At 44.4% G+C, this 230,622-nt stretch overlaps 3 protein-coding genes across 7 annotated transcripts; all 3 read left to right on the top strand.

The window, feature by feature from the left end:
• The first annotated feature begins 6,097 nt into the window (after positions 1-6,097).
• On the top strand, positions 6,098-71,234 carry LOC143924028 (intelectin-1-like). 4 transcript variants are annotated; one of them, XM_077448051.1, is made up of 8 exons: positions 6,098-6,189; positions 10,655-10,751; positions 21,658-21,819; positions 22,090-22,337; positions 23,176-23,334; positions 45,833-45,953; positions 59,420-59,526; positions 70,716-71,234. In XM_077448051.1, exons 2-8 carry the CDS (start codon positions 10,688-10,690, stop codon positions 70,866-70,868), a joined length of 1,014 nt encoding a protein of 337 aa, XP_077304177.1. In that variant the 5' UTR covers positions 6,098-6,189; positions 10,655-10,687; the 3' UTR covers positions 70,869-71,234. The 4 variants fall into 4 exon arrangements, with proteins under 4 accessions (XP_077304177.1, XP_077304179.1, XP_077304178.1 ...); XM_077448053.1 differs by lacking the exon at positions 6,098-6,189 and adding an exon at positions 9,187-9,322; XM_077448052.1 differs by lacking the exon at positions 6,098-6,189 and adding an exon at positions 9,209-9,393.
• Positions 71,235-86,560: 15,326 nt separating this feature from the next.
• Positions 86,561-139,497, top strand: LOC143924026 (acetylcholine receptor subunit alpha-1-A). Of its 2 annotated transcripts, none has more exons than XM_077448049.1 (9): positions 86,561-86,717; positions 102,830-102,975; positions 104,279-104,323; positions 104,938-105,047; positions 119,307-119,502; positions 129,722-129,959; positions 131,920-132,143; positions 135,337-135,576; positions 138,176-139,497. In XM_077448049.1, exons 1-9 carry the CDS (start codon positions 86,678-86,680, stop codon positions 138,305-138,307), a joined length of 1,371 nt encoding a protein of 456 aa, XP_077304175.1. In that variant the 5' UTR covers positions 86,561-86,677; the 3' UTR covers positions 138,308-139,497. The 2 variants fall into 2 exon arrangements, with proteins under 2 accessions (XP_077304175.1, XP_077304176.1); XM_077448050.1 differs by lacking the exon at positions 86,561-86,717 and adding an exon at positions 99,343-99,522.
• A 20,693-nt stretch (positions 139,498-160,190) lies between these two features.
• On the top strand, positions 160,191-200,501 carry LOC143924025 (acetylcholine receptor subunit alpha-1-B). The gene is made up of 9 exons (XM_077448048.1): positions 160,191-160,348; positions 170,878-171,035; positions 171,121-171,165; positions 174,983-175,092; positions 180,823-181,018; positions 184,344-184,581; positions 188,607-188,830; positions 193,966-194,205; positions 195,275-200,501. Exons 1-9 carry the CDS (start codon positions 160,306-160,308, stop codon positions 195,404-195,406), a joined length of 1,386 nt encoding a protein of 461 aa, XP_077304174.1. The 5' UTR covers positions 160,191-160,305; the 3' UTR covers positions 195,407-200,501.
• The last annotated feature ends 30,121 nt before the right edge of the window (positions 200,502-230,622 follow it).

Below are 230,622 nucleotides of genomic sequence, written 5' to 3'. Positions count from 1 at the left end.
TCCAATGACACGGGCGCTGGGGTGCAGAGCCATGTCCAGAATTCTGTGTCTGCATGCAAATGCTGGACTGGGGCGCACTCCCGCAAGGTAAAGCCTAGGGAGAGCACTTCTCCCAGGGTGTTTACCGATCCGAGGAGGAGCCACGAGCACCACCGGGGGACCCCAGAAGTTAAGGTTGGGGGCCACACTGCAAAACTAACTGCACAGTGGCGGTAAGTATGATGTTTGTTATTTTAAAAAAAATCAAAAGTTTACAATCACTTTAAGAATATCCATCCCCCCTTTTCCAAGGGACCAAAAAGTAATCGGACAATTGAATCAAACGCTGTTTCATGGCCAGGTGTGGGCTACTTCGGCATTATGTCTTCATCAATTAAGCAGGTAAAAGGTCTGGAGTTTTTTTTTTTATTCTTTATTTAAATTTTCCTTTTTCCTTTTTCCACTCATAAAAACAAGAAGGGGTCTGACATATTATACTGAAATTACATCACTTATATATCAACAGTCCCCTCAAAACCCCTCCCCTGTCCCCACCCACACCTCCATGCATGTCACCTCTTTACTATAAATCCGCCTGATTGACCCTTCCTCTTACCCTACATGCTCTTTCCAGCTCTAATTTTCTTGGGTTATCTCCCACACCTACCTCCATGAATTCTTAAAACGATCCCAAACCTTCCATTTATCTTCCCTGTCCACTTACTTTTCCTCCTCTCTCTCTTTATCTTGCTCCCTCTGTATTTTTTGGATATAGTTTACTCCATTTATCCACTAATTTATCTTAGTGCTTTCTGGTTTCTGCCAGTTTTTTGGGATCAACGCCTTAGCTGTATTTAATAAAATTGGCACCAATGAAGCTTTATATGGCCCCATCGGTCTGTCCATCCCATGGAACAGACAGACCCATGAGTCAGGAGGGATAGACTCCCCCGTTATCTCTTTTATCAATGCTATAATCTTTATCCAATAATCTTTTATGGTGGGACAAAATCGAAAGTTTACAATCACTTTAAGAATATCCATCCCCCCTTTTCCAAGGGACCAAAAAGTAATCAGACAATTGAATCTAAAGCTGTTTCATGGCCAGGTGTGGGCTACTTCGTCATTATGTCTTAATCAATTAAGTAGGTAAAAGGTCTGGAGTTGATTCTAACTGTGGTATTTACATTTGGAATCTACTGCTGTGAACCTACATCATGCGTTCAAGGGAGGTGTTCATGCAAGTGAAACAGGCCATTGTAAGGCTTCGAAAATGAAACAAATCCATCAGAGAGATAGCTGCAACATTGGGTGTGGCCAAATTAACAGTTTGGTACATTCTGAGGAGAGAAGAATGCACTGGTGAGCTCTGCAGCATAAAAAGGCCTGGACGTCCATGGAAGACAACAGTGGTGGATGATCGCAGGATCTTGTCTATGCTAAAGAAAAACCCATTCACAACATCCAGACAAGTGAAGGACACTCTCCAGGAGGTGGGCATATCTTTGTCCAAGTCTACAATCAAGAGAAGACGTCAGAAGAGCAAATACAGAGGGTTCACCGCAAGGTGCAAAACATTCATAAGCCTGAAGAATAGAAAAGCCAGATAAGAGTTTGCCAAAAAACATCTAAAAAGCCAGACTTGTCCTGGAAAAGCATTCTTTGGACAGTTGAAACTAAGATAAATCTGTACCAGAATGATGGGAAGAAAAAAGTGTGGAGAAGGCTTGGAACAGCTCATGATCCAAACCACACAATGTCATCTGTAAAACATGGTGGGGGCAGTGTGATGGCATTGGCATGCATGGCTTCCAGTGGCACTGGGTTATTGGTGTTTATTGATGTGACAGAAGGAGCGGTGATGAATTCTGCAGTGTTTAGAGATATACTGTCAGCCCAGATACAGCCAAATGCAGCAAAGTTGATTGGACGGCACTTCACAGTACAGAAGGACAATGAACCAAAACAGTGCAAAAGCAACCCAGGAGCTTTTGAAGGAAAAGAAGTGGACTATTCTGCAATGTCCGAGTCAATCACCTGATCTCAACCCAATTGAGCATGCATTTCACTTGCTGAAGGCAAAACTAAAGGCAGAAAGACCCACAAACAAAGAACAACTGAAGACAGCTGCTGTTAGAGCCCGGCAAAGCATCAGAAAGGAGGAGACCGGTCTTTGGTAATGTCCATGGGTTCCAGACTTCAGCCAGTCCTTGCCAGTAAAGAATTCTCAACAGAATATTAAAAATGTACCTTTTATATGATTTATATTCATTCGTACAATTATATTTGAGCCCCTGAAAATGGTAGGACTGTATATAAAAATGGTTGCAGTTCCTAAAATTTGTACTTGATATTTATGTTCAACCCCTTAAATTAAAGCTGAAAGTCTGCACTTCAAATTTATTTGGATTGTTTTGTTTTAATTTTATTCTGGTGGCATACAGAGCCAAAAGTATGAAAATTATGCCTGTGTCCAAATCTATATGGACCAAACTGTATTTACTGAACTGATAGTGTACTTTTAGTACCAAGTCTAAAACAACACAACATCTGTCATCCCATACCTCAAATAACATAAACGAGCATGTTTTCTATCCATTTGGCAGGACTACAAAAGTGGTACAATATAAAAAACGTTATTAGTGCATGTAGCTCATACTTTGGTGGGTAATCTGAGGGTATGAGCATCTGACAGGGTGCCAACAGATTATATTATAAGTAATGTTTTAGTTTGTCATGCAGGAGTCAACCGTCTGGTCTAGGAATGGCTCCCACTACCTCCAGGTGCAGGGGGTAACAATGGGGATCCAGTTTTCCCTATCATATGCCAACCTGTGGGGGGGGGGGAGCGATGGCTTTTTGCATCTGAAACCATGTTGTGAAACCTCTGCCACATTGACATGTGGCGGAGGTATATCGACAATATTTTCATCTTATGGTCTGGCCCCAGTACTTTGTTGAGGGAGTTTATCCAAGAGTTGAACAACAACACATTTAACTTACAATTTACTTTTTTTTTATGACATTCAACAGATTTCGTTTCTTGATCTTACCATCTATAAGGGATCAAATACCTTACTGGCCACAAATTTAGATCACAAACCTACAGATATTAATGCCGTATTACATGCTTCAAGCAGTCATCCCAAACATGTCATCCAGGGAATTCCAACAGGGCAAAACTACAGAAATTGTACCAAATCTGAAACTTTTGAATGAGAAGTATATAATCTACAACAACACTTCTTAGGCAGGGGATATAGTAAAATAAAAATAAATAAAGTGTCAAAAAAAGCTTATCGTAGGCCTAAAAATAGTCCACATGATCTCTTACTCTTTCAGGGAGAAAATATTACATCCCAAAATAAGACCAGGTTAATTACGAAGTTCAATGCAAAATCTGAACAAATTCGTAAAATCCTTGGCAAGCACTGCCTATTCTGGCAGAAGATGATATATTAAAATAATTTGTCGACCCTAAACCCAGTATTACGTACAAACGATATCAATATATCTGTGGGTTTTAAATAATAAGGGGGCGCTGTTAAAGTGAACCTTGGGTGATACGAAAAAAGTGCTAGTGCTTAATAATACCTCAGACGCTATTTAAAGTAAACCTTAAGTGATACAAATAAAGTGCTAGTGCTACTAAAGTAAGCCTTAAATAATGCGGATAAAGTGCTTAAATAATACCACGAATATTGCATAAATCAATACATACTCCAATGTACATTAAATAAATACAATCAATCAATTTAAATAAATGTCCATATATATAAGCAAAAATCTGAGCGAGTGAATGCTGTGCCCCATCACCACTTGGAAATATTGCACAAACACATCACCCGGTGGTCGTTATGGTAAGTAGTCTACTCACCAACTCACCATGACCCCTTTATAGAAAAAGACAGGTCAGGTGAGACTTTTGCAGATTTGAGGAACTGCCGACCTTGATGGAGAAATACAGCTTAGGTGCACCAGGAATGATGTTTCAATACACGATTGCTCAGGAAAAAATATAGAGAGAACGGGACCATGGCATAATATCGTTTTATTTTTAAAATTAACATAAAAAACAAAATGGCCAAATAGCCTCTTACTTTAAAAGTGCCCTGCCTCGGCACTAGAGGGAATGAGCGTGTCATGCTGGGTTGGTTAGAAGTTAGCCGTGCTGCTCCCGCTGCTTGAAGTGGAGTGCGTTCTACCCCCTGGACCTCGGAAACCGGAAGTTCAGACTAAACGATGTGTCCGGGATGCGCCTCAACTCATGTGAAAAGAAGTTGATGTAGCTCACAGTATGGTTTTTGTTTGATTCCTCTCCAAAGGCTTTCTTTATGGGGGGAGGGTCAATATCAATATATCAAAGATGTGGTGACATCCAGTCACTACAGAAGTGGAGGCTCTAATGACCCCAGTGTCAAACTCCCTTTAGACACTTTTCCACGTGGGAATTGTGGCTATTGTCAATTTATAGCAAATATATCCTCCCAAACTTTACCAAATGGGAGAAAAATTTCTGCTCAACATTTTGTCTCATGCCAGACAGTGAGCATTGTATAAGCCTTTTACATTGTACATAGTAGGTGAGGTTGAAAAAAATACACAAGTCAAACCTATGTGTGTGATTATATGTCAGTATTACGTATTACTTTTACGTGGGTAAAACCAAACACAGGTTCTGGGAATGTATATGTGATCATGTCAATTACACCAAGAGGGGCAACCAGGAGAGCCCCGTAGCTCCCCACTTTGCCCAGTGTCACGGATACATATCAAAGTTGACTAGTGCACTTTTGGCCTCTCAACATACTCTTATTAAATACATCTGGTATTTTATTATTCGAGGTGAGATTTATGACCCCCCCCCCCCCCTTCCATTTCCTCCCTCTCTGATGGTTATCGTGGATATCTGTATTTGGATTTGGTATTCTTGGATGGAGCCTACACTTCTGCTGTTCTTTTTAATATTTATGTATAAATATAACATTATGTGATTTTATATGGTTTTGTTATATTGATTTATTACCCTTTGGGCACTTAAAAATCCCCATTTCCCATAGCCCCCCTTCACCATCTTTCACCCGACTGCCCCTGCTGGCATGACTCCTCAGTACTTGTGAGGTGGCCTGCCCCCTGTCAGCCCATTCTGCTGGGGACTGGCTGGGGCCCTCATGAATAATCCAAGCAGCTCCTCCCTCTACTTCTGGAAGCTTCCTCAAGGTTACAGCAAGAGGGGGAGAGATGCTGCTTGATGAGTCACCCAGCCTCCCTGAGTCACTCAGCCCTGACCCAGATTCAACCATGGCTTGGCTAACACTAACAACTATGTACACTAGCATCTAGCTAGAGTGCTACACATATAGGAGTCTACTCTACACAAAGACCAAGCCACATCTGTAGGCATGTTTAGTCTAGTATTCCCCTGCATATAAACACAAGGCCATTGTTGGTTACTATTGTATAGTTTGGGGCCAACAGGTATCTGAATTATTGATATACAAACATAGTAGTAATTTGTACAAAGCAAAAAATGTACAGGTTTGTGTAAGAGCTCATGCACACTGCAGCTCAAAGAAGCTGCTCCTCAGGTGTTTGAACTTTTTTGAGCTTAAATTTTTCTCTGCCCTGAAACTTCCCTCCATGTTAGCCAATGTGTCCATGCACACTAAAAGCTGCCACAAACTGAGCCCAAAGTTTGCATCCCCCCCACCCTTCCTCTGCAGCATTCTGGGACACTTCACAGGTCCCAGAAGACTGTGGCCCATTCACAAAGCGCAGCGCACTAGGAAACCGGCTGTGAAGCAGAAAGGCTTCATTGCCAGTTTCCCTTTGTCAAGATGACGGTTCCAGCACCTGATAGCCGATTAAAGAATCAGTTTGGGTAAGGGCACCACTGGATGCCTGGACAAGTAAGGGCTCTAATTTTAAAAGTCAACAGCTACAGTATTTGTAGCTGCTGACTTTTTTTTTTTTCTGAAGGAGCCTGGAGCTCCTCTTTAATGGTACAAGGTATTCCAATGTATATACCTAAATATGGAGCATAATTAGGAATGTCCTTACAACAGCAGTTATGCAGTTATTCAACCATTGTTTCTTGATCATCATGTTAATGAACAGAGGGAATTTGGTGTTCATTTACAAGGTGTTGTGTCATTCTGGAAATAGCAGACAGGCATAATAGGGCTTCAAGTAAGCAAGCAATATCAGCAGGTAAGAAATAAATTCATTTTCTCTTTTTTCTTATTTCAAATTATATTTTTTGTTAAAATGTCTTTGCTTCTCTCCCGTGATATTTAGATTAAGCTGTGGAGTTTTGGGTATAACAGATTTCAGTTTATGAAATCTTTTACCCGGTATTCATATTCTTAGTGTTATATCTGCCAATTCAGCATAGTAAGCTTTTTTATTTTCAATGAGTTTGTTTTGGGGGTTAATTTAGGTTATGGTTATTGGATATTCTTCAGGGTAGAGAGAAGCTTACATTTGGGGGTACATTACACCCAAAAGTGGAACTTCTGCTTATTCTGCTTATACGCTTCCTCTACCCTCCGGTACCACACTTGGCACCTTTCGGGGGGAGGGAGGAATGGGTACCTGTTTTTGACAAGTCCTCTTTCCCACTTCCAGAGATAGGGGTTGTGGCCCCCCTCCTCCTTCTCCCGCATGCGCAGTAGGGAACCAGCTGTAAAGCCAAAAGACTTCACTGCCAGGTTCCCTTACCAGGAATGTGGCAGCAGCACCTGTGAGTCGATCTGAAGATCGCCGGGGGGGGGGGCCCACATTGCGGGCTCCATGGACAGGTAAGTGTCCTAATATTAAAAGTCAGCAGCTACAGTATTTGTAGCTGCTGACTTTTAATCTTTTTCACCCAGGCTGAACCTCCTCCACTCATAAGGGGCACAGGGGCGCCACCCCCCTAATCCGTGTGCCTGGCCCCTAATATCCATGCAGGGCACTTGATGCATGCATTTCAATGTTTTTTATTTTTTTTATGAAACACATGATTAAAGACTGAGGCTCTAACTGGCTTCAAATAGGGTGAGCTCAGAGTGCAGAGCAGTGCACCCCTAGCCCACCCACTAGCGTGACATTAGTGAATCAATATTCACTAATGTCTTCCTGCTTTTCCTCCCAGCCAATCAAGAAGCGGGTCTTAAGACCCAATTGTCCAGGAGTCCTAAGACCTGATTGTCCGGGAGTCCTAAGACCCAATTGGCCGGGAGGAGAAGCGACCGCCGGGACTCAGGAGGATATGCAGGGGGGATGCCGCCAAAGCCGTGACCTGGATGGGGTAAGTGTGGGGCTGGCGGGTGGGCGGACGGACGAGCATGCGTTCGATCGAGTGACGGGGGGGTGGGTTTGTTTGCCGCCCCCCACAAAAAAATTGAGCACCAGCTGCCACTAGTTTAAAAGTATCTTAGGATTAAGAGTTATGTTTTGAGGGATTCGGTTAAAACTGTATTGAACCAAAAACAAAAATGTATTATAATGCACAATTGCACCTAAAAAAAAAATCCCAATAAGCATATATTGTTTGCACAAAAGTTATAGCGTCTTCAAACTATGGGATAGATTTGTGGAATTTTTATTTATTTATTTTTTACTAGTAATGGCGGTGATCGGTGACTTATATCGAGACTGCAAAATTGTGGCAGACAAAATGGACACCTAACTAACACTTTTGACACTTTTTGGGGACCAGTGACACTAATACAGTGCTAAAAAAAAAAGTACTGTCACTGTACTAATGACACTGGCATGGAAGGGGTTAACATCAGGGGCTATGAAAGGGTTAAATGTGTTAAAAGGGTTAAATGAGTACTTGCTACCTGTGTGGAGGGTACAGTTCCCACTTGTACAGTGGGAAGGCAGAGATCCGTGTTCCTGCTTAGCAGAAAGACAAGATAACTGCATTCCCTTGGTCACAGAACAACAATCTACCTTGTTTACAGATCGCCATTCTGCCTGTGCCTCGAATGATCAGCGAGTCCTGGCAGACATCGCATCCGTCTGACCCAATGATTGGACACAGTGGGAGCCAGTCACTGGCAGCTGGCGTGCGCACCCCAGACCCAGAAGTGCAGAATCGTGTAACTGTACATGATTCTACACAGAGGGGCCACCGCCCTGCAGTAAATGTAACTCCAAATAGCACATTAGAATCATGAGAAGGATATTTAAGATCATACATGTAAGAAACCACAAAGTTTCATCTAACATGTGGTAGCCCAGCATTGTATCCAATACAGGTGTAAACGAGGGGAGACCCCCTCTGAAAAGAAATTGTAGTAGTGTGGACATAATGGGGCAGTCGTCTCATTGACCGATGAGTGGGAAGAAGCTTGGATAGATATGAAAGGCAAGAGGAAGGAAAGAATAAAAAAATATTTTAAAAAAAGGGTAAGGAAGGAAAAGGAGGAATGCAAACATGGATCCAGGAAGTAGCCAAAGACTCAAGCCCCACCTGATATTAAGGATGTAAATTAAGAGGAATAGTGAAAATAGGACCATACTGACCACGTGAGCCGGTATGCCTCTGTTCTGTCTTTTTCCCAGACTATTGTGTGTTCCAGATGGTCAGTTCTGTCTATTTTACAAGCTCATCCAGCCAGCAATGGTGGCTCGGTCTGTTGCCAATGTCTGGCTATTACAAATCGAACAGCAGTAAGGAAATTATTTGTTTATAGGAACATGGCAGCATTAGACGTACAGTAATTTGGGACCAGTTGGGGAATCAATCACCCACAAGCCTGTCATATAGTTGCAGTATATCGTCTCAAAAGGGGGTGATCCACAGGCAAGTGCCCCAAATTTGGGTCATAATGCCATGGGCCATCAAACATTATTTTTGTTTTTTTTAATGCAGCTTAAAGGTTAAGGGGTATCTTCAAGTTAAAGGGGATGTAAACCCTCACATATACCCAGTGAAGTGAATAGCCTTAAGCAGTAGACAAAGATGAAATAAGCCCTCCTACATAAGTTTACCTGCAGTACTCTCTTGTCTACACCCCTTCAAAGGTGCAGATTTGTGATAAAAGCATTATGTATCTGTGAGGAGTACAGAGGAGTGGGTGTAGAATGGCAAATACAGCTCTTAAACCCTGTGTGAGAGCTGATTGGAAGAAAGGGAAACACCTCTTCACATAGGCAGAGGAAGGAGGGATGTATTCATGCAGAGTTCTATTCTGAATAGACAAGCTGTGTGCATATCTCCCCCCGGGCACAAATTTTATCTCACATGCTGGAAAAACTTCTCAGAAGTGACTCAAGCTGACAGAAGAAAAGATAACAGAAGAACAAAGCAACAGAGAGAAACAACACTCAGGGCTTTGGCGAGAGATAAGTAAACACTGCAGATATATGTGCTTAGTTCAAAGTTCTGTGATTGACTGTGGATTACAACCACTTTAAAGGGTAGGTTTAGTGGTACCAAAAGATTAAGCATTACTTATTGAAAGGTTAGGCTAAAGTAAAAAAAAATTTATGTTAAGTTCCATTGAAACATTTTTTTTATATTTTGGATGTAGTTGGGAAAGTTAGTACTGTTGTTTGTGTATTAGCTATGAATATCACTGATTACGGTGCGAAACGCGTCAGTTTTCCTGTACCCTGTTATTCCTTTTGCTGTGGATTTTTTGATTTTGTTTTGATGTGACCCACATTGTTTCAATTAAAGATGGGATTTGAAGTATTTTTCCAGTGTGCGGCTATCCAGAGTTTTGTCCTGCTTGTTTGCTCATACTGTTGTTTGTGTATCAACTGGAGGCAACTACTCTTATTTTCTTAAACGGGGGTGGGGGGGTTAATTTTTTGTGTTATAAATTATGCTTTGATGTTATACTTTTAATTTTTGGATCTACTCAATTACATTTTTTCGGTGCTTATATTTCATGGCCCCAAAGTGATTATGCCAAAAACAACTTTACCTTTTTCACCATGGTGAAAAATAATGTGTCAACTACAGATTTCTATAATAATGGAGAGGAAGATAACTATGCAATGGGCTCTACATTTAATTGCAAATCATTAGGCTTCATTTTTACAGGTGCCTACACCCATAGATCATGGATGGGCCATGTCATTAAGTGACTGGAGCCACCAGGTGCTGCTTGCAAGGAGCCTATTCATTTCTATGGGAATTGAGCAGCCGAACAGACAGAGCTGCTCATCCCAATTTTATAGCCATGTAGGTGAGCAGCACTGAAACCAGACAGTGTGTAGTTCATTTTCTTTAGAAAGTGGCCACGGCCTGAGTAAAAAAGCCTGTCCCCTGACTGCATCCTGCAGAGAAGGACCCTTGTCCTCTGTAAGACGTGGTTTCTATGCAGAGATCTGGCACATCCCTGAGTCAGATCTATAGCTCTGCAATCGGCAAAGTTCATACTCCCTGCTGATTGGAGAGACCTAGCTCTGACTTGGAATGCTGCAGAGAAACCACTGCTTCCAGAGGACTATGAGCCTTCTCTACAGCATTCAATCAGGGGGCAGGCTTTTCAACTTGGGCTGTAGCAGCTTTCTAAAGAAAATCACTGTAACACTTTGCACACTTTTTTTCTTTGATGCACTTGGAAAAGTGCAGATCCCGAGCATTTCATATAACAAACCTCAAAACTGTCTCCATGCATGTATCCATGTAATATATGTGTATGTATTTAAAGCACTTTATTTGTTATAGATCATTGATAGTTACAACACTGCCAGATGAAAGATGTTGCTGCACATTGTGGTTTTGTTTGGACTGCTATTTACTGAGGGAAAGGCTGCTGCTTGTGGTAAGTAAATATTAAAGTCCTTTAACCACAATACAAATACTATAACTGCAATGCAATTTCCATGCATTGAGACGTGTTGCAGTGCGCAGCATTAGGTGGACCAATCAGCTGTAATGCACTTATCAGCCCTAATGCATGAGAAAAATTGGTAATGCTGCATTTTTTGCTGCACAAAACACCACAACACACATTGTGATAGTGTGAACATGCCCTAAACTGTATTTAATTTAATAATCAAGTCTTTCCTTTAGTTGAAGATGAAGTGTGAAAGTAAAAAAAAAAAAAAAAAGTCAGGTTTTTTATTGCTGTCACTGCTCTAGTTACTGTTACCAAGTGAGAGAAAATGTAAACTTTTACAACTGCACAACAGGAGGTGAGGGTAAATATACAATTTATGACATTTGTCTGGGGACAACTGTCTACAAGGGGATTTTTCTTCACTTTGGTGAGATGACCTCTTACATCCTGTTGTATGTCCAGCATAGAAAGTGAAGGTAAATCTCTCACATGGGACACAGACCGCAAAATAAATAAACCTGACTGGTGTTTTAACAATTTCCATCTTAAGCAGGGGTCCCCAAACGTTCTAAACAAAGGGCCAGTTTACTGTCCTGAAGACTTTAGGGGGGCTGAACTTTGGCCATTGGGGGTAGAAAAGGTTTTGATGTCAGTGGGAAAAAATTTATTGAAAGTCAATTTTCATATTTCAGTGGAAGTAATTGCGCCCCATCATTGGTGTCAGTGGAAGGAATTATGCCCCATCATTGAGGTCATTAGGAGGAATTGGACCCCATCGTTGGTGTCATTGGGAGGAATTACACCCCTTCATTGGTATCAGTGGGGGGAATTATGCCCTTATGTTAGTATCAGTGGATGAAATAGTGCTCCAAGGGCCGGATAAATTCAAGCAAACGGACGTATCTAGCCCCCGGGCCACAGTTTGGAGACCACTGACTTAAAAGAGAAGTATGGGAATCAGTTTTTTCCCATAATCATACTTACCTGGGTGGATGCAGCATCAGTCTGATGCAGCATCTGTGCCTCTGCGTCTCAACACTGAGAACGGAGCCATTGAACACCGCCAATGGCTTGGTTCTCTCAGCTCCCTGAGCAGAGGGCTGCTGCCCGTCAATCAGCAGCTCTCCTCTCTGCTCTTCCACGCTCACTGGAGCACTGAGCTGTGGAGGGGCAGGGAGCGGCAGTCCCAGCAGTTGCCATGAGGATGAGACAGCTATCAGTCCAGGCACCTGGTGGACTTCCATTGTCGTGCCTGGACTGATTCCAGTGACGTCAGCAGAGTGTGGACTTCAGACCGCTCTCTGCTGAAAACGGGTCACAGGAGTGCAAAACTAATTGCACTCCTGTGACCCATAGGAGAGGCGCAGCCAAACGAGCTTAGGCTAGACTCCTTCTTTAAAGTAAATAGAAAACTGTACTGACATTACGTACACCTAAAGCTCAAGTTTAGCTAAAAACATTTTTTATCTACAACTTTAGTTACATTTAGTTACATTTCTGTAGAAAGTTTCACTGCAGGGCTGCCCTGTCCTCTTCCTGATGCTGAACTTCTGGGGCTGTGTGTGTTGATAACTTCAGATCTCTGGGTTGAGCTGCACAAACACCTTCTTCACACAGTTGTTTACATGCAGCCAGCGGATTCTTGCAGCTGGAATGACTGGGGCACTCAAATAGCAATGGCTGCTCAGCCTATTTAACCACTTAAGGTGAGTCCTATAGTAGTTTTACTGCCCCAGTATATACATGATCCGACTGTTTAGGATCTGAATACAGACAGCAGAAGCCGATCACCAGGTGCACAGTACCCAATGTCCTCCGGTACCCAGCAATTGTTAGGCAGGGAGACAGAGCGGCGGTCTGCCTATGTAAACAAGGCAGATCGCCATTCTGACAGGAAGGAAAGGATGGAATTCCATCTCTTCCCTTAGTAAAAACACCTCACACAGTATAGTAAAACATTGGCTAGGCACAAAGGTAACCCTTTGATCACCCCATTCCCAGTCAGCGTTATTAGTACAGTGCATTTTTTAGCACTGATCGCTGTATTAGTGTCACTCTTTCCCAAAATATGTCAGTTGGTGTCAGAATGTCCGCGGCAATATCACAGACACTGGTCGCCGCCATTACTAGTAAAAAAATAAAAAAAAATACAAATATCCCAAAATTTGCAGATGCTATAACGTTTGCACAAACCAATCAATATACGCTTATTGGGATTTTTTTACCAAAAATATGTAGCAGAATAAATTTTTCTTTTTTTCATAATTGTCAGTCTTTTTTGTTAATAGCGCTAAAAATAAAATCCGCAGAGGTGATCAAATACCACCAAAACAAAGCTCTATTTGTGGGAAAAACGGACATACATTTTATTTGTGTACAGCATTGCATAACCGTGCAATTATCAGTTAAAGTAACGCAATGCTGTATTGCAAAATATAGACTGGTCATGAAGGGGGGTAAATCTCCCGGAGGTTAAGTGGTTAAAATATTGACAGCCTGACAGTTGCCACCCTTGTTCGCATAGCTGCACACAGAGTGGATAGCTGTGGTTATGGATGAATGTCCAAGTCTGGACTCGGTCAGCTGTGTCTAAGTTCAGACATCCTTCCCTAACTGCAGCTAACCACTGTCAGCCTAGAATTCTTTTAAAATGGCTCAGCAGCCGCTACTGTTTGCTTTCCTCGGGCATTTGTTGATTCTTGCCACTGGAATCATCTGGCTACATGTAAACGGCCTTGTAAAAGAAACATTAGGATGATCTGACAGGGACACACCCCTCCTGCTCTCTCTTTCATCAAGAAATATTGTTTCACTGATTACACTCAAAGCTGTTAATCCGCACAGTGCCGGAAGTTCAGCAGCATGAAGAGGACAGGGTAGCCCTTCAGCAGGCATGTACTGGCCATCGGGACTACCGGGAGTTTCCCGGTGGGCCGATGGCTCAGTGGGCCGGTTTCAGTGACAGAAATGCCTTATTTTTTTTGGTGCAGCGGTTTCCCGTGGCCCCTCATCTTCCTCTGGCAGCCACATAGCTGACACAGGCACAAATTGGGTCTCTCAAGTAAGATTTCCAAACTGGTTGCTAGCCACCTGCCGCCTAGCGTGTAGCAACCAGTGACGTCAGACACACAGACACAGGAGGAGGCTGAGACGGCCCAGCATTCACAGCTTAGCAAGGTTTAAGTTTCTCCTCCTCCGCGCCAAGTGCTTAGCTCCACCCACCTCCTCCTCTGCTCCGGTGACATGCTCTTGGAGAGGAAGTGCTGTGTGTGATCCTCTTCTTCTGAGGCCCGTGCCCGACTTTTCTGCACTGCCTGAGTGTTGTCTGAGGGACATCAGAGGGAGAGCAGACCTTCCTATGCCTGCTGTGTCCCCACTGCTCGTTTCTCTGCTAGCTGTTATTGTACGGGATCTGCAGACAGCTGTCACTATGTCAGTGAGGTGACATCAGGCATACCCATTCTAGCTTCTGAACTACAGCACCAATGGGGAAACAAGCAGAAAGCAGCAGGAAATATGATAAGTGAGCCTGAGGGGACATCAGCAACACCAGATGAACATCAATGTACAAGGTAATGGATCAGTGAAAAGTGAGGATCAGTTTTAGTGGTAATCTCTGTAACAGTAAACAAAACTAGTTCTGAATAAAAGCTGGGAACCCATAGGGGTTAACTTAGTAACAGTGCAGTCACCCTCCATAGTGACTGAAGAGGTTAGTTTGTACCTCTGACTTAAGATAAGAGTCAGTGGCAGCTTCTCTCTCCCCTTATCTTATTTTGCTGTATTGAGGTATTCACTATGATGTGTTTGAAATGTGGAGAGATAACATTATTTTATCACTAAAGTAGAGCAACAGTATTTTATGTCATTGATAAGAAACACAGGACTCTAGTGAAGTCACAAACGGCATTGCCTGGGTATCTATGGATGTACTATATGTTTAAACCATTTATTTCTCCAATTAGGGCCGGTTCACACTGCTGCAATGCAGGAACTCTGCAAATCCACTGCAGGTTCCCGCATCGCATGTTTCCAGGCGGTAATTCACACTGCCCTATGCCCACTACTGGGAGTGTCAATTAAAGTTAATAACACCCCCAAATCAGTTTGCAAATCACAGTGCGATCTACAAACTCAGACAAGAATTGGATCGCATGCGTGCTTTCTGCTGCGGACAAAAAAGGGTCCTGTGCGAGTTTGATGCAAATTCAGCCATACAATCTTTTAGGCTGAAATCGCATCGCACAGAGATTGCATGTGATTTTCACTGCAGTGAGGTGCAAATCACATCCACTCTCTGACATTGCAGCAGTATGAACCGGCCCTTACTCCATGCTGTCATGTTAGGTTGCAGTAAATTGATATAAGATCAGGAATAAAGTATCTGCTTTCTACTGACAAGCCTATTAGGATGCACTCATTTTCTTTTCCTTCCTTTGTGTACCATGTACATTATATGGATGGATTGCTGCTAAACTGAATCTTAGTGGATGCAGAAGTATATTTCTGTGGAGATTTTCAGGGAGACGTCTATTCCTGATATTTAATATATCATTATTTAAGGTATAGGCATTGAGATTTATAGCAGTTGAATGAGGTCCACACATTATAGGGAATGCAGTTTGACAATGCTGCCAATTTGTAATGGTGAAGGCCTTATTGATTTAGCTTAGATCTTGAATGGCTTGCTATAGTTACAGTTTAGCCCCATTTTGGCCACATTTTTATCCGTGGTTTTTTTCTTTTCCACATTCCTACAGTATATACACTATATTTTCCAGTATGTCACTGGACTTCAAGTAGTTATAACATGAAAAATGATCATTCCCCCCCCCCCCCAGTTTTGACTATGGTATCCTCGGTGCCCCCCATATATATTGTTCCTACAGTCACCACTGTGTACTCCCTATAATAGAAATAAAGCTAATGGACAATGAAGGGAGGGCTTGGGTGGTCATCAGGATTGGCCATGTCTGGCCAGCATGAGAGAGACCTGTCATCTGCACTGCCCATCACCTCCCTTCAGAGCCGGTTCACACAGGGGCGACCCATCAGGCGACTTAGCTGCCTGACAAGTCGCGTCCCGCTCTGTGCAATGGAACCGTTCTAATCAGAGCGACTCAAGTCCAATAAATAGATACCAAACATGTCAAGTCTTATGTAATGCTTACCCCCCAGGAACCGCTTGGTATAATGGGTTCTCTGTTCTGCCAGGACTCATTGTACTCTAGTAGACAGAAAATAGGCCACAAGAAACTTGATGGTAGATAAATGTATTTTGGCAAGGCAAGAATAACGCAATGCGCAAACCAATATTCATGTAAAAAATATATATTAGAGAATGTTTGCCTAAATAACATGAGTACTAGCTTTAAATATGACAATTAACTTAGACCACATTAACGCTAACCCACATTAGTTGATGTACACAGTGCTAATGAAGAATAGCCTAACCATAAAAAGTGTTAAGATCAAAAAGAAAAGTTCCAATGTAACTCTCAGCAATGACCAACCAAAAAAGTATCCCAAAATGCATTCTGAAATGTTACCTCTAACATTGGGTGGGTGTACACAATTTTTTGAGAAGGGTACCCTTGGGGATGGTGGTAAATGTACCTGGCTTCTTTTTTCTACATTTATGCCAGCTAATGTTTGGACCCATCAGTACAGTGGTGCATGTGTTGCTGTCTCTTTAAAATGTAGGCAGTGGATGATTGTTGGCTCTACTACTGGCATTAACTGGAGACAGTAATGGGACAAGCACAGTCGAATCCGCTCCCCAATCTGGACACACAGAGAATCCTGTCCTGAATGCTTGGTGGTCTGCTGTGCTCAGGGACCCAACCCTTGGTGGCTTAGTCCTCAGCAAATCTGATCCTCAGTGACTTCTTTCTGGTCTCTGCGCCACAGCACAGGTCTCTCCAGGTCCAGTCCATAGTGGCTCTGTCTCTGGTCTCTGCACCACAGCACAGGTCTCTCCAGGTCCAGTCCATAGTGGCTCTGTCTCTGGTCTCTTCTCCCCAGCACAGGTCTCTCCAGTTCCAGTCCATAGTGGCTCTGTCTCTGGTCTCTGCTCCCCAGTACAGGTCTCTCCAGTTCTGAAGTAGGCATAGGCAGGTAAAGCTGCAGGTCTATCCTCTTGCAGGTCCCCCCACACAAGATCTTCCAAGAACCCAGGAAAAGTCTGCTCTCTCCTCCTTGTTTTTAACAATTATGTTTTGTTTAATAAATATATATTTTTGTATTACAACTGTGTATGTCTATACTGCACCATGAAAGTTCATATTGCCTCTTCAATTGCCAATGTTCTATCCAATGTTAGGACGAAGGTACTTTATCCATTTTTTATTTAGTAGCATTCCATATTTTCTGCTCTCTCCTCCTACTTTGCATGGCTCTCCTGGCTCCTGGGTTCCCCTCTGCAGAATGGCGCTTCCCTGGACTACAATTCCCATGTTCATTGCAGCGCAATCATCAGTTCCCCCTGCAGCTCACAGGCTGCTTGCCAGAAAGAGAGGGGAGGGTGAACTGGGGAATCCACACACAGCCGCAGTTAGGGTGGGGGGTGAAGGAGGAAAGCAGGGACAGAGAACACAACCTGGTTAACATAAACAGATGGTGTTAACATAGACAGTTCTGGGAGCCCTGGGGTTATCTAGAAGATCTGTCAGTACCAGTAAAAAAAAGTACATATGTTCAAGCATCTTACAGTCACAGCTGTTTAACCACTTGTCTACCAATGGCAGCTGGTAAAGCAAGTAATTAGCCTATAGGTTTTTTTTTTTTTACAGAATTTTTTTATTAAAAAAATCAACATTACAAAACAGTTATCAGTACGAATAACTTAGCCTATCGCTTATTTTGAATGACAGCTGGTAACAAGGCTTTTAAAAAACACACCTGTCATTCTGTTGGGAGTGATTTGGGTGGCTATAAAGCCACCCTATCACTTCTACATGGCCCAGGCTCCTTATACTTCCTGTTTATAGGACACAACTGAAGGAAAATCTGTTGAAGGGGATGCAAAAGAACCATAACAGGGGTTTTATCCCTTCTCTCTAAAAGCAAAATCTTTGGGCTTTAAGTATTCTTAAAACAGAAAATGTAGTTCAATATTGTCACAGGCAGAAGACATTCAGGAATTTGCTCTCTGCACTGGAGCAAGTTGGCACCAAGTAATTGAAGGTGTTACTGAGTAACTCTTACATTGTTAAAACATTACTACTATGTAGTTTGTTCAACAAAATAGCCTTCACTAGAACATGCTATAAATTTAAGTATAACTAGGCAAAAAATATTTCTGAAGATCCGGCCTTCTTTATTTTACACAATTCTAAAATACCAGCTAAGAGATATAAGGAATTTCTATAGTATGCCATCTTTTGAATGCGGCCAAAGTATGTATACCCCATACTTGGAAGCAAAATCAACCCCCATCAGTGGGACTCTGGCTTAAGAGGATAGAGGAATTGAATCAAATGGAAGACCTGATATGGACAGCTCGACAGAAAAGAGAGACCTATCTGAAAACATGGTCTGCATGGACCCTCTTCATTAATTCAAAAGAGGGAGGGACTCTCATGGATGAGGGCTCTAACAGTTGAGAAGGGAGAGGAGGCGGCAAATTTGATCAGATTAGAGGAGTGTTATATTCTGGAAGATGGGAGTCAGAGGGGAGAGAGGGGGGATGTTATGGGGTGAGGAGGGGTTCCTTTTTTTGTGTTTTGTTTGTGTTTTTGTCTTTTTCTTGTCATATGTTTGTTAGTAGGGGTAATTGAAAGGGAAAGAAAGAGCTAGATACCGTTTTATGAATATACTATTAGACTGAGTCCTTAAATGCATGACCAAAGGGAGATGAATACTTGGAGAAATAAGTGGCTTATTGTGTTTATGAATAAAATTAAAATTTTAAATGTAACCATTATCTGGTTGGAGGGGTATGTTTATTATGTTATTTTGTTATTTTGATGATGTATGAAAGATGTCTTGAGATTCTCTTTTTGAAATAAATAAAATATTTAAAATAAAAAAGATATATATTTCTTTTTAGTTTTGGATAGGGTGGAGATGGATTAGAACACCTGTCTGTTTTTATTACCATTTGTGCCTCCGTTTTCACTGGAAGTGAAACTAAAAGAAAATTCCAAATTTCGTCTCCAAAAGAGGAATAGAAGGGAAATATTTCAATTGGATCACTAACTCCTGGAATCCTGGGTGCAACCAGGGTTCCCATCACTTTGGTGGGATTTCCCCTCACTTCTTGTTTGGTTATAAGCTAGGAAATGATCCAATTCAATTTAAAAAAAAGTTTTGCTTTTAGTTTCAGTAATACTGTAGGCAAAACTTTTTTTTTTTTCATTTTGGATGGCGTAAGGGAGGGTTATAACCCCTGTTGGCTTGTGTTTTGCCATCTTTACCACATTGGAGAGATTTGCCTTCACTTTCTTTCCTATAGCCAAAACAGGAAATCCTTGCAAATGAAGGGAATCCATTGGGGACCCTGAGGCCACTAGAACTAGTGTCTCTATTGGAAGGATTACCCTCTACCACTTTTCTGGGGACAACAAAAAATCTGTGATTTTCTTTTACTTTCAATGATAATGGTAAGCAGAACAAACAGAGTGAATGAATTTCCCTAACAGGGGCAAAGACAGCAATAAAAACAGACAGGGGTTCTTATCCCTGTCCACGCTATCCAAAAAAAAACCAAAAAACGTTTTGCCTTCCGTTATACTTTTAGCTTTCCATATGATTGTGATATGATCAAGAAATATTTAAAACTTGAAAACAAAACAGTGAGATGAATAGAGAGAGCTCTGCCTATCTGTTACATTTAGACAATGCTGTAGATCTAACCAGTTCATACTCTTTTGTCAGAAAATTTGGGATTTTAGAACATCTGCTTCTGATGCTAAATGCCCTTCATGCTGCCTATCACGTACAGTAAACTTGATGTTAAAAATCGTTGCCATGGCAGCCAGTCGGTTTAAAAACTGATCAGTGTTTCAGTTGTAATGAGTTTCGCTTTTGCATCCAAGTTGTTTAAAAAAAGTTTGCCCTTTCCATTTCCAGTCTATGACAATCAGTCATTATGGTTTAAAGGGGCACTTTATAGGCAGCTTTCATTTTTGCACAAAAGTGACCTGCTCTGGGTGTCCAATACCCAAGCTATGCCACATTTTTTTTTCTTTTATTTTAAACTTTCCACAACTTACGGATCATGCTAATACTGTAATGCCACGTACACACGATTGGACTTTCCACCAACAAAACCGTGGATTTTTGTTCGAAGGTTGTTGGCTCAATCTTGTCTTGCATACACACGGTCACACAAATGTTGGCCAACAATTACGAACGTGGGAACGCAGTAACTTACAACACGTACGACGAGCCGAGAAAAAGGAAATTCAATAGCCAGTGCGGCTCCTTCTGCTTGATTCCGAGCATGTGTGAATTTTTGTCCGACGGACTTGTGTACACATGATAGGACTTTCTAATAAAAAAGTTTTGTTGGTGGAAAATTTGAGAACCTGCTATCAGACATTCAATGCAGCATACATACGGTCTGACTTTCCCGTCAACAATCTGAAAATCCAACCGTGTGTATGTGTATGCCGCATAAGTCATGAGCTGTAGATAAAATAATATTGTGTAGAGATTCCCTGAGACCCAAACATTATTTCAAGGGCTCCTGTCAGAAACCATGAATCAGACCGAGACAGAAGTACAATTAAATCACACTTGTTTATTAAATAAAAATAAAAAGGTAAATAGAAAAAGCGTAGTCAAAGCTGAGTCCAGTAACCGGATAGAGTAGTCAGCCAGGCCAGAGTTCAATAACCAGATCGGGTAATCAGCCAGGCCAGAAGTCAGGGATCCAAGTAGAGCAACAGCAAGCAGGATAAGGAGCCAGAAGGGATGTCAGCAAGCCAGTCTTTAAACTGAACCGCAGGAGATGGTTTCTTGTGATGTGACCAAGGCAGAGGTGAAGTGAGCTGGACAGCTTTAAGTAGGCAGGTCAGAAGAGCATGATCAGGAACGGCTGGTAACTGTAGAGAGAGATGAGGGCTGACAATTAGCCGACAGCTGAGCAGCCAGACCAGAGAAGGAAGGGCTAAGCCAGCCCTGACAGTTCCTTGACCGTAAAAGGGTTGAAAAGGCCTGCTGTACAAAAAATATATTTTTTTGTACACCAGGCCTTTTTTTGACCAAGGCGAAGGCAGAGGTGAAGTGAGCTGGACAGCTTTAAGTAGGCAGGTCAGACGAGCATGATCAGGAACAGCTGGTAACTGTGGAGAGAGATGAGAGCTGGCAATTAGCTGACAGCTGAGCAGCCAGCCCAGAGAAGGAAGGGCTAAGCCAGCCCTGACAGTTCCTTGACTGTAAAAGGGTTGCAAAGGCCTGCTGTACAAAAAATATATTTCAATTATATTATTACATAACTGATAAAATACAACATTGTGACTCTAAAGGAGAAGGACAGCCAAAGCTTGTTTGGCTGCACCTCTCCTGTGGATAACAGGAATGCAATTAGTTCTGCACTCCTGTGACCTGTTTTCAGCAGTCAGCGGGATGAAGCCCACTGTTGGCTGATGTCCCAGAGGCTAAGGAAAAATCATGACCACATGCCTGGACCGGCACCCAGCTCAGCCGCTGCTGAGAGGCTGTGCCAGCTGCTCTTGCCTCCTCCACAGCCCAACATTCCAGTGAGCTTGGGGGGGGGGGGGGGAGCAGACAGCCGGTGACTGGCTGTGAGAACAGAGTGATCTGCGGTGTTTGAATGTTTGGTTCTCAGTGTTAGAGTCAGTGAGAGACAGATACAGCATGATTTAAAAAGAAAAACAATAATATAATAATATAATTCTCTTTTAATGTTATGTTCCTTTAGATAATATCTCCAGTCTTCAGAAGAAACAAAACATCTTAAATCTCTTGGCATGTTGGAATGAGGAACAATCAAGCAACATTCTAAATACATTCCACCCCAACATCGAGTATGAAAGGCACAGAAGCTGCAAGGAAATCCATCAGTATGACAATAATGGGAGAGGTGAGATTCAAGAAACATAAACACATACAGTATACACTGTGAAAGAGTGAGCTAAAGGTGTTTAGAGTAGGAGATAGCTGGACAGGTTGGGATATGGAGTTCCAGAAGATGAAAGAGGCTCTGGAAAAGTCCTAGAGGTGGGCATGGAAGGAGGAAACAAGGAAACTAGAGAACAGGAGGTCTTGGGAGGAGCAGGTAAGATGGTTTGGGTGATATGAGACAAATAATAAAATATAGTGCAATGAATCATGATTATTTCTGTGATGACAGATGGGATTTATACCTTGACTACTGAGCATGGCATTTCGTACCAGACCTTCTGTGACATGACTACTGATGGTGGAGGCTGGACCTTAGTAGCCAGTATTCACGAGAACAATCTTAATGGAAAGTGCACAGTTGGTGATCGCTGGTCCAGCCAACAAGGCAACAATGAAAACAACCCAGAGGGAGATGGGAACTGGGCAAACTACAATACATTTGGTTTAGCAGATGGAGCAACCAGTGATGACTACAAGGTAACAAATACTAAAATATAATAGCTAGTGAACATTTACTACTTTTTTTGTCTTTTTCTGGGGAACTAATACAATGGATTTATCAGTATCCTTCTGTTCAAATTATATAGAATTTCAGAAATGACAGTCCCTCTTATGCCCCGTACACACGAGCGGACTTTTCGACATCCAAACTCCGACGGACTGAGTCCGTCAGACTATCCGATCGTGTGTGGGCTGCAACGGACTTTAGCTTCGCTAAAGTCTGACGGACTTTAGAAATGAAGCATGCTTCAAATTTTCCCGACGGAACTCCGCCGGACCCGGTCCCCTTCGAAAAATTCGCTCGTGTGTGTGCTACTCCGACGGACTAAAACCGACGCTAGGGCAGCTATTGGCTACTGTCTATGAACTTCCTACGTCGAATCCAGTCGTACGTCATCACGTTCGACTCCGTCGGAGTTTGGTGTGATGGTGTGTGGTCAAGTCCGTTCGGTCGAAAAGTCCGCCGGAACTCCGGCGGAACTCCTTTGGAGGTCTGTCAGACTTAATCCCTCTCGTGTGTACGGGGCATTACTCTTCTGTTTTTATATTTCAACATTTAGTTACCATATCTGTTTTGGCCACAACTACAACAATGTATCCCTGCTCCCAGTGCTATAACTTAGTTTTGATAGCATTTTATGCATCAGAAAAAAAAAAATAGAACATGCATGGGACTTTTCAAGTTATCAAGAATAACTGTAGAATAATATGATGACCAGATCAAGAAAGTGATGCACAGATCAACCAAACATACAGCATAAGTAGGACAAGTAAATGGATATAATATGCCCTTTTATGTTCTTTATGCACGCAGAATCCCGGCTATTACGACATTGATGCCAATAATGTGGGTTTATGGCATGTGCCAAACAAGACTCCACTGTCCCTCTGGAAAGACACTGCTCTTCTTCGATATTACACAAAAAGTGACATCCTTTCAGCCCATGGAGGGAATCTCTTTAATCTCTATAAGGTAAACAAACTGCAGGGAACTACACATTTGATTATAGAGCATAGCGACAACTGCTATACTGATTCCCAGCTTCCCCAGTGACACAAAAGGTATGTGAAAGCAACTGAAATTTAAAAAAAAAAGTTTAAAATAAGTAAATATAATATACTTTGCTATTTACTAATGCTAGCAGCATAAGGACTAAAATATTTAATGTTTATATTAATATATAAATATTTAATAAATATTGAGAGAGTCTAGTTCTGCTTTAAATCCTAACTCTAGACAAAGTTTTTTCTTTCTTCTCATTTTTGGATAGAGTAGAGAATGGTAAAAACTTCTGTGAGGATGTCATTGCTGTCTTTGTCTCCATAAATGGTGTATTTAGGTTTTGTGCTGCCATAGGTCTGACTAAACTCACTCACCCTCTAATTTAAATATGTCAAGGTCATACCCCTTCCTTTTTAATATCCGCCCTGTTTTCTTCATGGGAGGAATTCAGAGGGACACCATGGGAAGAGGACAAAGAGGGGACACCATGGGAGGAGGACAGAGAGGGATGTTGGGGTGGTCAATAAGGCCTAGAGAATTACAGGTTAGGCATGGCTCAGTCCGTAGGAACAGTAATGCCACGTATACACGACCAGACTTTTTAACATCAAAAGTCCGACGGAACAATTCCGGCAGACCATTCGATCGTGTGTGGGCTGCAGCAGACTTTTGATTTGCAAAAATCTGACAGACTTTAGAAATGGAACATGTTTCAAATTTTTCCGCCAGAACTCCGCCGGACCCAGTTCCTACCGAGAAATCTGCTCGTGTGTATGCTAGTTCGACAGACAAAAACCGACACAAGGGCAGCTATTGGCTACTGGCTATGAACTTCCTTATTCTAGTCCAGTCATACGTCATCACGTTCAAATCCGTCGAACTTTGGTGTGATTGTGTGTGGCCAAGTCCGTTCATTCGGAAAGTCCGTCAGAACTCCGTCAGAACTCCGTTGAAAGTCTGTCGGACCTTGTCCCTTGAAAAGTCCGGTTGTGTGTACGTGGCATTATGGATAACGGCCAACAGGCCCTCTTACTAGACCCAGCGAAACCGCAACAGTGATACTGTGGCTCTCTCTCCAGTGGTGCGGTTACAACGTGGCTCCCTCATGTGAAATTTAGGGACACGACACCCAAAATTTACTGGCACAGCCAAGTTTTTACTGACATTTCCAAAAGTTACAAAATTACAGTTTTAAGTGCGATTTTGGTGTTTAGGCTACAAACAAGTACAATATCCAATTAGCAATATGATTTAAGGTAGATATTAGGCAAAAAACATATTTTATTTTCGATATAGTAAGTAGCTCAGGGACAGGACTCAGGAGGGCAAGAAATTAGAATGGGAGGCACACACACATCAAACTGACTCTCACAGTGACACTGATGGCAGCACAGGAGATGATGACACCTCACCGACATGACACGTCCCCTACTGACTCACAGTTACAGTCTCGCTACATGCCAAGTGGTCCCATCAGTCCACTCCAATCCAAACAGCACTGACAGTCCCAATCCCAGCTTGCCTTGCTTCCATCCCGCAGACCCGTACATGTGGCTATGGCCACTCCGCTCATTTCCCTTGAACCAAGACATCACACGACACATTCAGGTATTGCCTTCGCCAGACCCGCCCCCTGCTGGCAACGCCCAAACACACTGTAGCAGGCACTCAGATGGCCTGGGCAAGCACTGCACATGCGCATTTTCGAGCGTTACAGCCATAGTTTTTACTGGCAACCTTTTTCTGTCACTGGCATTTACTGGCAGGAGAAAAGTGCACCTTTTTACTGGCTGCCAGTAAAAACACTGCACTCTGGTGGTGCGGGTACAGCGTGGCTCCCACTCTGGTGGTGCGGGTACAGCACGGCTCCCACTATAGTGGTGCGGGTAAAGCGTGGCTCCCACTCTGGTGGTGCGGGAACAGCGTGGCTCCCACTCTGGTGGTGCGGGAACAGCGTGGCTCCCACTCTGGTGGTGCGGATACAGTGCGGCTCCCACTCTGGTGGTGCGGGTACAGCATGGCTCCCACTCTGGTGGTGCGGGTACAGCGTGGCTCCCACTCTGGTGGTGCGGGTACAGCGTGGCTCCCACTCTGGTGGTGCGGGAACAGCGTGGCTCCCACTCTGGTGGTGCGGGTACAGCATGGCTCCCACTCTGGTGGTGCGGGTACAGCGTGGCTCCTACTCTGGTGGTGCGGGTACAGCGTGGCTCCCACTCTTGTGGTGCGAGTACAGCGTGGCTCCCACTCTTATGGTGCGGGTACAGCGTGGTTCCCACTCTGGTGGTGCGGGTACAGCGTGGCTCCCACTCTGGTAATGCAGGTACAGCGTGGCTCCCTCTCTGGTGGTGCGGGTACAGTGTGGCTCTCTCTGGTGATGTGGGTACAGTTAGGTTCTCTGGTGGTGCGGGTACAGTGTGGCTCTCTCTGGTCGTGCGGGTACAGCTTGGCTCTCTCTGGTGGTGCGGGTACAGTGTGGCCCTCTCTGGTGGTGCGGGTACAGCGTGGCTCTCTCTGGTGTCCGAAGTTTTGGGACGCCTGCCTTTATATGCGCATGAACTGTAATGGCATGCCAGTCTTAGTCCATAGGGATCAAAATTCATTTGGCCCACCCTTTGCAGCTATAACAGCTTAAACTCTTCTGGTAATGCTGTTCACAAGGTCTAGGAGTGTGTCTATGGGTATGTTTGACCATTCTTCCATAAGTGCATTTGTGAGGTCAGGTACTGATGCTGAATGAGAAGACCTGGCTTACAGTCTCTGCTTTAATTCATCCCTAAGGTGTTTTCTTGTGTTGAGGTCAGGACAGTCAAGTTCGTCCACCCCAAACTCACTCATCCATGACCTTGCTTTGTGCACTGGCCCATCATTTGGTGGAGGGGGATTATGATGTGGGGTTGTTTTTCAGGGGTTGGGCTTGGCCTCTTAGTTCAAACGAAGGGAACTCTTAAGGCATCAGCATACCAATACATTTTGGACAATTTCATGCTCCCAACTTTGTGGGAACAGTTTGGGCATGGCCCCTTCCTGTTTCAACATGACTGCACACCAGTGCACAAAGCAAGGTCCATAAAGACATGGATGAGCGAGTTTGGGGTAGAGTAACTTGACTGCCCTGCACAGAGTCCTGAACACCTTTTGGCTGAATTAGAGCAGAGACTGCAAGCCAGGCCTTCTAATCCAACATCAGTAAATGGCCTCACAAATGCAGCTCTGGAAGAATAGTCAAACATTCCCATAAACACACTAAACCTTGTGGACAGCCTTCCCAAAAGCTGTTCTAACTGCAGAGGGTGGGCCAAATACATTTTTAAGCCTATGGACTAAGACTGGGCCACCAGTAAAGTTCATGTGTGTGTAAAGGCAGGTGTCCCAATACTTTTGGATAAATACTACATTTATAAACTAAAAAGAAAATGGTGTCCCCAGAGTGGGGCTTTTTACCAGCAAAGTTTAACCTGTATAATATAAATAACATTGACATGTAGAAGGTAGACTAATATTGTAAATGTTTATTAATAAAAAAGAGGATGAAATAAGTGACGCAGTGGTCAAAGACTGAGCTCCACTAGATAGGTAAAAATGTATGGTATTACATGTAAAAACAGAAATACACATATACATATAATTGTGATGCTTGAAGCATAGTATCAATACAATAAGAGATATATGCGTATAAATAGTAAAAGCCCTTTACGCGTTTCGACCCTCCCAGGGGTCTTCTTCAGAAGGTTACTATCTATTATGAAAAAAAGGAAAAAAACGAAAAAAGAAAACAAGCATAAATATATATCACAATACATGATGCACTGTGTTGTGCTAAAAATAATCTGCTGTAGGCAGAGTATATATCAAAACATTGTAAGATTACACAGTTAGCAATCAAGTGATACATATTGTAACAATAAATACCTATATTGATCACAAAGGAAATCCTCTTTTAAAAGACCGGACAGGATTCCGTGCATTCTCCCATAATCTTCATGGATGTGCCGACCTTATGTGGATGGAAAAAGATGGCTAGCTCTACCCAGAACGGGGGAAGAGCAAGGAAAATGGATCCAAAGGGTAAAAAGCTTGCAAGGGATCACATCCCTATTACCACCTCCAAAACACAATAATGGAGGAAGGTGTGGGTATAGGTGAACGGGATTAGGAGAGGGGGCGACCTACAGAGAAGGAAAGGATATAAGACATATGTATATATATATATGTATATATAGAAAGGGGCCCTATTCAGAAACTATCACCTCTGTATAGAGAGATAGAACATGCCCGCATGCAGTGTCAATGGTATACACACGTCAAGGATACACATATGTCAAGTGAATCCTACCATTTCAGGGTGGGATATTTCACTCAGTTAGAGTGTGAGCAGATGCCCAAAAGAAAAATGCCCAAAAGAAAGACCAACGCCAGACCGAAACACCATATATAAAAAAAGGTGGGAAAGGGGAGAAGACAAAGGACAAGAGTGGAAAAGAAAAAGAAAGAGAAAGGGAAAAAAGGGGTGAAGGGACTACAAACTGGTGCCAAACAAAACTGCAAAAAATGAACAAACAGTGAACATGACTAAAGAGAGGAGTGAATGGGAAAAGAAAGTGGAGTGGTGTAACAGCTTTGGAATATCCCAGCGTGACCACAGTGGTGCTGGGATAAAACAATGTATATATACCTGTAGCCAATTTCCAATGGGTCCACATTGGACAACAGGGCCAGAAGGAAAACACTCAAATAATTAGTGGTAAAGTGGCTTAAAAGTGGTGACCTTTATAATACAGCCCTTCACATTAGTATGTTTCCATAGGATGAGAAAAGTCTTGAGTCTGCAAGTAGACAAGAGATAGTCTTATACTCCTGCCAACAGAGCTGTGTATAGTGCAATAGAAAAAGTGGAACAGCATAGGGTAAAAGAACCCAGGGACTTACCCAGTTGCATAAAAACGATGTGCGTGTGCTCCTGTGGGTGAAGGAATGATGTGCAGTGTGAAAGGGTGGGGTATAAATAGCCCAAGTGCGGTTAATGGGTCAATCAAAGTCTCCACCCGTTAACCCATAACCACTATTGGTTGCCTGAAAGACGACCGGATGTGGTCCCCTCGGCATTCCGGAAATGACTCTCCTGATAGGGCGGGAGAGTGCACGGTAGCGTCGCACCAGCGTGACATGAGTGCGTCGCGTCGCACGCGTAGAACGCGCGTGCGCAGCGAGGCCACCGGTCCGATACCGTTCGGAATGCCGCCGACCAGAAATAATCGTCCCGGGTAGACGGGCAGCGCTCACCCGTTCGTACCCCGGGACCTAATGGGGAGAGGTATGCGCGCTCCACTGCCACCCCCCTCTTCTGGTCGTGAAGCCATACCCCATTGGTCCATCCAATCGACATAGATAAGGACGAGAGGTAACCTCACATGGCACCATCTAGTGGAAAAAATGGGAAAGTGCAACCGGACCTTCCGTCATACAGCATAAGGGATAATAAATCCAAAAAAGTATATTTTAGTAACAACATGTCACAAGTAAAGAATAGCAATGAATAAACATAAATGCAGAACATTTCATAATGAGCATGTAATCTACAGGTAAACTGGGCACACAAAAGGAGAAATCTACTGGCTGCCCCAGGGTGTAAAAGATTGTTACGAGATTGGGCCAGTGCTCGATTGTACGCCTTACGCAGACATACCCGACTATAGCCACGGGCTAAAAGTCTTGTCTGTAATTGGGCAGCTTCGGCCCTAAAAAGGGCATCATCCGAACAGTTCATGCGCAGCCGCAGGTACTGGCCATAGGGTATAGACTTCTTAAGGTTTATTGGATGGAAGCTGTCTGCATAAAGTATAGTATTCCCGGCAGTATCCTTACGATACAAAGATTATTATCAATGTATCTCTCGAAGGATTTTGTGTGCCAGAAAAGTGCCGACTTCTTCTCTAGCACTTTGGTGAATTTTGACAAAAGAGTGGAGATCTCCGTTTCCACTCGATCACCATTTTCAAATTCAATCTCATAGCTGGACATTAAATGGTTCCAATCATCACCCTGGAAGCTATTCATATTATCAACAAACGAAAAAACAACGATGAAGAATTGTACCAAATACAAATATACCAAGTAGAGCTCAAGTCCCAGACCTCTTGCGTTACCGAATGGGGAAGGGTGTTTAACCACCCGGGTTTAAAGAACTAGACAGAAAGAACGGTAACACCCCCGAAATTGGGGTCAGAGGGCGCTGATCACCCCTGGTATGTTATAAACTAAAAAGAAAATGGTGTCCCCAGAGTGGGGCTTTTTACCAGCAAAGTTTAACCTGTATAATATAAATAACATTGACATGTAGAAGGTAGACTAATATTGTAAATGTTTATTAATAAAAAAGAGGATGAAATAAGTGACGCAGTGGTCAAAGACTGAGCTCCACTAGATAGGTAAAAATGTATGGTATTACATGTAAAAACAGAAATACACATATACATATAATTGTGATGCTTGAAGCATAGTATCAATACAATAAGAGATATATGCGTATAAATAGTAAAAGCCCTTTACGCGTTTCGACCCTCCCAGGGGTCTTCTTCAGAAGGTTACTATCTATTATGAAAAAAAGGAAAAAAACGAAAAAAGAAAACAAGCATAAATATATATCACAATACATGATGCACTGTGTTGTGCTAAAAATAATCTGCTGTAGGCAGAGTATATATCAAAACATTGTAAGATTACACAGTTAGCAATCAAGTGATACATATTGTAACAATAAATACCTATATTGATCACAAAGGAAATCCTCTTTTAAAAGACCGGACAGGATTCCGTGCATTCTCCCATAATCTTCATGGATGTGCCGACCTTATGTGGATGGAAAAAGATGGCTAGCTCTACCCAGAACGGGGGAAGAGCAAGGAAAATGGATCCAAAGGGTAAAAAGCTTGCAAGGGATCACATCCCTATTACCACCTCCAAAACACAATAATGGAGGAAGGTGTGGGTATAGGTGAACGGGATTAGGAGAGGGGGCGACCTACAGAGAAGGAAAGGATATAAGACATATGTATATATATATATGTATATATAGAAAGGGGCCCTATTCAGAAACTATCACCTCTGTATAGAGAGATAGAACATGCCCGCATGCAGTGTCAATGGTATACACACGTCAAGGATACACATATGTCAAGTGAATCCTACCATTTCAGGGTGGGATATTTCACTCAGTTAGAGTGTGAGCAGATGCCCAAAAGAAAAATGCCCAAAAGAAAGACCAACGCCAGACCGAAACACCATATATAAAAAAAGGTGGGAAAGGGGAGAAGACAAAGGACAAGAGTGGAAAAGAAAAAGAAAGAGAAAGGGAAAAAAGGGGTGAAGGGACTACAAACTGGTGCCAAACAAAACTGCAAAAAATGAACAAACAGTGAACATGACTAAAGAGAGGAGTGAATGGGAAAAGAAAGTGGAGTGGTGTAACAGCTTTGGAATATCCCAGCGTGACCACAGTGGTGCTGGGATAAAACAATGTATATATACCTGTAGCCAATTTCCAATGGGTCCACATTGGACAACAGGGCCAGAAGGAAAACACTCAAATAATTAGTGGTAAAGTGGCTTAAAAGTGGTGACCTTTATAATACAGCCCTTCACATTAGTATGTTTCCATAGGATGAGAAAAGTCTTGAGTCTGCAAGTAGACAAGAGATAGTCTTATACTCCTGCCAACAGAGCTGTGTATAGTGCAATAGAAAAAGTGGAACAGCATAGGGTAAAAGAACCCAGGGACTTACCCAGTTGCATAAAAACGATGTGCGTGTGCTCCTGTGGGTGAAGGAATGATGTGCAGTGTGAAAGGGTGGGGTATAAATAGCCCAAGTGCGGTTAATGGGTCAATCAAAGTCTCCACCCGTTAACCCATAACCACTATTGGTTGCCTGAAAGACGACCGGATGTGGTCCCCTCGGCATTCCGGAAATGACTCTCCTGATAGGGCGGGAGAGTGCACGGTAGCGTCGCACCAGCGTGACATGAGTGCGTCGCGTCGCACGCGTAGAACGCGCGTGCGCAGCGAGGCCACCGGTCCGATACCGTTCGGAATGCCGCCGACCAGAAATAATCGTCCCGGGTAGACGGGCAGCGCTCACCCGTTCGTACCCCGGGACCTAATGGGGAGAGGTATGCGCGCTCCACTGCCACCCCCCTCTTCTGGTCGTGAAGCCATACCCCATTGGTCCATCCAATCGACATAGATAAGGACGAGAGGTAACCTCACATGGCACCATCTAGTGGAAAAAATGGGAAAGTGCAACCGGACCTTCCGTCATACAGCATAAGGGATAATAAATCCAAAAAAGTATATTTTAGTAACAACATGTCACAAGTAAAGAATAGCAATGAATAAACATAAATGCAGAACATTTCATAATGAGCATGTAATCTACAGGTAAACTGGGCACACAAAAGGAGAAATCTACTGGCTGCCCCAGGGTGTAAAAGATTGTTACGAGATTGGGCCAGTGCTCGATTGTACGCCTTACGCAGACATACCCGACTATAGCCACGGGCTAAAAGTCTTGTCTGTAATTGGGCAGCTTCGGCCCTAAAAAGGGCATCATCCGAACAGTTCATGCGCAGCCGCAGGTACTGGCCATAGGGTATAGACTTCTTAAGGTTTATTGGATGGAAGCTGTCTGCATAAAGTATAGTATTCCCGGCAGTATCCTTACGATACAAAGATTATTATCAATGTATCTCTCGAAGGATTTTGTGTGCCAGAAAAGTGCCGACTTCTTCTCTAGCACTTTGGTGAATTTTGACAAAAGAGTGGAGATCTCCGTTTCCACTCGATCACCATTTTCAAATTCAATCTCATAGCTGGACATTAAATGGTTCCAATCATCACCCTGGAAGCTATTCATATTATCAACAAACGAAAAAACAACGATGAAGAATTGTACCAAATACAAATATACCAAGTAGAGCTCAAGTCCCAGACCTCTTGCGTTACCGAATGGGGAAGGGTGTTTAACCACCCGGGTTTAAAGAACTAGACAGAAAGAACGGTAACACCCCCGAAATTGGGGTCAGAGGGCGCTGATCACCCCTGGTATGTTATAAACTAAAAAGAAAATGGTGTCCCCAGAGTGGGGCTTTTTACCAGCAAAGTTTAACCTGTATAATATAAATAACATTGACATGTAGAAGGTAGACTAATATTGTAAATGTTTATTAATAAAAAAGAGGATGAAATAAGTGACGCAGTGGTCAAAGACTGAGCTCCACTAGATAGGTAAAAATGTATGGTATTACATGTAAAAACAGAAATACACATATACATATAATTGTGATGCTTGAAGCATAGTATCAATACAATAAGAGATATATGCGTATAAATAGTAAAAGCCCTTTACGCGTTTCGACCCTCCCAGGGGTCTTCTTCAGAAGGTTACTATCTATTATGAAAAAAAGGAAAAAAACGAAAAAAGAAAACAAGCATAAATATATATCACAATACATGATGCACTGTGTTGTGCTAAAAATAATCTGCTGTAGGCAGAGTATATATCAAAACATTGTAAGATTACACAGTTAGCAATCAAGTGATACATATTGTAACAATAAATACCTATATTGATCACAAAGGAAATCCTCTTTTAAAAGACCGGACAGGATTCCGTGCATTCTCCCATAATCTTCATGGATGTGCCGACCTTATGTGGATGGAAAAAGATGGCTAGCTCTACCCAGAACGGGGGAAGAGCAAGGAAAATGGATCCAAAGGGTAAAAAGCTTGCAAGGGATCACATCCCTATTACCACCTCCAAAACACAATAATGGAGGAAGGTGTGGGTATAGGTGAACGGGATTAGGAGAGGGGGCGACCTACAGAGAAGGAAAGGATATAAGACATATGTATATATATATATGTATATATAGAAAGGGGCCCTATTCAGAAACTATCACCTCTGTATAGAGAGATAGAACATGCCCGCATGCAGTGTCAATGGTATACACACGTCAAGGATACACATATGTCAAGTGAATCCTACCATTTCAGGGTGGGATATTTCACTCAGTTAGAGTGTGAGCAGATGCCCAAAAGAAAAATGCCCAAAAGAAAGACCAACGCCAGACCGAAACACCATATATAAAAAAAGGTGGGAAAGGGGAGAAGACAAAGGACAAGAGTGGAAAAGAAAAAGAAAGAGAAAGGGAAAAAAGGGGTGAAGGGACTACAAACTGGTGCCAAACAAAACTGCAAAAAATGAACAAACAGTGAACATGACTAAAGAGAGGAGTGAATGGGAAAAGAAAGTGGAGTGGTGTAACAGCTTTGGAATATCCCAGCGTGACCACAGTGGTGCTGGGATAAAACAATGTATATATACCTGTAGCCAATTTCCAATGGGTCCACATTGGACAACAGGGCCAGAAGGAAAACACTCAAATAATTAGTGGTAAAGTGGCTTAAAAGTGGTGACCTTTATAATACAGCCCTTCACATTAGTATGTTTCCATAGGATGAGAAAAGTCTTGAGTCTGCAAGTAGACAAGAGATAGTCTTATACTCCTGCCAACAGAGCTGTGTATAGTGCAATAGAAAAAGTGGAACAGCATAGGGTAAAAGAACCCAGGGACTTACCCAGTTGCATAAAAACGATGTGCGTGTGCTCCTGTGGGTGAAGGAATGATGTGCAGTGTGAAAGGGTGGGGTATAAATAGCCCAAGTGCGGTTAATGGGTCAATCAAAGTCTCCACCCGTTAACCCATAACCACTATTGGTTGCCTGAAAGACGACCGGATGTGGTCCCCTCGGCATTCCGGAAATGACTCTCCTGATAGGGCGGGAGAGTGCACGGTAGCGTCGCACCAGCGTGACATGAGTGCGTCGCGTCGCACGCGTAGAACGCGCGTGCGCAGCGAGGCCACCGGTCCGATACCGTTCGGAATGCCGCCGACCAGAAATAATCGTCCCGGGTAGACGGGCAGCGCTCACCCGTTCGTACCCCGGGACCTAATGGGGAGAGGTATGCGCGCTCCACTGCCACCCCCCTCTTCTGGTCGTGAAGCCATACCCCATTGGTCCATCCAATCGACATAGATAAGGACGAGAGGTAACCTCACATGGCACCATCTAGTGGAAAAAATGGGAAAGTGCAACCGGACCTTCCGTCATACAGCATAAGGGATAATAAATCCAAAAAAGTATATTTTAGTAACAACATGTCACAAGTAAAGAATAGCAATGAATAAACATAAATGCAGAACATTTCATAATGAGCATGTAATCTACAGGTAAACTGGGCACACAAAAGGAGAAATCTACTGGCTGCCCCAGGGTGTAAAAGATTGTTACGAGATTGGGCCAGTGCTCGATTGTACGCCTTACGCAGACATACCCGACTATAGCCACGGGCTAAAAGTCTTGTCTGTAATTGGGCAGCTTCGGCCCTAAAAAGGGCATCATCCGAACAGTTCATGCGCAGCCGCAGGTACTGGCCATAGGGTATAGACTTCTTAAGGTTTATTGGATGGAAGCTGTCTGCATAAAGTATAGTATTCCCGGCAGTATCCTTACGATACAAAGATTATTATCAATGTATCTCTCGAAGGATTTTGTGTGCCAGAAAAGTGCCGACTTCTTCTCTAGCACTTTGGTGAATTTTGACAAAAGAGTGGAGATCTCCGTTTCCACTCGATCACCATTTTCAAATTCAATCTCATAGCTGGACATTAAATGGTTCCAATCATCACCCTGGAAGCTATTCATATTATCAACAAACGAAAAAACAACGATGAAGAATTGTACCAAATACAAATATACCAAGTAGAGCTCAAGTCCCAGACCTCTTGCGTTACCGAATGGGGAAGGGTGTTTAACCACCCGGGTTTAAAGAACTAGACAGAAAGAACGGTAACACCCCCGAAATTGGGGTCAGAGGGCGCTGATCACCCCTGGTATGTTATAAACTAAAAAGAAAATGGTGTCCCCAGAGTGGGGCTTTTTACCAGCAAAGTTTAACCTGTATAATATAAATAACATTGACATGTAGAAGGTAGACTAATATTGTAAATGTTTATTAATAAAAAAGAGGATGAAATAAGTGACGCAGTGGTCAAAGACTGAGCTCCACTAGATAGGTAAAAATGTATGGTATTACATGTAAAAACAGAAATACACATATACATATAATTGTGATGCTTGAAGCATAGTATCAATACAATAAGAGATATATGCGTATAAATAGTAAAAGCCCTTTACGCGTTTCGACCCTCCCAGGGGTCTTCTTCAGAAGGTTACTATCTATTATGAAAAAAAGGAAAAAAACGAAAAAAGAAAACAAGCATAAATATATATCACAATACATGATGCACTGTGTTGTGCTAAAAATAATCTGCTGTAGGCAGAGTATATATCAAAACATTGTAAGATTACACAGTTAGCAATCAAGTGATACATATTGTAACAATAAATACCTATATTGATCACAAAGGAAATCCTCTTTTAAAAGACCGGACAGGATTCCGTGCATTCTCCCATAATCTTCATGGATGTGCCGACCTTATGTGGATGGAAAAAGATGGCTAGCTCTACCCAGAACGGGGGAAGAGCAAGGAAAATGGATCCAAAGGGTAAAAAGCTTGCAAGGGATCACATCCCTATTACCACCTCCAAAACACAATAATGGAGGAAGGTGTGGGTATAGGTGAACGGGATTAGGAGAGGGGGCGACCTACAGAGAAGGAAAGGATATAAGACATATGTATATATATATATGTATATATAGAAAGGGGCCCTATTCAGAAACTATCACCTCTGTATAGAGAGATAGAACATGCCCGCATGCAGTGTCAATGGTATACACACGTCAAGGATACACATATGTCAAGTGAATCCTACCATTTCAGGGTGGGATATTTCACTCAGTTAGAGTGTGAGCAGATGCCCAAAAGAAAAATGCCCAAAAGAAAGACCAACGCCAGACCGAAACACCATATATAAAAAAAGGTGGGAAAGGGGAGAAGACAAAGGACAAGAGTGGAAAAGAAAAAGAAAGAGAAAGGGAAAAAAGGGGTGAAGGGACTACAAACTGGTGCCAAACAAAACTGCAAAAAATGAACAAACAGTGAACATGACTAAAGAGAGGAGTGAATGGGAAAAGAAAGTGGAGTGGTGTAACAGCTTTGGAATATCCCAGCGTGACCACAGTGGTGCTGGGATAAAACAATGTATATATACCTGTAGCCAATTTCCAATGGGTCCACATTGGACAACAGGGCCAGAAGGAAAACACTCAAATAATTAGTGGTAAAGTGGCTTAAAAGTGGTGACCTTTATAATACAGCCCTTCACATTAGTATGTTTCCATAGGATGAGAAAAGTCTTGAGTCTGCAAGTAGACAAGAGATAGTCTTATACTCCTGCCAACAGAGCTGTGTATAGTGCAATAGAAAAAGTGGAACAGCATAGGGTAAAAGAACCCAGGGACTTACCCAGTTGCATAAAAACGATGTGCGTGTGCTCCTGTGGGTGAAGGAATGATGTGCAGTGTGAAAGGGTGGGGTATAAATAGCCCAAGTGCGGTTAATGGGTCAATCAAAGTCTCCACCCGTTAACCCATAACCACTATTGGTTGCCTGAAAGACGACCGGATGTGGTCCCCTCGGCATTCCGGAAATGACTCTCCTGATAGGGCGGGAGAGTGCACGGTAGCGTCGCACCAGCGTGACATGAGTGCGTCGCGTCGCACGCGTAGAACGCGCGTGCGCAGCGAGGCCACCGGTCCGATACCGTTCGGAATGCCGCCGACCAGAAATAATCGTCCCGGGTAGACGGGCAGCGCTCACCCGTTCGTACCCCGGGACCTAATGGGGAGAGGTATGCGCGCTCCACTGCCACCCCCCTCTTCTGGTCGTGAAGCCATACCCCATTGGTCCATCCAATCGACATAGATAAGGACGAGAGGTAACCTCACATGGCACCATCTAGTGGAAAAAATGGGAAAGTGCAACCGGACCTTCCGTCATACAGCATAAGGGATAATAAATCCAAAAAAGTATATTTTAGTAACAACATGTCACAAGTAAAGAATAGCAATGAATAAACATAAATGCAGAACATTTCATAATGAGCATGTAATCTACAGGTAAACTGGGCACACAAAAGGAGAAATCTACTGGCTGCCCCAGGGTGTAAAAGATTGTTACGAGATTGGGCCAGTGCTCGATTGTACGCCTTACGCAGACATACCCGACTATAGCCACGGGCTAAAAGTCTTGTCTGTAATTGGGCAGCTTCGGCCCTAAAAAGGGCATCATCCGAACAGTTCATGCGCAGCCGCAGGTACTGGCCATAGGGTATAGACTTCTTAAGGTTTATTGGATGGAAGCTGTCTGCATAAAGTATAGTATTCCCGGCAGTATCCTTACGATACAAAGATTATTATCAATGTATCTCTCGAAGGATTTTGTGTGCCAGAAAAGTGCCGACTTCTTCTCTAGCACTTTGGTGAATTTTGACAAAAGAGTGGAGATCTCCGTTTCCACTCGATCACCATTTTCAAATTCAATCTCATAGCTGGACATTAAATGGTTCCAATCATCACCCTGGAAGCTATTCATATTATCAACAAACGAAAAAACAACGATGAAGAATTGTACCAAATACAAATATACCAAGTAGAGCTCAAGTCCCAGACCTCTTGCGTTACCGAATGGGGAAGGGTGTTTAACCACCCGGGTTTAAAGAACTAGACAGAAAGAACGGTAACACCCCCGAAATTGGGGTCAGAGGGCGCTGATCACCCCTGGTATGTTATAAACTAAAAAGAAAATGGTGTCCCCAGAGTGGGGCTTTTTACCAGCAAAGTTTAACCTGTATAATATAAATAACATTGACATGTAGAAGGTAGACTAATATTGTAAATGTTTATTAATAAAAAAGAGGATGAAATAAGTGACGCAGTGGTCAAAGACTGAGCTCCACTAGATAGGTAAAAATGTATGGTATTACATGTAAAAACAGAAATACACATATACATATAATTGTGATGCTTGAAGCATAGTATCAATACAATAAGAGATATATGCGTATAAATAGTAAAAGCCCTTTACGCGTTTCGACCCTCCCAGGGGTCTTCTTCAGAAGGTTACTATCTATTATGAAAAAAAGGAAAAAAACGAAAAAAGAAAACAAGCATAAATATATATCACAATACATGATGCACTGTGTTGTGCTAAAAATAATCTGCTGTAGGCAGAGTATATATCAAAACATTGTAAGATTACACAGTTAGCAATCAAGTGATACATATTGTAACAATAAATACCTATATTGATCACAAAGGAAATCCTCTTTTAAAAGACCGGACAGGATTCCGTGCATTCTCCCATAATCTTCATGGATGTGCCGACCTTATGTGGATGGAAAAAGATGGCTAGCTCTACCCAGAACGGGGGAAGAGCAAGGAAAATGGATCCAAAGGGTAAAAAGCTTGCAAGGGATCACATCCCTATTACCACCTCCAAAACACAATAATGGAGGAAGGTGTGGGTATAGGTGAACGGGATTAGGAGAGGGGGCGACCTACAGAGAAGGAAAGGATATAAGACATATGTATATATATATATGTATATATAGAAAGGGGCCCTATTCAGAAACTATCACCTCTGTATAGAGAGATAGAACATGCCCGCATGCAGTGTCAATGGTATACACACGTCAAGGATACACATATGTCAAGTGAATCCTACCATTTCAGGGTGGGATATTTCACTCAGTTAGAGTGTGAGCAGATGCCCAAAAGAAAAATGCCCAAAAGAAAGACCAACGCCAGACCGAAACACCATATATAAAAAAAGGTGGGAAAGGGGAGAAGACAAAGGACAAGAGTGGAAAAGAAAAAGAAAGAGAAAGGGAAAAAAGGGGTGAAGGGACTACAAACTGGTGCCAAACAAAACTGCAAAAAATGAACAAACAGTGAACATGACTAAAGAGAGGAGTGAATGGGAAAAGAAAGTGGAGTGGTGTAACAGCTTTGGAATATCCCAGCGTGACCACAGTGGTGCTGGGATAAAACAATGTATATATACCTGTAGCCAATTTCCAATGGGTCCACATTGGACAACAGGGCCAGAAGGAAAACACTCAAATAATTAGTGGTAAAGTGGCTTAAAAGTGGTGACCTTTATAATACAGCCCTTCACATTAGTATGTTTCCATAGGATGAGAAAAGTCTTGAGTCTGCAAGTAGACAAGAGATAGTCTTATACTCCTGCCAACAGAGCTGTGTATAGTGCAATAGAAAAAGTGGAACAGCATAGGGTAAAAGAACCCAGGGACTTACCCAGTTGCATAAAAACGATGTGCGTGTGCTCCTGTGGGTGAAGGAATGATGTGCAGTGTGAAAGGGTGGGGTATAAATAGCCCAAGTGCGGTTAATGGGTCAATCAAAGTCTCCACCCGTTAACCCATAACCACTATTGGTTGCCTGAAAGACGACCGGATGTGGTCCCCTCGGCATTCCGGAAATGACTCTCCTGATAGGGCGGGAGAGTGCACGGTAGCGTCGCACCAGCGTGACATGAGTGCGTCGCGTCGCACGCGTAGAACGCGCGTGCGCAGCGAGGCCACCGGTCCGATACCGTTCGGAATGCCGCCGACCAGAAATAATCGTCGCGGGTAGACGGGCAGCGCTCACCCGTTCGTACCCCGGGACCTAATGGGGAGAGGTATGCGCGCTCCACTGCCACCCCCCTCTTCTGGTCGTGAAGCCATACCCCATTGGTCCATCCAATCGACATAGATAAGGACGAGAGGTAACCTCACATGGCACCATCTAGTGGAAAAAATGGGAAAGTGCAACCGGACCTTCCGTCATACAGCATAAGGGATAATAAATCCAAAAAAGTATATTTTAGTAACAACATGTCACAAGTAAAGAATAGCAATGAATAAACATAAATGCAGAACATTTCATAATGAGCATGTAATCTACAGGTAAACTGGGCACACAAAAGGAGAAATCTACTGGCTGCCCCAGGGTGTAAAAGATTGTTACGAGATTGGGCCAGTGCTCGATTGTACGCCTTACGCAGACATACCCGACTATAGCCACGGGCTAAAAGTCTTGTCTGTAATTGGGCAGCTTCGGCCCTAAAAAGGGCATCATCCGAACAGTTCATGCGCAGCCGCAGGTACTGGCCATAGGGTATAGACTTCTTAAGGTTTATTGGATGGAAGCTGTCTGCATAAAGTATAGTATTCCCGGCAGTATCCTTACGATACAAAGATTATTATCAATGTATCTCTCGAAGGATTTTGTGTGCCAGAAAAGTGCCGACTGGAAACGGAGATCTCCACTCTTTTGTCAAAATTCACCAAAGTGCTAGAGAAGAAGTCGGCACTTTTCTGGCACACAAAATCCTTCGAGAGATACATTGATAATAATCTTTGTATCGTAAGGATACTGCCGGGAATACTATACTTTATGCAGACAGCTTCCATCCAATAAACCTTAAGAAGTCTATACCCTATGGCCAGTACCTGCGGCTGCGCATGAACTGTTCGGATGATGCCCTTTTTAGGGCCGAAGCTGCCCAATTACAGACAAGACTTTTAGCCCGTGGCTATAGTCGGGTATGTCTGCGTAAGGCGTACAATCGAGCACTGGCCCAATCTCGTAACAATCTTTTACACCCTGGGGCAGCCAGTAGATTTCTCCTTTTGTGTGCCCAGTTTACCTGTAGATTACATGCTCATTATGAAATGTTCTGCATTTATGTTTATTCATTGCTATTCTTTACTTGTGACATGTTGTTACTAAAATATACTTTTTTGGATTTATTATCCCTTATGCTGTATGACGGAAGGTCCGGTTGCACTTTCCCATTTTTTCCACTAGATGGTGCCATGTGAGGTTACCTCTCGTCCTTATCTATGTCGATTGGATGGACCAATGGGGTATGGCTTCACGACCAGAAGAGGGGGGTGGCAGTGGAGCGCGCATACCTCTCCCCATTAGGTCCCGGGGTACGAACGGGTGAGCGCTGCCCGTCTACCCGGGACGATTATTTCTGGTCGGCGGCATTCCGAACGGTATCGGACCGGTGGCCTCGCTGCGCACGCGCGTTCTACGCGTGCGACGCGACGCACTCATGTCACGCTGGTGCGACGCTACCGTGCACTCTCCCGCCCTATCAGGAGAGTCATTTCCGGAATGCCGAGGGGACCACATCCGGTCGTCTTTCAGGCAACCAATAGTGGTTATGGGTTAACGGGTGGAGACTTTGATTGACCCATTAACCGCACTTGGGCTATTTATACCCCACCCTTTCACACTGCACATCATTCCTTCACCCACAGGAGCACACGCACATCGTTTTTATGCAACTGGGTAAGTCCCTGGGTTCTTTTACCCTATGCTGTTCCACTTTTTCTATTGCACTATACACAGCTCTGTTGGCAGGAGTATAAGACTATCTCTTGTCTACTTGCAGACTCAAGACTTTTCTCATCCTATGGAAACATACTAATGTGAAGGGCTGTATTATAAAGGTCACCACTTTTAAGCCACTTTACCACTAATTATTTGAGTGTTTTCCTTCTGGCCCTGTTGTCCAATGTGGACCCATTGGAAATTGGCTACAGGTATATATACATTGTTTTATCCCAGCACCACTGTGGTCACGCTGGGATATTCCAAAGCTGTTACACCACTCCACTTTCTTTTCCCATTCACTCCTCTCTTTAGTCATGTTCACTGTTTGTTCATTTTTTGCAGTTTTGTTTGGCACCAGTTTGTAGTCCCTTCACCCCTTTTTTCCCTTTCTCTTTCTTTTTCTTTTCCACTCTTGTCCTTTGTCTTCTCCCCTTTCCCACCTTTTTTTATATATGGTGTTTCGGTCTGGCGTTGGTCTTTCTTTTGGGCATTTTTCTTTTGGGCATCTGCTCACACTCTAACTGAGTGAAATATCCCACCCTGAAATGGTAGGATTCACTTGACATATGTGTATCCTTGACGTGTGTATACCATTGACACTGCATGCGGGCATGTTCTATCTCTCTATACAGAGGTGATAGTTTCTGAATAGGGCCCCTTTCTATATATACATATATATATATACATATGTCTTATATCCTTTCCTTCTCTGTAGGTCGCCCCCTCTCCTAATCCCGTTCACCTATACCCACACCTTCCTCCATTATTGTGTTTTGGAGGTGGTAATAGGGATGTGATCCCTTGCAAGCTTTTTACCCTTTGGATCCATTTTCCTTGCTCTTCCCCCGTTCTGGGTAGAGCTAGCCATCTTTTTCCATCCACATAAGGTCGGCACATCCATGAAGATTATGGGAGAATGCACGGAATCCTGTCCGGTCTTTTAAAAGAGGATTTCCTTTGTGATCAATATAGGTATTTATTGTTACAATATGTATCACTTGATTGCTAACTGTGTAATCTTACAATGTTTTGATATATACTCTGCCTACAGCAGATTATTTTTAGCACAACACAGTGCATCATGTATTGTGATATATATTTATGCTTGTTTTCTTTTTTCGTTTTTTTCCTTTTTTTCATAATAGATAGTAACCTTCTGAAGAAGACCCCTGGGAGGGTCGAAACGCGTAAAGGGCTTTTACTATTTATACGCATATATCTCTTATTGTATTGATACTATGCTTCAAGCATCACAATTATATGTATATGTGTATTTCTGTTTTTACATGTAATACCATACATTTTTACCTATCTAGTGGAGCTCAGTCTTTGACCACTGCGTCACTTATTTCATCCTCTTTTTTATTAATAAACATTTACAATATTAGTCTACCTTCTACATGTCAATGTTATTTATATTATACAGGTTAAACTTTGCTGGTAAAAAGCCCCACTCTGGGGACACCATTTTCTTTTTAGTTTATAACATACCAGGGGTGATCAGCGCCCTCTGACCCCAATTTCGGGGGTGTTACCGTTCTTTCTGTCAAATACTACATTTAGACATAATTTTAGGACCTGGGAGATGAGACAACTCCTCTACATGAAGCGGCATGTTTGGAATTTGAACCCAGACACTCGGAGATGCTAAGCAGAAGGCCTAACCTCTAGGTCACGGAGCTGCCACATGTGAGACCTTCCTATACATAAATACTGTTTTTTGTTTGGACATACGGGTGATGGAATTACATTACTCAAGAATTCTTCTTGATTTATTCTGTGATATTTTGTGGCTCTTTTTGGGTGAGTGTAGAATAGGGATGTTACCCTCCAATTTTAGAGAAATACATTTTGATTTCTGATGTTGGTACACATATCACATTTTTTGGGCTCAAATTATGATTATTTGGAAATAATAAAAAGCACAAAAAATTGTGACTCGTTTTAAATTTGTATCAGCAATGGTATTGTTTGTAAAGACACCTGTGTGAGTTTAGGTAAAGAATGTTGTGAGATGGAGAGTAAGGCCGCGTACACACGGGCGGACTGTCTACCCAACTTAGTCCGCTGAACAGTGTTTCAGCGGACAATCCGCTCGTGTGTGGGCTTCAGCGGACTTTTTCAGCGGACAGTCTGACGAACAAAGTCTTACGGAATTTCCGTAAGACAGTCCGTTCAAACTTGGTTTTGTCCGTCCAAACTTGGTTTCAGCGGACAGTCCGCTCGTGTGTAGGCAAGTTGGACGGACTAAGTATGGCGCATGCTCAGAAAGGGTTTACACGGCCGAAGGTTGCATTGCAGTGTATAGGACTTCGTTTTTCTAGTCCCGTCGTACGTGCTGTACACGTCATCACGCACGCTTTCAGCGGACTGTCTGCTCATCGTGTGTGGTCAAGTCCGTTCATGCAAATTTTGAACGGACTGTCTGTCGGATTGTCTGCCGAACTTAGTTGGGCAGACAATCCGCCCGTGTGTACGCGGCCTAACAAGTGAAAGGCCCCTTTCACATGGGGCTGTCCATTTTTACTACTCTGCTTGCTCAGCGGGGATTGCTCCCTTGATCCCCACGGAGCTGACGGATGACAAGTCTGTGCAGGGATAGACCTGTCAGAGAGTCCGCTCTCCCCTATGAGATGATTACGGACCGCCTGTCCATTTTCATCCCATCCGAGCCGCCAGACGGATGGAAAATAGGACATCCATCCGTCTGGATTTTTTGGAGCGGATCGAGGAGGATCAGATGTCAGCGGACATGTCACCGCTGACATCCGACGCTCCATAGAGCTGCATGGAGCGACTATTCAGATCCGCCTGAAAAAAATGACAGGCAGATCTGAACGGTCCGCATGTGTGAAAGGGGCAAAAGAGACAGAGAAATATATTTTACCAAAACATTGCACATTCTAGCATTCTTACAAACAAAATAGTTGAAGTAGAAGCAACAATGTTGCAAAGGAAAATTTATTTCAGAGAAAGATACATTTCATTTCAACATTAAAAGGATTTATTTGGGGAAGTTACAATTGTACCATTAGAATCAATGGCTAAAACTTGCATTGGACTATAATAGCGCAGATTTTCACTCCCAAAAAATGCTCTTTAAAGTGTAAGTAAACCCCCTATTGTTTTCAGCCAAGGAAGCTGCCATCTTTGCCTCTGTTTAATATAAAACTACCATGATGCTGCACATGTGATCAGTCATGACACCAGCCATTGGATGGTTTAAAAGTTTGATTGAGAACACAACCAATGGGAGTGTTACATTTCTGGCATGCCCCGGAAATGAAACTGTTTTATGGATGGGTTTACTTCCACTTTAACACAGAGCTCAATTTGGTATTTACTATAGCACCCTGTAAAAAATATATTGGCGCTAAAATGAGAGCTATTTGCAGGTCTGAGCATGCTCAGTTGTGTTGGCACCTAGTTGTACAAAAACGGGGAATTTATCTCTTCTCAGACTTTTAAAGATATTTCAGTGTAGAAATCACTTTTTCACACAGTTTAAAAGTAAATTATCTTTAAATAATATACCACAAATTTCAGTACCATTTAGGCAATTATATCATACTCTAAACATTATTTCCATGTGCAAGTCTCCAGGTTTTAGCAGAGTAAGGGTTTGGGCGCTATTTGTGTTCAGGGAACTATAGTAAATTTGATTTTGGGAGTATTATTTTTTACCAGTGCTATAGTGAATACTGTTTTAGTGCTAATTAGCGTTATTAGTGTTAATTAGTGCTAATCTTCGGTAATTAGCGCTGCAGCGCTATAGTAAATGACCCCCAGAGTCTCTTGGGCAGATAAAGAAAACCTATGAGCGAGTCAACTCGCAAGTAAGACATTTCAGTTTTGTTTGAACCAACCCTTACATATTCATGGAAAAACTATTTTCTCTTTTGTAATTTTATTGGTTATGCAAGGGTAAATAACAACAGTGACACCCATGTAGGGGTTACAATATTTGATATGAGTTTTTCCTTCTGATCTTATAACACTTATATCCTCACTTAATGTCAAACTATTTGTGTTTCTTCTAGAAATATCCTGTAAAATTTAATGTTGGGACGTGTCCAGCCAATAATGGACCTTCCGCACCAGTTGTTTACGATAAGGGAAGTGCACAGGAGACGGTCAGGCTGAACGCACCCAATGCAAAAAGTATGTTTTTTATGTATGGTTTTGCACTGTACATTAAAGCTTTCCACATCAGAATAATAATGTTCTATTCTTGTTAAAAAGCTTCCTAAAAATCAATAATTGTCCAGTCTTATTTATCACTGTGCACTAATTAACTAACTTAATTGACCAAAACACTAATGCAATTCAAATTCTCAAATTGTTGGCTGGGGACATGCCACAGACAAAAATGTTTGCCCCATCCAAACATAGATGGGAATCTATCTCCACATCCCTGGCCTAGGCACTGTGGCTGTATTTGCTTGGGGAAAATTTGATTTGGCAGAATGGGTTTTCTCAGCAATTGTTTATTGTAGAGCTTTCCCCTCTGTGGGAGCAAAAATGATTTTATTTAGTTAAAAATATTGTAACTGGCACAGATGGTCACTGCCTAATGTTCTGGTATAAACTTTATTTCATAGAAAATCTGCCACTAACACTATTCCTTCCAAAGATCTGGCCATTTAAAGTGATTGTAAATGTTAATTTTTTTTAAATTTGAAATTTGAACACTTAAGCCCCGGACCATTTGACTGCCCAAAGACCAGAGCACTTTTTGCGATTCTGCACTGCGTCATTTTAACTGACAGTTGCACGATCGTGCAAGGTGGCTCCCAAACAAAATTGATGTACTTTTTTTCCTCACAAATAGAGCTTTCTTTTGGTGGTATTTGTTCACCTCTGTGGTTTTTATTTTTTGCGCTATAAACAAAAAAATAGTGACAATTTTGAAAAAAAAAACATTATTTTTTACTTTTTGCTATAATTTAGGCCGATACTCATTCTTCTACATATTTTTGGTAAAAAAAAAAATCGCAATAAGCATTTATTGATTGGTTTGCGCAAAAGATATAGCGTCTACAAAATAGGGATAGTTTTATGGCATTTTTATTAATAATTTTTTTTTTACTAGTAATGGCGGTGATCAGCGATTTTTATCCTGACTGCGACATTATGATGGACAGATCGGACACTTTTGGCATGATTTTGGGACCATTCACATTTATACAGCGATCAATGCAATTAAAAATGCATTGATTACTGTGTAAATGTGACTGGCAGTGAAGTTGTTAACAACTAAGTGGTGCTGTAGGGGTTAAGTGTGTCCTAGGGATGTGTTCTAACTATGGGGGGGAGGGCTGTGTGTGACACAACACTAATCACCGCTCCCGATTACAGGGAGCTGTGATCAGTGTCCTATCACTAGGCAGAATGGGGGAAATGCTTGTTTACATTAGCATTTCCTCGTTCTTCCTCTTTGTGAGACAATCGTGGGTATACTCGTAGACATCGAGTCTGTGGGACCCGCAATCACACTCACGGAGGTAGCGGCCTGCGCGCGCCCGCAAACCGATTCTTAAAGGGCAACATACAGGTACGTTAATCTGCCTGTACGTGCCCTTCTGCCGACATATATCAGCGTGAGCCGGTTGGCAACCGGTTAAAATAACAAACATGTCATACTTACCGCCTCTGTGCAGTGGTTTTGCACAAAGCAGCCCAGATTCTCCTCTTCTCGGATCCCCCTCTGGCACTCCTGGCTCCTCTTCCCCAGGAGCTTGCTTTAGGCGTATTAATGCAGGCTCGCTCCCAAGTCCCACTCTGTGTGTCCATTGACACAGAGCTTGACTTGATCCTACCCCTTTCTTTCCTCATTTGCTGCCATTAACAGCAGCGGAAGCCAATGGCTCCCGCTTCTGTCTCTGAGCCAATGAGGAGGGAGGGAACCAAGAGAACCGCTGCTCTCCTGCACATCACTTGATTGAGGCCACGCTCCGGCAAGTAAAAGCGGGTGGCTGGGGAGCTGCATTCATGTGATTTTTCATTCTTTTTTTATTTTTTTTCTATAAAACTTTTTTTTTCAAATAACAATTTTATTTTTCGTGGTCGTAAAACAGAGATATCAGTGCAGGCATACAGCAAAAACAGCAAGGCTCCCAAAATTTGGAGGGCCCATTGCGGAGATACAGCATACAGTAACATGGTATAGGGCGGTATAGCAAAAACAGGCGGTTCGACCAGGGGTACAGAGCGGGATGAGAGACACAGAAAGTCAAGCATCCGCACAGTAAACCACGAAACCGCCCAGGGTCTACTGCTCAGCTCATATGCCACACGGAAAACATGACAAAGACCATCAACAACATACACAAAAAAAACGGAGAAAAGAAGAAGAGAGAGAGACAAGGAAAAAGAAACGGAAAAGGAAAAGGAGCTAGAGCGCCAGTGGTCTACATCACCACATCCATACCGGTTCGCCATCAATCCTCCAGCAGCCGCCATCTCCTCCAGACCAGGTCATGCTCCTCCAGCTTATCCCTCATTCTAGCTGTCATCTTCTCCATAAGCTCGACATCTTTGATCCTGGCGTATAAGGCCTCCCTGGACGGGGGCACCGGGCTTTTCCAGTTTAAGGCTATCAAACAACGGGCCGCTGTTAGGACATGCCTGAGGAGCTTCCGACCAGGCCTGGTCAGTGTGGGCTGGGACAGGCCTAGTAAAAATAATTTAGGGGAGTGGGGTACGGGAACGTCAAACAAGCGCTGGAGCAGCCTGCGGACCATTAGCCAGTACGGGGCGATCAAGGAACAGGCCCAGTAAACAGGGAGCCCCGCTCCTTCAGTCATCTCCAACAGCGGTCTGAGGTGGAGGGGTATATTTTGTGGAGTATATCCGGGGTCTGATACCAGAAAAAAATAATTTTGTAGGAGTTCTCCTTGTACAAAGTGCACAAAGAGGACTTGGCCGCCTGGCCCCACACCCCCTGCCAAGTCTCGAGGGAGAGCTCCTCACCCAACTCCCTCTCCCAGCGTCTCATATAGGAATGTTTGCCCTTCGTTAGGAAATGGTATGTGTTAAGAATGCGATATATGTCCGAGATCAGGCCTCTGCGATGTCTGCCTTCTAGAATTATCTGTTCAAAAGGAGAGGGCGAGGAGAGACATAGGCGAGGGGCTTTAGACTGCACAAAATGTCGAATTTGTAAGTAGCTGTAGAACACCTCTCTGGGGAGGTCGTGCTTGTCCTGGAGCTCCGAGAAGGACAGAAGCTGTCTTGTTCTGGGATCTACCAGGTGCCCTAGGTGGAACAGGTCGCGCGAAGCCCAGGGCCAGGACATCTGATGGGTCAGGCCAGCTGGCAGGAGCGGGTTATACAGAAAGGACGTCAGTGGGGAGAACTCCGAATGGAGACTGTGCTCGCGGGAGAGCTTCCGCCAGAGCAGACGGAGGTGAGCCATCGGCCCTAGAAGCCGACCCGAGTCTATCTCAACACTCGCACCCCAGAGAAAAGTGTTCGGATGTACCGGGGCTAACCAGATTTTTTCGATTTCAGACCACCTATTAAACGATCTCTGTGGGAACCAGGATGCTATGGCCCGCAGCTGAGTGGCCTGGTAGTAACGAACCAAGTCAGGAAACGCCAGGCCGCCATCCAGATGTGAGGCCGTCATAACAGAGCTCGGGACCCGGTGTCTCCTGTAGTTCCAAACAAATTTCAGCAGGTCCCTCTGGAGTGCGCGTAACTGAGCATATGGAACCGGGATTGGCAGTGTCTGAAACAAGTAAAGAAGTTTGGGGAGGACCACCATCTTAATGGACGCAATCCGTCCCAGGAGAGAGATGTGGTGGGTCTTCCATTTACGAATCAGATCCCTAATCGTCCGATAGAGGGGAGGGAAGTTGGCTTGGTACAGGGTATGGAATGACGGTGTAAGGAGGACCCCCAAATATTTAAGGGAGGAGCTTTCCCATTTGTATGGGAACGCGGAACGCAAATGGGTCGTCTCAGCCGTGACCATGTTTAGAGGGAGGGCCACCGATTTGGAAGAGTTAATTTTATAGCCCGAGAGCCCTCCATAGCGGTCCAGCTCTGAGTGGAGATTGGGTAGTGAGATCCTAGGCTGAGTCAGGGTGAGGATAATATCATCCGCGAAAAGCGAAATCTTGAATTCTCTACCCCTGACTGGGATCCCACGGATATCAGGATTACTTCTAATGGCAGCCGCCAGAGGCTCCACGCATAAGGCAAAAAGGAGAGGAGAAAGCGGACAGCCCTGGCGAGTGCCATTAGCGATGGAGAAAGTGGAGGATGTGGCGAAGGGGGTCCGAACTTGTGAGGAGGGTGTAGTGTAGAGATGTTGCACCGCGCTCAGAAATGGGCCCCGAAAGCCCATACGGTGCAACGTGGCCTCCATGAAGGGCCAACTGAGGCGGTCGAACGCCTTCTCGGCGTCTAAGCTTAAGACCAAAGACGCCATGTTATCTCTGTTCGCCACGTCGATGAGGTCAATGATCTTCCTGGTGTTGTCCCCCGCCTGTCGCAGGGGGACAAAGCCCACCTGATCCTTATGTATTAGGGAAGGGAGGATCGTATTTAAGCGGTTGGCAAGGAGCTTCGTGAAAATTTTTAGGTCAGCATTCAGCAGAGCTATAGGCCGGTAGCTAGCGCAAGAAGTCGGGTCTTTGTCAGGCTTAGGAATGAGGGAAAGAAATGAGCCCAGCATGTCGGTCGGGACCGGGGTTTGGCGGAGAAAGGAGTTGAACAGTTTGGTCAGATGCGGGCTCAGGAGGGGTAAGAACGTCTTGTAATACTCGTAGGGGAGCCCGTCCGATCCCGGGGACTTGTGGGCTGGGAGAGCCCTCACAGTTTCGAGGAGCTCTTCCTCAGTAATAGAGGCGTTCAACTCCTGGAGGTCCGTGTCCCGCAGTCGGGGTAGTACAATGTCTTCCAAATACTGGGTAATACGGGCAGACAGGCCCGGGGTCGGGGGGTTGTGGGGGATATCAGGCCTATTGTACAAGTCCGTGTAGAAGTCCGCGAACGCGTCCACTATCGCTTGGGGGTGGGTCAAAAGGTCTCCCCCCCTATTTTTAACTTGGGCCGGAGTGGAGGACACTGTGCGGTCTGCCAACAGCGACTGTGCTTTGTTTCCCTTGTCGTAGTAGAGTTGTCGTAGGCGGACCAGCGCTTTCTCTACCGACCCCAACGCCAGGTCCCGAAGCGTCTGCCTAGCCTGGACAATTTGCTTAAGAGTGGATAGGGAGGGGGATGCCGCAAGACGGGCCTCTAAGGTCGCGAGTCGTTTCTCGGCCAGTAACCCAGCGGCCCGTGTGTCTCGCTTCAAGGCCGAGGACAGGGCAATACAACTCCCCCGGATGACCGCCTTGTGGGCGGCCCAGAGGGTAGTGAGGGAGATGTCTGGGGTATCGTTCTCGACAAAATAGTGCCGGAGCGAAACCTCCAGCTCCGCCTTTGCTGGAGCATGCTGCAGGAGATAATTGTTCAGCCTCCAGGTACAGGGCTTACGGGGGGGAGGTCCAATTCTAGGGATAGAGTTATGGGGGCGTGGTCCGACCAGGTGATGGGGAGTATATGTGCAGAGTGAACCGCCCTAAGCGTCGCGTTGTTGACAAAAAAATAATCGATACGTGAGTGTGTGCTGTGGGGGGCGAGTAAAAAGTGTATTGGCGGTCCTGTGGGTGCAAAGCACGCCAGGCGTCAAACAGGCCCCGCCTTCTGGTGATCTGGCGGAACAGCCTAGAGTCTCTGGAGGTCCTGGCCTGGGGTGCCCGAGGGTCCACAGCCAGGCGATCACGGAGTGCCTATTGAGCAAGGTTGAAGTCCCCCCCTATCACCAGAAGCCCGGGGGGTGCCTTGAACAGGCGGGAAAACACCCTGGACAGAAATTGATGTTGACGGACATTGGGAGCATAGATGACGCAGAGGGTCAAGGCCTGTGTGTGCCACAGACCGCGGAGAATGATGTAGTGGCCTCGTGGATCTAGGTATACGGAGGTGCAAGTAAAGGGAGTGCCCTGTCGAAAAAGAATTGCGACTCCTGCCCTCTTCCGTGGGTTAAAAGCCTGATAAACCTGAGGAAAATATCTGGAGGCGAATGTAAAGGAGTCTCCCCGGTCAAAATGTGTTTCTTGGACCAGCACTATATCCGCCCCTGCCTGCCGGAACTCCCTAAGGTGGCGTTTTTTGTTGGAGTTCAGGCCGTGTACATTAAGGGACAAAATCTTAGCCATGATCAAGTAAGGGTGGGGTATAGGGCATACTTAGCTTACTTTGATGGAGGCCTGAATGCCTCGGAAGGAGCGGCGACCACTGGAGGAGGGGCGGCGACCGGGAGATCTGTACAGTTCCTTATCGACTCCCCGACCAAAAAATCCAGGAAAAAAAAAGACCCGGGTCAGGGAGGCACCAACAGTCCACACCACAAAAGGAACCAACTAGTGCAAAACCACGGGGGGAGGGGGGGCAGAAACCGTCCTGGAACTCAACCTGAATCAGCCCGGGGAAAGAAAAAGCAAGTGTAGCTTCGGCAATCGGGGGGGGGAGAAAAAAAAAGAAGGAACCCCCAGAGACAGGGGGGAAGCTAAAACTGCATAGGGGAGACGTCCACTGGACTGGGCCCATCCATGTCACTGGTGTAAAGGTGATTTGCGAGCCGGCTCTGGTCCTCTGTGCCGTTTGGTGGAGGGGACTTTCTGCCAGATCACCGGCGGAGGTGGCGGGGAAGCAATCAAGTCCCAGTCAGGGAGCTTGGGGACTGGCAGGCCCAGGGTGTCACAAAAGGGGGCCAGGTCCTCTGGGAATCGGAGGGATGCAGATTTCCCCTGGTGTCTGGCCGTAAGGCAAAAGGGGAACCCCCAACGGTAGGGTATGTCCTGGTCCTGCAAGGCACGAAGAAGGGGCATCAGCAGCCGCCGTTTTTGAAGGGTTATCCAGGAGACATCCGGGTAGATCTGGATCAGGGCATTATCGAACATAAGGTTGCGGATGGAGCGGGATTTACGCATGATGTCTTCCTTGAGGGGGAAAGAATGGATCCGGCAAATGACATCTCTCGGCTTGGAGGCAGGACCTTTGGGTCGGAGTGCGCGATGGGCCCTGTCCATTTCTATGGGTTTGGCTGGGTCTTCTCCCAACATCCCGTTGAAGAGAGCTTGCAAGGAGGCCTGCAGATCCTCAGGGCCCTCGGCTTCGGGGAGGCCGCGGACGCGGATGTTGTTCCGCCGACCCCGGTTGTCGAGATCTTCCACATGGCGCTACATATCACGTAGTAGGAGCCGGTGATCTGAGTTCTCCACCTGAGTGCGATGGACAGCCAGCTTAGTCTCCTGGATCTCCTCCTCAGCCATTTCGACCCGTTCCGCTAGGTGATTGAGGCTGGCGTGCAGTGACTGGATTTCAGAGCGACATGTAGCCTTCACATCTGCTACAAGTTGTTTAAAGTCTTCTTTTGTGGGGATGGCTGTCAAATAGGCGTCCCAGTGGAGCGGAGGATGGGGTGGGGGAGGGGGAACCATCACTCACCCCTGGCCTTCCTCTAGCGTGCGGTGGCTCCTGCGGGGACCAGCGGCCCTCCCGGGGATCCGATCGGCTGTATGCAGGCAATGGATGAGAGCGCCCATGCTGCGTCCCCGGCGCCATCTTGAGGTCGCGGCCTACGCCGGATCGCGGCCTGTCCTCCTGCTCGGCCTGGGTGCCCCGGGATCCGTGGGGGGAGTCAGCGGTGGAGTGCGGGCTGGCCATGTCCCGGAGCGGGGCCGTAGGGTGCTCCACAAAGAGGTCTCTCGGGTGCAGCGGGGGAGGAGGCGAGGCCGGACCCCTCCGCAGCGTGGCTGGGTCGGCCGGCGCCATCTTGCGGCCCCCGCTCGGCGATCCTCCGGGCTGAAGAAAGAAGGCCTTCAGAGAGGCCGAGGAGCCCGGGGGCGGTTGGGACGACCCCCGGGCGGAAGAGGACCTAGTGGCCCGTGATCTCCCCATGGACAGCGGCGGAAAACCCCCGATATATATGCCGTTGTAGTGCTGGGCTGGAGGAGAGCTCTCACTCACAGCGTCCTTCCAGCTCGGCTTCCGGACACGCCCCCTTCTATAAAACTTTTTATTGGTGTTAAAGCACATACAAACAAATAACATAGAACACAGTATAGAGGTATAGTAGTGACTGTGACCTGGAAGCATAGGTGTACATCATCATGAACTCATCATTACAATTAAGCGGCGGTCACCATTATGTTCAGATTAGGTATGGATCCCACGGGTGGGGATTGGAAAGATGGCAGGATATTTACCCACAGCTCCCACTTATATGTGGTAAGTGTAAAAGCCTAAGGAAGGACTTGCTCACAACCATTGACTCTTGTGGAAGGTGTAGAGTCATATTGGTGTTCAGTCTAGGGGGGTTATTCTCAGTTCAGACCCATCTAGATTCCTCTAGGCCGTAGATGGTTCTTCCACCCATTTAGACCAAACCTTCTGATACTTCAGAGGGCAGCCTCTGTTGAAGTATGTGTCCTTATATAGGGGTAAGTTCTCATTCACCAACTGCCTCCAAGAAGCAACCACCGTAGGTGGGGCCGACTTTCTCCAGTGGAGTACTATGCTCTTTCTGGTGTAAAACATTAACAGGCTCACCAACGTACGTCCCGCCACAGTAGGGATCAGCTGTTCAGCAAGACTCAATAAACAGACAGATATGGAAGGCTGCAAGGGGATAGAGCTAATTTAGCGGATGTAAGACATCACCTCCTCCCATAAAACCGCAATAGCTGGACAGGTCCAGAATATGTGAATAAAATCTCCCGGGGTCCCCCCACATCTCCATCATCCTGGGGAGAGATTAGAGTCCATTTTATGTAGCCTGGAGGGGGTGAAGTAGGCTTGGTGGACTACTTTAAATTGGATCAGGCGATCCCTGATGGAGACCAGGGACCGAAACGGAAAGTCCCAGGTATCCCCCCCAGTCATCCTGATCAAGCTGCGGGACGTCCCGATGCCAACAGGCCCTAAGTTTATCCAAATCAGGAAGGGAGACTTTAACCACTTAAGCACCAGGCCTCTTTTTCAGACTTGGTGTTTACATGTTTAAAACATTTTTTTTTGCTAGAAAATTACTTAGAACCCCCAAACATTTTATATTGGTTTTTTTCTAACACCCTAGAGAATAAAATGGCGGTCATTGAAATACTTTTTTCACACCGTATTTGCGCAGCGGTCTTACAAGTGCACTTTTTTTGGAAAAAATTCACTTTTTTGAATAAAAAAATAAGACAACAGTAAAATTAGCCCAATTTTTTTTATATTGTGAAAGATAATGGTACGCTGAGTAAATTGATACCCAACATGTCACGCTTCAAAATTGCGCCCGCTCGTGGAATGGCGTCAAACTTTTAGCCTCAAAAATCTCCATAAGCGACATTTAAAAAATTCTACAGGTTGCATTTTTTGCGTTACAGAGGAGGTCTCGGGCTAGAATTATTGCTCTCGCTCTACCGATCACGGCGATACCTCACATGTGTGATTTGACCACCGTTTTCATATGCGGGCGCTACTTACGTATGCGCTTGCTTCTGTGCGCAAGCTCGTCGTGATGGGGTGTTTTTTTTCTCCCGCCGCCGATAGCGGTGATCTCGCGGCAAATCCACCGCAGAGACCACCGTTATCGTACAGCCATCCGCCGCCTGAAGAGATGGATATCTCGGTTGTGGCAGCAGCTGCTGCCGTTACCGAGATATCCCTCTTCAAAAATAGGACGTACATCGTCGTGCGGCGGTCGGCAAGTGGTTAAGGAGATGTAATATATCCGGGAGGTTGGTTTGTTGGTGCAGTCTAGCCTCAGGACCTCTTCGAGAGAAGCTTGTATGAGCTGAGGGGCAGTGTGGGAGAATTGGCAGCTGAAGGCATGGGAGAGTTGTATGTACCTAAAAAAAATATGATTCTGGAATATTGTATTTCAAACGCAACAGGGGTAGTGGAATCAGTGAATTATCTGGGAGAGTAATTTAATTTAAAATTTAGTCCAGGCATTGGGTGTAGGAATTGTATATATCTGGGTTAGGTTGGGATTACACCAAAGTGGAGCATTTGGCGAATGGGCTTCAGCGGGGTATTGTTCCAGTCTAAGGCTGGCTCTCCACGCCCACAAAGTAGTGGTCATAGAAGGGATTAATGCATATGGGGCATGTGGACCACGGAAGAGTAAGAAATTAAGAGCCTCGAGGGACTGCAACACAGACGCCTCTAGTAACACCGCTGAATTAGTGACGTCGGAGTCCAGCCACCACCCCGCAGTGACCATTTGGGCGGCTAGGAAATATGTATGGAAATCAGGGAATGCAAGTCCACCTTGAGAGGTAGGACGCATTTGCGTTGTCCATTTATATCTTGGGGACTGAGGGCCCCAGACATAGGAGGAGAACATTGAGTTAGGAAAAGAAGGATTGCGGAATCCACTGTGGTGAGTTTCTAAAGATATATAGAAATTTGGGCAATATCTTCATTTTAATTAAATTGATACGCCCAAGTTTAACAAGTTGGAAGGGGTAAGGCACCTTCCAACGATGGTCCTGCATCATTAAGGAAAAGGAGGAGGTCGTCCGCGTACAGAGCCACCCTCTCCTCCAGCCAGCCGATTTGAAGTCCTTTAATGTGTGGGGAAGTGAGAAGGGCTTCCGCCACTGGTTCGATGGCTATGGCAAACAATGTCGGGAGAGAGGGCAGCCCTGCCGGGTACCTCTGGACAGTGGAAAGGAACGGGAGAGACCTCCACCCAGATTAATGGCCAAGGTGGGCATCTTGTAGATTATTTGTAGCCACTGGATGAATACAAGAGGGAACCCCATCCTGCGGAGGACCTCTCACAGAAAAGGCCACTCGACCGCATTGAAGGCCTTCTCTATTTCCAGCGATGCTACCACTCTGGAGCCCTGATTAAAGTGCTGGGCGTGTATGTTGGTGTACAGTCGTCGTAGGTTAATGTCAGTGGATTTGTTGGCCATAAACCGGGTTTGGTCGGACTCAATAATGGTGGGCAATAGAGGTTGGAGTTTTATGGTGATCAATTTGGTAAGAATCTTAAAGTCCAAATTAAGGAGGCCGATCGGCCTAGAGGAGGCGCAAGAGTTGGGATCTTGTCAGAAACCATGAATGAGACCGAAACAGAAGTACAATTAAATCACACTTGTTTATTAAATAAAAAATAAAAAGGTAAATAGAGAAAGCGTAGTCAAAGCATAGAAAGAGTCAAGTAACCGGATCGAGTAGTCAGCCAGTCCAGAGTTCAATAACCAGATCGGGTAATCAGCCAGGACAGAAGTCAGGGATCCAAGAAGAGCAACAGCAAGCAGGGTAAGGAGCCAGAAGGGATGTCAGCAATCCAGTGTTTAAACAGAACCGCAGGAGATGGTTTCTTGTGATGTGACCAAGGCGAAGGCAGATATGAAGTGAGCTGGACAGCTTTAAGTAGGCAGGTCAGACGAACTGGATAAGGAACAGCTGGTAACTGTGGAGAGAGATGGGAGCTGCCAATTAGCTGACAGCTGAGCAGCCAGCCCAGAGAAAAAAGGGCTAAGCCAGCCCTGAGAGATCTTTGGGCGGTTTATAGAGCAACACCACATGTGCATGGTACATGGAAGGCGGTAGATCCCTTGCCTATAGGCAGTGTGAGTATAGGGAGGCCAAGAGTGGCGCCAGCTGAACACCGTGACCTTTGTAAAACTCCATGGGGAGACCATCCAGAGTCTTTCTGGTAGGAAAGGATTTAATAACTGCGAGGACCTCCTCAGGGGTTATCGGTGCCACCAGTCTGGCTCGTTCTGCATCCAACAACCACCCCAGAGCCAGAGGGTCAAGTTGATCCACCATGTCTCTGGGGTTGAAACCGGTCGGCAAAACAGAAGTGTATAATAAGCTGTAAAGATTCCGGAAGGCGTCAAGTATACCTTGTGGTGAGGAAACTGATCCTCCCTCTGGCAGCTTGATAGATGTTTTTTTCATTCATAATGCAGGGAATGCATTAAGGTTACAAAACCTTCTGCCTCTAAAACCATTTTAACTGTACCCAGGTAGTGGACCGGCTTATACATTCACACTTTCCAAAAAAATAAAACCTACACAAATTTCCCACAAGGACATTTTAACAAGTTGTTTAGAGAAGAGAGACCTTGCTGTCATTTAAAGACCCACACTTAAAGAATAAAACATCAAATTTAACTGTCTGCCATGAGTAACAGCTCTAGAAACCAGTGGCGGTTAGTGCTCAACATTTTTTTTGGGGGGCCGCAAACAAACTGAAAAATGTAACTGTTAGTAACACATAACTGTAAATAGCTATTTATCAGGTGATTATGTACTACTGCTAGATAAAACTGTGCACATCAAATGCAGCCTCGTCGTGCCCAGCATTTGCAGCCTCTCTGTGCCCATCATATGCAGCCTCACTACGCCCTTTAATTACAGCCTCACTGTGCCCATCATATGCAGCCTCACTGTGCCCATCAATTGCAGCCTCACTGTGCCCATCATTTGCAGCCTCACTGTGCCCATCATTTGCAGCCTCACTGTGCCAATCATATGCAGCCTTACTATGCAAATCAATTGCAGTCTTACTGTGCCCTTCACTGTGCCCATCAATTGCAACCTCACTGTGCCCATCAATTGCAGCCTCACTCTGCCCGTCACAGTAGGCCAATCACATCCACATTTCAAGTAAAAGAAAATAAAACCACCTAACATAAGGTGCCCTTATCAGAGCCCCCTTTTACATCAGATATCCCAATCACAGTTGCCCTTTAGAGAAGGTGCACCCCTTTATATCAGCTGTCCCAATCAGAGTTCCCCTTTACAACAGGTGTCCCCATCAGCATCCCTCTATACACCAGGTGTCCTCATCAGAGTCCCCCTTTACATCAGATGTCACCCTCAGAGTCCCTTTCACATCAGGTGTTACCATCAGTGTCCCCCTTTATAGCAGGTGCCCCCCTTTATATCAGGTGTCACTATCAGGGTCCCCCATTACAACAGATGCTCCCCTAAACATCAGGTATCCTCAGCAGAGTCCCCCTTTACATCAGATGTCCCCATCAGTCCCCCTTCACATCATATGTTCCCTATAGAGTCCCCCTTCACATCAGATGTCCCCATTACAGCAGATGTTCCCCTCTCCCCCCCCCCCTTTGTACTCGCAGCTCTCACAGCAGGTCGCCTTCCATTCACTTCAGACCGGCTGGGATGAGTCCGAGAAGAGAAGAGAAGTGAAGGCAAGGGACCCGCCAATCACTAACCACAGCAAGGAACAATGCTATAATGGGAGTGTTCTGGGTGCAGAGCTCCGAGGAATTTTTAAAGGAAGCCAATAGAGCTTCTTATTTGTAACCACGTGATTGCAAACACGTCATGATTCCCATAACAGCTGTGTGTCTGGCATCCCACACACACCAGTATTTTATTTTTATAAAAAATGTTATGATCAGTAGTTTTGGGGGGGCTGCGACCCCTATGGGCAGGCAGCCACTGCAAAGAAACAGTATTTTATGTATTAAATCCAATATCCATGGACTTTTCAACGGGCTAATATACTGTATCTCCTATATATACTGTATAAAGTATATCTAAGAAGTAATTTCTATAATTAGTGAATCTAAAACTGTATTTTGCAGATGAAATTACTGCCGGGTTTATCCAGTTCCGAGTAATTAACAATGAAAAGGCAGCAATTGCTTTATGTCCTGGAATGAAGGTCACCAATGGCTGCAATGCAGAACATGTAAGTTGTAACCAGTGACAGAGAATAAACTGTGATTGTTGCCTTGTGCATGCATACAGTGAGTTAATCATAATTTTGTGAGATTGTGGTACTAATCACTACTATTCACTACCCTTATTTTCTAAATGTTGGCATTTAACATTAAATACAATTAATTAAAAATGTGTTTTCTTAAAAAGGGGCTGGCTATAATATCTATGATTTTGTACATCTCAAGATTCTCCCACATATACAGTAAATGTCATATCTCTACAGCATGTACACAAATATAATTATTAGCACACACATGAGAAATATTAAAAGCAAATTACTCATTAAATGTATAATATGCAAATAACACACACTCTACATCTACACATATGTGTGGTAATCAAGTACAAATGAGGGTACACAAGAGTATAAAAAATGATCCAACCTTTTCTATCAAAATCCTTTCACTCTGAATGAAAAAGGGTTGTATTAAGCAGTAGTTTAAAAAAATAGATGTAGCACCCCCAAAGCCAGGAATCATGGTGGTGCCCCTAAGAGACAGATGTGGGCCGACATTTCAGTTTAGAGTGGTGATTACGTAGGCAAAATTGGGATGTGAGCAGATGGGTGCCAGTCACTTTTAAGATGAAAACTAGACACGTGCAATGAGTTTCTTTTCCAAATAATTTTTTCTATGAAATTTGACAAATTAATTAATTCGTAAATATTCTAATTAACGGAAAAAAAAAATCGTAAATTGAAAAACTAGAAAATTCGTAAATTTGAAAATTAGAATGAAAATCCAAAAATTCAAAAGAGCGAAAATACAAAAATAAAAAAACGAAAATTTGAAGATCCAAAAATGTGAAAATCCGAAATAATAACTAAGACGCGTTTCACACTGTGCAGGTGCTACAGCGCTAAAAATAGCGACTGCAAAGCACCCTGAAAGAGCCGCTCCGCCAAAGCTGCCCCCGATCCAGTGTGAAAGGAGCCTAACTAATAATAATAACTATTACTAAAAATTACTATTATTACTATTACTATTAATTCAGCTAAACTGAATGCAGCTTATCACCACCACCTAATTTTAACCACCTATGTTTAACACTCATGCTTATATCCTATATTTTTATTAGTAAAAGTTGAGATACCATTTAAAGTTGACCCATCAGTATTCTGTATGAAGAAATTCCAAACATGTCACTATATACGGTACATGAACAGTACATAATGTTCTGTTCCCTCACTGTGTAATACTAACATTCTGGCTGCCCACAAGGTGGAAGGAAGCAGTAGGGAGCTTATTTATTTTGCATAATTGGGTCAATTTACAGTAATAGTAGAGACTGTTCACTGAGAAAAATCAATGTTCACTTTGCAAAGTGAACATTCACTATTCAAAGTAAATAAGGGGAAACAGAGTTAATTTTTAATACCCAGTCATGTGCAAGGGAAATAAAAATAACAATATTTTTGCATGCACATGACTGGATGGCTGAAGTGAACATAGCTTCATTGTATTTAGCAAGCCCAGTAAACAATTCACTTAGAATTTTACAATTCACTTTGTTAAGCGAAAAATCGATTTCACTGTGTACATATAACCAAGAACATTAATACTTTTCTTAAAGTGGTTGTATACCCCTTTAGCAGATTTTTACCTACAGATAAGCCTATAATAGGGTTTAACTGTAGGTAATATGAATATCTCCTAAACCTGTACAGTTTATTCACCTTGCATGCAGCCGGTGACGTCAGTGGCGCATATGCAGTGAAAGTCCGGTGTATCGTGCCGGAACGAAGGTCACGTCATCGGGGCTCCGGGCCACTCACAGTGACGGAGCCGCGAACCTGGAAGAATCGCCAATGCAAAATGTCAGCTCCCTCGGCGGTGACCGGGAGACAGTGTGGGGGCTTGGTTCTAAGGTAAGTATTTCATAATGAGCTAGTTTGTGGTGCATACTAGCTTATAAACAAAAGAATAAATGGTCTGTACTCTGAACTTGATCAAAATTCTTTTATTCAGAACATCCCAAAGTGTTGACGGAAAGCTGGTAGATGCATTTCACATGCTCCAAGTGAGCTTAATCATTTGGTAATGGCACCTGTCCAGATCAATAGGCTTTCAAAACCTCACCTGGAGCAGCTAGTCTTCTTGTTTGGTGCATATTAGCTCATTAAACTTTTGCCTTATAGATTTTTATTTTTAATTTATTTTTCCCTTCTTCTGGGTATACAACCGCTTTAAGGCAGTGAGATTTACATAAATGTGTCACTTCAAAACCAGCATCCTATCATACCATTTAATTTTTCACCGTGGCACGAACATAACTGGCAAAGAATGTTCTAATACAATCTCATCTATTATAAATCAATCAGTCAATCACACATGCTTATTAGGGTTGCCAACTGTCAGTAAATTTACAAACAATTTGTAAATCTGTAATTTTTGCACAAGTCCATTTTGGACATTCATGGACAGATGCAAAAATTACAGGTTTTTCAAACTGTTCGTAAATTTACTGACAGTTGGAAACCCCGATGCTTATAAATGCAACAGTTGTTCTGTCGAAGATATAACCTTTACTCACTAATCTATTGGCATGCCAAAAATTAAGCTACACTTTGAAAAAAAAGGCTGGACTCCTCAGTCCAGTAAATCACTAAATGATATGGCAGTCAAGGCTCCAACAAGGCTCAGTTTCTGGTACACCAGTAAGTACATTTCACAACTGTGACACAGAGGTCCGTCAGGATAAAGGTTTGAGTTCTACTATAATCTGAAAATATGAACACCCATGTTGTTTTTGAAAATGTTTTGTGCTGCTTTGTAGTGACACTGCATAATGTTTCATTTGCAGTGATTTTTAATGGCAGGTTCAGATAGCCATGGGCTACTTTGCAGATATTTCACTGCTCATGTCACCGAAACTGAGGCACTGCCCTCCACCAGATGCCATCTCCATATTGTCTTTAAATGCACTGGACACAATCTAGATCAGGGATATGCAATTAGTGGACCTCCAGCTGTTGCAAAACTACAAGTCCCATCATGCCTCTGCCTCTGGGTGTCATGCTTGTGGTTGTCAGTCTTGCTATGCCTCATGGGACTTGTAGTTCTGCAACAGCTGGAGGCACTAATTGCATATCCCTGATCTAGATGATGGGCAGACAATGGGTCTCTAAATATTGTCGCCATCTTTTTTTTCTAGCTATTTCTGAGCAGGAACACGTTTTTTGGCCATTAGGTAGTTCCTACATTGGACCGACTGGCAACTAAAGTCTATACTTTTTGTAAATAAAATATTTCAGATAACTTATTAAACAAGCATCATGCAGGCAATCTGCTAATTTGCTATCATATCTTATTTCTCAGCTATGTAGGCTCTACACCAGTACATCATCCTAGTGAACACTCTCAATTCCCGCTAAATCCACTTAACTATTTGTGAAATAAACACAGCATACAGTGGGTATTGAAAAGAATAACCCCCTTTAGAACAATCACATTTTCTTGCTCTGCAGCTTGAAATGAAGACAGACACGGTTTTTGTTTTATCCAGCTGTATTTACTTACTGCAACTTATAACATCCAAGTGAATGATATAACACCAACATGTCATTCAAGCACAGAATCACTGACTTGGAAAAGGGATCAACCCCTTGTGTCAGTATTTTGTTAAACCACCTTGTGCTTTAATTACAGCCTTTAGTCTTTTGGAATATGTCCCTACTAACTTTGAAAATCTAGACTTTGCAATATTTGCCCACTCTTTGCAGAACTGCTCAAGTTCACATCCATTTGATGGTGACTGTTTGTGGACTGCAGTCTTCAAGTCATACCATTTTCAATGGGGTTTAAGTTTGGGCTCTGACTAGGCCATGAAAAGGCATTCACCTCTTTCACCTAGTGTGTGCTTTGGATATTGTCATGTTGTAAGGCAGTGGTGGGCGCTCGGCGCAGGGGCCCTTCCCCCCTAATCCATGTGCCTGGCCCCTAATCTACATGCAGGGGGCCGGACGCATGGATTGCAATAGGTTTTTTTTAAGCACATGATTAGAGCCTGAGGCTCTAATTGGCCTCCAAAAAGGGTGGGCAGTCAATCGGGAAGCGGGAGGAGCACAATTGGCTGAGAGGAGAAGCGAGCGTATTGGCCGGGAAGGGGGGAGAATGTACAGGAAGATCCAAAACTCAGGAGATGGCCACCTAGAGCGATCTCTTAGTGCTCTGATTGAGATCCCAACCATGTGAGTCGTAAATTTCTGCCAGCCATATCGTTTGGTGTTGAGGCCAAATAATTCAGTTTAAAGTGATTGTAAGTGAATGTAAACATCCATTGTAATAGAAAAAAAGCATGACAGGACCTCTTAAATATGAGATCTAGGGTCAAAAAGACCTCAGATCCAGGGGCGGACTGACAACATCCAGGGCCCCCGGACCAAATTAAGCAAGGGCCCCCCCCGTCAGGCCGTGCCCATGACCCGCCCCTGGCCTCGCTCCTTCATTTTGCATAAAGTACAACTTCTGCCTTTTTTTTTTAAAAACACTATTTAACAGAGTCTAATGGGACCTGGAGGGAGGTCTTTCTCTGACAATGTCCATTGGACAGTCTGTTAGAAAGTGTCCCCTCCAGGCCCCATTAGAGACTACAACAGAGTCTAATGGGACCTGGAGAGGGGTCTCTTTCTAACAGTGTGCATCAGAAAGTCTCTGTTAGAGAGCAAGACCACCTCCAGGACCCATTGGAGAATTCAAAAGAGACTAATGGGACCTGGAGGGGGGTCTCTCTAACAGAGACCCTTTCAGTGTCCATTGTAGAATCTGAGTCACCCCTTTAGGTCCAATTATAGACTGAAATGGAGTATAATGGGACCCGGAGGGGGGCCTCTTTCTAATAGACTGAACAGTTAACACCTTCATTAACTCTGGTCCTCAGGGGATCCCCTCCTTGTGCCATGACTCTCAGCCCTGCCCATAGGTGTGCGTGGCCTACTGTATTGGAGTGTGCACCTCAAAGCTCCAACATTTATGCATTTGTGACATATTAACCGGCCTTGTCCCCACTCGTCATCCTAAAAAAATGGGGGGCGGGAGCAGGTGAGCACACAAGGGGACCTGGTCAGCAGAAAGAAAATGAACTGGAACAAGAGGGGTGGCATACATTGGTACCAATCCCGTGTATTTTCCCCGATGGGGTAGGTGCCAGGCAGATAGCAGGTGGACAGGCACAGCGGCTGCATATTATGGGCACAAAGCCTGCAATTGATGGAGTACAGTTGGCTGCATTTGCTGTGATTATAGGGGGTGTATGAAGAATGTATGGAGTGGGCTGTGAGTATAGGGGGTGTATGAAAAATGCATGGAGTGTGCTGTGAGTATAGGGGGTGTATGATGAATGCACGGAGTGTGCTGTGAGTATAGGGGGTGTATGAAGAATGCACGGAGTGTGCTGTGAGTATAGGGGGTGTATGAAAAATGCATGGAGTGTGCTGTGAGTATAGGGGGTGTATGATGAATGCACGGAGTGTGCTGTGAGTATAGGGGGTGTATGAAGAATGCACGGAGTGTGCTGTGAGTATAGGGGGTGTATGAAGAATGCATGGAGTGTGCTGTGAGTATAGGGGTGTATGAAGAATGCATGGAGTGTGCTGTGAGTATAGGGGTGTATGATGAATGCATGGAGTGTGCTGTGAGTATAGGTGGTGTATGAGGAATGCATGGAGTGTGCTGTGAGTATAGGGGTGTATGATGAATGCATGGAGTGTGCTGTGAGTATAGGGGGTGTATGATGAATGCATGGAGTGTGCTGTGAGTATAGGGGGTGTATGAAGAATGCATGGAGTGTGCTGTGAGTATAGGGGTGTATGATGAATGCATGGAGTGTGCTGTGAGTATAGGTGGTGTATGAGAAATGCATGGAGTGTGCTGTGAGTATAGGGGGTGTATGAAGAATGCATGGAGTGTGCTGTGAGTATAGGGGGTGTATGAAGAATGCATGGAGTGTGCTGTGAGTATAGGGGTGTATGATGAATGCATGGAGTGTGCTGTGAGTATAGGGGTGTATGATGAATTAATGGAGTGTGCTGTGAGTATAGGGGGTGTATGAAGAATGCATGGAGTATGCTGTGAGTATAGGGGGTGTGGGGAATGCATGGAGTGTGCTGTGAGTATAGGGGATGTATGAGGAATGCATGGAGTGTGCTGTGAGTATAGGGGATGTATGAGGAATGCATGGAGTGTGCTGTGAGTATAGGGGCTACATGAGGAATGCATGGAGTGTGCTGTGAGTATAGGGGGTGTATGATGAATGCATGGAGTGTGCTGTGAGTATAGGGGGTGTAAGAGGAATGCATGGAGTGTGCTGTGAGTATAGGGGGTGTATGAGGAATGCATGGAGTGTCCTGTGAGTATAGGGGGTGTATGAGGAATGCATGGAGTGTGCTGTGAGTATAGGGGGTGTATGAGGAATGCATGGAGTGTGCTGTGAGTATAGGGGGTGTATGAAAAATGCATGGAGTGTGCTGTGAGTATAGGGGGTGTATGATGAATGCACGGAGTGTGCTGTGAGTATAGGGGGTGTATGAAGAATGCACGGAGTGTGATGTGAGTATAGGGGGTGTATGAAGAATGCATGGAGTGTGCTGTGAGTATAGGGGTGTATGAAGAATGCATGGAGTGTGCTGTGAGTATAGGGGTGTATGATGAATGCATGGAGTGTGCTGTGAGTATAGGGGGTGTATGAAGATTGCACGGAGTGTGCTGTTAGTATAGGGGGTGTATGAAGAATGCATGGAGTGTGCTGTGAGTATAGGGGTGTATGATGAATGCATGGAGTGTGCTGTGTGTATAGGGGGTATATGAAAAATGCATGGAGTGTGCTGTGAGTATAGGGGGTGTATGAAGAATGCACGGAGTGTGCTGTGAGTATAGGGGGTGTATGAAAAATGCATGGGGTGTGCTGTGAGTATAGGGGGTGTATGATGAATGCACGGAGTGTGCTGTGAGTATAGGGGGTGTATGAAGAATGCACGGAGTGTGCTGTGAGTATAGGGGGTGTATGAAGAATGCATGGAGTGTGCTGTGAGTATAGGGGTGTATGAAGAATGCATGGAGTGTGCTGTGAGTATAGGGGTGTATGATGAATGCATGGAGTGTGCTGTGAGTATAGGTGGTGTATGAGGAATGCATGGAGTGTGCTGTGAGTATAGGGGTGTATGATGAATGCATGGAGTGTGCTGTGAGTATAGGGGGTGTATGATGAATGCATGGAGTGTGCTGTGAGTATAGGGGGTGTATGAAGAATGCATGGAGTGTGCTGTGAGTATAGGGGTGTATGATGAATGCATGGAGTGTGCTGTGAGTATAGGTGGTGTATGAGAAATGCATGGAGTGTGCTGTGAGTATAGGGGGTGTATGAAGAATGCATGGAGTGTGCTGTGAGTATAGGGGGTGTATGAAGAATGCATGGAGTGTGCTGTGAGTATAGGGGTGTATGATGAATGCATGGAGTGTGCTGTGAGTATAGGGGTGTATGATGAATTAATGGAGTGTGCTGTGAGTATAGGGGGTGTATGAAGAATGCATGGAGTATGCTGTGAGTATAGGGGGTGTGGGGAATGCATGGAGTGTGCTGTGAGTATAGGGGATGTATGAGGAATGCATGGAGTGTGCTGTGAGTATAGGGGATGTATGAGGAATGCATGGAGTGTGCTGTGAGTATAGGGGCTACATGAGGAATGCATGGAGTGTGCTGTGAGTATAGGGGGTGTATGATGAATGCATGGAGTGTGCTGTGAGTATAGGGGGTGTATGAGGAATGCATGGAGTGTGCTGTGAGTATAGGGGGTGTATGAGGAATGCATGGAGTGTCCTGTGAGTATAGGGGGTGTATGAGGAATGCATGGAGTGTGCTGTGAGTATAGGGGGTGTATGAGGAATGCATGGAGTGTGCTGTGAGTATAGGGTGTGTATGAAGAATGCACGGAGTGTGCTGTGAGTATAGGGGGTGTATGAAAAATGCATGGAGTGTGCTGTGAGTATAGGGGGTGTATGATGAATGCACGGAGTGTGCTGTGAGTATAGGGGGTGTATGAAGAATGCACGGAGTGTGATGTGAGTATAGGGGGTGTATGAAGAATGCATGGAGTGTGCTGTGAGTATAGGGGTGTATGAAGAATGCATGGAGTGTGCTGTGAGTATAGGGGTGTATGATGAATGCATGGAGTGTGCTGTGAGTATAGGGGGTGTATGAAGATTGCACGGAGTGTGCTGTTAGTATAGGGGGTGTATGAAGAATGCATGGAGTGTGCTGTGAGTATAGGGGTGTATGAAGAATGCATGGAGTGTGCTGTGAGTATAGGGGTGTATGATGAATGCATAGAGTGTGCTTTGAGTATAGGTGGTGTATGAGGAATGCATGGAGTGTGCTGTGAGTATAGGGGTGTATGATGAATGCATGGAGTGTGCTGTGAGTATTGGGGGTGTATGATGAATGCATGGAGTGTGCTGTGAGTATAGGGGGTGTATGAAGAATGCATGGAGTGTGCTGTGAGTATAGGGGTGTATGATGAATGCATGGAGTGTGCTGTGAGTATAGGTGGTGTATGAGAAATGCATGGAGTGTGCTGTGGGGATAGGGGGTGTATGAAGAATGCATGGAGTGTGCTGTGAGTATAGGGGGTGTATGAAGAATGCATGGAGTGTGCTGTGAGTATAGGGGTGTATGATGAATGCATGGAGTGTGCTGTGAGTATAGGGGTGTATGATGAATGCATGGAGTGTGCTGTGAGTGAAGGGGTGTTATAAAGAATGCATGAAGTATGCTGTGAGTATAGGGGGTGTGGGGAATGCATGGAGTGTGCTGTGAGTATAGGGGATGTATGAGGAATGCATGGAGTGTGCTGTGAGTATAGGGGATGTATGAGGAATGCATGGAGTGTGCTGTGAGTATAGGGGCTACATGAGGAATGCATGGAGTGTGCTGTGAGTATAGGGGGTGTATGATGAATGCATGGAGTGTGCTGTGAGTATAGGGGGTGTATGAGGAATGCATGGAGTGTTCTGTGAGTATAGGGGGTGTATGAGGAATGCATGGAGTGTGCTGTGAGTATAGGGGTGTATGATGAATGCATGGAGTGTGCTGTGAGTATAGGGGGTGTATAAAGAATGCATGAAGTATGCTGTGAGTATAGGGGGTGTGGGGAATGCATGGAGTGTGCTGTGAGTATAGGGGATGTATGAGGAATGCATGGAGTGTGCTGTGAGTATAGGGGCTACATGAGGAATGCATGGAGTGTGCTGTGAGTATAGGGGGTGTATGATGAATGCATGAAGTGTGCTGTGAGTATAGGGGGTGTATGAGGAATGCATGGAGTGTGCTGTGAGTATAGGGGGTGTATGAGGAATGCATGGAGTGTCCTGTGAGTATAGGGGGTGTATGAGGAATGCATGGAGTGTCCTGTGAGTATAGGGGGTGTATGAGGAATGCATGGAGTGTGCTGTGAGTATAGGGGGTGTATGAGGAATGCATGGAGTGTGCTGTGAGTATAGGGTGTGTATGAAGAATGCATGGAGTGTGCTGTGAGTATAGGGGGTGTATGAGGAATGCATGGAGTGTGCTGTGAGTATAGGGGCTGCATGAGGAATGCATTGAGTGTGTGTATGAGGAATGCATGGAGTGTGCTGTGAGTATAGGGGCTGCATGAGGAATGCATTGAGTGTGCTGTGAGTATAGGGGCTGCATGAGGAATGCATTGAGTGTGCGTATGAGGAATGCATGGAGTGTGCTGTGAGTATAGGGGGTGTATGAGGAATGCATGGAGTGTGCTGTGAGTATAGTGGGTGTGGTGAATGGGTGGGTGTGGTGAATGCATGGAGTGTCTTTATATCTATATATATGTCTTTTAGATCATTTTCTGCTGTTTTAAAAAAAATATATTTTTTTTAAGGGGGTGGGGGTTGGGGTTGGGCTTGCCCATGGCACAGTATAGTCTAGCACTGGATTTGTTTGGGTACTGTAAATCAGGCACTCCTGATCTGGGAGGGCAATCTAATGATTCCAGTGCCCAAGGCAAATCAGAGTGCCAAGATCACAGAGCAGAATTCCTCTAGCAGCAGATCAGGCTGCCTGCTGCTGACATAAATCAAATGACAGGACCACAGAGTGGAGTTTCCCTCCCCCTCCCCAGGCTCAGCAACAGCTCCCTTATAAAAACAACAGCCATCAAGAATCCTAATTCCTCCTCTTCACCACAGCCAGCCTGCACAACAGGGAACCCCCTCCCCCTCCTGCCAGATGAAGAGCACTGCAGACTCAGTCAGCTCTCTGCCTACAGCAGCTCTGCTCCCTCCCCCGCGGTCTAGCAAGGAAACAGCTCAGCAGTCATCATCTTACCTTCCTTGCTTCTGGGCTCTCACTCTTTCTGCTACACCCTCTCTTCTCTCTTCTCCTTTCTCGTGCCAGATGCAGAGGCACCATGTGATACGGGGGGCTTTTAAAAGGTAGCACCTCTGCACAACATTCTGAATCAATCCGCCCCCCTCTCAGCCGGGACTAACTAAACATCAGCGGCTTATGCGGCTGTATCCCTCCTCTACAAAAAAAGAGTCCCTAGCCAAGTAGCAGACAGGATTCACAGCAGGTACAATATTATTTAAAAGAAATCATGTGAATTGTATGCCAATACCTCAGTGCAATTTTTGAGGGTGGTATGAGGTGCCACCCCTGTGGGCCACTCATGGGGCCCCCCTAACTATGGGCCCTCGGTCTGTGCCCGAGTGACCGACTGGTCAGTCCGCCCCTGCTCAGATCTCATATTTACACTGCAATAATATGGAGCTGAGTGGGGGCCATCTTCCCCTCACTTAGGCTTCATGCCAAGCAAGGGAGAGGATACGATTGCCACCGCTGCTGCTGGCGGCTACGGGGGGCCCTCTCCCGCCACCGATAAAAGTGATATTGCGATGAATACGCCGCAGAAACCCCTTTTATCTGAATCTGGACCACTCACTGAAGAAGAATATACTGGGGTTATGACAGCTAGCTGCTGCCATAACAACATATATCGTCATGAGCCAGTCCGGAAGTGTTTAACTTGTAAGCAACAAATGTCAGAAATAGGCTTAGGCATGAAAGGGTTATAGCAGTATAGAGTCAACATTTTTTTTAATTATTGGCCATATATAATGATGTATGATTACACTTCTTCTTTTACAGTACTGCATTGGAGGAGGTGGCTACTTTCCAGAGGGGAGCCCCTTGCAATGTGGAGACTTCCTAGGCATGGACTGGAGTGGTTTTGGCGCACACAAAATCTGGAGCTCTAGCAAAGAATTAACAAATGCCGCTGTACTGATCTTTTACCGCTAAGCTCCTGCAGAAATATAGCACCGCTAACTAGCTTCTGTTCAACCACAAATATAACATATAACATTCCAAATTCAATATCCACATTTTTATATTGTATGAGCAGATATAGATTTAAGTTATACACCCTAATGCAGTATCTTTTTGATGTTAAACCATTTTCATGGCCACGCAAGTCCCAATAGCTTGTATAAATATTAAATTGATTTAAAATTTTCTTCTTTAGAACATAGTAGGGAAGGGACAAGTCAGACTACAGGAGCATTGCAGTCTATTAAACAGAAATAATTTTTATAGCTTTTTAGATAGAATGTAAGTATGATCATCTAATTTAAATAAGTCTATCAATAAAGACTGATGTATTAAAAACCTTGTTTCTGTGTATAATCTTTAAATATATGTACATGGGGGGGCATGGCCTAGCGCATGGAGCTGTAGCGGTCTCGATGATCTCCACGAGGCTGTAACTCCACCACAGCGATCCACCCCATCCCCACACCACACCGATGGGCAAGAGAAAGCCCAAGGACCAACCTAAGCCCACCAATGACCGGACACAGAGCAATTTGGGCAGGTTTGTGACACAGGCTTCTGCGGCCTACAGAACAAGGCAGATCCGAGATGGCGCTGGCGCCTCCATCCCCGGCCCGCTCAGAGCCATCAGACGTTTTGCAGGTACGCTCCAGAGGTCGCTCTGCCTCCATAGTTGACTTAGAGCCCTCACTGCATAGCCCCCACAGCCACACTCAAGCATCCTTGAACTTGGGTGATGGATGGGAAATGGAATCACAGATCCCTCCACACATAGATACGATCCCTCCCAACCAAATGACTGAGATATTCCAAAGTCCAAGACTCTGAAAATCATTTCCCTGGAGTTGAGCTTGTTCCCTCATTTCCAACTTCAGGCTACGGCCCTACAACCAAGTTGCCCGGACTGATGGTCCAGAACCACCTGCCTGAGTTGCACACTGATTCTGTTGTTCTTTTAGTGGAATCTCCCCCGGCTTTGTTTTTCCCCCTTTTTTTTATTGTTACTGCAGTTTTCACCACCTTGTACTAACTGTTTCTACCCAGAAGTGAAGATGGGGGTGTGGGGCGGTAAAAGTTAGGTAAAAAATGCCTTTTCATTTTTCTTTTTATTATTGCTATTTTTTCTGTTAAAATATAATGTTACAAAGGTGATGCTTTCCTCCCACACTGAGCTCAGCATGAGCATATTTGAACTGAAGACCTGTTTCCCCCCCAGCTCTGCAAATGCATCCCACATGAGTGGGATTCTCATGGGCCTCTCTAGGTACTCCCATATCAGTGTGGAAGAAAGGCAGATCAACCACGCAATATATAGGCACATGGTTAAAGTAATGTGTGATTGTTGATACTAGTTTTAAATGAACATTTTTACCTCGTGGACCACGGGACCGGGGGGCACTCCTTGTGCTTACCACGTTTAACCCCACCTACGACCGATAGTGCTTGTTCATGCACTGTACTGTTATTAGCATGAATTTTCTAATAGCTTTATCTGTTTATTTTATTGTTCATTTCATCTTGACACCCAGTGGCTTCACACTTCTCTTCTTTGCTTGTCTCCAGCGGTGGTTCCTATCGCCCAACCCTCTGATACATCACGTTCCTATGCACTGGGGATGGTTACCACCCATCTTTTTTTGATATTATCCTCTCAACTCTTTCTACTTCATTCTATCCCCGCCCCTGTCCACCCCCTCATCCCCTCATATCACCCCTGCTGAGCAGGCCTTGGTGCACACGCAGATCAGTGGTGGACATGACATGGAGCCAGGGCACTCCCCTACTTCGCCTCCAATATGCCTTCACTTGATCACATAACTTTAGCCTCCTTTAACTGCAGGGGCTTTAACACCCCAGAGAAAAGGAGTCAGATATTATACCACTTCCATAAAGCTAAATCTCAAATCCTACTCTTACAGGAGACACATTTTAGGACTTCAGATACTCCAAACCTGAATAGCCCTTACTACCACCAATGATACCATAGCACCAACCCACTAGCTAAGTCCAAAAGAGTGTCAATAGCCTTCCATAAATAATTCCACACGGAAGTCATAGACTCTATGATTGACCCCTCAGGTCGTTTTCTCTTCCTCAAATTAAAATTTAAATCTTCTATTTTTACAGTGGCTAATGGGTATGTACCGAAGATCAGGGGTGCTTCCTTTCCATGGTCCTTGACAAATTAATCTCTTTTGGTGGTCCCTGTTTCATTCTTGGTGGTGACCTCAACGTGACCCTATCTTCGGCCGTGGACACCTCCTCCGGTAAATCCTCCGTCCCACACTCCACCCTCACACACATAAAATCACTCTTGCACTCTGCCCAACTAGTGGATGTTTGGCAAGTGCAACACCCATTTGAGAGAGACTACACCTCTTATTCGGTTGCTCATAAATCCTATAGCCGCATTGACTATTTCCTTGTCTCCCAATCCGTACTTGAAGTTCCATTACAGGCTTCCTTGGGTAATATCCTTTGGTCAGACCACGCCCCTGCACATTTAAGTTTGGCCCATCCACCTAAATCTTACAGAACTTTCTCCTGATGTTTAAACGACAACCTTACTGAAGGACACCCCTTGCGTGGCAGCTATTCAGCAGTCAATACGCAACTTTATATGAGATCACCACACAGATGACACTAACCCGCTCACTAAGTGGGAAGCATTGAAATGTGAAACACCAAACTATTATCTTCCATCCACACCTTATTTATTTTATTTTTTTTCCTTTCCACCTCAGTGAGTTTATTCGGGAGACTCAATTCACTTTTAAGTTCATCTATATCTCCTCCCACATTACACATCATTGTGGCTTATTTATTTAAATATGTTCTATTAAATAGAGTTAATTTACAAGTAAACAGCCAAGATATCAAGTCTCTCTGCCTACGGGTCTTCTTAGTCTGACCACCTTAATTATTTATCTTGTTCTACACCTAGGTGTTTTAATCTACCCACTTCTCCCCTCCCCCACCCCCCCCCCACCTCCCAAACCCCCCACCCCTCATTGCATATATATATAAAAAAAACACACACTAAACGGCAGGAAAAAGGAAAAAAGGGAGAAAAAAAAAAAAAGAGAAAAAACAAAAAAGGAAAAAAAGAATGTACAGACTACAAGACGCACGATCTTTCTCGGCTACCTATAAAAGAATCCCCAATTTCTTCAATCCATAGCTCCATATCCTTTCAAACTTCTTACTATTCCCCTGTTTAGTATAGAAAACCCTTTCATTACTAATTACTTTCCCTATATTCGTTCGCCGTGTTTCAGGTAGTGGACTAGAATGTGACTGCCAATTTTGAGCAATTAGCCTCCTTGCCTGAAAAAGGCATCTAGTAACTGGTGTATATAAGTTTTTAGGGATTTTATATCCCTCCGGTATAGCCAACAAGCAGGTCCTCACTGTTGCATCCAATGTCAAGTTAAAGATTTCATTTATGTGCTCTATTACCCGTGTCCAGTATCTAAAAAGCTTCGGGCACCTCCAAAACATATGGATGAAGTCTCCAACCTGACCACATCTAGGACACTGATCATTCTCTCTCCACCCCATTTTAAACATTTTCCTAGGTGTATGATATACCCGGTGAAAAAAGAAAAGTTGGGAGGCTTTCTGTGCCGGAGAAATAGAGACCTTGGTTCCCTGATGCATTATCCAATCCCAATCGGGTATGGACACTGGTCCCACCTCCCTCTCCCATTTCCTTTTGCTTTTGGTCATACCGCTTCGATCTAACAATTTATCCCCCAACCTAGTATATATAAATGAAATCAAGCCTTTAAACGTATCTCGAGACATAATTTGAGATATCATCGGGATCTGAATCAGCTGTATCTCCTGCGATCTAAATTGGGCCTGAATTGCGTGTCTGACCTGGAGATATTTATAGAATGAGCGGTTTGATAAAGAGAATTCAGCTCTTAAGTCAGCAAATGACCTAATAGCTGAACCCTGAACCATTTGCGCTAACTTATGTATCCCTTGAGTTTCCCATTCCTTACATCTTTCAACTTTAAATAGCTCATCTAAATTCCTATTATCCCATAGAGGAGCCAACACGGATACCTTCTGATATCCCAATAAAGCCTTGACTGTTTTCCAGAGTTTAGTAACCTGAGTAGTTGTTGGGCAGTGCATATTAAACGAATTTGCCTCTAACGCCTCCATAAGCATATTATGTGGACATCCTGGCATTAATAGCCTATGGCAGGGATTAGCTTCATTTATTGCTATTGCTCCAGCTAAATGCTGTAACTGGGCCGCTAAACAATAGAGTCTAGGATATGGAATCGCCAACCCCCCTTCTTCCAACGGCAGTTGCAAAGTCCGTAAGCTAATCCTCGGTGGGCCCTTTTTCCATATAAGAAGTCTAAATAAGGATTCTATTTTCTTAACCCATCCTTCCCCAATCCATAATGGTGAGTTATGAAGGAAGTACAGGATTTGAAGGAGCCATACCATCTTAACCAAATTGCAACGGCCCGCCATCGAGAGGGGGAGACGACTCCAAATATCGGCCTTTTGTCTTAACTTTACTAGGAGAGGAGATAGATTATCTTCCAAGTAGGAGTTTACGTCCCTAGTAATCCATACCCCTAGATATTTAAACTTCTCAACCTGTTTCAAGTTCAGAATATCCTGGGGAGCGCAAGTAAACCCCCGTTCCAGCGGCAGCAAAGCGGACTTATCCCAATTAATGGTTAATCCTGATATGAGACCAAATTCTCTAATCATCTTCATTGCCACTTTCAATGAAGTTTGAGCGTTCCCCAGGAAAAGCAAAATATCATCGGCAAACAGTGCAATTTTTTCCTCTACCTGTCCTCTCCTAAATCCCTGTATATCAGGGCTAGCTCTAATGGCGATGGCCAATGGCTCCACCGCCAAGACAAACAATAAGGGGGAGAGGGGACACCCCTGCCTCATGCCTCGTTCCAACAGAAACGTCTCAGAGAGCTCATTATTGATTTTAATTTTCGCTCTTGGATCTGTATAGAGCAATTTAATCCATTTAAGAAAGTTTGGTCCAAACCCAAATCTAATAAGCACTTTAAATAAATATACCCATTCAAGGCTGTCAAATGCTTTGGCTGCATCCAGAGCCAAAACTGCTCTGGAGCTTCCATTGTCTACCGGAATCTGGGCATTCAGAAACAGTCTACGGATATTAATACTAGTAGATCTATTCGGGATAAAACCCGACTGGTCGGGGTGAATAAGCTTGTGGACACTTCTTTTTAGGCGTTTTTTGCGAGCACCTTTGCTAATATTTTAACATCTGATCCCAAAAGCGAGATCGGGCGATATGAGGCCGGGTCCATAGGGTCCTTATCCTCTTTAGGGATAACCACTATAGTGGCTTCCAACATCGAGGAAGGCAAGGCTACACACTCCAAGGACTGCCTCAGTGTCTCCAATAATTGTGGCAGCAGGATCTCCCCATATCTCTTGTAGACCTCGATTGGTAATCCATCGGGTCCTGGTGCTTTTAAATTAGGCATATCTGCCACCGCTCTTTGGAGTTCCTCGATAGTAATTGGGGCCTCCAATGTTACTAAATCTTCTGCTGTTACTGTTGGCATATTCAGATTCCCCAGAAAGGCAGCCGTAGCTCCCCCTTCACTCCGCCTTGGGATTTATATAGTGAGCTATAGTAATAATAAAATGTGTTATTAATAGTGGATGGTTCAAAAGTAGTCTCTCCCTCTGGGGTCCTAATTGATAGTATCGTTGAGGGGGCCGTATTCACTTTAACCAGCAATGACAGCATTCGCCCCACTCTCTCTCCCTCCCCAAAATTTGCTTGTTTCTGCAATATACGTCTGTTATCCGTCTTATGCCTAATAATTCTCTTAAATTCTTGCTGTTTATCGAGCCAAGCCTTCTGTGTTATAGGATTCGGATTTATAATATATTGTCTTTCTGTCTCTAATACCGCCTTAGTGGCTTCCTCTTCCTGTTTTTTCATCTCGGTCCTATTTCTAGCAATTTGTTGAATAAAAAGACCTCTTAAAAAGGCCTTTAAAGAGTCCCAAACAACCCCTCCTGATGCTGTACCCATATTAACCTTGATGAACTCTTTTAACATAGTTGTCACCCAATCCGTATCCTTCGTTAGTTCCAACCATACGGGGTCCATTTTCCATTGGCCAGAATATTGTTTCTTACCTACACAAAGTGTCAGTGTTAAGGGGGAATGGTCCGAGATTCCTCTCGGGCCATATTCTACCTCGTCCACTCGTAACATCGCACTGCTATTCACCAGAGCCATGTCAAGTCTTGATAATGTAGAAAAAGTTGCTGAGTAACAAGAATATTGTCGCTCCCCCGGGTGCCGAGTGCGCCATGCATCGCATAGGCCAGCTTCATGTAGGAAGCGAGCTAACCTCGTTGCATCTTTCACCGTTGATGTATTTACAGTTGGGAACCTATCCAAGGATTTATCCAAAACTTTGTTCAAGTCCCCTACTGCTATCACAGGGATATCAGGTTTATCTATTACGAAGGCTAATAACTCATATAAAATTTCCAATTTAAATGGAGGAGGAACATACATGTTGGCTATCACGTAGGGATTATTTTCAATTTGACAATATAAAAAAATATACCTACCCTCTACATCTATACAGCTATTATAACAGGAGAACCGAACCGCCCTATCAACAAGGATGCTAACCCCTCTTGCATAGGTTGAGAATTCGGAATGGAACTGGGTCTGGAATTTCCGACCTTGTAGACACCGAATCGTATCACCCGTTAAGTGAGTCTCCTGGAGGCATAATAATCCGGGTCCTTTACCCTCTAAAACTGACAAGACCACTTTTCTTTTGGTCGGATCTCCCAGGCCCCACACATTCCACGATACTATCCTAATTCTTTTCACCTGCATCACTACTTAGCAACCTATAAATTAGACAGTTTTCTTTTAAAAAAGACAGTAAAAAAAAAAAAGAAAAAATGTATAAATATATTAATACCAAAAAAGACCTTCCCCTTTTTTCCCTTTTACATACATGTGCTCTATATAGTGCATACATGTGCTCTATATGTGCTCTATATAGTGCATAATATTTTCTCCCATCCCCTTCTAAATAATGCATCTCCAAATTTGTGTATCCTTGTATTACTTTTATGGTCTTTCCTTTACCCCACCCTCCCTTCCCAACTCTCCCGCCCAAATTTATGTGTCCTTGTGTTGTTTTTGTTATTATTCCCTTTCCCCCCCTTCCCATCTCATCTTTCCCACCTCCCCTTTTACCAAACTCCCTCTCCCACCCCCCTCGCCCCTTAGGGCTACCCCCTAGGGGTACATTTGTGGCCTTCTTACAACACTCCCACCACTCACCCATACCAATCCTACTGGGTGCTCTCACCCCCAATCTTCACCCACTCCTGGGAACCCTTTGTCCCCCACTACAAATACCCACTTGTACTCCACACATCCTTACTACTCAACCCCTGCCCCCCACCCATATTGTGCATAATACAAATGTAAAAAAAATTTCAACAAACTTACCCCTTATTCCTATCCACCCCCCCCCCCCCAAAAAAATATATACCCCCGAATCCCTTGAAAACCATCTAACTGCCCTGTAACGTGTATTTATAAGTCTTTTTTACTTTCATCTAACCATTGGGATGCTTCCTCTGGTGTATTGAAAAAGAACGTCTTTCCTAGTGCAATCACCCTTAAGCGGGCTGGATAGAGGAGTGCATATTCTAACTTATATTTAACCATTTCTCTTTTGACTGGTATAAATTCAGCTCTTCTTTTCTGAAGGTCAGGAGAAAAATCAGGATACAAAGAAACCCTAGCTCCCTTAAACCTAATGTCTCCCCTCATTCTGGCCTCTCGCAGTAGGGACACTTTATCCTGGTAATTAAGAATCTTGAGCATTATAGGCCTAGGGCGCTCCCCCATATGGCGGGTTTTTCCCAGGGTACGATGTGCCCGTTCTATTGCGAATATCGGGGTAAATGTTGCCGCCCCGAAGAGTTCTCGGAACCACCCCTCAAGAAAAAACAGATTAGTCCCCTCACAGTGTTCAGGGAGACCTAGCACCCTGATATTGTTTCTTCGATTCCTATTCTCCATCTCGTCGAATTTATCCGCTTGTATAATAGCTGCTTTTTTAAATGAATCAATTTCCAGCCTCATAGGCCTCAACTCATCCTCCATCGCACCCATGCGTTCCTCGAGCTCGGTAGTTCTTAGTATAGTCCTATTCAATTCCTGTCTCATGGACAATAGTTCCTCCTTTATATATCTTAGCTGTTCATCAAAATTGGATATCGAGTTTTTACATTCCTTAATTGCGTTCAAAATGTCTCTTAATGTGGGTTCCTCATCCACATTGCTCGGCATCAATGCATGGGAGCTACTTAGCGTTGTTTCCAAATTTATTGTTGCTATTGGTAGTTTTCCTCACCCCCCTCCCCTACTGCCCCCCAATTTAGTAGCTGGTAAAATGGGGTTGGCCAGACACTGGCCTTGACTCCTTCTATCAGTAGAAGAATTTTTGATGTCTTTATTATGTAAATTTCCCTGCTGAGAGCTTGAATTGCTGGGTGAGGCTGGGCCAGAATGGGCGTAGCGCCCCAATTTTGCCGCTGCCGACATTTGATTAGTTTTGTCCTTAGCGGCACGGGTGATTTGTTGACCCTCTGCAGGTATTTGGTCCTCAGGGGACCTTTTTCTTGACATGATTAACTTAAATAGCCACAAGCGAGCCCACCATGCAAATAATCAACTTCCACTTATCAACTGATCAGGCAGGGAAACAATAATATAACACGTTCCAAAAAAAAAAAAGGGAAAGGGGAGAGGGAGGGAGCCGAACTGTTGTAACGTCTCTCTTTGTGTAGATGACACTTGCTCAGTCCTCAAGCAATAACCCCGCAGCAACGGATTCAGTGCTATAGCAAAATATTGTTATTTGTGTATATCAGCATATATTCAAAATACCGCAGTTCCAATCAGTGGTTCACTTCAAGAGTAACTAGGAACAAGAAAGAGAAAAAGCACTTATCTTAATTGCTGGTTCATAGCCATATAGCGTTCCACAGGTCCATGCAGGGCATCCAAGCTATCCAGATATTCCACTCTCTCCCCAAAAAAAAAAGACAGGCAACGCTGTCAGTATAAATTTCAATTCACTGCCTCTTGTCTCACCAGCCACTCCAACTAGTCTGGAGACGAGGCAGAGAGCAGTAAACGAGGGGGAAGAGCGGAGGAGAGCGGGGGAAAGCGGGGGAGAGGGAGCTCTACACAGGAGTCCCCTCTCACCTCCACACCGCGCGCCAGCCAACCTGCCGCCCAGAGCCTAAGGTGCCGGGCACGCCACACGTGTCGAGCACCAAGCTCAACGGAGCGGAGGGAGAAGCTCTGCAGCGTCGCGGGAGTCCAGGAGCCGCTCGAGATCTCGCGAGATCCCCCGCGAGACTCTCGGCCCCCGTTCTGATAGCTCAACACGGACAGCAGCGGTCCCCGTGCTCCAGCACAAGCCGCACAAACTTGAAGGTAGCAAGCTACAGCCACTCAGTTTGAGCCGTCAGGCAATAATATGTGCCTAGGCATAAGGGCCTGAATGCCATACAAGTGCTATACACTGAGGGGCCTTAGGCAGCATCAGATAATCCAGGGGGGATCAGAGCGAAGACATCAGAGCAGGCAGGGCAACGAAGGGCAGAGCAGCACCATGCTCTCACTCCTCACACACGTCCACTCCCATCGACATCCGGCCACACCCCCTGTTTGTATTGGCGGAAATTTACTAAAACTGGTGCACACAAAATCTGGTGCCTCCATCCACACCTTAGAACTAGCACACAAGAAGGACCTCAATCCCACTACCTTTGTGGACCTCTCCAATGCCCGCAGAGAGTTACTCCGCATCTTAGATGCAAACTCCCTCATAGCTAAGAGACAAAGCATGGAACCAACACTATATCCTGGCAAACAAATGTGGGCAACACCTTGCTAGGGATCTTCACCAATACAACACATCTGCATTGCCGACCAACAAAAAATTCAAAACCCCCGAGGTATCGCAGATGCTTTTCAGCGATACTAGTCCCAGCTCTATAACCTCCCCACAAGGACAGGACAGACTTGCAAAGATGGTACACAACACCCTGACATGGAAAACGACATCTCAGAGATGGTTCTACCGCAAATAGATCCCTCCGACTCTGCGGACTTAGACAACTCCCTGACGGTGTCAGACTTTTTACGTGCCATCAAAGGGCTGAAATCTGGTAAGTGCCCAGGGTCAGATGGCTTCTCCCCTAGATTCTATAAATCATTTGCCCCATCCCTTGCCCCTCTTCTTACGGCAGCATTCAACTATATAGATGACTCCCACCTGCCCTCTAGAGACCTTCTATCTGCCAATATTTCGGTCATACCCAAAACAGGAAAAGACCCCTCCCAATGCAGTAGTTACAGGCCAATCTCTCTTCTTAACCTAGACGTTAAACTTTTTGCAAAAATTTTAGCAAACTACCTCTCACCCCTCCTACCCTCCATCATACACAAAGATTAAGTGGGTTTTGTCCCTGGCCGAGAGGCCAGGGACAATACCACTAAAACAATCCACCTCATCTCTTACTTCCGTCAACACAATCTAAAGTCCTGCATTCTTTCCTTTGATGCCGAGAAGGCATTTGACTGGGTCAATTGGCAGTTTCATTGGAACGGATAGGCCCCACATTTGTGTCCAAGGTAATGGCACTGTACTCCCGCCCTGCGGCCTCTGTCCTGGTCAATGGCTCCTCGTCCCTCTCGTTCCGAATCTCAAACAGAACTCATCAGGGATGTCCTTTATCCCCCCTACTTTTTGTACTGGTGATAGAACACCTTGCAACAGCCATTAGACAAAATAATAATATTGTGGGTATACAGACAACATCTTCCGTTCACAAACTCTCACTCTATGCAGATGATCTCCTCGTTTATGTACAACAACCCCACACGTCCCTGCCTTCTTTGGCAAAAGTGCTTCCACTTCACGCATAAATCCTCCATCTCTTGTTACACACAAGAGAAGAATTTTAAACTCGTATCTAGGTGGTACAGGGACCCTCAATCACTTCATAGAATCTCCCCCTCTACCCCCACTTCATGTTGGAGGTGCGGTGACACAGAGGGAAGTTATCTCCACATATGGTGAGAGTGCAGAGCCATCCAACTGCTCTGGTCCCAGGTTTTCACTATCTACAGTTGCCTTTATGATCGACCAACGACACCCACTCCAGAGGTAGCTCTATTGTCTATGCTGCCGGGCTCCATATGCTCGCAAAAACGTACTCTGTTACAATTTTTCCTATCGGCGGCCAAGCAACTTATACCCCTTTTTTGGAAAACCACAACCACCCCTCCCCTGTCCTACTGAGTTTCGGTGGTCAATGACATCATGCGTATGGAAGAGATGATAGCCTTGGATAATGATACCTCAAAACTTTATGGCTCATATGAATTGAATACTCTACCTCTGATGCCATGAAAACCCTATTGACCCCCCCCCCCCACACTGAAATAACCACGTCTTGTGCTTCTGACCCTCCGGCGTGTCGCACCAAGGTCTGCTCACCTCCTTACCCCCCCTCTACTTTCCAACCTTCTGACTTCTCCCCCTCTTTTTCTTATTTATTCTTTCTCCCCTAATTTTACACTATAATGGCTTAGACCTGGAGGTTGTTATTCCTATTCTCCACCAGATATTCTGCAATACAAGTTGGGCTACACCGACCCATACTAGCCTACGGTTATATACATAGATTTCATCGGTTTACTCTCAAAATATACTTACTATGCAGGCTGTTTTGTACTACCTCATGTATTGAACATCCAGCTGTAATGCATATTGTGTTGTTTTTCCCTGTTAAACACAATAAAAATATATTTGACTCAAAATATATGTACATGGGGCAGCCATATTTGCTCATTATGTATTCAGGCTATGCTTCCTGCATAACAGTGCAGCACAATGTTCATCTCTCACATGGTAGGTGAGGTTTGACCTGAATGCAAGCAACATACTCTCCATTAGACCTACTAAATGTATATCAGTTAGTGATTAACCTATTCACCAGGGCTCACTGAAGCCTGAGTGCCCAGACCAAATGTAGCAGTGTTAGCACCAGGGAATGAGGGCCTACTGAGGTCAAGCACATTCAAGTACAATACTGTTACAGATGCAGTGTACCTGCTTCAACTGTCACTGTGCCTTTCTCTTTAAAAAGCACATTGGCAGCTGAAGCCAACAGGTTGTTTTTTTTTAACTAAGGTCATGTGACCACCGTGATTAGCTGTCATGATGATCACATGTGTGATAGCCATGTAAATGGTTTACCATTTCTTAGTGTAGACAAAGCAGTGATCAGTGAGAGTGTGGTCTTAGAAATTGAAATTTGCATTTTCTGCCCTCTGTCTCCCCAGGTGAATGTTGGCTCTAAAGAGAGTCTAAAGACTTCAAAGAGTGTTCTCCAAACACCCAGCAAGGGATAATGACCTTTTTCTATGAATGGCTCCAAGATTGTGGTCAAATGGCAAAAAGGTCAGGGCAGGTGCCATAGAGAAACAGGCAGAGGTCATAAAGTAATCTTAGAACTGGAACAAAGATCACAGGTACATGAGCCTGGGATACTGTGAGAGGTCTATTTTAGGTAACTCCTGAATGCCCTAAGCAGATTTACATAGCTTTCTCGGACATGACCTCTGAAAGTGTCCAGCAGCACTTTTCTCCAGGCACCAGCAGGGGGAGTGTGAGTTTGTCTAAATATATGGATGGAAAAGACCTGTGGGGATTTCTGGGGAATTTGAAATCACAGATGAACAGAAATCAAGCATCAGACCCAGGTGCAAAACAGCAGACTCATTCTGCAGATACTCAGCTGCAGACAGTAAGGCGGTGCGGGTGTTGGCGGTAAAGCGCCACTATTTTTAGCGGTGCTTTCCCGTCGTTTTAGCGGCGGTCTGCGGGCGCTAGCGGGGTGGTTTTAACCCCCGCTAGCGGCCGAAAAAGGGTTAAAACCGCCCGCAAAGTGCCGCTGCAGCGGCGCTTTGCCGGCGGTATTGCCGCGCTGTCCCATTAATTTCAATGGGTAGGATTGGTTTAGGAGCGGTGAATACACTGCTCCTTCACCGCTCCAAAGATGCGGCTAGCAGGACTTTTTTCACTGTCCTGCCAGCGCACCGCTCCAGTGTGAAAGCCCTCCGGCTTTCACACTGGAGTGAAAGGGGCCGGTTTTTTTCAGGCGCTACACAGGCGCTATTTTTAGCGCTGTAACGCCTGAATACCGCCCCAGTGTGAAAGCAGCCTAACAGTGGTTGGTTTTGGAGACATCAGCCTGTAATACTAATATCAAGTTTGATTTAACCACTTGAGCCCTTTGGACATACTACATAGGTTGAAAGTGTGAAGGGCTATTAACAAGCTCATGGCTGCAGTCAGTAGTGTATTTAGGTTTTGTGCTGCCCCAGGCCTAAATATGACCCATCCCTTCCTGCTTAAGACCCACCCTGTCATCTGTAAACCACATCCCTTCCTCTTTAGGCTCCACCTTTTCCTCTTAGAGCTCCACCACATTCTCTCTGTACATTAAGCCCAGGTTCACATTAGGGTGAGTTTGAAATTGTGCGAGTTCAGCTGAACATGCACGATTTCAAATGGGACTTCGGGGGGCGATTTGACAGTCATTTGTGTGGGTTAATGAACAGATGTCTTTCAAATCACCCCAGAAGTCGCCAAAAGTAGTACAGGAACTCATTTTAGGAATCGGTGCCGCTCCGCATCGATTCGAATGGTGCCATTGCCGATTTGGATGTGAACGGGGGCTTAAAGTGGGTACCAAGTGCAGCCTCTTCAGTGCCCATAAATGTAGCCTCACCAGTGTCCATCAGTGCAGCCTCACCTATGCCCATCAATGCAGCTTCACCAGTGCTCATCAATGCAGTTTCACTAGTGCCCATCAATGCAGCCTCACCAGTGCCCATCAGCGCAGCCTGATCTGTGCTCATCAAAGTAGCCTCACCAGTGCCCATCAATGCAGCCTCACCAGAACCCATCAAAGCAGCCTAACCAGTACTGCCTCATCAGTGCCCATCAATGCAGCCTCACCAGTGCCCACCATCAGCGCCACCTCATCAGTGCCCACCAGCACCATCTCATGAGTGCCCATCAGTGCAGCCTCACCAGTGCCCATCAGCGCAGCCTCATCAGTGCCCTTCAGTGCATCCTAACCAGTGCCCATCAGAGCAGCCCCATTAGTGCCCATCAGCACAGCCTCACCAGTGCCCATAAAAGCGCAGCCTTACCAGTGCCCATCAATGCAGCCTAATCAGTGCCCATCAATGCAGCCTCACCAGTGCCCATCAATGCAGCCTCACCAGTGCATATACAGGTGGTGAGGAGGCAGCATATCGTTGCTTCCATTGCCTGTCAATTGCCACATCGTATCCTGCAGGTAGTTAACACTGCCTTCTTGCGAACCGCTGTGGGTGTCATTACAAAGTTAATGACACCCTCAGATTAGTTTACAGCTTGCAGTGGGAACTGTAAATTCATACAGGAATCGTATCGCATAAGTGAAAACACCCATGTGATCTGATTCTAGTGTGGGGAAAAATTAGTCTCTGCACCTTTTTCTGTGCGAATCCAGTGTGAGTTCAGCCATACAACTGTATGCGGTGTGGTTGTGAATCACATGCAATGTCTGAGATCGCACAAGTCTGCACCTAGGCTTATACCAGAAGCACCAGCCTGCAGATGTTAAGCTGTAAAGAGTTAATTATTTAGATAAGCTGCAGTGTACATGTGTCCATTGAAGCAGAGTAGGGAAGCACAGTCCTCCCCTAGCATCCAGGACACAGAGGGTTAATTACCAGAGTCTGTCTATTACAGATAACAGGGAAATACAAGAAACAAAGTGGGAAAGCTGTAGCACAGATAAGCCACAGCATGAGGTTTGCAAGGAGAGACAGTGAGGTATCTTACACTCACTCCTTCCAAGTCAGATATTCAGAATGTAAAGTAACTGGGTCTGCTGCTGAAGAAACAATCCGGTGGGTCCATGTGCACCTGGGGTCACAACACAGGAGAAACTGACCAGCTCTCTCTCTGCTCTCCCGTCTGTGTGGAGGGGAAGGGGAGGGGGAACTGTCACCACGCGCTCTTTGAGAGAGACGCTCTTCAAACCCTTCAGCCAGCAAACCTGGCAGTGAATGGGCTGACTAGGGAGCAGGGCAAGGGGGACTTTTTCTGTGCGGACGGGTGGCTTTTTTGCCATCGCCTTGGCCTGGGCCTTGTCAGCCTAGGCCAAGACACAGCACTGGCTGCAGTAGCAGCATATAGAATTTTTTATGTCGTCATGTTACTGGAACCTCAAGTTTTCATTGGCCAACTGTAATGACCCTTCTGCAAATTCTTGCTCCATGACTGTAAATGGTGTCATCTTTCTTGGCCGAATGTTGCAGCCTTATGATTGTCAATTGCATTCTCGCTTATTAAATAAAATTATAAAAAACAAAACAAAAAATGCTTCATGTGTGTCACCGCAATAACACAACAACAATCCCTGAACGGGATATCTCTGTGAATCCCTCACCACATATTTCTTAACCTTCAGCTGTCTGGCTGAACAGGTGTGAAGCCACAATAGTCCAGTTATGTCCTTCCTCATAGTGGAATGGAATAGACAGGGACCGTCCCCCTTACAGGGACTCTAAAGACTTGTAACCAGAGAGTTGGAGCCAAGAGAGCTGCGAGGAAATGGATTTTACCGTCATACATTTTATTCTCCTCATTACAGGTACTGAACGGATTGTGCTTTTTACACTTACAAGGATGCCAATTTCAGAGTGATGAAATAGATAAATAGATTAATAATGCAATTAGCTTTTATATTAGAAATGTATGTGCATTTTTCATATAGGCACTCAACATCTGTCTAATAATACACTTGTTTTTGCCTGTCCACTTAATCATTAATTGTACATTTATGTAAAGTTCACAACCTAACCTATTGCAAGTCAGTAATTTTATTGCTTTAGGTAAGTCTCGGTTTGCAGTTGAGTGTATTTTTGCACTTTAAGTGGACCTATGTTTGGTTTTAGCTAAGTTATGTTAAGGGAAATCATTCGCATATCACACTTTGCATATTATAAAATGTATGTCTCAAAGAAAACTTTTCTAGTTGGCCACAGTCATCTGATAGTGTGTGTTGTCTCTGTGCAGTAAAGGAAGAATAAAGTTGATTCTGACTTTCTATGGGAAACAAAGCCTTTATTTCTATCAGACAGCTCACATAGAATTGTTATGTTATGTCTATCCTCAGCAATATAGTTGTATTCTTTTTGGAAGATCTTCATTTTTAGAGGTCCTCTGTCTTCATTCCATTGTGGAACATAATCCAGAGACATAGAATGAGTGAGTGAGTGGAGCGAGCACTTACATTCTGTCTGCAAAAGATGGGGTTTCGGGTTTGTATGTGCATTGTTGAAATATACAGCAGCAGAAGAAAATGGACTTCAAGAGTAATCTGACTGATAACGTAGCAAAAGTCCTAAATGTATGCAACTCAAGCTTCATAAATGGATGTTGACAGTATTTCCTAAATTATTGAAAAGAACATGGTGAAAAGTGTACTGGCCAATAGCACACCCTTAGAACTCATTTACACTAGCAGTTGGGAGACAGTAAAAACACAGTTAAGCTTACTTACTTACTGCTCCCAATTATCCCCCTTTAAGCTGCAAAGGCAGTGGTTTCGATGTATGCCTTGGCAAAAGTGATCCTCGTTGGGTTTGCCAGGCAGTACCACTGTGGAACAAGACCCATTCAAGGGAATGGGGCCACCCTAAAACCACATGCATGCATGTAAATGTAGTGCGACATTTACAGGATTAATGCAGTCAAAATGATCTGTCATATGTCTCTGGAAAACAATCTGACCTGTATGCTTTAAAGAGGTGTGACAGTGATAGCAGCATAAGTATAAACATAGGGGGATATTTACTAAAGGGAAATCTACTTTGCACTACAAGTGCACTGAAAGTGCAGTCACTGTAGATCCAAGAGGGACATGCAAGGAAAATAAAAAACAGAATTTTAGCTTGCACATGATTGGATGGTAAAATCAGCAGAGCTTCCCCTCTTTTCAGATCTACCCCTCGGATTTACAGCGACTGCACTTCCAAGTGCACTTGTGGTGCAAAGTGGAGTTGCCTTTCATAAATAACCCCCATAAGTCTTGCATATTTTGGTATCAAAAATATTTTTTATTAATGCTTATGAGTAAAACGAAAAGCAAAAAAAACAACCACAAGCCACAAGCAAGAAAAGTAAAGCAAAGAAAGATAAACAAGCAAGTAATTACGCAATACTATAATTACATTTGTCAAAATTATTTTCAAGAATATTATACTGTAAATGGCCACACGCAGCAAGATTTTGATCTGTTACAACATGTAGCATTAGGTCCTACATAAACCATTCATTTTTTATTTATTTTTTTGTATCTAGAGAGGTATATGTTGTCTTTACACATTTGTTGATGAAATGTGTTGATCTGAAAGATTAAAGTGATTGTAAATGAAAATGTAAAAAAAAGTGCCTTCTCTGTGCAATGAAATTGCACAGAGCGATTCCAAACTTCCTCTTCTCGGGTCCCCCATCAGTGCTACTGGCTCCTCCCCTCCGGTGAGTGCCCCCATAGAAAGCTGCTTTCTAGGTGGGCATTCGTGCAAGCTCGCTGCAGAGTCTCCCTGTCTGTGTATATGATATAGACAGCAGGACTCGGCCACACCCCCTGCTCCCTCATCACAGGTTTTGATTGATTAACAGCAGTGGGAGCCAATGTCTCCCACTGCCTCAGCAAGCCAGTGAAAGTAGGAAGTAAGGAGAGCTGCAGGCGTGCACAGCGCTGGATTGAATGAGGGCTCAGGTAATTAAAAGAGTGGGGGGGGGATACTTATGCCTAAACATTTTTTAACTTAATGAAAGGAATGCAGTTTCGTATCATGAATTTTTGTTTTGTTTTATATAGTAGAGTGAATTTAACCCCAGCTCCTGAAATACAAAAAACAACCTTTGCAGTGAAGTCCCTACACCACCCCCTGCACTACAAGAATTGAGGAACAAGAGATGAGATGAGAGATGAGGAATAGGATGTAACAATTACCTTACACCTTGCTCTGCTACTCTACTCTACTCTGGTCCAGGTTGCAAGAAGGCTATTGCCGTCTTCTCATATAATTCAGGCTTTTGGGTCTTCATTGTACTTGATGTTGTGATCAGGGGAGGGCTGGCAGCCTTAGGCCTGGGGGGCAAGTCCAGTCAAGTGGCCCATTGAACCACTGAATCAGCTCCCCACCCATCTACACCACATTCCCCGTACAGAGAGAGAGGGAGACTGCTCCACATTGCCCCAAAGAGAGAGAGACTGCTTGACACTGCCTGCACAGAGAGAGAGACTGCTTCACACTGCCCTTCACAGAGAGAGACCGCTTCACACTGCCTGCACAGAGAGAGACCCCGCTTCACACTGCCTCCACAGAGAGAGACCCCGCTTCACACTGCCTGCACAGACCCCGCTTCACACTGCCTCCACAGAGAGAGACCTCGCTTCACACTGCCTGCACAGACCCCGCTTCACACTGCCTCCACAGAGAGAGACCCCGCTTCACACTGCCTGCACAGACCCCGCTTCACACTTCCTCCACAGAGAGAGACCTCGCTTCACACTGCCTGCACAGACCCCGCTTCACACTGCCTCCACAGAGAGAGACCCCGCTTCACACTGTCTGCACAGACCACGCTTCACACTGCCTGCACAGAGAGAGCAGTCACTTTCTGTGCAGGCACTATGAAGCAGTCAGTCTCTGTACAGGCAGTGTGAAGTGGAGCAGTCTCTCAGAGAATGGAGCAGTCTCTCAGAGAGAGACTGCATGATTGCCCCCAGAGAGACTGAGAAAAAGAGCTTGCCCCTTCCCCACACCCAGTACACAGACCAATGAGACTGCAGGAAGATGAAGACTAAAGACTGTGCTGCCACTGCCACCACACTAAGCACTACCTGTGGAGTCCGGAGCTTCTCTGGTGAGTGAGCACCACACCACTGGGCAAGCCAAGCAAGCAGAGTAGCTGAGAGTCACAGCAGTGAGCGCAGCAAGCTAAACACGCAAGCCCGGCTGTCTCCCCGGCATGAACACCAGATTCACCAGGGTGCAGGTTCCTCCTGTCTTAATTGCAGATAGTAAGAAATGCACATGCAGGCGCATGCCGGAGCACAGACCAGATTAAGGGCATTGTGGGCCTGGTGCTGCAGTGGAGCAGGTTTAGGAGTGGCAGGGATATGAGGTAAGTAATGTCATAACCCAGCTCTTGCCCAGACTTGGTCACAGCCCCACAGGGCTATAATGTTAGGGAAGCCCAGAACTTGAATTACCAAGCTTCCGTAAGAGCCGTGTGTCGGTGTGTGCTCTGAGGTGAAAGTTTCCAAGCCATCAGAATACAGTGATCACTGCTGGCAGCTATAGCAGCCAGCACTGATCGCTAAAAAACATAAAGACACGCTGGTTGTACTGTCAGTTGATGGAGTCAAATTCTGTACAACCAGTCTGCACAGAGATAGATTGAAATGTCTGCTGAACTGGCAGAATTTCAATCTGTCTATTGTGGCCTAAGTCCACCAGTCTCTGGGTTTAATAATATCCTCTAATCTTCTGAAAGGGGGGCTCCACTTAGGTGTAGAAATTCACTTTGAACTCCACCTTATTTTCAGAACTCTCTTTAGGGTCCTTTAACACTGAAGGCGCTGTACAGGCACCTGTAAAGCACTTCTTATGCCACCCCAGGTTTCCCACTGGGGCGGTGCGCTTGAAGGACATTCTGAAAAGTCCAGCAAGCAGCATTATTGGGGCGGTTTGGGAGAGGTGCCCAGCCCATTGAAATGAATGCAACACGGCCGTTTTAACACTTTCTTTGGCCACTAGTGGGGGTTAAAAGTGCCCCGCTAGCGCCACTAAAACAATGATAAAGCGCCACTAAAACGAGCAGCACTGTACCACTACCGCCCACATCGCCCCAGTGTGAAAGTACCCTTTGGTATTAGATGTGCAAACAAAAAGGTGAGACCACATCTAATACCTACAGAGAGTAATGGAAATAAGGTGGAGTTCAAAGTGAACTGTGTCATTACCTGCAGGGATTGGCATTTAGGGGGGTTAAAGCAGGCAGGGATGAAATGTGATATCAACTATTCACTGCCTGTCAAATGCCTCTGAAAAGTGACCTGAGCATGGATTACTTTTCAGAGGAGTGGCTGCTGCAAGTGAATACAAGCATTTAGGCTCACACTGGTGTGCTGCGGTTTGGCTGCAGTGCGGGTGTACTGGCGGGTGTCACACCCCCTCAGACTTCTTTTAGGTTACTCATTGTTGCTGCATGTTCTGAAAGTGCACCAAACATGCAGCATGCAGGACTGTTTGTGCACTTTCAGAACATGCAGTAAAAATGTGCATCCTCTATGTCCCAGGGGCAACATGCAGGATGACTGCCAGTACACCAGCACTGCAGCCAAACTGCAGCATGTCAGTGAGAGCCCACATCATACCATCTAGCCCTAGGAGGGCAAGGTAGGTACTGGCACAGGCTGATAGAAAAAAACTTTTGGGCTGCAGAGAGGAGGAGAGAGGAGGAGCTCACTTACTTGGATGATCCCAGCCTCCCAGGAGCCTTACTGGATTCCAGCCAACTGCTCAGATTGAGCAGAGAGCAGGTCCAGCCTCTGCCAGCCAATGGTGTGGAGTAGGGAGGGGCTGGGCGGGGCTGTGCTGTGTAACACAGACTGTCAGCCCTGACATGAAAACATCGCTGGCTCACAGTACTGGACTCTGCCAGCTCAAGAACTGTGCATGTTGCGGTTTTGAGCTGACGACACAACAGCCTTTGCCACTGCATATCAGAGCAGCCCAGGGGGCAATTGCATCCCTGCCCCCTGGCCCAGCCCTCCCCTGGTTGTGATGGTTCAACAGCCAGCCAGAGCATCTTTCATGAAGAGGCTTCAGGGGACCAGTCTCACAAATGGGGGAGCTTGCCAGGATGAGGAATAAGGCAAGACTTACACCTTATTGCTCTACCTCTAACAAGCATGTAATCATTGCAGTGCTTAGGATACATACCGTAGGTATTTCCTTAGTAATTCTAGGAGCTTGGCTTCAATAAAGGTTTTGTGCAAAGTGAGTTTTCACTTTGTTTCAATTCATTCCCTTTGGAAGTGAACATATGCTTCCTTCTCTATCAATAACGTTTCCCTGGAATCCGCTTATAAAGTGATGACCAGATGGTACATGGTCCCTTTCAGACTAGTTCATATTCTCAACGGATTATTTGTTGGACCTGCCCTATGCTTGGCCTCTTCTGGTCCAGGGTCTTCTCGCTGTTGCGTTTACTACTTGGAACGCCACTTAATAAGGACCCTTAGGTGGCGCACCTACATTTTAAACCACTGAACATTACTAAATGCCAATTCCAGTTGGTCCACTTTGTTCTGCTTTCTTCTAAACTTACAATGGCAAAGGCATGGAAGAAGCAATTCACCGACTTTTCAGAAGTTGATTCTTACCTCGATGGCATTTTTATTAACAAGCATTTGACTAGTATTTTTGCTAATACTTACACCAAATTTCTTAAAATTTGGAGCCCATGGCTCCAATACCGACATCCAATGATTTCCTTAGCCAGCCTGACAGCTACATAAGTGGCCTCCCAGTGGGCTGAACACTCCCTGCGTCAAACCCTCCTCTCCCTTTCCTACTTCTCCTTTCCGCTCTCTTTTTTTCCTCTTATTTTTCTTCCTAACGGAACCTAATTCCCCATTACCAGACTGATGCCATGTCGGTCATTCTGGCCAATCAATAGTATCAGCCTTATGGCCGCCATCTCCTTCACTGTTTTGGTATATTGACCATTCATTGACCGTACCACCTAGCTGTTTGTACCATTCTTGTTATGATCACACTTTTCTTGATATACTGGTTGCTCAGCTTTTGGGAATCGATTTGTAAACTGTATTTGTACCTCTCTTTAAAACAAAATAAAACATATTGAAAAAAAAGTGAACATACTCTACTCCTTTAGTAAATTTGCCCCACTATATGGCCATAGGTAGTATATTAGTTTGTCTTTTATTTTGTGTATCCTAAATAAATATACATGATCAAATGTTTTTATCACAATGCCTTAAATACCTAATTTCTAAAAAAAAAATTAATGTTGTGTTTATATAACAAATGCAAACTTATTTTAGACTTGTGTAAGGCAGAAAGGATAAGCTTGACTGGCAGTTGCAGGTGAAAGGAAGTAATGAGTATTTTTAGCTGCAGTCCAGAAACCTGAGAATCGCATAGTTATCCTTCATTTCATGAATGGTAATTGGGAAACATCTAATCTGTGTTTTGCAATGTGTTCTAGTATACTGGAGATGTCTAGAGGTTTTAATTTAAATTAAACAGTAACTCCAACAAATACTTCCTTAGTAGTTGGATAGAACTGGGAGGAATTAAAACCTCTGCCGGCATTTTATTGCTGTCTGTCTCCTCACTGAGGAAGATTTCCCCTTTACTTCCTGTCTTGATAACTTTTTTTTTTTTTATTCTTTATTTAAACAAAGACAGGATGGAACACACTATTACAATCAACATAGTATAACAGCACTAGGATTATAGCAACATATTACAATTAAAGTCCGCTGTTGGCTGACATCACTTAGCCGATCTAGGCTCAAGGAAAGATCCCGACAGTCAGGATCCATCCAGATGCCTGGACGGGCAGCTGGCTCAGCCTCCACAGCCCAGCACTCCAGTGAGCACTGGAGGGGCAGAGCAGAGAGCCAGGGACTTACAGTCACTGACTCTCAGCTCACAGAAAGCTGAGCACTGAACGATCAGTGGCAGGGGACAGATGCAGCATCGGATCGATGCTACATCCATCTAGGTGAGTATAAATGGTTTTTTTTTACAAGCCCATACTTCTTGTTTAAAGAGGAAGTAAACTTCCCTCTAATGTTTGTACCAATAGGTAAGCCTATAATAAGGCTTACCTATAGGTACTGTAAATATCTCCTAAACTTGCACCGTTTAGGAGATATTTACTGTATACTGCGGCGATGATGTAATCAGCAAATGGGCTCTGAAGGAACGGTCGCCCTGGCTGTTTTTTCAGAAGCCTGTGCTGTGATCGGCGTGCGGCTCCGGCCAATCACAGCACCAGAGCCCCTGGACCCAGAAGGAAGACGGGTGAAGATGGATGTGGCCTAGAGCGGGGATGATGGGGGGTTCGTTGGCAGCTAAGTTTCACATAATGTGCTAGTATGCGATTATCTGCATTTAGGTAAAAAACCTTCAATTGTCAGCTTCCCCCCTCAGCCCCACAGCACCCCCAAATATTTACTTTAGAATGATCTTGATCCACCTTTGTGCCCATCTTGTCCATCTCTGTGCCCATCTTGCCCATCTCTGTGCCCCAGAGCAGCAGCTCTGCTCTCTCTCCCTCCTCACTAGACTGATTGGCTCCTGCTACCGTCAATCAGATCCACTGATGTAAAACCATTGAGTGGGACAAAGGGGAGAGATGTATAGTTAATGTAATTTTTTATTTATTTTTTGATCCTCATGGACCCCCTGAAACCCAGGATTCTAGCTGGTATTGTGATCCCTAGATAAGGAGTCCTTATAAGGGCTCGTTCACATGTACCGTGCTCTCTGAAGAGCAATCTGTGTTCTAAAAGCATTTGACAGGCGATGAGGAGACATTGCATCGCTGCCTGCTTTAACCCCGTAAATTGTGGACTACTGCACCACAACCACGTGCATTGAATGGGTCATGGTAAGCAGACTTTAAGCCAGCCAAAAGCGACAGAGAGTATAATTTTTGTCATGATTATGAAGCATTGCCTCATATATACAATATGTCACCCATGGTATGTGTGCACCCTCAGCCACTGTCTCTGCAGCTAACTAGGGTAGCATTTGAGAAGCAGTAAAAGTGCATGGTTTTACCTCCCCTTAACCACACATGTTAATGGGTCCTAAAGTAACCAGGACAACCAGATTTAAAATACTTTTACTTTTTTTTGCGTTCTGCAGTAAGTTGTGCCATTTGTTGTCAGTTATTCTGGCCTACCACTGTTCCCTATAGTGGGTCTATCCTTTTCCACATTTTCCACATAGTGGTTATGCATTCTTTGTAGCATTCAAAATATTTGTGAGTAGAATGTTTTTAATGTTTTATAGATAATGGAGAATCTTGTAGTAGGTATAGTTCCAGCTTATCTGAAAGAGACACATGGGTCCTCGGTGAACCTTTTAGTGGAATATCTCTCCAACCAGACAGCTATAGAAGCGTGATGAAAGTTTAAAATCTCTCACTTTATCCAAAATGAACATGAATGCCATCTCAGGGCTCCAAGGAGAAAGGTGGGGGAGAGGGTGGGGGTTCTGGTGCCTTTCCCTAACATACAGTACACACAGACTCTTGCAGCATGGCATTATTTACACATTAACATCAAACGTATCTTTCAAATACTGATAACAGTGCATGGATCACATTCTTGCAAAATTATGCCATTCAGACTCTAGTGCCAAGGATATATCAAGAAAATGAACGCTCAATTCCATTTAAATCTTTTTTTTTTTTTTTAGGGTTAACCCCCATGTAAAAAAAAAGAAAAGTTCTTAAAATCACTACTTGACATTCCATGTTACAGGACTGTCCTCCAGCTCCTCCTCCATGGACCCGCTCAGGACCTCTTACCTGTAATTAGGATATGAATCCTAAATAATTTAAAAAAACAAATGTTTCAAACCCTTATGCCGCGTACACACGACCGGACTTTTCAACATCAAAAGTTTGACGGAATGATTCCGGCAGACTATTCGATCGTGTGTGGGCTGCAGCGGACTTTTGATTCGCAAAAGTCTGACAGACTTTAGAAATGGAACATGTTTCAAATTTTTCCGAAAGAACTCCGCCGGACCCAGTTCCTACCGAGAAATCCGCTCGTGTGTGTGCTAGTCCGACGGACAAAAACCGATGCGAGGGCAGCTATTGGCTACTGGCTATGAACTTCCTTATTCTAGTCCGGTCGTACGTCATCACATTCGAATCCGTCGGACTTTGGTGTGATTGTGTGTGGCCAAGTCTGTTCATTCGGAAAGTCCGTCAGAACTCTGTCAGAACTCCATCAGAACTCCGTCGAAAGTCTGTCGGACCTAAGTCTGGTCGTGTGTACGCGGCATTAGTGGAGAAAAGTGGACAGGGCCAAAATTTTTCTCATCAAACCCACCTATGGGATCATTTTACAGACCTGTTAAATATAAATAAAGTTACAGTTTAAGGCTGGATTCATACCTATGGATTTTTTGTGCTTTTTGCCTTTTGCAGATTTGCACTGCAGAGCCTGTTCCATAGGAAACCATGTTAAATGGACTGTTGGACTGTTAAATGGACTGTAGTGCAAATCTGCAAAATGCAAAAAGCACTAAAAATGCATAGGTGTGAATCCAGCCTTAATGTAATTAACATGATTACCTGTAATTGGCAGTTTTTGATGGTTAACAGTTCTTGCTCACGCTGGACTGGTGAAATAAACCTGCCTTCGGCCCTGTTTATCTTTGCAATTGAGGAGGGTGGTAAAAACACATGGTTGTGATGCATTTTTACTGTCCCCCCCAACCGCTCTCCTTTAAGCAGCGGGTGAGAGTGCACACAGGGCTGCAAAAATGATTCCCCTGATGCATATTGTGGGAGGAACAGGGCTGTGCCACAACTGCCCCACAACCAAGTGTGATGCATGTGGTTGCAGCACTGTGGTTTTTAGGGGTTACAATCATTGGCTCTGAAAAGTCATCCTCCACACGTTGCGCTTCAGGGGGTGATGCATGTATAAATGAGCCCAATGCCCGACTCACATCCCCGATACCAATGATTCAATTCTACAGCGTTTCAAATTCAAAACCTCATATCCTCACCAAAAGTTGACTTTTGAGGTGCCCCAGAGAAAACCACAATGCAAAATATAAAATTAGGGGGAGGATACACACCTATTTGTAATTTTTATTCATACAAAAGTCAAACATATAAAGGTCTATGCACATATAAAAGAGAAACTGCATAGTCATCTTCCTTTCTATAGTCAGATGCTCTCCTTCTCTACTGCTAATACAAATATTTCAGAATGGAGTAATAAACCCCCTTGACCTCTATTTATCCATCATCATTGTCCAACATCATTCTTCATTTAAAAAAAAATTCTTTACGCATTTGGCGGCAGTTAATACCCTCCTCATCGGGAGGATATAGTAGTAGTAGGAGTAGAGAGGCAAGTCGCTATGCAGTATAACCTAATATTATAAAGAACAAAATACTTGAAAAAAAAATACATGTCAAATGGTTTACTGCAAAAATATTACTGTAGGAGACTAAAATCATACAATAACATTATTTTGCACTGGGAATAACCCCATAAGGTAACATCCAGCACCACCAGGCTGGGATCTGGGACAACAAGACAACCAGAAGGCAGATCCCTGGGTCTCCCCCTTATTATCTTGCAGCCAGTTACTAGGGGTTTTCACACAACCACCCATTCTGTCATTGGATACGCTCGTTATCCAATAATCGACCCAGGGATTTGTTTTGTTTTTTGTATTTATTGTTGGAACTTGGATGGGAGAAGGGAATAGTGGGATACTCCAACTGGAACTAATTACATGAGGACAACTCTTACTTGGCCTTACCAGGTTGAAGGTGGTAGCAGACTCTCTGCTATACCATACTGCACTTGTATGGGAGAAATAAGTCCTTTGCTTGCTCTGGCATCAGACTTGATGAAACAGTTTTATCTTCAGGACACTCACTAGCGTCCCCTTTGACTGACACCCGACCACTGACTCTACTAGCTGAAGAGGTGGCCCTCACAGGACAGGCCACATAACATAGATCCGTACTCACAGAAGGCAGAAACAGATCCTTCCTGGTGTGTCTCCCTTCCAGTCAGCTCTGCAGGAAATCTGGGTTGCAGCTTTACTCAAATTCAGGCCCTCAGATCAACCACCTGAGGCCACATGGCAGCTTGTTCAGAGGAGAGGCAGCCGCCCCCTCCCTCTGAGGCCCCTCTCTGCAGTAAGAGACCCTGAGCACATGTGCCCTTGGCATATATACAGTCACCTAGCATGCACCGAGGCACTTTCTGCTGCCAATGGCCATGGCTGTAACTATGCCTGTGCTCTCGTTTGTTAGGTTTCCTCCCATTGTCCAATATGCCCCATCCTATTGGACCAGTGTGAAACACTCAGAGAACATGAGCAGCACCTGAGCACCATGAGCAGACCCTATGAATGGATCCCTGCTCCCTGGTAGGGGAGAGAGTATCTAAATTTACCCGGTGGCTTTCCTAGTAAGCAGAAAGACCCCAAAAGTAAACTCCCTTCTAGCACCTACCTAGGAGGGTTCTACATCTACAATGAAACATCACTGTTCAAATTGTTATATATACATAAATCAAAAGACAGCATAAAAATGAACATATGCCCACAACAGATTGGAAGAAAATCCAAATAACTTACTGTATATCCCTATTTAGCACTTAAAGATCTTTCTTTTTCTTTCCCTTTTTCTTTTAATTTTTAAACCATTGCCATTTTTCTTTTTTGCTTAGAATTGTAGGGCATACTCCCGTTTGTTTCCTCCCTTCCCCTTGGATTTATGTATACTGAATGAAGCTTTTGTATTTACTCCACGTGCCCCATAGGTTGCCCTCTGAAAGATGTGACTGCTATTGGATGTGTAGCACTCTCTACCTTAGGTAGATAGGTGCTAGAGTAGTGGGTTTGTTTTGTACTGTCAGGACAGGTAAATTTAGGCAGGCCTATGCCTTGAGCTAGGCCTGTTTTTTTGATCTGGGGGCAGAGGAGTGGTTTAGTGTAGCAGCAGGTGACTGACATGTGTTTCAGCTCTTGGGCGCCTCCTTTGGTTTTCAGAAGGTTCTGGAAAAGAGGCAGGTCAGAGAGCTGGAGTGACATGGGGTGTATGTCGGAGCCCTGACCAATCCCCAACTAGGATTGGCAGGGGGCAGGCCTCCTATATATACCCATGGTCAGCCTGTTGGGGAGGAGTTGTCGGGTGGAAGAACTGAACGATGGAGTGTTAGACTATCGTGGTCTGAGAGAACCCTCTTTCTGGGGGGGGGGGGGGGGAGTGAACTCAGGCCTGGAGCTCGAGAGCTGGGAGGGAGTCTAAGAGGTATCCTGGAACAGGAGCCGGAAAAAGGACAGTTGGGAGCACTGCCAGGCAAGTCATTCAGGAGGGATCCATGCCTGGGTGAGTGAGAAGCACAGTGTGAAGCTGTGGGAGAGACATACCAGGATGTGGATCCAGAAGGAGAGACTGTGGTGCTGTTTTGGAGTCAAGTCGTTGCAGCCACGAGGGCTGGCAGGATATGCTTTGGACGTGCTGGGATTAGTAGTCCACCAAGTGTCAGCACATTTTTTCTTCTCTACTAAAATGGTTGCTACCTCAAAGGGAACTGCAGACCCCTGCCTGTAATGGGCTATTAGGTAAACGTTAGGACTTATTCAGAGTGAGGCCTAGCCATGTGCTAATGGTGACAGGAACTTAGATTTGGACAGTGAAGTGAAGCAAGTGATCTCAAGTAGTGTGCTGGAGGAGATGCGCAGAGGAATAGAGTGTCAAATATAGACTCAAACATTGATTTCATTGAGAGGTATTCATTATCTGGGCATCCCATGTCCCTTGTCCCCATTCAAATCTTAATCCCCTAATAAAAACAACAAAAACAAGCAAGAGACTGTTCATTGTCTGGGAAAGTGTGCCATAATGGATGTCTGACCAGCAGGGTGAAAAGTGTGGATGCTGAAACATGCAGCGATCCCACAGGGCACCGCTACAGATGGCTTATGTTTTTTTCTGGATCCCTAGTAGTTGGTAGTATAACTGCATATATATTCATACCTCTGCTCTGTTGGAAGGTTGACTCATTTAGATTCAATTACTGAAAATGTATTAATGCAGATTTTTTCCTGATTTGTTTGTCTCAGGGCTCTTGCATGTTCCCTGCGTCCACACATGGGGGATACCTGCCTTCTGGATGACTTGGTGTCCCAGATCCCTGCCTGGTGGGGCAGTGTTATTCCAAGTGCAACCTTTTTTAGTTGTATGTTTTTAGTGTCCTACATTTATATTTTTGCAGTATACCATTTGACTTGTATATTTTTTTTAACTGTTTTGTTGTTTGTTTGTTCTTTATAATATTAGGTTATACTGCACAGTGACTGGCCTAAGGGTCCGTTCACACAGGGGCAACTCCGATCCGACTTCAGGTCGCCCCTAGTCGCCTCAGGTCGAACAACATTTAAAAAGCAATGTAAGTGAATGAGAGACGTCTTAATGCACACTACTGAAGTCGCTCCGACTTCAGAAAAGGTTCCTGTACTACTTGAATCCGACTTGTAGGCGACCGGTACCCATTGATTTCAATGGAGGTCGCCTCCAAGTCGGATCTCCGTTTATACGGAGGCGACTCTGACAGAATTATCAGCTCTCAAGAGGGCACTCCACACCAAATTTATGAAAAAAAATTGGCGTGGGTTCCCCCTCCGAGAGCATACCAGGCCCTTAGGTCTGGTATGGATTCCAAGGGGAACTCCCTATGCCGAAAAAACAGCGTGGGGGTCCCCCCAGATTCATACCAGACCCTTATCCGAGCACGCTACCCGGCCGGCCAGGAAAGGGGGTGGGGACGAGCGTGCGCCCCCCCCCTCCTGAGCCGTACCAGGCCCCCACCCCAAAGCACCTTGTCCCCATGTTGATGAGGACAAGGGCCTCTTCCCGACAACCCTGGCTGTTGGTTGGCGGGGTCTGCGGGCGAGGGGCTTATCGGAATCCGGGAGCCCCCTTTAATAAGGGGGCCCCCGGATACCGGCCCCCCACCCTATGTGAATGAGTATGGGGTACAATGTACCCCTACCCATTCACCTGTGAAAAAAAGTACAAAAAAAACACAACACAGAAGATAAAATAGTTTATTGCACAGCTCCGGGGGTCTTCCGTCTTCGGGGGTCTTCTCGCCGGACTCCTCCGCTATCTTCGTGTAGCTCTTTTACTAGCGGAGGAGCCCGGCTTTCTTCCTCGCCGCCGCCTTCTTCTTCCGACTTCGGGGGTCTTGTCCCCCTCTTCGGTTCTTCTGGCGGGCTCTTTTACAGGCGGTGGCCCGGTCTTCTGTCGCCGCCGCCGCCACCTTCCGTTCTTCTTCTTCTTCTCCTTCTTCTCCTGGAGATGTTGACTCGACGCTCTCTCCGGCCGCAATGCCAGGGACGCGCTGCGCGGCGACTTATATAGGGACAAGGGGCGGGGTCATCGGTTGATGTCACATGGGTTGATGTCACATGGCGACAGTCCCAGCATCCTCCGGGACTGTGACATCGTAAGGGGGGCGGGGTCACCATGTGACACCAACCCATGTGACATCAACCGATGACCCCGCCCCTTGTCCCTATATAAGTCGCCGCGCAGCGCGTCCCTGGCATTGCGGCCGGAGAGAACGTCGAGTCAACATCTCCAGATGAAGAAGGAGAAGAAGAAGAAGAACGGAAGGCGGCGGCGGCGGCGACAGAAGACCGGGCCACCGCCTGTAAAAGAGCTATAAGAAGGCACGGTGGCCCGGCAGAAGAACCAAAGAGGGGGACAAGACCCCCGAAGTTGGAAGAAGAGGGCGGCGGCGAGGAAGAAAGCCGGAGCTGTGCAATAAACTATTTTATCTTCTGTGTTGTGTTTTTTTTTGTACTTTTTTTCACAGGTGAATGGATAGGGGTACATTGTACCCCATACTCATTCACATAGGGTGGGGGGCCGGTATCCGGGGGCCCCCTTATTAAAGGGGGCTCCCGGATTCCGATAAGCCCCTTGCCCGCAGACCCCGACAGCCAACGGCCAGAGTTGTCAGGAAGAGGCCCTTGTCCTCATCAACATGGGGACAAGGTGCTTTGGGGTGGGGGGGCCGCGCGGCCCCCCCTTCCCCAAGGCACACCCCATGTTGAGGGCACGCGGCCTGGTACGGCTCAGAAGGGGGGGCGCACGCTCGTCCCCACCCCCTTTCCTGGCCGGCCGGGTAGCGTGCTCGGATAAGGGTCTGGTATGAATCTGGGGGGGACCCCCACGCCGTTTTTTCGGCGTAGGGGGTTCCCCTTAATATTCATACCAGACCTAAGGGCCTGGTATGCTCTCAGAGGGGGAACCCACGGCAATTTTTTTTCATCATTTGGCGTGGAGTTCCCTCTTGAGAGCTCATTCTCTGATTGGCCGCGGCAAAAGTCGCCTGGCCTGGGGCGACTTAAAGTCGTGTTGTAAGTCGCCCCAAGTCGTGTTCAGGTCATGTCCAAGTTGCGTCCAAGTTGCCTCCAAAAGTCGTGTTGAAAGTCGTGTTGCCCCTGTGTGAACGGACCCTAACTCCTGTCAAACACGTAGAGGGGATTTGTTACCCCATTATGAAATGACTGTTTTAGAGATGGAGAACATCTGATTATAGAAAAGAAGAAAGAAGTTGACTATACAGTTTCTCTTTTATATATACATACAGTAGACCTTTATATGTTTAATTTTAGCTTTGGTATGAAGGAAAATGACAAAGGGATGTGTACCCCCCCCCCCCCCTTCCAATTTTATATATTGCATTGTGGGTTTTCTCTGGAGCACCTCAAAAGTCCACTCATGGTGAGAATATAGGATTTTAGTATTGTTAATAGGATGTGGTGCCTCTGCTTTTTGGCCCTGGCAACTCATACATATACAACGTGTTAGCGTTTCCAATTGTTTCCAACTTGTTTTTTTTTCTTAATTTATTTCCAGCTGGAACAGTCCTCAGCTCTGATCATGAATCTCGTCTCATTAAAGACTTGTTTGACAACTATAACAAAGTTGTTCGTCCAGTCATGAAGTTTAAGGAAGCAGTTGTTGTAACAGTTGGTCTGCAGCTTATCCAGCTTATTGATGTGGTATGATCATTATAAAAATTTGAATATGGAATCAAAATTGTATTGAAAGATTATGGTGAAGTAGAACTGATAGAAACATCATGTATCATTCAGCAATTTTTAGATGCTCTGCTTAGACAGACATTTTTTTTATCAAAAATGTTGAACATTTGGTCTTTATACGTTGACTACAGGCTCAGAAATTAATAGAAAAATTACATGAAGGGGAGAGCAATTCTGCTGTATAGAATGCATTGTGAGAATACAACTGTTTAATACAGGGATAGGTTGTGCCCCACTGACTTCATGGGTCCATGGGTCCACCTACTTAAGTTTCTGCTGCTAAATTATGAAAAAACATAATGACATATACAGACACTAAGGGGGTTATTTACTAAAGGCAAATCCACTTTGCACTGCAAGTGCACTTGGAAGTAAAGTCGCTGTAGATCCGAAGGGGACATGCAAGGAAAAAAAAAAACAGCATTTTAGCTTGTACATGATTGGATGATAAAATCAGCAGAGCTTCCACTCATGTCAGATCTACCCCTTAGATTTAAAGTGACTGCAATTCCAAGTGCACTTTTAGTGCACTTTCAAATGCACTTGCAGTGCAAAGTGGATTTGCCTTTTTGTCAATAACCCCCTAAGCCCTTGTACACACGGTCGGAGATTTCGACAACCAAATCCGACGGATTCTGTCCGTCGGATTTTGTCCGACGGATCTTGTCCGAAACTGTTGCATACACACGGTCAGACGAAGTTGTCGGAAAATGCAATCGTTCAGAACGTGATGACATTATTTCGTTACGACTGGACTACGTTCAGGCTAGTAGCCAATAGCTTTGGTGTAGGAATTTTATCTGAGCATGCGTGGCACTTTGTCCGATCGGAATTCTCTACACATGATCGGAGTATGTCCTATCGGACCAGTTTGTTGGAAAATATTTTCAGCAAGTTGGAAAATTTGGTCCGACGGAAACAGTCCGATGCATACCACACACAGTCGGATTATCCGACAAAATGGTCCGATAGGACACATTCCGACGGATTCTCCGACCGTGTTTACAAGGGCTAAGAGTTGTTCGTTCTGTAAAACTACATGCACATTTTTATTTTTTTTGGTGCTCAGTTACTTTTTTCAAGGATAAAAAGTATGGATTTTTTGAAAAATATACTATTGCAGTATATTGTGTCATGTCAAGAATTTATAAATGTAGACTAGTGGTTAACCTCCACATTAGTGGTCATGGCAGTGACAGTGGCATTACATCCTTTTCATTAAACCTACATGTCTTTTCTTCTCATTTCTTCTTTTTTCAAGGATGAAGTCAATCAAATTGTGACATCTAATGTCCGACTTAAGCAGGTTTGTAACTTGTGATTATCTGTTCGATCACAAATGTAAATGAGCCCTCAGTGAGCCAACCCATCAGTGCCAAAACTGATATTTTAGTTATAGTTGGAGATTGGCAAATTAAACTTTTTTTCAGGTACCTTCAGCTTGCATTTGACATCTGTTTGAAATGCTTTTGAGATCTTTATGATTTGTTGACAGATTCAGATGATCTGGAGATGAATTCCTCCTGATCTGTATTTGGCATCATTCAAAGCTGCATTAACTTGCTTCAATCTGCTGTAGCAATCCCATTGACTTGAAAGAGTAAAAAAAGTTGTTCTGATGTAAAGAAAAGCCTGCGTACACAAACCCTTACAAAGTTTCAGTTCATGCGTCACAGGCATAACAAGATGTGCATTGGGATCTGGCTCCTGTTTGCCCCATATCAATGAAAACACTAAAGAAAATTGAGGCAGAACATAGAAGAAAGTCAAATGCAAGCCAGAAGGTGATCTCAGAAACATCTAAAACTGAAATGCAAGTGAAATGTTCAGAAAAGAATTTTGCAGTTGCCAATTGACATATGTCCCAAAGGACATAAGTCCTTCCATGTAGAGACCTAAAAATATTTTCTTCTTCTTCAGCAATGGGTAGATGTTAATCTCAAGTGGGACCCTGCAAAATATGGAGGGATAGAAAAAGTTCGGATCCTTTCTGGTGATATCTGGCGCCCTGATATAGTTCTATATAACAAGTAAGACATTTTATTCCCTTTTTTGTGATTAAATAAGTAGGTTAAATGGGGGGGAAATTAAAGGCAAGATAGGATTAGTAGAGATTTAAAGTAATGTTAATTAGTCTCTGCAGTCCTGTACAAACTGGTGTTTACACTAATCTATATGACAATATACACTTACCAGCCACTTTATTAGGTACACCTTGCTGGTACCAGGTTTGATGCCCTTTTGGCTTCAGAACTGCCTTAATTCTTCATGGCATAGATTAAACAAGGTGTTGGAAACATCCCTCAAAGATTTTGGTCCATATTGACATGATAGCATCATGCAATTGCTGCAGATTTGTCGGCTGCACATCCATGATGTGAATCTCTTGTTCAATCGCATGCCAAAGTTGCTCTATTGGATTGAGATCTGGTAACTGTGGAGGCCATTGGAGTACAGTGAACTCATTGTCATGTTCAAGAAACCAATTTGAGATGATTTGAGCTGTGTGGCATGGTGCATTATCCTGCTGGAAGGAGCCATCAGAAGATGGGTACACTGTAGTCATAAAGGGATGGACATGGTTAGCAACAATATTTAGGTAGGCGGTTGCTTTTAAACAATGCTCAATTGGTACTAAGGGGCCCAAAGTGTGCCAAGAAAATATCGCCCACACCATTACACCACCAGCCTGGACCGTTGATACAAGGCAGGATCGATCTATGCTTTTATGTTGTTGTTCACGCAAAGGTCTAATTCCACCATCTGAAATCGAGACTCATCAGACCAGGAAATGTTTTTCCAATCTTCTATTGTCCAATTTTGGTGAGCCTGTGCCAATTGTAGCCTCAGTTTCCTGTTCTTAGCTGACAGGAGTGACAACCGGTGTAGTCTTCTGGTGCTGTAGCTCATCTGCTTTGCATTCAGAGATGGTATTCTGGATACCTTGGTTGTAACGAGTCATTATTTGAGTTACTGTTGCCTTTCTATCATCTGAAACCATTCTGCCTATTCTCCTCTGACCTTTGACATCAACAACTAAATTGTGATAAACCAGTTCTAGGGACACACCTTACATCCACATCCTGGATATATAGTAAAAGAAAAATGGATGGGAGGGGAATACCCGCTACCCTAAAACACTTAGGACTTTTAAGGATGTGAGGTAGTCACTGAGGTGAGCAGAGTAATCCAGTGAGAGATATGGGCCTCCGCTTCTTCAGTGAAGTTCACTATGCATCTAAATCAGGGGTAGGTAACCTTAACCACTTTCAGACCGGACCATTTTGCTGGTAAATGACCAGAGGTCTTTTTACAATTTGGCACTGCGCTGCTTTAACTGGTAATTGCGCGGTCATGCAATGTTGTACCCAAACAAAATTTGCGTCCTTTTCTTCCCACAAATAGAGCTTTCTTTTGATGGTATTTGATTGCCTCTGCGATTTTTATTTTTTGCGCTATAAATGGAAAAAGACCGCAAATTTTGAAAAAAAATGATATTTTCTACTTTTTGTTATTAGAAAAATCCAATAAATTCAATTTTAGTCATACATTTAGGCCAAAATGTATTCAGCCACATGTCTTTGGTAAAAAAAAAGTCAATAACTGTATATTTATTGGTTTGCGCAAAAGTTGTCACATCTACAAACTAAGGTACGTTTTCTGGAATTTACGCAGCTTTTAGTTTACGACTGCCTCATTTCATCTCATTTCTTGAGGTGCTAAAATGGCAGGGCAGTACAAAACCCCCCCAAATGACCCCATTTTGGAAAGTAGACCCCCTAAGGAAATTGATAAGTGGCATGTTGAGCCCATCGAATATTTTATTTTTTTGCCTCAAGAGATTGAATAATGACAAAAAAATATATTTTTTTTTTTTTACACAAAGTTGTCACTAAATGATATATTGCTCACACATGCTATGGGCATATGTGAAATGACACCCCAAAATAAATTCTGCTGCTTCTCCTGAGTACGGGGATACCACACGTGTGGGATTTTTTGGGAGCCTAGCCGCGTACGGGGCCCCGAAAGCCAAGAACCGCCTTCAGGTTTTCTAAGGGCGTAAATATTTGACTTCACTCCTCACTACCTATTACAGTTTTGAAGGCCATAAAATGCCAAGATGGCACAAAACCCCCACAAATGACCCCATTTTAGAAAGTAGACACCCCAAGCTATTTGCTGAGAGGCATGTTGAGTCCATGGAATATTTTATATTTTGCCACAAGTTGCGGGAAAATTACAAACTTTAATTTTTTTTTATTTTTATTTCACAAAGTTGTCACTAAATGATATATTGCTCACACATGCCATGGACATATGTGAAATGACACCCCAAAATAAATTCTGCTGCTTCTCCTGAGTACGGGGATACCACATGTGTGGGATTGTTTGGGAGCCTAGCCGCGTACGGGGCCCCGAAAGCCAAGAACCGCCTTCAGGTTTTCTAAGGGCGTAAATATTTGACTTCACTCCTCACTACCTATTACAGTTTTGAAGGCCATAAAATGCCAAGATGGCACAAAACCCCCACAAATGACCCCATTTTAGAAAGTAGACACCCCAAGCTATTTGCTGAGAGGCATGTTGAGTCCATGGAATATTTTATATTTTGCCACAAGTTGCGGGAAAATTACAAACTTTTTTTTTATTTATTTTTTTCACAAAGTTGTCACTAAATGAAATATTGCTCACGCATGCCATGGGCATATGTGAAATGACACCCCAAAATAAATTCTGCTGCTTCTCCTGAGTACGGGGACACCACATATGTGGGACTTTTTGGGAGCCTAGCCGCGTACGGGGCCCCGAAAACCAAGCACCGCCTTCAGGCTTTCTAAGGGCGTTACAGTTTTGAAGGCCATAAAATGCCAAGATGGCACAAACCCCCCCCAAATGACCCCATTTTGGAAAGTAGACACCCCTAAATTTAGGGGTACACTAGTGAGACTAGGTAATAAATGGCGGGTGCCCTGAAACTATAAAAAAATAACTAACCTTCCATCTCCCCCCCTCCCTCTCTCCCCCCCTCTTTTTTCTTTTCCCTTTTTTTTTCTCTCTCTCCCTCTTTCTCCTACTTTCTTCTTTCATCTAGCTCTGTCCATGGGTATCCTCTTGGGACCCATGCGACCGCTTATTATGCCGGCAGGATGATACGTTTGACTGTGATTGCATAGGTTGTATATATATCCTGCGCTGGACAATCTTGCGAAGTGTATACTGGCACATGGTCTGTGGATAGATAGTGACACAGTACTTGAAAAATTAGATGTTACATGTTTTTCCCGATTGAAAGTTTTATATTGTTGATCGAAAGCACTTCAACTGTATGTCGAATATCTTTCAATAAAACGTTATTGATAAAAAAAAAAAAATAAAAAAAAATAACTAACCAACCAGCGTCACCTGTAACCGTTATATGGTGATCACTGGTGAAAGGGTTAACTAGGGGGCAATCAGGGGGCTTTATGCGGTAGTATATGGGGGTCCCTGGCGCTATAAAAAGCTGCGGCGAACCTAAATACCTACCTGCCTAACTAGCGTCACCTGTGACACTAATACAGCGATCAGAAAAATGATCGCTTATTAGGCTGGGTTCACACTGGAGCGATGCAGGAACGCCACGAATCCGCGGCGGGTTCCCGCATCGCATGCCTCCCGGCGGCAGTTCACACTGCCCTATGCGAACTGCTGGGAGTGTCAGTGAAATGTTAATGACACCCCCAGATCAGTTCGCATATCGCAGTGCGATCTGCAAACTCGGATCGCATGGTGTGAACACCCATGCGATCCGATTCTGCTGCGGACCAAAAAAAGGGTCCCGTGCGAGTTTGCGGCGGGTGCGGCGGGTGCGACACGAATTCAGCCATACTATCTGTATGGCTGAACTCGAATCGCACATAGATCGGATGTGATTTGCACTGCAGTGCGAATCACATCCGTTCTCAAACCGCTGCAATGTGAACCCAGCCTTAGTGACACTGGCGACGGGGGGTGATCACGGGGTTAAACCTTTATTGGGGGGGTTAGGGGGGTACCTTAGAACTAAAGGGGGCTAACCCTAACTGCCCTAACAGTTATTACAGTCACAAATGACACCCGCCGGGTGATCAGGGGGTTAAACCTTTATTAGGTAATAAATGGCGGGTGCCCTGAAACTATAAAAAAATAACTAACCAACCAGCGTCACCTGTAACAGTTATATGGTGATCACTGGTAAAAGGGGTAACTAGGGGGCAATCAGGGGGCTTTATGCGGTAGTATATGGGGGTCCCTGGCGCTATAAAAAGTTGCGGCGAACCTAAATACCTACCTGCCTAACTAGCGTCACCTGTGACACTAATACAGCGATCAGAAAAACTATCGCTCATTAGGCTGGGTTCACACTGGAGCGATGCGGGAACGCCACGAATCCGCGGCGGGTTCCCGCATCGCATGCCTCCCGGCGGCAGTTCACACTGCCCTATGCGAACTGCTGGGAGTGTCAGTGAAATGTTAATGACACCCCCAGATCAGTTTGCATATCGCAGTGCGATCTGCAAACTCGGATCGCATGGTGTGAACACCCATGCGATCCGATTCTGCTGCGGACCAAAAAAAGGGTCCCGTGCGAATTTGCGGCGGGTGCGGCGGGAATTCAGCCATACTATCTGTATGGCTGAACTCGAATCGCACAGAGATCAGATGTGATTTGCACTGCAGTGCGGTGCGAATCACATCCGTTCTCATAAACCGCTGCAATGTGAACCCAGCCTTAGTGACACTGGCGACGGGGGGTGATCACGGGGTTAAACCTTTATTGGGGGGGTTAGGGGGGCACATTAGAACTAAAGGGGGCTAACCCTAACTGCCCTAACAGTTATTACAGTCACAAATGACACCAATGCAAAAAAAAAAAAAAGCAATTGGTGTCACTGTGACTGGGGGGGCAGGGGTAATTGGGGGGGTGATCGGGGGGTAAAGGGGGGGTGTGAGTGTGCCTGGCATGTTCTACTGTATGTGTGGTGTGTTGGTGCAACTCACCGAACCTCTCTCCTCGGTGCCGGAACGAAAAATACCGACACGGAGGAGAGAATACATCACTTCCTCTCCTGTGTTTACATTACAGGAGAGGAAGTGATGTCACGAAGGATTTCCATTCGTCGAGAGCGATCGCGAGGGGGTGGCCATGAATGAATGGCCGCCCCCTCATCCCGGATCGCTCTCGAACGAATGCCGACCGCCGCAGGCACCGGGGGGGGGGCCCGATCGGGCCCCCCACCCGCGGGCAGGCAGGGACTTATATATACGCCCATATGCCTGCCCGTGCCATTCTGCCGACGTATATCGTCGTGCGGCGGTCGGCAAGTGGTTAAAGAAGTGGAGATCTACCTGAATAACATGGGAGAAGTCAAAGATCACTGGGCACAGTGTCACCTCCTCACACCTGATTTAAACCTCAAATTACCGTACTACTATGTTGAAATCACGTGCAGTGCGTGGCAATCATGCTACAGCAGGAATTAAACCCCCTGGTACTTTGGTGGGTGCAACCGCCTGCCAATCACGACCCATTCAAGTAAATGGGGCCACTCTGCAAGCACCCACAACTGCATGCTTATGTGGGATCCGAGGGGTCAAAGCAGATGGTGAGAAAGCAACACAACGCTGCCATCTTTAACTCCTTATTTCCTGTACTGCACAAAGTTGCAGGGCATTTGCAGAGCAGCCTCATTCAATTGAATGGGTCATGCATGGCAGGTGCTACACCAGTGTTTCTGTTTGCGACGCACTAAAAATATCTAAAAATATTGTACCTGAAAAGATTTAACAATTTTTGTGGTGAAGAACTTATTTATTTTTACATATATATTTAATTTTAAATTTAATGTGAAGGACGTTCCTGCTTTCGAGAGAAAATTGTATTTAAGCTCTATTACTCTATGTAATCTGCTTTGTACTTTCGCTTGCTTCCTTGCTTTTCATTTAACAGTTTCTCTTTCTGAGTTCCAGACTTGATTAAAGTATTTCTCCATCGCTAAACAATGATAAAACTTTATTTATAAGCATCAAAGTTGGAATGGAATGGTCTCTATTATTATAATATAATTAGAGCGATCGAGATCTCGCAAAAGTCTTGCGTTACAAAAGGAACTAAAGAATGCCAGACTGACAGAGATTGCATTTTTGTATATGTTACTTTTTTACCTTTTGTGATATTGATTTACCATTTAATTGTTCAATATGTTCAAGGTTTCAAAATGCTAGCATTTTTTAAAATGTTTCAAAACACCCACGGCACACCTGCAAATCTCACGTGGCACACTAGTGTGCTACGGCACACACTAATCATGACAGGGCGTATAACTCCTGCTGCGGTTGTGACATGTGTACACCTCTATCCACTGCAGCTAAAGGGAGTGTGATTGGGGCGGGGATGGTAAAAACACCACCCCCCAAACTGAAAATGTAAATTAACCCTTACTGTTCTGAGCCCCCTATAACGCTGCTGGGTTGGCTGCACTTTGCCATAGATTTTTATTATATCCTGTGGGTGTGGTGCACTTTCTGAAAGCACACCAAAACTCCTGCATTTAGGATGGGACAGGAGCCAGCGCTACAGAGTAGGCATCAGCTTATGTGACTCTCGCTCCCTACTATAGCTTCAACTTTAAAAGTAGTCCCCCTGCATTGCACTCTGTTTGATGCTCTGGAATGGCGGTTCAGCAAGACAAGACCGCGATCTACTGGTATATCATGATCTACAGGCTGATGACCCCCGATCTAAATTTTTCATTAAATTCTGAGAAAAAACATCACTATATTCACAACATTTTGCAAAAGAATCCATCATCTTACAATACCAAAAACAAAAACAATAATACAAGGAAAATTTTGAAAAAAATGTAAAATATTGAAAATACATGCTCACCAGCTTCATCAAATTATGACTGTATGTATCTTCCAGTGTACGGGTGAGCTGAACTAACACTTGACCATCTGGTCCATTGTGCCAGAACCCAGGACCATGTTTGGCAGGCACTGGATCACACACCATAGGCAGACTAAGGTGAGCATGGCTCACCTCACTAAAATTCTAAAGTATTAAGAAACCCATCTCAGAAATGAAATCAACCTATGTCTGCAATATATTCATATAAAGGGCCCAGCTGACCTGATTTGCTGTTTCGGATAATGCCCAGTCGCTCCTTCTTCAAGCCAAGAACTTTGGCTTGAAGAAGGAGTGACTGGGCATGCTCCGAAACATGTACCACCCACTCACTTCTGGTTGCCTGGATTCCATGCTGGTCCTGACCGCACAACCCTCCATCTTAGATCAGAGAGACAATATTTACCACCGCTGGTCGGCTGGAACTTCCACCTTCAGCTGTCTTACTCCCAGGAGGCATCCCGCTGGACATTATGGATTCATTGATATACCTGTTTTTCACTTCCTTGTCATTAAAGTGGTTTATTACTGCACTTAGAAGCACCTTCTTCTCTGCTTTGTTTTTCCTATAGAGTGTGCTTCCCTCTTCTGAAGTGCTGCTCTGGTGTATTAATCACATCTCAAGAGCCAGCCATGTACTGTTTGTTAAAGTCTCCTTGTTATCTAGAGCACCCTATTCTCCATACTCCTTGAAACAAGAGGGATATTCTACCTTAGATAGCTCAAAATATGTGCAAACGGGCTCACCATACAGCTAGTATCAGCTAGAGATAAATTAGGTATATTACACGCCCATGTGCCTACACAAAATCTATCCATCTATTCCTGCCTCTTGCTGGAGATGAAACTCATCCTCAGCGGATGTCATTCACATTTTCTGGAACTGTCCTCAGACTGAAATTTTTTGGGTCGAGGTAATCGATTTTATTTTGACTGTCACCACTGTTCCTGTGCCATTGTCTGTAGAGGTATGTCTGCTGGGACTTGTTGAACCACTGGCCCCACGCAGGGCAATCAGAACCCTGCTAGGATTATTACTTTACTATGCCCGTAAGTCAGTAATACTGCACACCCTCATTCAATTTTTGGAAGAAGTTAGTGAACACTGCCACTGTACAAGGCTACCTACCTCTCATGCGATTGTGCCAAAAAATTCCACAAAATATAGGATATCTGGACGGATTCCCTGTCCACTAATGCAGACTCGATGGATGATTAGTAACGTTCTACTAAGTACTGAGAATGGCCCAAGTGACATCTTTGATCTCATAACATCCCTGGGTTGCTCAGTCAATAGTTATGGGGAGGGGGGGGAATGCAAATATGTAACTGTAATGTACACTTTATTTCATAAGTAACTAAAGTAAGCTTTGTAGAGTATATGTAGAATTGTTTTTTTATATACCTTTATATATATATATATATATATATATATATATATATATATATATATTTTTTATGTTTTGTAGTTGTAGTGACCAAGCCTGGGTATGCCCAATAGGCTCTGTATTGTTTTGTATTTACCTTGAAATTACAATAAAAATAACTTTAAAAAAACAAAACTCATGCCAATATAGCACTGTCAAAGTCTCCAATCCACCACCGGAACATAGTCCAGCTGGTGGATCCACCACCACACTATAAATGTGCAATCCCACCGGAAATGACTGGCCCATGTATGGTCCACTTTCGTCACACGTGGGTGCATGCGCCCCTTCTCAGGCGCATGCGCGGTATACCCCACGGCCCAGGGACCCGAAGAGGCGCATGGGCTGCAGCGGAACCTGCGCAGCGCCCCCTCCTTGTCAAAGATGAAGCTTCCAACAGGGTATATGACAGGGGAGCCCAGAATTGGCACCCCCCATCTATCAGGGGAGCCCGAATGTCTGCCAATAAGTGACTAGGTCAATCCATGCTCAGTTGATCCTCCCAACCTGGAAGACAGATACATTACATAATAAAGATATATATCTTCATTCCCACAATTAATAGCCTAATCATAGTTGTGCTACAATGTAAATGTACATAATCTTCAACCACAAAGCACAAACGTTTTTTAGGCTACGGAGGAATTGCTCCAGGGAAGAGGACTTTGAGACAGAGGCTAAGGCCCTATATAATTGTCTGTTGGCCTATGGCTACAGCAAGAAGGTGTTGAAACACGCCTACCAAATTTTTTTTTAAATTTTTCTTTTGTATTATTGTTTTTTTTTTGGTACTGTAAAATGAGGGATTATTTTGCAAAGTGTTGTGATTATAATGATGTTCTTTCTCTGAATTTAATGAAAAATTTAGATGCATAGTGAACTTCCCTGAAGAAGTCGGAAACACGTTGGAATTCATCAACGTTTTTAATGAAGATAAGTAGCATTGGCAAATTTTTTGCCATATGTTATTATGCATATATACACATATCTTTATGATATTATTCATTTTTGTACAGTAAAAATATTCTTTTACAATCAATGTTATTTTTGTGCTCACCTCAGTGACTACCTCACATCCTTAAAAGTCCTAAGTGTTCTAGGGTAGGGGGTATTCCCCTCTCATCAATTGTTCTTTTACTTTGACATCAACAAGGCATTTTCATCCACACAACTTTCACTCACTGGATATTTTCTCTTCTTCTGACCATTTTTTGTAGATGGTTGTGCATGAAAATCCCAGTAGATCAGCAGTTTTTGAAATACTCAGACCAGCCTGTCTGGCACCAACAACCCTGTCACATTTAAAGTGACTTAAACCCCCTTTCTCCCCCATTCTGATGCTCCGTTTAAACTTCAGCAAGTCATCTTCACCATGTCTAGATGCCTAAATGCATTGAGTTGCTGCCATGTAAATGGCTGATTATCAATTTGCGTTACCAAGCAACTGAACAGGTGTACCTAATAAAACAAAAATACTCCGATACTATAAACAATAAAAAAAGAAGAGCTGCGCTAAAAAACAAAAAAGTGTTCTAAATAAAAACTTCATGCAATTAACACCATAAGTGGTCAATGAAAAGTTAAATTAAGTGAGCGTGAATATCAAATGATGTATAATTTGAATTAAATGGAAATAAATTAATCATATAATAAATAAATCATACAAGAGTAATCACCTATGTCAAAAATGACATAAAGATCTCATCTAATAAAACCTAACAAAAATCTGCAGATGCAGAAAAGTGAATAACACAAACTTAATATATATGCCCTCATGCAGTCACACTTCTAACTTCATAATACACAAAAACGCAAACACAAATAGATACAATATAAAGTGGAATAAACAGGAGAGATTAGTCCGTTAAAGTTCCAACAGTTGATATTAATCAGCAAGTGGTGTTAATTCATTTAGAGTGGAAAATGGGAAACTGACACCCACATCACTTTGTGAGGAAAGCAATCCAAGAGAAGCACCTCCACCGATAAGGAGAAAAGGGGGGGGGGGGGGGGGGGGCGCTTACCAGAACTTGAGATCTCAGTATTACCTGAGATCAAAAGGGCACATAAGTCAAATATCTGGCTGAACCATCACAGGAACCACACCGGACTGTCCTCAATGTAGATACCAGGCGGTGAAGCGAAAGTGCCACAATTCATATAAACAAAGCAGAGAGAGCTCGCATAGTGTAAAAAAAACCTTATTTATTTTAAATGACAAAAGTTAAAACCGATACACTCACATAAACGAAGAGAATATAAACGTTTTTCAAAAACGAGCCAGCCGGCTCTCGACTACTTCCGGGTCTGGCGTAAACGCGGTGACGTCAGCACGCTGTACCTCCCTAAGCGTTTCGTCACTAGACGGACGTGCTCACGGGAACACGGTGGAGGTGCTTCTCTTGGATTGCTTTCCTCACGAAGTGATGTGGGTGTCAGTTTCCCATTTTCCACTCTAAATGAATTAACACCACTTGCTGATTAATATCAAACGTTGGGACTTTAACGGACTAATCTCTCCTGTTTATTCCACTTTATATTGTATCTATTTGTGTTTGTGTTTTTGTGTATTATGAAGTTAGAAGTGTGACTACATGAGGGCACATATATTAAGTTTGTGTTATTCACTTTTCTGCATCTGCAGATTTTTGTTAGGTTTGATTAGATGAGATCTTTACGTCATTTTTGACATAGGTGATTACTCTTGTATGATTTATTTATTATATGATTCATTTATTTCCATTTAATTCAAATTATACATCATTTGATATTCACGCTCACTTAACCACTTCAAAACCGGGCACTTAAACACCTTCCTGCCCAGACCAATTTTGAGCTTTCAGCGCTGTCGCACTTTGAATGACAATTGCGCAGTCATGCTACACTATACCCAAACGAAATTTTTATCATTTTTTTTCCCACAAATAGAGCTTTCTTTTGGTGGTATTTGATCACCTCTACGGTTTTTATTTTTTGCGCTACAAATAAAAAAATACAGAAAATTTTGAAAAAAAATATGTTTTTTTTTGTTTCAGTTTCAAAACTTTGTAAATAAGTATGTTTTCTCCTTCACTGATGGGCACTGATGGGGTTACACTGATGGGCACTGATAAGGCGGCACTGATGGGCACCAATGATGTGGCACCAATGAAGTGGCACTGATGAGGTGGCATTGATGGACACTGATATGTGGCACTGATAGGTGGCACTGATAGGCGGCACTGATGGGCGACACGGATGGGCACTGATAGGTGGCACAAATTGGCACTGATAGCTGGTACGGATTGGCATGGGTGGGCGGCACAGATGGGCATGGATAGGCGGCACAGATGGGCATGGATAGGCAGCACAGATGGGCATGGATGGGCACTGATAGGCGGCACAGGTGGGCACTGATAGGCGGCATTGTATTATGTTATACTGTACTAATGGATGCCAATCAGTGCCAAACAATAATGCATGCCAATCAGTGATGCCATTGTGGGCACTGATTGGCATCTATTATGATTGGCATCCATTGTGGCACTGACTGGCATCCCTGGTGGTCTAGGGAGGATTACCTTTTGCTGGGCATCCCTGGTGGTCTGGTGGCGTCCCTGGTGGTCCAGGTGGGCATCCTCGGGGGGGCTGTGCTGATAATTGATCAACACAGTCCCCCCCTGTCAGAGGAGCAGCCGATCGGCTCTCCTCTACTCGCGTCTGACAGACGCGAGTGAGGAAAAGCCGATCATCGGCTCTTCCTATTTACATTGTGATCAGCCGTGATTGGACACGACTGATCACGTGGTAAAGAGTCTCCGTCGGAGACTCTTTACCGAGATCGTAGTTGCCGGGTGTCAGATTGACACCCTGCAACAACGATCGCCGCGATGCACGCCCCCGGGGGTGCGCAGCGGCTCATAATCCTGATCACGTCATATGACGTCCGATCAGGATTATGCAACCACTTTGCCACCGTCAATTGCCTATAGGGCGGGCGGCAAGTGGTTAATTTAACTTTTCATTGACCACTTATGGTGTTAATTGCATGAAGTTTTTATTTAGAACACTTTTTTGTTTTTAGCGCAGCTCTTCTTTTTTTATTGTTTATAGTATCGGAGTATTACGATCTGAGTTGCTGCTTATAGGGAGGGTTTTCAAATAGCGCAGTTTACCCTTTTTTCTAATTTTGTGTACCTAATAAAGTGGCTGATGAGTGTATGTTGGTAACTATACAGTAGTTAATAAACTGAGAGCACAGGGACGCCTCCTTAAACTATGTTCAAAGTTTACCTGCCATCAGAGATATACAAGGACTGCCATTGTTGACCTCCTTTTCAGTACGCTAGTTGCCTGACTGTTAAGTTGATCTTCTGGCTTCAGTACTATCTGATTAATTGATCCAAATTGACAGCAACAAGATATCAGTCACACATGAAAAATATGCATGAATCATACTAGGGGGAGTACAACTGGGGGATCCGTAGCTGAGAAGGATCTGGGGGTTTTAGTAGATCATAAGCACAATAATAGCATGCAATACCAAGCTTCGGTTTCCAAAGCGAGGAAAGTCCTTTCTTGTATTAAGAGAGGTATGGACTCCAGAGAGAGAGATATAATTTTACCCCTGTACAAACCATTAGTAAGACCTCATTTGGAGTATGTAGTTCAGTTTTTGGCACCAGTTTACAAAAAGGATATCAGGGAACTAGAAAGGCCTGGATTCTTTCCTGAGGCTGGGTTCACACCATCACCACATCCATCTCGCAACAGGGGTCCGGTGTGTCCTGGTTTAGATTCGATTTCAGCCCGAATTTTGGGATGAATTTGGACCAGAAACGGACCAAAAGACTCACAGCATTTTTGTGTAAAACGCATCGGACCTGCTGCGGAGATATGTGAACCAGCTCCATAGAGAGCTGGTCAAAATCTCCTGCTTTTGCGAACCCAGCCTAAATATACATAATATAAATGGGGACTAACATTTATAGGTAAAGTTGATTCAGGGGAAATCAGATTGCCTCTCGGGGGATCAGAATGTTTTTTTTCCCCTGCTGTAGCAAATTGGATCATGCTATCCTGGGGTTTTTCGCCTTCCTCTGGATCAACTGTGGGTATAGGATTGGGTATATGGGATTGCATGATATTATTTTTTATTTATTTGGTTGGAGTAGATGAACTTGTGTCTTTTTTAAACCTGACTGATGTAACTATGTAAGGAGGGTGTTGTTTTCAGGTTGACATCTGATTCATAGATGTGCACTGTGAGAAGAACAGTAAAGCAAACCCACTGTGTAGCAGTGCAAAGTAGGGAAAAGAGTCTGTTTATGCAGTGAACAACTATGGCTGCCGCCTTGTACTTAGTAATTACAAACTATACAAAGAACATGTACTCTGTACCTAAAGCTAAAGCAACAATAGATAATTCCTGTAAATATGAATAAAATATATTTTTTAAGTAAGGATGGTGATGGGCTAGAACCATGGTCTGGGTTCCATTGCTGACTGTGTCCCATTTGAGGAGATTAACCCTCTCTATTTAACCTGGTGACCATTGTCATCAGCACAGATCACAATGAAAATTCCACATTTTTCGGGCATGGGACCAGGAGATGTGAGTAAATCTTCCAATGGGTAAACTTGTTCTGGTGACAACTGTATACGAGAGACAATCCCTTCACTTTGTAGAGATCTTCTCTCACTTAGTACTGTATTTCTGGGACAGGAAGTGAAGGGAAATTTCCTCCATTCAAAGTAAAAAAAATTGGCTTTAATCTGGACCAGTTACCAAGGTAATTTACACTCCAAAAATATAATCATATTATTACTCTAGCTTTATAATTTGCATAGTCATTCAGAATTTTGTAATAAACAAAACTCATCTTACTTTAAAACATTACATATAAACTGATTGAGTGGAAATTATCTTATTTGTACGGTTTGGTTATTTACAGTGCAGATGGTGATTTTGCAATAGTCCAGGAAACGAAGGCCCTTCTGGATTACACAGGGAAAATTGTATGGACTCCACCAGCTATTTTCAAAATCTACTGTGAAATGATAGTCACTTATTTCCCATTTGACCAGCAGAACTGCAGCATGAAGCTTGGAACATGGAGCTATGATGGAACAGCTGTTGTTATAAATCCAGTAAGTTTTTGAAATTCTCCTATATGGCTTAAAAAAAACTGCTCATAGGCCTTAATGTGTACTTTATCAGCCAAATACTGTATGATATGCCTAATGATCATTGATGCCAGTCCATAGGCATTTTGTTAGATGATCTCTCTTGAATGGGAGGTTCAGATTACATGATCCTGTCCAAAAATCATGTGACTATGCCAAGACTTTGGGGCATGTGAAAAGCACTAGAGGGATCCCAGTGCAGCAAAAGCAACACTTTCTCAGAGGAAGGTAAGTATTTAAGTTAAATAAAACTATTTATCCATCCTACCAATACTATTAAAGTGGTTGTAAACCCTTACAACACACTTTGACCTACAGGTAAGCCTAGATTAAGGCTTACCTGTAGGTCCAAGAAATATCTCCTAAACCTACACGGTTTAGGAGATATTTACCGAAAGACAGGCACAGCTGTCTACGGCGCATGCGCCGTAGACAGTGGCGCGCAGGTGCATTGAGCGCGCCGCCGTCAACGGCGATATGCTGCGAGTGGCGGCTCCCGTGCACATGCGCGGGAGTGACGTCATCGCGGCTTCGCCAAATGACAGCGGCGGAGCGGCGAGACCCACCGAGAAGATGGATGCGCCGGACTACAGGGGACAGCGGTGACATCTCTGGCTCCTGTGTCAGGTAAGTGACATATAATGGACTACTATGCGATGCATAGTAGTCCGTTATGCTTTACCTTTGCAGGGAATGAAAGAGGAAGTAAACTCATCAGGGTTTACTTCCTCTTTAACATTGTGTTACATTAGGATTGGTGTGTAGGTGCAACTAACAGCCCTGAACCTTTACCATTTGTTGGTCTTTATTCAGCATTGCCACTTAGATATCTGCATGCTCACCTACTCTAATCAGGGAAGTACCTAAATATACTGCTGAACATGGATTCCATGTCTGATTATCAGGTTATGAGGGTCTACAAGCTCATGTCTTAAATTACTTATTTTGCCTGTTCATGACTAGGATTATTTCCATTTAAGATATGTTTTTTTCTGTGCCTATTCTGACCATTAGCCTACTGACACTCTTTGTTGCTTGCTTTAACCATCTGTCTGTGGACGTCTTCACTGTAAGCAGCTGTCACCCCTCTAGCATTTCCTGCTACATTCTTCTGTGAGCCCAGGAAAGCTTTATTGACGTACCCCTAGGTGGCAGGTCCTTGAAGTCCTTACAGGAAGTATATTGAATACTCAACCTAGGAAAAAGTAATCAGTGCTTAATCACAGGGTAGTGAGTCTGTGGAGGACAGTACTGGAGATAGAATGAGTATTACAGCCATAGCTACATTGAAAACCAAATGTATTTGCGTTTCCTGCAGCTCATGAGGGTTTTTCCTTATATTATCAGCTTAAAGAGGGAGTCCACCTGAAAAAAAATTATTAAAAGCCAGCAGCTATAAATACTACAGCTGCTGACTTTTAATAAATGGACACTTACCGTTCCTGGAGTCCAGCGATGTCGGCAGCCGAGGCCGATCGATCGCTCGGCTCTCAGCTGCTGCCGCCGCCATTCTCGGTCAAGGAATCAGGAAGTGAATCATTGCGACTTCACTTCCTGGTTCCCTACTGCGCATGCGTGAGTCACACAGCACAATGGAAATGGTCCGCGCTGTCTCTGGGACCCGTGTGTGTCCCAGCAGACAGCGCGGCAGGACAGGAAGAGGCATAGAGTCCTGTGGGAGTCTATGCCCGGAAGTGGGTGAAAATACCTGTCTTAGACAGGTATCTGCACCCCCCTGAAAGGTGCCAAATGTAACACCGGAGGGAGTGAGGGTTCCGATGAGCGGAAGTTCCACTTTAGGGTGGAACTCCGCTTTAAATATGAAGCAATAGGCCTGAAAATATATAAGCAAAAGATGTAAAAATGTAAGACTCTACAAGAGTAACAAATAAAACATCAAAGCGGCGCTCTCATCAGTTAAAATAAAACTGACTAATTATATATGGTCACTACCATATATCGTATACAATAAGGAAAAAGACTAGTGAGGTTTGATAAAGAGTCTCTAGTGGACATCGATGGTATATATAGCAGAGAAATTATAAAAGCACCATTCACCAAATGCTTTTTCCACCTCATGCTCCACACACCCACAAGGGATTCATACTCACCAGAACCCAGAGATTATCAGGCCTTAATCAGCATCCTTTAGTCAATCAACTCACAGTGTCCTCATAAGGTAACTTAGTCACCATTGAGAGGAATTCAACAAAACTGGAACAGAATCTGGAGCAGTTGTGCATGACCACCAACTACCTTTATCTTTTATTTTCAAAGCTTAACTGAACTAATTTAAATGTATACCAAATGGCAAGTGTATGTTTAGTTATAGGATTATTGAGTTGTTTATGGTTGAAGGAATTAGACCATACAAGGTTGGTTATTGAAAGTGGGTCGCAATCTATTGATTCCATTGCAACCCAAAGCGGAATTTCACGTTTTGCATGATATTTAGGGATATGGGCTAATTGAGCTGCATGGTAAAAGGTGGTAAAATTAGGAAAGCCCTTTTAGGGCTTTGCAAGGTAAAGAGTGTGTTTGGGCAGATGGGGTTTTAAGCAGCCCCAAACGAAAGTTAATGCCTTACGTTATAGTATTCAGAGAAAGTATGCTGGAACAGGGATAGGTAAAACTCGAAAAAGACAAAGAATTTTGGGCAGTATAGCCATCTTTATTATGTTAATTTTACCTATCCAAAATAATGGTAGAGAGGACCATTGTGTCAGAAGATTAGATATTTGATGCAAAATTTGAGGATAATTGCCAGTGAAAATGTCAGAAAGATTGGATGTGAGAGTAATCCCTAGGTAAAGAAGGCGTAAAGTGGACCATGAGAAAGCAAGGGATGTTTGCACTTCTTGTAAAATATGAGGAGGTAAAGATATATTTAAGGCTATAGATTTTTGAGAGTTAATAATTAGACTAGATACGTGAGAAAAGTGATGAAGTTTACTTATAAGATTAGGAGCAGAAATATGAGGGGATCACATAAAGATTAAGCTATCATCAGCAAATAGGCAAAGTTTATGTTGGTGACCAGCTAAATCTAGATCTTTAATAGAGGTACAGATTGATTGAGCAAGGGGTTCAATAAGTAGGGAAAATAAGAGTGAGGAAAGTGGAGATCCCTGACGCATATCCCTACAGATGTCAAATAGGTTTGAATTATATCCAGCATATTTAACATAAGCTTTGGGATTTTTGTATTATGAGGAGACCCAGCTAAGAAAATGAGGACCAAATCCTCAACGCTGTAGGACAAAATGTCATGCCACAGAACTGTATCAAATGCTTTTTTGATATCTAAAGATAAAAAACAGATGGGTATTTGTCGCAATTTAGCTGATTAAAATTAGTAACGTAGTCCTGCATACATTATCTACCAATTGCCACTGTGGGATAAAGCCAACCTGATCTTTATTTATTAAAGAACCTTTTACACTATTTAAGCGGGTCGCTAAGACTTTCACTAGTACCTTAATGTCAAGGTTGAGTAATGATGTGTGCTATGTATTAAATACTGCTTCTAATTTTTGTTTTAGTTGTCGTTTTTTTTCTCTTAAGAAATGAGACTTGGTGTCTACAAACCCCACGAAGAACAGGTTTATGAGCTTCCCATAGGGTAAATGGGGATATATCAGGGGTCTCATTATTGACCAGGTAATCTTTTATGGCTATTTCTAGATCAGAGGAGTATGATGGGTGAGATTGAGTCATTAATATGCCATGTAGAATTTTGTGTTTTGGGTATTAGAGACGTGAAAGTTGAAAGTGGTCAGTCCATGTAAAAGGGATAATAGATGAAGAAAAGAGTTCAGGGGGTATGCCTATTGAGATCAAAATGTGATCATTACAGGAAAATTATTTATGGGGATGAGAATAAAAAGTTAATTGGCACCTAGCAGGATTGATTTCACGCCAAGAATCTAATAAAGAGTGTGGTTGAAGAAGTTGTTGGAACTTACGAGATTGAGAACTAGATGCAAGGATTTATCTAAAAAAGGATAAAGGACTTGTTTAGAATCTCCACAAATTAAAAGTGTGCCCGTTTTTATGAGTATCAATTACCTGTAATAAATGGGAGAGTAATAAGGATAGAATTTTGTTAGGCGCATAGTAAGATACCACTGTGATTAGAGAATTGAATAGATATCCCATGAGTAAAAGATAGCGACTTTCTGGGTCTTTGATCTCTGTCAGAAGGGAAAAGAGTGTAGTACAATGAAACGCTATTAGCACCCCTTGTTGTTTCGTTTTGGCAGAGGCTGTGAAAACTTGGGGATAAGCTGAACCAAAATATTTAGGGGTTGCCTTATCTGCGAAATGGGTTTCTTGAAGGCATATAACCAGGGGAGGGCTGCCAGCCTTAGGCCTGGGCGGCAAGTCCAGTCAAGTGGCCCATTGAACCACTGAATCAGCTCCCCACCCATCTACACCACATTCCCCGTACAGAGAGAGAGGGAGACTGCTCCACATTGCCCCAAAGAGAGAGAGACTGCTTGACACTGCCTGCACAGAGAAAGAGACTGCTTCACACTGCCTGCACAGAGAGAGACCCCGCTTCACACTGCCTGCACAGACCCCGCTTCACACTGCCTCCACAGAGAGAGACCTCGCTTCACACTGCCTGCACAGACCCCGCTTCACACTGCCTCCACAGAGAGAGACCCCGCTTCACACTGCCTGCACAGACCCCGCTTCACACTGCCTGCACAGAGAGAGCAGTCACTTTCTGTGCAGGCACTATGAAGCAGTCAGTCTCTGTACAGGCAGTGTGAAGTGGAGCAGTCTCTCAGAGAATGGAGCAGTCTCTCAGAGAGAGACTGCATGATTGCCCCCAGAGAGACTGAGAAAAAGAGCTTGCCCCTTCCCCACACCCAGTACACAGACCAATTAGACTGCAGGAAGATGAAGACTAAAGACTGTGCTGCCACTGCCACCATACTAAGCACTACCTGTGGAGTCCAGAGCTTCTCTGGTGAGTGAGCACCACACCACTGGGCAAGCCAAGCAAGCAGAGTAGTTGAGAGTCACAGCAGTGAGCGCAGCAAGCTAAACACGCAAGTCCTGCTGTCTCCCCGGCATGAACACCAGATTCACCAGGGTGCAGGTTCCTCCTGTCTCAATTGCAGATAGTAAGAAATGCACATGCAGGCGCATGCCGGAGCACAGGCCAGATTAAGGGCATTGTGGGCCTGGTGCTGCAGTGGAGCAGGTTTAGGAGTGGCAGGGATATGAGGTAAGTAATGTCATAACCCAGCTCTTGCCCAGACTTGGTCACAGCCCCACAGGGCTATAATGTTAGGGAAGCCCAGAACTTGAATTACCAAGCTTCCGTAAGAGCCGTGTGTTGGTGTGTGCTCTGAGGTGAAAGTTTCCAAGCCATCAGAATACAGTGATCACTGCTGGCAGCTATAGCAGCCAGCACTGATCGCTAAAAAACATAAAGACACGCTGGTTGTACTGTCAGTTGATGGAGTCAAATTCTGTAGAACCAGTCTGCACAGAGATAGATTGAAATGTCTGCTGAACCGGCAGAATTTCAATCTGTCTATTGTTGCCTAAGTCCACCAGTCTCTGGGTTTAATAATATCCTCAAATCTTCTGAAAGGGGGGCTCCACTTAGGTGTAGAAATTCACTTTGAACTCCACCTTATTTCCAGAACTCTCTTTAGGGTCCTTTAACACTGAAGGCGCTGTACAGGCACCTGTAAAGCACTTCTTATGCCACCCCAGGTTTCCCACTGGGGCGGTGCGCTTGAAGGACATTCTGAAAAGTCCAGCAAGCAGCATTATTGGGGCGGTTTGGGAGAGGTGCCCAGCCCATTGAAATGAATGCAACACGACCGTTTTTAACACTTTCTTTGGCCACTAGTGGGGGTTAAAAGTGCCCCGCTAGCGCCACTAAAACAATGATAAAGCGCCACTAAAATGAGCAGCGCTGTACCACTACCGCCCACATCGCCCCAGTGTGAAAGTACCCTTTGGTATTAGATGTGCAAACAAAAAGGTGAGACCACATCTAATACCTACAGAGAGTAATGGAAATAAGGTGGAGTTCAAAGTGAACTGTGTCATTACCTGCAGGATGAAATGTGATATCAACTATTCACTGCCTGTCAAATGCCTCTGAAAAGTGACCTGAGCATGGATTACTTTTCAGAGGAGTGGCAGTGGCTGCTGCAAGTGAATACAAGCATTTAGGCTCACACTGGTGTGCTGCGGTTTGGCTGCAGTGCGGGTGTACTGGCGGGTGTCACACCCCCTCAGACTTCTTTTAGGTTACTCATTGTTGCTGCATGTTCTGAAAGTGCACCAAACATGCAGCATGCAGGATGTTTTGTGCACTTTCAGAACATGCAGTAAAAATGTGCATCCTCTATGTCCCAGGGGCAACATGCAGGATGACTGCCAGTACACCAGCACTGCAGCCAAACTGCAGCATGTCAGTGAGAGCCCACATCATACCATCTAGCCCTAGGAGGGCAAGGTAGGTACTGGCACAGGCTGATAGAAAAAAACTTTTTGGCTGCAGAGAGGAGGAGAGAGGAGGAGCTCACTTACTTGGATGGTCCCAGCCTCCCAGGAGCCTTACTGGATTCCAGCCAACTGCTCAGATTGAGCAGAGAGCAGGTCCAGCCTCTGCCAGCCAATGGTGTGGAGTAGGGAGGGGCTGGGCGGGGCTGTGCTGTGTAACACAGACTGTCAGCCCTGACATGAAGACATCGCTGGCTCACAGTACTGGACTCTGCCAGCTCAAGAACTGTGCATGTTGCGGTTTTGAGCTGACGACACAGCAGCCTTTGCCACCGCATATCAGAGCAGCCCAGGGGGCAATTGCTAGACATGTGCAAAAGGAAAAAATTTGTTTAGTTTCGTTTCGTTTTAATTCGTTAATTCATTAATTTTGTTTAGTTATATTCGTTAACTTCCTTAAATTCGTTTTTCGGATTTCGTTTAGTTTTCTACCGAATTCAAAAAATCGGCCACATTCGAAAATATTTCAACGAAATTCGAAAATATTTCTACCGGATTCGAAATGATTTCAACATGATTCGACATTATTTCAACCACATTCGAAAATATTTTGTGACCCGACTTTAGGGCCATGTATCTCGGGGTCACTTGGTGCTAGAAACTCCAAATTTGGATATGTTGTAGTGCTACTACTATTGTGTTTGCATACCAAATTTGGGGTTTCTAGCTATAAGTGACCCCGAGATATGTGGCCCCAAAATCGGGTCGCAAAATGTTATTAGTTAATAGAGCAGAGAATGACATTTTGCGACCTGATTTTGGGGCCACATATCTCGGGGTCACTTATAGCTAAAAACCCCAAATTTGGTATGCAAACACAATACCAGCTCTACAACATATCCAAATTTGAAGTGTCTAGCACCAAGTGACCCCGAGATATATGGCCCTAAAGTCGGGTCACAAAATATTTTCGAATGCGGTTGAAATAATGTTGAATCATGTTGAAATCATTTCGAATGCAGTTGAAATAATGTCGAATCATGTTGAAATAATTTCAAATGCGGTTGAAATCATTTCGAATCATGTCGAATGCATTCAAATTCATTCGTTATATTTCTTTCGTATTCGTTGTAATTTGTTATTTTTTTATTCGGACATTCGGATGCATCCGAATGTCCAAAAGATGCAAAATTCGGCCGAATTTCGATTCGTTACGAAACGAATTGCACAAGCCTAGCAATTGCATCCCTGCCCCCTGGCCCAGCCCTCCCCTGCATATAACATGTGCTTTTGAGGAAGCTAAAGAGCGAAACACTTTAGTTTACTTTTGTGGGATATTTAAACCTTGTACGTTTAACGTAAGGACATTTAAGGGGGCCATCGGTAAATCTTAAAGGCAATATTGTAGTATTCTGCATTCATAGATTGTGAGTCCACAATTACCCCAGGAGGGCAAGAACCAAGAGGGGAGTAGAGACAGAATAAATAGGAAGAAAGAGAAAGTACAAGTAATATAGTCAAATAATAGTACGTAAATTGTGCGAATAAGAAACGTAAAAAGGCGGCGTAATGAGTGCATAAAAAAAATGCTAACTCAGAGGCCCAGTACGTATCCGAGGAGGTCCTCCAATAGGTCAGAATGGAGGTTTATCTCCTAGGACAGAAAGATAGGGGGAGCAGTGACACTCTCTCGAGACCCCAACGGCCTAGATCTATATACAGAAAAAGAGAAATACTTGGACACCCAAGTTCGGCCGTTAAGAAAAAAATAAATAAAAAATGAGCAAGGGCAAAAAATAAAACAACTATACTGTAAGGTGAGTATACAGGTAACCCTAGGGAAAAAAATACATTAAAATAAAAAGCTGTATAGTTTGCATAGCAATATTACTTATCATAGGATTGCCAGTAATGAAGAAGGAAAATAGTGATATTGATAAACAGGATCATTAAATATAAAACAATAGAAGTACTTTCATTTAAAAAATAACTTGATTTTACTCTAAGATAAATATAAGGAAATAAGGTTATAATTGAGACAAAGAAAGGGGGTAAATAGGTAAAACATAAAATATGTTTACCTGAGGTTGTGAGGGTTAAATGGGGGAAGTTCAAAACTTAATAGAACAGTATTATTTTAATTAATGTAATCAGATTATACTGAAGGTGGTTGCGACCAAAGAAAGCCTTAAGATTGAATATACTTCAAGATGAGGAGTGAAAGTCATTCAGTCCATTGTGTCTACAGGATCTATATCAGGAGAATTGAATTGACTTCTCTTAGAGGAATTTTGTCGGCCTCTATCTTTTTCATATTTGGAGGATTCTTAAGGGGAGCTGGATGTTGTGAGTCGATGAGGGCTAGTGGAAGATCTTTCGATAAGATGTAGATAAGATGTAGTTCTTGTAGAGAGTTTTGTAGTTCATCTGAGGATCTACAGGAATGTTTGACACCTTCATAGGTAAAGCGGATAGAAAATGGGAATCCCCATTGATAAGGGATCTGGCGTTGCTGTAGATTATGAAGGGTTTCAGTGCAAATTGTTTAGCCACAGTAATTGGGGAAAGGTCAGCAAAAAGCTGATAAAGAGATAAGGATGGTCTTGAAAGATGAGGGAATCTTTTGCTCTAGCTGCCGCCATGATTTGTTGTTTGGTGCGATAGAAGTGGAATTTCGCAGTAATATCACAAGGGGGACCTTCTGGTTTGCGTGGTGTTAAAGCTCTGTGAATCCTATCCATCTCCAAACGATCTACCGGGATTGCCGGTAGTAGTTCTTGGAAAAGTGCGGTCATAGTAGAATGAAGGTCAACAATAGTCTCAAGTATTCATCGTATACGAAGATTTGATCGATGTGCTCTAAGGTTTTCTTCCGTAAGAGTCTCTAATTCATTAGTATGGGACAGTACATGCGTTTCCATTTCATCCACTCTGATTTCTAGGTCAGAAATGCGCTGACCTAACTCACGGATTTCTTTTGTGGGACTTTCAGTTATATAGTCTGAGGACTGCTTTAAGGCTTTCTGTAACATATTTTCTTTTTGTCTCAAAATATTTGGATGTAGGGAATCTGATTTTTTTTCTTGTGAGGTGGTGCTGTATTCACGGTCAGAGTCATTATAGGCATCATGAGGTAACTGCAGTTGCTTAGCAGCACAAGATGTGCCTGTGTGTGAGGAAGGAGGCTTTGCCATTTTACAGGGCCTCTTGATTGTGTATCCTTGGCCCTGTTTAGTTTATTTTTACCTCAGGCAGCACCAAAGACCATTTTATTTATTCCAGGGTCACTGAGGAGGCTTATGGTAAGATTATTTTCAGTTTACCATGCCTTACGGGTGCCTTTATCAAGCGAGGAGTCCCGAGAGATTTGGAGCTTCAGCTGGACATGTCTGTCGCCGGCGACTCCACCTTGCTGAAAGCTTTTTATTCCCTCTAATGCAATGATTAGTCAAAAGTGTCAAAATAGGTCCTCACAGCATCAATAATTTCTTCATGCATTCTCAGATTCACACCAAATGTACATTTTTAGATCAGGGAACAGATATGGCAACTGCTAATGTGTGGACTGGGATATAATCTTGGGCAAACATCCCTTTTGCTAAAAAATGTTATGGTCTTTATCCTTTAAATTATGCCACAGCTACTCTAGTATAGCTAGCTCCAGAGATAGTTGACCACTTTACATTTTTGAAAATAATTATTTCAGGAGAGTGACCGCCCTGATATGAGCAGCTTCATGGAGAGTGGAGAATGGTTAATGAAGGATTATCAATGCTGGAAGCATTGGGTCGTCTATGATTGCTGTCCTGACACACCATACTTGGATATCACCTATCATTTCCTCATGCAACGTCTTCCTCTCTACTTCATTGTCAACGTTATCATCCCCTGTCTTCTCTTCTCCTTCCTTACTGGTTTGGTGTTCTATTTGCCCACAGGTTCAGGTATGTATTGTACAATAAGTGATTTTCATAACCTCTCAGCAATGCTGGTGGTATATATTCACTAAGTGACCAACATCTGCATGTCCTGAATGCAAGTGAAAATAAAGATCATGTACTCTAATCTCTATTGTCTTGACGTTCGGTACCTGTTTTGAATTTCTGCTTAGTCTTTTAAACATAGTGAGTTGGGTACCCACAAACCTTAGAAGTCACCATTTCCTGTTGCAATTACCCAAAAGGAAAGGGTGCTTTTTTTACTTAATAGTATATTTTTATTAATACATACAATTCAGCGTTACATGGTACAATTATCCACATTATAAATAATAGCAGCACCACAGAAATATACACTATATTATCAAAAATTTAGGGACACCTGCCTTTACACGAACATGAACTTTAATGGCATGGAGACATGGATATGCGAGTTTGGGGTGGAGAAACTTGACTGGACTGCACAGAGTCCTAACCGCAACCCAATAGAACACCTTTAGCATGAATTAGAGTGTAGACTGTGAGCCAAGTCTTCTCATTCACATCAGTGCCTGACCTCAAAAATGTGCTTCTGGAAGAATGGTCCAACATTTCCGAAGACACACCCCTAAATCTTGTGGACAGCCTTCCCAGAAAAGTTGATGCTGTTCTATCTGCAAAGGGTGAGCCAACTTAATATTGAACCCTACGGACTAAGACTGGGGTGCCCTTGAAGTTCATGTGTGTGTAAAGGCAGGCGTCGCAATACTTTTAGAAATGTGTGTGAAAATCTCACGCTAATTATTTTTGTAGACTGCTGCACTTTTATCATTCCTTGGATACATTGAGATAATTAAAAAATTTGAACATGTAAAAGGTTGTGCTGTCTCATAAACAAAGAAAAAACTCTTATCAAAAAATTAGCAATTTAATTTTCATTTGGATTTTTTATACTCTATTATCACTGGGAATGGTGGATAGTTGATCCAGTTTGTGGAATACTAATGGAATACATTTTGATACACATGGACACTTGTTTATTAAACTCTTTATTTATCACTAGTTGATACTCTGTATTTGCTAATTTTTTGATAAGAATCCCAATACTTTTGACAACACAGTGTATATGTGTAAGGCCGCGTACACACGCGGGGACTGTTCGCCCAACTTTGTCCGTCAAACAGTTTCGGCAAACAGTCCGCTCAAAATTAGCATGGACGGACATGCCCACACACGACGAACGAACAGTTTGCTGAAACCGTGCGCGATGACGTGAACGGCACGTACGACGGGACGAAAAATACGACGTCCTATACACTGCATTATAACTTTCGGCGTGTAAATCCTTTCTGAGCATGCGCGGAACTTAGTGTGACGAACAAGCCTACACACGGGCGGACTGTTCGCTCAAACAAGGTTTCAGCGGACAGTTTTACGGAATTTCCGAAAAACCTTGTTCGTCAAACTGTCCGCTGAAACTGTCCGCTGAAAGCCCACACACGAGCGGACTGTCCGCCCAAACACTGTTCAGCGGACAAAGTTGGGCGAACAGTCCGCCCGTGTGTACGCGGCCTAACAGCAAAATATGAGGGCAGGATTCACAAGTTTAGGTAAAGAGAACTGTAAACATATAATAAAACCTTACCAAAAGAGCTTCAGAAAAGTGTCCAGTTGTGAAGGTGTTCTACGTACACAATAGACGACAAAGAGTGAAATGGCCTTCTCACTTCTAAATGAATCCTACATGGTCTAACAAAATATGACAGAAAAAACAATAGTAAGAATGGTGTGTTCAATATGATCAGTTTGTAAAGGATGTGGAATTTGCTAACAAGCCAGTCCCTCACAATTCTTATTAAATTTAGTGGGGCAACCCCTAGCCTCATATGTTGGGAGGGTGGTGCTAACTAGCGTATACTGATTTGGAAATATGAAGGCCTTACATTTTTCATAAAAGGTGTACCTAACCACCAACTTTCTATTTTAGGTGAAAAAATAACTCTAAGCGTCTCTGTTTTGCTGTCCCTGACTGTGTTTCTTTTGGTCATCGTTGAGCTGATCCCATCCACCTCGAGTGCCGTGCCACTGATTGGAAAGTACATGTTATTCACAATGATGTTTGTGATAGCTTCCATCGTCATCACTGTCATTGTGATCAACACTCATTTCCGCACCCCAAATACTCACATCATGCCTCAGTGGGTAAAAAAGGTACTCTACTTGATTGTGTCTTATATCAGTTTTTAAAATTATAGGATGAATGTGATCAAAGACAAATACCAGGGCTTTTTTTCTCAGAAATAGGTGCAGGAACTCAACCACGACCCCCCCACTTACACACACCCACACACATACACCCTCCAAACTGCATCAAATACTGGTGTGCGGTCAAATTTAAATAACAGTGGAATGGTCCTAAAAGGGCCTTAAATACCAGGTGTGCATTAAGTTTGGGGGGTTACACACAGAGTGCAGAGTTTGGGGGTGCGCTATACATAGAGTGCAGAGTTCAGCCTTCTTCCACAGCTGCTTACCTCTGCAGTCTCCATCCAAATCTCACTTTAACCTCTCTTCAGCTCTGACCTGTGCATGCAACCCCCCTCCATTGCCCCCGTGACCCCCCTCCTTAAAAGCTCCACTATCTTCCACATGTCTTACTTTTATTACTGTATTAGAGTGGTTGTATACCCACATTTTTAACTTTTACCTACAGGAAAGCCTATAATAAGGCTTACCTGTAGGTAAAAAAAATATCTCCTAAACCTGTACGGTTTAGGAGATATTCCCCTCGGTATGCGCCGCTGACTGCAGCGGCGCATGCGCACAAGGGGTTTCTCGCCGTCAAAATCCAGCAGCAGCCGAGCGGCCAGACTGAAATCTCCCGCGCGCATGCGCGGGAGTGACGATATCGCGGCTCCGGACACTCACAGCACCGGAGCCGCGATACCCGGAAGAAACGCAGAGGGAGCATGTCAGCTCCCTCGGCGTGGATCGGGCCAGATGTCGGGGCCTCGTTCTAAGGTAAGTATTTCATAATGAGCTAGTATGCGGTGCATACTAGCTCATTATGCCTTTTGCTTTGCAGGTTTAAAAAAAAAAAAAAAAAATGTGCGGGTTTACTACCGCTTTAAGATCATGAATGAAGCACCCAGCTGGCTCTAGTACCTGCCCGCACATGGTAGATGGCTCTGCCTCTCTCACATGTCGGGAGGTCAACCAGTGGGGGTTTCAGCATTCGCACTGCACCCCAAACATCTGCATCTCCCTTTTCCCCATCCTGCACTCAGTAGGAGCCACTCAGTAAGGAGATCAGATCCGTGGGAGCCCTTGGGAGACAAGCCAGACTTTTGTGTTTACAAAAGTGATAGTGGTGAGCAGGGAGCAGAGGGCCTGAGTCAGAGGTGGTGGAACTGAGCACCAAGTTCCAGCTGAAAAAAAGCCCTGACACATACAATACACTTCTTACAGTAAAGTACAATGGCCAAAAAAAACTGAAAATACAGTAATTATATCTAAGAACACAATTGCAAGTTGTAGTTATTGAGCAAACCTTTAAGATAAGTACTAATAACACAGAGCAAGTATTAGAAGAAAGAACAATCACTGCAACTGTTTAGATGGGATTTCCATATTTGACCACCTGTTTTTCATAGTGTAAAGCACATAAGGAGTGAGGTATAATGCTCCTGATGGTGTCATAGTCAGCATTTTAAAAAAAATAGATTTGAACCATTCCCCACTATAGAAAAATATAATTTACTTTATCCCCCCCCCACCACCCTATTTCCCTCATTGTATATCAAGGCCGCCCCACAAGAAGTGAGAATATTTTAACTCTTCTCCGCTGCATCGAAAAAAAAAAATCTTAATCTGGGGGCCTAAATAAAACTGCCAGGTTTGTTATCAGCAGCGCTGGAATAGACCTTGTTGCCCCTTGTTATATTATTTGTCTGGGAACAGACTTGCCTAGATATCTTATGTAAAAATTGCATCTAGCCAGTATATTCAACTATTTTCTATAGACTTAGAAATATTTAAAGGGGTTGTAAAGGTAAATGTTTTTTCACCTTAATGCATTCTATGCATTAAGGTGAAAAAACATCTGACAGTGCCGGCACCTCCAGTCCCCCCGTTTTACTTACCTCACCCCTCAAAAATCCCGCGCTCGCCCCCGCCATCCTTCTTCACCACTCAGCCTGGCCGCTGTTTGGCTGGAGTGGATGGATGGAAAGCAACGCAGCCATTGGCTCACGCTGCTGTCAATCACATCCACTGGCGCGGAGCGCTGGGGGGTGGGGCCGTGTGATACAGCGAGCGGCTATAGCCGCCGGCTGTATCACGGGAGCGTGCCCGCAGGTGCTTCTCACCATGCGAGGGAGCTCACATGAACGTGAGAAGTACCTGCGGGAGGAAGCAGAGACAGCCGCAGAGGGACCCCAAAAGAGCAGGTTCGGGGCCACTCTGTGCAAAACGAGCTGCACAGTGGAGGTAATTATAACATGTTTGTTATTTAAAAAAAAAAAAATTAACTTTACAATCCCTTTAAGCTGCATTAAAATTAAAATATGTACTTTATTTACTTTATAATTGTACCAATTTAAACTTTGAAAATCAAGGGTAAAGTCAGCTAATTTTTATCCACCACAAAGTTTGTTACCCAAATCGTTTATAAAACCTCAAAAGCATTGAATAAGTCTATATGTAAAAATTATGCCAGCTTAAAGTGATTGAAATGGTTAGATTTTTTTTTTTTTTTTAAATAACAAACATATCATACTTACCTTCACTGTGCAGCTTGTTTTGCACAGAGTGGCCCCGAACCACATCTTCTGGGGTCACCCGGTGGCTCTCACGGCTTCTCCTCTTATCAGATAACCCCCTAGGAGAAGCGCTCTCCCAAAAGGGGTTACCTTGCGGGCATTCTCCAGAGTCCAGCATTCAGCGTCCATAGCCACCAATTATATGACTTGGCCCGGCCCCCATGTCATTGTATTTGATTGACAGCAGCGTGAGCAAATGGCTGCACTGCAATCAATCTATCCAATCTAGAGCCGAGAACCAAAGACAGAGAAACAGGACACCCCCCGCCGGGTCAAGTTCCAGGGCTCAGGTAAGTAAAACGAAAGGGCTGGGGGTCTGGTCATTGCCAGGTGTTTTTTCACCCTTTTCACCAGGTGAAAAAACTAAAAGGTTTACAACCCCTTTAACTGTTTAATTTCAATAAAATTATTTGATACTTCCAAATTACATGGAAAGTTTCCTTTTATTTAATTTAATGTCATCATTTGGTATTTATGATATAACCACTGTAAAGCACAAAACATGCAACATATACAGTACGTACAGAACTGTTTTGTAACTAGCAGTGCATTTTTTAACCAAAGATATCTTTTCTTTTCATTAGATTTTTATTGAAACTATTCCAAATATGATGTTTTTCTCTACTATGAAACGTCCTGCACAAGAGAACAAAGGAAAGAAGATTTTTACAGAAGATATCGATATATCAGACATTTCTGGAAAACTGGGTCCTGCCAATGTGACATACCAGTCTCCAATCTTAAAGAACGCTGATGTTAAAAATGCTATAGAAGGAGTCAAGTATATTGCGGAATCCATGAGTTCTGACCAGGAGTCAAATAAGGTAAAAGAAAGTACAGTTACATTTTGCCAAAGTTACACGGCAATAGAAGATAAAGCTGGCCACACATCTGAGGTGAATGCGGCAAAACTCCCCACTGCGCTATTGTATTCTGCCAGCAGGGGGACTCCCTCGCTGGCAGAATACACTGATCAGCATTGCAGCCATTGGCTGCAGTTGCTGCTCGAGCTGCTTTTATCCGTCAAGGTGGTTTAGCAGAAATGCCCACACATGAATTGAAAGTCTATCCCTCTATGGCCACCTTAAGGGTCAATAAATACATTTAGTGAGGGTCACAAGGCTTAATAGTACTACATTGTTATACATGTTATCTGTGAAATCAGTGGTATTAAAGTGATTGTAAAGGTTCATTGTATTTTTAAAATAACAAACATGTTATACTTACCTCCTCTGTGCAAGAGTTTTGCACAGAGTGGCCCTGATCCTCTTCTTCTGGGGTCACCCGGTGGTGCTTCGAGTGCCCTGACAGCCGCTTTCCATGGGGGCACCCGTGCAGGCACGCTGCCGAGTCCTGCTGCTGCGTCCATTGACACAGTAAGCAGGACTCGGCCCCGCCCCCCATGTCACTGGATTTGACTGACAGCAGCGGGAGCCAATGGCTTCTGCTGCTATCAATCTATCCAGTGAGGACCCGAGACAGCGGCTGGAGCTGCTGGGCTCATTCTCGTCGCTGGAAATATTGGGTTCAGGTAAGTAAAAGAGGGGGGGGGGGGGGTTTGGGGGGCAGCTGCACCAGAGAAGGTTTTTCACCTTAATGCATAGAATGCATTAAGGTGAAAAACCTTGAGACTTTACAACTCCTTTAAATTAAACATTTTTTTGTAAGATAAAAACATAGCAAGTTAATGTATACTATATATATATATATGGAATGCACTTACTATACTCCCCAGCCACTAGCCCGAGTAATAAAAAAAATTTGATGGAATGTCCCTTATTTAGAATCAGATTTCTCTGTCCCTCTTTCCTTGGTTGTCATTTTCTTAAGGTTTGATGTATAAACTTCAATGTGCTGTTTACTAAATCTGCTTTACAGCACTAAACCTTTCATTGTATGTGTAAAGTTTAACTTGAGCTACTAAACTCTGTAAACAATAGTCATTTTGCAACAAAGCTGATAAGAATAGGTTGAAGAAACATGGCAAAATTAGCCTAGGGCTCCACCCGCTGGCTGGAATTTAAAATAATATATATTTCTTTAGACCGGGCATAATAGTGACTTATGAGTCATCAGCGCATCTTTAACCACTTCAGCCCCGGAAGAATTTACCCCCTTCCTAACCAGAGCACTTTTTGCGATTCGGCACTGCATCGCTTTAACTGACAATTGCGCAGTCATGCGACGTAGCTCCCAAACAAAATTGACATCCTTTTTTTCCCACAAATAGAGCTTTCTTTTGGTGGTATTTGATCACCCCTGCGGTTTTTATTTTTTGCGCTATAAACAAAAAAAGTGAAAATTTTGAAAAAAAATCATTATTTTTTACATTTTGCTATAATAAATATCCCCCAAAAATATATAAAAAAAAACATTTTTTTCCTCAATTTAGGCCGATGCGTATTCTTCTACATATTTTTGGTTAAAAAAATTGCAATAAGCGTTTATTGATTGGTTTACGCAAAAGTTATAGCGTTTACAAAATAGGGGATCATTTTATGGCTTTTTTATTAATTTTATTAATTTTTTTTTTTTTTTTTTACTAGTAATGGCAGCGATCAACAATTTTTATCATGACTGCGATATTATGGCGGAAACTTTGGACATTTTTGACACATTTTTGGGACCATTGTCATTTATACAGCAATCAGTGCTATACAAATGCACTGATTCCTGTGTAAATGACACTGGAAGTGTAGGGGTTAACCACTAGGGAGCAATGTATGGGTTAAGTGTGCCCTGAGGAGTGTTTCTAACTGTGGGGGGGCGTAGCTGCGTGTTACACATCACTGATCTCTGCTCCCGACCACAGGAAGCAGAGATCAGTGACACTGTCACTAGGAAGAACAGGGAGATGCTTGTTTACATTAGCATCTCCCGTTCTTCCTCCCCGCGAGGCGATCGCGGGTATCCCCGCGGCGATCAAATCCACGCGACCCACGACCTGACTCAGGGAGCTTGCCTCCTCTTAAAGGGCCACATACAGGTACGTTAGTTTGCATGTACCAGCCCTTCTGCCAACGTATATCGGCGTGAGGCGGTCGGCAAGAGGTTAACCACTTTACACCCTTAATGACCTGGCCATATTTTGTGATACGGCCCTGCGTCGCTTTAACTGACAATTGTGCGGTCACGCGATGCTGTACCCAAACAAAATTGATGTCCTTTTTTTTCCCACAAATAGAGCTTTCTTTTGGTGGTATACACATGTCCACACTACTGATGACAGGTCTAATTTCAGTTTTTCCATAGATGTGGAAACGGCTGCTACCCACTTGTACGGTGATTTTTCCAGCACAATAAAATATTTGTGTGTAATGACTGCTTCTCCATTATAAATGTTTCACTTCTGGAAAATGCAGTCCTTGAACTGATTATTTTAATTGTCTTTATTAATTACATATTTTTTTATTTATTTTCCAGGCTTCAGAAGAATGGATATTTTCTGCAATGGTTCTAGATCATCTCCTTCTTGCAGTCTTCATGCTTGTGTGCATCATTGGAACAGCAGGAGTGTTTGCTGGACGTCTTATTGAACTACATTTGCAAGGCTAAAAAAGGACATGCTATTGTAACTGGCTCTCCAATAGCTGGCTTCATTGTCTTCCAACTGGAACATGGATGAAGATGGCCTGCTTTCAAATCAGAGTAGAGTAACTGTTACATAACAAAAACTTCTAAGAAAAGCTGTGCCAGTAAAGAATAAAAGAATAAAGCAAATACTAAGACCCCCATACACACTATTAGATTTTCTGCAGATTTTTGTCTTCAGATTTTCCAAAACCATATAATAAGAGGTCAAACCTTAAGAGTTTCAATTTGTATACAATTAGGCAGGCCCTTGCACTATATGGTTTTGGTAAGGCTCCAAGCACACTGGATGTTAAAATAACGTTATAAAAACGGCAGTAGCTTTGCAGTGAGTCTTTCAACGTTTTTTTAAAGTTTTTGCAATATTATTAGCGTTTTTTTAGCGGTTTTCCACGTTAGAGTTTTTTATTATGATTTTATAGCGTTCAGGAAACAGCCCATAAACTCCGCTGCTGATAAACATCCAAAAACATCCATGTGTTCATGGACACATAGGATATGGGCTGTTAAAAAAAATGCCCAAACTCCGAAAAACAAGTGTCCATGGAGCCTAAATCTGAATACAAAAATCTGCAGAAAATCCAATAGTGTGTGAGCGGCCTTACCCTCTTGTTGCTGCTAAGCATAAATTGCCGACACTTCCAGGACTTTCGATCTCGTAGGTCCCTCCATCATTCAGGGGTTCCTCCCGCTGGCCTTAATGTCTACTGTGCCCTGAATGTTGAAGTTAGCATGAGAAACTACTTGGTGTAGCAGGGGCTTAAGGAGATTGCCACTTCCAGAAATGTTGCTTTCAGATGAAGCTTCATCCAGGGATTTCTCTTCAGCAGTATTCGGTGGCAGGAGAGGTAAATATAAGTATTCTTTTTTATAGGCACAGTATTTCATGGAAGTTTTAATTATGTTTTAATGTGGCTTTAAAACAAGCTTCTGTACCTACAGACTAAATAATACGGATTGCTTTGTAAATAGTGCTCTAATATATTAAAAGAAAAGGTGAATAAATAAAATAAATTATTATAAACTGTTTCATAACACTGTGATTAACATAATAACTTGCATTCAAAAAGAAAATGTATTGATTGTTCTTTAGATCTGTATGCAAAGCATATAAAATTGTTTATTTATAAAATAAAAGTAACTATTTCATTCAAGTGTCAGTATTTCCTTAAAGTGGTGGTTAACCCTTACATATGTTCAGTTAAAGCGGTTCTTCACCCTAAAGGGGAAGTTCCGCTAATCTGATCCCTCCCCCCCTCCGATGCCACAATCGGCACCTTTCAGGGGGGAGGGGGGTGCAGTTACCTGGATAATCCAGGTATCTGCACCCACTTCCGGGCAGACCGCCGCAGACTCCCGCAGACGCCCCCCCCCCGTTGTGTTCTGGGAAACACACAGTTCCCAGGACACTGCGGGGACCAGAAGAGACGCGCAGCGCGACTCGCGCATGCGCAGTAGGGAACCGGGCAGTGAAGCCTCAATGCTTCACTTCCCGATTCCCTGACAGAGGATGGCGGCGGTGGCAGCAGCGAGACGAGCGATCGCTCGTCATCTGCCGCCGACATCGCTGGACCCTGGGAAAGGTAAGTGTGATTTTATTAAAAGTCAGCAGCTGCAATATTAGTAGCTGCTGGCTTTTAATATTTTTTTTTTTAGGTGCAGAACCACTTTAAGTGACAAGCCTTAGGTGATATACAGAAATGAAACAAATGCTTCTACATGAGTTGTACCTGTTTATCTACAGCCCTCTCTCCTCTACAGCCATTCAAAGTGCACAGGATAAAGGCTGTTTCTCCAGAAGGCAGGTGGAGGGGATCTGAATTCGCACACTGTATAGCATAGAGCAGTAAGCTAAGTTTTATCTGAGACCTTAGCTGTCATGTACCTGAGAAGAGACTGAAGGGATGAGGCCGCCCTCTCTTGATTCTCCAGCCCATGCCCCACTGGAAGTGAAACAGAGGGCGCCAAGGGACAGGAGGAATGTCAGTGCCTGCAGACGTATATCGAGGGACTTACAGCAGGAAATGTGGTTCCAAGAAAACAGGAGAACAAGGTCAGGAACAGTAGCCCTGTGCAGTAGTTCAGCTGAGGTTAAGGAAGCACTCTACTTGCGCTGCAAGGCCAGGACATGTGGCTGGTCAGAACGCTCAGCAGACTTGCACCAGGAACACTCAGCAGGGTGCAGAACTGTGACAGCAAACAGCCAGGATCAGAGACGAAAGCGCGGTCACAGGATTAGACAGGGTCATTAACAGGCGGGCAGCGAGGTACCAAATCATGAGCAGAGACAAAGTCAGGTAACGAGCCGAGTCAGGAACTAGCGACAAGACAAAAGCAGGATTCGAGATCAGGTCAGGAGTGGGCTGGGTCACCAAGGGAACACACTGGAGGTACACAGGGAACTAGAGCACAGGCAGAAGCATCCTTAAAGTTATACTCTGAGGGTTTTTTTAGTTAAAAATAACAAACATGTCATACTTAACACCTCTGTGCAGTGGTTTTGCATAGAGCATCCCAGATCCTCCTTTTCTCGAGTGCCTCTTTGGTGCTCCTGGCCCCTCCCTCCTGTTGAGTGCCCCCACAGCAAGCTTTTTGTTTACATGAAAATTAGTAGAAAATTACTGTGATTAAAATGGTGAACAATTTTTTTTCCACACAGTATTTGGGCAGGGATTTTTCAAACGCAATTTTAAAAAACAAAAACAAAAAAAAGACTAACTACATACATTTTTAAAAGCCTTTAACTTCTTTTACAGGTTACTACTTTAGATTTACAAAGGAGGTCTACTGCTAAGATTACTGCACTCGACCTGACTTTCGTGGTGATACCTCACATGCATGGTGCAATTTCTGTTTACATTTAACACCAGACCGACGCTTTTATTTTATTTTTAAACTGTTCCTTTTATTTTATTTGTATTTATTTATTTTATTGTTACCTCAGGGATATGTATGTAAATATCCCCTATGATAGCAATAGGTAGTGACAGGTACTCTTTTTTGAAAAAAATGGGGTCTATTAGACCCTAGATCTCTTCTCTGCCCTCAAAGCATCTGACCACACCAAGATTGATGTGATAAAATGCTTCACTGATTTCCCAATGGCGCTGTTTATATCTGGCGAAATCTAATTCATGAAATGCTTGTAGCTTCCTGTTTTTTAGGCAATAGAGATGATTGGAGCTGTTCTGGAACCACCATCTGCATTCTTGGGTTCCCTGTTGGGACAGCAGAGCGTAGAAAACCATGGGAGGGGGGTTGTTCCCTCCCACTGCTTGTAAAAGCAGTCTAGAGGCTAATTAGCCACTGGAATTGCTTTTACATGAAAGACAACTGCTGGCTGAAAAGAATGATACCAAGATGATACCAAAACCTGCAGGCATTATTCTGGTATAACCACTCAAAGTCCAGCAACATACCAGTACGTTCCTGGTCCTTGTTGGGCATATATTGTAATGTTCTTTTTGATTGGTGGGATGCCCGCCATTAGAATACCGCCCTTCATCCACCCACTTCTAATGATGGGCATACTTGCACCATTTTTTTTTTTAACTGTGGTGGTGAAATCACCTCCTACAGCGTTGGAGCCGCTGATTTACATATCATGAGAGCAAACGGTGTTGCTGTCAAGATATATAAATCAGTGCTGCAGCTGAATGGCGTGACCGAAAAGCAAACAATGAGGATGATAAAACATTAACTCAATAAAACAACTTGAATTTTTAACGCGATCTGTGCCTAAAAAAATATATGCCGAAGCATATTGCTCCTCCACCCCTGCCCGACTTTACGTATCATGGGAGCAGAAGCTGTTGTTGTCAGAATAAATAAATCCGAGCTGCAGCTGAATGGTGTGCCTACTAAGCAAATTATGGTTTACAATAAAAAAGTAACATTACAGTATAACAGTTTCTTGGGGGAAACCATTTCTGGGGTGGTTTGACGGATGGGCCTCACCCCCAGTCCCGGGCCATTGCGGGGGCGAAACCTTCTCCACCCTGCTGTTCATCACACCAGGGTTATCTGTGTTTTTAGATTTGGATGCACTTATGATGATCTAAGCTATAATAAAGGGTCAGTATTTACATATCTCCATTTTTTTTACTTTTGATTTTGTAACACCAGTGTTTTTTATCTATCTGTACCAGCCATATATTTCTCTCATATTGCTTTTTCTTTATAGATACATATGTACTTATGCTGATCCAATTTTCCTGAAGAAGTGTTGAAATACTTGAAACGCATCGGAATATATACCTGTATTTGCTCTTTATGTTCTCTACTGCATCCTTTTCTTTCTTTTTACCAATACACCTGTTAATGTTTTGTATATTCACGTAGGTTGTTCTTGCCTACACACGTCAAACTTGTTGTAAATAAATATTCAATAACGCATCATACTATCAAGTAGTTGTCCTTTCCCTTAACCACTTCAATATAGGGCATTTATACACCCTTCCTTCCCAGACCAATATTTAGCTTTCAGCGCTCTAACATTTTGAATGGCAATTACTCAGTCATGCAACACTGTACCCAAACAAAATTTTTATATATTTTTTTCAAACAAATAGAGCTTTCTTTTGGTTGTATTTAATCACCACTGGGTTTTTTATTTTTTGCGACATAAGTGAAAAATGAGTAAAAATGTTGAAAAAAAAACACTTTTTTTTAGTTTCTATGATAAAATTTTGCAAATTTGCCGCGTACACACGATCAAACAATCCGGTGGAAAAGTCCGGCAAACTCAAGTCCGCCAAACAATCCCCCCGTGTGTAGCCTCCGGCATACTTTTTTGACCCGACAGTACGGCGGACTTAGAATTTCGGTTTGCACAACAATCTGCCCGCCGTACTTGCATTTCAGCGGACAATCCGGCCGTGTGTATGCCAGTCCGCCGTACTTTTGAAATGAGCGGACTTTTCCCGCCCGGAGAAAAGTCCGCTCATTTCGAGCGGGTCTCCAGGTAGGCGGGGCCCGTGAAGGAGACGTCGCTGGCCCCGCCGCCTGGTATGGACTTAAAGGGGAACCCCCAACGCTGAAAAAAATCGGCGTGGGGGTCCCCCCCAAGTCCACAACAGACCCTTGTCCGAGCACGCTACCCGGCCGGCCAGGAAAGGGGGGTGAGCGAGTGCCCCCCCCTCCTGAGCTGTACCAGGCCGCGTGCCCTCAACATGGGGGGTGCCTTGGGGAAGGGGGGGCCGCGTGGCCCCCCCACCCCAAAGCACCTTGTCCCCATGTTGATGAGGACAAGGGCCTCTTCCTGACAACCCTGGCCGTTGGTTGTCGGGGTCTGCGGCAAGGGGGCTTATCGGAATCCGGGAGTCCCCTTTAATAAGGGGGCCCCCGGATACCGGCCCCCCACCCTATGTGAATGAGTATGGGGTACAATGTACCCCTACCCATTCACCTGTAAAATAAAAGTACAAAAAAAAACACAACACACGAGATAAAATACTTTATTGCACAGCTCCGGGGGTCTTCCGTCTTCGGGGGTCTTCTCGCCGGACTCCTCCGCTATCTTCTTGTAGCTCTTTTGCTAGCGGAGGAGTCCGGCTTTCTTCCTCGCCACCGGCCTCTTCTCCCGACTTCGGGGGTCTTGTCCCCCTCTTCGGTTCTTCTGCCGGGCCACCGCGCCTTCTTATAGCTCTTTTACAGGCGGTGGCCCGGTCTTCTGTCGCCGCTGCCGCCTTCCGTTCTTCGTCGTCTTCTTCTTCTTCTCCAGGAGATGTTGACTCGACGCTCTCTCCGGCCACAATGCCAGGGACGCGCTGCGCGGCCACTTATATAGGGACAAGGGGCGGTGTCACATGGCTTTATGTCACATGGGTTGGTCACATGGGTTGATGTCACATGGGGACTGTGACATCGTAAGGGGGCGGGGTCACCATGTGACACCAACCCATGTGACATAAAGCCGGGGGACATAAGGCGGGGCCAGCGACGTCTCCTTCGTGGGCCCCGCCTACCCGGAGACGCGCTCGAAATGAGTGGACTTTTCTCTGCGTGTGTGGGCGAGTCCGTTCATTTCTAAAGTACGGCGGACTTAGTACGGCGGCCTTAGTACGCCGTATTAGTCCGCTGAAAAAGTGCCGTGTGTAGGCAAGTAGCCCGTTCGAAAATTCCGACGGACAGTTTGGCGGACGTCCGCCAGACTAAGTACGTCGGACAGACGGCTACGTGTGTACGCGGCTTAAGTCATTTTTTCATAAGTTTGGCCCAAAATTTATACTGCTACATGTCTTTGGTAAAAATAACCCAAATTAGTGGATATTATTTAGTCTCTTTGAAAGTTATAGAGTCTACAAGCTATGGTGCAAATCATTGAAAATTGATCACATCTGATCACACCTGATGCACTCAATTCTTGAGGCTCTGAAATGTCACAAAAGTACAAATACCCCCCAAATGACCCCTTTTTAAAAAGTAGACAGTCCAGGGTATTTAGTAAGAGGCATGGTGAGTTTTTTGAAGTTGTAATTTTTTCCCACAATTCTTGGGAATTAGAAGAATGTTTTTTGTTTGTTTTGTTTTTTACAAAATTGTCATAATAACAAGTTATTTCTCACACACAGCATATGCATACTTCAAATTACACCCCAAAATACATTCTGCAACTCTTCCCAAGTATGGCGATGCCACATGTATGGGACTTTTACACAGCCTGGCCACACAGAGAAGTCCAACATGCAGGGAGCACCGTCAGGGGTTCTAGGAGCATAAATTACACCTCTAATTTCCTAACGACCTATTACATTTGTGCAGGCCCTGGAGATCCAGGACCATGGAATTACCCACAAAATGACCCCATTTTGGAAAGCAAACAACCCAACGTCTATTCTATGAGGCATAATGAGTCTTTTGAACAGTTCATTTTTTTACACAAGTCTTCGTAAAACGTGGAAAGAAAATTAAAACTTTTCTTTTTTTTTTACACAAAGTGGTCAGTTTATAAGATATTTCTAACTCAAAGCATGTACATAGCAAAAATTATACCACAAAACACATTCTGCTACTCCTCCTGAGTATGGCGATACCACATGTGTGAGACTTTTACACAGCCTGGCCATATACAGAGGCCCAACATTGAAGTAGTACCTTCAGGCGTTCTAGGAGCATAAATTATACATCTCATTTCATTCCTACCTATCACACTTTTGAAGGTCCTGGAGCACCAGGACAATGGAATTACCCCAAAAATTACCCCATTTTGGAAAGCAAACACCCCAACTTGTATTCTATGAGACATGGGCTGCAAATAGGTACTCGGGTACTCTGATGGGCTGGAGACAGGTACTCAGTTACTCCGATGGGCTGGTGACAGGTACTGGGGTACTCCGATGGGCTGGTGACAGGTACTCGGGTACTCCAATGGACTGTGACAGGTATTCGGGTACTCAGATGAACTGTGACAGGTACTCGGGTACTCAGATGAACTGTGACAGGTACTCAGATAGACTGTGACAGGTACTCAGGTACTCGGGTACTCAGTTGGGCTTGGACAGGTACTCGGGTACTCAGATGGACTGTGACAGGTACTCAGGTACTCAGATGGGCTGACAGGTACTCAGGTACTCGGATACTTAGATGGACTGTGACAGGTACTCAGGTACTCAGATGGGCTGACAGGTACTAAGGTACTCGGATACTCAGATGGACTGTGACAGGTACTCAGATGGGCTGGGACAGGTACTCGGATACTCAGATGGGTTGGGACGGGTGATGACAGGTACTTTGATGAGTGATGACAGGTATTTTGATCACTGGTGACAGGTACTTTGATGGCTGGTGACAGGTCCTCTTTATTGGGGGGGAATAAGTGTGTTTGGTGTGTACACTAAGCAGTAACGAGATGTTATCACAATCTCCTTCTCACACATCTCGTTACCGCGGTTTGTTTACATTCTGTGACCGGCTGATTGGACACAGCTGGTCACGTGGTAAAGAGCCAATTTCATTGGCTCTTTACTGCGATTGGGGTTGGGTTATGTCAGGGTGACAAGCCGCATCCCCAATCGCCGCTCTGCACACGCCCTAGGGGCGGGCACGAGCGCCGTGAATGTACACAGTACATGTGACCGGCTGTGATTGGACACGGCCGGTCACGTGTATCGGGGGTGGATCAAGGACACACCTCATCCACGATCGCCGTGGCGAAATACCAAGGACTTCATATGACGTCCACCCAGGATGGGAGATGCCATCTGTGGACATCATTTGACAATGGCCCGGTATTGAAGTGGTTAAAAGTCCCCAAGAGGTACCTATTTTGTATATACAATAATTTTTGGGATGTGGCTTAGGCCAACTCCAAACCAACCAAACGCAGCCTGTCCTAAAATACAGTAACAACAGAGAGAGAGAACAATAGATATAGAACAATAGAGAGAGAACAATAGAGCCGAAAAATAAAACCACAACTATTTTTGGCTTTTTATTTTAAATTTATTTGTGTTTTCGTGTCTTTTTTTTTTTTTTGCACTTTTATATAAACTGTAAACTGTAAACGTTCCAGATTACAGTCTCTCAAAATGTGATGGCCATCTTAACTTTCGAGACCCTGTGTAACTGTGCCCTAGGACTGTGCAATGCTGTACCCTACCCTAATACTCCACTAGTGTGTGGTAGCATTTGAAACGATGCAGAGACCAGGTTGGTCAGGACAGGAGGGTAGGGTACCAGGGAGGACATACGGAAAATGCCTCTCATGCAGCCGGCTCACTGCATTTGCCTTGGGAAGGTGGGCCACAGCACCGTCTGGAAACCGAAGGGCTTTGATGATGTCTTCCTGGAATTTAAGGAAGAATGTAGTTCATCCTGAAGCTTTGTATAGCACATAAGCATTCAGCAGAGCCACTTGGGCAATTAGGTATGGTGCCAACATCTGGCCGTTGAGGTCCACCCCTCCCATATTAAGGTTATATTCATGGACATAGAATGGGGTTTCTTCACAACACCAATTCGACGTAGGAATTTGGACTGTTGTATCTGCGTGAAGGGAGGACAGAACAAAAACATTCCACGTATCCTTCCACTTCACTGCTAACAAATTATTACATTTCAAGAAGGGTCTCTCCCCCCGTCTAAGTTGGGACTCTGCAAGCCATTGGGGGAAGCCCTGGCGATTAGATCGCATGGTGCCACATGCGCCAATTCCACAATCAAAAAGGTGACTAAAAAGTGGCATGCTTGTGTAATATTTGTCCACGTACAAGTGGTACCCCTTTCTGAATAAGGGTGACACCAAGTCCCACACAATCCACACAATCTTACCAGCGCTCCCTATGTAGTCGGGGCAGTTCTCGGGCTCCACGTGACTATCTCTTCCCTCGTAAACCATACAACTATATGTATAGCCTGCTGAACTGTCACAGAGCTTATACATCTTGATCCCATATCTGGCACGCTTGCTGGGAAGATATTGCTTGATAGACAAGCGGCCAGAAAACTTCAGGGACTCATCAACGCAGACAACTTGATCAGTAAACAAGGCTGCAAACTGCTGGTTGAAGTGGTTTATGAGGGGCTGAATTTTGTGGAGCCGATCTTATACAGGGTCACCCCAAGGATGACAGAGTTCATTGTCATTGAAATACAGGAACCGCAAGATCTGCTCGTATCATGTGCTGGTCATAGAGGCAAAGAACATGGGCATAAGGTGAATTGGGTCAGTGGACCAATATGACCGCAACTAACCTTTTTTTAACTATACCTATGAAGAGGGATAGGCCGAGGAAGGTCTTAAATTCGGAAATGGTAATAGGTCTCCAATCTCTGACAAGGGCCAACTGGGGATTAGTGGAGATTAATTGACCAGCAAACAAATTGCTTTGGTCCACAACAGATTTATAGAGATCTTCCGTTAAAAACAGCAAATAAAAATCAAGTGACGTAAAAAAATCTATTGTTTCCACCTGAATTCCGGGTTGGCCAGTGAATGGGGGAAGTACAAGTGCTGCAGACGAGGTGGGCTTCCAATTCAGATTTGTAAATGCAGCAGGAAGGGCACTATGGGCTTGAGGAGTCTATGTTTCTCTTCTTGATGGCTGCGGGACTCTACTTGTGCTAGCCACCTCACTAGCTAACTGCACTTATGGGACTCGCCATGTCACCAAGTGTTACTGCAGTGCTGGATGTACAACCAGGATGTACTAGGCCGCTGGTGCTTGCCAGTTCACCAGAAGGATAAGCCGCATTAGTACTGGCTTTCTGTTACATATGAGAGCCCTGCGGTTCTTGCATCTCAACAAAAGCAGAAGAATGAGGTCGGGTACGCCTGACCTTGGCAGGGACCACTATTACGTTGACAGAGCTATCTGTCAGGGTGCTGCTGCTGCTCACATCAGAATCTGACAGATAGGTGACTTCCTCTTTACTCTCATCTGTCAGGCTCAGAAACATGTAGGCCTAGTGTACCTTCGATTGAACATTTTGGTCTCTAAATTTACTGGTACAACTAGTGAAACTCACAGAAAAAAAGAGCACCTGACTGTCAACGACTGCTTCAAACGCTACCAAAAAAGCTGTTAGCACTCACAGGGATCAGGCCTGACTCTACGAATGCTGAAGTTTTGTGTTTAGTGTTTTGTGACAATGATCGATTGATATTGCACTTGGGTGGGCTGGACTGGGCTGGGCTGGGCGGAGGGGCTAAACGCAGGTACTAGCCAGTATCGGATCAAAGATATCGATCCGTTCAGACATTATACTACTAAGGGAGGTGTATGGTGCGTGCGTGCGTGGGTGTTAGCACTACTGGCACTAATCTGACGCTGCCTGGGGAGACACAGACACTAACTGACGCTAAAACCTAACTGATATCACCCGCTGGGTGATCAGGGGGTTAAACCTTTTATTAGGTAATTAGGTGGCCTGACGCTATAAAAAAATAACTAGCCAACCAGCGTCACCCATGACACTAATATGGTGAACACTGGTGACAGGGGGTGATCAAGGGGTTAAACCTTTATTAGGGGCATTTAGGGGGTCCCTAGACCTATCTGGGGCTACTACTAAGTACCCTAACACTGATTATTGTCACAAATGACACCAGTACAGTGATCAAAGAAAAATATGAACACTGCACTGGGTGACACTGTGACAGGGAGTGAAGGGGTTAACTGGGGGGCAATCAGGGGGTGATGGGGGGTGACAAGTGTACCTATGTGTACTGGTGTTAATGTAGTGTTGGTGAAACTTACTGTGAGATGACTTCTCTCCTCTCTCTGGAATGGAAAAGAGTTCCGCAAGGGGAGATGACATCACTTCCCCTGCCTGTGTTTACACTTACAGGCAGGGGAAGTATTTCATTCGCCAGAACCAATCACCAGGTCCAGGCCAGAAATCATTGGCCTGAGCCTGGAGACTGATCGATTCTGACGTGAATCCGATCGTTCCGGCCACTGTATAGCTATGCTGCTTCTCCCAGCCGAGCCAACCTGCCCCAGTACAACTGTGGCGGCTGGTCCGGAACTGGTAAAACTGCCATGATCACTGTCCCAGGTTTACGATTTCAGGATGGCTCCTTTCTTTTGCAGCTTCCTATGGAATCACCCTTGCATGTGTTGCACATATGGTTAATAAATTTGACAGTGCAAAACAAGGTTGCGAAAAATTAGGGTGCTTTAATAAATGGTAGCTGCCATGAAATTGAGGGCATTCATTACTCTGAAGAAACAGAGTAACTGACATTCATACAGTATATAGAACATATAAGTGCAGGTATTCTACAAAATGATGGGAACTGTGAAGTGAAAAAATCACATGTGCTCTGTATGCTGAGAACATCTTCCTGTAAATGTACATTGATATCCATGCAGCTTTTTCTCCGATCATACTGTGGTTGCTTCTACATGTCACAGGAACATAAACTATATCCTGTCAGAAACAAGTAACGAAGTTCCCACCAGAAAGCAGTAATGAAGTTAACATCAGAAACAAGAAATAAAGTTCACATTAGAAATAAGTAACTAAGTTCCTCTTTCCACTTACTGTGCACCAAGTGCTTTGAGAAATGTGCTCTCCTTCTAAAAACAGAGCTTAAGTTGCAAGTTGTTATTATGAGAATATAATAACATTTTATTTTTAGGGTTGCAAACTTTTGCATCCCCCAAAAAATTTTATGTAGCCCTCAACATAAGCAGATATGGTATGATACAGCATAATTTTCTTTCTAATGCCGCGTACACACGATCAGAATTCTTGTCGGAAAAAGCTCTGATGGTTTTCCCGTCGGAATGCAGACGGAATTCCCCTCAAACTGTCTCGCCTACACAAGGTCACACCAAATTCCGACCGCCAAGAACGCGGTGACATACAACACGTATGACGGGACTAGAAAAAGGAAGTTCAATACCTAGTAGATAATAGCTTCCATCTCGTAGTTGAATCTGAACATGCGTGAGTTTTTGCACGTCAGAATTGCATACACACGATCGGAATTTCCGATAGAAAGTTTTTCCATTGGGAAAATTGAGAACATGCTAATAAATTTTTGCTGGCGGGAATTCGGCCAGCTAAATTCCGATGGAGCATACACACGGCCGCATTTGGTAGCTATCTCTATAGCATCTAGCGTCTGTAGCATGTAGGGTCTCAAAAAATTCTCTTAATTTGCACTTCCTGTTTTGTCTATGGGACAGGAAGTAAAGATAAATCTCCCCACTGGGACACAAAAAAAAAACAATGACAGGGGTTATAACTCTCCCTTACTTTATTCAAAATAGAAAGAAGAAGGCTTTAAGCTTTCCTCCGGACACAGCTGATCATAGACTGAGGTAAAGAGTGTGTCCAATGACAGCTGATCACAGAGGTAAACAGATGCCAGTTATCATCACTGACAGCATGAGGAGAGGAGAAGAGAGCCGATAACCGCTATCTCTAAAAGGGACATCTACACTAATAATCAGGGCACTGATTATCAATGTCCTGATTATCAGTGCAATGCCACCAGTGCTTTCAATGTGTGCCCACCAGTGCTGAAAATCTGTGCCCACCAGTGCTGCCAATCAGTGTCTCCTAATCAGTGTCACCTATCAGTGCCGCTTACCAGTGCCATCAGGCTTTTTTTGTTTACTTTCATATGGTGATCCTGCCAGTAATGTATTTTTTGTTCCAGGGGGATAAAGCTCACCCAATGTGCTTTATCTGTGGAGGAGTGGGGTTGTCATCCCAAAAAATTATGTTTTTTAGGAATACAGAAAACCTTCACTTCTCCTCTTCTCCATAACATATGGTGATGTGTTCTGTAGCCCTAACACACTTCCTGAAAAAACACTACATTTCTGCCCAGAATAACAAGTATTTGCTTGCATGTATTGAGCATTTATAATAAAATTCTTTCCATTAAATAGTTAAAGTGTTACTAAACCCACAACAGTAAAATTAGTCTGTATATGCTGTAAAGCATGCTTGTTATACTCACTGTGGAACCTAAGGGGTTAAAGAGGAAGTAAACCCTGATGAGTTTACTTCCTCTTTCATTCCCTGCAAAGGCAAAGCATAATGGACTACTATGCATCACATAGTAGTCCATTATGTGTCACTTACCTGACACAGGAGCCAGCGAAGTCGCCGCTGTCCCCTGTAGTCCGCCGCATCCATCTTCTTGGTGGGGTCTCGCAGCTCCGCTGCTGTCATTCGGCGAAGCTGCGATGACGTCACTCCCGCGCATGCGCACGGGAGCCGACACGCGCGGCAGCTCCGTCGTTGAGAATGCCGCGCTCAGTGCGCCTGCGCGCCGCTGTCTACGGCGCATGCGCCGTAGACAGCAGTGCCTGTTTTCGGGCAAGTATCTCCTAAACCATATAGGTTTAGGAGATATTTCTTGGACCTACAGGTAAGCCTTAATCTAGGCTTACCTGTAGGTCAAAGTGGTTTGTAAGGGTTTACAACCACTTTAATCCTCTGCATTTTGTAAAAAGGTTGCTTGATCCTGTCTTCTCTGATTCTCCCCTTCCTCCAATGTCCCCAAGCTATCTCCTGATATGACAGAGCCTTTGGAGTCACTCAGTGCATGTTCAGTTTGGTCTGTATTGCTAAAGAGTTTTTATTTTCTTGGGAAGGTGCATTGATCAGCACAGGGCCAATCAGCACTGTCCAGACAGACGGTCAGTGGTCCTGCAGTCTCATAGGACAGTCAGAGTAGAATACAAACTCCTCCTATAAGCTTTAACCAGACACTGATAGAAGTCACAAGACTGCTATATACTGCTGATGAGAAAAGGTATTTAATAGTTTATATTTACTAAAATAATTGCATTTCCATCTTCTGTGTACTGTGGGAGACCATATATAGTGAATGCAAGGTCTTCGGTTTAGTAACATTTTAACAACTTGCCCCCACCCCGCCCACTGTCAAATGATGGAGGGACGGTGAAGTTCTGGGTGGAGGCCATATGATGCCGCAGCAATCGTAGCTGCACCGTGTTGCTTGGACACAGCGCGACCCCATTCTCTGTAAAGAGCCACTGGCGCGACTTTTTTTTTCTTGAAAAACCTTTTTCTTGTTTTCCAAACATGCAAAACACAGAATAAAACAATATACACTGGTCATTACAAGTATCTGAGTGACCCATGTAAGGGACATATCATCTGGTATATATAATCATATAGAGCATATCAAGAAATAAGGGTCACTATAATGGGTACAATAGGCTGGTTCCTGGGGTCCTGAATCCATGCTGGTCCCGGGTGCACAGAACTAGACAGGATATTAAGGTTAAGGCAGCATAAAATTAGGATCTGGAAGGAGGTATTCTGGATATCTAGTTTAATTAGGGGGATTCAGAGGCTGTACAGTGGTCCACAAGCCATTTGGACCAGACCTTGTCATATTTTTGAGAACAAGCTGTTGTTGATTAGTTGTTTCCATAGCGAGAGGGGAGGGAGAGTAGATTTGCCCCAGCTGAGGGCTATGGCTTTGCAGGTATAGAATAGGAGCAACCCCACTAGAGTGCGATTTGCTACATTGGGGATTAATTGTTCTATCAAGCCCAGAATGCAGATTGCTATGGACTGTTGTAATGCTATGGTGATGATTTTAGTCACATAGGCTAGTATCTCCTTCCAGTACCCAAGGATAGCTGGGCAAGTCCAGAAGATGTGGGTAAAGTCTCCTGGGGTCCCCCCACAATGCTAACACCCAAGGGGGGGTCAGGGTTCATTTTGTGTAGTCTGTGGGAAGTGAAGTATGTACGATGAACCATCTTAAATTGTATCAGACGATCTCTTAATGAGACAAGGGAGCTAAATGGGAAATCCCATATGTCATCCCAATCATCGTTGTCAAAGTCTGGGATGTCCTGAGACAATTTAGATCTGAGTTTATCCAGAGTTGGGAGGGAGGTGATTATCAGGTGAGAGTACAGCTGAGAGGTGGGTTTCCTTACACAGTCTGATCTGAGGAGGTCTTCAAGCACAGGCTGGACCAGTCGGGGGGGAGAGCGGGAGAATTTGCGCCTGAAGGCACGGGAGATCTGAAGGAATCAAAAAAAGTAGGACTGTGAGACGTTAAAATCAGAAGTCAGTTTGGAGAGTGGGGGCAGCGATTGGTCGGAGATTATCTGAGCTATTGTTCTGATGTTATTTTTGGTCTAGGCATGGGGTTCGGCAGTTTATAGATATGTTCCAGGGTGGGTTCAACCAAAGCGGGGCATTAGGAGAGATCGCATGTCTGGGGTAGTGTTCTATTTTGATACCGGCCTTCCACGCACGTAATGTAGTGCGCATGGAGGGTGTCAGTGAATAAGGGGCTCGGGGGCCGCGAAACAGTAAAAATGTCAGTGCCTCAAGGGATTGTACCACTGCTGCCTCAACCATGGTGGCGGGGTTAGTTACGTCAGGGTTAAGCCACCAAACAGCAGTGACCAATTGTGTGGCCAAAAAATATTTATAGAGATCGGGGGCACGCCAGTCCTCCTTGGGAGGTCGGCCACATTAGTGTGGACCAGCTGTATCTAGGGGACCGGGGTCCCCATATGAAAAAGGCGAGGAGGCTGTGCAGACGGGTGAAAAAAGATTTGGGGATCCATTGTGGGGAGTGATGAAATAAGTAGGTGAATTTGGGTAGGATTATCATTTTGATCAAATTTATGTGTCCCAACAATGATAAGGGTAATGCCTCCCACACCTTCAGTCTTAGCCAAACCTCCCGGAGCACTAGGGATAAGTTTAGGGATATGAAATCTGAAGCATTTCGGGAGATCACCACCCCTAAGTATCTGCAGCTTTCAACCCATTGTAGAGGAATGTCTGGAGGGGCATTTGTGCGAGCTGCAGGGTCTATAGGGAATAGAAGGGACTTTGTCAAGTTGACCTTGAGGCCTGTAACAGAGGAGAATAAGTTGAGAGACGAGTCTGCCTCATTAAGAAAAAGAAGGAGGTCGTCCGCATACAGGGCGACCCTCTCCTCCAGCTATCCAATGTGCAATCCCTTGACATGTAGGGAGGTGCGAAGGGCCTCCGCAAGTGGTTCCATTGCGATGGCAAATAGCGCCGGAGAGAGAGGGCAACCTGGCCACTCAACGGTGTCGAAGGCCTTTTCTATGTCCAGGGTGGCGACCACCCTGGATCCCTCATTCAGATGTTGTGCATGTATGTTGGTGAATAGGCGTCTTAAATTGACTTTGGCTGTTCTATTAGCAATGAATCCGGTCTGGTTTGTCTCAATGACAGTTGGAAGTAGGGGCTGTATTCTCATGGGCAGTAATTTGGTGAGGATTTTGAGGTCTGTGTTAGGTAGGGAAATAGGCATGTTGGAGGCGCAGGAGGTGGGGTCTTTAGGAGCTTTGTGGGTTAAGATTACATGGGCATGGATTATGGATGTCGGTAGGGCACCATCAGCCAAACACTGGGAGTAAAGCTGGGCCAATGTGGAAGCAAGCAGGTCACCATGGGATTTGTAGAACTCTATGGGAAGGCCATCTGGTCCTGGAGATTTCCTGGAGGGAAAGGACCCGATCACCTTCAGCACCTCTCCCAGGGTAATCGGTCTCACTAAGGACTCCCTCTCTGCATCTGAAAGCCAGCCAAGTGCCAGAGGGTCCAGCCAGGGCACTAGGTCCACAGGCTGGAAAGCCAAGGGCAGCCTGGAGGTGTAGAGGGAGCCATAGTAGTTGTCAAAAGGCAGCTAGTATATCTGGTAAAGAAGAGACCGATTCTCCCGAAGGGGATACTATACTAGGTATCACCGTCACAGGTTGGTCATGTTGCGCCACCTTGTTCAGAGAACCGTTGTTTGTTCCGGAAGAGGTCTAGTCTGGTTACTTCAGTGAGATGTAGGTGCAAGACGCGTTTCGCAGCATTGAGGGAGTCGAAGTGTGCGTTAGTGGGGTCGGCAGTGTAAATGTCTGACTGCGATTTTACTGTGTCCTGGAGAGCATTCGTGGTAGCAGTTTGTTCCTTGCAGATCCCAGCAATGGAGGAGATGTATTGCCTTCTGGTAAAAGCCTTAAAGGCATCCCATGTTACTTCTGTGGAGGTGGATCCTGTGTTGAGGTCCCAGTATTCAGCAAGGCGAGGCGGTATGGTACTCGTCAAGTCAGTGTGTGAGATCCAGTGAGCTCCCAAGCGCCAGAAGGTCGAAGTTCGGGAGGAGGGAGAGCGGATGCTAAGGAGTAGGGGGCTGTGATCTGAGAGCCCACTAGGTAAGTATGAGGCGTCCAAAACATCTGCCAGCATGGTCGGGGTTGCAAAGGCCAGGCCAATGTGGGAGGAAGTCTTGTATGTGGCAGAGAAACAGTAGTAGGCCCTGGTCGTGGGATGTTTCCATCTCCAAACCTCAGTCACCCCCATTGCCTGGGCCCAGGAGAGCAGATCCGTGGAGAAATGTTTGGGGGGGGACAGGCCTGGCTAAGTCAGGGGCCAAAATGGCATTAAAGTCACCCACCACCACCCACTCCCTTTAGAATGTATGCTCTACGAGCAGGGCCCTCCTGTACCTTTTGTATTGTACTGTAAATGTGTCCCCCCCCCCCCATACATTGTAAAGCGCTGCGTAAACTGTTGGCGCTATATAAATCGTGTATAATAATAATAATAATTAGCAGTACAGGACAGTACGGGGTGACCCTCTCTATGATGGTATACAGAGTAGATGGTGTAAAGGGAGGAGGGATATATACATTTACCACTATATATCGGGTGCCCCACACAGTGAGCACTATTATCACATATTTGCTTTGGGGGTCAGTGTGAATCTGTTCCATCACGCATTGGGAGAGATTTACTGATTAATATTGTGACCCCTCTGGCATATGTGGATTAGGAGGCATGAAAGGCCCTCTGGACCCACGGCTTTTTCAATGCTAGGAGTTTGCTGCTCATGAGATGTGTTTCCTGTAACAGCACCATGTGTGGGGAGTGTAGTTTGAAATATTTAAAGAGCACTGTTCTTTTAAATTTGGAATTGAGCCCACGGACATTCTAGGACATTATGTTAAACTTGGGATATCCCGTACAGCCATGGTGGGTTTGTAAGGAGAATGGAGGAGGGAGGATCAGAACCGGCTTAGGAATACATCTCAGGAGCAGTATGAACCCAGGGGGCCTATACCAGGTAGAGTCAGGACCAGTGAATAACCAAACTATAAAAAAGACATGCACATAAACCCATAAAACAGATAATACCCATGGTGAAAGCAAAGTGTCATCCTTCCCTTATCTGATGACATCCCTAAAAACTTGGGTGCGATCAGATCATGCCTATACCCCAAAAAAAAAAAACATAACTTTAACCTTTTAAACTTTAACTAGCAACAGTTCAATCATATGTGTTAATACTTATGCAAGTTCTCCAGGAGGGCAAGAAGGTACATGGCAGTAACAGTAACTCTGTGTTGTACCTGCTCCCTGGAGTTTTTTCTTTTGGGGGGTGCGGGCTGGCACTTGTGGGGTCCAGGGGGAGTGTGGCCTGAGGAGTGAGGCGTAGTGTGGAGGGGGGCAAATCAAATGTCCACAAAATTTGAACAGGCAGAAAGATGTGTAAACGTGAGGCAAGGTGAGGGAATAGCCGGGTTATGCGTTCATCAGGTGGGTGTCTAGCCAAACAGATGCAGCCTCTGGGTTGTCCAAGAAGCACGTACAGTTGACAACAGTGATTCTCATCCTGCTGGGATAGAGAAGACTGAAATGCCTTTTTCTGTTAGCCTCTTGCGTACTTCTGTGAAGGATTTACACCTTTGCTGGATTTCCTGGGAGTAATTGGGAAAGAACAGCAGCTTGGCCTGGGCTGCTGCTAGAATGTAGTCACGGTCCCAGTAATTAAGGAACCGCAGCAGAAAGGGGCGCGGTGGGGCCCCAGGTCTGGTTGGGGTTGGTGGGACTCTATGGGCACGTTCCACAACAAAGGTTGGCAGCAGGTCGGTTAGGCTAAACACCTCCGTCAGGAGTCATTATGTAAATCCGCTGGGCCTGGGGCCTTCCGTCCACTCAGGTAGGCCCAGGATGTGGATGTTATTGCGCCTTAGGTGGTTCTCAGTGTCTATGGCTCTCTCTTGCAGAGTGCGTACCTGGAGCTGTAGGGTCTGGAGGTCCCTGGAGTCAGACCGGACCGCATCCTCCACACTAGAGACCTGGTCCTCCACCCCTGACACCCGGGCCCAGAATATATCAATATCCTGGCGAATGAGGCCGACATGCGTCACCGCATAGTCAATCTTTGCTGTTAGGGAGGCCTTGCACTCAGCGATCGCCGCTAGAGTGGCTGCTCCAGAGGGGTGAGCACAATCTCCTGTCACCTCCTGAGGCTGTTTGCTGGCAGTCATGGTGCTGGTTGGCACACGTGGGGTTAAGATGGCCACTGGCCGGAAAGAAGGCAGAATGCTGGGATCTAGTTTTGTGGAGCGAATCTTTAACCATGTGATCGGCTGTGTCCAATCAGAGCCAGTCACATGTAAACACAAAAGTGTCGGTAATCGTCTCTCATCGCTTCACACTGACAGAGTGTGTAGCAAGGAGAGCTAATCAGCAGCATCTCTTTGCAGGGGATAACAAGACAGGTAATAATGATTACAATAAAGTGCCAGCAATCAGCGCCCAATCTGTGCCCATTAGTGATGCCAGTCAGTGCTGGCTTTCCGTGGCTGTCAGTGCCGCCTATCAGTGCTGCCCATCAATGACCATCAGTGCTGCCCATCAATATACTTCAGTGCTCATCAGTGCCACATATCAGTGCCACCAACAGTGCCCATATGTGCTGCATATTAGTGCCTCCTCATCAGTGCCACCTCATCAGTGGCCATAAGTGCCACCTCATCAGTGCCGCCTCATCAGCGCACATCAGCGAAGGAGAAAGATTACTTATTTACAAAATTTACTGACAGAAACTAAAAGAAACTTTTTTTTTCTTAAATAAAAAACCCACCAGTAATTAAATATCACCAGAAGAAAGCTCTATTTGTGTGAAGTAAATGATAAAAATGTCACATGGTTACAGTGCAGCATGACCGTGCAATTGTCATTCAAAGTGTGACAACGCTGTAAGCTGAAAAATGGTCTGGGCAGGAAGGCGGTGAAAGTGCCCTGTATTGAGGTGGTTAAGAGACCAAAAGGTAAAAAATTAGAAGTTCATTGTTGGGGCTCACATATACTTTAAAGCTTATCTCTGGGCATTACAAAACACTTCCCTTACTGTGGAACACCTCACCACCACCACCACTGCAAGGGTTTAAACATTTGTTAAAGAGGAAGTAAACCCTGATGGGATTACTTCCTCTTTCATTCCCTGCAAAGGCAAAGCATAATGGACTACTATGGATCGCATAGTAGTCCATTATGTGTCACTTACCTGACACAGGAGCCAGCGAAGTCGCCGCTGTCCCCTGTAGTCCGCCGCATCCATCTTCTTGGTGGGGTCTCGCAGCTCCGACGCTGTCATTCGGCGAAGCCACGATGACGTCACTCCCGCGCATGCACACGGGAGCCGACACGAGCGCCAGATCCGTCGTTGAGAATGCCGTGCTCAGTGCGCCTGCGCGCCGCTGTCTACGGCGCATGCGCCGTAGACAGCGGTGCCTGTTTTCGGGCAAATATCGCCTAAACCATATAGGTTTAGGAGATATTTCTTGGACCTACAGGTAAGCCTTAATCTAGGCTTACCTGTAGGTCAAAGTGGTTTGTAAGGGTTTACAACCACTTTAAGTCCATTGTAGTGGAAAAAGCTGTAAAACCTACCTTATTTCTGTGTGGCCGATCCCCTGAAGCCTCTTCTCTACGGTGCTCTAGCTGGCCAGCAGCTAGTAACAGCATAACTCCAAGACTAATATACATCTGTAATAACAGTAATTCCATATTGCATTTATCTCAGACTCAGATTCGTATAATGTGACTTCTACCGGCTTCTACTGGCTCCCAGATCTAATAGCATTTTATGGATCCAGAGAAATCAATCAACAGATCCCAGATACAGTACCCAAGTACCCAACTTACATCAAGGGAAGCTCTAAACAAAACCCCAAAATAAAGACCCTTATACCATACCAGTTTATTCAGACACTAGATAAACTATTCATCCACCCTTTATCAAATTTATTGGGTATTCCCCTACTAGTAGATGTGGCTTTATACAAAGGAAGGGCTTTAATAATAAGGTCTTCCAGGTCTGAGCAAAAGGAGGTGTAGGTTTTTTTTCCAAGAGAGAACTATCATCTTTCTAGAATAATAGAATAGTAATGTCAAAAGTGGAGTTCAGCTTTAAGGTATGTTTGTTAATGTTATTTCCTAACAGACAGCCAAAAGCTTTACGGACAAGAAAGCTGTCAGAGAACTGTCTGCTGGATCTTTAAAGCTGCCAGAAGCTCAGCTGTCCTGTGAACAGGTGGAGAGCAATAATAGCCCAGTGGTTCCATTCCAATCCCTGCAACCGGAAGCTGAATAGAGCCTCACAGCAGACAAGGTTCAACAGTCTGAAATTTCATCATTCCCACCATCAATCCAAACAGTAAGAAAGTAGGTACAGAAGGAAGGAAATGGATTTTACTACAGCGTGCCTTATTGTTCTCTCCATATCAGGTATACCTAATCTTTAAACTCAATTTCAATTCTCTTTTTTTTAATCCTAAAGCCTGTTTATGTGTTTTATATGTTGACTGTTTTACTATTACTTATATCTAGCTTGTTTTGTATTTGATATCCAGATAGAAGAATCATGTCATCTGTAGCAACTGGCCAAAAGATATTAATTATTTGATTGCAGGTCTTTAGATAACTTTTTTTGCAATATATATATATATATTTATTATTATTATTATTATTATTATATACTTTTTTTTTTATGTAATGGATGTGTATATCTTCTTCCTTGCGGCATTATTTTGGCACGAAAAAGTGGTTAAGCTACTGTGTTTAATGTAATAATGATGATAAATGTACTCACAGTATACATTGTATTGTTATTTTTGTGTTACTTGTTCAGTAGTAAATATACATTTTTCTGCTGGCCTGGTATTATAGAAAAGCTAGATGTGGAGCTGAAAATATAAACAGCATTTTTGGAAAGGTCCCAATTTTCCTCCCCAAACACTCACAAAATATTAGGCTGGGAGGTTGGGGTGCAAAACTACGTAATCACCGGGCAGCTGGCTTAGCCACCAATCAGTCCATTAGATAATGTATAGTGGGGAGGAGATGGGGGTAGGAAACATGTAGTCTATAATTTCAAATCTTTAAAGTTAATTTCTTTGTTAATGTGGGATTCAGTTACAGTCTATATTCAAAAGTGCGCACGCCAGTGAGTTAAGATTTCCGACTTAAAGTGAATCTAAACTCAAACACTTATCATGTGTAGCAAAAGCCAAATATGTTATTGTAATATGCAAAGCTTAAGAAAAGCTTAAAAAAAAACACGTAGATATGTAGATCCATACGGCTAGGTTCACATTAGTGCAGGCTTCAGGAAGAAGTGTAATCGCACACGCTTTCCCTCCCCGCACTATAAACACATTGCAGTTTAGGAGATGTACCATTAATCCTAATGGCCCCCCACACACAGGCCCTGCATTTTCTGAAAAGGTGCAAGGACCCTTTCCTTGCATTTTAAGTGGGTACGTGGACTAGGGGCAGTGGTGGCCTGTCCATTACGGGCACAGAGGCGCCACTGCCTAATCTATGCGCTCGCACCTAATGTACATGCAGGGCGCTGGACACATGGATTTTAATTTTTTCTTGTTTTTTTTTAAGCACATGATTAGAGCCTGAGGTGCTAACTGGCTTAAAAAAAAAAGGACACTGAGCCCACCCAGTTGTGTGACATTAGTGAATTAATATTCGCTAATGTCTTCTTGCTTCTCCTCCTGGCCAATCACGAATCAGGTCTCAGGATCCACTTTATGTTCGGCTGGGAGGAGAAGCAATGGCCCCGGCTCTTCCTTTGGCAAGCTGGAGAAAGGAGCAGCATCGGCCTCCTAAGTTAAGGCCATTGATCGCCGCTGTCCATCTGCCTTGGGGGTGGGGGCACTGATCACCTCTGTCCGTCTCCCACGGGGGGGAGGGCCACTGATCGCCGCCGTCCATCTCCTGTGGGGGACTTTCAGGTTTATTTGCTGCCCCCCCCCCAAATATTCAGCACCATCCGCCACTGACCAGGGGTAATGCGGCAAAGGGTTCAAAGCTGGGAAAAAAAATAAACATTTTACATTTGGCTTGTTTTTAAGCATATTTCAATCAACTTAAGAATATATCAATTCTATATTCAGGGCAGAGGTGACAGGTGTCAGTTTTTTTTGCACATTTTTTTAGTTTCTCCCTACCTCCTGCTGTTTACAGTGCTCAGTTAATCAAGTGAATCAGTCAGAATAGTGACAGCCCACTTCTCCTTCCATATTGCTCTCTCCAAGGTTTCAGTGCAAAAGCTAACACACCAGGAATAGCTTTATTTTCAAAATATCAATAATTTTAGGAGTGATTCAATAACAATCTAAAAAAAAAAGTAGGACTTCAGTTGGACTTAAAAACAAATCAGCAACGCTGAGAAGATGGTAAAATCTAGAGAAAAAAATGATTGAATGCAATGATTAAAATTCCAGCAATGACCCTGTAATGACCTTGGATAGTACAGCTTTTGTAATGCCGTATATGCTCACCAGGTGGCGCTCACATAATAATAAAAACTAACAGTTGTAAAGCTGAACTCTGGATCCTGTATTTTAGGTCGGCTATGGTACAAAGCTGGAGGAAAAGAAAAGGGGTTTGGATATGGAATTTCTAAAATGAGAGATTTCTGTCATTTCTAATATGCTCTGCAAAATAGAGGACAGTATTAAAACTCCAGTAAGATTTTTATTTGCTGTTTGCTTTCCTGCTAAGGAGATTCAGGCCTCCTTCACACGGGTGATTATGTGCATGCAAGAAAGAATCATGGGATTTCTGATGCCCGTAATCACGGGTGCATGCAAACCGTGGCAGAGGCTAAATCTATACAAAGTAATGATAGGCTAAGAGGTCATCGCTGTTCACATGTATCTGCATATGCAGCTGTTACCTGTGGTAAGGGACAGATGAGCGACCCTGCACTCCTCTGTCTGCATCCCGGGTCGCTCATTCATCCCTAAACACAGATAATCACTGAGTGATGGCGCCTCTCAGTCTGTCATTGCTTTGTATAGGTTCAGTGGCTGCATGCGCATGTGAGCCCAGCCACAAGAATCCCATGATTCTTACTGCTGAAAACTGCTGTATGCACATCATCACCCATGTGAACGGGGCCTTGTCCTTTCACACTTTGTGCAGCTGACCAATGTTAGATAGAAAGTGATGGGAAATCCAAAATGTTACTGTTGTCACTGGCACAGAAATGGAGGAAAAAACACTGGGGACATCTGTTCCAGAAGCAATTTACATAGTTACTGTATGTAGCAGTACCCCTGTAGGGGCTGCTGAGTGTAGCATGCGGAGACCTCCTGACCCATTGCCTGTACTCAGCTGCTCTGGTCTGGGTAGTGGAAGGTCTGTTGTGGAAAAGTCATCTGCTACTAATGGGGGTTCCTGCAGCTTCTTCAGTGTTTCCAGCAAAGTCTGGCTCTTCTCCTCCCTCGGACTAGACCTCCAGGACCTGGGAAACTCCTTCCTCCCGTTTCTCCTCCGAGCTGCTATCAGGAGATCACCACTCTGCTAATCTCTCCAGGGACCCGAACTCCGCTAGCATTCTGGAGGATCCCCAATCTATGGCCCTGTCCTCACATTCCCTTTCTGGCTCACCTGAGGGCGCACTTCCCTCCAGCACTGGCTCCTTCCAGACAGGGATAGCAAGGGGCATAACAGCAACTGGCATTTCAGGGACATTGCATGGCAGTACTCAGTTACCAGGTTCCCGACCAGACCGCAGGCCACAGCAGACTCCACGTCTCTTATGTCATGATTGTTCGCAGGGGAGTCACCAGGATCAGAATTCACCCCATCTTTCAGCGATGACTCCAAGCTAGCTCCAGCCTTCCGGGATGTTCATGGAACACAGTCCTGAGTGCAGGTCCACGTTGTAGTACTGTGGCTCCTGCTGGCTGGATGCAAGCTGGGTAAACCGTTTGTCATAATGACCACACCAGATCCAGGCACTGACCACCACAGTCAGTATCCAGCATTCTGGTGTCCAACAGAGTCCACTCCTGCAGATCAGGCAACCAGGTCAGCGCTGGGAATGCATGACCACCTTCCGCCATCTTGCTCCTCTGCCTCGTGGTGTCTGCTAGCAGGGAACGCTGGGTCTCCTCTAGGGAGTGGCACCACGCCGTCGCTTCCAGACAGGCTGGCATCTGAAAAACTGATATGCAGGACCCTCCCCTGGAATGCTGCTGTAACCCCTTGTTAGACGAACTGAAGTTTTCAGCATGCTGAAACTAGCAGCACTTGTCCAGGCATGTCGCTTGGCACTGACTGTGCCCAAGTAACTAAGAGCAGATGACCGCTGACTTTTCCAGTGGTTTCTGGTAGCAATAATAACATTTTTAGCCCATTCTTCACTGAAAGGAACACTTCTAGCACAGTCCCGCAGGCTGACCCGATCACTCCGGTCAACAGTAGACACTTCCAGGCACACTTTACTGTTTAGACCAGGAGTTTGAAGCATAAGTTCAGAATGTCCAGCATTAGCAGACCGCTGGACATATTTTTAATCCGACTCGAGATGTCCAGCAATGGCAGAACGCTGGACATATTTGTAATCCATGGGTGTGGTCACCCGCTATGGTTCCCATAGGTGACAGCACATGGTAAAAATTTACCGAATTGCAGAATATTAGCACAACTATCCCAGCCACAGTTCGGGCAACTGGGCAAGCAGGCAGCAATAATTTGAACTTGAAGGCAGCTCCCGCTGGTTGCTATGGACAACAGCACTTAATATTGTAGTACTGAATGCAGGCAGAGCACAAAAGTCCTTCCCCTTGGGTTGAGTTCCTCAATTGGTTTAACAAAGTGCAGTTCCCCAGCTCGGTCATGGGTTGCTAGGGGCAATGGCTGGCAGGTTACCTGTGAACAGAGGGTCCCCGAACGAACACCCAAGTGTAGCTGTATCCCGTAGGGGCTGCTGAGTGTAGTTATCCATCTGTCACCCTTCCCAGCCAGACACACACTTTTCACTTGCTCAGAGACATGAAATTAGTCCTTGCTTGTTTTGTTTTACTGAGGGGAATTCAATTTGGATAGGGTTAGGGAATTTATGAGATGCCCAGATAAATTGAGAGTCAATATTGGGACCAACTATATACATCACAGTATATACCAGTGATGGCGAACCTTGGCACCCCAGATGTTTTGGAACTACATTTCCCATGATGCTCGACTACACTGCAGAGTACATGAGCATCATGGGAAATGTAGTTCCAAAACATCTGGGGTGCCAAGGTTCGCCATCACTGGTATATACAATCTCCTCTTCTCCTCCTGCACATCACTTCCTTGCAGACTAAAAAAAAAGCCTCACTCCTCCTGCACATGGCTTCCTTTTTCTTTCAAGACTAGCTAGCACTGTAGGCCTGACACTGGCTCAGCCATGACTAAAGCAAATGCCCTTTACAGGCAGGGACCGCGGGCCTCTATGGTGTAGCAAAAATGTGGAAAAGTCCCAGTGCTAAATGTCCCTGTGGCTACTTCTCCCAGCCTCTTCAGGCACTGCCAGCCCTCCTGGCTGTAGCTGCCCCTTTTCAATGCCCCTGCCACCACAATCCTCCTAACTGTCTCTGCACCCATCCCAGACCGCTCCATCTCTGTCCTCTCAGGTGTGCCTTCCACTCCTCCTGACTGTGTGAACACCCACCGGCACTCTTGGCTGCCTCTACAGAACTCCTGGAGACTTGCCTGGCAGTGTTCTCCCGCTGTCCTCTCTTGCGCCTCCTGTGTCTCCTGGCCAGGACACCTCTGTGGGCTGTAAGAGGGTCTTGTCCTCACCCAAGCCCAGGCCCAAGGTCAACCCCCCCCCTCTCTCAAAGGCCCGATAGTCTAATGCCTTGTTTCCACTAAGCGGATCGGATCGGTTCGGTTTGGTTTGGTACGGTACGCTATTTCTAGTGTTTCCATTATGAAAGAGGCCCATACAACCGAACCATACCACACCATTCAGGGTCCTGCTTCAGATGTGGGGGCACAGAAAATGGTACGGTACTGTTAGGGCGGAGCTACTGGCATCAAACAATACATTCCACTGATTAGCGGACAGAAAAAACACCAAAGCTCACGTCAAAGGCATTTTTTCTAAACCCCATATGGCCCCTGGTGGTCCTACTTGCAGTGGAAACGCTCACCTGAATAGGCCGGGGCCATTCTAACACTTCCAAACTGTACTGACCTGAACCATTCCGCTCAGTGAAAAGAGGCATAACACTCCATCTCTAACTTCCACCCGATCAACTCCTCCCCAGCTTGGCTGACCCTGGGTATTTAAGGAGGCCTGCCCCCTGCTAATCCATATTGGGGATTGGTCGGGGCTCCTCAGAACACCCCAGGTGACTTTACCTTCCCTCTCCACCTCTCTTTCCACAAAGCACTAGAAGATTCTGGAAAGAAGTAAGAGGTCCTGGCGATGCCACCTGTGAGTCACCCAGCACTACCCATTCCCAGCCCAGATCAAAATACACCCAGGCTTGGCTGGCAATATATATATTAGCTATAAAAAACATATTTTATTATTCTAGCACACTTCTAGCACACTAGTGGGTATTACACTTACATAGTTAGTCTGGTTGAAAAAAGTCCATCTAGTTCAACCAATAAAAAGGGAAAAAAAAAATCCTTAAAAAAAAAAAAAATCCTACAATCCTATATATAGAATCTTTTAACCACAATTGATCCAGAGGAAGGCAAAAACTCCAGAAAAGCATGAACCAATTTGTTCCAGCAGGGGAAAAATTCCATCCTGATTCCCAGAGAAGCAATTGGATATTCCCTGGATCAACTTTAATATAAATGTTACTACCCGGTTATATAATGTTCATTTAGGAAAGAATCCAGGCCTTTTTTTTAAAGCAATCTACTAAGCTGACCAGAACCAGCTCTTGAGGGAGTCTATTCTACATTTTAACAGCTCTTACTGTGGAGAAACCTTTCCGTATTTGGAGATTATGGCTAAAATAGGAATTTTCCTTCACTTTGAAACAATTTGCTATCATGACCTCCCATGTCTCCAGGACAGGAAGTGAAAGGAGGACGGAAAAAAAGAAAGAAAAAAACAAACAAACAAGTTTCAATAATAATATGTACAGTGGACAGAGCAGTTCACATTTGAAAAATGTCAATTCCTTCCTTTCAAGTCTATGGTAACACACTGTAAATGCGCCTGTAGCATTTTTTTTTTTTTTTTTTTATTTTTTTTTTTTTTTTGCGCCTGTAGCATTTACAGTACGTTTGACAAGCGTTAATCAAATATCAGTGAGGTGGGGAAAAAAAATCACTTGAAGGGCATCTGTTTTTTTTTTTCCACTTCCTAAATGCAATTAACCGCATCAAAAACATATGTTGCCATCTCGATTTTCCGGGTTCGGTTTGTGCATGAGCACGCCCCCTGCTGACCCGTGATGTGATTGGACACAGGACGAGTTTGGCAGCAGATTTCAGCCAATGATTTCGGCTGAAACCTGCTGATCGGCTGTATTTGTTTACAAAACAGATAGAACTCTGTGTGCAGTAAAAACCGATCTGGCTGTTTCTTCAAAATCAGAGAGAGAAAACAGCCAGATTAGTAAGTAAAAACAACACACGTTACACTTGTTGGGCACACAGTTAACCACTTGATTGCCTCTAGATGTTACCCCTTCCTAGTCATTGTCATTAATATAGAGTCAGTGTACAGTATTATCCAATTTGTCAGAAGAAAACATCCAACCTCAGCCAGCAAATACATAAAGAGGATGTCTGCACCAACATACCGCAACCGCCGAAATTTTCACTATCCCCAATTACCGTAGACACCGCAAAAAACATCATTAATAAACTGCGTGACAGTACCTCACCTATTGACATCATCCCCACAAAACTACTGAAAGAATGCTCCGACATCGTGGCTCCAACCATAACCCACCTCATAAACCGATCATTCCACGAAGGGATTGTTCCCAGCATCCTCAAACAAGGCATCGTCAAACCTCTACTCAAGAAACCAAACCTGGACCCTCAGGATCCAAACAACCGTAGGCCAATTACAAGCCTCAACACCATTTCTAAGATCATGGAGAAAGCTGTAGTACATCAGCTACAACTTCACCTGGATACTCACAAACTCCTGGACCCGCTGCAATCAGGCTTCCACCCGGGTCATGGAACAGAAACAGCTCTCCTCAAGATTTGGGATGGCCCCTCGAAGCAGCAGATGACGGAGAGCCGTGTCTCCTCGTACTGCTAGACCTAAGTTCAGCGTTTGATACAGTAGATCACAATACTCTACTCGTCCGACTCACAGAAGTAGCCGGAGTCCAAGACATAGATCTCCAATGGCTCGCGTCCTTCCTAGGAAATCGGTCACAGACAGTGAAACTAAAAAAATTCCTCTCCTAAACTCGGGCAGTCACCTGCGGAGTCCCTCAAGGCTCTCCTTTATCACCCGTTCTCTTCAACATTTACATTCGCCCACTTCTCCAAATCATCAGATGATCAGATCTCTGCTTCCACTCTTACGCTGACGACACGCAACTTTATTTCCGGATCAATGGAAAAAAAGATCACCAACAACAACTTGAAAACTGCCTCAAATCAATAGAGGACTGGATGACCACTAACTCCCTCCAGCTGAACGAATCAAAGACAGAGCTTCTTATCTTACTCCCAAATCATAAGCCCGCAACCAAAACCTCCTGGTCTCCACCAACCGTCTTTGGGCAGACTATCTCCCCAAAGACCCAAGCGAAGAGTCTCAGGGTTATTTTAGACGCACAAATGTCAATGGATGCGCAAATAGGATCTGTAGTCAGTGGATCTCACCATCTGCTACGCATGCTTCGCAGACTCATCCCTTTTATCCGAAAGAATGACAAAGCAGTGGTAGTTGGAGCAATCATTAATTCACGACTGGACTACGCAAACTCGCTTTACATCGGATTACCACAATATCAACTTGCGCGATTACAACTGATCCAAAACACGGCGGCAAGGCTGATATCAGGAAAAAAACCCTGGGAATCCATCTCTCCTTCGATGAGGAGCTTACATTGGCTAACCGTAAAAAATCGGATCACGTTCAAGACCCTTTGCCTCACCCACAAATGCGTGCATAGAGAAGCTCCGCAATACCTAATGGAGAAAATAAATCATTACACACCAAACCGCAGTCTTCGATCAGCCAACAAAAACCTCCTCCTCGTGCCCAAAGCCCGGTATAAATCCAAGGGGGATCAGAGATTCGCTGTCCAATGGCCTCGGCTATGGAATTCTCTACCAATCAACATCCGCCTGGAAGAAAATCACCTGGCTTTTAGGAAAAAACTCAAGACCTTCCTCTTTTAGCAGATGATCAAAGCTCGCAACAGCGCCTAGAGGCGATTCAGTTCGCATTGTGCGCTATACAAGTATTTCATTCATTCATTCATTCACTGATCACTGCATTAGTGTCACTAATGCCATCAGTGTCAGTTAGGCAGGCAATAGACTAGTCGAAAAATAAAAGTTCTGTCGATTGAAAAAAGAAAATAGCTTATACGATTGTGCCATCAATTGTTTGGATTTTCGAAAAAAAAAAAACAGCATGTTGGATCAGGCACTTTCGATTGCGGCATGAAACTCGTGTGTCGCAGCTGGCAGACTAATGATGCGAAAAACAAACAATTTGACTCATCTATGGCCTGCCTTAGAGACCCTCCCAGACAGTGTCTGTTAGAGCCAGATTTTCCACCACCCTGTCACAATTTGACCACTGCCATTAATGAATAGTGTCTATAGCTGTGGAAATTCCAGTATATATTTCATAGTTTGTAGACGTTATAACTTTCACACAAACCAACTACCGTATGTATCGGCGTATAACACGCACTTGTTTCCCCTTAAAATCAGGGGGAAATCGTGGGTGCGTGCTATACGCCGATCCCTGCTGACTGTGAGCCAAGCGAGCGCCGCCGACATACACAAAGCCGAGTACACTCGGCTAGTCTCGGCTCCGCTCACAGTCACGTGGGCGGGACTGCGAGAGGAGCCGAATACACTCAGCTTTATGTATGTCGGCGGCGCCTGCTCCGCTCTGCTCAAAGTCACGCCTAGTCCCACCCCTATGATGGACATAACACGCATCTGTGCGCCACGTGGGTGGTAAAACTTGCCCTTTTGTGCTGCTGCGCATATGCGTCACGTGGGCAGCAAGAGGTTAGCACTAAACTGCAGCACATAGACGTGAACCAGCCACATAAGAAAGAATGGGATTTCTACTAGACATGCATTTCCTTCTATCAAAGGGCAAAACAGACATGCAAATGCTATGAAATTGGAATTAGAAATACATACAGTTATTAATTGTATGTAAATAAAGACCTGTTATTAAAGTGGTTGTATACCCCACTTGGTGATTTTTACCTACAGGTAAGCCTATAACAGTGATGGCGAACCTTGGCACCCCAGATGTTTTGGAACTACATTTCCCATGATGCTCATGCACTCTGCAGTGTAGATGAGCATCATGGGAAATGTAGTTCCAAAACATCTGGGGTACCAAGGTACGCCATCACTGGCCTATAATAAGGCTTAACTGTAGGTAGAATGAATATCTCCTAAACCTGCACGGAGCCACTGACGTCAGCGGCACATGCACTCTGAAGGTCCGGCATATCATGATGGAACTTCAGAGCACCTTGCCAGAATGGAGGGCTCTTGCGCTTGCAGCTTCAGCCTCTCACAGCTCCGGAGCCTGCGAACCCAGAAGAAATGCCAGGAGAACATGTCAGCGGCGATCGGGTCCCACTGCGGGGGCTTTGTTCTAAGGTAAGTATTTCACTATGTGCTAGTATGAGATGCATACTAGTAAATTATGCTATTGTCTTGCAGGGTTTTTTTTTTTTTTTTTTGTGGTTTACTACCGCTTTAATAATAGAAGTGATAAAATTATTATATTCCTTTAAGTCTTCTTTAACTCTCTGTAGCTGGATTGGTCCATTCTCATAAACAATCCTATGAACATGAAGCCCTCTTAATCGATAACCTCTTTACGAGCTACAACAAATTTGTACGTCCAGTTGAAAACTTCAGCGACAAAGTTGTGGTGACGCTTGGCCTGCAGCTCATTCAGCTTATTAATGTGGTATGGAAATAGAACCAATTTTTAAACCCAAATGTATTCTCCTTAATGGAAACAACCTAACAAAGTTAACTGATTTATTTTATAGGATGAAGTGAATCAAATTGTATCAACAAATATTCGCCTGAAACAGGTACATTGACTAAGTACTTTTCAGTTTTGTGTCAGAATGATAAAATAAAGTAGAACCAGAGACACAGCACACAGCTCAATAATCAAAATTTGAAAGAAATATAATCAGCTATGTCTGGAATCTTCTGTCTGGACATACATTTTATTTCTAAAGTATTGGGACGCCTGCCTTTACACGCACATGAAGTTTAATAGCATCCCAGTCTTAGTCAGTAGGGTTCAATATTGGGTTGGCCCACCCTTTTCAGTTATACTACCCCTTTGAATGAATGAATGAAATACTTGTATAGCGCACAATGCGAACTGAATCGCCTCTAGGCGCTGAATCGCCTTTCACACTGAGACAGTTTTCAGGCGCTTTAGCGCTGGAAATAGCATTGACTAAGTGACTGGAAACCGCCTCCCATTCATTCCAGTGTGACTTTTCACATTTAGGCTGTGCGTTGTGGGATGTTCCAAAAAGACCTGCAAGCAGCATCTTTGCGGCAGGTTAGTTAGTTAGGTTGAATAAAGACACCAGTCCATCCAGTTCAACCTGAGTGAGTGTCTACAATCGTCCCTATCCCTGTACATTGCACACTCACATCAGTCCCTACCCTCAAGGAGCCCACAATCCAAGGTCCCCATTCATATACTAGGGACAATTTTGGACAGAAGCCAATTAACCTACCTGCATGTCTTTGGAGTGTGGGAGGAAACTGGAGTACCTGGAGGAAACCCACACAGGAACAGGGAGAACATGCAAACTCCAGGCAGGTAGTGTCATGGTTGGGATTTGAACCAGCGACCCTTCTTACTGCTAGGTGAGAGTGCTAACCACTACACCACTGTGCTGCCTTGGGAGGTTGGGAGCTTCCAAAATGCCCTGCCCATTGGAATGAATGGGCAGCACTTGAAAATCACTTTGGAAGCACTGCAACACGGGAGTTTTTAATCTCTTCTTTGAGGTTAAATGCACCCCACTAGTGGCCGAAAATCAACGTTTAAACAGCGGTAAAGCACTGCTTAAATAGTGGTACAGTGCCGCTAAAACAAGCAACGTTTTACCGCAAATGCAGCCGTGGCCCCAGTGTGAAAGGGGTCTAACAGCTTCAATTCTTCTGGGAAGGCTGTCCACAAGGTTTAGGAGTGTTTCTATGGGATAGTTTGACCATTCTTCCAGAAGCGCATTTGATCAGGATCAGGCCAGGAAAGTTCCTCCACCCCAAACTTGCTCATACACACTATATTGACAAAAGTATTGGGTCACCTCTCCAAATCATTTAGTGAAGGGGGATTATGGTGTGGGGTTGTTTTTCAGGGGTTGGGCTTGGCCCCTTAGTTCCAGTGAAGGGAATTTTTAAGACATCGGCATACCAAGTCATTTTGGACAGTTTTATGCTCCCAACTTTGTGGGAACAGTTTGGGGTTGGCCCCTTCCTGTTCCAACATGACTGCACAGTTCTAACCTAAACCTGATAGAACACCTTTAGAATGAATTAGAGCGGAGACTGCGAGCTAGGCCTTCTCATCCAACGCCTGACCTCACAAATGTGCTTCTAGAAGAATGGTCAAACATTCCCATAGGCACATTTCTAAACCTTGTGGACAGCCTTCTCCCAGAAGAGTTAAAGCTGTTATAATGGGCCAACTCAATATTGAACCCTATGGACTAAGACTGGGATGCGATTGAAGTTCTTGTGCGTGTAAAGGCAGGTGTCCCAATACTTTTGGCAATATAGTGTATTTCATGTTACTGAAAATGTTTGGCCTTTGCCTGCAACAAAGTCTTAGCTGTATCACCATTCTTAAGTGCCCATTTACAAATGTGCATAGGGGTAATGTGTTTTTATGTGTGCTATCGCATTGTGTAATAGCATGGTAGTTACAGTGTTGTGTTACAAAAAAGGGTCATGTCTGATTTTTGGTATATTACATAGTAGAGAAGGTTAGGAAAAAAGATCTGGGTTCATCAAGTATAACAATTGTATGCTTGGTGCTTGTGAGTGTGAGTTTTATGTGTTTGATCTAGAGGAAAACAATTCTACAAGCATAGTCCAGTTTTGCTTTGAGAGGGTGAAAACAATTTATTCCTGACTCCATAGTAGCAATCACAGAGGCGTAACTAGAACCATCAGGGCCTTGGTGCAAGAAACCATGGCCAGTGCCCCCCCTGTCCAAGCCCAGTGGTGGAACCTTTGCGACCCTGGTAGTTCTGCCACTAGTGTCGGTATTTTTTTTTCATTATTATTTTTAAAAAATTTATGATTTTATTTATTTTTTACTATTTCATTTTTTTCTTACAATTTTTTAAGAGCCCGTTGGGGGGGCTCCGTTGAAATATCAGGGGTCTGGACAGACCACTGATGTTTCACCTTTGAGACAGAGAAATTAGATTTAGGACACAGCCCTCAATCTACATCTGTGAAGCTTCAGCTATACAGAATGAATGGACATAAATAGCTCTGTACAGAGGCTTCCTGTTCATTCACAAACTGAAGCATAGTACACACAGTTTACTATGCTTCCGTTATGAATAGACAAAATCAATGATCGGTACTGATCACTGATTCTGTCCATTCAGAAAATGTTCAGGAATGTAGCCACCCTCTCTTGCTCACTTGTGAAATAGACTAGGGACCAAGGGATGTCCAGTGTGCATAGAGCAGGGCACTTGACCACAACTAACATGCACTGCCCATTCCAAACCAACAGAAGTGAAGGGGAAAAGGAGATGATTGGGAGCTCTCAAAGGATGTTACAAGGAGGCAGACAAAAACACAGAAAACACTAGCTCACAGTTATTAACCACTTCAGCCCCGGAAGATTTGGCTGCTGAATGACCGGGCCATTTTTTGCGATTCGGCACTGTGTCGCTTTAACTGACAAGTGTGCGGTCATGCCGCTGCACCCAAACAACATTGACGTCCTTTTTTTCTTCCACAAACATAGCTTTCTTTTGGTGGTATTTGATCGCCTCTGCAGTTTTTATTTTTTGCGCTATAAACAAAAAAAGAGTGAGAATTTTTGGAAAAAAAAAACAATATTTTGTACTTTTTGCTATAATAAATATTCCTTTTTTGTTAAAAAAAAAAAGCTAATTTTTTCTCAGTTTAGGCCGATATGTATTCTTCTACATATTTTTGGTTAAAAAAAAAAAAAAGCAATAAGCGTATATTGATTGGTTTGTGCAAAATAGGGGATAGATTTATAGCATTTTTATTATTATTCTTATTATTTTTTACTAGTAATGGCGGTGATCTGCGATTATTTATTTTTGTTTATCGTGACTGCGATTGTGCGCCTGCTATCCCGATCCCGCGAGCCGACGTACGCTACAACGGTTCGCGGGATTGTGGTGACCTGCCACAGTAAAATGACGGTGGCTGTTCAGCAAGCGGTTAAGCAGTGGACATGTATGGATTATTTTTGGAGAATAAGGATATTGATTAGCATCACTTTAATGTAACGCAAGTTCACACGGGACATAATATGCATTAACACACTGCTAAGTATAAATGTGTCCTTAGGGATTTGTGGGCACAAATAGTTGTTTCACAAAGTGCCACCTGATCCAAAACTAAAATATTCCCCCAATTATTTTTATTATTTTAATCTGTAGACAGATTTGTAACATGCAGTGCAGTTGCTTTAGGAAACATTAGGCCATAATTGCAATTATATTGGGAGCTTGTATTTACAGCAATAACTGGCATATAGATTATTGGGCTATCATAAACTTTTGACGCTTAACTTGGATTTTAACCCAAATAGTAAAGTGAATGTAGCTAGTTCATTGTTGTTATAATCATATTTATTTTGCTTCTTTAATCACTCAGCAATGGGTGGATGTCAATCTAAAATGGAATCCAGCAGATTACGGAGGAGTACAGAAAATTCGGATACCTTCAAGTGATATTTGGCGCCCAGATTTTGTTCTGTACAACAAGTACGTGAAATAAGTAAGCTCCATTATATTATTGCAATTCAGTGACCACCACATGACATTCTTTGGTTAGTAAAGTAATGCAAGCCCTTCGCCCACCATCCAAACCCAGGTAATACAGAGTCATAACTACCCTATATGACTCGGTCCAATTACAAATTGAAAAATATGTGATATTGTTATTACATATAAATCTCTGCCGTGAGCTTTTATAAAAGTGCAGCCTGGATTTATATTTTCATTTACTTCTATTCTCTTCTTGTCAGAAAGGAAGTAGTGATGGGCTGCAAGGCCAACTCCTGTCTGAAGCTAAATTTGACAGTTTGCAGAATTCTGAAAAAAGATTACAGTGGAACCTTGGATTACGAGCATAATCCGTTCCAGGAGAATGCTAATAATCGAAAGCACTCGCATATCAAAGCGAGTTTCCCCATAGAAGTCAATGGAAACAAAGATAATTCATTCTGCATTGACTTCTATTACATGCAATACCGCATGTGGCCAGAGGTGGGGTGGGGGGCATCGGAGAGCCTCAGAAATACACTGGGACAGCTCAGCTGAACTCAGAACGCCTTGGAAAGGCTCAGAAACACTCGGGAACGGAGTATTTCCGAGTGATTCCGAGTATTTCTGAACGACTTCGAACAGTTCCAAGTGCCCCCGGACCTCTGACCAAATGTGGTACTGCACACCCCATTACCTTGAATTTTGCTCGTTTTGCGAGACAACACTCAGAAACCGAGTCAGAATAAAAAAAAAAAAAAAAGTTGCTCGTCTTTCAAAAAACTTGTTAACCACGTTACTCATAAACCAAGGTTCCACTGTAATTGCTGAAGATAATGAGCAGATTTTTACTCTATTTAGACACAAAATTAGGTATTGGTCAGGGTCAGGCAGTCAGCAGCTATAAAATCAATTTATGACTCAATCTATAATGCTGTAATATGTGAATCTCACTGCTTCTGTTTAGCATTGCTTTGTCATGCGATTGGATAGACAAATGACCCTATAATGCTCAGTGAGACAGCAATACCTTAAATCATTAACTTAAAGTGATATTAAAGGTTCAACTTTAAAAAAACAAAAAAAAGAGAAAAACATGTCATACGTCCCTGCTCTGTGTAATGGTTTTTCACAGAGCAGCCCTAATCCTTTCTTTATCTTATCTCCCGCTGCTGCTCCTGGCTCCTTCCCCAATGGCAATGGCTCCAAGTTTTCTTTAAAAAGTTCCACCAGACTCCACTCAAAATAAATGCATACGAATCATAGTGCTTTCTGCATAAACTTTCTTTATTGCAAAAAAAATGCATCCGCTTTATATTGTGCACTTGATCCAGTGCACTGCGGTAAAACAACGTGTATATCCCCTTAAGATCCATGTGGATTGTAAGCAGCACAGCTCAGCCTGGTGTCTGCTCATTTCTGGTATCCTACCAGATCTAGCTGTTTGTTTTTAAATGAAGAAAAAGAGTTTGGCCGAAAGTACTATGATACGTATGCATTTATTTTGAGGGGAGTCTGATAGAGCATTTCAAAGAAAGCTTAGAACCATTGCTCATGTAAAGGTGAAAAGTGAATACTGGAGGAGAAAAGGGGTGCCCCAGAGGAGAAAAGAGTGTGGCCTTTTTTTCCAACAATAGAGCTTTCTTTTGGTGGTATTTGATCACCCCTGCAGTTTTTATTTTTTGCGCATAATTTTTTACCTTTTGTTATAATAAATATCCCCCAAAATATATAAAAAAAAATAAGTGATTATTGATTGGTTTGCGCAAAAGTTATAGCATTTACAAAATAGGGGATAGTTTTATGGCATTTTTATTATTATTTTTTTTTTTTTTACTAGTAATGGCGGCAATCAGCGATTTTTATTGTGACTGCGACATTGTGGCGGACACATCTGACATTTTTGACAAATTTTTGGGACAGCAATCAATGCTATACAAATGCATTGATTCCTGTGTAAATGACACTGGCAGTGAAGGGGTTAACCAGGGGGTGGCAGTGTAGGGGTTAAGTGTTACTAACTGTGGGGGGCTGGGCTTTGTTGATCTCTGCTCCAATCACATGGAGCAGAGATCAGCGTCACTTGTTGCTAGGCAGGACAGGGAGATGCTGTTTACATCAGCATCTCCCCGATCAGCCGTCCCTCGAGACGATCGCGTGTATCCCCGCGGCGATCGAGTCCATGGGACCCGCGACCGGACTCACGGGGGTCCCTACTGGCACACGAGCGCACCGCCGGCGGCGCGCATGCGATGGCAGGGCGGCATTTAAAAATGGACGTACCTGTACGGCAATATGCCTGCCCGTGCCATTCTGCCGACGTACATCGGCGTGCACCGGTCGGGAAGTGGTTAAAGGGTAAGGCGCATATTTGACCTATAAAATATTTATAAGTTAACAACAGAGGTGAGCACATATAAGAGTGAAGCACTTTAATGGAATATTTTTGTTTACAGCACTAAGCACTTTATTCTTTAAGAGCACTGGAGTTTAAGATATGGTACTTACAGTATATAGCACGTTCAATTTACACAGCTCTTTTTTTGAAATGTGTGTGTGTGTATATATATGTATGTATGTATGTGTGTATATATATATATATAGATATAGATATAGATATATATATATATATATATATATATATATATATATATATATTAGATTTATATCAGTTCCTGCCCGCAAGGAGCTTACAATCTAACGCTCCTAACTCACATTCATACATACACATACAGCACTAGGGCCAATTAACCCACAGTGAGTGGAAAAAAAGTATTTGATCCTTTGCTGATTTTGTACGTTTGCCCACTGACAAAGAAATGATCAGTCTATCATTTTTAATGGTAGGTTTATTTTAACTGTGAGAGAGAATAATAACAAAAATATCCAGTAAAATGCATTTCAAAAAAGTTATAAATTGATTTGCATTTTAATGAGTGAAATAAATATTTGATCCCCTATCAATCAGCAAGAAGCTGAGATTAGGAACACTCTCTCTTAAAGGGAATGTTCCTAATCTCATCTTGTTACCTGTATAAAAGACACCTGTCCCTAGAAGCAATCAATCAATCAGATTCCAATCTCTCCACCATGGCCAAGACTAAAGAGCTGTCCAAGGATGCCAGGGACAAGATTGTAGACCTACACAAGGCTGGAATGGGCTACAAGAACATCACCAAGCAGCATGGTGAGTGGGTGAAAACAGTTGGTGTGATTAGTCGCAAATGGAAGAAACACAAAATAACTGTCAATCTCCATCGGTATGAGGCTCCATGAAAGGTCTCACTTCGTAGAGATTCAATGATCATCAGAATGGCGAGGATTCAGCCCAGAACTGCACAGGAGAATCTTGTCAATGATCTTAAGGCAGCTGGGACCATAGTTACCAAGAAAGCAATTGGTAACCCTCTATGCTGTGAAGGACTGAAATTCTGCAGCTCCCGCAAGGTCCCCCTGCTCAAGAAAGCACATGTACAGGCCCATCTGAAGTTTGCTAATGAACATCTGAATGATTCAGAGGAGAACCGGGTGAAAGAGTTATGGTCAATTGAGACCAAAATCAAGCTCTTTGGCATCAACTCGCCGTGTTTGGAGGAGGAGGAATGCTGCCTATGACTCCAAGAACACCATCCCCACCGTTAAACATGGAGGTGGAAACATTATGTTTTGGGGTGTTTTTCTGCTAAGGGTACAGGACAACTTCACCACATCAAAGGGACAATGGATGGGGCCATGCACCATCAAATCTTGGGTGAGAATCTCCTTCCCTCTGCCAGGGCATTGAAAATGGGTCGTGGATGGGTGTTCCAGCATGACAATGACCCAAAACACACGGCCAAGGCAACAAAGGAGTGGCTCAAAAAGAAGCACGTTAAGATCTTGGTGTGGCCTAGCCAGTCTCCAGACCTTAATCCCATAGAAAATATGCGGAGGGAAGGTTCGAGTTACTTAATGTCAGCCTCAAACCCTTAATGATTTGAAGAGGATCTGCAAAGAGGAGTAGGACAAAATCCCTCCTGAGATGTGTGAAAAACTGGTGGCCAACTACAAGAAACATCTGACCTCTGTGATTGCCAACAAGGGTTTTTCCCCCAAGTACGTTGTCATGCTTTGAGAAGGGGTCAAACACTTATTTCACTCATTAAAATGCAAATCAATTTATAATTTTTTGAAATGCGTTTTTCTGGATTATTGTGTTGTTATTCTGTCTCCGATGATGTCATGTATGACAAAACTAGTAGGGCGGAGTTTATGTCCAAATACACCACATTACTTTGATCCAGATCTGCAGATTTTTATGTAGGAACTTTTATCCATGTATTGCACTTTATTGACCTGTGAAAACTTTTAAAGCATTTTTTCAAGAAAATCACCATGGTTTTACACTGGCGGCTTTCTTCCCTTTTTATATAACATTCATGAGAGAGAGTGAACAACCAGCACTATTGGCCATGATGTTATCCTCCTTTATATCCAGTGGATGAATCCTTCATGATGTGTGAATCCATGCCAGACTAGGCTCCTAAAACGTGGAGTCTAGGCATCCGGTAAGGGCACATCTTGTATAATCACGGTGGTAGGTGCACTTGGGTGTATGGTCCTCCATCATCTTTTGGCACGATTGCAAGGATTTCATCACATTTATTTTTATATGGACAACCTCATGGACTGACCATTATCACTTACATTTGTATGCATTTATTATTACTCACATAGCATGGCAATTTCTGATTTATATATATTTTACACCAATTGTTCTGTTATGTGATTTCCAGCTGCTTTTTTTTGATTACTTATCACTTTCACCTGTGCAATTGCAATTCCCCCTTTTTACCACTGGTAAAATAAACTTACCATTAAAATTATAGACTGATCTTTTTTTTTTGTTAGTGGACAAATATACAAAAATTAGCAAGGGATCAAATACTTTTTTTCCTCACTTTATCTGCGTGTCTTTGGAGTGTGGGAGGAAACCGGAGTACATGTAGGAAACCCACGCAGGCACAGGGAGAACATGCAAACCCCATGCAGGGGATGCCATAGTTGGACAGATCCAATGACCTGAGATACACTGATACAATTGACAGATGGTTTTACACTGAATTAATTTATTTTTGCATGTTGTTATTGGGTGCTATTTATTTACATATAAAGAGGTGGAGATTGGGAAGTTTTAGTAGAACTGAGAGTGGTTATATTTATTTTCTAGCACGTGGGACATTACTTTCTTTTCATTTTCGCTATTTGTTCATATTGATACATGTTTACAGCAGCACTTGACCTATAGAGGTAACATTTTAGGTCTGAGGTGGGAACACGTCAGCTGCTGACAATATACTGTTGCACATTTGTGGTTATTATTTTATTTGAACCGTAGAGCAAGAGTATTTTGGGTTATAAGCAAAATATAGTGGTTCTAACCCTTCACTACTCTATCCAAATCTAAAAAGGCTTCAGTTATGTCTCAACTGCACACATTCAGGATTACAGGTTGCTTGTTATGTAATGGACTGTCTCAGATCAGTACCTAACCAATGAGTCTGACTGCACTGTCTCCTATGTAGATAGACTTGGGGGCATAATTACAGTGTATTGTATATGATCATGAAAAGTTAAGACAGCATACATCTAAAGATCATGATCAATAACGTTCAGAGTATCAAAACTTTTCACACACACTTGTGTGCCTTTTCACACACACTTGTAACCCATAGTATTGTCTCTTTATAGTGCTGATGGTGACTTTGCTATTGTCAAGGATACCAAGGTCCTTGTGGATTACACAGGAAAAATTACATGGATGCCTCCAGCTATTTTCAAAAGCTACTGTGAGATTATAGTCACATATTTCCCGTTCGACACACAAAACTGCAGCATGAAGCTTGGTTCATGGACCTACGATGGCAATATGGTGGTTATAAACCCGGTAATTTGTATATTTGTTATAAATATTACATAGATTTTGTAATTTGAAATGCTATATTGGGATTTCACTATTGACAGTCATGGTGGAAATTCCCACAAAAGAAAAAAAAACTGTTGTCTAAACAGAAATATATTTCAAGCACAACTGTACTAAAAAACAAAAAAATAAAACATTTTAATGTTCAGCCCAGTACGTACTCTCTGTTGCTCTTACCCGCAGTAAGTATTTTCGGCCAGAAAGTTCTCTGGGATGCCTCAGGTCTTCAAGATTGAATGATGCCCAGTGGCATTCAAAGCACCTTCTGTGACAATACTCCTGAACAGCACAGCACTGATTCATCATTGTCAGTAGGTACCACGCTGTCTAGCGGTGTGGACCACCCACCACCTCCACTAAGGAAGAAAAAAAGAAAGCCCCATGATGTCATCGGACCAGCAAGAATACTGCAAGAAAAAAGATAATATAATAAGATGTTTTTGTGGTGGAGGAAGAGAAGTTGTACATTAAAGTATATATATTTTTTTTTAATGGAGCACCCACACAGGGGGTGGACTGACCACTCGGGCACTGCCCAAGGGCCCCATGCCACTAAGGGGCCCCATCAGGGTTGCCAGCCTCAATAAAACCAGGGACAGTATGTAAATATCTGTGTGTTTTTTTTTTTAATCCCAAGATTATAGCTGCCCTGCCTCTTCAGTACCTTTTCAGTGTGTGTATGTGTATTCTGTGTGTGTGTGTATATTGTGTGTGTGTGTGTTGTGTGTGTATATACTGTGTGGCCCCATAATCTATTGCCTGAGGGCCCCATAATCTCCTATTGACTGGGGGCCCCATAATCTCCTATTGCCTGGGGGCCCCATTATCTTCTCCTATTGCCCGGGGGCCCCAGGAGTTATCAGTCCACCCCTGCACACACATATTGTAACATTATAATAATAACAACATCATTCGCCTTCCCTTCATTTTCATAGTCCCACATTATTACCCCCTATCCCATCTCTCCTTTACTCTTTCCCTCCAATCTTAATGACCCCCCTTGGCACCACTCCTGGTTGTTATTTTGCCTATTTACACTGATACCTTCTGGAGCAATACCATTAGCAAAATATGGATGCTTAACTCTTATGGAAACCACTGTTTCTTTGTACATTATAATATATGACAAAGTAATCCTTTTATCTCCAGATGTTACTGAATCCTAAATGCCCTGGCCCAATTTAGTATTCATGTCAGGGTGTGTCAGTTAACATGGCAATAAATCTGTGACTAGTGTGCCTCCTCCCTAAATCATTTTTACATTGTTATTTTAGGACATAAAAGACTCTTCTATGGTAAAATTACTCATGTTTTTATTATAGGTTAACAAATGGACAAAAAGTTCAGTTTTTAACACTGTAATTGTATCTGACATTTACAGTAGTAAACAGACACACACTACCATTCAGACTGCAATTTCATCTGTGGGCTTATGATGTTTATTTTGTGAATAAACCTTCAGCCTGCAAGTGAGAGCCATGAACAGCTGCCATGATCATGACATGATTCAGTACCACTCTGATTGGTCCCTAAACATTAATAAAGACCTTCAGTTATCAGTGACACTATGATCTGACAGACCTCTGCATGATCCTACCTTTCAAATAAGAACATTATTGTTCCCATGGCATTGGACCAATACCTGGGAAAGTTAATCTACAGATTATGGATGCCTAGCAGTTTGTGAGTTGAATCTGGAGTTCTAGTAGCAAACCCACACAAACATTTAGAACATACAAAGTGTATGTACACTTTGAAGATGTTCATGTAGATTAGTAAATAAGGTGAAGCTGTGTTCACTCTGATACCTAACCATGTGAAGGGGAATTTAAAGTTGTAGTAAAGTATTTGTAGTTTCTACCTACAGGTAAGCTTATAATAAAGCTTACCTGTAGGTAAAATGAATATCTCCTAAACGTGCATCATTTAGGAGATATTCAGCCCCCCGTTCACACCTATGCGATTTAGATGCACAGGACATTTTAAAATACATTCAAATTAATGTATCTTGTTCACATATGTGTGTTGCATTTGCACTGCGCATTGCACAAAAAAGTGTGTGTTTTCTGGGCATTGTGGTGTGAATTACAAGCACATTATCCTCTATGGGAATGCATCTGATTCGCAGATGCATTGCGTTATGAACAAGAAATCTTTCCTTCTTCTCACTACACCTCCCCCTCCTCTCCAACCCCTCTCCCTGCTCAGCTGATGCGCAGAGAGAACGGAGCGGCACCGCTGAACAGCTGCCTTTTCCTCTTCACAGAGAAAATGTAGCTGGGATTCGCACCGCACTGGTGTGAACCCGGGCTCACTCTTTTGACAGCTGGTGACGTCATACCCAAGCTATTCCTTCAGAGTGCCGTGCCGTGGCCGTGACTCCCGTGTGCATGCGTGGGAGTGATGTCATTGCGGCTCGGCCATTCAAGCTGCCGGGTGAAGATGGAAGCCCTGTCAGCGGTACAAGCTGGAGGGCTTCATTCTAATGTAAGTATTTCATAATGTGCTAGTATGCGATGCATACTAACGCTTTATGCTATTGCCTGTGGATTTTTTCATTTTTTTTTAAATGTCGTGGTTTACCGTGGTAAAATACAGAGTTTTTCTTGCATGTGATGGGTGAGTAACATGAGCACAACTTCAGCTTATTCAGTAAGCTAAGTGAACAGTCTTTATCGCTTTAGTAATTCAACCTTATGCGGCTGGTAGCAACAATGCTAATTAGTAAGCCAACCTTTTTTTAAATAAGATATTTTTCTACTTTTGACTTTAGGTTCTAGTTTCCTCTTTGTTCAGTCTATGTTGGTGTTTCATATTTATGTTTATGTATGAAAATATTTCAGAGAAACGGTAAATAAATAACTGCTGGTAGCCCTACTTTGTCTTACAGTATAAAACAGTGATGGCGAACCTTGGCACCCCAGATGTTTTGGAACTACATTTCCCATGATGCTCATGCACTCTGCGGTGTAGTGGAGCATCATGGGAAATGTAGTTCCAAAACATCTGGGGTGCCAAGGTTCGCCATCACTGGTATAAAACATAATACCCCTTTCTTTTTGGTTCTTTATCCATATTGGTGGCCCATTTGTTCTAATATCTGTCCTGAGCCCACTTCTATAAAGCATCACTCTAATGATTTGGAAGTTGTTGCTTGTATGGGTTTCCACAGAGCAGTCTTCTTTTAATGTAGATGAATTGACCCCTATATGAGGCCAACAATAATATGCTCTGCATCTGGGGGTGTTATAAGTGTGACCAGTTATTTTTCTAATTCTATGTATTTCAGGAAAATGACCGTCCAGACCTCAGTAACTTCATGGAGAGTGGGGAGTGGTTGATGAAGGATTATCGCTGCTGGAAGCACTGGGTTTTTTATACTTGCTGCCCAGATGTTCCATACCTGGACATAACCTATCACTTTGTTCTGCAGAGGCTGTCTCTTTACTTTATTGTCAATGTCATCATTCCTTGTCTGCTCTTCTCTTTTCTGACTGGTTTGGTGTTCTACCTTCCCACTGATTCAGGTATGTAGGACTATTATGAAAATTGTTTTGTCATATGAGTTTCAGATTCCAGTTACATGAGCCTCCTAAACATTTTTTTACTGTCACTCATAATAAGGCTGCAGATTTTAGAGGACAGGTGGGAACCCAGGCTCAGAAACCTTCAGAGCAATCTGTAAGCATGCACTCAGCCAAGATGGCCTGTTTATGCTGATTGCGAGATGAGAGAGAAAAAAAATCTCAAAATCAACTGCTGACAGTGTCTGCAACCTGCATAGACTTCTAGACATGAGATTATCACCTGTTCATGCTAAATAATGAGCTCTATGAGACCTTTAAGTTGACCTTCACCCCCCCCCCCCCCACCTACTTTCTCTTATTCCGCTCCTACCCCCCTCTCCTCCTCCTCCTCCTTCTCACTTCTCTCAGGCACCCAAGTAGAGTCAGTGACCTCATCATCCCCTCCCTATTCGTCACTGGAGCAAACTTGGCAGTATGCTGCAGCTGGGGGAACATGACTGTCAGTTTCTTGTCCTTCTTGGGCACCCACTCACTCTAGGCTCACATTACTCCCTTACTCAATCTGGGAACCAACACGGGAGCCTTCAAATCGCTGCGCATCCTCCAGCAGCATGTACCTGACAGTGTGGTTACATAGTTCTGGGAACTCCTCCGTGCATGATGGTGGGGCTACAGAAGGAATAACTATGGATATGGAGCCGGTGGAATAGGCCGCTTTGGCAGCTGCATTGGAAGGCAAACTACTCTGAGCCTGGGTGACAGAGGATGAGGATGATGAGAACGGCTTTGCTATCCACTCCACCACCTCTTCTGCATGTTCTGGCTCAATAACATCAGCAGCTGAAAAAAAGGACAAGCGTGCCCCACAGCCACCTACAGAGGATGCACCATGTCCACTATCAGCACTGTTGACTCTAGACACAGAGGCTAGTTGCCCTCTTTTAGTGGCCTGTGAGTGTCTGTCTCTCCTTGGTGGCCTTGCGGACATGATGTATATTTTGTTTTGCAACACCACAGTACACTTTATTGGATACTGTGTACACCACGAGAAGTGTAGTAGAAACTCTACACACTGTATTAGATACTGTGTACACCACCTGCACTGTATTAACAGCTGTACTATGGCTGCACTGTATTGTGTACTGTGTGCACCACCAGAAGTGTAGTGGAAACTGTACACACTGTATTAGATACTGTGTACACCGCCTGCACTGTATTAGCAATTGTACTATGGCTGCACTGTATTTTATACTGTGTACACCACCAGAAGTGTAGTAGACACTGTACACACTGTATTAGATACTATGTACACCTCCTGAAGTGTATTAGAAACAGTACACCACGGAATGAACTGTAGATATAGGCTACACTGGATGCAGAGTATATATATACACTGGAGATATATATAAATACACTGCCTGCACTGACTGAATTTAGAGTAAATACTGAATTTATAGTCTATGCTAAATGCAGAGTATGTGTGTATGTGTGTGTGTGTGTGTGTGTGTGTATATATAAAATAGATAGATAGAGATAGATATAGAGATAGATAGAGTGTGTGTGTGTGTGTGTGTGTGTGTATATATATATATAATATATCTATCCGATCGTGTGTGAGAAGGAGATTGCGGTAACATCTCGTTACCGCTTACAGTCTAGACCAGGGATATGCAATTAGTGGACCTCCAGCTGTTGCAGAACTACAAGTCCCATGAGGCATAGTGAGACTGACAGCCACAAGCATGACACCCAGAGGCAGAGGCATGATGGGACTTGTAGTTTTGCAACAGCTGGAGGTCCGTTAATTGCCTATCCCTGGTCTAGACCAATCACACTGATTGCCCCCCCCCAGTAAAGAAGACCTGTCATCACCCATCATAGTGCCTGTCACAGACCATCTGAGTACCCGAGTACCTGTCACAGTCCATATGAGTACCGGAGAACCTGTCACTGCCCTTCAGAGTACCAGAATACCAGTCTCCAGGCCATCAGAGCACCCGAGTACCTGTCACCAGCCCATCAGAGTACCTGAGTACCTATTTGTAGCCCATGTCTCATAGAATATACGTTGGGGTGTTTGCTTTCCAAAATGGGGTCATTTTGTGGGTAATTCCACTGTCCTGGTGCTCAAGGACCTTCAAAAGTGTGATCTAAATTAAATGTGATTAAATGAGATGTGTAATTTATGCTCCTAGAACGCCTGAAGGTACTACTTCAATGTTGGTCCTCTGTATGTGGCCAGGCAATGTAAAAGTCTCACACATGTGGTATTGCCATACTCGGGAAGAGTAGCAGAATGTATTTTGGGGTGTAATTTGTTGTATGCATATGCTGTGTGTGAGAAATAACCTGATAATATGACAATTTTGTAAACAAATACATAAATAAATCTTAATTTTGCAAAGAATTGTGGGAAAAAATTACAACTTAAAAAAACTCACCATGCGACTTACTTAAAGCGGGAGTCTGCCGGGACTCCGCGTTTTTTTTTTTTTTTTTAAAAGCCAGCAGCTACAAATACTGCAGCTGCTGACTTTTAAAATAGTGACACTTACCTGTCCAGCGCGCCCGCGATGTCGGCACCCGAAGCCGATCTCTTGATCGTCTCTCGGGTGCTGCCGCCGCCATCTTGGGTATGGGAATCAGGAAGTGGAGCCTTTCAGGTTCATTTCCCGGTTCCCTACTGCGCATGCGCGAGTCGCGCTGCGCAATAAGGACGGTCCCCGCTGCCTCTGGGATCTGTGTGTTTCCCAGCAGGCAGCGGGGGACTTTCGGAAAGGGGCGTAATCTACGCCCCTTTCCGCAGAGAGCTATCCCGGAAGTGGGTGCAGATACCTGTGTACTGTACAGGTACCTGCACCCCCCTCCCCCCTGAAAGGTGCCAATTGTGGCGCCGGAGGGGGGAAGGTTCCGATGTGCGGAAGGTCCACTTTAGGGTGGACCTCCGCTTTAATACCTTGGAATTTCTACTTTCTAAAAACGGGTCGTTTTGGGGGTATTTCTACTTACCTGACTTGTTAGTGTCTCGAGAAATTAGATTTGCCTGATGTACTAAAGGCCTGATCAGAGGTGATCAATTTTCAGAGATTGGCACCATAGATTGTAGACTCTATAACTTTCACAAAGACCAAATAATATACACTAATTTGGGTTATTTTTAACAAAGATATGTAGCAGACAAAATTTATGAAGAAGAATTACTAATTAGCAAAATTATATGACAGAAACAAAGAAAAGGGCATTTTTTTCACAAAATCTTTTTTTATTTATAGCACAAAAAATAAAAAATAAAATGGTGATTAAATACCACCAAAAGAAAGCTCTATTTGTGTGAAAAAAGGATGCACGTTTCATATGGGTATAGTGTCGCATGACTGAGTAATTAAGTAAGAAGGGGGTGTAAGTGCCCTGTATTGAGGTAGTTAAGTTCTGTACATATAATGTAAAGACTGCCTTGTAAAGTGTGAAGTAGCGCAATTTCAAAGTAGCAAGGTCAGCGTGATTTCAGGTGCTGCTTGATAGACATCTGTGTGACTTCATGCACAGATGTCTATTGAAGCCACACCTGAAATCGGCAAAAGTAGTGCAGGAACTACTTTTTCAAATTGGTGCAGTGCTGCAAAATCAGTGTCGGCTTAGAACAGTGTCATTGCCTCCAATAGGCTGCGACTCGTCATATCGCATGACAAATTGCTTCAATGTGAACCTAGGCTAAAATCCATGCGTCCGGCCCCCCGCATATAGATTAGGGGGCCGGACGCATGGATAGGGAGGCGGCACCCCTGTGCACTGCATTATGGGCTGCCAGCACTCTTCAGACCTGCAGCAGTGGGCTCTGTTGGGCAGCGTTGTGAACAAGCCCTTGTGCTTTAAAGACGGAATCATACTGCAGTCCTTGGGCAAACTTTAACTTTTTCCCTTATCTTCTCTTACCTATTTTTTAATAGCCCTAAGCCCTATATAATTTTTAACATAATGCATTTCACAATGTAAACTGATTATCAATCTCTTGTTATGATCTGCAGGTGAGAAAATGACTCTAAGTATCTCCGTCCTGCTGTCCCTGACTGTGTTTCTTCTGGTCATTGTTGAACTGATCCCATCAACCTCCAGCGCTGTTCCCCTGATTGGAAAATATATGTTATTCACTATGGTGCTGGTCATAACATCAATTATTATTACTGTCATTGTGATCAACACTCATCACCGCTCTCCGAGTACTCACATCATGCCTCCCTGGGTCAGGAAGGTAAGCTGGACCTTAAAAATGTACATAACAATGTATTAGACAGTTGGGTGGGTTTTTTTTTGGGCAGACCACACACTGTGCAATCTGCTTGTACGATCTTCTTTAGATTTACAATAAATTATGTAGTGCAAGAGTTTTCCCGAATGGATATTGTCCTCATATTACATAGTTTTGGTCTCTCCAAATGAAGTTGTACAGATATTGTGCAACTGGATTGTATAGTGTATGGCCAACCCTAAAGCTCAGTTTCAGGCAAATATCAAAGAATTGAATGCAACTTTGTAATCACTGCACACATTTGTTTAAATGCAAGCAGTGTAAGTACCGGAGCTTAGCTTATGTCCCGCACACATGATCAGAAAATCATACCAAAAATACTGCCTTCTAATCGATCATATGATAATCTGATGGTTAGTACACAGCTTTCGAGAGCCAATCACAAAAAAAAGTGGATAGTTGAAGTGGAAAGACTGACATAAGGATTTTGCCACAAAAGGACAGACCATACAAAATGTTTTTTTATTTCTGAATCATAATTTAGACCCCTTTCAAACTGAATTTGGTTTTAAAGCATTTTAGCGCTAAAATTAGCGCCTGTAAAGGGCAGTGAAAAGTGCCTCTCAAGCCTCCCCAGTGTGCAAGCAGCATCTTTGGGGCAGTGTATTCAGCACTCCCAAAACGCCCTGCCCATTGAAAGCACCTGCAAAGCTCTTTGGCAGCGCCACAACACGGGAGCTTTTAACCTTTTGTTCGGGTGCTAGCAGGGGTTAAATTTGCCCTGCCGAAAAGCGATGCTAAAATGGCACGGCCCCAGTGTGGAAGGGGTCTAAGTTTTAGCGCTGCCCACGGAGGAGCCGCTTAAATATAGTTGGTCCCGTACTCTGCTTCTCAACCCTAAAAACGATCCCAGCCCCTCTGGCACACCTAGAAAACAGCATACACAGTAATAACAGACACAAATATAGTGAACGGGAAGTTTATTTGCTGGGAGACTTTCCACAAACAAACAGTCATCTGATAAAGTAGTAAAGAATAGCAAACTGTGATCTTTAATGGTGTGAATAAAAACCAAATGTAGACTTCAAAATAACAACTTAAACGGCTCTAAGTGGCCTATGCACTCAGGCATTAAGGGGAACAGATCTGTCTTAAAGTGGAGGTCCTGCCGATTATTAAATACTGCAGCTGCTGACTTTTAAATTATGGTCACTCACCTGTCCAGGGCTCCCGTGATGTCGGCACCGGAAGCCGATCGGTCCCTCGGCTCTCAGGTGGAGGGACCGCCATCTTCGTTAAGGCACCTTTCATACTGGGGCGGGAGCGTCGTCGGCTGGGAGGTTTTAACCCGCTAGCGGCCAAAAAAGGGTAAAAACCACCCGCAAAGCGCCGCTGCAGTGTGAAAACTTGAGTCCTGGAACTACAATTCCCTGTTTGCTTTGCTTCCTGGTGTTAATCACTCTGCTGGCAGGATGTGATGACATAGTCTTTGCTGCCACTAGAGGGAAACAATGTCACTGCAGCAATCTTGCAAAGTGTCTTCTGATACTGCAGGTAAGATAGCTAGTTCCTGGCTACATCATGTATGTATACAATTGAAAAACACGTTTGTAAATTGTCTTATCAAATATGCAATTATTATTCAACCAAGTCACGTACAAACATGAAGTTGGCTTGAGCTAAAGAGGTAAATACAGAAGTTGCTATGTCTATGATTATTTGTCAAATATTGGATTGGATTTTGCTTCCTTTTTTTTTTTTTTTTTTAAAGATGGTTTCATAAATTGCTTATTCTGGTATCAGAAAATGTAGAAGTTTCAATCAAACCCATTTGGTGCTGGGATGACTTCAGTAGATTGGCTTATTGCATTTAAAGCTAAACTCTGCACACAAATACTTCCTCTTAAATATATACTTTAATGGCCACAAAGGATATAAATCCAATCTGTATGCATCAAAAGCCCCTGCAAACCCAGCTATTTCCATGTAAAAGTAGAAGTAACCTCATCACTGTACAATGTTTGTGCAGAGAGCGGAGCTCTGGGAGGGGCTCAGCAGGCCCACTCACTACAGGCTGCCTGCAGAAAACTACAGGAGAGGTGGAGACAAGACCAGTCACTTTGCACAAGGGGAGACCAGCAATGGTGGTTCTTTATTACAAGAAGTTCCTGCACAAAGGCAATAGTTCACACTGGATTACTGCACAGAACTGGAAGAAATAGACAAAGCATGCCAAGATTTAACCACTTCCATACCAAGCCTATTCTGGTATGCCTCTCCTACATGTAAAAATCATAATTTTATTGCTAAAAAAATACTCAGAGCCCCCAAACATTGCATCACAGTTTTTTTTAGCAGAGACCCTAGGGCAGTGATGGCGAACCTTGGCACCCCAGATGTTTTGGAACTACATTTCCCATGATGCTCATGCACTCTGCAGTGTAGATGAGTATCCTGGGAATTGTAGTTCCAAAACATCTGGAGTGCCAAGGTTCGCCATCACTGCCCTAGGGAATAAAATGATGGTTGTTGCAATTTTTTATGTTGCAGTGCATTTGAGCAGCAATTTTTCAACCACTTTTTTTTGGGGGAAAATACTGTTTAATGAATTAAAAAAAAAAAACACTAAAGTTAGCCAGATTTTTTATTTTTTTTGTATAATGTGAAAGATAATGTTATGCCGAGTAAATACGCTTTAAAATTGCGCAAGCTCGTGGAATAGTGTCAAACTTCGGTATTTAAAAATCTTCCTAGGAGATGCTTTAAACTTTTTTACAGGTTACATGTTTAGATTTACAGAGGAGGTCTTAGGCTAGAATTATTGCTCTCACTCTAACATTCATGGCGTGGTTTAACCACTTGCCGCCCGCCCTATAGGCAATTGACGGCTGCAAAGTGGTTTCATAATCCGGACCGGACGTCATATGACGTGATCAGGATTATGAGCCGCTGCGCGCCCCCGGGGGCGCGCATCGCGGCGATCGTTGTTGCAGGGTGTCTGTGCTGATCGATTATCAGCACAGCCTCCCCGAGGATGCCCACACTGGACCACCAGGGACGCCACCAGGGAAAAGGTAATCCTCCCTAGACCACCAGGGATGCCAGTCAGCACAATGGATGCCAATCAGTGCCCATAATGGATGCCAATCAGTGCCCACAATGGGCATCACTGATTGGCATGCATTATTGTTTGGCACTGATTGCCATCCATTACTATAGTATAACACCAATTCTGCCTATGAGTGCCCACCTGTGCCGCCTATCAGTGCCCACCCATGCCCATCTGTGCCGCCTATCCATGCCCATCTGTGCTGCCCATCTGTGCCGCCCATCCATGCCAATCCGTGCCAGCTATCAGTGCCAATTTGTGCCACCTATCAGTCTCCGCCCGTGTCGCCCATCCGTGTCGCCCATCCGTGTCGCCCATCCGTGTCGCCCATCAGTGCCGCCTATCAGTGCCACATATCAGTGTCCATCAATGCCACCTCATCAGTGCCACTTCATTGGTGCCACATTGGTGCCCATCAGTGCCGCCTTATCAGTGCCCATCAGTGTAGCCCCATCAGTGCCCATCAGTGAAGGAGAAAACGTACTTATTTACAAAGTTTTGAAACTGAAACAAAAAAAAACATTTTTTTTTTCAAAATTTTCGGTATTTTTTTATTTGTAGCGCAAAAAATAAAAACCGTAGAGGTGATCAAATACCACCAAAAGAAAGCTCTATTTGTTGGAAAAAAATGATAAAAATTTCATTTGGGTACAGTGTAGCATGACCGCGCAATTGTCATTCAAAATGCGACAGCGCTGAAAGCTCAAAATTGGTCTGGGCTGGAAGGTGTTTAAGTGCCCTGTATTGAAGTGGTTAAATGCTGTACATATGCGGGAATACCGTGCATATGCGTTTGTTTTCTGCATGCAAGTACGTGTTAATGGAGCACTTTAAAAAAAAATTTTTAACACTTTCCCTTTTTACATTTTTTTTTTGATCACTTTTATTCCTATTACAAGGAATGTAAACATCCCTTGTAATAGAAATAGGGCACAACAGGTCCTCTAAACAAAATGATATTGCCTTCCCAGCCAAGGCAGCGGCAGTGTTTTACATCTGCCGGGCTGGATGTGACGTCATAATGTCGTTCCTGGCCTACGAAGGTCATAGAGACTGCCAGGGACCATCTGGTCCATGGTATTCTCTATGGTAATTGCCCGCAGCCGCTGGCCGATTCATTCTCAGGCTCACCAATTCCACGGGCAAGCTGGTAGAAGCACCAGAGAGCGGTGATGAAGGCGGCAGTGAAGCCTTGCAGCTTCACAGCCAGTTCCCTACTGCTCATGCATGAAGTGCGCTGCGCTATGTGAAAAGCGCAGCGGCAGGGGGAAAGAGGATGGGGGCCCAACTTCCAGAAGTGAGTACAGGTACCTGTAAAAAACAGGGCCCCCCCCCCCAAAGTGAAAATATGTGGTAGTGGAGGGGGCAGGAAAAAAACAAGCAGAGCTTCCCCTTTTGGGTGGAGCTCCTCTTTAAGATTAATAAAAACCTTCTGTGTGCAGCATCCTCCCTCAGCCCCCCTAATGCTTACCTGAGCCCCATTTCAATCCAGCGATCTTTCACGAGAGCCTCGGCTGTCCAGGACTCTACCTTCTGATTGGCTGAGAAACAGCAGTGGGCACCATTGGCTCCCGCTGCTGCCAATCAAAGCCAATGAGAAGAAAGAGGGGGGAGGGATGAGACGTGCTTCTGTGTCTGAATGGACACACAAGCTGCTTGCTGGGGGGGCACTCAGCAGGGGGAAGGGGCGAGGAGCGCAGGCGAGGGACCCGACAAGAGGAGGATCTGGGCTGCTCTGAACAAAACCACCGCACAGAGAAGGTAAGTATATCATGTTTTTTATTTTTAAACAAAAAAAAATCACTTTAAGAATAAGAACTTTTTTCTGAATGGGTCATGTGTCTGAATTAAAACCCTACATACAACACACATTGCAGACAGTACGTTTTTCATATTTCCATGCTATGCTGAAGGAATCCAAATGAATATAGTTTCTATGTGGGACCCGCACTGTATGAGACAAATTTAGTTAGATAAACAAGGCCATAGACACCTAAAACAAAACACATTTATGTCCCTATTTTTTCAGGTATTTATTGAAACAATCCCAAATATGATGTTCTTCTCTACAATGAAACGACCTTCCCAAGAAAAGCAGGGCCCAAAGGTTTTTGCAGAAGACATTGACATATCAGAAATTTCAGGAAAAATGGGTCCAGCTGCTGTGACCTACCAATCACCAATCTTGAAAAACCCTGATGTCAAGAGTGCTATAGAAGGAGTCAAGTATATAGCAGAAACCATGAAATCTGACCAGGAATCCAATAAGGTATTTATCACAGAATGTTTCATCCATGTTCGACCAAATTCAATAAAGAAGATCAGGTCTACTGATCTCTAGCCAAATAGGGTAATCCTAAGGACTGAATGTATAGGAGTAGGTCAGAAAAAAATAATAATTTTGGGGCATTATATTTGTGGCTGGCATGCATTGGTGAGTACTGCTATAGAACAGAAAGCATCTAGTAGCAAGTAACATTAGGAGAAGTCTACAATGACTTTTAGCCTAGGTCTCCACTATTGCGACCTGAAATTCGCACGATTTTGCTGAAAATTTTTGCCGCAATTTTGATGCGACTTGAAGTAATATCTGTGTATTCTTGAGGTCTATGGACCACAAGTCACATCAAAGTCGGACCAAAGTAGTGCAGGGACTACTTTGAAGTTGCACAGATATGAGCGGTACTCATTGGAAATCATAGGGTACGACTTGCCATGCAACTTTGCAGTCCCATGTTGCAGGACAAGTGGAAATAGAGCCTTAGTAATTAAAGTCTATCTAAGGTCAAAGTTTTTTTTAAATATCTATTAGGATTTTTTTTCCAACTGTGTCCCCCCTCTTAAACATTATCCACCTGAACTAGTGTCCCCACTGAAATATTTTCCTTATATTCCTGTTTTGTTGACAACTCAAGTTATTGCATTTTCCCTAAATTTCATTTCTGGTGATAATGGTCAATAGAACGAATAGCGAGGGTGAATTTCCCATATGAAGGCACAGACATCAACTAAGACCTGATAGAAGTTCTGCTCCCTCACCAAAACTATAAACAAAAATCATCATTACATTATATGGCAGTTCTCTGCAGCGTTTAGGATCTACCCACCACCAATTAATGTTTGATTTTTTTTTTTTGATTTTTTTTTTAAAGGTGAAGGGGTAGGAAGGAGGTGGTGGGGGGTTCCTTACACAGAGCTGGGCTTTAACCACTAAACCACCAATAATTTTGAGGCAAGAGGTCTGATTTTAGACCAATGGGTTCATGTAGAATCAGCCCAATGTGATTCTCACTGTGCTATTTACTTTAATTTCAATATAACCCACGTTCTCTCTGCAGGCATCAGAAGAATGGAAGTTTGTTGCAATGGTGCTCGATCATGTCCTCTTGGCAGGCTTCATGATAGTTTGTGTCATCGGAACAATCGCTGTGTTTGCAGGACGCCTTATTGAGCTAAATTCACAGGAATGAATATGTCTTGGATTTCATGCTATCCAAAGGAAATGGCCAAGAAGAGGAATATTATGACTGTGATGCATTTCCATCATTCTGTATGAAGTATTACAGAATATATGCCATTCACATAAATAATATTGGTAATGTTCTTAAACAAGAATTCCAGTCTGGAAAAGGATAATATTTTTTAACATTCAAATTATTGTTAGAGTTCAAATTCTTTTTCTTTTCCATGCAATGAAGGAGGATTTAATAGATAGTCCAGGATCTGACACCCTGAAAGATGTTGTGCCTTGCCCACCCCACCATTGTATCATGGTTACTGACAGCATGGGAGTGGAGCATTTTTTCCTGGTTTGGACCACCACATAGCATTGTGAAAACATGGACCCCCCGCAGGTCCTATTTTTTTGTCTAATTCTTCCATTGTGTTTGTATGTAAAAGACATGGGAGCATCTAAATAATTAGTGCAAATAGTGCCTACAGGAATACCTAATATTCCTAAATTGTCACCAAAACATCATACTGTGAGAGCATCAGGTCATCTTCCCAACAGTATTACCAACATACTGACTTACTTTTGGGTTTATTTCATGAGGTCATGCAAAGTGAAATGACAATGTGCAACATGCATTAATTTACATCGGATTTACTGTATGTTTACTGTACTAACATTGAATAGGAAATGAAAATGTATGTTCAGCCAAAACTCTTGTTCTTAGTTTGTTGGTAGTTGAGGTGAGTCTGGTTTGAGGTCTAGATCAAGTTTTGCAGGCAGCCTAGTCATACAGTATCTCACAAAAGTGAGTGCGCCCCTCACATTTTTCTTAATTTTTTTATTATATCTTTTCATGTGACAACACTGAAGAAACAACACTTTGCTACAATGTAAAGTAGTTATTGTACAGCTTGTATAAAGGTGCAAATTTGCTGTCCTCTCAAAATAACTCTACACACAGCCATTAATGTCTAAACCACTGGCAACAAAAGTGAGTACACTCCTAAGTGAAAATGCCCAAATTGGTTCCAATTAGCCATTTTCCCTCCCCGGTGTCATGTGACTCATTAGTGTTACAAGGTCTCAGGTGTGAATGGGAAGCAGGTGTGTTTAATTTGGTGTTATTGCTCTCACTCTCTCATACTGGTCACTTGAAGTTCAACATGGCAAATAACTCTCTGAGGATCTGAAAATAAGATCTGTTTCTCTACATAAAGATGGCCTAGGCTATAAGAAGATTGCCAAGACCCTGAAACTGAGGTGCAGCACAGTGGCCGAGATCATACAGCGGTTTAACAGGACAGGTTCCACTCAGAACAGGCCTTGCCATGATCGGCCAAAGAGGTTGAGTGCACGTGCTCAGCGTCATATGCAGAGGTTGTCTTTGGGAAATAGACATATGAGTGCTGCCAGCATTGCTGTAGAGGTTGAAGGGGTGGGGGGTCAGCCTGTCAGTGCTCAGACCATACGCCACACACTACATCAAATTTGGTCTGCATGGCTGTCGTCCCAGAAGGAAACCTCTTCTAAAGATGATGGCTGTCGTCCCACAGAAAAGCCCGCAAACAGTTTTCTGAAAACAAGCAGACTAAGGACATGGATTACTGGAACCATGTCCTGTGGTCTGATGAGACCAAGATAAACTTATTTAGTTCAGATGGTGTCAAGCGTGTGTGGCTGTAACTAGATGAGGAGTACAAAGACAAGTGTGTCTTACCTACAGTCAAGCATGGTGGTGGGAGTGTCATGGTCTGGGGCTGCATGAGTGCTGCCAGCACTGGGGAGCTACAGTTCACTGAGGGAACCATGAATGCCAACATATATACTGTGACATACTGAAGCAGAATATGATCCCTTCCCTTCGGAGACTGGGCTGCAGGGCAGTATTCCAACGTGATAACGACTCCAAACACACCTCCAAGATGACCGCTGCCTTTCTAAAGAGGCTGAGGGTAAAGGTTATGAACTGGTCAAGTTTGTCTCCAGGCCTAAACCCTATTGAGCAGATGTGAGGCATCCTTATATGGAAGGTGGAGGAGCACAAGGTCTCTAACATCCACCAGCTCTGTGATGTCATCATGGAGGAGAGGAAGTGGACTCCAGTAGCAACCTGTGACGCACTGGTGAACCCCTTGTCCAAGAGGGTTACTGGAAAATAATGGTGGCCACACAAAATATTGACACTTTGGGCCCAATTTGGACATTTTCACCTGGGGTGTACTCACTGTTGTTGCCAGTGGTTTAGACATTAGTGGCTGTGTGTTGCGTTATTTTGAGCGGACTGCAGATTTACACTGTTATACAAGCAGTACACTCACTACTTCAATGTTGTCACATGAAAAGATATTAAATATTTACAAAAATATGAGGGGTGTACTCACTTTTGTGATATACTGTAGGTTTAATTATATACTTCTCCTCAAGGGGGTGTATTCTCCAATTTTCCTGGTATGAAATAAAACCAGGGACTGGAGGCCAGTCATCAACCCCAGGAGACCTAATGAGGACATCTTCAGATATCGATCAAGATCGGTTCATTACAAACCATCTCACATTCAGTTCTTCCTGAAGATTGGATACTGGCTATCGGCATAAAGGTGGTGTATCTTTACTTAATATTTTAGTTGTATCTGTTGTTTGCAGTTGAAGATATCCACCTTCAATTCATACATCTGCCATTTGCCCCCCTGGACTGGATTTCAAAGTTTTCTGGCCATCATAGTATTGTTGCAAGATATCAGAATCCACAACTAAGTTAATAATGTACTCCTACTAGCACACAGCTCACCATTGGTCTGTGAATTGTAAAATACTCAGTCACATAGAGATCACTCAGACTCTGGCTTACTTTCAATGCTATTATACTTCTGATAAACTTGGCCCAATCAAACCCTTATAACAAGGGTATCTGTAGCAGTGGTTTGGCAGATCCCTGAAACAACAGATCTTCATTACTCAGCCCATGAAGGCAAGAATGGTGAATTTGCAAAGGTAACTTTACAAATTGCCATTCTATTCAACCTGCAATGTGGATCACCCTTACTACAGATGCAAGCATTAATGGTTGGGGGGCATACTACCAAGGAGTGATGACTTGGGGTTACTGGAACTTCTTAAACAATGTCAAATGCACTGCAAAATCAGTGCAGCAGGCTGTGCCCTTTAGACCTTATCACAGGTAATTAAGTGTCTAGCTATCTCTAGATATGGACAACAAAACAGTGGTCATATTCTGTACATCAGGAAGCAAGAAGAAACTTGCAGTAGGACTTAAGCACATTGACTAAGATCATGAAGTGGATACAGTCCAATATAAGCCATATCTTGGAGGTGTATGTAGCAGGACCAGAGAACAAAGGGGGTCAATACACTCTCTCCCCATACCTTGGACAACAATGAATGGTCTTTGCATTTCAAGTGAGATGGTGCAGAAACGTGGACTTATTGGCGCCTCCCAAGAATACTGAGGTGACAAAATTCACCTTGAGATTTACTAGCTCTCAGGCAGTAGGAATCAATGCCATACTGCACTTTGACAAGCTTGCCAAGCCTATTCCTATTACTTGAACGTGCACTTGGCAGTGCAGTCGCTGTAGAGGGGAAGATCTAAAATTATGGGAAGCTCTGCTGATTTTATCATCCAATCATATACAAGCAAAAAAATTTTCCTTGCATGTCCCCCATGGATCTACAGCGGCTGCACTCGTAGTGCAAAGTGGATTTGCCTTTAGTAAATAAATCCCAGAGTCCTGAAAATTTATATCGTGACTACTGTGGAATAAGGAATGGCAGACCAACTGTTTGTGATTCCTATAGCGAAAAACAAGAATAAAGAGGCTTCCCTGAGAATGCTATTGGCGTGGATTACCAAGGTCATCGGCCAGATTTATAGGTAGAACTCTCTTCTGGGCAAGAAGAAGTGACTGGACACTCAATATGCAGAATATCCCTGCCATGGGCGTCATTATGGATGGTGTCAGTCAAGAGGTGGTCATCACCAAACACATTTCTGTCTCACTACTGTGTAGAATTTGGCGCACACGGTACTTTTGAATTTGAACAAAATATTGCTGCCTTTAAGGAAGATTAAAAGTTATTGTATCCCACCCAGCCCTGGTAGATAATTCCCATGTGAGTTGCAATGGAGATGTCAGGAAAACAGAAAACTGACTACCAATACCAATAATTGTCCTTTCCTGACCAATCTCCATGGCATCACATGAGTCCACACTGATTATTAGTTACAGAATTTCCCTACTAGGATGGAACTTAAATCTATTCATAAACATCTTGGTGGTATGAGAAGGAGGCAGGGTCAAACCATGTGTGATGCCATGGAGATAAGTCAGGAAAAGATAATTTCGATAAGTATTGGTAATCAATTTTTTTATGTTTTCTAATAGAGCTGGGTAAGGCTAGAACCTCCATTTTTGATTTTATTTTGTCTGTGTCCCTATTGCAGGTATCTTCTCACTTGCTGTTTAGCGAAACCATTGTCAGTAGGGAAGAAAGTAAGGGTAAATCTCCAAGCTAGCACTAAAAATCCATCAGGAAATCTATCCAAAACTATAAAAAAAAGTTTGGCTTGACACACTCTTTTTAATGTTCTCATGAAAAAGTTTAATTCTAAAGATAAATATTATGTGGGTGTGGAATCTATTTTTCTCATATGAAACTGATATTTAAATATTAATAGCCTCTATTTTTATGTATCAGTATTTTATCTCATAAATCTGTACAGGACCTCGCAATTATCACAGGCCAGATATTGATATTTAAAAGTGATAACCTGTTTGATAACTTTTGTGAATTGACATTTATGAAAAACAAAGTTAAACGTTTAAAATACTGTATTGTTTGGGGATAATGATAGTGAAAGAAATATCATATGCAGCATGTAAGGTAAACACTTTTTTAAATTGGCCAGTGTGATGATTTTACCTACATAAAAGAACAAACAATAAAGCACAAGACACAGTAAAGTTGGCCATACTCTAGTAGAATTTTGATAGATTTTTTTCATTTGAAGAATGTTTGTTCAATTTTGTAATTATTTGTCAAATTAACATTTGTTTTGAATTTTTTCTTGAATAAACACATTTCTAACAGTATACAGTAGATTGAAAAGTATTGCCTCAACGAATTAATAAAGTAGATAGGGGTGGGTACCATCATTCTATAATTTATAGTGAAGAAAGGGGGAGATTAAGTCAAGGGCTACTCTAAAAATTGCCCTCAATCGCCACTGATGGTCAGGACTATCTCGGTACCCAATTATACAATAGAAAATTTATAAAAATAGCATTTATTACAAAATATACAAAAAATATACATAAATTACAACAAAACCAGTTAGATTATTGTTGCAAAGATTCCACATGACAATAGCATTTAAAGAATAGCAATTTGAAAGCCCCCACAGATAAATAGAGGCACAGTGATGTAGGTGTAGGCGAAGTCCTCAACAATTTTTGTGGCCAATGCCGCTTCTTCAGGAGGCGTCAACCCAAGAAACATCTATAGAAGGATATAATTACATAATTACAGTATCATGGAAAACTGACAAATGGCTGTGCTGCCAATAAGACAATTATGTTAGAGTATTAAAAGAAAACCAGCATGATTCACCAATGGAGGCCCAATTGGGTAGCAGATGGCATCATTTAAGACACCCATTGACGGGTGATCCCCCGGGGGCGGATGAGGGGGGCTATTGGGACAGACTATAGATATATAAAAGAAGTATAATTAATTGATAGAAAAAGGGTTTCAACACAGAGCCAATGCACGAACAGTCTGCTGTCTGCTACCCAATTGGGCCTCCATTAGTGAGTTATGCTGGTTTTCTTTTAATACTCCAACATAATTGTGTTATTGGCAGCACAGCCATTTTTCAGTTTTCCATGATACTGTAATTATGTAATTATATCCTTCTATAGATGTTTCTTAGGTTGACGCCTTGAAGAAGCGGCATTGGCCACGAAACTTGTTGAGGACTACGTCTACGCCTCTATTTATCTTTAGGGGCTTTCAAATAGCTATTTTTTAAATGCTATTGTCATGTGGAATCTTTGCAACAATTATCTAATTGGTTTTGTTGTAATTTATGTATATTTTTTGTATATTTTGTAATAAATACTATTTTTTATAAATTTTCTATTGTATAATTGGGTACCAAGATAGTCCTAACCATCATTGGCGATTGAGGATCAATTTTTGCAGTAGCTCTTGACTTAATCTCCCCCCTTCTTCACTAACAGTGTACAGTATGTGATTTGTGTTTAGGAAAATACATTCATTCCAATATTGAAATGTTAAAAACAAATTAAATTTTGAAATACTTTCAAATTACATTCATCAAGTCAATGAATATACCGAGAATTTTCATATGATTGTTTGAAAATCTACTAGTGTATGACCAACTTAAAGTGGTTGTAAACCCCAGTCATGGAATCTGAACTAAGCACATATATCTGTAGTGTTTATTTATCTCTCTCCAAAGCTCTAACACACAATTGGACTTTCCGCCAACAAAACCATGGATTTATTTCCAAAGGATGTTGGTTCAAACTTGTCTTGCATACACACGGACACATAAATGTTGGTCAAAAATTCAGAGTGTGGGAACGCGGTGACGTACAAGACGTATGACGAGCCGAGAAAAGGGAAGTTCAATAGCCAGTGCAGCTCCTTCTGCTTGATTCAGAGCATGCGTGAACTTTTGTGCGACGGACTTGTGTACAGACGATTGAACTTTCCGACAACAAGTTTTGTTGGCGGAAAATTTGAGAAACTGCTCTCAAACATTTGTGTGCTGAAATTCCGACAGCAAATGTTAGATGGAGCATACACATGGTGGGACTTTCCGCCAACAAGCTCACATCCAACATTTCCCGTTGGAAAGTCCGACCGTGTGTACGCGGCATAAGTGTCATTTCTCTCTGGTGCTTCATTTCTCTGTTATCAGCATGAGTCACTTGTGAGAAGTTTTCCTGACACATGAGATAAATTTTTGTCAGGAGGGAGAGCTCAGAATGGAGCTTGTCTATTTAGAACACCATTCTTCTGCTGTGCGGAGGGGGGAGTGTGTGCCTTTCCTCCAATCAGCTCTCACAGAGTGTTACTGCAGTCTCTCCGCCCTTCTCTATGTGCTGCTGACAGATGATGATTTTTAACATGATCTGCACTTTGGAAGGGATGTGGAGTGGAGAAGACCGCAGATAAACAAGTAAAACCTATGTAGGAGGATTTGTTTCATCTCTGTGTATCATCTGAGACTGTTCACTTCACTGAGTATATGTGAGGGTTTACAACCACTTTAAAGCTTCCTATACTGACCCCACTTGCACTTTTTAATGGCACAACATGGGGTTGCTGCTACCCAAAATAAGGTAACATACAGTTCATATTTAGTTGAGTTTGACATATGATATACCCTTTGCTTTAAAGCGGGAGTCCGCCGTTTTTTTGTTTTTTTTTAAGCCAGCAGCTACAAATACTGCAGCTGCTGACTTTTAAAATAATGACACTTACCCGCCTTGTGCACCCGCGATGTCGGCACCCGAAGCCGATCTCTCAATCGTCTCTCGGGTGCTGCCGCCGCCATCTTGGGTATGGGAATCAGGAAGTGGAGCCTTGCGGCTTAATTTCCCGGTTCCCTACTGCGCATGCGCGAGTCGCACTGCTCAATAAGGATGGTCCCCGCTGTCTCTGGGATCCGTGTGTTTCCCAGCAGACAGCGGGGGACCTTCGGAAAGGGGCGTCGATTCTGCGGAAAGGGGCATAGCTTCTGCAGATATCTATGCCGGAAGTGGGTACAGATACCTGTATTGTACAGGTACCTGCACCCCCCTCCCCCCTGAAAGGTGCCAATTGTGGCGCCGGAGGGGGGGAGGATTCCAATGAGCAGAAGCTCCACTTTAGGGTGGAGCTCCGCTTTAATTTGAATTGCTTTAAATTATTTTTTTAAATATAGTTCCTTTTAGTTTTCAAAAGTTCTACTTACATAAAATATTTTCAGAGTTTCCGAGATATAATAGAACATGAGGAAGGAGTTCAGCCACAAGGGTTTCTCTGTTTGCATATTAGAAGAGTTAAAAGGGAGGTAGACGATCAGTCACTGGAGCAAAAAAAGGGAGTACATTTTTCTGTATGTTGCCTCCTGTCTTCCATTCTGACATTTTGGGGAATACACAAGTTTACAAGGGACAGAAAGTCATGCGCTGTTTTAACTTTGACACCATGGGGCTTATTGTGTGAGCTTTCCAAAAGCTGATCATTTATATATACAATGAACTATACTAAACACTTTTAAAGCAGTTCTGCAGGCCCATTTTTTCATTCAAATAAGAAATGTGGTAATACTTATCTGCTCTGTGCAATGATATTGCACAGAGAAGCCCCGTACCTCCACCTCTGGTGTCCCCCACCAGCGCTGTCCGCTCCTCCTCTTCTCTGACTGCCACCATAGCAAGCTGTGCACTGTGGTGGCACTTGTGTCGGTGCACTCCTGTGACAAGTTGTGTGCGTCCATATGCACAGATAACGTGACTCGGCCACGCCCCTGCTCCCTCATAACAGGATTTGATTGACAGCAGCAGGAGACAACTGCTGCTTTGTGTACAGTGAGTAGAGGAAGAGAGAGTAGTACTGCTGCAGAGGGAAGCAGCCATAGATCGAAAGAGGAGCCAGGCAAGTATTTAGGAGGCAGCTGGGGGGATTAATCATTACAAAATTGTGATCTTGGTTCAACCCCCCTCACAATCTTAATCCAGCATTGCCACGATTCATGTTAAACAAGTGCAGAATCGGCAGAGCTGTCAAAAGAAAAAAAAAAACGTAGCCGGCAAATGTTTATCAACAGCGATAAAAAGAAACACTGTATCTCTTGGTTCATTTAGATCAAAGGGATGAACTTCCCTCTGTAAATGAGGTCAGTTTAACCACTTAAAGATCAGAAATTCGGCCACCAAAAGACCAATGAGAGCTTTTGGTTGGAAAATGTGACAGTATGTATGCTCCATCTGACTTTTTCTGGCCGAATTCCTGCCAGCAAAAGATTGAGAGCATGTTCTAAATTTTTCGGTCAGAAAAATTTCCGACCAGAAATTCTGATCATCTGTACAAATTCCGACGCGCAAAAATCTTACGCATGCTTGGAAACAATTCCACGCATGCTCAGAAGCCGCTAAACTTCATTTTCTCTGCTCGTCGTACTGTTGTACGTCACTGCGTTCTTGATGGTCGAAAGTTCAGATAACTTTTGTGTGAATGCAAAACAGCTTGAGCGGAATTCCATCGGAAAAATCATCCAAGATTTTTCCCACGGAAATTCCGCTCGTGTATACAGGGCATAATGCTTACAAGTTAAAATCAGTATTTTTTTGCTTGAAAATTACTTGGAACCCCCAAACATATTTTATACATATATATATATATATATATATATATATATATATATATATATATATATATATTATTATTATTATTTTTTTCTTTAGCAGAGACCCTAGAGAATAAAATATAGATTGTTGCAATATTTTATGTCACACTGTATTTGCTCAGCAGTCTTTCAAAAGCAATTTTTGGGAAAAAATATACTTCAACGAATTGAAAAAACTAAACAGTGAAGTACGAAGTGTGAGTGGGTACCTGTCAAAACCAGGTACCCGCTTCCCGCTCCCCCCCAAAAGGTGCCAAATGTGGCAGTGGAGGGGGGGAGGAGGCAGACAAGTGGAGCTTCCACTTTTTGGGTGGAGCTTCTCTTTAAGTCATTTAAATTGTTTGTTTTAGTGTTGTCTTTAATTACAAAATATCTGTTTCAGACCTGGGCAATTTAGACTGAGCATTTGTTTAAAAATAAATTACTTGCAATGAAAAAATAAAGAAATCTGAAAGGGCATGTAATCTCTTATTTTCCTCTGAAAGTAGAACTTGGTTCTACCCATATCCCAAGCCTCCCTATTGGTCCTTTAGTTTGATGGACAGCTTTACTGATCAATGCAAAGTCTCAGAGGACAGTAGAGGGGGTTGGAGCAATATAGATGTCTAGTGGCATGCATATGAATTCATCTGCCTATCTCTTGGGATCTACTGATCATTCTGACTCAATGTAACCTACATTTTACTCTATACATTGTTTCATTAGATGCCCAGTTTGACTTGCACAGGTGTATGACAGGCTTATTTAAACCAACAGCAATACTATGTCCAATTGGATGATTTCCCCAAAAATATGAAGAATGTTTGTTTTACACATTTTTATCAATAAAACATGTATGAATCCTTACTTGGGTCTGAGATATTATTTGTTGATAATTCTAAAATATTTGTGATACAATCATTGTAAGAACAAACATTAATGTTGTGTCCTGGTATCTACTGATATTGCTTAGGCCTGATTCACATGGGACTGCTGCACGCAAAAGGCTTTTTATCTTAATGCATTAAGATAAAAAAACCTTCTGACTTTACAACCCCTTTAACCATCAATCATTTATTAACCAATGTTCTCAGAAATGCAGCTAAAAATCACTTTTATTTTGCTGCCCCCATTGACATGAACACATTTTTCAGCAAATGCAAAATTTTGCCCAAATCTCTAAATTTTCTGTGAAATCAACACTTTCAATTTTGCGCATCCCTAGCAAGCATGAAAGTTCAATTAAAAATATTCAGGAATACAGGAGTAATACTTTTTTTCAATGCAGATACATTTAATAATTAAATACATGTAAAAGTTTTGGATTATGGTTAGGAGATTTTATGGGATAGAATAATTTTACATGAGTCATGTTTTAGCCCTGCCAAGAGGTGCATAACACATTATTGTACAATGACAAACAATATACATTCTGCACTTCTCAGCATGTTATTTATAGACAGTCGTGTCCGGTTGCACACTAGCTATATCGTATGAAATCAGTCATATATCATACATGAGTTCTGACTTTTTTTATTTTAAATGACAGTCAATGTATGCATTAACTCAGCATATGAATTCCTTATTCATATTACAAGACATGATAAAGCCATGATCAAACAAAAAAAATGTAAGCACCTCCCAGCTATATAAGGCTGCATGCATATGGTCATATTTAAAATGCTCCCAATTACATTGGATCTTTCAGTTAAGAGCTGGCAGAAATATTCACCATAACCATGCTCATTTTGATACATAATTGCACAGGTTTATGCAAGTCAGCAAAACAGCCAGGAAGCTTGCAGACTATTGCCGTGTACACGCGGCCAGACTTTTCGACGGACTAGGTCAGACGGAACGAATCCGCCGGACAATTTGATCCTGTGTGGACTTCATCGGACCTTTGCTGTCTAAAAATCAGACAGACTTTAGATTTAAAACATGTTTCAAATCTTTTCGACGGACTCGAGTACAGTCGAAAAATCCGTTCGTCTGTATGCTAGTCCGACGGATGAAAACTGACACTAGGGCAGCTATTGGTTACTGGCGATGAACTTCCTTATTCTAGTCCGGTTGTATGTCACCACGTTCGATTCCGTCGGACTTTGGTGTGCTTGTGTGTGGCCAAGTCGGTTATCCACAGCCTAGAGAAATAACACTGTCCCCTAATGGCAGAACTCTTCAGATTCATAAACAGTAGCACCGAATGCCACTATAGTTGCCAGTAGGCCTCTCACCAGATCGGAACTAGGGTGAAGTACTCCTGGAGCTGTATTCTCTCTTCGAGGCAGGACTAAAGCACAGCCCTTGTGTGGAGTCAGGTAAAAGGCAGCCTGTCAGACCTTGGGCCTATCTCTCATGTCTGTATTAGATGGAGGTCCTCTCTGTGAGTCCCAGTAACACATGATCCTCTCCCATTAGTTCCAGTGAAATGGAAGGAAAACTGGAATACTCTGGACACTGAAAACTGGAACAAGTAGATGTTGGAACAATAGTGATTCTGGAACCGTAACACAGGAGCAGTAAAACATAGCCACTGAGACTTTTCAAGTCCCAACAACAGTCCTAAGAGCAACAGCAGTACCTCTCACTGCAGCATGTGGCCCAATACAGCTCACAGCAGCCTATCTAGCCATCTTCTTGGGCAGTACACAATAACAGCCCTTCACTCCCCAAGCCCTATACACAGGTTTTGGGGTACTACCAGCTCTCCAAGCAGGTCCCAGTGTTCTGAGACTTGTTGTGTGATGGAAGGAGCAAAATTCCCCTGTGCAGTGACCATTACCAACTCCCCCTAACCCTCAGTCAATGGGAAGTTCTCATGCCCCATTACTAAGGGCAGGCATTGTCCTGGCTGTAGCATCAGCCAATAGGAGTCCTTCATTATCCTCCTCTCTTCCTACCCTCTCACTCAAGCAGAGAGGCTAAAACAAAATACAATTCAAGATTGCGCTGATGGGCAGATTTAAGGGAGCCAAGCCAGAGCTACACTTAAGCCCCATACACACTATCAGATTTTCTGCTGATTTTTGTCAGCAGATTTACCAAAACCATATAATATGAGGTCAAACCTTAGGAGTTTCAATTTGTATGCAATCAGGCAGGCCCTTGCACTACATGGTTTTGGTAAATCTGCTGACAAAAATCAGCAGAAAATCCGATAGTGTGTATGGGGCTTAAGGCTAGATTCACACTAGCCCATTCTCTGAAAAGTGATCACAGTGGATCACTTTTAGAGTGGGGCAAAACAGCCACTGTCAGGCATTTTCTTTTACAAGGGGACTAATGTACCACAACCATGAGCCAGTCTGTTGTAGCACAGTCCCATTGACGTGAAGAACTGAGCTTGATTTGCTATGTTCAATTTTCCATGGCTGTGGCATATGAACAGCCCTCTCCAGCTCTTTTGTGTACTTTAGGTAGGGGGTCAAGGGCTGCAAAACCTCAGCACAATCACCTGTTCACCCCCCTCCCCTTGGCTGTTCATGTGAATGCAGCCTAAAAAAATATTCCTTTAAATGCAGAAATCAGAAGATAAAGCAAGGTCCATAAAGGCATGGATGAGCGAGTTTGGTGTGAATGAAATTGACTGGCCTGCAGCTACTGTCCTGACCTCAACCCTATAGAACACTTTTGGGATGAATTAGAATGCAGAATGTGAGCCAGACCTTCTAGTCCACATCGGTGCCTGACCTCACAAATGCACTTCTGGAAGAATGGTCAAACACTCCCATAGACACACTCTTAAACCTTGTGGACAGCCTTCCCAGAAGAGTTGAAGCTGTTATAGCTGCAAAGGGTGGACCATCTTAATATTGAACCCTACGGACTAAGACTGTTATGCCATTAAAATTCATGTGCGTGTAAAGACAGGTACCCCAATACTTTGGATAATATAATGTATATCAGTGGACTGTCAGAAACTGCAGACATACCATAGAAATTAATGGTCAGGCACTGGGGACATGCTGCAAAAGGGAGTGCAGGATAAATACATTTTTCCACTCCCGCTACTGACTACTGTAGTCTAAGGGCCACAGAAAAAGTACCAAAGGGCCGCATGCAGGCCTTAGGCAGCAGTTTGGGCATCAGAGAGCCAGAAGATGATTACTTCTTATACAACCAGGGCTGATACTACCACTAGGCAAACTAGGCAGCTGCCTAGGGTGCCCTGCTGCCTAGGGCACCTGGCCACTAGTGTTCTTACTCTCTTCTATCTGCAGCAAGCAACTAAGTCTCAGCATCAGCAGGCAACTGCAGCTCCTTTCGCACATAGTGTCAGAGGCGCAGCGGCGGTGGAGGTCTGTGTCTGTGTCCCAACTCATAAATGAATAGAAACAAGCAAACATTCATTGATGGGCACTGGTAGGCTGCATTCATGGGCGCTTGTAGGCTACATTCAATGGGCACTGGTGAGGCTACATTTGATGGGCGCTGGTGAGGCTGCATTGATGGGTGCTGGTGAGGCTACATTGATGGGTGCTGGTAGGCTGCATTTGATGGGCGCTGGTGAGGCTGCATTTGATGGGCGCTGGTAGGCTGCACTGATGGGTGCTGATGAGGATGCATTTGATGGGTGCTGGTGAGGCTGCATTTGATGAGCGCTTTATTAAAAAGGTGGGGTATACATGGACAGGGGGTGGAGTCAGGGGTGGAGCCAAGGGGGAGGTAAAATTAGGTTTTGCCTAGGGTGTCCTAGCCCTGTATATAACTCTTATGCCAAGACAGTCAAAAACATGTAATTATTTTTAAGTCCATGAAAATGGCTTCCTCGTTGGCTTTTCTATTGGAAAGCAACAAAGAGAGGTCCTTTTATAGGTATTAAAGCACAAATAGGGTAATTTGGAGAGGCATACATAAGCAGAAGAGGTTTTACTATGTCGCAAAATGTGACAGTGAGCAGCCATTACAACACATGGAAGTGCTTTGTTCTGCAAAAACTCCCTTTCTTCCACCTTTCATCTCTAGAGAATTTCCTGATCTGTCTTCTGTAAATAGTTTTTTTTTTGTTCAGAATGTTTTCCACATCATTTCTAAGAAGCTTTGTCTATCCACAGGGCCAGATTTCAAGAAAGTATCTCCATCAAGTGATCAAACTGTAACGTAATATTGAATCCTTTCTGCTGAAAGCTTACATAGGAAAACAGAAGTAACTAATACATAAAAGAGCAACACCCAGACACAATGATATCACATTTGGGTTAAATTACTAAACAGGATGTTCACCAATAATAGTGAGGTAAAGCTTTTTTTACTTGAAATACTCATTCATATGCAAAGGATATTAAAGAGAACCTGTCACCAACCTAACCCTTCTAAAATTAAAATATTATGTGGATGCATTTACAATGCAAAAGCTGTAAATTAGCATGTAAATACATTTGATATTCTGCTGTTCTGACAGCACTTTGATGGAGTTTCAGAGGTGCGTTGTTTTAGCCTGAAGCTTTTGCTCCTTCTTTTCTGCCCTTATGCCACCTGTGCTCCTGCCAGTGGCTGGAGAATCCTTGTGCGATCTGCATATGTAGCACCCTCTAGTGTGCTAGAATAGGAATCGTTAGGTTTTGTTAGGCCCCATGCACATGAGACGCCGATGCAAACTCTGCTGAACACATGTTTTTAAAAGCTGAAACCGGCGTTTTGCTTTGTTTGCATTCCGCGTTTAGCCACGTTTAACCGTATTTGCGGCTAAAAGCGTTTATATAAGATAACCTCATAAGACCCTCCCTCCCCAAGCTCAAAAAACTATTTAACTATTTCAGCTATTTTGTGAGACCAGAGTGAGTAGCAGCAGCTGTGAGAGCAGCAGTGTACTTGTATTCAACATGTCACTTGCCACGTCACCTGCTACAAGTTGTGGATTGTCCACTTGCCAAGTCACTTGCCACAAGTTGTGGATTGTCCACTTGCCACATCACCTGCCACGTCACTTGCCACAAGTTGTGTATTGTCCACTTGCCACATAACTTGCCACAAGTTGCTTGTTCAAATCTAACAACATATGGGTCAAATTCCAATTATACTTCGGATTAACAGCAATGCTAGTGGTGTATTGGATTGGATCAAGGGCTCATTAGGGTATATAAATGGTCTATGAATCATTGCAAGCAATTACAATTGTTTAAAATATTTTTTTATGGTTTTTCATAATTTTACATCATTTTTGAGATTTTTAATGTAAAAAAAATAGGGCACCTTTAAAAACGCTTATAAACGCAAATGTGGTTAAATGCGGTACCGGAGTTTTGCTGTGTTTAGCCACGTTTAGCTGCGTTTGGCGTCTAAAACGTGGAAAATTTTTGCATTTGAACGCATTTTTTTTGCTTCTGGAAAAACTAGGTTAAACGCAACTGCATAAAAACAGCAAAAAACTAGACTGTGTAAATGGACACATAGGATAACATTGAATGAGTTCAGGAGCAGTTGAAAAAAGTGTTCAACTGCCTCTGAACACGCGTTTAACAGCGTCTCGTGTGCATAGGGCCTAAGAGTAAGCAAAATGTTTAGGCTTGGCTGCCAGCCAAGCCTGTGTTTTATCTGGGTCAGGGGAGTGACTCTGGGAAGCTGATATGACTCAGGGGCAGCATCTCTGATACCTTCCCTTACTTCTAGAAATTTGGACAAGATTTTAGAAGAATGGGAGTGGAGGTTAGGAGGAGCTGCCTGGCGTATTCATGAGGGCCCTGACCAACAGATTGGTTGGCAGGGGGCAGGCCTCCTCAAGTACTCTGTCAGGTGGGGGGTAACCTTGGGTCTGGCAGCTCGGGTGCGGAAGGAACCCTCATGGCACACAGAGCTGTCCTGACCAGTGGCACGGGAGCAGGTGTGAGAACCGGAGGAGAACACTGCCTGGCAAATCTCCAGTGAAGAAGACAGCCAGGTGAGCTGGTGAGTGTTACAGTCGGGAGGACTGAGAGGTAGCCTGAGAGGACTGGGAGAAAGCAGTCTGGGATGGATGCAGAGTCCATCTGGGAGGACTGTGGAGCCTTAGTCAGGAGGGCTAGAGGAAGAAGCAACTGCAGTCAGGTGGGCTGGTAGTGCCTGAAGAGGTGGTGTTGGGATCAGTAGACACAGAAAGACAGCTGGTCACTAAGACTTTGCTACACTACCAAAGGGGCCCATGGCCCTTGCCTGTAAAGGGATTTGCTACTAATCTGACTGAGCTCAATTGTCAGATCACCTAACAGCTTGCCAGCTGTTCCTGGGACTTGTAGTGCTGCAAGCAACTGTTGTGCTGGAGGAGTGTAAATACAGTACTCTGTACAGAAGAAGTTGTCCCCGTAAAGTTCTGCTAAATTTAAGTGAGCATCCCATAATACTCTTATCCCGATCCGAGTTCAATACCCCTTATAAAAACACAAAAACAAAGCCGCAAGGACTGTTTTCTGACTAAAGTGTGTTGTGGAAAATCTTGTGTGCCTGGCTGTGCAGGATGTGGGATACTTTATTGACCAGCAACTCCTGCAGGGGTAGCGCTACACGTAGATTGTGTTTGTAGCACCCACCACATTTAGGTGGGTGCTAATCAGGTTTAGTTAGGTAAGTGTTTTTTGCCAGGGCCTTACATTTCTTTAGGCCTGGTTGTTTGGTTTGGATGGGAGGAGTGACAGAGTAGAGAGGGGAGGGTGTGGCCACCTGCATTCTGCCCTGAAAGGCCTCCCTTACCTTCTGTTGAAATGTTCTGCGGAAGGCAGGCTGAGGACTGGGGTGCAGGCAGTTTGTAGAGAGCCCTGGACCAATCGTTAAATGGTATTGGCAGGGGCAGGCCTCGTATATAAACTGGGGGTCACATGCTCCTGGGAGGAGATGGGAGAAGTTGGATCCAGAGAAGCAGCAGTAATGTAACCCACAAGGAGCAGGCTTGAAGGCCTGGGGGTTCAGAGACCCAGCGCTGGATAGCAAGAACTAGACCTGAAGGCCTGAGGGTTCAGAGACCTCAGTGCTGGATGGGTCAACAAAACTAAGCCACCATGTAACTCCGGGAGAAGTGGACTGGGCATCTCAAGCTGGGATGTTTCCAACCATGCAGAGCGGGAAGTAGCTGCAAAAAGGACGCATTCGACTGGGATCTGCTTCAGGGCTGGTGCAAGGATTTTTGACACCCTAGGCAAAACCTCATTTTGCTGCACCCCCTTGGCTCCACCACTGACTCCACCCCCTTTGTCCTGCCCATGTATACCCTACCTTTTTAATTAAACGCCCATCAATGTAGCCTACTAGTGTCCATCAATAAATGTTTGCTTGCTTCCACACAGTCCTGTGCCTCTGACACTATGTGCTGCCTGCTGATACTGAGACTTAGTTGCTTGTTGTAGAGAGAAGAGAGTAGGAACACCAGTGGCCGGGCGCCCCTAGGCAGCAGGGCGCCCTAGGCGGCTGCCAAGTTTGCCTAGTGGTAGCACCGGCCCTGATCTGCTTTCTGTGGCAATCATGGACTGTCGGTGGGAGAGTGCAGTGGGAGTGCAACCCAGCGGTGCTTATTTGTCCAGGACTTTCCTGAACTGACACGGGAGGATCGCAGGAGTCAAGATAGGCAGGTGAGGCCTGGGGCTTCCAGCATCCATTTACCACCATGCTTTTCAGAGGGGCATTGGTCAGTCCATTATAGGAAAGGACTTTACACTCAGGAACCAGAAAGAGAGAGGCAGCTCGTATTTCCCTAAGCAATCTTGTAACATACTGCAACTAAGAAAATAAAGTTCTTTTAAGGGTTCATGGACTGTCTGCTGATTGTAATTTGTGCAGGGGTGGAAGAACGGACGCAGTTAACAGAAAGGTATGAACACCCAGCAGCACCCAAGGGGGTAGTGCGCTACATGTTTGTATATTTTGCAAGGATTCCCTGGCTGCTGCCAGGAGCACAGGTGACAATTGGGCCAGGGAGATGCAGCTACAGCATCCGGTTGGCAATTATAAAAGCTGTGGTAATAAGAACTACCTGGATCTGGTGCATGTGTTGGTGCTGGTACCAGGGGCGTAACTATAGGGGGTGCAGCAGTTGCGACTGCAACCGGGCCCTGTGATGCAGGGGGCCCATGCAGCCCCCTCTACATATGTCCGGCAGCAGCATAGGCAGCTAGGGGTACCAGTGCACCATGCACACGGGTGGCTGGAGGTGGAGGGTGACTAGCAGAGCTCCATGCTCGACTATTGCACTGGCTGCTCTTTAGTTGTGCATTCCCTGCATGACCTGTGTCCTCGGCTGGCTCCTCAGAGTACCCCTCTCATTCTCCATGCATTGCCGCTCAGTCCGATGTCTGTTCTCCCCAGCCAGAGTCCCGCCCCCCCCCGAGTCCGGTCCACACTGCACTGCATACTTCTCCCGGGTAAACAAACTTTAAGCACACAGATGCAGTGCAGCCCTATGAGAGCCCCCTGGAGGACACTGCATGCTTGTCTGCCAGCCCCCCTCCTCCCCCGCCATACACAGATGATGAAAGGTCTTTCTGGGAGATATGCTCATCACCCGTCCAGCTCACTGGATGGAGCCCAGGCCAACATGGATGAGTGCGCGGCCTACAGCTTGGTCATGGTGAGTGAGAGGACCCCATTCCCCACACACCATTACATACCCCCTCCATCTCCCCCTGGGGACAGGGACCCCTTCTCACGTGGGGACAGGGACCCCCACCTCCCCTGGGGGCAGTAACTTCATCTGCCCTGGAGAAAAGCACCTCATCTCTTCTGGGGACGGGGACCCCATCCTGCCTAGGGACAATCCCCCAATGGAGCACCTAAAAAAAAATAAAGAAAAAAAAAAAAAAAAAACTTATACCAGTGGTGGAACTACAGGGCTCACAAAGGTCATACATGTGACCATGCCCTGGAGTTCCACCGCCAGACTTGGAGGGAAGGGCCCTGGCTGGGGTTCAGGGGGGCCCTTCATGGTTTCTTGCATCGGGGCCCTGAAGGTTCTAGTTACGCCTCTGGCTGGTACCGAAACTGGCGCAAATAAAAATGGTGTTAAATGGACCATATCTCCAGAAAAGTAGCATTACTTTATAGAATTCCCCCAATTATATTTTGTACTGTGTGCAATGGTAGGTAAAAATGAATGTAATCAGTGAATTCAGCAGCTCCTCACCTATAACCATACCTTGCTTCTCATTTACACTGGAGCGGGTTGTTGTGGTATGAGCAAAGCTTAGTTTGCAGGTTACTAGGTACTGCCAGCTGACGCATCCGTATCAATGCTCATGTGTTGGCGAATTGGCTCATGCTATTATCACCCTTCTATTTTTATTTCTCACAGTAGCTGTAAACCATTTCCTTTTTTCTGTGCACTTTGGTTTCCTGTTATCTTTGTGTTGTTCGGTTATAGCCTCTGCTTAGAGACCCAGGAAAGTATTTGTACATGCAGAAATGGAGACTTTATTGATTGAGAAAGTAAATGTAAAAGATGGCCCTAATAACATGAGCATTTCTGAGCATCCATAACACCTTCTCTTACCATAGTAGTTGTCATGTCTGTATAGAATCCTTGTGCTGTTATTTGAGGTTTGTCTGTTCCCCAGAGATACAAACACTGCACACAATTGCGTAATAAACACGGAATAAATAAAAAATAGAATTAAAGCCGAATTTACTCTATGCAAATTCCCCTGCTCCCCCCTTCCTTTTCTAACGGTCTTCTTAGGCTAAGTGTAGACATGCGACAGACTTTGCGATCTGCGATGGAGATGTTTTACGGGCAGTAAGGTGGCAATATGTTGCTTCTTCACTGCCTGACAATGTAAAATCTGCACCACTGCTCTACAATGGCATCATTGAATACTAGTGATAACTAGTGGCGGAAAAGGATTACTGCTGGGGCAGTTCAAGGTTGAAGTTTAGTATTACAGCAAAAGTCATAGCTCCCAACTGTCCCTGATTTCGAGGGACTGTCCATGATTTGAAACAATGACCCTCGTTCCCCCTCATTTTGCTCTGATCTATATAGTTGTATATAAAGTGCACTTTTAATATTTCAAAAAGGGATTTCCAGTGCTAAATCTTTCATCTAATTTCTAAATTGCTGCATCAGTGCCGCCTATCAGTGCCACATATCAGTGCCCATCAATGCCACCTCATCAGTGCCACTTCATTGGTGCTACCTTATCAGTGCCCATCAGTCCTGCCTTATCAGTGCCCGTCAGTGCAGCCCCATCAGTGCCCATCAGTGAAGGAGAAAACTTACTTTCCTGGTGCCTCCATGGCAGCATACCTGTGACAAGCTCCTCCTTGGCTCCTCCCTCAGGACTAGTGAATATTATAAAAGAAAAGGTTAGTACAGCCCCCGCATTCTCCTTTTTTTCCTCATACCTCATGGCAGTGAATCCTGGTCGGCGTCTTTACCTTCTGCATTCGGCAGCTTCCGTCCGGGTTCAAGCCTCTCCCGGACGCAGTTCCTTCTCTTGGGCAGCTAAATGTGCTTATAAGGTTGGAAGTCCCTTCTGTAGGATCTTTTGGGACAAGCAGTTTGTCTCTTAAGTAAGAGCTTTATCTGCAGTTTGGGCGTTCAGGCTTCAGCTCACGGCAGCAGAGGTAGCAGCTTTTTTTTTTTTTGCTTTTTTTCTCCTTTCCGTCTCTTCCTTCCCTTCTGTCCTCCTTTTCTCTTTATCTGAGGCTTGTAATTCGTCTCTTGCCTCTCCTTTCCTCTTCCCTCTCTCTTTTCCTCCTCCCCAGCTCTCTGGTCGCGTTCCCCTGGCTCCCATACTTCTTAGAGACCCCCCTCCCTTTCCCCCTCACTTCTGTCATCCTTTAGGCTGACTAGGGGCCGCCGCGGCGAGCGCCGGGTTTCTTATCCACTGTCGGCATTCCCCGCCGTCTTCTGCGCATGCGCCGGCGGGTCGTATGCCTCTTCGGTTCGTTCCACCGCTCGGTGCATGCGCGGTGGTTTCGGAGGCTCCGGCGGCCATTTTTTACTGAGGGCGAAGTGTCCACTTTGCCCTTAGAGCATCAGGGGTGGAGCACAGGCGTGCCTCCACTCCTCCTCCTCCTATTTATCTCCCTAGTAGCCTCAGTGGGATGCTTGTGGCTGTGAGGAGAACTGCACTCTGGAGTTCCAGGCTATACCCATTCTTCTAAAGGTAGGCAAATGACTTAATGCTTGTAGGTGCATGTGTCTATGTATATGTATATATATATATGTGTGTATATGGATATATATATATATATATATATATATATATATATATATATTGTACTAAATAATGTAGATGGATAATTTATATGTTAAATTATTTAAATAAATGTAAAATAATAAATTGGATTAATTGATCATTTGCGGTTCCAAAAAAAAAAAAAGTAGTAAAAGGGGGGAAAGTCATTATTTATGCAGGTAAATTCCCTTTTTTTCCTCGTAAGTTAGGGCACGACCAGTTGACCCTTCTCCTCTGACTCTTTTCCTAGCCGTTGCCTCTGCTAAGCCGCTTAACATGAGCCTTTCGCCGCCCACTCAAGATCCTACTCTACTCCCAAGGTAAGGACCTACGTCCAGGTAAGTTTTAAAAAAAAAAAGAGTGCACTAAGGATGGTACTTTTTGTATTTTAGTCCTGTACGCCAGAAGACGCCTAAGAGGACCTCAAGGCGATATGAAGATGACGACGACTCTAGTCACAGTAGAGACAGGTCGCCCAGACGTGGGAATTACAGAAGTGGCAGGAAAGCTTCGGCCAAGAAGGGCCGTCATTCGCGCTCCCCGAGACCTAGACCCACTAGATGTCAGGCCTGCAGAGGCACCCCACTTCCGGACAAACTGATTTGTCGAAATTGCCTTAGAGACTATGCAGCGGACAGAGAGTCTGAGGGCCTGCAAGTGGCGGATCTCCTTAAAAAGGCAGTAAAGGACTCCCTTGCGGAATTGGTTGCTACAATGCCGACGCAACAACCAGCATCCCCTCCTCAGGAGCCGATGGCTGAGGCCTCCATTCCCGGGCCATCCACGAGTGGAATTTTTCGTCCGATGCCTGCATCTTCCTCTAAGCATCAAGATGAGATGGCCATTTCAGAGGAATCTTCTGATGACCTAGATGCCTCCGGCTTTGCCTTCGCCATGGTCCAACCTTGTATACAGGCGGTTAAACAAGCGATCGGCTGGGAAGAGTCCAACACAGAGGTTAAGAAGTCGAAATCATACTTCCCCTTTCTCAAGCGCCAGATCTCCTTCTTCCCTCATATGGAAGAAATCAAGGAAGTGATCGAGGAAGAATGGGGGAGGACAGAAAAGAGATTTTCCACCAATCGCTTGGGAAAATTATACCCTCTCTCTGAGGCGGATTCCGCAATGCTGGAGGTCTCTCCAGTGGTCGATGCCACAGTGGTAAGGCTGGCAAAGAATGTCACTTTGCCCCTGGAAGATTCAACTTCCTTCAAGGACCCTCTGGACAGAAGGATGGACCTTGACCTTAAGAAGGCTTATCAGATGGCAGGCAATGCCTGTAAACCTGCAATAGCCCTGACATCAGTGTCTAACGCATTACGCGTCTGGACGGATAATATAGAGTCGGCAATCCAACAGGACATCCCAAAGGAAGATATAATCAAGGTCTTAGATGAGCTGAAGCTCTCAGCGGACTTCATTGGGGAGGCCGCCATTGACTCAATTCGTTGCTCCGCAAGGGCAATGCTCCATTCAGTAATGGCCAAACGGGCCCTGTGGCTAAAACCGTGGGCAGTGGACATTGCCTCGAAGCAGAACTGGTGCAAGATACCTTTTGACGGTAAAGCCTTGTTTGGGGAAAAGCTGGACAAGGCCATCTCTCGGGTCACTGGTGGAAAATCAGGCCTACTTCCCCAAGACAGGCGATCCAGACGTTTCAAGTCATTCGCACCCAGGTTCCAATACTCCAAAAATAAGGACTACCGACAGTCCAGGCAAGGGAAAGGCTTCAGGCACAATTGGAAAAGCACACAGTCTACGTTTCTCAAGACCCGGAGACAGAGGCCAGTGCCTACCCCACAGGATTCAACAAAATCCTTTTGACGCCAGGCCAGCCCAAGTGATCCCTGTAGGGGCCAGGTTAAAACAGTTCTCAAAGATCTGGGAACAAAAGTGCAGGGATCCTTGGGTAGTTGCCACGGTCAAACACGGCCATTTCTGGTCTTTTCTAGACAAACCTCCCAAGGACTTTTTCTCCCCGACAAGGGTATCAAGGTCTCCTCAAAAAGCGGAAGCGCTAAAGCAATTTCTTCTCTCCCTGCAGGAGCAACGAGCAGTAGTTCCAGTGCCTCCATCCGAGAGATTTTCGGGTTTTTACTCCACCCTGTTTCTAGTCCCCAAGAGAAACGGAGGGTGGAGACCCGTGATAGACCTAAAAAGACTAAATCGCTATATTTTTCTAGAAAAATTCAAGATGGAGTCACTACAGACGATTATTCGTGTAGTCCAACCAGGGGACTGGATGTTGTCAATAGACCTGCAGGACGCTTACCTGCATATATTTCAGAGCCTTCTATTTGGCCTCTGCACGTCACCAAGAGTCTTCACAAAGACCCTGATTGCCATCATAGCCCCTCTGAGAGAATTGGGGCTTCGGGTATATCACTACCTGGATGACCTTCTACTCCTGGCGAAGGACCCAGCCCAGTTAGTGGAGCACAGGAGCATCCTATTGACAACACTAACGGAATTCAGATGGAAGATAAACCAGGAGAAAAGTCACCTTTCTCCAACCCAGGAGATGGTCTATTTGGGAGCTCTGTTCAACACAAGGAACAGAACAGTGTCTCTCCCACCGCAAAAGGCATCTTCCATTATTCAACAAATTAAGAAAGTGAGCATGAGATCCTACCTGACAGCCTCAAACTGCTTGAGCCTGATAGGTCGGATGTCGTCATGTATCCCTATGGTCCCCTGGGCCCACTGGCATTTGAGACATTTTCAGCTGGAGTTCCTAAGACTGTGGAACAGACGATATCTATCCCAACCCATACACCTGACGACCCTGATGCTCAGGAGTCTACATTGGTGGATGAAGAAACAGACGCTTCTGAAATCTCGCCCGCTAGGGCATGTCGACTGGATCATAATTACTACCGATGCCAGTGCAGCTGGTTGGGGAGCACATTCCAACCAGACCTCAGTACAAGGAAGATGGTCCTTCCATGCAGCAGACATGGTGTTGAATGTCCTGGAGCTCAGAGCAGCCTACCTTGCACTACTAGCCCTAGAGTTCGAGATTTCGGGGAAACCAGTTCTCCTCAGGATGGACAACAGGGCCGCGGTATCCTATGTGCACTGACAAGGGGGGACGCGCAGCAGGTCCCTCCTGAACGAGGTGGAACCCATATTACTCTGGGCGGAAAGGAATTTGAAGGACCTAAGGGCAGTCTATCTGCCCGGTCATCTCAACTCGAGGGCAGACAGCCTTTCCCGCAGGTTCGCAGATACCAACGAGTGGTCCCTACACCCGGAAATCTTCAACTGGATAGTGAACCAGTGGGGTCCCCTCGAGCTAGACCTCTTTGCGACAGCATTCAACACCAAGCTTCCAAGGTTTATCTCAAGGTTTCCTCACCCCCAGGCGGAGGCAACAGATGCCCTCTCAGCCCCCTGGGCATGCAATCGGGCCTATGTCTTCCCTCCGCGTCCCCTCATTCTGAGATTCCTGTCAAGACTTGTGAGGGAAACATCAACGGTGATAGCGGTCCTACCATATTGGCCAAGAAGGCCTTGGTTCCCCACGGCAATGGATCTGAGCACCCGACCTCCAGTCAAGGTTCCAATAATACCTCTCCTCCTGTCGCAAGGATGTCACACCCATCCAGATCCCCGCAGGCTGGACCTTCACATCTGGCAGCTGAAAGGAAAAGGTTCTAATCCCTAGGGTGCTCCGACAAAGTGATCGCAACCCTGCTCAAAGCAAGAAAACCATCCACGAACGACATATATGATAAAGTGTGCAACAAGTTCAGGGCCTTCATGCTTGACAGAAGCTGTGATCCAGGTTCCCCATCATCCTCTCAAATTCTTGAGTTCTTGCAGACAGGCCTGGACCTAGGTCTTGCATTAGGTACATTAAAGGTGCAGGTATCAGCGATCTCAGCAGCAACCAGTAGAAGATGGGCAGAGGATCCATTGTTAATCCAGTTCTTCAAAGCTGTCAGAAAGATCCGACCACCAACCAAATAATCTTTTCCCACTTGGGACCTTGCCGTCATCCTGGAGTCCTTGGCCAATCCACCCTTTGCCCCTTCGTACTCAGCATTGCTCTGGAATCTAACCTTGAAGTTAGCCTTCCTGATAGCTATAACCTCTGGCAGATGAGTTTCGGAGCTCCAAGCTTTAGGAGCAGATCACGATCACATTATATTTTACCCAGAGTGGAACTCAGAACAGTACGAGGGTTTATTCCCAAGGTCACATCATCCTTGAACATGTCGGAACTTTGGGCACTCCCAACATTTTCAGAACAGGACTCCGGTTCTCTTCATGAGCTAGACATCGCCTCCACTTTGAAATGCTATCTGCAGGCCACAGCATCATTCCGGGCTTCCATCAGACTGTTTATAATTCCCTGGGGTAAAAACAAAGGAAAGGAGGCATCAGCAAGAACAGAGGATCCATTGTTAATCCAGTTCTTCAAAGCTGTCAGAAAGATCCGACCACCAACCAAACAATATTTTCCCACTTGGGACCTTGCCGTCATCCTGGAGTCCTTGGCCAATCCACCCTTTGCCCCTTCGTACTCGGCATCGCTCTGGAATCTAACCTTGAAGTTAGCCTTCCTGATAGCTATAACCTCTGGCAGACGAGTTTCGGAGCTCCAAGCTTTAGGAGCAAATCACGATCACATTATATTTTACCCAGACAGAGTGGAACTCAGAACAGTACGAGGGTTTATTCCCAAGGTCGCATCATCCTTGAACATGTCGGAACTTTGGGCACTCCCAACATTTTCAGAACAGGACTCCGGTTCTCTTCATGAGCTAGACATCGTCTCCACTTTGAAATGCTATCTGCAGGCCACAGCATTATTCCGGGCTTCCATCAGACTGTTTATAATTCCCTGGGGTAAAAACAAAGGAAAGGAGGCATCAGCAAGAACGATTGCCTCGTGGGTCGTTAAACTCATCCACAAGGTGTACAGGACGAAGGGACTGGATCCCCCTTCGGCGGTCAGGGCGCACTCCACCAGAGCGGTTTCTGCTTCTTGGGCGGCAAGAGCGAATGTGTCGATCAAAACTATTTGTCGGGCAGCGACTTGGTCGTCCCAACATACATTTCTGAAACATTACAGGGTGGACCCAGGAGCTCTCTCTTCGGTGGAGTTTGGCAGTAGTGATGGACGAACTTCCGACGGGACGTATCGCAAACACGGACCGCGAACGCGGCCGATAGTTCGCGAACCGGAACGTTCGCGGCGGGCCCCATTGACTTCAATGGGAGGCGAACTTCGCAAGCCTACAGGTCAAATTTGCAGCCACAAAATAATTAATAGCTGTGCAAACATAGTCCCACCACATGGCCAATGACATAACACATGTATGAGGTGAATCTGGGATCGACAACTACAAGCATTCTTTTTTTATATGGGAAATTGTTGTGACAATTCAGGACTGTGGAGCGCATGAAGGCAATGGAGGAGAGGGAAGGTCAGGGACCAAGGTAGGCAAAGAAGAGAGTGCAGGAGATGATCACCAGCAGCGTGACATACAGCAATGACACCTGCACCGTGATAGAGTGATCTGACAACAGCACCATGATAGAGAGCACTGACATCAGCAGCGTGACATAAAGCACTCACACCAGCACCGTGATATACAGCACTGACAGCAGCACCGTGATAGAGAGCACTGACATCAGCAGCGTGACATACAGCACTCACACCAGCACCGTGATATACAGCACTGACAGCAGCACCGTGATAGAGAGCACTGACATCAGCAGCGTGACATAAAGCACTCACACCAGCACCGTGATATACAGCACTGACAGCAGCACCGTGATAGAGAGCACTGACATCAGCAGCGTGACATAAAGCACTCACACCAGCACCGTGATATACAGCACTGACAGCAGCACCGTGACAGAGAGCACTGACATCAGCACCGTGATATACAGCACTGACACCTGCACCGTAAGCAGCCCCAGGAGGAAGTCAGCATAGCACAGGGATTGTGGGAGCCCCTCATAATAAGCAGCCCCAGGAGGATGTCAGCATAGCACAGGGATGGTGGGAGCCCCTCATAATAAGCAGCCCCAGGAGGAAGTCAGCACAGCACAGGGATGGTGGGAGCCCCTCATAATGAGCATAGCACAGGGATGGTGGGAGCACCTCAAAATATGCACAGCAGAGGTACAGCCCCAGGAGGAAGTCAGCACAGGGATGGTGGGAGCCCCTCATAATATGCACAGCAGAAGTACAGCCCCAGGAGGATGTCAGCACAGCACAGGGATGGTGGGAGCCCCTCATAATAAGCAGCTCCAGTAGAAATATGACACCGCTCAACCTCTTCAAAGAGGAGGGTACGGGCATATAGTACGGTGTGCATTTTTTGGACAAGGAAGTGAGCCAAATGAACAAAGAAGGTCTCTGTGCTCGATTAAAAAAAACTGTTTATAGACATATACATGGTCTACTGGTCACATGTGTTGAATTCCTCCAAGATCCATGCCTCATTCATTTTTAGAAATGTGAGGTAGTTAACACTGTCGTGAGCTAGGCGAGTACGCTTATCGGTCACGATCCCCCCTGCTGCGCTGAACGTCCTTTTGGACAGGACACTGGATGAGGGGCAAGCCAACAGTTCGATTGCAAATTGGGCAAGCTCTGGCCAGAGGTCAAGCCTGCCCACCCAGTAGTCCAGGGGTTCATCACTCCTCAGAGCGTCCACATCGGCCGTTAACCCGATGTAGTCGGACACCTGACGGTCTAGGCGTTCCCTGATGCTGGATCCGGATGACACCTGTCGATGGGTCGGCTGAAAGAATGACCTCATATCCGAAATCACCAACACATCTTCAAACCGGCCTCTTCTTGCAGGCGCTGTTGGATTGGTACCCGCAACTCCTTCTCTGGGAGTGGGAATTGCTCCTCTGCCAGCGCATGCAAAAGCAGAATGCAGTATTTCTCGAAGCAAGGCCTGGAAGTGCTGCATTCTGACAGCCCTCTGTGACAGCGGTAACATTTCCGCCATTTTGTGTTTGTACCGGGGGTCTAAGTACGTTGCCACACAGTACTGGTCCTTGACCCTTATGCTTTTTATACGGGGGTCCCTATTAAAACACTGGAGCATGAAGGCCCCCATTTGCACTAAAGTGGAAGCAGTGTGGTGGCCTGGCTCCTGCTCATCCATCCAGGATAAGGTCGTCCTCTTCATTCTCCTCTCCCCATCCACGCACAACAGGGATCCCAGAAAGGTTTAAAGCATGCTCTTCTTGCTCCTCCTCATCCGCCCCGGCACCATCCTCCTCTGACTCCTCTTCAGACTCCTGTTGTTCACTTATCTCAGATAGAGTAGCCCCCCCTGGGAATTCATCCAGCATTGCGACCTCCTCATCTTCCCGCTCCTGCTCCTCCACAGCTTGATCAATGACACGACGCAATGCACGCTCCATAAAGAAGGCATAAGGTACCATGTCACTGATGGCGCCATGGCTGCGACTGACCAGTTTGGTGATCTCCTCAAATGGGCGCAGAAGTCTGCATGCGTCGCACATGAGCAGCCACTGGCGCGGTGAAAAAAAACCCAGCTCCCCAGAACCAGTTCTGCCGCAGAGTTCATACAGGTAGACGTTAACTGCACGTTTCTGCTGGAGCAGCCTATCAAGCATATAGAAGGTTGAGTTCCATCGCGTTGGGCAATCGCAAATAAGACGTCTGACCGGCAGATTGTGTCGCCGCTGAATGTCAGCAAGGCGAGCCATGGCCGTGTAAGATCTTCTGAAATGGGCCGAGATTTTCCTTGCCTGCCGCAAGATGTCCTGAAACCCCAGGGTATTTGACAAGGAATCGCTGCACGACCAAGTTTAAGACGTGTGCCATGCATGGCACGTGCGTGATTTTGCCCTGTTTCAATGCGCTAAGCAGATTGGCACCGTTGTCACACACCACTTTACCAACTGTCAAATTGAGCGGTGTTAGCCACTGATCTGCCTGTGAACGCAAAGCTGAAAGGAGTGCCGGGCCAGTGTGGCTCTTGGCTTCCAGGCACAACAGACGCAGCACGGCATGGCAACGTCTCACCTGGCATGTCGAATAGGTTCTGGGGAGCTTTGGCGGCGCAGCGGAAGAGACGCTAGCAGCGGAAAAGGAGTAGTCAGCTGAGGAGGAGAGGGAGGAGGATGGAGTAGGAGGAGGAGGAGAAGAAGAGTCAGCCCTGCATGCAATCCGTGGCGGTAAAACCAAATCTACATGGGTGCCACGGGTTACATGCTTGACGGCCGTCAGAAGGTTCACCCAGTGGGCAGTAAAAGTGATATACCTTCCCTGCCCGTGTTTGCTAGACCACGTGTCTGTGGTCAGATGTATCTTGGCACCGACACTGTGTGCCAGAGATACATTCACTTGCCGCTGAACATGGCCATATAGCTCTGGGATGCCCTTCTCTGAGAAATACTTCCTTCCTGGGACCTTCCATTGTAGTGTTCCAATGGCCACAAATTTGCGAAAGGCCTCCGAGTCCACCAGTTTATATGGCAGTAGTTGGCGGGCTATGAGTTCTGACAAGCCAGCCGTCAACCGTTGGGCAAGAGGGTTATCCGGCATCATTATTTTTTTACGCTCGAACATTAGGCCCACGGAAGCCTGCCTTTTTGCAGAAAAACGTGAGCTTGGCGTGATGGAAGGTGGAGTGGAGGACAATTGTGAGGAGAGAGGAGAAGGAGAAGTAGAAGAAGAGGCTGGACGGTGAGAGCCTGCAGTGTGGCTTTGTGTGTTCCGTTGCTCCCACTCGGCTCTGTGATGGCTGCTCATGTGCCTTCTTAAGGCGGTCATCCCTAGGTGAGTGTTGGGCTTACCGCGACTAATGTGTTGACTGCAAAGATTGCAGATGGCAACGCTATTGTCAGCAGCGGACACGCTAAAAAAAGCCCACACTGCGGAGCCATGTGCCTGTGTCCTGGGAGCGCCAGATGTGACCGTACATGGTCGATGACTCGCTCCTGATACATTTGCAGTCTGCTTTGTCCCTCCTGTGCAATGTAGGTTATTCCTGCTTCTCCTCCCTATCTGCTGGTCCATATCTCCCTCTGAACTCCCCTCCTCTTCCTCTCTTGTGGGCACCCACGTGACATCACTAGACACGTCATCATCAACGTCACCTTCCCCACCGCTATAAGTAGAGATCTCGGAGTAGGCAGCAACACCGGGGACCAACCTCCTCCTTGGGCTGATCTGGGTACTGTCGTCAGACTGCTGAGTAGCGGTTGTTGCTGCCTCCTCTTCCTGATCCAATACCAAGAGTGGCTGCACATCAGAAATGTCTTGATATGGATTGGAAAATAATTCCTGTGACTCAAGCGGAAGGTATGTGGTGGTAGTGGTGGTGGTGTTGTTGGTGGTAGTGTCTTTGGGGGTGCACATAGCAGAGAGTGAAGAAGAGGGTGCAGATCGAGAGGATGAGGAGGGTGCAGAAGAGTAAGGCTGAGCGAGCCACTCAACCAAGTCTGGTGCGTCCTTTAAAGTAATTGAACGCACCTTCTGCAACTTCCCACTTTGGCTCAAGCCTGTTGCTCCTGCCCTACCCCTACCACCCCTGCGGAAGGGCCTGCCTCTTCCTCTGCCTGTCATTTTTTAAATGACCCTGTGACAAAACTCTCAGTCCCTATACCGATGAAGGACTGCTGCAGTATAGGGCAGCGGTCAGCAGTAGTGCACCTTAATCCTATGTATTGTGGACCGATACCAGTCCTTATAGAATGGCAGACTGTACCTCACTCAACCCTATGTACTGTAGTACCCTATACCTTACCAGTCCTTATAAGGACCTTTGTGGACCAAGTAGGTTGTGTGTGAGTGATTAGCAGACTGTACGTCAGTCCCTATACCGATGAAGGACTGCTACAGTATAGGGCAGCGGTCAGCAGTAGTGCACCTCAACCCTATGTATTGTGGACCTATACCAGTCCTTATAGAATGGCAGACTGTACCTCACTCAACCCTATGTACTGTAGCACCCTAGACAGACCAAGTTACCAGTCCTTATAAGGACTTTTGTGGACCAAGTAGGTTGTGTGTGAGTGATTAGCAGACTGTACGTCAGTCCCTATACCGATGAAGGACTGCTGCAGTATAGGGCAGCGGTCAGCAGTAGTGCACCTCAACCCTATATACTGTGGACCTATACCAGTCCTTATAGAATGGCAGACTGTACCTTACTCAACCCTATGTACTGTAGCACCCTAGACAGACCAAGTTACCAGTCCTTATAGTGAGCTTTGTGGAACAAGTGGGTTGTGAATGATTAGCAGACTGCAGCAGAAGGGCAGCAGTCAAATATTATATTCTTTCTATATTTGGAAGAAAGAATATTATACGTGTACAAGCCTATTACCATACCACTGATACCAGTCCTGAAAAGAACCTTTGTGGAACTATTAGTAACAGCTACTGATTAAACTGACCCTCACTGCCTCACACACTGCTTCCTGCCTGTCCCTATATAAACTGACAAAACAGAGGCTACTGGAACAATAATTGAAATAGCACTTTTGTGGACCTGATAGTAACAGCTAATGACTAAACTGGCTGTCCCTGCAGCACACACCGTCCTGTCCCTTTCTCTAAACTGACAAAAGACACTCAGGCTGCTGCAACAATCACTAGCACAGCACTTTCTATCCTGAACAACACCTATACCAGTCCTGAAAAGAACTTTTGTGTACCAAATAGCTAGCGATTTGGGTCACTGTAATCTCTCCCTGCTCCACACAGCAACCTCTCCCTATAGTGACAGAAGAAAGAATGTAAAATGGCCGCCGGATTGGGTGTATTTATAAGTTAGGGGGAATGTCCAAGTGTCCATGTGCTGTAATGTCTCAATTGGCTGTCCTGTACCCCATGATGGATGTGTCATCATAGGTCAAAGTTCTTTTACACAGTAAACACGGAAGTCCGGCGGGCGAACGGCGCCAATAGTCCGCCGAACGGGCGGACCGCGAACAGCCGAAATTCACCGCGAAACGACCGCCGGGCGAACCGTTTGGCCATCACTATTTGGCAGACAGGCAGTCACTTCGGCCTTCGCTTCTTCTAAATAATAATTTCTTTAAAATAAACCTCTAAGCATCATCCCACCCTTCTCAGCTAGTTATTTGTCACAGGTATGCTGCCATGGAGGCACCAGGAAAACAGAAAATTGTACCATACTTACCGTAATTTTCTTTTCCTGGTGCCTATCCATGGCAGCATACAATCCCACCTTCGGTATTCTATATTACGGAGAATGCAGGGGCTGTACTAACCTTTTCTTTTATAATATTCACTAGTCCTGAGGGAGGAGCCAAGGCGGAGCTTGTCACAGGTATGCTGCCATGGATAGGCACCAGGAAAAGAAAATTACGGTAAGTATGGTACAATTTTCTGTTTATTTACAAAGTTTTAAAACTGAAACAAAAAAAAAATACACATTTTTTTTTCAAAATTTTCGGTCTTTTTTTATTTGTTTAGCAAAGAATAAAAACCGTAGAGGTGATCAAATACCACCAAAAGAAATCTCTATTTGTGGGGAAAAAATGCTAAAAATTTAATTTGGGTACAGTGTAGCATGACCGCGCAATTGTCATTCAAAGTGCGACAGCGCTGAAAGCTCAAAATTGGTCTGGACAGGAAGGTGTTTAAGTGCCTGGTATTGAGGTGGTTAATTAACCTTTTTTTTGGTAATTCTCCTTTAAGGGGGTGTGGCAGGGGCTGTGTCCTATGTCTACATACATTTGCTAGTAGGTGCCCCTCATTCCCATCTCAAAATGCTGGGCGTTATGGCAAAATCTACTTTCGTATTTTGAAGTAGAACTATAGGCAAAACTTTCTTTTTTTTCATTTTAGATAGAGTTATGCCGCGTACACACGGGCGGACTGTATGGTCTACTTAGTCCGCCGAAACACATTTCAGCGGACAGTCCGCTCGTGTGTGGGCTTCAGCGGACTTTTTCAGCGTGCAGTACGGCGGACTAAGTATTTCGGAATGTTCGAAATACTGTCCGTCGTACTCGCATTTCGGCGGACAATCCGCCCATGTGTATGCCAGTCCGCCGTACTTTTGAAATGAGCGGACTTTTCCCGCCCGGAGAAAAGTCCGCTCATTTCGAGCGGGTATCCAGGTAGGCGGGGCCCACGAAGGAGACGTCGCTGGCCCCGCCGCCTGGTATGGACTTAAAGGGGAACCCCAACGCTGAAAAAAATCGGCGTGGGGGTCCCCCCCAAGTCCACAACAGACCCTTGTCCGAGCACACTACCCGGCCAGCCAGGAAAGGGGGGCGAGCGAGCGCCCCCCCTCCTGAGCCGTACCAGGCCGCATGCCCTCAACATGGGGGGGTGCCTCGGGTTGGGGAAGGGGGGGCCGCGCGGCCCCCCCACCCCAAAGCACCTTGTCCCCATGTTGATGAGGACAAGGGCCTCTTCCCGACAATCCTGGCCGTTGGTTGTCGGGGTCTGCGGGCGGGGGGCTTATCGGAATCCGGGAGCCCCCTTTAATAAGGGGGCCCCCGGATACCGGCCCCCCACCCTATGTGAATGAGTATGGGGTACAATGTACCCCTACCCATTCACCTGTAAAATAAAAGTACCAAAAAAAACACAACACACGAGATAAAATACTTTATTGCACAGCTCCGGGGGTCTTCCGTCTTCGGGGGTCTTCTCGCCGGACTCCTCCGCTATCTTCTTGTAGCTCTTTTGCTAGCGGAGGAGTCCGGCTTTCTTCCTCGCCGCCGGCCTCTTCTCCCGATTTCGGGGGTCTTGTCCCCCTCTTCGGTTCTTCTGCCGGGCCACCGCGCCTTCTTATAGCTCTTTTACAGGCGGTGGCCCGGTCTTCTGTCGCCGCCGTCGCCCCCGCCGCCTTCCGTTCTTCTTCTTCTTCTTCTTCTTCTTCTCCAGGAGATGTTGCCTCGACGATCTCTCCGGCCGGAATGCCAGGGACGCACTGCGCGGCCACTTATATAGGGACAAGGGGCGGTGTCACATGGCTTTATGTCACATGGGTTGGTCACATGGGTTGATGTCACATGGGAACGGAAGGCGGCGGCGACGGCGGCGACAGAAGACCGGGCCACCGCCTGTAAAAGAGCTATAATAAGGCGCGGTGGCCCGGCAGAAGAACCGAAGAGGGGGACAAGACCCCCGAAGTCGGGATAAGAGGCCGGCGGCGAGGAAGAAAGCCGGACTCCTCCGCTAGCAAAAGAGCTACAAGAAGATAGCGGAGGAGTCCGGCGAGAAGACCCCCGAAGACGGAAGACCCCCGGAGCTGTGCAATAAAGTATTTTATCTCGTGTGTTGTGTTTTTTTTGGTACTTTTATTTTACAGGTGAATGGGTAGGGGTACATTGTACCCCATACTCATTCACATAGGGTGGGGGGCCGGTATCCGGGGGCCCCCTTATTAAAGGGGGCTCCCGGATTCCGATAAGCCCCCCGCCCGCAGACCCCGACAACCAACGGCCAGGGTTGTCGGGAAGAGGCCCTTGTCCTCATCAACATGGGGACAAGGTGCTTTGGGGTGGGGGGGGCCTGGTACGGCTCAGGAGGGGGGGCGCTCGCTCGCCCCCCTTTCCTGGCCGGCCGGGTAGCGTGCTCGGACAAGGGTCTGTTGTGGACTTGGGGGGGACCCCCACGACGATTTTTTTCGGCGTTGGGGTTCCCCTTTAAGTCCATACCAGGCGGCGGGGCCAGCG

Source organism: Lithobates pipiens, unplaced genomic scaffold (genome assembly GCF_037356315.1).
Source record: "Lithobates pipiens isolate NorthernLeopardFrog02 unplaced genomic scaffold, aLitPip1_a1.2 Scaffold_22, whole genome shotgun sequence".
In the NCBI taxonomy this organism is placed as follows: Eukaryota; Metazoa; Chordata; class Amphibia; order Anura; family Ranidae; genus Lithobates; species Lithobates pipiens.
The sequence above is the reverse complement of the archived record's forward strand: the minus strand, read 5'-3'. Positions and strand labels throughout refer to the sequence as shown.

Coding starts and splice junctions, on each gene's coding strand:
- LOC143924026 (XM_077448049.1), top strand. CDS start 86,678: ATGGATTTTACCGTCATACATTTTATTCTCCTCATTACAG. Junction 86,718..102,829: donor TTTTATTCTCCTCATTACAG/GTACTGAACGGA, acceptor ATTTATTTCCAG/CTGGAACAGTCCTCAGCTCT. Junction 104,324..104,937: donor CTAATGTCCGACTTAAGCAG/GTTTGTAACTTG, acceptor CTTCTTCTTCAG/CAATGGGTAGATGTTAATCT.
- LOC143924025 (XM_077448048.1), top strand. CDS start 160,306: ATGGATTTTACTACAGCGTGCCTTATTGTTCTCTCCATATCAG. Junction 160,349..170,877: donor TATTGTTCTCTCCATATCAG/GTATACCTAATC, acceptor AACTCTCTGTAG/CTGGATTGGTCCATTCTCAT. Junction 175,093..180,822: donor GATTTTGTTCTGTACAACAA/GTACGTGAAATA, acceptor GTCTCTTTATAG/TGCTGATGGTGACTTTGCTA.
- LOC143924028 (XM_077448051.1), top strand. CDS start 10,688: ATGTTGCTGCACATTGTGGTTTTGTTTGGACTGCTATTTACTGAGGGA. Junction 22,338..23,175: donor CAACCAGTGATGACTACAAG/GTAACAAATACT, acceptor TTATGCACGCAG/AATCCCGGCTATTACGACAT. Junction 45,954..59,419: donor GAACGCACCCAATGCAAAAA/GTATGTTTTTTA, acceptor TGTATTTTGCAG/ATGAAATTACTGCCGGGTTT.